This window comes from Gymnogyps californianus, chromosome 4 (assembly GCF_018139145.2).
Source record: "Gymnogyps californianus isolate 813 chromosome 4, ASM1813914v2, whole genome shotgun sequence".
Lineage (NCBI taxonomy): Eukaryota > Metazoa > Chordata > Aves > Accipitriformes > Cathartidae > Gymnogyps > Gymnogyps californianus.
The window spans coordinates 468,400-754,238 of record NC_059474.1 but is presented as its reverse complement, the minus strand read 5'-3'; the positions used below and the strand labels follow the sequence as shown (position 1 = coordinate 754,238).

General features: G+C 50.4%; 4 protein-coding genes and 1 long non-coding RNA gene across 5 annotated transcripts; 1 reads left to right on the top strand and 4 right to left on the bottom strand.

Annotated features, from left to right (window-relative positions):
• Positions 1–2,959: 2,959 nt before the first annotated feature.
• LOC127016204 (uncharacterized) lies at positions 2,960–14,292 on the bottom strand. The gene is made up of 3 exons (XR_007766453.1): positions 14,117–14,292; positions 8,920–8,979; positions 2,960–3,021 (listed from the first exon to the last, which is right to left on the bottom strand). It is a non-coding gene; the product is annotated as an uncharacterized LOC127016204 (long non-coding RNA).
• A 72,353-nt stretch (positions 14,293–86,645) lies between these two features.
• DYSF (dysferlin) lies at positions 86,646–191,552 on the bottom strand. Its single transcript, XM_050896611.1, is given in 56 exon segments — positions 86,646–86,935; positions 92,936–93,083; positions 93,436–93,545; positions 94,253–94,431; positions 96,090–96,189; positions 105,849–105,990; positions 109,635–109,730; positions 110,000–110,088; positions 111,988–112,127; positions 114,666–114,808; positions 115,382–115,552; positions 117,985–118,076; positions 119,812–119,967; positions 121,204–121,332; positions 122,075–122,173; positions 130,822–130,884; positions 139,518–139,591; positions 139,928–140,093; positions 140,292–140,453; positions 141,168–141,269; positions 144,935–144,959; positions 145,576–145,610; positions 146,889–147,029; positions 147,957–148,138; positions 153,177–153,254; positions 153,605–153,698; positions 160,046–160,219; positions 161,312–161,454; positions 162,079–162,184; positions 162,314–162,428; positions 163,044–163,210; positions 163,650–163,781; positions 164,799–164,954; positions 165,507–165,699; positions 170,514–170,620; positions 171,142–171,266; positions 171,913–172,090; positions 172,613–172,726; positions 173,041–173,156; positions 175,519–175,601; positions 175,749–175,792; positions 175,875–175,943; positions 176,890–176,993; positions 177,320–177,446; positions 177,647–177,762; positions 178,454–178,484; positions 178,577–178,627; positions 178,818–178,880; positions 179,616–179,744; positions 179,906–180,099; positions 180,251–180,292; positions 180,295–180,364; positions 181,711–181,816; positions 184,957–185,048; positions 185,819–185,874; positions 191,465–191,552. Coding segments are annotated over 56 exon segments (6,246 nt in total). The 3' UTR covers positions 86,646–86,896.
• A 4,763-nt stretch (positions 191,553–196,315) lies between these two features.
• On the bottom strand, positions 196,316–238,323 carry ZNF638 (zinc finger protein 638). Its single transcript, XM_050896671.1, is given in 28 exon segments — positions 196,316–196,629; positions 197,499–197,617; positions 198,487–198,579; positions 200,727–201,439; positions 201,473–201,726; positions 204,351–204,416; positions 205,045–206,470; positions 210,677–210,726; positions 215,052–215,177; positions 216,797–216,937; positions 218,749–218,790; positions 219,128–219,256; positions 219,415–219,546; positions 220,239–220,324; positions 221,350–221,421; positions 221,523–221,690; positions 222,141–222,212; positions 223,356–223,399; positions 223,577–223,635; positions 223,975–224,106; positions 224,493–224,639; positions 225,553–225,641; positions 225,643–225,891; positions 226,851–227,158; positions 229,858–229,896; positions 230,184–230,245; positions 236,846–237,216; positions 237,292–238,323. Coding segments are annotated over 28 exon segments (6,219 nt in total). The 5' UTR covers positions 238,262–238,323; the 3' UTR covers positions 196,316–196,569.
• Positions 238,324–262,447: 24,124 nt separating this feature from the next.
• Positions 262,448–278,987, top strand: PAIP2B (poly(A) binding protein interacting protein 2B). Its single transcript, XM_050895933.1, has 4 exons — positions 262,448–262,484; positions 273,159–273,313; positions 277,716–277,892; positions 278,885–278,987. The coding sequence occupies exons 2-4, from the start codon at positions 273,167–273,169 to the stop codon at positions 278,939–278,941; spliced, it is 381 nt and encodes a 126-aa protein (XP_050751890.1). The 5' UTR covers positions 262,448–262,484; positions 273,159–273,166; the 3' UTR covers positions 278,942–278,987.
• Positions 278,988–282,404: 3,417 nt separating this feature from the next.
• NAGK (N-acetylglucosamine kinase) lies at positions 282,405–285,451 on the bottom strand. Its single transcript, XM_050896169.1, is given in 12 exon segments — positions 282,405–282,706; positions 282,794–282,869; positions 282,955–283,052; positions 283,402–283,489; positions 283,868–283,917; positions 283,920–283,979; positions 284,063–284,173; positions 284,276–284,417; positions 284,547–284,606; positions 284,608–284,646; positions 284,923–285,007; positions 285,423–285,451. Coding segments are annotated over 12 exon segments (1,026 nt in total). The 3' UTR covers positions 282,405–282,518.
• Positions 285,452–285,839: the final 388 nt, after the last annotated feature.

Below are 285,839 nucleotides of genomic sequence, written 5' to 3'. Positions count from 1 at the left end.
CAACTTGCCTGTCAGCCTAGCAGTGACCAAAGAAGCAACTTCCAAGCCTCCTTTCTTGGCTCTGAAAGTCCAGGCAAGAAGAATCACAGTGCAGTTGAAAAAAGCAATTATCTAACGTGCTAAGGAAAAGAAAGAAGAGGTGATTGATGCACGGCTGGGGAGGCAACTCCCAGGAGCACGCAGATCCCACGAGTCTCTCAATTCTACACGTTGAAGGGAAGGTGTCCTTTTTTGATGTGACACCACGCAATGCTCACCACCAAAACTGGTTGCAGAACTGGATGTGACCTAACAAGCTCTGTTTAGAGATGGGTAATTGCTTTCCTCAAGTTCCTGGCTGTGCTGGTGCCAGTACAGCCCAGGATGCCCTTGGCCACCTTTGCTGCCAGGGCCTGTTGCCCACCAGGCCCTCCAGATGCAGTTCAGCAAAGCTGCTCCCCAGGCAGGCAGCCCCCAGCCCCAGTTTTCCCCACAGTCCGCTCTTTTATAAAGTTTCTGCCCTTAGTGGGTCTCCACTGACTAATAACATGGGAACTTCTACACCACATCTGCCTTCCTTGGTAGGGATGTTTATAAATATAATTTATCACACAGCTCTTTTTTTTTTTTTTTTTTTGCCTAAAATAGGCCAAAGCCTCATAACTCTGACACTTCAGCCCCAAATCCACTGTGATTACCATCATCCATGGGTATCAAACTTCAGTAGAAGTGCATAATCAGGCAGAAGAACAGGCACACAAGGCATGACCACCTAAGATTTATTTCTCGAGGAAATCTTGCCTAAAACTCAAACTGCATGCAATGCCCTGGAAAGAGAGCAACAAAACTATTCTATTCTAGACCACTGGATTTTGACTAACTGGGGTTTTGAGACATGGTGTAGTCTAGAAGAGGATGCACTTGCTTGCAGAGCATGTCAAGTATGTATTACTGCCCAGCAAAGGAGGCAGATCTGAAGCATGGGGTACTTTGCAGCTCTTGTTTTTAACGCATTCCTCTCCCTTTGGGCATGTCTCCAACTAGTGTAAACAGCCAATGACTCTGTTGCAGATCTATAGCAAATGTAGGTGCCTCTGAAGATCTCCTGGCGACAGTCTGAGGCTCCATACATCTTGGAGCAGACCTCAGCCGCTGCGGGGTCCGAGGATGAGCGCTCAGCCTCCCACCGCACGCCCGTGTAATTCACAGGGTAACGGCTCAGAAGTACTTCTGTTTCTGATTTTTTTTTTTTCTTTCCTGACTGCAAGGAAATTTGTCTCTCAGCCAAGCCATCTTAGAGAGCAAGAGTGGCAGAGGCAGGAAAAAGGCGGATTTGGCATCGCGCTTTCGAGACTGTTCATTTTAGGTAGGGCGCAGACATTGGATAACTTTCGTGGAGACTCGACATATCATTCAATTTCCTCTTTCTTCCCCTGAATCCGAACACTCCGTGGAGAAAGACTGAGAGTTCAGGCAACGGCTGATGAGGAAAATGTCTCATTTCAAAAAGTAAAGGGCAAGGACAGCCCTTTTCCCCCTGCCTTGGTACATTCAGAGCTCTCAGTCTCCCCTAATTATTGCTGATTTAAATTGTACTGAGAGACACACCCTGTGCTGTAAAATACAACCCTCGGGAGGTAGAACAGCAGCCCCTTTCTGACAAGCATCTGGAAGGTAGAAGAGGTTGTGTCAAATTGTGGGCCCTTGAACTGTACAAGCTGGAATAAATATGTTCAAAAGGATAGTTCTCGGAATGGAAAATCGTGGGAAATTAAAGAAAAAACACTGCTTGGATCTAAATTCTCATGAAGCTTAAGAGGTTTTCATCAGTACAAAACTGAGTGCTGCAAGATCCTGGGAAAAGTCACCCACCTGGCAAGCCAGGCTTTTTCATTAAATACAATTTGGAAGGGGGAAAACCATCATCTGCAAGGTCACGTAAGGGACTCCTAATTAATGTCAATGGAGAATTTAAGGGAGTAAAGTCTCCCAGCCGAGGTACATGATTTGGTTTCACTTCTGACAACTGCAAACTTGTAGAACCTACAGTCAAATATTTCCACTCTACCTTTCCTCAGTGTCTACACATGCAGAAAGTCACTGTTTGCAACAGGCCTGCCTACTACAAACAGCGTTGGGGATTGTTTACAACCCCTCTTATGGTCTCTGGAAAGAGATTTAAAGTGTCATTGACTTTGCAAGGGTGCCTTCTCAAGGAAGGCAATAGTAGAAGGAGAGGAGTCTCTGAAAGGTCCAGGATGTGTTTCTGCTCCACTAAAAGCTTCCTTTATGACCTTGGGCAAGTCACATAGGGTAGTTCTAGAGGAGGACTTGTCTATTTTATGACGAGGGTGGTGAAACACTGGCACAGGTTGCCCAAAGAGGTTGTAGATGTCCCATACCCAGAAACTTTCAAGACCAGGTTGGACAGGGCTCTGAGCAACCTGATCTAGTTGAAGATTTCCCTGCTCATTGCAGGGGGGTTGGACTAGATGACCTTTAAAGGTCCCTTCCAACCCAAACCATTCTATCATTCTATTGCCTTGCAAAGAGTGGCACTGCTGAAGAGATAGAGCCTCAAGGGTGACCCCAACCCATCTGTACCCCATCATATCATGAATGAGGGGAGGGTCAGTCCTGCAAAACAGGAATCATAGGAAGCAGCACGCCAAGGAGGAGAGTGTAAGCCAGGGGACAGGAAAACTGAAGAGGTTTTTTGAGGAGGAAAAAGAAAAGCATAAGCTTCTTGGCTTCACTGTTATTGGAGGAAGCGGGGGAAGAGTGAATCCAAGATCCAGTTACGCAGAGAGTAGTCATGAAATCTAGACCCTACAGATATTATCAAATTACCTCCACGTATAAAACAGAAGCAAAGAGAGGGAAAATGGATTTACCTGTATATGAGAAAATACCCTGAAGAGGGACAGGGTCCCTCTTTTTGGGGAGGGGGTCACAGGTTCCTTGGTGTACAGTGGCATGGCTCCAAGAAGGTGCAGCAAACTTCTCCTCTCCAGTGACTGATCCTGGGCATAACTCTTCTTTCTGAAACAGAGAGGTACAATAGGTTGGAGGAGTCATAATCCTCTTTCCACCAAATACAAAAGCCAAGGGAGAGACATCGCCATTGAAGACTTAATAGTCCTCCATATCCTTTTGTCCATTTGTCCCACCACAAAATGGCAACAACCATACTGCTGCATCCTCCCAAGAGCTTGTGAAATACTTGGATATCATAAGGAATATATACTGAAAGAATATGACCTGCCTTTTGCAGAAGAAACAGGGCTTTGAGGACATGAGATGCGGGCTGAAGAGACAAGCACCAAGAAGAACAACCCTTAGAGTAATGTTTGTTTAGGAAAGAATAGGTATAAATCACCTATTAGTCATTTTAGGCAGAGAATTACCAGCAAGTTTCCAGCCACCGAGACAAGCAGGCTCTGAAGCGACGTTTTAAGTAGCAGAGAACGGCCAAAACACCCCCAGAGTCGTAACAGAGCTGGACCATTTCACTGTCATGTAACCCAGCATCCTTCAACCACAGGGACATCAGCCCGGTGACCCCAGAGGATTTTCAGCTCTGATTTGTAAGGATGAGGCCATGTATGGAATTGAGACTGATCAATTCTTTGGCCCAGGACCATTCCTTGTTTTAACCCAAGCTTTGTCTGGAATTGGAGTGGAAAGGGCCAAACAAAGATATTAAAGACAGCTGTCCTGGCGTGCCTGTCCCAGATGGAAGCTGGTGTTGCCAAATAACTTCTCAGCCACCCTGTTTCCAAGTACATGCACATCCTCTGGCAGGTAGCTGAACTTTGGGGTGGCAGCCTGACCAGAACCATAATATTCTTGAAGTGCATTGATTCCTATTATCTAATCATGCATAGAAAGCTTTTCATAAGAAGTCTGGAAAGAAAAGAAGCCCAGAAGCTGAGAATACAGACTCTCCCTTTGACCACATTCTTTCCAAAAGTTTGGAGAAGTTTCAGTCTGTAAATAACGTAGGTGGCAGGTGACCAGTCACAGCTATCGTACCTTCATCTTTACAGTCTAGAGCAGTGGTAAATTTACAGCAAATATTTCAGCTGAAGCAAAACAGAGGTGAAATTCTCCACAATTCTTCTCAGTTGCTTCATAAGACATTGATTTTCAAACGTTCCCTGTATGGCATTTACTTCTAGCCTGAAGGTAGCTACGTTACCTTCAAATAACTGCTTGTGTTTTCTTTGGAAGAATCTAGGAAGAAAATGCAGTATTTCACTTGTATCTCAGTAAAATGAGGGTAAAATATCACATGGGCAAAGAAACACTTCTACCTTAATCTCATGACTATTCTGGCAAATCAAAGGGTTGCTACACATAAGAGATCCCAAAATTTCACAAGTAAAACCACCAAATTTTACAATCACTTGTCACCTATACAGGCTAATATGGAATCTTCATATGAGGGCTCTGCTCTCTTCTTCTATTTAGAGAAAGCAGATGGCAGGTTGCTGTTCAGTTTAGCTCTCAGCAATTAAACTAAAACTGGACCAAAACGGAAGAAAAAGGTCTCCTCCACACACAGGCTTACTTGAAGCATTATCAGACAGTGGAACTAATTGCCACATGTTGCAAAGGGCAAGAAAATAGAGAGATCCAAAAAATGAGCTAGACGCTGGATATGAGTTAAAGGAATATCAAGACTGGACGGAGATGCTAAATGTTGCAGGGTTTTTAATTGCCTGTTTAGAAGAATTCTGGAAAGGGTCTAAATCTCAGAAACCATGCTATATCAATATTATTAACTTATTAACTTAGAAATTAACCTGCACCAGCCCTGTTGTGAGGTTTTCTGTATTGTTATTTGCAGCGTTTGCGTTGGACCACTGGTGCAGACAAGACACGCAGTAGAGCCTGGGACTAGTCTAAAACCATCATTCCCCTATGATGGGAAAACTCAGCGATCATCATCTCCAAGGAGCATGTGATGAAGATGGGGTTGGGCTCCCAGGCCCCAGCGCTTGCATCCCTGGAAATGTTATTAGCTTTGGCTCATTGACTTCGCATTCATGACTTTCCAAGTCCTCCTACCCACCGCTTCCTCCAGGGACAGCCCCACCCTGGCAATGGCTTTTACTGCCGCCTGGCCCGGCAAGTGACAGAGTAAGTGAGAATCCAGGAGGGAGGAAACACTGGAGCCGAAGACATCTCCCTCAACCAGAGCGGACATCGCTGACTCAAGAACCTGTGAGTATACCCTGACAGCAGCCAAGGCTGGACGCGCTTGCGGCACTTCCTAGCCCAGCCCAAGGTGCTGAATAACCCAGAGAAGGGAGGGAAAGATGGAGTAAATGAGTTTTAAAAAAAAAAAAAAAAAAAGGTCTGAGGAAATCGCTTTCTGCTCAGTATGAACAAATACGGCTTGAGTGTGACGTGCTATGAGGTGCTGCTAGGAAGCTACTTCATGCTCCCATCCCTATAGCATCATCTCTGCCCCAGCATAGGCAGCAGACTGGTCAGCAGCTCCTCCTGAGAATTGCAGATGCTTAATAGACCTTGAGAAACAGCCAGTCCTGGGATGGGGAACAGCACTGAGGAAACCATCTCTCAACACAGACAGCAGAAATTCTTCAGCCCCGTAAGGAAGGGGGGGCAGCCAGTGGGAACAACAAGCTCTCTCTTCTGTATGCCACATTTTGTTAAAGAAAATGCTTTGTATTTATTCTGTGATATTCACCTCACCTGACTTCCAACCTCCATGTCAGTCATCCAACCTAAACTCACAGCTTGGGCTCCCTGTCAGGAGAGTGGGAGTAATGTATCCCAATGGTTGTTCGTCCCATCCTGAGCTGGATGTTGAAGTTGTTTGAGAAAGATGTCTCTCAGAAGTACGTCTCTGACTCTAGTGATGAGGGCAGGCCATGCAAATGATTTATCCCAACACATCAAATAAATATTACTACCTTTTCCCTGGCAAACCTTGTCTTGCCTATATCCTTCAGATCACCATGGAAATCCCAGAATATTCCTTGTTTAGACTAGACAACTCACGAATATTGCATTTAGGTCAAGTAGGAAAGATGGAACCCATCAACAAGACCAAATTTCATCTCTGCATGAATAACGATAGCTTTTAAAGCTAACAAGGTATTCTGACAGAAAGAAAGGAAACATTAAGTCAGATGTGCTTCTCCACAGTATCTCTAGGACACAAAAGCTAAAAAGACAGTTAAATTGCTATAATTGGACATCATATCTAACAAAAATCCAAAGTTGTAAGTGTATAAGAAAAAATACAACACTTCATTTAAAAAGTTGATTCCAACTTTTCTGACATCAGGACTTAGAGAAATCAATTTCATACAGTATTTAAGATAGAAGCACGTTTTCTGAGAAGAAAGTGTCTGTTACAGCATTTCTGAGTACCTCGAGTATGTATAAATCCAGAGAAGATATCAGCCCCAGCAACGCTTCCCTGCAGAAAGGGCTCCTTGCCTACTTCTGTCAAACCCTTACCTTTAGCATTCTCACCATTTCAGCTGAAGTGCGGTTGCATGTCCAACACAAAGCTCAAAGGCCAAAGGGAAGCTGAAATGTTCATTTTCTTTGCCATTGCCCAGAACATCATCATCTTCCAGGCTGTCTTTGCAGCGATGGTCTTCCAATCACATGTTGAGAGCAACATGACTTTTGCCATTAACGGGGTCTGCGTCACATCCCTGCTTGAAAATCCTCACTGTTTTCTTTCAAGATTATACATTTAAAATAGGTCAGGACCCCACAGATCTCAGTACCTCTAGAACTAAGACAGCTGAATCCTATCCTGCGAGTACGTTATTTAAGTTAGTCTGGAACGGATTAAGACAACATTCCCCCATTTAGTACAAGTTCATCGATGAGCAATATGGCTTTGTTGCATTTCTGGACCTTCCCCAAACAACAGTTCAGTATAAGGATCACTTGCTCCAAAACATCCCTGGTTTTGATTTTGTGGGGGAAAGGATTGACTGATATTTACAAAACCAAACCAAGCCCATTTTTCCCATTCTGCTTTCCACAGGCCCAGTGGTTCTGCTAAAATAGCCATCCTTACAATACCCCGCTCTTCTGCTTTTGATCTCAGCTGGAGCCAGGAAACACCAAAGAAGCCACAAAACAGGATGGGGGAGAGAGGAAGGGGGAAGACTGAGCAAGAAAAGTTAATTGAACTTTTCTGAACCACAGAAAATGTTCATGGGATGATCTCATTTTATGGGTCTATAATCTATGTGCCAGTCCCTCAATCATCTTTAAGGGCTGAAATACATCAACAATTTTGCTTGGAATTTGGCAAAAGAAGGGAAGAGATCATGAAGTAGTGGGAGAAAGATACCTTCCGTGCATTCAGGGTTGTAGAAACTTCAAGGATCAAAGCACCATCCAAGAGTCACTCCATCAATGGTCTACTGAGCTATTTCTCGGAGACTGCTGGCGATGTCCGAAGAGATACTTCCTTCTTACTAAAACAACCCAGGATTATTCTAAACACACTTTTTCTGTGGACAAGGTGAGTTTGAAAGTTTTCCAGCTCCTCCCTCCTTTAGCTGCTTTCTAGGTGTCCCGTGTTCAGCACGTCTTTTAAGTCCGGATCTAATATCATATCAGTGCTTACCCAGTGTTGAGGTGCTTCAGAACAAAGGTTTCAGCTCACACTCATTTTCAGAATCTGCTGAGCATGCAACTTTTGTCTCAGAAGTCTATGAAGCAGGATGGATTTTCAGGGTTGTAGAATCACTGACTGTTGCTGACGCCAGCTGCCACAGCAAACTATTTTAATTAATGCTGGAGCATAAGCTGCAAAAGGTGGTACAGGAGCAGGTACCTCATCTGGAAGGAAGAAACAAAAGACCCAGGGGACCCACACGGAGCTCTGCAGGAGAGCACAGGGAGAGCCAGAAGAGACATACTACAGAAGCCACTCCTGGAATTGCACGGTACAGTGATGCATCAAGAGCTGACCTGGGCAAAAATTCAACTAACCAGCCCAAATTCAGCTCACCCTTCAGGAGCCATCAATCTAGACCAATTCCATCAGCTTCCCAGCTAGATCACACCAGATTATTCCCAATTTGGTCTTGCAAACTGTCACAGGGTGCCGAACGAACTCACCCTGTATATCATGCAGCAGTATTTGCTTAGAGAGTCTACATCAGCTTAGCGTGATGTAAAAAAAGCCTCCTAAGGGGAGCCCCAGCTGTGTATCTTTTCAATGACTGTTTACTGCCTAATTCCTGAGCCTCGTTTCTTGCCTTGCCACTGAGAAAACAAAAAGAGAAAAAGGGAAGAGAAAAATGGGTCTTACAAGCCAGCAGCGGCAGCAAGAAAAATGGAAGTGATCGTCATTGATTTTTCACAGTTGTTACTCAAAGGCCAGGATTACAAGTTCACGGGGAGGCCACTGGCAGTAACCCCAGTCTGCAGTTAATGCATTCCATCCAGAAACTCCCTTGCAAAAGCTATCCAGTTCCTATGAATCTCAGTGATAAGTTGAAGCTACCCCAGCAGATAATGGAAAAAATATGTTCAAAATACAATGCACCTGTCCGATTACACAAAGGCATTACTAAAAGCAAAGGGATGCAAAATGTATGGGTGCGTAACCACTTACTGGATCAAATCCTCCTACCCCATAAAGCTATCTCTCTGACCTTGGCATCATTGGCCTTTCAGGAAAGAATTAGGGTTGTTTCTGTTGTGATTACTTCCCCACCAAGAGTAAAGAGATGCTTTCATCTGGAATGTAGGAGGAGCTGAGATGACAGCTGTTGTGGTTTTTTTCCCCCTCCAGTGGATGGTGCTGAAATCAAAGTTTAGTTTTTTGATTACACTCATCACCCAAAAATGTGCATGCTTTGTATTAGAATTATTTCAAACATTTGCACCTGGAAAAGGGAAAAAAGCAAAAATAAAAAGAATTACCAGTGGCCTGGTTTGGAAAGCCGCAGAATAAGATTTCCACCAGTTGTCTGCAGTAACTCCCTGGTTTAAAAAAAAAAAAAAAATCAGAGACCAAACACACCTATTGGATCACCCCTTCCATCTCTCAGCTAATGTGGATGCCTGCCCCTAATTATATTGCCCATTTTAGTATTAAAAGCTGCAGCCAATGTGGCTTCCACACACACATCACCACCCGCCCCCCCCGAGGACAATTCCAAGCCAAATAGATTTCACTGATGGCCTAAATGATCATCTTCATCTCATCCTATTACCTCATCATTATAACCTCATTAGACCACGCTAAGCAATACATTACTCTCCACGGTGTTGACATCTTCACTATTGTTAAACTATTATCATGTCCCAGCTTTAGCTGGGACCTCCTTTCCAGCTAACATTAATCACAGGCCCCAGAATAGATGATCCAGTGCAGGATGTTGCACTTTAAAGCTTTCTTCTTAAAAAGAGTCTTGCCAGCTCTTCAGTTATCACTGCTTCTCTTAACTCCCTCCAATTTGTCCACGTGTTTCTGGGCACATGTTGCACAGCAGTAAACACAGCAAGTCACATTTACTGAAGTATTCACCCTGTTTCAGGCCAAAGCAGCTTCAAGGTGTCAAACCTTTCCTGAAGGTGCCAAACCCTCCCCAGGAGACCGAGGACCAGATGCAACATCTGGTTTTTCCGAACGAGAACCCAGCTCCCTTCACCTAGCTTGGCTGGACCAAAGTAAGGAGATAAGGCATGTGTCCCAAGGTCATTCAACAAGCCAGCAGTCAGAGCAGCTGATGGGAGACAACAAGTCCAAAAGTGGGACCCATCTGCTCAACTTCCCACTGCCTCCTTGACTTAATTGCAGCTTTCACGGCTTTGTAGCAAGACCCCATTCACACGGGGCAGCAGGCCGATGGGACGGGGTCTTGGGTGAGACTAACGTAACATGTATTTAGCAATAAGAGAGCAAAGGAGGTCATACTGTTTCCATCCTACAATGAGATTTGGACCAGCTGATAGGAATATACGTATACTTATAAGTATATGCAGGTGTATCATGGGTACACAGCCAACAGAGAGGAAAAAGCCTGTGAGTATCAGCTACAATCTCAGAAGGATTTCTGTAGAAACTGGTATGACTTCTGCCCAGCCAGAAACACGCATTCACTTCGCTCTGCCAGACACTGCAGACAACACAATTTCGCTTGCCGTCTAAACGTACAATCACCTCAGGTTGGCCCAAATTCCTGTGGTCTTCCCAGGTTATTTTATCTTTTTTTTCTTTTTTTTTTAATCTTAGAAAGCCACTTGCCCATGGAAGAGGTAAAGGGCTTTAACTTTTTTATTTTCTTTTTTCCTCTCACTCATTTCCACCTGAAATAATTCTACTGAGTTCCAAAACAGCATTTTTCCGGATGTATTTAACTCTCACCAGAATTATTACCCAGCTCTATTCTTCTGAAGCTGTGGTTTTAGGCAACCTTGAAAACATTTAAATATGTAATTATAATAATTTACAATTCCCTCAACTACCCCCTAGACAGCAATTGCTAAACAATAGCCTTTTCCCTTTCTCCTACTATTCCCTAGCCCCTCTGTAAGAGCAGGGGAGAACAGCATACTGTATAGCATAAATCATAATATTTAACAGATTTCTGGACCGCAAGTCTTGTCAAACCTGCAGAAATATATCATATTAATTACATATAATATCAACTATTGCCTATTAGATAACATTATGTGTATACACACTATTTTTTATAGAACCACAAAGAAGACTGAAAGCCAACAGCACTAATGTTAAACTTTTGCCTGAAGAGCACTTTTGCATGCATGTCATTCTGATTGAAAACAAACAACACTACCAGCTAAGTGATCTCTCCCCCACCATAATTACAATCGGGAAGCGATTATGCCATATGCACATGCTTCTGCTGTGATCTCAAAAGGGCATCTGCTCTTGATCTAACGTTAGTCAACATTTTTATCACTGATGTGAAAGAAAACACAAAATAAGTGCTGTTAAGGATGACACAAAAGGGAGTCAAAAAAGATATTCCATTATTCTCCTGGCATTTTCCACCTAAACTATACAAAAGAATGTCTACCGCCACTTAATATCCAGTGTCTGCGGCTAAGGCAGTGGGTCCCATTTCCTTCTCACCAGCAACTCTGTTGCATACATGCTATTTTGAGTCACCCTTTCACACAGCCAACAAACAAGGGAGTATACAAGGTTAATACTAATCGGGCTTGAAGGCACCTCGAGAGGTTCATGGCTGCCCCAAATCGGAAACACGCATGCCAAACCCATGTGAATACCTCAGTGTTCAGACCCCAGAGGGCTCGGCTGGGTTTTCTCCAGGAGGCTCTGGCAGGCAGGGAGCTGAACCTGGGTCACATCAAGCCCTAATTGTCTGCCCCAACCATGGGCTGGCTTTCTCCTCTTACAGGGCTGCAATTCCAGGAACAAGGAAAGTAGGTCACATTCAGCAAGTACATTCCCAGAGAGTCTGAAATCCCAAGACACGCTTGAGATCACGGATGATGAGATGGGACCCAAAGTCAGTCCTTGGGTGTATACACAAGCGATGAGAAGGAAGATGGCATGTCCTTCACGTATGGTATTCATGAGACCCGACCGGAGAGACTGTCGCATTCTGGTGTCCACATTTCAGCAAGGACATCACAGGGTAAAAAAAAAAAAAAAAAAAAAAAAAAAAAAAAAAGGAAAATTGGAAATGGTTCAGGAAAGAGCTATAAGTACGGTTTGAGGTCTGGGAAACCTGCCATAAGTATCTCAAGCTAATAGCTTATCCAGGAGAAGGTTAAGAGGTGACTTGATCACAGCCCACAAGTACCTGCATAGGGAAGAGATTTTTGATAGCAGACAGCTCTTTAATCAGCTAGCTGATGACTACATAACGAAATCCAAGAGTCAGAAGCCAAAAGGAGTTAAATTCAGGCCTGAAATGAAATAGAAGTTTTCTGACAATGTGGGGAATTAACTGCTGAAACAGTCTACCTTGAGACACCCTGGGCTTTTGGTTGCTTGGAGCTTTAAATCAAATCAGTTATCTTTCAAAACTCTGGGTGGGATTCGCATCACCCCTTTTTCTCTCTGCAACTAGTAAGGAGGAGTCCAGGTATTTGGTTTAATGACCACCAGAGAGGGGAAACTCCAGAGGACAGTTTGCCCCCTGCTTTTTTTCTTTTTAAGAGAGGTGTCTGTCAGTGTCTTCCCCTCCTGCAAGTTGCATTAGTGTAGGGAGATGTCAACAGGACTTTCCACCTCTCGGGAGGCAATGGTCAGGTCATGGCACACATGTGATTTCCTCCTGAGAGCCGCTCATCGGTCAGTCCTATCTCAAATGTGAGGGCCTTAACCCATCCGACTCACAGACCAACAGCATGTTCCCATTGATCAGTTACTTGGGTTGGAGGCTACAGCTCCACTAAGCTTCCCGACTTGCGGTCACGATGTCTCAGTGAAGACAACCTAGAAGAGCTCAAGAACAAGAAGGGACCATTCCCCAGCCTTCCTGACATGTACGTATGTACAGGAGCACACCTTCCCTGCTCCAGCGCAAAGGCAACCTGAAAAACCTAAATCGCTACTGCTAGTTCTGGGAATTTCCACATGGTTTGCAGTCCAAACTACATTTACGGGAAAACTCAAGCCATGGTAGCATCCAGCTCCTCGATGACTTGCAAGCACACTCCAAGAAGGCGTCAGGGGAAGGCAGGAGTCTCAGTAGTTCGGATCATTTCCAAGTAAGGGCTGAAGCTTGGATACAATCAGCAGCTTAACGAACAGCGTAAGCATCCCTCGGGTCAAACCGGCATTCATCTACCGTAGCTGACGGCTCTGCGCAGTGGCTGGAGGATTCATTCCTTTAATTAGTGTTTGAGAGACACTCAAACACGACAGCACCGAGGGCTGTAACAGCAGACAGATGAACGCTTGGGAGCATTGGTAAATGGTATCAAGAGAACAAAAAGCTGCCCTTTCCCGCTGTGCTTCTGGCTTTGCAAATTTATCCGGAGCAAGACAGTCTCCACAGGCCGTTTCGTTTGCCTGAGCCTGGGGTTGTTACAAACCAAAATGCAAAGGGAGACTATAAACTTGACTCCCTTTCATCTCCCTCACCCCAAATAAATCTTGGCCATTTACATTTAGTAGCCAGTGAGCTATTAGGAGACAGTAGACTTTCCAGGGCATGTTTCTGAAATGTAACAGCAGACAGAGCAATTGTTGCTTGGGGACTCCTTGGAGTTTTTACAGTTTCCATAGAAAACTCAGGCTGTGAGGGTTTGTGGGCCTTTTTTTTTTTTAAAAAAAGTTTTCTTTTTAGCTGATTTCCAGTCCAGTGCCTGTTCAGACCTGCCTCCAACATCTCTCCTTCCTTCTTTTTACTGTGCAATAATTTTAAGACAACTGAAGCTCACTGCTTGCTCAAATCTACCTCATTCTCAGAAATTGCATCTGAACCACTTGATCTGGCAACAATTCACAGCTGCAGAGCAGGCATGTGTGCACTGGCTTCATCTCAGCTCGCTGGCAGGGCAGGACCTGAGCACTCACACCTCTCCCCCTTTGCTTATTTACACCCCAGCATTTGTGGGGACAACGAGGGATAGGAGGGAGCTACCGCATCCTGCGGCCACTTCTGGTCAGGGTGGCTGGTGGATTACTGCAGTACAACCCCATCACGTGCTTTTGACAGAGGCTTGGAGAAGCACCAGAGGGTGGAAGGGAATTGGGGGACCATGCAGGGTTAAAGTGGCCCATGCAAGCAACAGCTCCCATGGACTTCAGGAGAGCAAACCAGACTGGTTTGGAGGCCCTGGGGTGCTTAATGAAGCAATAGTCTTAAACACCATCTTGCAAGATGGCCAAATGACTCAGTTTCTAGTGATTTCTCACAGCCACTTCTATCAGAAACAGAACCAAATTTTCCTGCTGCATGCTCATCCTATAAAGCTGAAGAGGTGGGATTAAGCCATTCCTTAAACATGTGCAAAACCCAAATGCTCCTGGACTGTGGAAATTTTTGAATTTGACTCCGAGTTAAGGGACTGGACCCCAATCCAGTTACAACATTAATAATCTACCAAAGAGCTCATGTTTGGAGCTCCCCTCTCAGGGCAAAGCCCAGCTCAAGACAGTGACTCAACTGACCTTTTCGGGTGCTGGATCAGACCCTGTCTTCTGTCATGCAGGAAGAATTGCTGTCTCACTGCAGAGCGGTAGGTGCCAACACTAGGCAAGAACAGCCTTTGGTTTTGTCATGATCCTGCTGGCGTTGAACAGAGCCAGCCGGTGCTGTTATTTTCTGCAGATCTCTGATTTCTCAGTTCGCAAGCAGATCTGAGAAACTGGAAAAGAGATTTGCTTCAGGTCAGACCAAAACAGAAATATTTGAAAATTTTCAGCAAACCAAAGAGCCGTAAAAGTGTCACTGTAGGGTCGAACACAGCCCATCACCAGACTCAAAATGAAATGTCTTGTTTCCTTCTTGAGTTTATTAAAAGCTTTTATTAAAAATAAAAATGAACATAAATTTTGAAAGAGAACTTTACTTCAAATCCAAAGTTGAAACTTTTTTGTTAAAAAGACTGAAATCATAGAATCATTTAGGTTGGAAAAGACCTCTAAGATCATCAAGTCCAACCATTAACCTAACACTGCCAAGTCCACCACTAAACCATGTCCCTAAACACCACATCTACACGTCTTTTAAATACCTCCAGGGATGGTGACTCCACTGCTTCCCTGGGCAGCCTGTTCCAATGCTTGACAACCCTTTTGGTGAAGAAATTTTTCCTAATATCCAATCTAAATCTCCCCTGCTGCAACTGGAGGCCGTTTCCTCTCGTCCTATCGCTTGTTACTTGGGAAAAGAGACCGACCCCACCTCGCTACAACCTCCTTTCAGGTAGTTGTAGAGCACGATAAGGTGTCCCCTCAGCCTCCTCTTCTCCAGGCTAAACAACCCCCGTTCCCTCAGCCGCTCCTCTAAGACTTGTGCTCTAGACCCTTCACCAGCTTCATTGCCCTTCTTTGGACATGCCATTTAAGTTTCCCACCCAACTGTTATTTAAAGGATTGCATGTTTCCATCAGAACAATTTGTCCAAAATCAACACAAATTCCAGCAATGCTTCCTTTGAACCCACTGTGTGCATTTTTCAGTGAAAAACAAAGTTGTGGCTGAGGAGACCTGCTCAGGTCCAGCTGGGAGGCAGCTCATGATGAGGTTGCTCAGAGTTTCTGCCACAGGCGTGACAGCAGAAAGTGCCACACAAGTGCTCCCTAACCCCTGTCAAGCAGGCAGCCAAAATTAGCCTGTCAGTGAGTGTAGGTCTGAGCTTACACATCGCTTGGCTGTCTTAAAGCAAACCTGGAATTGTCCTCATGAGTCATTTTGCAAGCACGGTTGTGGGTGCCATAACCTCCACCCTAGAAAAAGGGACCTGTGAGCATCTGGTGCTGCTACCACTTCTGGCAGGCACAGCTAGGTGTGGGAGCAAACATAGATGCATGTCCTATCCTATCTGAAGGTTATCATAACATACATGCCATCATCTCTGATTGGACTGACCCATCCTTCCGTACTTAAAGGAGCTGAGCACAAAGCCAGCTCCATCCTACTCATTTACGTATTTCACACGCGACCCTGTTCAACAGTGGAGCTTTCAACACGAAAGCCAGGGACTGACCCACACATCTGGGTATCCAGGGGCTGGAGATGAAGGTGGGAACTCTGGAGTCTTTCTCCACCTGATCTGGGGCAGGGCCTGGCCACAGTTGTCCCAAGTGCTGGCTGAATGTTCTCAAGCGCCACAGGGCTATTGGCTATTCCACTATGTTCAGGTATTGTCCTGTCAACATGATTCCCCATAAACCAAGGGAACCCTTTCTTAAGATCTGAGCAAAGCTAGGATTTTCACAAAAGCAAAAGAAAGCGGAGATTGTTTAAACCAGCTTAACAATTTCTGACAAGGGCAAAACAAATCTTCAGGGAAAAAAAAAAAAAGTAATCTCAGGTGCCTACCACATCAGACACAGGTTGCAGCCCAGATCTGCAAGTTTCCTACACTTTAATTAGTAAAAAAGATTAGAAGTGCATCAGAAAGTTAAAAATAAAGCAAAAAGTACTGTTCTTCATGAAAATGCAAGGAAGGAAAAGGGAAATGGTCTCCCACAGTTGGAGTAAAGTGTCACTGGAAATTTAGTTCCAACCATTGCTTCATTAGTTAGGTGTCTTGTCATACAGCCATTTCCAGTGGGACACAGTGCTTAGGACCAAGGGACATGCTGGCACCTGAACAACCTTCTATTCTCACCTCCTTATTGCTCTGTCCCAGGCTGGGGCACCTAGTGGTTAGCCTAACCTAGAAGGAAAAAGGAAGAAGCCTCGAGCTCCTGTCAAGGACTGACAAAGTCAGAAATAGAAATTTTGGACATACCAGTCCCAGAAGAGGACAGCAGGCAGAGGTTGTGCAGGGACGAGGGCATAAAGCAGAAGCAAAATCAGTCTGCACATTCCCAGCAAGACTTTTGCAGACCCTTGCTAGCTGTCCACCTCCCAGCTGCAAAGCTGAGCTCAGCACGGGATCTGCTTTCTGAGAACCCAGGAGCCAAAAGCCACCTCCTGAGTAACGACTTACCCATGCTTTGGCCATCGGTTGGTCATACCAAGGCAAGGCAACATCTTACTGCCGTGGGCAGTGACCTCAAGGCAGCGCACACAGGACCTGATCATACGATAAGAGGGGACACACTGCATCAGGCCACTGGTCCATCTAGACAAGCTCCTGTTTCCAACAGGGTCCATAAGGAAACACCCAGGGAAGAGCAAGAATAGGGCAAACAGATATGATAGCTCCCCTGAGCATTCAGACTATTTTCAACTCAGGAGGTTTCCTAAGACTATAAAGGACTACTAGGGAGATGAGCCACACCACATCTCTCTTCCATATACCTGTATACTCTCATTTGGACCCACAAAGAAGCGTCAAAACCACAAGCTTCAGTGCATCGGGAGCTATAGGAATCTCTCTCATACCCCTGCTCAAAGAGCAGAAGTTGTGTCCATAAGCAAAGTGTGCAGAAAAGCTGTGGCATGCAGTTGCATTCATATAATTATCCCCTGATATGCCACCCAACTGTCAGCCCCATCTCAGGCTGTGGAGTTACAGCAGAGGAGCGACACTGCACCAACACACACTCCAGCAACTACTGCCACAGAGAGAAAACCTCTGCTAGACTCAGCTCCAGCCACACTGATTTTCCTGAAGCCATGTCATTGCACTGGCACAGGGAACAAGGAAAATTCTCAGTCGTCCCCAAAAATACTTGGGAGGAAAACACAGTTAATGGGACTTGTGCTCCAAAGTCAGATAGGGACATTTTAACATCTCTCCTTCTGCCTAAGGGACAGACTAAGTCTCTCTTACAAAGCCAAGCCTGGAGCAAGATGCTAAATCTAAGAAACACTCCGTGTTTTTTCTTTAAGAAAATCCTTTGCAGCAGGATATTGTGAAATCCAGACAGGGGCCACTGTTAAAATGAAATGCCACAAGCACAAAGGATAGTGCTTACAGCAGAAAGCCCGAGTGACTCCATGCATTCTCATACACTATCTATACACACACGTTTTATAATTTTTAAACTGCTCTGATTCTCTGCCAGCTGCTGTAAATTTCACCTGGAGAAGGGGATCAAGTCCAGGCCTCATTAGGTTTTTATATTCTTTCTGATTGCTTTTGCAGGCCTCCAAGCCTGTCTCCGAGGGACTCCAGGGTTCAAAGATCAAATAAATTGTCTGGCAGATTTATCAGGTCTCATGGTAGGTAGCCATGTAGTAAACTTCCTTTGCTTTTCTCCCCCTCCCCCTCAATTCAACGGCAGAAAACAAAAGGGACACTAAAAAAAAAGATGGTATCGCATCACCTACTTTGTCACCTCTCTGGTTTTAGGATGCTGAGAGTCTGATGCCTTCTGTGCAGTCCTCACTGGCAGAAAGCAGTAGCAGCACAGGAGGAGAGCAGGCAACAGCAGCATAGTCAAACAAGCCAGAAATAAAGCTGTTAGACTGAACATCAGCAAAAAAAAAAAAAAAAAAAAAAAAAAAGGCATTTGCAAAACCACCACACTGTCTTTCATGGAGCTTTCCTCTGGGTATGCACCCTGGAGTATTTCTGCAGAGGCTGTTGCAAGCAAGGTGCGAATCAGTCCCACCAGATGGCTGCAGGCAGCTCTGATCCCAGCAGATCATTAGCTCAGAGCGCTGCTTTTACCCTTGTTACACAGCTTCCAGTCCTGTGCCGGCGTGCAGCTGGCCAGGAGGAGTACAGGCAAAACGTCCCCATGTCTGCCTCCAAAAGACCACGTATGCGCAGGGCTGCGGCTCTCCCCAAAAACTGGCCCTCCCTGCCGCACTCCTGTAGCTAAAGCAGAGGAACAAGAAGTTTTCTTTGTTCCCAGTTTCCAGTGATTAACTGAAATCAAGAACAGACAAAAACTCCCTTGGGTGCTCGTTGAAGAAATTTCAAGGTATACACTCTAAAACGTAAGCCTGCAGCACAGTCATTTCCATTCCTGGGGGGATGGTATGGCCCAAAGGTCCTTGTTAGGAGGAACAAGCCTGAGAATTTGGGACAATGCAGGACTCAGCGCTCCCAGGCAGTGATTAGCAAGAGCAAATGAGGAAAACCAGAGGGGTTTGAGGAGCAGCAGTGGGTTTTCAGCTGTGATGGGTTGAGGATACAGGAGAGGCAAGGCTTGTAGGAGGTGGTTATAACTTGTATGAAACCAGTGAAGATTGCTGGAAGGACAAGAAAAGGGTTAAGGTGGAAAAGCATGGGAGTCTGAAAGCTCACCTTTTTATTTTATTTTCTTTTTTAATCTCTGGGAAACCGAGATGGCCACACAGGAATGGGTAGGAGCAGCAGCATTCAGATCTGATCAGTTACGTAGCAAGGCAGATGGTGTTGGTCAGGAATACAAAAAGCCTCTCTCATGAGACTTAAAAGACAGCCAAGGCAAAGGGGACATGGCTCTGCAGGCTCTCATTATGGAGAAAGAGCCTTCCTACCACTACAGTGCCACCTCGACCGCTTCTGCCTAGGTCACCTCCAACAGATACTTGGCTGTCCTGCCATTAGATAAACTCCATGAGATTTTTGGGTGTCAGGAAAGCAACATTATATCTACACCTTCCCATCATTCTTTCTGTCTAATACCACCTTAGGCCAGCCAGCATGGGGTAATCTATATAGACACCATCCTCTGCACTGCCTCCCCTCTGCTCTTCACCCTAGAGCAGCAATACAGGGTTGAGCATCACCTCTTGACATCAGGCAGGGAAGCATACGTCAAGAGTCATGACTTTGCTCAAGGAAGAGAGCAGCTCCAGTATTTAACATGACGGTAAGCAGGTTGTAAAAAGCAGATGAAAACCCCTCAGAGTAGAGGCACAAACCTGAGCAGCTCACAAGACCCAGGGATGCTCTTTCATCAAGCTCTGACCAGTCAATGTCATGATTTCCAGGTTTATTGCTGCAGTTCTCAAAAGGGGTGAATGCATAGGACCAGAGTTAGAGACATTCTTGTGCTGCCAGCAGAAATCTGTGGGGAGAAAATGCATCCAAGCATTTTACTCAGATATTGAGAGAGGGTTTTGTACCACAGGACTCCCAAGCCAGACTGATAGCTCTCTTGACCGGTTAACTCACAAGACGAGCCAGGAAAGAAAAGCTTTCACACAGTGGTTGAGCCAGGAGCAGAAACAATGTGGAGACAAGCAGAAACACAGGAACGGGCAAGACCAGCTGCCCACAATGTGTCACAGGAGTACTCCACCCAGGAGGGGGCAGACAGAACAGGACATTTCAGCATGAACTGAGCCTCCCAAATCTTGGTGCTGCTGGGAATCCATTGCTAGTCAGCTCACTAACAGGCTTTCTTTTGTGTTTGGGGTTTTTTTTTCCCCCTCCAAGGGAGAATGGACTCAAGGGGGCCACTAAGTCCCCACCCCATTTACCTCCTGGGAGGGCAGCCCGTACAAATGGGAACTCCCAAAGCTCCATTGCTGCTTGCTCAAAGTTAAAAGTGACTCCCTAGTATTGGCTCCATCCCTAGCCCCCCATGCACACCAGAGTTATTATATTTGCATGGTGACTAGTAAAAACATGCTGGGACAACTTTGAATTTGAGGAACATCTTGGTCCCTAGCAAGCATATGGAGAAGGCAACACCAAAAGACCTCAAAGAAGGACCATTGACCCATCCTCAGGGCTGTCTCCTGCCTGATGTGGCTTCTTCAAAGCCCAGCGCCACATCTAGTGGCCTGGTATCCATCTGCTCAGCACTGTGCATCTAAAGAGTCTCCTGGAAGACCATCAGGGTCACCCCACAACTGCCAGGTCATGGAGACTGTGCAATTTTGGCCTCAATACTGCCTAAAGGAGAAGTCTATGGTCAGCCAGAGCCAGCTGGACTAAGTTTTGTCTTCTGTTAAGCTCTCAGATGGTAATGCTGAGCCCAGTTAATCAACTGTAGCGTTCCACCCCAGAGTTGGCTGCTCTTAGGGGAAGAGGGAAATGATTTCTATATATAGGTTGGTAAGTGCTCTGGGAATGAAAGATGCTTTATAAAAAGTCTTCCTCCTTAACATACAGCATCAGCTGTGCTTTTCAGGAGGGGTTTGGGGTTTTTTTTTTTTTCTTCAAATGATTTTTCCATGCACCAGCTGATCTGCAGTTATCTAAATGAATTTCCACAGGCATAAAGCTTAATCTGCTCTTGTTGCAGACTTCCATATATTTTTAATATGTCAAGCAGTGGAAATTTCTCAGACCGAGTCAAGGGAGCTGTGAGGTTTACTGCTCTGGAAGATCAGAAATAGCTTATCCATCTAACAGACTTATGTATAATAGCAATGCATAAGAAGCATTTGACATGGGATGTTTAAAAACAAAGAGGAGGTGTAGAGCAGACAGTCGCCTAGATGGAGCTCCATAATGGTGTCCATGCAAAATTGGGATTAAAGCAGGTAGAACATTTTCCATTGAATTTTTTTTTTAGTATTTGCTCCCCTACTTTAGTAGGGACTTGGGCTAAAATGCTAATCTGTTTTGATGAAAACAAAATTTAAGTCCTGAAGTGAGGGCTTCATTTTCCCAGAAAGCGGGCCATATTTTATCCTTCCCATCCCGATTTTACATTGATGGTTGCTCATTTCCTTGCAATACCACTTGTGTTAAACTTTGCACACAGGTCTCAGAGCAACAGCTCCTTCCTGAACAGGCTCCAGAAAGCAGAGCTCAGGGAAAGATGAAGCTATGCATAGGGCACACAAGAACTAGGTGTTTCTTCTAGGCTCTCCTGTCCCATCCACCATTGGCCAGCCATGTCAGACCCTACCTTAGGACCCAGGATTTCCCCAGATGCCATCCCCACATTGAGACCATCCAAACAACATCATTGAGTAAGGGCATAGAGGTGTTATAAGGCCATCCCTTACAAGGGGAAGGGACCATCTCACATGTCCATGACTGACCAATATGAGGATGCAGACCACTCCCTCGTGAGATGCAAGTGAACAGGAAAGTCCCATAGACTTTCTGCACGCTGCAGACAACAGCATCGGGCACGCAGCAGACTAGGTTGTCCCCTCTTCCAGGATTGGGCTCAGGCCCCATCAGCACCTGGAAGTATTGCTCTCCAAACAGGAGCAAGTCAAGTTTGCAATGACTAAAAGATCCCATGGCAGAGCTCATAAGACAGCAGAGCTCATTCTCTCCCAATTTGAGCAGCTCAAGTTTGGGTCCTAGAGTAATTCAGCAGCTACCTCTTGTGGAAATGAATCCAATATGGTGTAATGAAAAGGGTCCCTGCTATGCACCTTCAACTCTCTTCTACCATGTCTGGTAACCCACTTCCATGGGGACCTCTACCACTACATCAGTGTGCTACACAGCTTGCAGCAGCTCCTCTGTGGTAGGACAGGTCACTCTGCATTCAGGAGATCTGATGAAGACCAGTTACCCATGACATTAATGGTGAGAGTCTTCTAAAGCCTAATAAAGAGTTGCCTTTTTTAAAACCTGGAAGAGAAAAATAAACCTTTTCTTCCCTCAAAGCTTGTAGAACATAGCATTCTCCTTGTGTAGCCATTGCCATCTAAAGTATAGCTGTCTCCACTTCAGGTTGGAGGCCCAATTTTATTTTTTTAAGATTATTTTTTAAATAGTCAATGGAAAGAAGTGCCTCCAGAGTGAGACTCATCTCATAAAGAAGAATCCCACCCTAAATCCTTTGGAACCTCTTTTACCTTATGAAATCCTAGTGAAATGGTCTAATTGGCCCAAAAATTATTAAGGAGGGTGACAGAAAGAGACACTGTAATTGCATTAGCCTCACCGCCTGAGGAAACGAGGCTAAGAAAATCCACTACAGAAAACAGAAGGGTGGAGTTTCTCTTCCACTGCCCAGGCCAATTTCAACACATAGAAATCCCACCCGTGCTCTTTTGCTCACACAAAAAGCTTGCAGTATGCCTGCTGCCTCTCCAGGAAGGAAAGTGGGTGGAAAAATTACATCACGATTCAGTTTCTCCCCCGTTACCCTTTTATTTAAAGACATTTAATGCTAGAAAGTGGAAGGAGCAGCCAGCATCACAGTTACAGACAGCAAGGAGATGACAGCAGGGGAAGTCCATCCAGACAACATTCAGTTGCTTTGTTATGCCTGCCATAACAAAGGCTCAGGGGGGACCTCATCACAGTTTTCCAGTACCTAGAGGGCAACTACTGAGAGGACGGAGGTTCTCTCTTCACGAGGAGCCACATGGAGAGGACAAGGGGCAAGAAGTACAAGTTGCACCATGAGAGGTTTCATCTCGATATAAGAATTTTTTTTTTTTTTACAATGAGAATAATTGATCACTGGAACAACCTCCCCAGGGATGTGGTGGAGTCCGCATCACTGGAGGTTTTCAAGACACAACTGGACAGGGGTTTAGATCATCTCATCTATGTTTTCCTTTCCACAAAAGGTTGTACCAGATGATCTTTTGAGGTCCCTTCCAACCTGGGCAGTTCTATGATAGCAAGAGTTACTATCCCTAAAATAATCCATGCTGTTTCAAGCCCCTCTTATACCTCCTGCAACAGGAAGGTCTGCTGCTCACAGGGGACATCACTGCTCTTCCTTCCCTGCTTAGAAAAGCTCTCGAAGCCAACCTGGTGGGAGCGAAAGGCATGTCCCGCATCAATTTAAGTCACAAATACTTCCAGTAGCATTTGCTGGGTCTTGCCTACACCTTGCTGCTCCTGCACCCTCACTTATTCCTCGGTGAGGCTGTGCAGAAATAGTACTTAATCTCTGAAGTGCATAAGGGTCAGCTTCACTCACTTTTCGCTATGGGCCATGAAGGATCCTTGGGGCATCTGTTTCCACAGTGATCTCTGACCATTGCCCTGCTCCAACACTGGGAAGGGGAGCATTGACCAGATATTTTGCTAGAACGTAAACCTTGCTCCACCACAGTGAGGGACCAGCTGTACTTACACACTATGACATACCCACTACTTGGTGTCTGGGTACTGATGTCTGATAATATGTCAAGGTTCCCAGTTAACAAGGGTTTACCAGGATGACAAAGGATTTTAACTGTTACTTGGGATCTGACCTATTACCCTCAACCGTGAGGTCAGTATGGGATCATCCTTAGGGTGAAACACCAGGTAAAAGAAAACATGGTCAAAGTCCAGCCCGTTGTTTGACAGACCAAAAGCCTGCTCAGTTCCCCACTCTAACCTAGACTGCCTTGGTGATGTGAAAGCATTCACTTTCCTTACCTGTGAAACCAAGCTGTAAAGTCACCCTCTTCTCTATTTAAGGCACACTTCCAAGACAAAGCTTGATTCCCAAAGAGAGTCAACAGCAGCCGGGCACATCCCACATACAGGTGTTCTGCAAAGCCTCACTCCCACATTGCAAATACTTTGGTACAAGAGCTGCTGTGCACAGCCCAGAAAAAATGAAACCTCCCTTAAAGTGAGGGCTGAATTCAGCTCAAGCAACAAAGTTTCTTCCACAGCTTCCCTGAAGACATAATACATCAGATTAGACCTCATCGTTAGACACGCCTCAAGCAACTTTTCCTTTTGCAAGTCTTTTCGCTATTCCTCTTCTCACTTTTGGACTTCCAACCTAATGAATTCCTGTCTGCCAAAATTACTCTGGTCTCTGCCTGCTGTTCCTCCAAGCACAGAGGCTGGTGGGCATTTACCTCCAGAACTCAAAGGTGCAAGCAGGCCTGCTAACAAATTAGCCTTCCCTCTTCCCTCCAGCCCAGCAATCAGGAAGAAAAAAAAAATATTTTCTGCATCAGCCACTTGAAAGACTACAGATCACCTACAAGTATTTTTATTGAGGGAGTTTTGTTCTTGTTCCGAATTGTAAATACTTTATGTCTTCCAGGTGTTGGCTACTCAGCTGTCGATAGAGTGTGTTTTAGCAGCACACAGCTGCAACATGCAGGTGTGTGCAACTGGCAGCCAGCATGAAGCTAAACAGCTGTTGGACTGGGAGAAACTGGAAGTCATTTTCAGTCCTAATGAAGATGGTTTCTTATTAAACTTGAAGCCATGGCATGAAGTTCTATGGGTCTGGAGCAAATTTGCATCTAGAAGCAATTCCTCTGCAAACCGTTTTGGAGGCATAAATAACGGAAGACAGCAAGCAGTTGTGGGTAGAGAAGTGACAGAAAGCAGCATTGGAGAGTCTTTGCACAGCCAACAGACAGCAGCTTTCAGACACATGACTCAACACAAAGCTGCTCCATAGCTGGTGAAGGATTGGGAGGTCTTCCCAAGGCCAATGCAAGACACTAGGCAGCACAAGATCAGCACAGTCAAGAAATCAGGATGAGGAAGGGAGAAGACTGTATCCACCTATAGTTTTAAGAGGTATTTAGAGGAGCAGAAGTGTTCACTCAGGTTGGAAGAGAAGCCAGAGACTAAATCACATAAAAGCACAGGATGATCAAACAGCCCACCCAGATGGTTGATTCCACCTCTCGCACACTTCGTGATCTCTCACTGGTAGACCAAATGCAGACTTAAGACCCAGCACATCTTTAGGATAAAAAGAGATCAGTTAACCTAGAAGACAGCATGCACCAGTCCACTGATACATCCCGGGTCCACAGCAGTCAAGGACCCAAACTTCCACTGGCAAACAGACTCAGACTGACTTTCTTTATCAGTCTCTGAATAAAGCCTTTTCACAAGAGCAAGGAAGACAATCATAACTTTGGCTCAAATCCTAGGTTCCTGCTCCTGACCTTTCGGATTGATAAAATATTGTAGGGGCAAAGGGGCTCCAAACAGGCATTTGAATTTTAACGGCAGGAAGTTTGCACTGTCTCTGTCCGTTCATTTCACACATATCCCCTTTGAAATTATCTGGTAAGCATGTTGACAGCAGCCATGAAGTTTAAGCAAACATTTTAACCGTTAGTATTTGTCCCCTGGGATTTCAACCAGTCCATCTTCTGGTTGTCTTGGCTTGGGTTCAGCCGAGACTGAAACAGTTTCACATCCCTTCCAGTTTTAAGTTCACAAAATGCTTCAAAATAACTGTTCAGTCCTGGCTTGGGGTAAGGAGAAAAGCAGCGCATTCGCACACACACCCCATTTAGGACCAGCTCAGCTCTGGGTTTGTCATTTACAGCCATGACCAAAGGAGCCCCCGGAGCTGATGCCACACCAGAGATTGCTCCAAGATGCTTATCAGAATGATGAAGAAATAAGACAAACAATGAAGTGTGAGGACCAAATCACCAGCTGATCCGAGCCAATGCTGTTTCACAGGCTTCAGAGACTCTGCACAACACCACCCCAGCAAAGGAACATCACTTGTTGAGTTTCCAGCCACAAACACGTGCCCCACCATTCTCCTTTTGAGCATGCAGTTGAACAGCACGGCTAAGCTCACAGCCATTTGCTTCTCTGCTGGGTTATTCTTCTCCAGCTTAGCACTAAGGCAGCTCAAAGGTAAGTCAAGCACCAGGGCCAGCTGGAAGCATGTGGTGGGGATGGGCAGGGATCAGGTCAGATACATCAGACTTAATCCAGAAAGGAAGAAGTTTAACAGCTGATAGCAGACAACAAAAAACCTAATTTGCCTCTAGCATTCCTTACAACTAAGTGGAAATTGGGCACCTAATTCTCCTCAGCAGGTAGCAAAAGCCTTTTACACAGCTTTAAGTCAACTGGGCAGCACTGCCACAGCAAGGCATAGGTCTGTTTTCCCACCACCCCCAAAATGTATTCACAGGACCAGTTTCATCTCAGGTCAGTTCCCCAGTCTGGTTCACCATCCAGTGTCAGGTATTTGTGCCATTAAAAAGGAACAAGCAGCCAGGGCAGGCCGTACTGCTTCTTTTGGCAGTGGCCCTGGCTTAATCACTACGTTAACTTACAGCCCAAGCCTTTTTTTGTAATAAAAACGAACCAATTCAAATTGCATGTAGAATTTTGATTATAGGAAAACTAACAGCAAACTTGCTTGCTGCCCAGAGTGGAGAGACAGATTATTTTTTCAACTGGACCATTTGCTGTATGTGTCTTTGAAGCATGGGTTCATTTCCTAAGAAAAAAAAAAAAAATCACTCATTGCCCATGGGCAACTAGCAGGTTAGAAGCCTTTTGCTGTGCATCTTTCTTAACCTTCAAATTCATAGCTAAAGAGTGCTCAGCCTGTTCCTAACAAGACTGGAATGAAATCAGTATATCAGGGAAAGATTTAATCACCTTCCAATAAATATCTTTTTGCTTTTGAAAGGGAAATTACTTCTGAGAAAAGTCCAATCTGTTCATTTTAAGAACGTGTGAAAACAAACCCTTGGCCTTAATCTTTAAATTTCCTGAACTTTAGCACTTTTTGCAGTGCTCTTAATTAAAATTGGTTGGGTTTATGTATATACATTGCAGCAATAAACCAAGCCTCCTCTGTAGTGGAAAATGGGCTGTGCTGGAGAGGGAACACCTGCAGCCCCTGGAGTCATCCAAGGCCTGGCTGCACATGGTTATTAAGACATCACCCTTAAAAACCAGTGAACAGGTTAATTCCCAAAATTACCCCTTTAATGTTGTGCAGGTTTGGACCATCTGAAGACAGCGGAGCTGTTACCGTGTTCTTCTCCCTCCCTGTGATGGTTTCCACCAGCTCCACAATGGATGGAGAGTGTACACTCACCGCTCCGTGCATCACCCCCTGACAGATGCATGGGGAAGGGTTCGGCTTTCCTGCTTTGCAGTACATCATGTTCTGTCTTGAGGTTGGTTTACTGTAGCCTACTGGCTGGTTTTCCATCAGACTTGTGTGTGGGAAAGCTGAGTTTTCACTAAAAAAAGCAATATTTTTATTTAGACTAAGGTTACATTTTCCACAAGAAGTATTGACTTTTGAAAAAGAGAACTCTAAAATGCTTTGAACCAGCTACCCACCACTCAAATTTGTGTTTTTCTTTGCCAATCAACTGATTAGTGACTCCATCTCCCAAAATTCATCGTGTGAGGAGAGTCCCCAAAAGGGAGACAATCCTGTTGTGAGAAGGGCATCATCCTTCCTGGGAAATGCAGTCTGACCTGAGAAGACAACCTATAGATGGATGCGACTGGAGAAAATGCCTCCCAGGTATCAGTGGCAGCAGATGGCTGAGAAGCACAGTAGCTACTACATCATCTTCTACCTCCAGCACAGGATCCAACTCCATGCATGCAGGTGTGCCCACATCTACAGACCGTTTCCACCCAATGTTTTAGCTTAATACATAACTTGCCATAAGGACCCATGTTAGACAGAAGTCTAATCAGTGGAGAGGAGTCAGCTTTTCTGGAGGATAACCCAGGGGACCTCAGTGAGGTGCTTTGCCTCTTTCCAGTAACCCCACAGGAGTCTGGACTCCTGAAGGTACATTCAAGCTCCCAGAATGGGTGGCTCAAACACCAAGATCAAGGGTTTGTCTGCACAGACACCTGAGCCGAGCTTGCACTAGTGAGGTTCACCCAAAAGCTAATCTTGGGATAAAGCTCTTGCAGCACCAAGAGCTGCTGCTGTTTGGTGTCCAAAGGAAAGCAGAAGCCAGCACCAGCCTTGGAGACCCAAGGCTTTTCTCAGCTCAGAGGTTAAACCCAGTCATCCCAGCTCCCAAACTCAAGGTGGAACATCATAACCATAAGCTTCCTGGGGCAGGAGCTATTTCTTCATTACACACCTGAATATCCCCAACGCAGGGACTCCAGTTCCCAATTTTGGTTCTGGATGTGTGCTACAGCAGCACTAACACTCAAAAGAAAAAAAGTAATTTCCCCACTGATTTGTGCCTGCCAAGAGGCACGCTCCTGACCGTACTTACCTCATACATGAAACGGGATCATAGCAGCACAGCCATGTTGTCTTAGTTGGGTCACAGCAGCTTGAAAAAAAATAAGTTTCAAGTGCATCCTTTGCCAAGTACGCAGAGCCAAGTTAGAAAGACCAGTCCTGAATTGTTTGAGCACGTTGTAATATATATAGGAAGACAAAGTGTTTCATTTTGTCACATTCACATAAAATGGTTAGGCAGATCTTTTTCTTCTATTTAACCTAATGGGTTAGAGTCTTTCAAAAAGCCCTTAACATTGATAATGGGAGGGGTGAGGGAGGGGAAACAAGTCTTCAGCAGAAAGACGACTTGCCCTGTAGGTCAGCCTTAAAAGGTACTTCACATTCCTTCTTGTTGCTCACTAGGCCAAAAAATAAACTCTGTCATTGGCACTGTTCTCCTGGCAGGTCATTGTTTCTGATAATTGAATACCCTGGCAGTTACTTACATTTTGAACAGTATTTTAACAATGGACTGAGAGCAGTTATAGACCTCAAAAGTATGTTTCCAATATTCATTCTCTTCATTTAGGATAATAACCTTAATAAATTTGAGCTCAATTTAATAGAGAAATTATTTCATTTTATTAAGTTACTGATTGATGACTCCAACATACTTCTATTAGGATTCAGCTATTCAATAGACTAGCTAGCTTTGACCTAAGGCAGTAGAGCTAAATTCAACCTTCCTGCAGGCCTTTTAAGCTAGGTCAGAAAGTTTTTACCCAAAAATCACGCTGGGAATCTCACCAGGGTTCCCTTAGTCCTGAAGAAGCAAGAGAAGTCCACTGGGGCCAGGGGGTGCAGCACAAGTTGTAAGTAATATCTGGCTCTGTGTAAGAGCTACGAGACATCTGTCTATTCCTCTGCAGGAGGTAATTTCATCCACTGCAGACCATTTCTTCACACACATCATCCCCACAATGTCTGCATGAAGGTTTGTTGACATGTTTAAGGAGCTGGATGCTGACCATTGTAAAGGTGTCACTCAGACATGTTGAAAAGCCGCCTCTCCCATCACCTTCCACAGTCAGAGCTTGGACAAGACCACACGGACTTGTAGGACCTGAGGATCCACTCTTACTGCCAAAGCACGGCATGGTGAGAGGGCAACGAGCAAAGCACCAGCTACAGCAAGCTGATATAGCTTATACTGCCTGCAGGACCCAGAGCTGCAGTGAGGAAGAGGAAGGGGGAACAGACAACAAGAAAAGGAGAAGGCAACCAAGGAAGCAGTGTCACAGCACAGCAGCAGCAAAGAAACCAGATTCCAGGGACTAGGGACTGACAAAGGTGGGCAATAACAAATAGGGGAAGCAGGAACAGCAAGGCCTGCACATACAGGAACTTGGGAGTCACTGATATACAGTAGGGCAACTGGGTCCCCTTGTTACTGCAGCCCAGCAGTTATCACCACCAGGTACCAGTAGCCTCTTCTGGAAAAGAGATTCAACATAAGATTCAACTCTAGACAGCCAGAAAGTAGACACATACACCTCAGACAGCCACCATAAACATTTACTCAATAGAGAGTGTTAGGGACACCTTCTCACTGCACCTTTGCAGAGTAGCTAAGGCTTAAAACCCCATCAACAAGCTATTGCCCCAAAAACCAAGGTGAACCAGTCAGAGGAAAAAGCTCTTACCTCTCTACCACTCCTCAGAGCCCTTCCATTACCTCTCTCCCAGTACCCACCCTTCTTTAAAAGCTATAGTGATCAGCCCTAGCTTATATAGCCTCCCCAGCCCTCTCATTTCCAATCACCTCTGGGAGCATCAGGGGTTCATGGAGTTCAGCTGCTGAAGAGGGTTCATCTCTCTTCACTCTGTATGCTGTTTTTTCTGCTCTTCCCTTTTGTTTCTTAGAGATGCCAGTATTTTGATGATCTTTTTAAAATTATCACCATTTAGCTGATGTAAGTTTGCTCTCAGAGACCCCCTTTCTCATCCTAACACACTTTTAATACCGCTTGGGTGCTTAAATAGCACTAGTGGAAATTGAACATAAAGGTATGTCAGCCAAGCCATCCATTATGCGCCCTCAGTTGGAGCCCACATTGCCAGAGAAGTTGTACACAAGCAGAGCAGGGCTCAGTCCTGCCTGGGGCTGGTGAAAGAGATTCTCCTTCCAACTGGAAATCCCAGGGGTTTCCCACTTGTTTTCACCCAGGGTTGAAGCAAAAGGTTGAAATATAAAGTATCCTTCTGCAATGGTGTCAAAGGAGAGATATATTCTGTTCCAGGGATTGTGTTTGCTGAGGTGAAGGAGGGACTGGAGGTTTCTGGAGCAAGCACAGGTCCTTAAAGCACTTCTGGGAGGTGTGGAGCAGGAGGATGGGGTGAGGACACAGAAATTAACATAAACTACAAATAAAACGCTGTTGTTCATTGCAATGCACTAAAAATGCTTGGCACTCCATTTTGGACCAACCTGCCTTTACCTCTGTAGGGAATAAAAGAAAAAAAATACTATGATAGTGGTATTAAAAGACTATTTAATTTTAAAGCCATCTCTACCTCCCCTTCTTCTGAACCACTGCTACCTGGCTGCTGGTGTCAGCAGAACGGGACGATGCTTAAATGGCAGTGAGTAGTGGGTTGGTAGGGACATGGGATCTGGTCCCTAAAAATGGGCTCTTAGTGCAGGATTAGGAGGGAATCAGAGGCGGTGGTTTGGCATTGTGAAATGCAGGAGGTAGGAGCAGCGAAGGAGGGGGTCAGCACGTGCCTGGGCAGCCATGGAGCTTCCTGCAGGAGGATGGGGACAAGAGCGAAGGAGTCATTCAATGTTGGGTGAGTCTGGCTGAGTCAAGGCGAAAGAGAGGGACTCGGCCACAGGAGAGCCAGAAAAAAGCCTGAGGGTGGTAGAGAGAATCAATGACCAAATGAGCTGAAAGGGGCAAAGAGATCACAGCTGAAACGATGCGGGGCTTGATGGAGGCACAGGAGTTGCGCGGAGATGGGGCTGTGCTAAATGAGAGAGGCAGCAATTACAGCTAAAAGAGCAGAGTGAAGGGGCCTCTTTGTACGGTGCTTGAAGTCCTCCCACTGACTTCCTCAGCTCTCCTCGAAAAGCAGCCTGTGGGTAGGTGATGCAATTGAAAAGATAAAAGTCTGTAAGCAGCCTGTGTTAGAGGAATTTTGTGTGTGGTTAAGAGCTCAGCGTCGTGTCTTTAGCCCAGAAGATCTCAGGTTAAAGATTTAGGGATCCCTCTGGAAAGCATTAGCTGTTTAAACGGGTCCACCTTGGTGCCTAGCTTTTGCTGGACTTTAAGGAGGGGTCACGAACGTGGGAAGATCGTGGTGCCAGGGGAGCCGTTCAGTGAGAGCAGTGAACCCACGGGCATTCAGGAAGCAAGGTGGCAGGGCTGAAACGGTAAAAAAGAGTTGTATTACAGCAGAAAGATTCCCGAGCTGTCTCAGGTAACTTCTCCACCCATAAGTTAGTATTTTAACTAGCAAAGACCATGATGGGCAGGGAGGCAAGTTAGTTTTCTGCTTATTTCCTTCAGGAGATTACTCCAGAGGGAACTTCACAAGTAGGACACGTTCCTCTGGTGATCCCTGGAGTCCATCCATGTCCCCAGACCTGTTCCCAAGTGCCTTGTGCTCGGTCAGGTGGAGCACAGAGTGGGACGGCGATCGCAGAAAGCGGGCAGGTTTTCCTTGTCTGGTCACCACGCCGGCGGTCTCTCTCTCGGCTGCTGTCTGGAAAGGCTGCGTGCAGCGTGGAGACCTCCCCAGAGGTTTGACTCAGACGCTACCGTGTGGCGTTTGGACAGCTCCAGCATCTGCAATGCCTCAGCATGGCCCTTTCCAAGGAGATAAATCTGCTGACTTTCCTCTTGCCTCGTCCAAGTTCCAGGAATTCCTCTGCCCTCAATCGAGTTCCCATTCACCCCCCTGTTTCTCTGTGAACCCAATAAATAACCTGAATTGTTCTCAAAAATACAGAGCATTTCATCTGGCGTTTAAAAAAAAAAAAAAAGTGATAAGCAAGAGAGACTAGAAATTACTTTAGATGCTGAAATTCTAGGTGTTAATGAGTAACATGCAGTCTGGCCAGCTGGGTGGCTTTCGAAGGCAGGTAAACCTATGAATATGTTTTTTATCAACTCATCTAATTTCCTTGACAGATGTGGAAAAAAAAAGAAAAGGGGAAAAAAAAAAAAACAACTCCTTGATTTCTCACTCTGAGCCAGACCTGAAGGATGAGAAATCTCAAGCTTTCAATAAATGTTTTACATGGATAAAAACTCTATTTTTGGTTCTGCTGTGTAAAAACAAAAGAAAATTAATAACATTGTCCCTGTTGGAGTCAAGCTTTGTTTCTCCTTTTTAATTCTTTTTCCTTTCCACACTGTGAAGGGAACACGCCAGGGGTCAGGCACAGTTCAGAAATATATACAGTCCAGGCAGGATTTTACAATTCCCCTCAGCAGGAAGACTGGGTTCTTCTCTGACTCCCAGATCCACAAATGAAATGAATTTCTTCCGTAATAACGAACGCTGGCCTGTTCCAATACAGAAATGGCACCAGTACAAGGTAGAAATGAATCCAGAGAAGATGGTCTTGAAATATCTGCTACTGCTTGTTATTAGATTTCCTGCAAAAACTGCAATCTTTCATTAGAAGTTTTATATCAAGGAACAGTGGTCCGCCAGCAGTTGTTTAACTAGAGCGCAGTGAAATGCTCTAACCTGGCTTGCTTTCCCCAAAAAGGGGATTAAAACAGATGAGTGAATTCCTGTAATGCTGAATAATAAGTATGAGCAAAGCAGCCTATGGCGGAATAGAGTAGCTCGTGTGATAGCCCAGGGCAGGAGCATATGAGGAGAGACAAACAAGTCTCAGTTTCATCATTCATCCCTCTCCGATGTGAGACTTGCTATTTCTATTCGGCCACTGGTAGAAGAAAGTGCAACAGCGTCATCTAGACCTCAATAACATTTCCAGGACTAGCAAGAGCCCCAGGCCACTTGAAGGAGAAGCATCTGGCCACAGTGGCATACCAGGAGAGCTGCTGGCAATGTGGTAATGGAGGAAAAGGGACCTCCTTTTCCATCTGGGGATGGAGGTGGATGGGAATGGAAAGAAATACCCCCTCCAGAACACCCATTTCTGATAAGAATGATTCTGTGCTGGCCACAACTGGTCGAGGCTGGGACAAGACCCTTTGGCAGCCTCAACACCTTCCTGTGGGCATGGTAGCGGCCAGGTTCTGCTTGCTGTGGAGGCTGGAGACCAATCCCTCTCTCATTCCCTGTTCGGTGGGGGTGATGTGGGCACCACCTCCCCGTTACCCGCCCTGCCCTGTTACCCATCCTTACCCCTTCCCTTGAACCTCGCAGAACAGGTACCGCTCACATAGCCTGGAGGCTTCCCAGCCAAACAGAAGTAGCGGCAAGGAGCTGGGGAAAGATGATAATCCAGCCAATTAGCCATCAAGGATTGAGCCATGGCCCACCTACGGACTCACCACTGTCCAGCATCCAGCCTTGGATCTCTTTCCAGCTGATACCATACGCAGGCAGTCTAAGAGCTTGCCTTTTGGATAGAGCCTGCTGGAATCTGTACTGTTTTTACTACTTCTTCAGGCCAGTTTTTCTCAGTCTTGGCCAGCGGCCCTGATTTCCAGCCTCATATCACACTGTAGTATCGTTTTATTTTATTCTCGGCAGCTGCTTGAGCTTCCAGGCGGGATAGACTGGAACTGAGTATTTTCTTGGAGAAGCCTCTTGCTTCTGGGGTGGGTATTGGTTGTGCAGCCAGCCTGAGTTTCATCAGGACCAAAGAAATTAAAACCTCACACCAAGTTCTGCGTTGCTTCATCGGCGAGCTAGCCACCTGATGTGAAATAAGGGAAAAATGTGGTCTCCTAAAGATAGTCCCTTGCTTTCTCCTCGCTGCCCTACTTTCCTACCTTGACCAAGGTATCACTCCGCCCTGGGCTGCTGCAATCCACGGGGCTCTCTCTGGCTCAGAGGGCACGTCTATACCATGTTAATGAGCTGGCACGGCCGTGTGTGCCTGGCACGCTGCCTGCCTCTCCTGTTAGAAACCTGCCTCTAATAAGCCCTGCTGCTGCTTCCAGTCCTCAGCTGGCAGCAGCATGCGCGTCTCTGCTCGTGCTCTGTTTCGTAATGTCACCACACCCTGAGCATGCACCGTTTGTGTGACAGCACTCCTACGAACCACGAGGAAGCATTGCATCAGAACAAGACTCATCCTCTCCCGGCGAAGCTCGGTCTCCTTTATCCAGCCATTCCCTTGCTCGCTGGCCAAGCAATGCGCTTGTGTACATGCGACGAGGGCCAGGAGAAAGGATGGCAGACCACCAGTTAACGGACTCACCATTTCAGTGGCCCGTTGCTGTCCCCCATCCCAGCAAGCTCGCACCGTGAGCCATGATGTGCAGTGCAGATATCTCTGCCAGCTCCAGCGCATGCATGGGGAAACGGTCCCAGGAAAAAGATGAGCCCCCAGGAAGGAAACGTGGAAGGCATGCTCAAGCAGTGTTTGGCACTGTGCATCTACAGGAGAGGCTTAATCTTGGAAAGGAGAAAGGAAAAATGTTTCAAGGACTGTTAGACAGAGAGACCGCCCTTCCTGCAAGACACAGTACCTTGGGAATCTTGTGATTAACCTGCACTGGGAGATGCCTTCTGCTTAGCAGCAGTGGAGACAGTGAAAAGAAATCCTAGACCCAATTGCATCTGCAAGGGGAACTTGGTGCTTGGAGGATAAATACCTATTTACATTTTGGAAAGTAGACCGGGCTCACCCGCAGACTCTGGCAAAGAGCTCCACGGGAGCGGGGAAGAGGGTCAGGGCTTTGGTTTCACGTCTCGTTGGAAATATGGCACGTACGCCTCATTCCTTCCCCTAGCAACATTTTGTTTCATGCTGACTTGGGGGAAGAGTATGGCCCCTTCCAGGCCAGCCCCTCTTTTCCTGCAGCGTTGCAGGTTCTCCGCGGAGGTCGGCTGCCCAAGAAGTGGCAAAGAGGCCAAATCTCTGTAGGGGCTGCTGAGAACACAGCTGGAGGTGGCAAGGCTCGCAGACAAAAAGCAACTTGCTGACAACGTTCAGCTAAGGGGGGGGGGGGGGGGGGTTGGCCTTTTTTTTTTTTCCTTCCAGCTCCAAGGAACTCCCTGTTCTTTGCACTCCAGAAGCTTCTGGTGTAATAAAAAAAATAGAGCCGAAAGCCATACATGGGAGCTGGCAAAGAGAGGAACAGAAGAGCAGGTGGGGTCCTGCATGTCTATTCCTTTACCTTCTGGAGAGAACTTTCCATGTAGGGTCCTTGAGGGAGTTACTAATGATTGGGCCTGAAGACAAGGCTGAGATGCCATTAGCAGCTTTTTGCTGCAGCCTGGGAGAATGAACCCTTTCCCTCGATCTGCTGCCATGAACTTTTCCCAGAATGACTGAGCTGGGCAGGCAGTCTGGGAGCAGTAGAAACCTGGAGCCATCTCTCCTGGAGTGAGTCCTTGCATGAGATGTGCTCCAGCAGGCTCGAACAAAGTTTGCTCTGCTTCAGCTGCCACTGTGAATAAGTTTTTCATGATCAGGTCACACATTTTCTTCTCCACACAGCTCTTGCTTCTATATAATCTATGTAAGTCCAAGGGGATGGTGCCACAAAGAAGTGATGTTTAATCCTCGCAATCAACAGGCTCTGTAGCTTTGCATATGAGCTGAAAGCCGTATGCCTTACAACTTCTTCTGTCAGAGGACTTCTGGAGAGCAATGCCTTCAGGAAGGCATGGAGACCAATTCATCATGCCCAAAGCTCGTCCTTCCCTGCAGCAAAGGATCTCTGAAAAGGAGCCAGTGTTGTTTTAGCCACCCATAGATGCCAAGCCAAAAGCTTTAAAATGTGGCATGGTAAAAATTCAAGCTGGTGCCTTGTCTAAGTACAGAAGATGGGGAGCCTTATGATGAATATTTCATGATTGTTTTCTAAATTCTCAGCTTGTTTATGGATGTGGCATGAGGCTATACTGTTATTTACCTTTCCCAGTTCCACCCTGGGTCCACTCTGAGATCTCTTTTGTGCATCCCAATTTTTTCTGTTAAAATCTTGAACTAAATTCATTTTTCACATGTATTAAAATGAATTATTTCAGAGCATATCTGGCAAAAAAATAGCATTGCAACTTCTTATTATCAGACCGAACTTTTTATTATTGTTCACAAATAAAGAGAATTTTCTTTAAGTCCTGTTAAGGTTAGCTTTCTCTAATTTGGGTGATAAAGTTCACTGAAAACCAAAAACTGGATATTCAGCTTTCTTGTATATAATTTCACTTCTTTACCTTTTTACTTGCTGAGAATTCCCAGGAAATCCAATAATTCAAATTTTTTTAAAAAAATCCACAAAAGATGTTTGCTGACAAAGCCATTTATCTCCAAGCAGATGAAATCTGACCTACCCTAGCCTTACGTGAAAGCAGCCTTTGACTCCATAATGAAGACTAAAAGGGCTTTTGTTTAAAGAGCTACTTTTTCAAAGTGGTCTAGAAGGCTCATGTATCAGTAGATTGGCCTGAAAATTGCTGCAGTGCCTTTGTAGCTGAGGTGGGTCTCGTGGTGCAAATCTGGAGTTACTGTCTCTGGTGGATTGGGACCGATCCTTCCCTAGTCTACACGCTGGGCATTTCTGGCACCCGATTTTTACTATTTCTTCTCTAAAGCTGTAGACAAAACAAAACAGGTGGGACCCGGCCCAAAAAATGAGATCATTGTCCTCCTCCAAGCTGGGGAACGGCATGGAGAGCCTTCCCTGCTGATGGCAGTGTGAGAGTTTTCTTCTGGTCCCTTCGAGCTGCTGTGTCCAGCATCTGGTGCACAGCTACGGAGATGTCTGAGCAGTCGAGGCTCAGGTCTCTTCCTCGAAGCTCTTTCAAAGCCATGCAGCCAGAGAAGCTGAAGCCTTTGGTATAGCTGTCATGACCACCCCTCCAGGCCCTCTGGGTAGAACTGAATTCATGTCCCAAGCTGCCAGGGAAAGAAGAGAATCAATGCTTGTCCCTTGCAGTCAGAGCCTGGGGTGAAGTCCCACCTCCAGGACTGGATTTCAGCACGCCAGATCCCCACAGGCTGGGAGGAAACCTTGGACTAGGGGTGCCCAGGCATTCAGCCAGACCAAGATGAGCCCAGTTGTCTCCTCGAGAGGCCTTCCATCACAGCTGAGCTAATCTCTGGTCTTGTGACAGGAGGGGACTGCAGAATTCAGGAGACAAATCCATCCTGAGAGCTTCTCCAGAGAGAAAAGCTTTAGGAGGGGTGAGATGGTAACAGGCAACAAGCCAGGCAACTGTTCAAGCCAGTGGAGAACGCTGTATGGGCCACAAGTTTCCCACTCTGTCCCAAGATAAAAGCAAATAAATAAGGACAGGAATATCGATCTTGTCGTCCAGCAGGGATTGAGTCACCAGGATGGTGGGCCACGATGGGGACGGGGACACCACTCGGCTCCAGGAAGGCCCATTGACCAGCAAGGTGTGTGTCTGCTTCACAAGCACCGAGTAGCTTTGGCAGGATCTCCACTCTTGACGACTTTAAACAGAGCACAAAGAAAAGGCTGTTTAAAAGAAAGAAAAAAAGTCCTTATTTTAAAAAAAGCAAGAAGAAAAAAATTCTTCACATTTAAAACTCTTTTTATTGCCCTCATTGCTTAAGATAGCGTTACCATAAATCGACTCGACCATAACATTATTTGGAAACCAAAAGGATTACCACATCTATTAGAATATTTAAACCATATGTCTGGGGTTCAGAGCTCCCAGTCCCACAGTGTATGCACACACTGGCCAGCAAGGCTTCTGCTCCTGTTGGCAGGGAGCTGCTAGCTCTTCACAGAGGGGAGGACTGTGTCCCTCTATTGATGTGGCAAATTGGGCATTTCTTTGTTCTTTTACGGCAGCATTTAGCCAGGGACCACGATGCAATTTATCAATAATATCACAGCCACACAACTCCACCATCCCATTGCCAGCAGGAGCGTGAAGCCTGCTGTATCCCACAAGGTGAGTGACTCCAATTCACTAGGGGCAGGACAGGGAGAGATCGCGTAAATTCACCTGGTTCCTCGAGGCTCCAAAGCAGACCTGAGGTGGACCAGTCCCCGATGTCTGCCTTTAGGAGTCCAAGTTCTGAACAAAGTGACTTGTCTTAAGGGGAGACCAAATTGGTTATGAGTAGAAAGCAGGCAGAAGGTGCCTCAATGTGTGTTTGCCCATGGATAACATTTTTTTCATCTCAGAGCCAGCAGCAATCCCCAAAACACCTCACTCTCCTCCCTCCTTGGATGCAGTTCATGGTCAGACAGTGATATGTAGAGATCTTCCCAACAACCAACAGAACGGGTGGATCTCCAGGAGACAGAGTCTGAATCTTCAGCATCTCTTCCTGCCGACACAGGGGGCTGTGAAGCTCCTGATCCACCCAACCTCCCCTGCCTCTACAGGAGGATGGTAAACAGGCATAAATCCTCTGCCTGTCTGCACTGGTTCTATGTGGAGCCAGATCCAACAACAGCACGTAAAGAGCAGATTCTCTCGAAAAGGACAAATCACCCTTGGAGTCTTTCTTCCCATAGCCGGTGCAGAGAGGTGGCCACATTCAACTGGGATTTTTAGGAAGTGGCTTCAGCCTGCCGTGCATATTTTAACCCATCCTCACTGAAAACTGGCTAACTGTATTATTTCACTTAAAAAAATAAAAATCTGCTTTCTTTTAGTGGGGTTGCTTTTAAACTACATCATTTCTTAGACATGGCCATACAAACACCTTCATTGACACAACCGGGGTGGGGAGAGAGCAAGGATGGAGACCCTGTGGCACACTGAGACGGTCCTCCCTAGGCAGGTTTGGTGAGGAAAGATTTGTATCGTGGCACCCAGGCACAAAGTCTGACCCACTGTGAAAAACACGTGAACTGCAGCAGCATGTAGGACTCAAGTTACAATGACGTTCAGCGAAGGTTGGAGGGAAGATGACACCACCGGAGAGGAGGTAGGCAGCAGAAAGACAATGAAACAGCAGATTAGGTGAGCTATAATTGAGCTATAAACACTGAACTACCATCTAAATGAGGTGAGTCGGCACATCTCTTTTTAAGTCCCTGTTGCAATAGTTTATGAGCCTGCCATTTTTCAGCTATCTCATCTGACCTTTTTCCCATCGTGTCTACCCAAAGCAGCATTTTTCTAGGCAAGTTCCAGCAAAAGTGGTTCTGCCATTTCTGAAAATTACATTCACTAAAAATAGGCTATCTTACACACCAGGGAAAGGAAGATCTTACAGCAGTTTCTCCGAGAAATTCCAGCTGGAGGGAAACGACTTGAAGACAGGTTCACCCCATTCATAGATGCTTTCTGCTCTCCTAGTTCAGGATGGCCAAGCTATAAATCTTCCATTCACTCCTGCTTAATGCCAATGTCCCACAAGAAGAACGCTCCGAATCAGGGCCACCACAGCTTCCAGGGCTTCCCCAGGTGGGGTTGCTCTGACCCACTGTCAGCCAACGTGGTTCCCAAGGTCAGGAAAGACTATCTGCTCCCAGCGTTCCCGCTGCAGCTTCCAAGAATGGAACAGGAACAGGAGGGCAGCTGGGTTTGAGGAGGGATAAAGTAGGTGAGGAGTAGGGTTTGGAAGAGAAAGACTGGGACACTTGGAGTGACTGGGAAAGGACACTGGGACAGGGAACATGAAGAGAAGGGCATTAAAACAAGGGTAGTCAGTGCTTTCAGGCACAGAGATGGGTCAAGGGCTGGAGAGCAGATCTTGGGATGGTCTCAAGGTGAAGGCAATTGAATATCACAGAGGAAAAACAGATTCCTCTAACGGGAGAGATGGGTCCACATGTGCTTTAACAAACTTTCTTGGGGAGCTTGGCACATCTTAAACGTACACTGAGTAAGACTGTCAGGAGGTGGCTGGCATGCTGCAGTGCAGGCCAGAGGAACCGGGCAGGAACCCCACCACCTTCCCTTCCCAAGGCTGCTCTTTGAAAAACACTTAGAAAAGTCCATGAAATAGTCCCCAATGCTTGAGCATGTGGGAAAAGTGACTCCAGCCCACTTTGTCCAGGCCCCAATGTAGAACATAGGCATCTTCTCTCCTTTCTTTTTTAGATCGGTCTTTGCTTTAGCTACTTGGAGGCAAAAGAGTCTCATCTGCAAAGTAAAAGTATCTGGATGTCTGTGCAATGGGGCCCGGAGAGGGAACCCCTGGGGAAGCTCTGAGGGGACAAAGGGCTCTGCATTCAACAGGGTCATGCTCAAATCACCTGTCCAGCACCCATGGGCTGTCCTCTGCCCTGATACAGGACCTTTGAGGCATGGCCACGCATCCAGATCTCAGCAGGGGATGGGAAATTGTGCATCAGAGTCCTCTTGGCTTCATTTGTCACCCCGGGAGGATTTTTTCCAGGATTAACTGGAGGGGGTCTTCTCTCCCATCAGCCTCTGAGCCTTTTTCCAACATTCCCTCCAGCCTGGCAAGCAAACCGAGAGTGTCCTACTGGGGTGGAAACTGTCTTCAGGAGGGAAATGAAGAGGAGATGCCTGAACAGGCTGTGGTGGAAGGATTTTCCAGTCAGGGTATAAGCTGGGAGTGGGGATAACATTATATCAGGAGCTGCCTCGTCTGCAGGAGCTTGGTGCCAGGCTGCTCTGTCCGGCTCTTGTCAAAGCGCTGGTTAACAGTGACAGCCCTGGACGGGACTGGGAGGGCTCTGCCTGTCCCAGTTAACACAGGCTGGAAAGAGCTGGAAGGTGAGCCCAGGGCTGCGGCACCACATAGGGTTTAGCCTCCAGCTCTAGCCTGAGCCTGATTTCTGCCTCATCTGCAATGGAAGGGCTCCCTCTGGTGCAACCAGGAATCCTCTCTGCCTCTTCCTTTTTTCCTCCTTTTCTTTTTTTCTTTCTCCTCCGGGAAAGGCATCTTTGCTGCCACGTACATGTCTGCTCCAGAAGGGAGGACAGAACCCACCCTGACCTCTTCTTCAGAGTAAGGAAAACCCAATTCCTTGTCCCCCACCCACCAGTGAAATATCCTGCTCATCCATGGCCACTCCAAGAGAGACCAAAATCCTGGGAAACCTTCCCCAGGAGAGCAGGGCAATGGTCACCTACCTCAGACAGAGCGACCAAGCCTCGCAGCCCTGTGCTTTGAAACCCTCCAGTTAATTGTGATCATGTCCATTGGGGATGTGAGCCCAGGTTAAGAAATGTCCGGGTACCAAACTAGCATGCCGCATTGCTCTCACCCCAATCCTGTTTCTAACCGAAGCTGGACCCCTTGCCCCTGTGTAAAGTGGGGAAAAAGCTCCAGAGAGGACCTTCGGGATGGGGCACGTTGCAAAGGTGCTTTGGTAGCCACAATACCTCCACCAAGGGCAGTCTGCAGCTCGAGGTGCTGCTTGCCCTCTCAACGAGCAGTTGTCCTTGTTTTTTACAGGCTGGTGGGACAAGAGAAGGGTCTGGACTCTGCTTCCCTGGGCCTGGCAAAAGGTCATCGAATAGATATGGCCAGAAGATGCCGTGGGGCTAGAAAGAGCCAGGAACAGGCTCCCTTCCCCACCAGCTCTGCACTGCTGCATATCACCGCCCTCCTTATCCGAACAGAAACGAGACTCTGCTCCCCCAACACCAAGCCAGGCAGGCATCAGCCGTCAAGCTCTTCACCCATATGACTCCTCGGTGCAACCAGGGCAGATCCCTGCCTGCCGTCAGACACTTGCCTGCAGGTTTCCATCCATCAGGAGGGTGCGGGTCATTCCCCCTGGATCGCAGGTCCTCCCTTCCCCCGGGAATCATTGCGCTGCTTTGTTAAACGCCGCCGCTGCTGTAGCCAGAGGTGGCTGCATAGCAGCGCTGGGCAAAACACGCCCTCGTGAAATAGCAGGGAAAGGGGCCTGCGAGGCGACCGGGATCAAAGGTGTGCTGCAATATAGCAGCTGTTGTTACGGATGTCTTACAGATGTGGAGGGGCACGGCTCCATCCAGGGCTTATTCATCTTTCGCTCACAAAACCGATCTGGCAAGGGAGGATTTGAAAGTTCCCACATGATTTTTTGTTTGTTTCATCTTTTCCTCCTTCTTTTTTTTTTTTTTTTTTAATTAAGTTTCTCCTGATTGCAAAACCAAATGTAAAAACCTGTAAGTCTGGATAGCCCTAGGGAAAGGAGCACTCAGAAAGTTCTTGACAAAATTATAATTCCTGCTTCACTTGTGCAGTGAGAAAATGTGTCGGATGTGAACAAGTTGCATGTATTAATTATGGCCGTAGATGGCACCATGATTTAAAAAGACAGGAACAGAATAATTGCCATTAATGTCATTGGAATGGAGCAAACGGTTCTGAGGTGATCCCAGTGCAATCACAAGAGGAAGAAATCTTACATAACCTTAAATAATATTTGATAACTACTTAAAGAATAATTTAATAATTATACATAAATATTTTTAACCTGGTTTTCTAAGGAGATGGATCTTGGGCTGTAGCTTAGGCTAATTTTGCATTTGCTGACTAGTTGGCTGAGTGGATGGGGGTGTGAAAATATTGATTTGACTGTAAGCTAAGGTAGCAGCTGCCTCCACCTAGGGGAAGGGAAGGAAAAGCCAGTTCAAGAGCCGTGTTGTGACGAAGCTTGGCCTGGGAAGGACCTGGAGAGGCAAACCAACCAGGGCTGGTGCCAGACTGAGGACGTGGATGCATGCAAGACACACATCTTTGTCTAAGAAAGCAACAACTGGGCAGAAGCAGAGGACCAAGGATATTTTTAGTGTTACCCTCCACACGCTGGCCAGCCAGTTCCTGCACAGGGATGAATCTCGTGGCCTCTTTTTTGCAGAAGGACAAGCAAATAACTCAGGCGTGGGCTGTCAGCTTGCCGCCCCCTCCCCAGTCCCCACACTGCATCCTAGCTCCATGCCTCCGTGTCTTCTAGTCTGCACTCGCTATTCCCCTTGTTTTTAACCTTGGCAGAAAGAGCAGTGCTTGGCTGGGCCATGGTGCATGAACCTCCTTATGGCTTGAATTCATCTCTCCAAAGCTACATGAGAAGGGGGCTGTGCTGGGAGACCTGAATGGGCGCTTGCTGTTCACTGGCCAAGGGGAGAACTCCAGTTTGGCAGAGCTGCCAAATCCATCACCAAATGCAGTGGAAAACAGCAGCAGTGAAAGACCCAAAGGTCCCTCCAGCTTCTGAAGCTCCTTTCTTGGCAGGATCCGGCCATCTCAGCATCCTTCCTGGGGAAATGGACTTTACATTCCAGCCACGCATCTCTAGACTTACAGGGATATTTTGGTTTTTTCAGACACAGCTGTGCCTCTCCCGTTTTATGCACCCCTTTCCTCCTGCCCCTTCCCTCTCAGACCTTCCTCTTGCTGGAAAGCCCAATTTGCTGCAGGGAATGCAAACAGAAACTCACCACAGAGGTGGGTGATGTGTTACACAGGGGCTTTGAAGTTCCTTTTATTTCCTCTAACCATGGAAAACCACCCCCAAAGATGTCATAAAATGTGCCAGAATTCAGTATGGGACAGGCAGTGGAATAAGATCGAAAATATGGAAAATATGGGTGTGTACAAAGAAAGAAGGGGGGGGGGCAGGGAGAGGGAGAAGATGTGAAAAAATAATGAAAGAACAAAAGAGAGAGAAAAATAAAGGAGAAAGGGAAAGGGAAAGGGAAAGGGAGAAAGGAAGAGAGAGAGAAGGAGAAGGAGAAGGAGAAGGAGAAGGAGAAGGAGAAGGAGAAGGAGAAGAGAAAGGAAAAGAGAAAGGAAAAGAGAAAGGAAAAGGAAAAGAGAAAGGAAAAAAGGAAAAGGAAAAGGAAAAGAGAAAGAAAAAGAGAAGAAAGAAAAAGAAAAAGAGAAGAAAGAGAAAGAAAGAGAAAGAGAAAGAGAAAGAGAAAGAAAGAAAAAGAAAAAGAAAAAGAAAAAGAAAAAGAAAAAGAAAAAGAAAAAGAAAAAGAAAAAGAAAAAGAAAAAGGAAAAGGAAAAGGAAAAACAGAAAAGAGTAGGAGAAGTTCTAATGAGTTTACAAGTAAATTTTGAACCAGAGAGATTGTACATGCAATTATTATATGTTCAGGGGCAATAAAAATACCCTGTGGGACCTCACATGGAATCAGGTTGGAGTTAAAAGGCTCGGATCTGTGCTGAGAAGCTCATAGTTGCAAGGCAAGAGGCACGTGGCTCCTTGGCTTGACGGTGGGTTGCTTTCCTTCCTACAGAAATGAGTGGAAAAGAGTTTGTGTGGGCCCACCTCACCATCCCAGGGCAGGGGAACAGGGTCTGGAAGAAGCCACCTTCACACGCCCTGTCCACCAAGGCAGGTAAGTGCAATCACCAGCCCCTGCAATACAGCTAACAGAGAAGCAGGAGGAGGCTTCTTGCGGGGAAGCCCAGTAGCAAGACCAAAAAAAAAAAAAAAGACAATCTGGATTTGCTGAACCCCACTTCATTCCTCCTCCTTGAAGCCTGTTGTGATTCACGTTTTGTGAAGGCACGGAAAAAGTGAAGAGATTTAACCAAAACCACTCAGGAAGTCAGTAGCAGAGAGTGAAATAGCTGTCTGGATTCTTGTGTTTCGCATCTGTTTCTCCCAGCAGCTCACAAAGGTTGCTACTTCTCTTCATTGCAGGGATTGAGCATTCGTTTTGAGACATGAACATCGAGAGGCGCCATCCAACCCCAAAGTCCAAATCCCAGTGCACAAAAGTGGGGACTTTGCACACCTAAGGGAATTATCTTGGCAGTTCTCAGGCCTGGTTTCAGGTCTTAAAACAGGGTCAAACCATGGTAAAGTCACACCCAGGTCCTCAGACATGCTGGTCTCTGCGTCCAGACAGCGATGCATCACTTAATGATGCACCCTGACTGGCAGTGATCTACAGGCCACCAAACAAACAGGCTCTATCTGAGATCAGATCCTCTGTCCTTGGGATTTATTTGACCCAAATGTCCAGAACTGACATCAGCTTCGCTAAAAAAAAGGAAGAAGAAAAAAAATATGGAACCCTGGTCTCAAACTTTGGATCTTGAATTTTGTGGCAATTTAGGAGTTAAGTTCAGTCCACCGGCTGGGCAGGACCTTGAAGTATTTCTCCCCATGCTGTGCACCTGGAGTCATCTCCCATCACAAGTTTTACAGCTGACAGACCACTGGATTAACCTTTCTAAGGCAGCCGATAACCCCTCAGAGACCTCGCACTCTGGCAAGGCGTATCTGCCAGGAAAGCTTCCAGTTGGACCAAGCACAGGATACGACCACGGTCCTCAGAGCGTTATGTTCTAATAGTTAATTGCTCTCGCCGCTGGAAAAACGAAAAGTACTTTATTTCCACACTGAATTTGCGGTGGGTGCTTGTGACCAGACTGATCCAGCATAGCATGTTTCTTTTTTATTTATCTGTTTCACACTCGCTTCGAGAAACTTCATCTGGGTTGGGGCCCCACTGTGGTAGGCAGGCTATAAATCCATCTATCCAGTTGCTTAAAGCAATGGCTAACCACCCACCAGCCTGGATGGAAACTCGATGACCTGCTCCCTCACACCTGCGAAATTCCTCTGGCTTCGGAGCAGCCCGTCCTGATTTCAAACAGCCGCGGGGACAACAGCTTTGAACAGGGGGACGTCTAAATCTTCAGCGCTTACGTACAACACCGCAGGCTTTGCCAGCCATGAAGAGGGGTGTTAGGCTTTCCCTCGCCTGTGAAACAAGAAGGTAAAGAGGGAGGAGGAAAAACGAAAGTCGGGTCAGCGAACAAAGCCGTCGTTCCTCCACACTTATCAGTTTTGCTCCATATATTTCATTTATGGCTTTTTTTATTGACCAAAGGAAGCCCTGGAAACCTTGTTTTCCTTTATGCCGTGGTAACACCAACTCGGTGAGACGTGGGACTGACCACAGGCACATCTGAGCATAATTCACTAAAAATTCCAGTAAATGTTTTTCTAGTATGAAACTAATAGTAAGTAAGCAAACCCACCTCCCCCCAGGGAGCAACTAACCTTGCTGTTACCCGAGAATATTCTGCTGAACTCCACCAGCTACTCTGCCTCTCAAGCGGCACATCTGGGCTTTGCCGGGTTCGGGTTATTGTTGATGTTTGGTTTTTCGACTAACCTCCCCGCGAGAAGCCAGGGATGGTCCCTCCAGCGCGGGGACTCGCTGGCTGCTTCTGCCAGAGATCGGGAGCGTTTCGGGGAGCAGCCACCCACCTTGGAGCCGGTGCCTCCGTGGGCTTGTGGTGACCATATCTCTGTGTGCGTTGGGTTTCCACCGGTGGAAAACAACCACGCTGTGGCACTACCTTCTGCGTGGCTGAGACCACGCAATTTTAGAGAAAGGGGAGTCTGCAGAGCTGGAGGGAAGACAGAAGAGAGAGGCCAGACCAGGTAGACCAGAAATAAGGAAAGATGAGATGGGAGAAGATAGTAAGTTGGCATCGTGCAAGGAGAGACTCCCTCCCAGAGTCTCAAGATCCATCCCCACGTGATCTCCAGCCAATCCTTATCCCTTCCCCTTGGGATTTTGATGGCTTTTCCTAATTACAGCTGTAAATTCCTTGCAGGAAACTGTCTGTGAGAGGATGCTAGAAATAGGGGGGATGCCTGACATCAAGCAGAAAATTTTGGGGGCTTTCTGTTTAACCAAACTCCTAATGAGAATCATCAAGGGAATAATACAGACATCTACAGTCTGGCTTTGGAGCTTGTTGGTTTATGCTCCACATGTCACTGGCAGATGGCTTCAGCTCCTGCTACCAGCTGAAGTCCTGCCTTGCCCCTTAGAGGCTGAACATCATTATCCTTTGCTTGGCTGGTACAAAAGGAACTGGGGGGACCAGGGAGTGGGGCAGGGCAGGGGTCACCCCATTTTCCTGAGCATCCTTCCTTGACTTTGCTGTGCATGTCTTCATCTCTATACAATGTGTCCCTGCAGTTTCCATCCATTCATCTTGCTGACCGTCCGTTAGCCCATGCACCCATACAGGGCCTTATCTTTTGACCTTAAACCTTTGGTTCTCATCTCACCATTCTCCTTCCCTGGCTACCAGGATAATGTTCAGATGGCTGAGCTCCCTGGAACAATGGCGGTGTTTTCCACTGCTTGGAGTTAATAGCCGTCCTGCTTGGGGTCATAGGGTGGCATACTCCGTAAATCAACCTCCCAGACTTGTAAAGGCATGTTACACACTCCACATCTCCTAATGACAGTCTCCCAGTTTCCGGGGGCGAAGGGGGAAAAGGAAATCAGCACCTCTGTGGATTGACATCCTGAGACTTTCAGTAAATACTGGCATCCCTGCCAGACTTAAAAGGCTTTTTCTCATTTTTTTCTTTTTTTTTTTCTTTTGTTTTTGGAAAAGAAAGACTGAAACAAGGTAAACTGCAGCCGTTTGCTATAACCCTGGTGAACATGTGCTGCATTCATATGGAACTGCTTCCTTCAAACACGCCCTTTTTCTGCAAGGGGCATCCCTGGGACACCTCAATCAGAAATTGTTCTCAGCATGAAGGAAGCAGCCTGCATGTAAAGTGCCTCTCTCCTTGCTTTAGGACTTGAAAAGCTCCATAGTCTGGAAGGATTACTTAGAGGACAGAAAAGCAAATGGTAAGAGATGCCAACGTGCAAAATAAGATGTAGGCTGTGCACTCAGTGGACTCCACCTCTCTCTGATGAGCTGAATTGCTCTCCAGGTTTCACTGCCTGTACTCATCTCTTCTCTGCCTGCAGTAGTTTGGACACCAGCACCCGTGAACACAGCTAAATCTAAACATCTTCGTGTGGAATTCAGTTGCTGAAACATAGAAGTCTATTGCTTTTTGGGATGGTCTGGGGCACCTGAGAGACGAAACCCAGATGGAGCTGTCAGATATGGCACCTTCGCCCTCCTGGGACAGCAGCTGGTGCAATGCCCTGAGGCTCTGGAGATGACACCAGGAGCCCCATTCAGCTGCTCATGGACAGACAGAGAGGACAGACCCATCGAGGGCTGTGAAAACCTCTCCTTCAGGCAGTCTGTGCCACCAAAAAGAAAGCGGTACAGCCAGGGGATCCCATGCCTGCTGTGTTCACTTGCCCGGTCGCCTGACAGTAACAGCTCATGTAGGTCAGGGAGAGCAGGGAGGGATGCTCCTGCTCTGACTTTCATGGGGCTTTTATAAGAGACATCAGTGCAATCCTGTGGAAGGGAAACAGAGGCAAAGAGGCCTCCAGGACCTCGCCCACAGCCAAAGAAACCACGCACAGAGCTGGAGCTGGGTGCAAACCCTTGAGCAGGACCTGTCCATCCTGCTCCAGCCCAGGCCGATATGAAGCAGGGACTCTCTGCCTGTTGGGCAGTTTATCAGCAGAGAAAAGGACCTGGTGAGGCATCCTCAGCATCACTTCTGCCCTGTAAGGCAGGACCCATCCCTGGGCAGCGGGCACCGTTCAGAGGGGTAAACAGTTGGAGTGAGACACGCTCAGAGAGAGTTTTCAATGAGCTGCCCTTACTCATTTGGTTAAAAATAAATGCTGACAATGTTGTCAAAAGGCTCTCCGGAACTCACAGGTGCTTGAGCCCTGTTGAAGCTTTCTGGAAAATGCTTCTTTTCTGTTTAACTAAAATAAGAATCCGCGCAGGGCAAGAAACAGCTCTTGAACAAAAAACGCTGGCTATGGAGGCATCCTGCTGCAGAGCTTCCAAGGCTTCGACAAAATATCGCTGATTGGTAGTTTCTTCTCCTGTTTTCCCTCTTGATCCATACAAAAAACATCTCGTTTTTCTTGTTTGCCAACGCATCCGGAAGAGGGAATTACTGCAAAGCCTTTTGAAATGATTTAGTAATAAGGGCCACCTCGTTATCGCAGAGAATTAATTCAGAAGTAGCTTCCTCCACGAGGCTCTTAAACTCGTTAGTTTGCTTAGCAAGGTGAGTCAGTCTGCAGGAAGGATGTGTGCCCTCTCCTGCGGGGTCTGGCAGCGTGCAATGGATCCCGCAGCATCCTCTCTGGGCAGCTGCACAAGGCAACTGCAGAGTCAACACTACGGACAGCAGCAGGGCCACAAACATGCGTCCGTCAACATTTTCCAAATTTCAAAGTAGCTCCCACTTTACTGGCTTCAAACTGACCCTGTCTCAATGTTTTTAGGTGAATTTTTATCCAAAGCCTTTTTCTGAAATTAAAAATTTCAGAACCAGGCTTTCAGAGTAGAAAATGTGGGGGTGTTTTGGTTTGAAGAGTCCTGAAAAAATAAGATTTCAGTAATAAGATTTCTTCTTCATGAGGTATAGTTCTTCAGAGAAAAGGAAAAATGCTCTTTTCTTCCCCCTGAGAAAAGATAAATCCTTGCTGAAAAAAATCTGAACATTGCTGATTTGCCATTTTGCCATCAATAAGAAAGCAGCAGAAGAGAAGGGAAGTATATTTAGTTCTTCTACAATGCTTTTCCTCCATAGGTCAGAAGGCAGAAATCATCACTCGCTCTTGGGAAAAGGTAGACCAAGGCACAGAGAGGTGCAGGGGTTTTTTTTACTCCTGACCCTTCACCCGTGGAGAGCCCCAGAGAGGCCGTGTCACCTGTGGAGGTGGCATCCATGGGACCCCACGCACCCTTGGGTCTCTCATGCCGATGTCCCTTCTCTGCCATCCCCGCTCACCCAAGCCCTCAGTGCAACCTGCCAGTCAGAGCATGGGCAGAGGATGGAAATATTTGCTAACCCACGTCTATTCCAGCAAATTGCAATCATAGGAAATAGAAGATTGCTATGAAGCATTTGATTTTGATAGTTCTTCCAGTAGTCTTTTTATTTGCTTAGAACCTTGAAAGATTGCTTCCTCCCCTGAAAAAAAGAAAAGAGAAAAATCTCCGGTTTTTTCTATTTCTCCTCTGAGAAGGAGAAAAATCTTTGTTAAGAATCAGCAGAACAAAGTTATTAAATCAGGGAGATTTATCATTATTTATTACACAGACTGAAGTAATGTCAAAGTTTATGAGCAAGGACTGGGATTCTACTGAGGAAGGGGCTGTGCAAGCACAATGCAAAAAGATGGGTTCCTGCACCAGAAAGCTTAAAATAAGAGTGATTAAGGAGTGGGAAATGGAAGCGGAGAGTGGGAGTTGTGGTCACGGACAAGTTGGGGATGGGAAGATTGAACGGTAAAAGAAGGAGAGAGGAAGAGGATGAAGGGTGGGCAGGATTCAGAGACTGGGGGAGAAAAAAAGCTGAGACAGGGCTCACACCAACAGCTATCACACCAGGGAAAAAAGCCCCCAGTGCAAATGCGGACAGACATCGTCTGTGCCTGGTGGCTCCTGCCAGGGGGAAGAGGCATGATAAGTTTTAGCCTTTTTTGCTAAAGCAAGAAATGAAATTCAGCAGCGCTTTCTGCCTCCCAGAGCCATTGAACTCCCCACCCAAATTCAACCCAATTTGCTGGAAGGGTGGAAGTCTCAAAAACAGTTTTGTTTTGGAAAACCTTATGAAAATCAGTACCTAGGTAGAGGAGAAAAAGAGCCAAAGGACGGTCCCAGTGAGGAAAGGATGAGAGAGGTGCTTCAGCGGGCAGGCGCAGGGGGAGGAAGGGGAGCGGGGAAGGACTTTCGCGCTGGGAGCCCTCTCCGGCATCACTTTCCTCCCTTTTGCAGCTTTGCCATGCACTTGCTTAATCGCCAGCATCTGGTTTGTGTTGCAAAACACAAGCGGCAGACCATCTCGGAAGAGGGTTTGCCGGCGTGTGCACGTCGGTGTGTGTGTGTGTTTGCGTGTTGTTTTTCCGTTCTAGAGGAGTGAAAGGTTAAAGCAGCTGTTTACGCGGAAAGGAAAATCTTGGATTAAAAAATGGTCAGGAGGCAAAAATACTTGAGTTCCCATGGTTTGTTCTTCTGGTGAGACACTCTCTAATTCAGGGGACTGCACATTAACTGCTTGGACATTTGTGTCCCCCTGCATGTATTTGTGCAGAAGCATGTGTGCTTGTGGGCATGGACATGTTTCCCACATGCATATAAAGCATAAGATCCATGGCAAAAACACACGAAGGGGGAAGGGGGCTGCAAAACCCTTTCACATTGTGGTCAACAGCATTTCGTGTACTCTATTTCCCCAAAAAAGGATGATAAAACAAGAGTGGCTCATGGTGGTGGGACCTGGCACCAGCAGGGTTGATACAGAGCCATCGTACTCACCTGCAAGAGCCAAACCAGACCTTGACTGGTGTGGCTCCATACACCAGAGACACAAACCTTTTGCCCCCAGATGGCAAGGAGAAATCAAGGAGCTGTGACAAGAACTGAGTGCAAGCCAAGAAAGAGCAGCAACCATTTGCAAAATTTGGGCATTTCCCTCAATCTGGGTTTCAAACCTCCTGCCTTTAAAGCAGAGATCCGATACCCACACGCTGGGAGAGTCACTGTTGTAGGACACCCAGCCTCTCTGCTGGGCCTTCTGGGTGTTCTTCTGGTCTCCATCACATCGGGCAGGAGCTGTTGTGGCCTGTTGGACTTCCCTGTGCCAGCAGAGAAAAATAATCAATGTCAACATGACATTGGCTGCAGCCACAGCCCAGATGCATCCAGCAGTCTTTGGATTTTGGAAAGGATCCTGTGGACAGGAGAAATCCCCCACAGCTGTGAGTCACCGGCCAACGGCAGGAGACGTCACCAGACATATGAAGTCCACATGAACCTCTGGTGATGGCATGCAAGCTCACTTAAACCAGATGCAGGCACCAAGGCAAAGAGGTATGAAGCCAAACACCCGCTACCCCATAGGGAGTGAACCCATTCAACCTGGCCCAGCACAGGGGACGGCAGCTCAGCCTCTCCCTGCTCCTTCCCAGATGAAACTGGGATCACGACTGGAACCTCCCTGAACTCCTGGGCGAGACGAGACTCAGCACGTGTCCATCGCTCCATGGGACAACAGGTTGTGGCACATGAAACGTCAGCACCTTGAAGGAGGATCAGAGGAGATGGGAAATGGGAGTGGTGAAATCAACTGGTTTTCCTTCATTAAGGGGTTAATTAAAGTCTTAAGGATGTAAGGACTCAACTTTGGGATAGTCAACATACTCATCTGAGGGGTAGGAACATCCCTAGACCCACGTTTTCCCTAGGCACTGAGAGGTGAGGTTTCACCAACCTCAGGAGAAGGGGTTATTCCTTGGGCGCTCTCCACTTAGGGCTTGCTCAAGCCAGTGACCGCAATCCTAACACGCCCCTCAGCACCAGGGTGCACGCCATACTTGGGTCTCCATGGATTCTTGGGACTCTGACCAAGTGCTGCACCTAAGGCAGCTTGAATGATGCAGGTCCCCAGCCTATTGCTAAAAGGCAACATGAGATCAAGTCTTGCTGAGGCTGAGCAGGAACAAGGCGAGATGCTGCAAGCAGAGCTTTATACGGTTGCAAAGGCTGCAGAGCCTTTGATTTAAGGCTATGGTGGGTCACCTTGGCCACAACCAACCAACCCAACCCCAAACCTACAGCTGTGCTGTGAGGGTAAGATCTCACTGAGGGACGTCCTGCTTTCTCTGAGTCTTTCAAATGGAGAACTGAGTTTCACCCAAAGTTACGGGGGGTGTAAATTACTGGCAGAGCTGAGACTCTGGTTGGTCCCAGGACATAGTATCTCCTACATTAGATAACAGCAGCTATCTGGGTGGGTTGGCACGTTCCCAATGCAGATGATATTTATATAGATGATCTTTAAAGGTCCCTTCCAACCCAAACCATGCTATGATTCTATGATGATTCTATATGCAGTGGACATTCATATGCATCACCATGTAGGAAAACCCAGCGCTCTACTAGGCTGGAGCCACCTCTTCTTTTGCAGCTGATTTGTCTTTCCCTCTTTAGTTTTTTTCCTATGCAGGGAGATGAGAGCTGAGGTGGGTTTGGGGAAGGAGAGGAAGAGGGAAGCATGCTGACTTTTGTTATCCAAGAAAACGTATGTAAAAGGGGATATTAACCAAGTTATAAATATAGAAATGAAAGCAAAAGTGTCACCTCACTGAACAATGGGGGCATTTATGGGATAAAGTTACCGCAAATTAAGGGCTGGCACAAGCTGACTTGGGTTCATAATTTATAGCGTAGCCTAAATCCTGGCTCGCAGACAAGTGGGATAAAGTTGAGTTCATTGTGAAAGTTTCTATTTTCGTACCACAGGCAGGGTGAGCCCAGCAAGCGGTGGAAGAAATGACTCGAGGGTCCTGGGGGAGGCTCAGCCTACTTTGTAATATTTGTTAGTCCTACCTAGAACTTTTCTTGTAAAGAGCGAAGCCCCAAGTCAGATTAAGGCCGGACAACCTTCCTGACCAGCTGGTAGAGCCGGGATTTGAGGAACGGTGAGTCCCTCCATGCATTCAGCTGGGTTTTAACCCAAGGAAGTGCATTTAGGAGCAATGAACTTCTTACCTGTGCTGTCCAATGCTTAACATGACAAATCTTCCCAGGGGTGTTCATGGTGACATCCTCCACAAGGGAAGGGATGGAAATGGGGCTGCAGGCTCAGCTCAACCAAGTGTTGCACGGATGTACAGCAAGAACCAAGAAATTGCTATTTCAGGTGGAAATTCTCTCAGCCCAAATTCCACCAGTGCAAGCGGTGATGGGGGTAGGATTGCTTAGCAAACACTAGACCAGAGGAACTAGATGAACAAAAGTCCTCCTCCAGCTGCTCCAACTGCCAATGCTGAGATGATGGACAGGCTAAAGGAGGTGGCACGCGGTCACGGATGAGGGCCCATCGTGCTTGGTGCCATGTAAAAGCTCTGCCCTGGGGACAGCTGAATCTATATTTGAGACAAGAGTTTTCAGCAAGGAGAGCAAAGACCACGGTGAAACAAGGAGAGTGTGAATAGCAGTGGTCCAGCGACTCATGTGCTGTCATAGGAAACATAAGGGTTGCAGAGGGATTTCAGGGAATAAACTAGGGGAATTTTTGGAGATCCGCCTCTGGGAAAGCTCTGCACACTCTCTCCTGTGTTCTCCATGGGGAGCATTGCCAGATCCACCACTGGTTTGCTCAGTCCTTCAGTTTAGAGAAGGGCGACCACTTCCTAAGTCTGCATCCCCTGGTAGCAGAGGTGTGCCATCACCCCTTCCAGGTATAATGGGATTTCAGCCCATTGCAGGTGTAATGGGATTTCAGGGCTGTAACAATGAAATTATGTCAGTAGTAGAAACATCAGTGCCTCTGCATGTTCCCTCCTCCTCCTAGGTATTGCCCTTGCCTCAGTTTCTCCTGCCTGTGGCAAGAGAAGAGGAAGCAAAGAACTGAGTCTTCTCTGACAGTTTAGGATACAGGTGCAAACAGCCCTCCATCATGGTTCAGTTATTGCCTTTACCATCCAGAATAAATATGAGCAAAGACTTTTATATTATATAAACCATAAAGCACTAATAAGAGCAATTTTGTGGCTTTGCTTTTATTTTTTATAATGAAAAGGTAAAATCTTAACACAGATTTGTAGCAGCCAGATGTATATGTGCAGTGATTTTATTTAGCTTAAAATCAAGACTGATTTAAGCATGGCTACTTGCCAGGGGTATTAAAAAATATTAAAATCAAGCTCAGCTACTGGGCTCTAAAAATAGCATTTACTGATAAATTCCAAATTTAATACTGGCCTCCTAGGGGCTATTTCTAGGATGTTGTCTGCCTCAGGACAGAGTGTACGGGGTTACCCAGGTGAGCAAGTTACAGGCTGGTGAGGTGATGCGTCATGGCGTAGCCTTCTTGCACACCGAGCTCCAATAGCAATTGCAAAGGTGCGTCTGGACTGACGCGACTCCCAGCGCTCCCGAGGACGTCAGACACAACTCCATCTGTTCACAACAGCAGAAGCTGGGGTAGAGTTACAGTAAGTACCATGTGCCCTCAGGGATGGTGGAGAAGGAGGGGGAGAAAAAGCAAATTGTGTCTGGAACCTGACCTCACCGAGCAATTATGGTTTGTCAAACTTCATGGACGTCCACTGCAGAGATAATGAGACTGGAGGTCTCCGTGGGAGCTGGGCTTCTTAGGGAAACACTTCATCAGTTTAATCTCTTAATACTGCTTCAGGTTAGTGTTTATACAGGCTTGAAGGGTCCCACGCTTCTGGACAGAACTGTCCAGGAATTGCTGGTCAGGGCACAGGAGGAGGAAAGAAGAGATGTTACCTTCTGAGGACCTTCCCTTACTTGCTCTGCTGTCACGATAAGGTTGGAGCTGTAGTGGTTTGGACCAAATGTTCACCTAGCCCAGCATCTTCTTTCCTGCCGAGGCCAGAACAGATGCAAGCAGAGAGAATCTAAGAAGGTGGCACACATTGCATGGGTCTTCTTCTGGTTAGGTCCTCCAATCACCTGGCCCTCAGCAGGCGAGGGATTTATGAAGCAAGAGTTTTCATTTAGACCATGGTCTAGTCGCCATCTCCGTTAACATACGGAAAATGGGCAAGGTGGCTGTTGGAAGTAGGATGAAATTCAAAGCAAACCAAGGAAGTGGCCCTTCATATACGGCAGAGTCAAGATGTACGGTGGAGCTCTGAAAACCACAAGGTTACATGGCTTCTGGGGATGACAGGATGAGTTCATGGGGAAAAAAACCATCAAGGTCTGTTAAGTACAAAGATGCAATCTCTCTCATAGGAATTCCCTGACTGGCAAATCACTGGAGTCAAGGAAACTATTGTGCAGATATATTCCTCTATGCTTACCCTGATATTACCCTAATATTACCCTGATATTGGTTGGTGTAAGTTAATACAGTTGCACTTTTGTCCTTATTTTCATGACAATAGGAAATGCCATTGAGCTTGGCAAATCAGTCCTCCCAATATGTCTCATTCCCCATGTGTCATCTCAGAGCTGTAACACTTCCTTGCCCAGGAGCGGTGATTTATTGGAGAATCCAGAAAAGGGCAATGACTCAAAGCTTGAGAAATGCACCTTGCATGGCCAGGAAATCAAAAAACCCAACCCCTTTAATTTAGTCAAGATGACTGGTAACTTTTCACCTATTTTTAACCAGCAAAAATAGCCCAAATTAGCTGTCTGGCCTCCATCTATGGTCAGTGGGAGAGATCAGCAGCTTCAGAGGGCCAAAGGCTTAAACTAGATCTGCAGCTTTCGTTCCTGCAGCTTCCAGGCAAGAGGAACCAAGCATTGCATTGGGGTGGCTCAGAGCCTGGCGGAGGTCAGTCCTCTGCTCCTGAGGTTTCCTACGCCATGCAATTCCTTTTGCAATGGGTCACACTCTTTTTTAAATTATTTCAGGGCGGACAACTAGAAGCTACATTTTGGTTTTGCAAACTAAATAAAGGTTTTCAAGCAGGGTTAGTTCCACAATCTGAAAAGAAAAGGGAACTTTTTGTTTCAAGTCAAAACCAAATGTTGTGCTACATTACACACAGACACACGCGCTTGCTTTTTTTGTTATGTTTTGTTTTGTTTTGTTTTTCAGGCTCAAAAAGCCTGAAAAAGATTCTTTGTTTCCCACACCAGAAAATCAAATTTCCTAATCTACTCCAGCCCCCAATTTTTCAGGTCATTTGCTGAAAAGAAAGATTCATTATTCGCCTATCTCTGTGTACTATAAATCAACTCCACCACTGCTTAGAAGAATATGAACATTCTCGGATTGCTTCAAAATTGGGCATTTGTACAAATTCTTTCACACAACCTGTGTGCCATGGCTGCTTCCTCCACAGTGCTCCTCCAGGCAGGCTGATTTTTCCTTCTTTTGCTTGATTTGCAGGCAGGACCCTCCAAGCCAGACCAGGCTCCCCTGTTGCTAGGAATGTGCAGGTTCATTTCAAACCCGCAGCAGAAGAGCGAAGTCCTGACTGCAGAGATCTAACCTGGGAGCACTGTGAACTCCTCTTTTTGCTCTTTACCCCACTGGGTGAGCAAATAAACCCACCCCTGACTGTGGTACCCGGGTGGAGTGGGAAGGAGCGGTAGGAAACTGCTGGGAGGGCAGGGGGGGACCATGGGATGGGAGGAGATGCAGGGCAAGAAGCTGAGAGCTACAAAGACATGAAAGGTGGGGATAAAGGAAGGGGAGAACAGCTCAGAACATGCTTTCAACAGCACGTGACAATCAAGTACTTGAAGAAAGAATAAAAATAAGAAAAGAATAAGAAATTAGAGGTTTCGCTGCTCTGTAATGTCAAATTTTGCCCTTTATCTCTATTCAAAACTCCCATTCAGGCCAGGGCTGCTGTTCTGGCTGTCTTGAACCTCCAAGGCGGTAAAGTTGGATAAACTCCTCAGCCAAACTCCCTGGCTGGTACACCAGAACTAAAACACTGAACAAAGAGGCAGAGGAGAAAGGAAAAATGTTATCAACATTTTCTCAGCTGAAAAAACGAGGTACAATGAGCGTGAGGGGCAAAATCTTGGAATAATTTTGGCAGTCTGAAAAGTGGCCATTTCTGTCCATCGGCTTTCAGGGGAACCCAGCCCAGCTCCCAGTGAGGGGAGGTGAAACCTGCTTGCACCAGTTACCTGCAGCCTGCTGGGGTCCAGCATCCAGAACCTTTGAACACAAAATCACCGGCAAGTGGATCCCCACCCTGCAAGCCTGGCTGGAAATGCCCATGGCTTACGGGGAGGTGGAGTCGTCCCTTTGCTCCCAGCTGAGCTTGCTGTTTGCGTTCCTCACTTCCCAAAAGCAGCCCTGAAATCTGGGATCGATTGGCCACGTGGAACCGGGGACGGGGTTATTTCAAGGACCGCTGGACCCATCCAGTTGGGATCCCCTGGAGAGTTAAGGCAGCTTTCCAGCTCCTTCCTCCTGCCAAAGCGGCGGGGAGCATCTGAACCTGGCTCAGCATCCTTGGGAACCTCCTGTCCCATACCTCTGTGACAAAGCAAGGGGCTCAGCGTACATAGGCCAAGCGCATCGAGCCGTGATGCCTGGGATGCATTTCTGCTTGCGATGACACGTGTCCCGCAGTGGCATTCGGCATTGTGCACAGCCAATTAACTGCGTCGCTCAAGAGCGCTTGCATTACAGCAGTCAGAGTCCAAACGCGATGCTGTAGGGTAAATGCCAAACCCTCCAGAAAGGGCAGAAATCATACGCAGATGAAATGTGAAAAGGGCTGTGGTTAGACAGGAGATTCTTGGACGCATCAATCACTCCAAAAAAATGTATTCAAGATGCTAGAACAGCAGCAAATAATGGATTTTTCCTTCTTTTTTCCTCTCTTTTCTTAACCCAGGCCGTAGTACTGAAAATTCCCTGCCTGAAAGCTTTCTGATGGCGGCATGATGGGAGCTGGACGTGCTCTTTATGTGACAATAATGGCTATATTTCCACTGGATTCAGTGGCATTAAGCTATGGCTGATCTGGCCTTTGTGTCTAGGTACAACGAACCTAAACAGTATGTTCCTTGCACCATACCTCGACCTTGACCACTGACCTTTCACTGTCAGGAAAAGAGCAGGGATGGCAGAGCCAAGAGCTGAACCTAGCTCCCCTCGAGGACAACCCAGAGCCACTCTGATTTTGGATGACGGAAAACACCCTTCCAGGCTAAACTCTTGTCCAAAAGGAGAACAGCCTTAGTGCCTGGAAGAAAGATATTCCACAGGAAAGGTGGCAAAAGAGTAGGAGACAAAAGAAGGGAATTTGTGTCTTTAACCCAGCTTGGTTATCATCTACGATGGGTCAGAGATGAGGTGGTCCTGATGACACGGCACATCCCAGGCTCATCAATCTCACGTCAGCAAGGGCACAGTGCACAGCAAGCAGGGGAACCCCCGCAATGTGGAGACGCGTCCCCAAAATAACTCTTTTTCCTTCCATTCCACAAGCACACACCTTGTCGGCAGGCAGCACCAGCAAAGCAAGCATCGGAAACATTTCGGCGTCGACGTCCCTTCCACATGGCCACGGGACATGAGACAAACAGAAGCCAGGCTCGGAGGTAAAGAGTAAAACAGGGGGGACTGTGGACCATATGGCAACAAATGTTATTTGTTTACCTTCCCTGCCAATAAAATCCCAACATGGAAATAATGAATGGAGCTTGCAAATTAGTCACTAGAAATCACTTAACTCGTAAAAAATTATTAGCCCAGAAACAGAGGTTTGGAGGAAAAAAAGGTGAAAAAAGCCAGAGGAGCTCTTGTCTTCAGACAAACGTTTTTTACACTGAAATTAATGGGGGTCGTGTCAGGGCATGGAAACCATATAAAACAGAGCAGAGAGGGGAAAACTCTTACTGAGGAAGCCAAGATGAAGTGAAGTTGGATTTGGGTCAAGTAAGCATTAAAACACTGTCAAGAAGCCTGCCTTTTTAGCCAAAAAATCAAATTCCAGATAGAAGCACAGATAGAAAAAGGTTCTGTTTTTTTAAAGTCAAAATCCAGCATGAACAGATGACACTCAACCATGGCTGTGCTATTGCAGGGCTAAAAATAGCTTCCTTGTTAAACACATCTCACAGATTTGTAGTTTTTCTTAAGCATTGCAAGACTGTTCATATCAAAGATCTTTAAGGAGACATTCATTACACTTGCAACCTATGGCGCTCTGCTATGTGCTCCTCCGTGTCTATTGCCCCAAGTGATTTTGGGACCCAGTCTCGATTTTCAAGCATAATTTATATGCATGAGCACCTCAGAAGTGCTGGAATGAGGACTGGGCATGGCATCGACTGATGTTGGGACTTCACTTAGCTGCCACAGTCAGGTCCTGAAGTGGGACGTGGATTCATAACTCATGCAGGGAGATCTGAAACGCTGACTCTGCCTTCATGAAGGAAAGAGGTAGAAAATACTTTGATTTCCAGCACTTCCATTTAATTCATTGATTGGGTTTTTTTTAAGGCAGGGGCAATACAGGTTAAAGTATTAATACAGGAACGTGCAGACCTGAAATCCATCCTAAGCTCCATCGGTGACAAATGCAGTCCTGAGCAAGCCTGTTCACCGCTCCAGGCCTCAGCTTATCCTGGGGCTCTTCATTCAAATTCTCGGAGCAAAGCCCATGATTTTGAGTGGCTGTGCAGAGCCTCCCACAACGGGGCTGCTCCCCGCTTTTGGGGCAGGACACTGCCAATGCCTGTCTGATCAAATGGGAGTCCTCATTGCACAAGGAAATGAAAACCAGGCAAAGCAGAGACTGTACCAGTGTTACCAGTATTATTGCTGCTGCTCCCTTCTAGCTGCCATGAGGAAACCAGTGATGCTACAGCATCCCAGAGACTGCAGCGGCTCTCTTCCAGCTGCAAAATACGGGTGCTCCAGTCTCCTCCAGGAAACTTTAATGAGAAGAAAATCAACCATTATGATGGTTCAGTGATGATTTAATATTTCATTCATTTTATTAGGAGAGAAGCTGTTTTTTTCTCTCTATTCTTCTCCTTTTTTTTTTTTTTATTTCCTCTTTCTTCTTCCCAAAGGTCATGCTCAGGGCATGGGAAACAGCCTAAAGGTAGGAATTATCTCAAACTGCCTCTTGAGCGAGTTTACCCCATAATTTACTTTGCAACAGGTATTTACGAAGCAGCAGGGAATGGCACCCAGGCTCAAAAATGGGCCAGACTCCCATGGTATCCAACTGTGATTTTTCACAAGCTATGACCCTTCAGGGAAAAAGGAAAAGGACAGAGGGGAAAAAATTTAAAACTACATTACCATACACAATTAAAGATACCAGTTGCCACAGGTTGTCTGGGCTGAATCTGGCCTTTCATATGAAATCTCAATTACATTGAGAGTACATTCTTTTCTTTTTCTTGGGGGATGGGGGGATAAAATTGCAAGCAGGCCTCCAAAACTTGCTGCACCACGAGGCTGTTTTGAAACTTAAGTCCTCTACACCAGCAACTGCCTACTGTACCCGGAGTCACAGATGCCTTGTGGCCTTGCTTTAAATTAAATCCAGGCACTGCTTTTCATTCTTGTCTTAAGCCCCTGCTGCAAATTGACAAACACTGCCCTTTGCCAACAGCTGCTAACAATGCTGCTAATGAACATTCATCAGGAAGGAATAAACAGAGGAAGATGAAGAAGCCTGGGGGGGGAAAAAAGAGGGTGTTTTCCCTGGGGTTACAGCTGTCTCTGCAGGCATTATTAGAGTTCATCATTTTAACTCAAAATCAGTAGCTATCCTTTGCAAGAGCAAACTGGACTAAGGGTGTAGCTGCGCTGAGAAATCCTGTGGGCACCCAGTAGCCTTAAGCTTTTCCCCCGTTACAGGCAACCACCGGGACGATGCCATGTGGATGTTCTTGCAGAGACGTCAGGTGGCTGCCAAGGGATTTTGCTGGGTCCCAGCCAAATTGAGCAGTGGTTTAATTCTGAACCAGAAAGGCAAGCGTGGCTTTAGTGCGGTGTAGCTGATCCCCTGTAGAGCCATGCCTTCAGCTGGTTTGGGGTGTTCTATGTGAAAGAAGAAGGATGAGAGGGGCTGAGGACCAGGCTGAATGGTGTGGCAGTGCAAGGTAGGAGTAAAACCACCCAGTGCAGGAGACCTAGGAGGTCTGTGGGTTAGTATAGCACTAGGCATGATAGAAATACAACTGACGTGCCGATGTGAATAGAAGGTCTCCAGATGCTTTTGAAAGATGAGAAAACCAAGGCACTCCATGAACTAGGCTCAAGCTTTCAAAAAAATCCCTAGTACATGAGTCTCTTTTTTGGACACCAGGAACTGAAGTACCATAAAGGTAAGTGTGGATGTGTTGGTGTCATGGTTTAACCCCAGCTGGCAACTAAGCCCCACACAGCCACTCGCTCACTCCCCCCCGCTGGCAGGATGGGGGAGAGAATTGGAGGAGTAAAAGTGAGAAAACTCGTGGGTTGAGATAAAGACAGTTTAATAAGTAAAGCAAAAGCCACATACACAAGCAAAGCAAAACAAGGAATTCATTCACCGCTTCCCATCGGCAGGCAGGTGTTCAGCCATCTCCAGGAAAGCAGGGCTCTATCACGTGTGATGGTTACTTGGGAAGACAAACACTGTAACTCCAAACATCCCCCCAGCTCCTTCTTCTTCCCCCAGCTTTTATTGCTGAGCATGATGTCATATGGTCTGGAATATCCCTTTGGTCAGTTGGGGTCAGCTGTCCCGGCTGTGTCCCCTCCCAACTTCTTGTGCACCCCCAGTCTACTCACTGCTGCGGTGGGGTGAGGAGCAGAAAAGGCCTTGACTCTGTGTAAGCACTGCTCAGCAGTAACGAAAACATCCCTGTGTTATTAGCACTGTTTTCAGCACAAATCCAAAACCTAGCCCCATATCAGCTACTGTGAAGGAAATTAACTGTACCCCAGCCAAAACCAGCACAGTTGGTCAAACTGAATGTCTCTTAGCCCAGTGTTTCCTCTTTCACTGTGACCAAAAGCAGATGTCCCAGACAGATTGCAAGACCAGGGCAGGCATAAATAATGCCCCTGAGCAGACTCGAGGCCAGGCTGACATGAATTCCCTCCAGGAACACCCTCAGGAACCAGCTCTGGGCCTGCCCAGTTCATAGGAAAGTCACAGGGCTGGCATGCAGCAAAGAGGATGGTCCTGGGTCCTTTCCAGAAGAAATCCCTGTGTTATCCATTGGGGTTTGATCAAAGCATTCCTTGCACTGAATTTAAAGGCAACCTACAAAGCTTGAAAGCTTGTTGACACGTCTGAAGGCTGCTGTGGTGTTTAGGCCATTAGGTCCATATTAGATCTGGTGAAAACAGCCTAGACAATACCTGTGGATGTCCTAGAGGAACAGCAATGGAAGGACACCAGTCTCAAAAGGACTGGTCTCTGGTATTTCAAGCACCACATCACAAAACCCCATTCCAGATGTATCAGCCTCTGGCTTTCTAGCACCGAGTCTGTCCTGCTTCATGTGTCCTTCAAAGGGTCTTAATTCATCTGGTGTGGGCAGGTGTTGCACGACCCAAAGATCACAGTGTGTGGGAAGACATGACCAGATAACTGTTATCAGTCTTGTGGTGCCTAAAAATACTTTCAGAGGGCTCATGGTAGATGATCTCTCTCAGAAGATACTATCAGTTGGGAGGTCATTTGTTCAGAAGCTCTGTGAGGGATTGTCCCAAAGCCTGAAGAGCTGAAATGAGCCCCTGGATGAAACCCAACTATTTCCAGCTGGCATAGGGTCTCCTGCTACAACACCAGATAGAGCTATTTTTTGTTGTTATGGTCTGTTCGACACTCGAGGGGGACTGTGCTTTACTGGGACTCCCAGTAAGTTTACCAGTACACCCAGGAGCCTTGCCTGGGACGTCTCCTCCCACGGTTCCTGGCCGTTCCATTCTGGTGAAATCTATCTGCTACTTTTTTCTCAGGAGAGGAGGATTTCTCTCTGTGTGCCATTTTTCCCATTCCTCTGGCAATATCTACAAAGCCACAGACTTTAAATGCTGGCTGGATTTTTATTCTCGTTTCCAGGGCAAAAAGATTTACAAGGAGAACTGAAGAACTGGTAATATCTCATCTCAGATGATAATGATTTGAAGGGACATTTCTCTTGTGCTGTCTCCAGCAGCTATGTAACTATCAGCCCTTGGGGTAATGTAGGTCAGAGACTTTTTGCATATTTTAATTTGCTTTCCGAAATTTATATAAAATCCACTTATTGAGGACGATTTTGCATTCCCTTTCCATGGATGAATTTGTGGGCAGGAACATTTAAAGAACGGCTACTAGAAAGTCTTGTCTGCAATGAAATTTCTCAATTTTCAATGTATTCCACCTAACTACGTAACAAGCCCCTCACTAGAAAATGGACTTGTGTCCCCCTTTCGTCAAGGTGACTAACTTTCCTTACCGTGTAACCCATAAACCAAAATACTGAATGACTAAGACCGATAGAACTTATGCCACAGAACTTAGAAAACAGGGAATATCTGAGCCTGGAAAGCCTCAGTCATATGTCACACCCTTGGTCTGGAAACTGTCTGCACCTGACCTGCATACAAGCCTGTCCTGACCAGCCAGATCCATTTTCAAGACTATAAGTTGGGGTACGGGCAGCAACATCATCACACAAGCAACAACAGCGGCTCCAAAAGATGGTCAGGATCATGTGGAGCTATTGCACGGGGTCACCAGGTAGAAGGTGCACCTGGGTCAGGGCAACCCCCAGTATCCATACAGGCTGCGGGATGAAGGGATTAAGAGCAGCCCTGCCGAGAAGGATTTGGGGGTACTGGTGGATGAAAAGCTGGACATGAGCTGACAATGTGTGCTTGCAGCCCAGAAAGCCAACGGCATCAAAAGAAGCGCGGCCAGCAGGTCGAGGGAGGGGATTCTGCCCCTCTACTCCGCTCTCATGAGACCCCACCGGGAGCACTGCATCCAGCTCTGGAGTCCTCAGCACAGGAAAGACACAGACCTGTTGGAGCGGGTCCAGAGAAGGCCACAAAAATGATCAGAGGGATGGAACACCTCTCCTATGAGGAAAGGCTGAGAGAGTTGGGGTTGTTCAGCCTGAAGAAGAGAAGGCTCTGAGGAGCCCTTATTGCAGCCTTTCAATACTTAAAGGGGGCCTACAAGAAAGGTGGAGACAGACTTTTTAGTAGAGCCTGTAGCGATAGGACAAGGGGTAATGGTTTTAAACTAAAAGAGGGTAGATTTAGACCAGATGTAAGGAAGGAACTTTTTACGATGAGGGTGGTGAAACACTGGCACAGGTTGCCCAGAGAGGTGGGAGATGCCCCATCCCTGGAAACATTCAAGGTCAGGTTGGATGGGGCTCTGAGCAACCTGATCGAGTTGAAGGTGTCCCTGCTCATGGCAGGGGGGTTGGACTAGATGACCTTTAAAGCTCCGTTCCAACCTAAACTACTCTATGATTCTATGATCCTATAAGGTCTGCCTCACTGTTCCCCGTGCCAATGCTAAAACCACAAGCAGACTAGACTGGGAGCTGGCTCTTTGGAGTTACGCTCAACCAGATGAGCAGAACCGTCCTGGACCTGGGGGTGAATATATCATTTGCTGCACGAACAATGAGGCTGTGGGCAGAAATGGCTTGGAGAGTGTGCATCAGGAGAAATGCTATTTGTAAGCCAAAGATTTTGACGGCTAAACTACTTCGCTGCAAGCTACAGCCTTCACTTTGATATCTGCCACCCTTATAACTGCTGTTCCTCCACTCAGATGCTTTGCCCATCAATTCTGCGATATGGGGCAGAGCAGTTCCATCTCCAAACATGTACAGGGTCTTGCTCTAGTGAGACTTGGCATTGGCTGGCCCTGAGGCTAATATATCTCATTCATACAATTCTCGATGAAATAAACCTCAAGAAAGAGGAGTCAGCTTAGTATGGCATGGGAGCAGAAATAGGCAGCGTTTCTTAGATGGCAGAAATCTCTAGCAATGACTATTTGATGGGCTGTCTTTTACGGTGTGTTTATTTTATTTTTAACCACAAAAAGATTTGTAATCTCCTAAACACAGGCTTATTTCCACTGCTGTGAGGTAGTTGCCCACCAGATGAGTTCATTCATATTATTCTACAGTAGCTCCTAGATGCTCTAACCCAAGTCAAAGCTCTCCCGGGTGCTAGGTGCAAGAGTCCAGACCTCAAAGAGCTTGCAGGCCCACCCAGGGGAGGCAGATGGAGAGGCATCAAGGCAATAGGGAGCAAGGTGGTTTGACAGCGGTCATTCAGCACAGTTAGCAGTGAAGATGGGGAAAGTCTTCTGAAAGCCGGGCCTGTTTCACTTTGGAGCAATCAGACAGCTGACATTAACGCCATGACGCTGAGAACCGAGCTGTCAAGACATTCCCAACACCCAAAAATATCTCCTCTCCAGAGACTGGGACAAAGAAGCAAGCCATCCGACTTGTCAGCACGTCTAGTCCTAGGCTGCTTCTGGCACTGAGGAGCACAGTAAGGGTGGAAAGTTTCGCAGCTCTGGCCACAGCGTGCGGGGCGGGGGGGTGGGGATGGCACATCTGGATGCACTCGGGGCTGGTGCGGTGGCAGCTGTTCTAGGCGCAGCTGTCAAACCGAGTAGGTCACCTCTTATCTGGAACCAATTTCTGAGAGATTTTTATGCATAAATTTGAGACCAAAGTCTGCTTGGCACCTTCTCTTCTGGTTTCCCCTTACAGCTGGGCTTCTATTCCTTATACAGGCTTGTCCTCAGGAGGCTTAAAAATAGATGCAGAGGCTGCGGCGCTGTAAAAAGAGCCGAGCCGCTCTTCCAAGGGCCTTGCTGAAGGGAGGGAAGGGAAATCTGCTCTCCTTGGAGCAGGGAAGGGCGTGAATGGGAGAAGTCGCTGCGGGAAACCAGTGGGAACAGACGCTGAGCTGTGCTTACCCGTGTAAACCCCCTGCCAGCTCGAGAGGTGCTGGTGTTCCCTTGGTATAACAGCTGGGAGAGAGGCACCCAAAAGCAGATGCGTGGCCAGGCAGATTATGGCCCAGATACAGAAGAGCATCTTAGTACGTGTGTTGGGGCACGGGCAGGGTGTGGGGGTTTATGTCAAAATGTCTGATTTACAAGGTCTTTCATTGCAGCTACTCAGGTCTCCCACAGAGACCCCTTAGCACCAAAACATAGGTCATTTCACACAGTTTGAGACATCTGCAGGGCAGATGGCCCCATGTGAACTAGTTCCCTGGGCTCCTTCTCCAGCCAGCAGAGAGGAGATGCACCCCAATGTGGTTCTGAAGAGCCCAGTCACCACCACATGAAGCTCATCAGATCCATAGCATCAGTAAGCCCTGAGCATCGTTTTAGCAGCAGGAGCAGCCGTCTAGGTCATACTTGTACCTGAGTATCATTTTAGGAGCAGGATCAGCTCTCTGGGTGATACTTGCACCTCTGGAGAGGTTCTTCTTCCATCCCAGGTAGAGAGGGGAGAGTCCTCCAGAGGGGCTGGCCTGGGTTTAACGGGTTCCTGATAGCTTGCTGCTGCAAAGCAGAGCCCAGCAGTAAGAGAGAACAATACACTGGGGCTGCAGCAATAGAAGGTTATGAGCTCTGCCTTCCCACCTGGCCAGAAGAGCTCGTTTGATGCTAATCCATATATTTCTCATAAACCCTTATTTGAAAACCCGCTGCCCGCTCATGGTGCATAGTTTTGTTTAGGACGCCGCGGTGCGTGGAAAGCAGAGATGTCCCCCAGCTCCCCTCTTCTCCCTCGTCGCTTGGTGGGATGCATGGACCAGGGAAATGCTGGATTTGGTCCACTGGCGGGCCAAGCATCACATGCCAACCCAAGGGATTGGTTTGGGAATGTGTTGGGTGAGTTGCAGAAGAGGGATGGAGCTGGACAGAGCTGGCAAAGGGAGTGGGGATTTGGGCTGCTTTTGATTCCCGGATATTTCAGTAACTTCCCCAATGCCTGGAGGGACCCGCCTGTTTGTTCTCTCTTATCTTTTATACACCCACCCGTATGTAGACATGGGGCTCACAGTGGTCCCTCCTTCCACTTAGATTAAAACTCATTCGGATTCAGTGCTTACTGTCGAGCTACAGATGAATATATTATATAGAGAGATATATAATGTGATACTTAATATATAATATGCATAATACATATGCATATATTTAAACAGCAGTAACTCCTGTTTCCCTACCCAGTGACTGGACTAAGAACATTTAACTCTGTAGGGAACACATTGAAGGACTTTCACACACTTTAAAACTTCATTGCCCGCAGACCGTGGCACTTTTCACATTTCTTGCCCTCGTGGTTGCGAAGATGCCTCGAAAATGTGAGCTGGCAATCGTAAGCAGAGGGTGCAACAGCCCAGAAACAGGATTTTAAGAGGTGTGAACGGACCCGCTCCGCTCCTTAACACAGGAACCCCGTGAAGGCCGTTCACAGGTTGCTCATACCCACTTTGTTACTAGTAGCTTGAGCAGAGAAGTCCAACTCGTGCACTTCCCACGAGATCTCAGGTTCTCTCCCACACCTTTTCAAGGGCCAAAATACACACCTTTTCACATCTCCACAATATTCACACAGCATTTCCAATTAAAACCAAGAGTCTGCAGCACATTCCAAAATTACGTGTGAAATATGCTGACTTTAATATCACACCAGGTAATATAGGGGCTGCTGGGCTGATTGTTACCATTCATAATTTACCCGCGGCGGGTGCAGAATTGAATTTCCCCTTGAGCATCCCCGAGGACCTCAGTGAGGACATTAGCTCCCACGTCTGAGAGAGAAAGCGGAGCCTCGCTAGCAATGAATATTGTACGTGTGTGAGCGCGCGTGTGTGTGTTACCCTGTCTGGAGGGAGTCAGAAAGGCAGTAGTCTCAGAGTCCCGGCAAACTCAACTGTGGATGCCAAAACGACTCATGAAACCATTGTAATTCATTATTAACACAGCAATAAAGTGGCGCAATGGAGGACAGTGGAGGCTTCCTTCTCCCAAGAGCATCATTATTTTCATTTTTTCTTCAGGTAAATATATCTGAGTAGTGCCAAGGTTAAGTCCAGGCTGCTCCTGTGCTCGTTTTCATCTCAGAAGAGCAGCTTTATATGTCCTGAGGTTGCAGAGGCCTGGGCGGCTCAGAGGGGAGGTTTTTCTCATCACCATCCCAGACTTCGCCTCTGCAGGCAAAGTGCAAATCGGCGTCGCAGCAAATGCCGACGACGGCAGGACCCTGCTCCCACCCCAACCCCACCAGACCCCAGGAGCCCGCAGTAGCTCTCCTGCTCTCATCAGCTTGACAAGGTTAACAAGGCAGCATTGACCTCGTCGTCTTCACCGTGTAATTAATTTGCCATTTCACTTTACCTGTGGCCAGGCTGCTCTATTTGGGGAAAATCTGGCTCTTCCCGTGCTTCGTTTGCAAAGCAGGGGGAGGCGGGGGGGATGTTGGGCGATGGAGCGTCACCTTGTTACAGGGCTCCCATCAAAGCTGCTGGAGGAGCTCAAGGAAATGTTCCCCAACGTTCTGTATGGCTCCGCTGAATTTTGGAACATCCCCGCCATCACGCAGGCCAAGGCAAATGCCCCGGGGCCGTCGATACCATGATGATTATTATTATTCTGAGTTAGCGAAGGGGATGGAAATGATTAACAGGTTTTAAAAATTCTCAGGATCCCTTTTTTATTATTATTATATAAAGGGGAAGGGGGGGGGAACAGAATTGAAACCCACCACGTTTCAGATGACACGGCTTGACCTCAGGGGTTTGATTCGCCCCGAACAGCTGGAGAGCAAGACGTGGCAAGGCAGCCTGGTGCGGACGGCAGGGCGATGCCTCACCTCCGAGCTTAATACATGGATCAGAAACGTGTGTTCCCAGCTAGTATATTTAACTAGAATTTTGACAACATGAGTTCAAGTCCCAGCTCTGACAGTTCCTGGATAAATTGTTTCATGTCCCTGGACTGTGTTTTCCCACAGGGGCAACAAGGCAAGTCAAACAAATAATGAATTTTCCAGTTCACCAGCAATTCTAAAAAACTCACTCTTTAAAATTAATTCTACCAGAAATGAAATGTTTTCTTTCAATCTCAAGACAGGGTTTTTTTAGTGTTCTTAAAATAACTTGGAGGAAATTTCAAAACAGGGATTTGCTTCACATCAGGACATCAAAATGTTTTGTTCCCAAAAAGGTCTAAACAAAGTAATTCCACATTTTCAGATGGGCTGCTTTTTCTTTTCTTGTTTTATTTTTAAGCTTTTTTTCCCAAAAGAGCAGTCTGGTGACACCAAACTCTATTCAGAGAAAGTTTGTGTTTTACCAAATTTTAATTTGCTACCAGAAAAAAAAAGAAAAATCCAAGCAAATCCCCGTGTTTTGCCTGGCGCTGGCTGAGACCTTCCCGCCAGGAGGGCTGGAGGGATTCATCATTCGTGAGCCTGAGCTGCTCCAAGACCTGTGTTGAAGGAGCCATAAAAGAGCTCAAAGAGAAAGAGCCTCTTCTGCAAGCTGCCGTCTACTCTTTGACCCCTCCACTAAGGATATCCATGTGCTCCCACTGTGTTCCCAGTGGGAAAAAGTTGGGAGTCCCTCTCCTCCTCTTCCTCACTGTGTCCCAGACCTTTTCCCACCCTTTCACCTCCCATTTTCCCCTCCTGTTCTGGGGCTTTGCTGAAACCTCCTCGTGCATTTCCTACCCTCTCACCTGCCTCCTTGTTCCTACACCCCTCCTTCGACTTGGGTGCTGCCAGGAAGACCAAGTTACTAACCCAAGAAGGCAGCATTCGTTTGGGCTCAGCACTACAGCCCAGCCCACTGCGGAGGTGGTACCTCCATGGGGTACCCGGCACAGGAGCATGGGGATGGCTGGATCATGCCGATGACGTACTTTTCCAGCATGGTCAAGCCAGCAAGGATGTTTTATCAAGTGCAGTGATGGATTCTGTACGTGCCACGAGCGGTAACATGCTGTATATTTGGGGTCAAGTCAAATTTGTTTTGGGAAGTATTTAAGAGCTGGGGTGCAGACAGGGTGAGCTGTCTCCCTGCTAGATCCTGTCAGCTGCTGGTGTTGAGCAGCTTACAGGGCTGGATTTTGGTAGAACACAAGGTAACAAAGATTGCCAGCTTCGCACCACAACAGCCAAGCGGTCGTGATCACTCAGGGTATTAAATGTTTTAGTGCAGACTTGACGGACACAACACCAATGCAGATGGTAAAACACCACAGGCATGGGGGAGTCAGCAGTGGGGAGAACTGGCCGCCCGCTCCAGACCACCTCCCTGCCAAAGAGGGGACCATGATAAATGTGCAAAACAAAGCAAGTGGCCTGTGAAGGCTGGTGAGAATCTTGGAGTTACCCTGCCTGGCACGACAACACGTTTGCTCCATCCCCTGGATGAAGCAACGCAGAGAAACAACAAGGCAAAGGGAAGAAGCCACCAGTGATAACCAGTGGAGCTGCAGTCTCAAGAAAGGTGGAGGACTGGCAGAAACATCTTCAGCACATCACCAAAGCTGTGGTTCTTGTGCAATCACATGGCTCCAGGAGCTGGGGCTTGAAACGCCGCTGCCAAGAGGGTGGGTGGTTTGCACTTTGCTCGGTAGGGCCTGCCCCTCTGCCCATCATGTTCTCCTTGAGTCTGGTCACCCATCCTGGTTCCCTCAAACTGACCCAGAGCTGTTCTCTTTGGGCTACAGATGTCGTGAGAGGGTCTGTCTGGAAATCAGTTGCTTTAAAAAGAGGGGAAGGGGAAAGGGGAAAGGGGAAAGGGAAGGGGAAGGGGAAGGGGAAGGGGAAGGGGAAGGGGAAGGGGAAGGGGAAGGGGAAGGGGAAGGGGAAGGGGAAGGGGAGAAAAGAAAGAAAAGAAAAATTATTTTTGTTGGAAATGAAAACACAAAGAAATGGATCTCTTCTTACTAGACCGTGGAGCAGCTAACGAGAACCAGACGTCCCACCTCTCGAATCATTTCAGACTGGGGATGGGAGCGCTGTGCCAGGCTGTGTTCCTGCCCCAGGTGAGCATCCCAGATGGGCTCTCCTCTCCCTCCTTCTGCTGATGTCTCCTGTTGTTTCTGCGTCTCAGATCACGGATCTCCCCCTCCAAAGCAAAGCTCAGACATCGGGAGAGGCACAGGCAACCTCCCACTCCCTCTTGGCCCAGCAGGAAGCACCACAAGGTCTTGCCAGGTCTGCAGCCACAGTCTGCCGCAGCAGGGTCTGTCTTGGGTGGTATCTGCCTCTTTTTATCTTCCTCCAGCAAATATTTTGCTCCTCTTAACAGTAGCTGTTTGCTACCAAGGAACAAAACCCTTTCCTCTGCCAGCCCCGCAGCAGTTTCCCTCCCCACTGGTCCTCTTCTAGGAGCCATCGAGATGTGTGTGCATGGCTTTCTCATTGATCAAAGCAATGAGTATACTTTTTTTTTCCTTCATTAGGGAGTTTTATTGTTACTGTAAAACACGCCAAGGTTCGGGGCCCCCCCAGCCCTCCTTTCAGAGGTCCGAGTGCCAGCGGTGTTGGCAGGCCATCAGCAGGATCACGGACCTCATAAAGGCGCACAGCGCAGATCTTCATTCATGCATTAACTTGGCATAACATTTATGTAAACCCAGACCCGACTTCCATTACCCCAAATCCCCAGCCGGAGCAACTGGACTCCTATCGTGGCAATTAGTCTTTTGTCCAAGTTGGCAATTCTCTTCCCATCAAGGTTTGGATGATTTACTGTGCTGGAATGGTGTGGTGAGGAGGTGGAGGGAAGGTCTCAACTGTTTAACTCTGTCGGCAATAAAGCTCCCCTTCCCTTGTCCATCCTCATCCCCTCCTTCACCTTGTTCTCATTCTCTTGCTGCCAATACAGACCAGGCTTTTCCCTTGGCACTGAGTTCACTGGTAGGAAGGTGGGAAGCAAGCAAGATTTGCAAGAAATCCATAGTGAGTCCATGCCCTCCTGCTCCACCAGGCTCATGGGACAGGGACAGAAGGACACCTTGTCCTGCAGCTGGAGAGCAGATGGTGGATTGAAAGCAGCCGCTGAAACAACCTCTTGTGTCCCACTGCTGTCTTATCTCGCCCTGACTCTGGCCTTCAGATCTTTTCCTGGTGGTGACCTATCCCTCACCGCGATCTCAGCCACAATACCCATTATTTTCCATCTTACTGAGCCTCTCCACACTGTGTTTGCACGGGATGGGACAAGCAGCCAGTGTGGGTGCTGCCAGAGGGACACAAACTGGTCAAATGGCAGCAAAAATCCAATTCATCCAGATTTCGGGAAGCTTCAAAACCCACCTAAACCTCAGTGCTTTTAATGACCATCTTGCAGAGGGGGACCTTCTCAGACGTCAGCCCCCACACCATCCTCTGCCTGACATCCAAGGCACTTCCCAGGCCAACTCTCCCTTGACACAGAGTTGTCATGACTCAGAATTAAACCTCACCCCAGGCTAAAACAGGCAATGGCAGGGTCTGGAAAATTTTCAGGGCTCTTTCACCCTCGCTCCAGCATCTGGGACTCTCTTCCAGCCCAACTTCCCTGCGGAGGAAGGGTGCTGAGATGGTCACCATCTACCTTCTGCCTCTTTACAACCCATCCTCAGGGTCTCTCCAGGCTTTTCCCACTCCCTCTCCAGGCATCTCCTTACCCCGGGTCCATCCGCTTGTGATTTCCAGAGGCTGAGCTCTTCCTCCACGCTTACACATCCACGCAGGGAAATCACTATATATCTTACCTGCGTGGGCTTCCCCTTGCCACTGAAGTGTTGTAGCATCATTCCATCATGGCTGGGTCCTCGGACGTTATCCTAAAAAATGCGGTCGGTCACAGCTTTGGCAAACGGGAGGGGAACAGAGAAAGTCAAAATATTTTAACAAAAATTGAAACCTTCAAACATTTCCTTTTGTTTCAGAATTTGCCTGCAAGCAATTTTTAAAGGTTTTTTAAAAGTTTTCTTTTAAATTTAGCATTTTGAGTCTATCCTTTTGTCCTGGTTTCGGCTGGGACAGAGTTAATTTTCTTCCTAGTAGCTGGTACAGTGCTGTGTTTTGGATTTAGTGCGAGAATGATGTTGATAACACGCTGATGTTTTAGTTGTTGCTAAGTAGCGCTTATCTTAAAGATTTTTCAGTTTCCCATGCTCTGCCAGCAAGCAGGTGTGCAAGAAGCTGGGAGGGAGCATGGCCGGGGCAGCTGACCCCAACTAGCCAAAGGGATATTCCATACCATGGAACGTCATGCCCAGTATATGAACTGGGGGGAGTTGGCCGGGGGGAGCAGATTGCTGCTGGGGCATCGGTCAGCGGGTGTGAGCAATTGCATTGTGCATCGCTTGTCTTTTCTTGGGTGTTATTTCTTTTTTTCTTTTTTTTTTTAATATTCCTTTTCATTACAATTATCATTATTATTATTATTATTATTCTATTTTATTTTACTTTAGTTATTAAACTGTTCTCATCTCAACCCACAAGTTTTACTTTTTTCCCCCGATTCTCCTCCTGATGCCACTGGGAGGGGGGGAGGAGTGAGCAAGCAGCTCCGTGGTGCTGAGTTGCTGTCTGGGGTTAAACCACAACACCCTTTTAAAGTTTATAATTGTTTAAATAAGTTAAGTTTAATCAAGTTTAAAGTTTAGCTATGTTTTTATTAAGTGGAGTTTTTAAAATGTTTTTTATTTTTCCAGTCAATCTGAAATGCCTGCATTTCAATCTGAAATGCCTGCAGAGGTATTTGAGATGGTTTTTTCATTCCTTTTTTCACTTCACTGAGAAAAACGTTGAGTTTACAATTTGGCCAATCTGAAGTGAGGTTTAAAGTTCATGTTCTTTGTTTCATCAAGAAAAAAAAAATCTCAGTTGTGGTTGGAAAGGCCTATCAAGTGCCATACAAAAAGCAGCAGCTACCTGGGCACGAGAGACATCTGGTCTGACTGCTTTATCCTCATTTTTCAGATGGAAAAATATATGAAAGAAGATTATTAGTTGCAGTAATAATAATAAAAGTAATAAAAAATGTCAGTAGCATGTCTGATGGGGAGAGTCCTCAGTGCTTTGGCTAAAATAAGAATAGCTGCAGACAGTTCTTATTTGATTGCATGTTTTCATTTTGAGTTTCGTTGTTTCTACCACAGAAGACAAGGAGAGAAAATAAGCATGACGTAAAACCAGCAAATGTGACCTTTTCTTATTCTGTTTTAAACCAGAACAGTTTGTTTTTGCTGTCAGGAGCCTCCCAAATTCCTATGAGAACTTCTGAGCGAAATGAGCATTTTTAAATGCTTTTTTTCCCCCCACGCATTTTCAGGGAAAGCATGTGCTTTTTCACCTGTTCCAGTGTTTGTTTCTACTCTCTCAGTCTGCCTGAGTGCGCTCCCCGTTTTGTGACAGCATGTTCCTCCCAGCAGAGCTGGCTTCTGGGATTAAAAATGCCGCTTGGTTTAAAGATGATCCATCTGCCTGTGTTGGAAAAGCAGGAGGAAGGGACCTGCTGCAACCTGGAGTTCCAGCATCCAGCCCATCCCTGGCACCACATCGTATATTCCCCTTTAGGAACTGATAGGCTTCGAACCGTCTCGGTTTGTTTCATCCCTTTTAGCCCTGCTTTGAGGCCTCATAGGTGGCAGGCTTGGATGAAGGATCCATATGCCTACTGTCAGCCATGCTCCAGGCAATCTTTTCCAGGTAAGCTAAAAAACACATTTCACCCTGCACAAATTATTGACATTTCAACCACGGAGTCTGGATATTCCATTAACTCGAGGTGATGAAGAAGCTGATATATCTGTTAAGGGGCTCTCCACGACTGGGATGTAGGCGAAGGGAAGACGTGTTTGATAGTCTGATGTTTTTCCATCCTGCAACCCACTAGCAGTTTTTTTCTTTGCTTTTATTTCTTCTGCAGTGTTCATTGCACAGCTCACCGTATATAAAAATAAACAGCCAGTTTCAAAAGCCTGTTACTGAAAAGCAGCATTTAATGGTCTCCAGTGCTTCAGCTGGTCTCCTGCACTTTAATAGCAAGCAGACCTCACTGAATTAGGCAGCCTGGCATGTCTCCTACACCCGCCAGCATACCAGAAATGGATTTCCTGCTACAGACCCTCTCTAGTCTCTGCTTCTCCTTGGCAGGGTGAGACTGGATAGGACTTGGACCTGAGAGCTTGTAATTTCTGCACGGCCCAACGTGATGCCTGTGGCTTCGCTTGGGTCCACAGAGCAGGAGCTCAGAAGAGCCCAGAGCTCATCAAAGGGGAATTTTCCCAATGCCATGATGAAGGCAAGGAGAGAATGGACAGTTGCCCTGACCAGTGGAGCTCTGAACTGTCCGAATTCAGGGTTTACTTCTTCATGAACTTCAGTTGTAACAGATGAAAAGAACACTTCAATACCAGTCCTCCATGGCCTTTCCATTTGGGTGAAATAAAGACAGTAGGGTTAGTCCCAGTGCAATCAGTCACAGCCACTTGAACCCTCTGTGTGGTGGCTTTCAGACTGGAAGTGTCTGATAGGTTCTGGAGGTGGGCACACAGTTAAATTTGCTTTTATCCAATCTTGTTGCATGCTCGGAACCAGATTTATGGTGAGAGTGTCCATGTTTAGCAGAATATCTTTCCTTTGGAGACAATAATGAGCATCCCAGGGACATTGAAAAGAAAACTGACAGCTGGAGCTGTTGAGCAGCCAAAAAGCAGATCCTGTTACACTGGGTGAACCCAGCAGGAGCTCAGGGCTTTACAGATCACAGCTGAGCCTCAAGCAGCAAACCCTTTGTGGTGGAAAGCCTGAGGCATGGGGAGATGAAGCATCACGGAGGAGGGCCCAACCTTGAGGGAAGGTCACGACCCAATACGACCTCAACTGATGCTCTAGCTACAATAAAAGCCTGAATGTATCCACAGCAATTTTCTCTCTATTTTGTCTCTTATGCCAACATTTTCTTTTAGCTCTTCTCCTTGGTTGGGATTTACTCCAGTCTGTTTTGTGGTTGTCACACAGAGTCCTCTGAGTCTGCTTCTTGCTGGGCTAAACAAGCCTACGTCTTCTAATCTCTTCCTACAAGGAGCCTCCGTTCTCCCAGATCCCTCAGATCTCTTTCCTGCATTTGCTCCAGGTCCTCGGCTGACTCCCTCCCCTCCAGTTTTGCAGGAAGGCTGAAGTTGCCCAGAATGGACAACATTTGGGGCAGGTCCCCAGTTTGTGCTAATTCCCCCTGTCGCCTGGTTGAGATGGGCAGGGGAGGTAGGAAGGAGGGGATTCTCCTTTCAAGGTTTCATTCTTTATGAACTATTTGAGGATTAGTAAAGGTCTCCAACATTACTGTGTGGTTTCCCGTGTTCAAGCCACGAGGAAGATGATACCAGCTGTCTCCATTGTTCATAAGATTTGTGTTCTCTGGTATTTCTTAAAAGAGCTGGTGCTGGAGCTGAAGGAAATTTCAGAATGGCAGTTCTCATATGAAAACATGTGTATTTTTAGGTTTTTTACTTGTAAAGAAAATCTTGGAATTTCAAATCCCTGATTACTCAGACAGCTAAGAAAGGAAAAAAAAAAAGCTGCCTTTATATTATTCTTTCTATTTTCTTTTCTTCAGATTGCATAACTTCTAAAAAAGTGATGATTTTGAGGGGCCTGACTCCAGATTGCTCGCAGTCCCCGGGGTAACAAAGAAGGGATGGGTGGCAGCATGCTACAGTGAGGGGAACTCCACCAGACCCGGGCCGGGTGGCACCTTGCCGAACTGCCAGCACTAAAGAGGTAGACTGCAAAGCCACACCAAGGACCTTCCTGTCCCTCTGGAGTCACTGGGCAGCTCCCAGTCCCCGGACAGATCCAGCCCACCACTTTGAGATGCTGTCTTCAGCGGCAGTGACTCACCCCGGCAGGTGCCAATTGTTCTCTGTTGACTATAGAGGAAGACAATCAATTCAGGCTTTGTTTTCCAGCCTACAGCCATCTACATTGCAAGCAGATGACTCTTCCCACTGTGTTTTCATTGGCAAACAGCAATCGTAAATCTCTTGCTTGTTCAGGTTTTTTTTCCCCTTTTCCATATCCACCAAATCCTATTTGTCTTTATTTGCTTCAGACAGGAGTACAACCTTGAGTCTGCTCCAAAGGACAAAAAAAAGGGGATAAAGAGGCTGCTGCCTCCTCCACCGGCTGCCGAGCCAGCCCCAGGCACTCGATCCAGTTTAAGTGCCCTGGCTTCATGCTTTTCATAAACATGGGATTATGCTGTTTCCAGAGAAAACCACCAAAAGGTCCCATCGTCGGGAGGTAGGAGAACAGATGAATTTCTTTCACACATGTTGAGAAGAAGGATGAAGAGGGAGAGGGAGGCCGGCTTTGAGAGAGCTGGGGCTTTCCTAATTTGGGAGGCTGTAATTCTCCACTCCTCCTGGGATGGCAGTCTTTGATGAGGCCTGGACACAAATTGATGGCAAACCACAAGCGAAAAAGGAGGAGAGGATGGAGGAGAGAAGGGGGAAAGACCAAAGAGAGGGGGAAAGCAAAGGGAAGGTATAACCTGGCCACACACAGCTTGCAGAAACGCTTCTGTTGTCCTCAACCAACTGGACCTGTGATTTGAAGGTGTCTCTACCCCTGCAGCCCAGTAGACACCCCAGCAGACATCCCAGCTCATCTCTCAGACCAGGCTCACCCCCTGTCCACACTCTCAGTCTTCAGGCTGTTGCTAAAATATTGCCTGAGCCTGAAAACCGCAGCACTCTGGCCATGGGGAGCTGAAACACGGAGAACTTCAGTCTCTTCCCCACGGAGTGGGTAGACGTGGTTGAGATGAGGACAAGCCTGGTTCATCGTACCCCAGGCACAGCGTGGACCCTTTGTACTACAGCTGTAGCCCAAAGCGTGGACAGAAAGCACATGGTCCTTGAGTCTCAGCAGGCAGACGTTGCTGAAGACAGGGAGAGGAGATGCCATGACCACCACAGTAAGACAGATGTGGCTGAGACCTTTCTGTGCCTTAAAACCTTGTGGGCATGATGGAAAGAGAGCACAAGGCACCTCTCCTTGTTGTGGTATTGATTCAGTTCAAAGTGCGGGACCTTCATTCATTGATGTCCATGTTTTCTTTGCACGATTCTTTCACGACATGGCATGTAGGCAGCACCCCCCAGGCCTGAGGAACCATTTGCTCTCATCTCCTGCCTCTGAGCCAGAAGGAGGGTAGGGAAGTGACAAAGGGTGTGTTAAACCCTGCAGCACTGATCCTCTTGTATAACTTGTTTTGCAATCATTTAGCGTTATATTTGCGACCTAATGGGGAAAGTCCTTGCTCTGCACAGAAATGCTCAGCCCCACTGAGGGTCCTGTTCTGAGATTCCGCTTTGTCCTGCAGCTACAAGTTCACACGAAGGTGCAAACATGCCAACTGGGATCACAGTCATGTTTGCTTTCTTTCCTTGTTGTTGTGTCTCGGTCATAGTGTCCTAGAGTCATAGTTCGAGAGGAAAAGAAATTTTCAGTTCATGTTCTCCAGACTTGTTGATGGGATTCACTCGACCACAAATAAACATCTCAGCTGGATCCCATCAGCTCCTAAAGATTGAACACAAAATGACTCCTCCAGGACTGTGAAGCAGGACAAGACACTTTGATGTCTTGATCCTGCACCAGCTGAACGCTGCAAATGCTGCAAGGAGGGAATGTGGTCCCCGCTCCTGATGCTGACCCCCCTTCCCTGGAGGCCAAGGGAGCAGACAGTCTGTCTGTGCCCAGTACCTCGGGCAAAAGACAAGGTTTGGGCAATGCGACAGTTGTTCAATCCTGGCTCCTCTGGCTCAGCAAAGCAGCAGCAGCCATGGCCACCCTTTACTGGGATTATTTTGTCACCTCACAGTCTGGATGATCGTGCATATGGCCTGAAACTAAAGCCAAACATCTAGCACACAGGTAGGGGTGGGTGAGGTGTCAGAGTGAGCCGATGCCCTTGAAAAGAGGGACGAGTGGCTGCACAGCCACAGTAAAATGGGCTGGTTGCTAAAAGCATTCTGCATGGGGAACAGCTCGCTGCCAGCCCCACAGACCTGGGAATCAAGGGGGCAATGAAGGGACAGAGCACAGAGGAGAGCACAGAGCCTTGGTGGGTTTTCCTAGTGCTGACCACAGTTACTGACCTCAGTATTACCCTGAATTCATCCTTAAATCTTCAGCAAGTAATTCAGCACTGAGAGGGATTACAATTGGCTCTATTTGCATTGCAAAACCGCTGCATCTTTCTCTGCAGTGTCTGTCAATTTGAGCTCCTCTGCAGTCGAGCCTTGAATCCAGGCAGCATCAGAGCTATGAGACACTGGCTTTGCCTGGGACGGCAGGTTGCTGTGGCCGGGATGGATGAACAGAAAGGTTAAGCGCCAGATCTTGAGGGCACAGACACAGCTGGTTGCTGGAGGTCCTCCGGAGACAGTGCCAAGGTAGAGCTGGCAGCATGGTTGTATCTGTTTGTAAGGTGCCGCTGGGAGCAGAGAGAAGATGAAAAACCAATAAAATCTAATACTTACGTGGAGAAAAATAGCCATGGTTGTGCCACTGTCTTCCTCCAATCCCCATTCAGACTGTTGGCTGAGAGGAATAGATTATTTTAATTTTATGGAGACAGTGACCATTATTCTGCAGTGTGTACAGCTCCTAGCACCATAGGTGCCCAGCTCCTGAATGAGCCCCTGGTAACACCAGCATCTTCAGCATTACTGTTTGTATTGTTATCATAGCATCAATAACCGTAAAAATTAATTTTAAGTGCCCAGTTGTTATCACCTCAAGTAGTTCTGATCTGGAGCTTTCCAGCAGAAAAGCTGGTTAAGCTGCACTTCTGCCTCCTCACCCTATCAGGGACTTGCACAGGACCCAAAGGCTTCGGTAGAAACAGTCTCTCACACCCCAAACTTTAGCCCATGGCAGAGTTAAGCCATCCACAGCATAAAAGACGTCTGCTCTCACCCCCGTACCAATCCCACAGCTTTGCAGTGCTGAGCAAACCCTGGACTTCACCAGCAGCGCTGGAGAGCAACTGGACGTGCAGGCTGTTGTTGTTCCAGGAGCTGCAGGAGGAGAAGCTGGGACACCCACCGTGCAGTGCTAAGGGACCCTGTTTGACATGCCTGGCAGCTGGTATGACTGTACGGTGTTCCTCCTGATGGATGAGGAGCCCTGACACTGCTCCAAGGCAGGGACAGAGCAGCCAAGTGCCAGGGAGCCGAGCAGCCTGGGGGCTCTCCCTGGAGTCAGCCCAAAGGCCAAAGCAGAGACCAAGTTGTGCTCACAGGCACAAGAAAGTTTCACGGCACTGAGCCTGCTCTGCTGCAAAGCGTGTTTAAAGCATTGGTTATTTGAGGAGGCGGGGATGTGAATGGGAAAAGCAGACAGGGCAAAAAAAGCTCGTTTTCCTTCTGGAAGCTGATGCGTGGCGGAGACAAAGACACGGTAGTTTCATGCCCCATTGCTTGGGTGTCTCCATCCTCACTCGGTGCAGAGCAGAGCCCAGAAGGCGCGACGCACACATCACTGCAAATCATCCCCCAAGCGCGTGGTGTTTGGCTTGTCTGGGATGAAGGCAGACTGCAGCAACATGGACGAGGCTGGCGGCTGTCCCGGCAGTGATGGCACGGTGCTATCCATGGAGGAGGCTGATAGAAAGCTCAGGCTATCAGTCCAGGAGCTCCAGAGCCAACGGAGCAGCCTTTATACTCATCATAATCCTCTCTATGCTTGCCTCTACCAGGGAGGACATTCCAGGACCAGCAAATGCCATTCTGTGTGTGGGAGTGTTTTAAGGGGTTAGACCTCAAGTTAAGACTGAAACGAGTTGTGTCACTCGAGGCCAGGGCTATCTCCACCTTCCCATCAGAAGATTAATGGACTTTGGGGCCAGGAGGCCGCAATGGTCTTCTCTACAGATCATCCTGTTAGGTCAGCTCTCCTGGCCTCCATGCACCAGGCATGTTCCTGTCCTGTCAGCAGGTAATGAGCAAAACCGACCGCAGGCCCCGTCCGCAGGGGTTAAACCAACAAACACGACTGCAAGCGGCTTCCCAAAGCGTTTTTATGGCAGCGCCTTGGCCTGGTTCCCACCCCTCGTCCCCCTCGCCCTGCACCACCTCCCTCCCCTCAAACCGCTTCGTTGCAAGCCACCCTTCTGGGTGGAAACATCTCTCTTCCGAGCAAATAAGACCAGGCAATGAATAGAAAATCGCTATTATTGAAGAGAAAAATCAGTTCAGCTCTTTTGCTAGGTTTTTTTTTTTTTGAGTGTGCCAGCGAGCCTGCTGGAGGTTAAGGGAGTTCAGCCCCTATGCGGGGTGGTAGCTTTCCAGCTCCTCATCTCATTGCCCTCCAGCTCGTGGGGCTGAGCCCAGGCAGTGTGAAACACAACGGGGTGTTGTCAGGGCGTCCCCAAAGGAGCTCACACACTTCATAACTCCAGCCTTAAATTATACACAACATCAGGTTGGAGGCCGAGGAAATAACAGAAAAACAAGCATCATGGAAGTGTTCAAGCAGCGGAACATTTTGCAATTAACTTTTGCACGCACCCGTGCACGGGCAGGCGCAGGCATGCAGGCAAGACCTGTCCCCCTGTCCCCTCGTCTCCTGCCGCCTGCTCCTCCTCAGCGAGGATCGTCTCTCTCGTGCCTTCAGCATGGTGACACGGCTGGGGGGGACACACACAGTCCCCCTCTGGGACTTCCCACTGATGTGTGGGGTATGAGAGGCTGCGGTGGGGCTGGGCAGACAGAGTTTGGACAATGCCAGCTCAGAGTGCCTGCTCAAACCCTGCGTCTTGCTCAGATGAAGTCGAGGACATTCGGGTCTCCTCATCCCCTGCCTCCCTAGATCCCAGGCACCATCCCAAAATGGGATGCAGGGGAGGGGGTCTCCTGTGCCAAAGCAGGCAGCGCCCATCTGCACCCTTCCAGAGCAATGGAAAGGTATTTGGGGATTCGGGCACAAACAGCTCCAATCTCACCAGCAAATCTCTCCGCATCCCCGGAGCATCTCCCTGACACAGCCTGTTGGTGCTGAACAGCTCCAAAAAGGTGTCAGAGAATTAATCCTCGGGTCACTCCGGATGATGGCTGTGTTGGCTGGGTGAGTCCTTCCCTCTAGGGAACAGACCCAGACCCAAAGGGACTTGCTGCTCTTTGAGTGAAGTCCAGAAATGGGAAAAGGAAGAGAGACAAGCAGAGGGGAAGGGTCTTCACTTGGGCCGAGAACCACCGGGGCTGAGTCCTGAGAAGGATCTGGAGATTCACATTCCAGCGGCTCAGGCTCATCCTAATGAGCATCTGCACGGAGATGTGCGTACCTGCACGGAGCAGCCGGATGGGGTGAGCTCCTTCTGCCTTCCCCGCTGCTGCAGGAGGGTGAAATCTGTGGGATTCTTTGCCCTCTCCCATTCCCCAGCCATCCACCTCCTCTCCAGCCACCCCTGGCTTTCAGTGGGCGTATTTTGGGTGTCCAGGTTTATAAATGAAGTGGGCATCAACCTCTTTGCGAGTGACTCACCAGGAAAACGCTGGAGGTTGGCTCCCCAAAGCCACAGGCAGCGCAAGCTTCCCATGGCTCCTTCACCCACCCCACTCACATGCGTGTGCCTCCTCCCGGCTTACGGGATGCTCCACATCACAGATTAGCCTTGCGAGCCGGCGCACATGGACTCCCAGCTCATGGGACGAGGTCTGTGACCCCCACGTAAATCCTGCACGGTGTCACAGATCAGGGGAGCACTCACAAGAGCACCGGGGAGCACGCACGTATCGCGGCTGGGTCACTGCACTATTCTGCAACGCAGTGTCTCAGGTGCAAAATGCAACTGGCAGCGCTACGAGCAGCTGCGTTACCTCCGAGCATTGCAACTCTGGTCCCACATCTGTCCTCCCTTCTCCACACTTTCCGTTCTCTCCTCCTGCTTCTGCTCCCTTGCCACAGCAGCAGAGAGGTGAGAAAAAGAGGAGCACAGCAACCGCCGTTTCCCCGTCCTGTTCCTTCCAGCTGTATTTTTGCATTCCCACACCGAAGAGGGAAGGTGCCGTAATTCCATCAACACAATAAAACACACCAGGAAGAAGAATGTTTCAGAGCATTTCATTTGTAACCACAGTGCATCTTGCATCATTGTATATAAGGCATAGACAGGTGATACATACATTTTCCAGCCATTTCAAACCCCTGAATAACAGGGAGCCACAGGGAATACTTTATACAGGTCCTACCTCCTGGCTGGCTTTGGTGGAGAGGCATAACCAAGCTACAGAGGGCCCACAGTCAGGCAGACAGACGGATGTGGCTGTTCAAGCAGCAAGGCAAATGGGATTGAGTCGGTGGCTTTGGATGCTCAGACCTGCTTTTACCCACCACAGTCCCACGGAGTCTTCTTGGCATGAAAATTGCCAAGACTGCAGCCTGGACTGGGAGCACGGAGGGCTGCACGCAGGGATGTAACCCTTTCCTTTTCCTTATGCAGCTGGGTGCCCTGGATCCGGCTCTCCCAGCACTGATGACCCATTCTGGTTTGTCAGGAAAGAGCTGCTGGTAAGTGCTGGGGAATAAAATGTGTTTTCTCACTGGGAGAGGCTCTGGAGAGGTAACACGCGAATGTGTTTTGGTAGGGTTGCTTGTCTCTGCTGGGATAGACACTGGTTGTTGTGATAGGATGGGTGATGAGCATCCAGATACAAGCAGTGTTTTGCATTCAAGCATGGGTCACTCATCTCTTTGGGGCTCTTGGCACCACGATTTTCTTTCTGAAATAGGTAGCAGTCACAGAGCAATAATGCCAAGATGGGAAACGTCACAGTCTCTGCAAACCGAAGCAAGAAAGTGAAATAATGGGCCTGATTTCCCACTGCGGATAGGCGAGCAAGGCATGCCAGCACCCAGCAAGATATGCAGACACTCCCCTGGCAGAGCCGAGCCGTGGTGGAAGAGGTGCAAGGACCAACCACACCAACATTTTCGTAAAATATAAAACCCAAAACTCAATGAGGTGCAAACACAAGCTACTTTTGTCCTCAGCTCACCGGATCCTCAGGGAGAAAGCATTACGGAAAATTCGACCAAGACCTGGTAGTTCGATAGTGGCTAATAAATGGGGGTGTGGATGCGAATGAGGTTGGGAGGCTTCTAGGGAAAAACTGAACAAATGCAAAAATGAAGCATTTAACTGTGCCGGTAAAATGAAACACCCACCCTGGGGTGTGCAAGCCCAGAGCCAACTTCACCGCTCAAGCTTGTGGGAGAGGGATGCTGGATCAGCCAAACCTCAGCAGCAAGGACAGGTTTTTATAGCTGCATGTTCTCCATGTCAAGGACACCGTCTTCACACATGGCAGTGAGCTGCCCTGTGCAATCTGGCTGCTGTTACAGTACTGGATAACAAGGGATTTAATGCTCAACACATTGCATCCCAACCCAGCAAAGCAATTAGGCGGGTGCTTTTTCTCCCTGCCTTCTGCTAAGCACAGGCTTAAGTGCCTTGCTGGAGCTGGGCAGGAGCTTACATTAGCAAGTTTCTCCTGAGAAACTCCGATCCCCCAGGACCACTTTTCACTGCTACACAACAGCTCCAGGGGACAAATGAAACCAAGGAAGACATGTCTTATCCTGCTGAAGAGCAGCGGGGAAAGATCTGTTAATCCTCAAAGGGACCGTAGCAAAAGCCGTGCGGTGCTGGAGCAGCAGGACAGCTGCCTCTCAAAGGGACATTTGCTTTCATGCTTGATGCCCCTGTTCTGGGAGATGGTTCCTTGCAGGATGAGTGGATGCAGGATGAAAATTTGAGGCTAATGCTGTTTTGATTAGCATCCTCTCATGACATGAGCCAGCACTACAAAACACTACAAATCCCCTTAGACCATACCGCTCCGTCTGATTGCAGCAGCAGAGAGATGGACGGGAGGAGGGAATAGAAAACAGCAGAAGTGTCCCAGCACTGCCATCCCAGTCCTGTCACAGCTGTCATTTGCTCCGTGGGAGGCTGAGCAAGCCCTGCGGGATATGTCTCATAATAATTTGTTTGCAAAGCAGAAAGCAAACAAGCCTACTTCCAAAGGTGCAGGTTATCATCTGCTTCATTAGCGCCCAGCAGCAGCGAGTTTCACGGCTTACATTGCAGTCTGGTTTGTACTGTTTTCCTTAAGCATGTTTGGGAGCACAGGAGAAAAAAAAGACTAATACATTCATCGACCTGTGGCTGCAGGGGTTGCGTGTAGCAGGAGAGGAGAAAAGCAAAGTCCACGTGCACTGCTTTGCTCCCGGGATCGCTCCCAGGGTAGGGCTCAGCCCAACTCTGCTTTCTGCCCCTACAGCACTGGTTTTGAAGGGAGGCATGTGGGACTGTAGAGGTGAAAGAGCAGCTGAGAGGGAAAACAAGCTCCAAAAAAACATGAGCCAGGCTGGGCAGTCCTTCATGAGCACAAAATTCAATGGGAGTTTTGATTTAGCAGTTACCACCAACTCCTGCCCAGGTTTTGTGTCTCAGCCTTTCCCTGGGTCCTGTTTCTTGTGGTTTTTGCTCTCTTTGGAAAGGCAACATATCAGCCCAGAGTTTCAGGCTGTGCAGCACATTTCGTCTTCAGTAGACTTTATACATATAGAAACCAGGTAATACACATTGCATGGCAAAGGAAAACTGAGGCTTGTTCAGAGTGCAAAGAAAAGTGTGCTCAGAACCTGAGAGATTTTGGCTTGCACGTGCTGCCCACGCCAGCAGCCCGCGACTCCTCTGCTAAGGTCTGCAACATCTTTGTACGCTCACAGACTATATATGAAAAGGCCCTTTTGTCCCCTGCCCTCTTCAGTTTTGCACTGGTATTCAAGCTTTACAAATCAGAGCAGCTTAACCAAAAAAAAAAAAAAAAAAGACAGACAAAGAAGTAAAATAAGAAATATTTCAGAGCAGGTATTGTTTACGTGCTGCTTCCGAGGTGAGCGCTGCAGGTGGCATTCTGCATGCTGCACCAGGGTAAGTTGTATCTTCATTTTGGCCGCAGCCTAGGGCCTGAGGGAGGCTGTTCCTTCTCCGTCTCCATCTGCTGATGTGATCCAGTGCAGAGCCACAACTTCTTTCCAAAATCCCCAGGCAGACACCAGACGTTTCAGGCGTTTTCCAGCACAGCTTCAGTTGAAAGGTTTCACCAGTTTCATAGCAGCATAGTTCTAGAGAGATGGAAAAAATGAGGGGGGGGAAAAAGCCGATTTGAAGCAGGTACGGCAGGGCGGCACGTGGAGGTTAAAGGATTTTTCGGGGCATGGCACAGAACTGCAGATGGGGCTGCATTCAGGGCAGGCGTGACGGCCAAGCTCCCAGCCCCGGCCTGCAGACACAAACAAGCAAAAAGTGCATTCCCACTAGCAAGGACGGTAGAAAGCCCAAGACACGTGAGAAAATGGGTCTTGCCTTCTCCCAGTAGAGGCTACTGGTGACAAGCCCCAAGCAGCGAGCACCAGGAGCCACTCCTGGACTTTGATTGCGCCTCCCACCAGTTTTGAAGATAAATTTCCACTTCTTCGTACCCTTGTAAGAAATTTGGCACCTCCCCACCAGCACCATCCCAGTGCCCACGTGCTTTTCTTACAGGTGAGGAGACGCGTCCAGCTCTTTGCCGAGTTGCTGCAGCTTCCCCCTCTCCTCTGGCTCCCGGTGCCCCTTCCCCTCCGCGCTCTCTTTGTGCTGCTCCCCACAAACCCTGTATTCACTACCCAAGCCCTGCCCTCGCATCCTTACGGCTCCTTCTCCCCACGATCCCCCCAAAACTGGTGACCTGATCCGCTCTGCCTCTTGGGTCGGACCCTTTGGAAACGGGCCCCGGTCCCCGAGCATCCACCAAGCCGTGCCATGATGTTTTCTGGAGACGGCTGCTTTCCAGGGGCCAAAACCTGCACCCAGGATCGAGCCAGCAATCAGCTGGTCTGAACAGCAAGAGGACGGTTCTCGAGCCCAGCCCCATCCTGATTTAGTCGCTGAGTACAAACCTAGCCTGCAGGTCCATGGACTATCTCCAAAGAATCTGCCAAAGGCAATCAAGAAAGGCAAACCTATTGCTGATTATTTTTTTTTTCTCTGCCTTGTCTGCATCCCTGAACACCTCAGCCATCTGTTTCAGTGTCAGCATTTGGTGTGGGTTTTGTTCCTGAGAGCAGACACCCCAGGCAAGACCTTCCTGTCCCTGTTTTCTGGGATCTCTACTGTCCCCGTTATTGCACGGTGAAGTATGGGGCTGCCGCGGAAAATGAAGTGTCACAGTACTTTAGCCTATTATACGTGCAATTCCTTCCTTGAAAGAAGATGACAGCACTGTGAAAAAGAATAAGCGGTGTAAATGCTGCTTATCAAGACCGCAATGAAAATACAGACGAAGATGCATGCTTAGGTCGTTTGGAAAGAGCTATATTTAAAGTAGCTCTGATTCAAATCCCCGCGACCACATACTAGCCAGTTTGGAAGTCCCTCCCAAGCATATTGAATTTAATTGGTACAGGATGTTCTATCACTCTGTCACTTTAAAAAAACAACTTTGGAAACAAAGCATAGTGCTAGTTACCAGCAAGATCTTTGGAGGAACAGGGGAAAAAAGAAAAAAAAAAAAAAGAACACAACAAAAGTAAAGTCTGACCAAAGGCATCTTGATAAATTACAACGTGTAGCAAATTTTAAGGCAGTGTGCCAACTGAGGATTTCTAATAATGCCATAAATCAAGCAAGCAAAGTTACGGCAGTTTACCAGAAGTCATTAGAAAAGCCTCCAGTGACATATAACCTTCGAATTAATTATCCATCCATTTGTCTTTCAGAGCCTATCCTCCAAAATACTCCTATTTTTTATGATTTGACTGGTTGCATTCTGGAGGGTAGCAAGTTTTCTGTCCAGCTATGAATTTGTATTAACAAAGTGTTGAAAGCCAAGCAGGATTATCAATCAGCACAGAAAGCGAGCTGTAATTAGAATTAATGGCAATGGAAGCAACGCTGGGCTTGCAGAACACAAACAGAGCTTTAAAAGGTAGTAAACATTTTCATGGTGCTGCAAAGCCGAGCTGACTCCAGCTGGAAGTCGCGTTACATTTTTCTATGGTGGTAGCCACTAAAATCTTTACAATAATCACTGCTTCGGGGAGATAACTTCCCCACCGTATTCCCTACGCGTTAAGGATGCAGAAACCCAGGCTGGGCTTTTATAACCTTTTCTTCTGGCCTTGCGTCTAGCCCAAGACTTCCACTCAATCGTTCCCACAGCAGAAGGCAGAGCTCTTCTCAGCTATGGCAACCTCGGACGAAAAGTCCATCAAAGTCACTGGACCTTTCCAAAAAGCCCCGCAGCGTGCCATAAATGAGCACTGCTGGACAGGAGCATAGGGTGGAACTAGAGCATATCTTGCAGAAAGACATTCAATCTCGATACGTGGACGCCTCGAGCAATGATGAATTTACCACAACCTTTGGCAAATTGTTCCAATGGTTAATTACCCTTCGCCTCAAAAATTAGCGTCCTATTTCCACTGGAATAGTTCCTCTAACTTCAACATCCAGCTACTGGATCTCATTATACTTTTGTCTGTTGTTTAAGGAGTCTTCTGATGTCAAGTTAAATCTAAGGACCGTCTAAGGAAATCATATAGGAAATATCCAGGGAATGCTGTTCCCAGAGCCCTAGCTTGTACAGACCATAATGACAACCACTCTGCAAAGAAAGCTAGGGCAAACCAGGGAGTAATCTGACACTAAGACTGGGTGGAAGAGCCCAAGTAAAAAAATGAAGAACCTCAGAATATCAGATTTTCAACATTTTTTCCCATTTTTGTAAAACTAGACAACTTTTTTTTAATGGAAATTTGCAATACCATGCAGTTTTCCACCCAAAACCAAAAGGCTTTTCAGTTGGAAATGGTCTCTCACCCACTAAAGCAAGTTGCTTTGTAAACAGTTGTGCTAATGATGACTGATTTCTTATGGACTTGTGCCTAAATTTCCCGTACTGCCATACTCCCATCTCCCCACGGATCCTGATGAACGTCCTCTTCATCCCAAAGCACTTCCAGACCCTTCCCCACTTCTGCAGGTCTCCCCCTGCTCCTTCCAGGGACCCCAGATCCCATCAGGGCAGCCACGGCACGTTCCCTGGCTGGAAAAGAACTGCTAGTTGCACAAAGCTCTCCTGGGAAAGAGACTCTGACGAGGACCCGAGAGGAGGAATGGAAAGATCTCTATTCCAGCCCATGATCCATCACACGTACTCTATGTCCTGAGAACAGCAGAAGCACAAAGGCACCACATCTTCAAAGGTTTCTGATTCCATGAAGTAGCTCTAAAGGCTATTTTGCAGCATATCCTGCAATACAGCCTCTAGAAAATACTTCCCTGGGGTGTAAAGCATCTCTTGATGGGTATTTTGAACAAGACCAAGATGTCAGCTTCTTCGTTCACTGAAAAGCCTGAGCTTTTGGGAACCAATGTTTTTGGGCACTACTGTTGGGAACCACAGACAGCCCTTCACTGCTTTGGGTGAAAGCACACAGCTTTCGAATGGAACATTTGCTCTTACTCTCCAGCTACTCTGACCACAAAGCTGGGACTGTGGTTGGAAGCTTTCAGCACTGTATGGGGAATAGGAATAAATAAAAAAAAAAAAAAAAAAAAATCCCATTTTTATACCAAGAGCCAATGAAAATGCCCTGGGTTCATTTTCAGGGGAGATTCCTGTCTGTCTGGGATGGAGGGTGACCTATGCAGGGTTAGCTTAGCTCACAGGACCGTTAAGTTTCCCAGGGCATATTGTGGACAGGTATTTCTCAGGTAAAAGATATCTTCCTTCGGTGTCCTCAGGCAGAGTCCAAACAGGACAAGATTTGGAGCCAGGGCTCAGACTTCTCCGGCAGTGGCTGGTGCATGGTACACAACGCTCCCAGGTGGAGAGGCTGTATGCAGGCAGGGCATGCAATCTGCAGGCAGAGGCAGTCATACTGCAGGCAAGGCATTCAGACTGCAGGCAGGGACATTCAGGCTGCAGGCAGGGGCATTCAGGCTGCAGGCAGGTCCCAAGGCTCCTGCTGAGCCAAGGACCAGCTGCTGAAGAGCAATGACTGGAAGGACCCTGGAGGTCCCAGTGGAGGTCCCAACAAGCAGAAAGCTGTGGAAGAGCTCTTCGTGCAAGGCCATAGCAAAAAGGGCAACAGAAGCAGGAAAACAGTAACTTCACATCTCTATGCACCCCTTAGCATCCCTGTATCCCTGTTCCTTACCCTCTGCCAGCTCAGACTGATGGTCCACGTGCCCTAACAGGATTCCCTTGAGGTTTCCCTCCCATCACCCACCCCTTTGCTCAGGATGAGAGGGGCAGAACACGCACAAAACCCTCTACCTGCAGCATGGGACCTCGAAACTGCATGTGCAGTGGCAAGATTACGTATACAGTGCTAAACGCAGCAAAATCCTTATTTTAAACGGGACCTGATGGTGCTCCTGGCACACGAATCAGAACAGAAGTGAGGAGGGATTGTTCTTCCATGCATTTAATCAGGGATGTAACGGTGAGCCCTGCCAAAGGTCAGGATGCCAGGGGCATCCTTCATAGCAAACCATCACCAGCGCGATTGCCAAATTTAGTGCCTGATGAAATGGGTAAGGAACTAAATCTCCAAGTAGATACAGAACCAGTGACCTCAAAAATCTAGGGGAAGCTGGCCAAATACATAAAAACAGAAAAAAAATCCATGAAACATGGCCTTACTTTTTTGAAATATGACTAAAAATTGACCCAACCAAAATGAAATTAAATACAACAACATTTAGCTAGGAAACAGGGAAAAATCCCAAGTAATAATGAGTGTAAATCAATATTTATAGTTTGCGAATTTTTTCTCCTCTCAGCGTTGTTTTTATATGATACCACTGGAATGAATGCAAAGCCACTTGCATCTTCAGGGAAACACTGAGTTCTTCTTGGTCAAAAAGGCTTGGTTTCTGCTACTTGACATAAAGGGGAGTCTCCAGGAATGGCTCTGAGTACAGGGCAGGGAGGAGGCAACGCAGCACAAATCTGCACTTGCACAATTATTTCCTCCTTCATACTACTTAGCACCTCTGGAATCGTTTCTCCAGCAGGAGAAGTATCCCAGCCCTTCCCATGGATACGAGGACAGAGAGATGGGGAGAGCCATGATCTAATCCCATCCCCTTTTTTCTCGATGGGAACAACCGAGCGTGCACGACTTCAAATCATCTGAAAGTGATTACGATGGCGAGGAGACATTCCACACCTCGCTTTTCGGTTGCACGTTGCAAGCACACAAAGCCATCTGCAAAAGGCAGCCACGTTCTCTCACATGAAGTTATAAATTACCCCCATGAGTTCTTGTATAAAAAAAAAAAGAAAATTCATATACAAGGAGCAGAATTTGTTAAGTGCTGGAAAGAGAGAGGCGGGTCATTTTTCTTATCAGTCTGAGAGGAGGGGAAATGGCATCCAAGAGCCAGCATGAATTATTCCAGTGCTGTAGAAACAGAGGAGGATACAAAAACCCATCCTAAGCCAAACTGGAAGGCCAGGGCTCCATTATTTATTTATTTTGTTATGCCAGTGGAACTGACAGTAAGGCAAGAAAAAGCCACTTTCTTGATTAATGAGGTGAAAACCCGCCCCCCATTTCAGATATTACGTTGGTATAACGCGCTCCAAGCCTTGATAACAAGAGACGGGGCTGCCCGAACGCCTATAAACTCCCTGCATCTTTAAACAAGTACATCTTTAAACAAAACCAATGCATTTTTTGCCACTGCTCAGCCCTGTAAAATGCCTGCATTTCTAATTAGGCAGCGTGTTTGTCGGGGATTTTCCCACCAACCCTGCAACACCTCCAACATCAGCTGCTCGAACCTCTTTGAAAACAATCAAATAACCTCAGCGTCGTTAGACAGGAACTGAAACACGGGCGCAAAGAGGTGAGCACCTTGCAGTGAGTCTGTAGCAGAGACGAGAAACACAGACTCTCTTTCTGACCCATCATGGTCCACCAGGTTGTTCCTCAGGGACCAGCATGGGACTTTGCAGCCACGTGCACCGGGACCATCTCTGTCACCACAGAGGCAGGTCAGCCACAGAGACCTGGGGGAACACCTAAGACCTTGCTCAGCCCCCCTGTCCTCTCCCATACCCATCGTACCGGGAAGGCGTAGATGAAGATCCCCAGGAAGAGCAGCAAAACGAAGAGTACGATGGCCAGGATAACCACCCACTTGTACCGCCGCCACAGGATGTACTTCAGGGTCTTGTATGGGGAGGTGAACCATAGGAAAGAGGTTTCTGGGCGCCTGGAGCCAAACAAAGTTGAGGTCACTTCTGAGTTTCACAGTAGTTTCACCCTCCGGGATCCCAAACCCCATGAGCATGCCCTGCTGTAACAAGCTGGCTGCTCACCCTGCAAACCCACATCCCTCTGGGCGGATCATGTCAAATGCCCTCCTCGGTGGTCCAGAGCAGCCTCCCAGCCACCCTGGGTTGTCTCAGCTCGTACAGTCTGAGCATCAGCAGCTCAGAAACGGAGTCTAGATGGGAGCAAGCCTGTTGCAGACAGCAGACCTCAAACTGGGAACCCAGATTTTCAATTTGCTCCTTGAGAACTCTGTGCCCCGGTGGTTACTTTACCATTCAAGATGCTCTTACTTGGGGTCCTCCAGCTTGGGGTTCATATTTGGCTCATCCCGACCCATGCCAGCTGGCCGCTCTTCATGCTCTTGTTCTGCCACAATTTCCAAAGTCATTTCCAATTTGCCCTGTGCGGGTTAAACAAAAACAAACTCATAAACAAAACAAAACAACAACAACAAAAAGGGAGAGGTGAGAAACGAATGTATGATGTAAAATACTGACTGGGGAAAGAAAAACTACTTTGAGCATAACTCAACCACTACCAACAAGGACCATGAGGAACCCAGTAAGAGTGGATTTCATACAGATCCCTCACCTGCCCACTACAACGTTCTCAGCAGATACTCCAGGACATCTCAAATGTCACTGACACCCAAGTTTAGGCAACCAACTCAGGGGTCTTTTGTTGAATGACTTAATTCACTGCCTGGACTCCCCTACCTGTATTGAACAGTCGCCAAAGACTTGAACAGGAGCCCAGACACTTACATTTAAATATATCAGTCTGACAGCTGGAACCTTTCCCTGGTACTTGTCACAACACAATATCATTAAGAATAGATGTGATACAGAGTCAAATTAGGTGGCATGTTCCAAAAACCACAGCAAAAATCCCACAGAACAAATAATTTCTTCTGAGGCTTTTGCATGGTGCTGGACAAATCCTGGAAAACATCCAGCTGACAAAAGCTGGTCCAGTTTGTAAAATCTGCAGCCCAAGACTGCGTTTCTTGCCCTGACCATGGCATCCTGCATGTGCTTGGCCCAGCCACGTCCCTCCTCAATGCTTTGAGTGAGTCCCCCAAGAGAACACGTGAAGAAGCCACCTTACCGCCAGGATCTTCTTTTGATCCTGCTCAGCAACACAGGGCCACCATCCCTTGACAGTTTTCTGCTCAAAGAGTGACACAAAGTGACTTGAAGACAAGGTCTCATCTACTAGCTCTAGGGAGCACTTCTCGGCGGTCTTGGCAGGTTTGGGCATCCTGTTGATATCCATCTGAATGGAGCCTGCAAGAAGGAACGTTACTGGGAAGACATCTCGGTGTAACAGGCCCTTAAAACATGGACTCTTTCCCTGAAGAAATATTCACTGTGGCACCCTCCTGACCTCAGGGAGCTTGGGCAGACACCCACATAGCAAGGGGGAGAGCAGGCTCAAGTGTGGCCCTGTTTCCAAGCATAGCGGTAGTTTTAGCCAGCGGCTCTTCCTAGGAATTGAGCACTTGGCATCACCGTCGTGCTTAGGAAGACTTGAGCCATGAAGTCCTTCTAGAAGATGCTGCAAAAGATCTGCTGACGCAGCTATAACGTGGGATGATTTGCACTGCAGTCAACCAGGCAGGCTGAGATTTTTAGTGAAGACTAAGAGATTTAGGTGAAACTCAAACTGTACACACCCAGAGCACAGTGAGTAGAAGAGCATTGGGCAGGAGGCTTGCCGACCTCTGAACAGGCTATTTTATTGCTCCACCCAGGTAATGGCAGCAGACTAAATATGAAGGATATCCCACAAAATCGATAGCTTCCTTCTCAGACAGAGTGGTCCAGCAATTAGCACAGTTATCTAGCCTTTAGGAAATCTGAGCTCAGTTCTCCAAGTGTTAGTTGAAAGTGCCTGCCTTTATTTTACATGGCTACACCAAACTGCCTTACAGTTGGGAACGGCCAAGAACGTACGCAGGGTCTGGTCCTGGGTCTCAGTTGAGGGACAGCAGCTTTTTACACTGCTGTGGACGACTCACATTCAATATCGTGCTTGTATTTGTAGCTTTTCTGTGCCACAGATTCTTGCAACCAGCGACAATAACAGCCCAGATCAGGTTTGTTGTGAAATGCTTTTGAAGTCCATTGATGAAAAGTGCTTTACAAAAGCCAAAGACCACTTTTATTTGCTGGAATTTGCAAAGAATTGGTGTTGGCAGGCAAGAGCTCCTGATGTGCAGAGCCAGAACTGGAAAACACACCTTGGAGAGGTTATTTCGGCACTCAGCCTACATAATTAATCAAAGACAGGATTTAAAAGGATCTTGATTACATACATCCTCAGTAAAGCTTTTGATGTTTGAATTTTTTTTAGTGGCAAAAAGAAAGGTAGAACAAGATCCAACCAAAAAACTCGTAATGCTGGAGCCTCCAGCTTCTGCACAGATAATCTGCTGCATGACTCTGCTACCCTTCCTATTAGAGGTTTTTGTTTTATTTTTTTCTTGGCCTAAATCTAGATTTCTGAGGATGATTAATGAGGCTAGCACTGAAAAAAGCAAGTGTTGGATTGAGTTGTGTTCATGTCTAAACATCCCAGGTAAGTGAAGGCAGGTCAGTGATCCCGCCTGGTGGTCTCAGCTCAAATACATGGTTGGCCCTGATGAGCACATTTCAGCACAGACTCAGATGAGTCACGGAGAATTGGAAGGTGATGGCTCCGTTGGATTTGATGATGCTTTCAATATTATGTCAGCCCAGGAGCAGGCTGCTGCAGGCTGAGACTGGAAACCTGCCTAACACAAACCACTTATCATCAGTCCTGAACTTATGCTGACACTGAATTCTGTTCAGTGGCTTGAACTGGTCTTGCTACACTTTCTTCATATCCTGAAAGGATTCAATAACTTTTTCCTTCCTGTCTGCATCAGTGGGGATGGAGCCAAAAACCTCTCCCGACTTACCCAAATAGTCATCAAAAGAGAACTTGTCATTGTCCCAGATCTGGAAGATAAGCTGCAGTGGAATCTTGTTTTCTGTCTTGTCCAAGCTCCAGTAGTGCTCCTAAAATCACACCGGAAAAGAAACCAAGGAAAAATAAAAGGTTTGTTAGTAGAAGTCGGCAGAGGCTGGCTACTCTAATCTCACAGCAGTGGAACTCCTGTAACATAATGCTCTTGGTGTGTCCTGCTCCAGTTCTGCAAGGCCAGAGCCACAGGAGGACAGCTCTGGCTCTGGCCAGTTCTTGGACAACGATGCTCAGTGGAAAACCCAAGATGCTTCTGGAAGGTGAGTTGGTAGCAATTTGTGCCTTAATTTAGTGACAATATTTTAGCAAACAGGCACCATGAGCTTGCGAATAGGATCTTTTGGAGTGACAGCATCATATTCACATGATTTAGATGAGGGTGACTCTCCAAGGTGAAGAGAGCAACGAGTGTTGAGTGCCAGCGCTGCCAAACTTCACCTTCCTCTTAATTAATGGAAAAATACAGGAATAACACTTAAATTAGCACTTATGGTAGGCAATTCAAATACATCCCTTCCCCTTCTGCCCATCTCTCACCCCAGCTCTGCCAGCAGCCAGAGCCCTGCACAAGTCTGGATCCACCACTGCTCTGATCTGCTGCCAGGTCTATCGTAAGCAGTTTGTGTGCAGCTGGTCAACTCGAGACCAGCAAACACCTCTACCACCTGTAGGTAACCTGTGGCTCCCGAGTTTACTTACTAAACATGGATATGTAAAGAAAGAGACTGGTGCTTTCATAGCAGCTCACTGTGTGGTGGGTTCCTCGGTTCTCAAATTACTTTTTTCATCTTTTCTGCCCATCTCCCAGCTTTTCGTTCTCAGGACAGGTGAACGCTAGAGTTGGACATGGTACCCCCATAAATCTGCTGCTAACATTACACTGGGCTGCTGCCAAGCTGCATACATGCTTGCCATATCTATCACTACATCTAAGTTCAAGAAAGGAGAGATTCAGAGCACCAACGAGCCATGATGACCAGAGCCTGGCTCCCTGTACAACCAATCGAGCAGTGGCACTACGACACTGGATTTCAGTCCTTATAACGTGAGATCTCTCACTGTCTATATGCCCTTCTCATTTCTATTAGATGGGCAATATTTTGTCTATTCCCTGCTACTAGAGCTGCTGCGACAACCTGTGGAAAGGTTTTGCAGCAGTCCCAGAAGCCTATTTGCAAAGCGCCTGGAATGAAAATTACACCGTAAGCATCCCCTGCGATTATCATCATTTACCAAGCCCTTGTGCAGTGCAGGAGCTGTCATCCATCACTACCGCAAGCCGGCCACAGTAATAAGGAATAGCCACTGCCTGGGAGACGGCATCCGTGTGGGAACTCAGCAATAGGATGAGGCAGCAATTTCTGCTTTCTGGAGAGGAGATGATTTACAAAACACTCACCCATGAGAAGTTTGCAACTGCAGTTGCCCGGTTACTACAGTGGGTAGGTCAACAGCAAGGCAGATGGTCTGCCTTCTGGATAGTCAGACCAACGCTCCCCAAAAAGCCAGTCAGGGGGAACATTTAAATTAGACTTCTCTAACAAGGAGGGTTTGAATCCCATTACTGCGACAATGAGCTTGCGGTCACATCATTATAATATATGGTGGATATGTGCCCATGCCACAAAATTTGCTATTTATGTGGTTGCAACCAGTAATATTTCCCAACAGGGATCTAATACCACTTCTGGGATGCCACAAGATGCCTGAGAGTTAGGACTAAGAAGTGTTAGAACAGAAGGAGAGAGACAGAGACGCACAAAACCCGAGGTCTTGTTATTTCTGGCTCCAGCCAAGGCTTGCAAAGAGGAGGCAGAGTCATGACCGGTGTCTACTGACAGCGCAGGCTCAGAGGTGTGTCCTGTGGGCAATGCCTCCTGCCGCACTCTTGCAACATGGCAGTATCATAAACGGAACAGATTTAATTAAAACCAGGAAACTTCAGCATTATTCATGACACATATGTAGCACCATAAATTCACTGCGGTGGCTACAAGACTCTGATTCATTATATCGTGCAATATTAAAAAAAGGGGGGAAAAAAAAGAATGTGTCACACTCCATAAGAACATAAATATTCAAGCAGGGAGACTGTGGGCACTTAAATCCCATTGGAACTGGTTTCACTTTAAGAGATCACCCTGGACGGTTATATTTCAATTTAGCTCCGTTCCCCGCCTTGCTTTGGAAAAAGCCAGCATTTTTGCAATGGAGCATTTTATTTATACATTTTAAATATTTTATAATCTAGAAAAATAAAATAAAGTCAATGGAAACTTCCATCTCTCCCCCTCTGCTCATTGCAATGTATTAAAATGTATGTTTATCCAAGGCGGGGGCGGGGGGGTGTTCCCAGCTAGTAAGTCATTTTAAATTAAAACTGCCAAAAAGAGAAAGAGCTTATGGTGATTCTTCCCTTTCCCATATATTGGCTGGGTCCTGCACTGCAGAAGGGTTGTTAGTCATCCAGAGGAAAAAGCCCTCAGGAACCATGGACCCATACCTAAAGAAGAAGGCGGCCAGATGACCTCACCATGGGTTGGAAAGGTTCATCTGGGGTCTGCAAGATGGAGGAAGACCCATCTCCCATGGTGTGCAACCACAGTGAGTCACCACAGGCTCCTTCCGATTGCCCCTTGCTGGGGCAATTCAGGCACCCCCATCTACGCTGGCTTGGGAGAGGATGAAACATGTCCTGCAAGTGCCTCTTCCTCTCCAGTGATAACTAATGCCCCTGGCTCAGAGGCTGGCTTCACCACATCTGCATTTTTCGGATGTGTCCATGCTCCAAGAGCATCGCTACGCTGCTGCCTGGGTTGAAGCGCCTCTCCAAGCACATGATGGACCTTCTCTTTGCACCGTCCCACCCACCTGGAGTCAAACGTGAGCAAAACCTTGCACTTGAGCAGCCCCTCTGAAAGGGAGGTGTGGTGATGGCAGCTCTGCTCTCTGGCAAAGGTACTGCCTGATGGAAGACCCAATCCCATGAGCGCCCTGATGGGCAAAGAGGAGGAACCAGGAAAAGGAGCAGGCTGTTGTGAGACCCAAATCACTGCCCCAGTCTCTGAGCTGCTGCAGCAATCCCCCTCCTCTTGGTGGGCTCCTTCCCCATCTGCAGTGCTGGCTGAGCTCTCCCAGGACGGGAGGAGAGCACCTTGGCTCCAGGTCAGAGCCAGCGGGTGCTGCGGTGCCTTATGGTCATCTCCCATGCAATAAAACACAATTGGATAAGTGTCCCCCCGGGACTGACCACGCAATTGCTGGCAAACGTACAGGACTTTGGGTTTCCACCTTCCCTCCTTCCCATTGCAATGCCCAAGGACTTGCCCGCACTCAAAGCGAACAAAACCCATACCCTGGCCAAGGGGCTGCTCGCTGCATCCCCCTGCCTCCCCAGCACCACTTCTACCCGAGAGCAATGCCATGGCTTGCCGGGGACTCCCTGTCTGATGAAGGATGACTCAGGCTGGATTCGACCCTTTCCGGGTAGCAATGCAGAGCTCGTACAACGCTAGCACGGTCTGTACAGCTTTGGCCTTTCTTGTGGAAAAACACTGTAAATGTGGTTTGGCTGGTGGTGAAGCTTTCCTCCTCGGAGCCCCGTGAAGCTGGGGACATGGCGGAGCGGAGCTGGAAGGGCAGGCTGGGGAAGGAGGAATTTGATGCTGAGCTAAGTTTATGGGTCCATTTCAAGGCAGTGTGAAACTTGCCTCCATGATTAAATCTAGCTACGAAAGTTCACTATAAAAACAACCCACGGCACGAAATTTATTTCCTAGCCTTTTGCAAGACATGGGAAGGAAGGGGGCTTGAATTATTGTTTGGGGGTTTGTTTTGCGGGGGGGGGAGGAGGGGAGAGTGGAGGCTGGTGAATATTTTACGGTCGTGAATAATGCAGCAGGGGAGGCAGGAAAAAAAATAAGCTCATATCACTAGGAAAGTGTTGACAGGGCTGCATTTCTTCTGGGTTGCTTATGTGCTATGGCATACAAAGTAAGGAGCAACCCTGCTTTTTCGGGGAGGCAGGAAGGCCCCAGCATGTTCGCACCCAAGCAAGCCTGGCCCATTTCAGCATGTGCATTTGGGAGAGCAGCAGGTCCCTCATCCTGCAGCAACTGGGGAGCCCCGGCCACGCAGGAGACCCCCTCGGAGGTCAGCCAAGAAGAGCCTCCTCTCCTGCAGGCTGTCCTGCAGGGCCATCCTTCAAGGTGTTGAGAAACTGCTTCTCTGAACCTCATCACATTGGGACATTTCATGTATTCATAATAAGCAGGCAGCTGAGAGCGCTCATTGTTGCATTTTTACTGGACTAACTCGCCTCTTTGATCTCCCTGCTGTTGCCAACTCCGACAATTGCATCGCAGGTCTCGTGGCACTGGGTTTTCTGCATCCTCCCCTGATTGGGATGGCAGCTGAGCAAAATCCCAAGCGTACAGCATCTGCTGCACATTCGGGCACAGCCTTGCCAATACCTGGAGGAAGATTCCGGGCGTCACCACACCGTAAGTGTGAAATAGTCATATTTGCCTTGGGGCACATACATGCTCTCATTTCGGTCCCTGGAATCACTCGCTGCAGTGCTGTTTTCTCAGCCTCCCATGCTTTCCTTCTGGCAGAGTTTATCGGGCTTTTCCAGGGACATGGGGCCATCCCGCTGCCATTCAGGGAGCTCCAAGCCTTGGGGTCCCAGTCCTGGCCAGTTTGCGAACAACGCCGTTGGACCTTCAGTTCTTGATACAGCCATGCTTTGCTCATCCCTCTCCGTACATCCATTGGAAAGCAAAATTCACAACAGTGACTCCTGTCTGAATACCACAGAGGCTGCCGGTGCATCCCAGGCCATGACTGCTCCCCCCGTCCTATTACAGAAGACTGTTGTGTCGTTGTATCTGCTTGTTGCAGTCCCACTAAAATACATAATATATGACTGCTTTGTCTAACTCTGCCTTCCTCTGAAAAAAAAAAAAAATGTACTTGGAGCCCATTCAAAATGTTGCATTTTGGCTAAATGTGGGAGGAAAAGGAACACTTTGTGTTTCGCTTTGCTTTCTGATGTCACCAAGACAAACAAGGAAGGACACGATAAAGGACAGGAAACAGGAGAGGAAAAAGTCCAAAATCAAAAGGCAATAGCCTTTTCTTTAGCTTTCTGACACCAAAGAGGAATTAAAATTTCAATCTAATAAAATATTAACTGTTTTTAACAAAAATCAGTGCTTGAAACTCAAAATTTCAAACCAAAACCAGCCAGAGCACGGAGATTTCTTGGTACACCCTGGAGATTCAGCGACGAACGTAACAGAACAAGGGGATGAAACAGGGACCCAGTTGCAGAAACTTCACACGCCTGGCTATTTTTTTTTTATAAAAATTAAACAACAGAGAGGCCGCACACTTACCTCCAGGGTAAACTCTCACCCCGTCTGACAACTACACCGAGCCCAGGCTGCACACAAGCTCTCGGCTGATTTAGAGCATCGCGCTACGAGCTGTCACTGCACGGCATGAGCCTCCTCCATGCAAAACCAATTGCAACGGGGACGTCCCCGCGCGCCTCAACGCTGGCACCAGCTCCTCGCTCCCAGCCGGCGTGAATCTGCTGGGCACAGAGCAATGCACCGGCTGATCTGCCCCAGGTGAGGGTCTGGCCCATTGCAGGTCGGAGCTGTCAGCACCAGGGAGATGTCAGGACACTATAATGAATTTGCAGACAAAGTAACCAGAATCGATGAAACCAGATGGAGCTGGGAAAGCCTCAGCGCCAGGGAGGGAGGAATTTATTCTCGGCTCCACTCAGCAATAGAACAAAACAAGCTGTGAGTTACAGCCCCTTCTTCCCTGCTTTTCCCTCAAATGCCTTTGCACTTTTCTCATTAGGTGGGTTTAAGACCCTCTTTCCCATATCGCTCCTGAAGACCTGTCTCTACTATGATTTCTGGGATGCCACCAGCTGATCAGTTATAGAAAAAACCCTTCCAAATGTCAGGTTTGTTGTTATATTCAATGCCAGAGCCAGCAAACTTGGAGACTTCAGCTGCACCTTGCAGAAACAGGGTCTCAATTATTCAGAGAGATGTGCAAGCATCACCGATATCTCACAGCCACAGGGTTATTCCTGGGATTATCCTATAGGACCACCTACTTCTAGCCATGCGAGCAGCATGCACCCACCACTGCCAGATGCCAGATGTCCAAAGATCTCCAACTCAAAGTCAGTGTGTTTTTGTGCCCAGGTAGGCCACAATTAACCGGCTTAAAACTTGGATGGGCCCCTTTAGTTGAGAGCACAAAGTGGAAGAAATGAAATGAATGTAAGAGCTCCTTGAAAAAGAGCCTCACCACAACTGCCCCAACCTTCCCACTGAATAAACCAGCCAGTTGCTTGCAGTTTCTTCTACAGTAGTGGGATGGATCCTCTTCCAATGGCTCTCTTTGTCTTTGCAAAACAGAGTATTTTGTGTTCTGGCATCAATACTTCAGTTTCTTGTTGACATCTAACACCGATGTCTAGTAGCAGAACAAGTATGAAGACAACAGCTATGTTCCTTGGTCTGGTTTCTGCCAATGAGATGGCATGACATGGATATTAAATTGCCAACAATGCTCCCATACTCATTATGTTCATCTCCTGGAGTTTCTTTTATGTAACACTTTTCAGACAGTATACGAGCAACCCAGCCAGGTCTTGGAAGTTCCAAACCTCATGGTTTATTTCCAGGTCCACTCAAGCACCAATAGTTTTTAACTTGTATATCGAGATGCTCTTGAAATTCTACCCTGAATGTTCATTTATGCAGATGACATTTGCTCAGACACTCAGAGTCAAGCTTTTTCTGCCCTCGAGGACATCTAGAATTCAGATCTGGCAGCTATATTCAGCTACCGCTGTAATTGGCACTTGAAGCTGAACATTTCAAAATCAATTTCGTGCATTTTCCACCTCCACAGCGCCTGCGAGACGTGGGAGCTGAGCGCCTCTCTGACTGGGTGCCCAGTGAAACGTGATCCACATCCAGTCTCTCTCGCATTGCTCTCGATAGGCCCTGGTTGTACCATGACCACCTGATAACATTGTCTGCAAGAGTCAAGACCTGCCAGGCTTAGACCTGGGGATCTAAAGTTTAAACCCTGCAGACATTTGCTCTTCTCTCTGCTGGTCGGCAGCAGAGCATTGCACTCATCTGGGACCTGGACCTGCCTATTCCTCCCTTGCTTAAGTCAATATGCAATTTCATGCAAACATGTCAGGGGCGCTGAATCTACCTTTCTACCCTAGCTCCCCCTGTGAAATAACGGCGCTCCAACATGCAATGCGTATTGACCCTTTCACCAAAACGACTGCGTGATTCGCAATCTAAGAAATTGTCTTCTTGCAGGACTCGGCAAGCTGCAAGCGTGCTGTGGCTGTGCAAACAACATGGCTTGACTTGTCCATGGCTGCTCAACAAAGATGGCACAAAAAGAAGTGAGAACAGAAGGCAATTTTGAATAAATGCTGAGAGAGGATGTTAAAGAAACATGCATTTACATATTTTCAGAAGAGCTGTCCCAAAGATGGACTTTCTCTTCCATGGGGATTTTTTTGAAATTCAGAATGGGGTAAATTCCTTTCTCAGGAGGAGAAGAAAAATCTTTATAACATTACTGCAGCAAGAGAAGCTATGGATGGAAAAACATTCTGAAATGGTTAAAATGTTTAGAAAAGCAGGAATAAGAGCCTACACTTCCAATCTGTAAGTTGAATTGGTGCTCACAGGATTTACAGGCTCCTGCTTTCCCTTGAGGTGCCCTGTGGGAAGACTGAAGCCTTGAAACCCCAAGCAATCCCAGCACTTTGAAGCTTTGGAGATGAAGTTCCCAAAACTTCCAGTGCTGTGGCAAGGATTTAAACAATCCCGGCTACCACTGGCCATCCCAAGGCTTCAGGGTCCGGTTCCACCACGTGGCACCTGGATTTTCCCTGGGTTTGCAGGCTTCCAGCTCCCCCTAGACGTGCATACCAGAACTAAACATGATGGAGACCCTGGTGTCCTTGCTCTTTTGGGAGAATATTTGCGATCTGGGTTGGGGTGACCCATTCCTGCGGCCCATCCTGCAATGCTAAAGGGAGCTCCAGTCTGCGAGGAGGTGAGTGGAGCAAACAAAGGAGAGCAAATTGAAAGCTGCTTTCCTCCCAGCAGTGCTCTCTCCGAGGGCCAACACCAGCAAGGCCGGGCACAGGTGGCTTTTAGCAGCTCAGAATTTGCCATCTGACCGTTTTGATTTAAATTCCACTTTCCATCGCCTGCGTTTAAAGTTCGGTGCATGGGCTTTTACAGCAGCAGTAATGAACCTGGAGTTCAAACAGCACATGGCGAGATCAAAAATTGCCAGAGCGGAATGTGTCCCACAAATACAAAGCATGGCTTTTCATTCATTATTTTTTCCTTTACAGAGAGGTTTTACAAGCTGTTTATTTTCTGATACAGTGTTGGCAGACATGTGGTCGGAGGAGAATCAATATCAGCACAGTGGGATGTATTTTCTTAAACGGTTTATAGGGGGGTCTTTGCTTTTTCAAAGGGGGATAATTGAATGTAGTACACACTGTACTTTTGATTTGTTTAACATGAAGCGTGAAATGGGTACAGCTATGATTCTGTCAATCAGTTTAACTATCCAGCGATTCATTTTGAAGCTAGGCCTCCTCGTGGGGATCATCTGGCTCAAGAGATGGGGAATTCGCTCAGCATCTTCCCCGCCAAAGCACCAGTTCCAACCCAGGCCATGCTGGGACCTTGCTGGCCCCACAAAACAAGCTGGGACGGGGGTCCCAGGAGAGCTTTGTGGGTGCAGATGGTCCCACTGCAACGAGGTGTCTTTGTATTCAGATGAACACCGAGGCTGAGTTCACAGCAGCAAGGCAGGGAGCAGGGACGAAGACTCGGGGTTGGGTGGCTGAAGGGGTTTGAGCTTTCCGGGAGTTGTCACAAAACAGGACCGAGTCTCGAAAGCAGGGATTGTCCCTGCTGTCCACACAGACCCAACAATACTCCTCTTAATCTCCAGGTGATGAGCAGGAAATTTAAGTCGACAGATCTCCCTCCCCTAAAGCATTCCTTCAGAGCCAGTCCAATTTTCACCAGTGTTTTTCCATGTATGCACCCCAACTCCATCCCTGTTTCCTTCCCTCTGTGCAACTCCCAGTCCACATCTGATCATCGCATTGCACTAGCTTGTCTAAGGAACACCAAAAGCAATAGCCAGCTACGGATGTAGGAATGAGGGGGCCAAAATCACATCCACTTTGAACTCCCCAGCCAAGTACACAGCTCTCTTATTAGACCAAAGGCATCTTCACCCTGAATCCCAAACCAAAGCTTTTCTTCCCATCTCTGCATCAATGGTACATCCCAACCCATGTTCCCCTACACGTCCCTCCTGCTTATCCCTTCAGGCACTTGGAGGCAGCTCCTTCCTTTCACCCCTCTTTAGCACTTCTAATTCTGACCCCACAAATCTTGTATTCAAAATGTGGATCTTTTAAACCAATTTCCCCACTTGCCCACAACTTTGTGTTTCAACTAACACAAAGGAAAGGCTGAGCCTGGCATAGCTCCATTTGTGCTACAGTTGTGCAGGTCTTAGATCATGCAGCGCATTTCACCCCAGAGTTACTATGAGAAGGTAGAAACATCTGCCCAGGGACACTCACCTTTTTTGCGATGTAACACATTTGCTCAGCAGGAAGATAGTCAAAGGGGAAGATGAATCTCCAGTTGAAGTTGCCCTCTCCTCCCATAGACCTGTAGTGCACATCCGTCTTCTGCTTGTTCTCCTCGTGGCCAACCAGCCAGCTGCAAAGTGCAGACACATTGCATGAAAAAGTAGAAACACACCAAGGATTTTGGAGTTCTCTCAGCGTTACAGAGCGCCATGAGCAGGCAATAAAATGTCTCTCATCCCTGTGGCTGCTATCTGTAGGGGTAACCTGGAGCCAGTAGGAGACTTGAGAGGGAATGCAACAGTCCCTGCAGTGTTGGGAGATGAACCAGTGCTGGTGGTAGCAGCCTGAGAAGCTCTGCAATCTCTTCTCCTCCCTCCCCTGAGTTTTATGGATGTTTTAAAGACTCAGCACTGTCTTAAGCTCTGGCTCAAAGTTGTCATTCACCCATCCATAAGCACATATCAGCTTCTAACCTGCCTTGGTGAGAGCTCCTTTCCCCTTTGCAGCCACCCCAACAAACTGACCTTGTAGTTAGACCCTAAAGCCAGTCCTGTTGATGAGGCAACCATGCTAAAGGACCAAAGGGCCATTTTTTTCCCCTCTATTCCCTGTCGATTTCTCAAAGATTATTATTTGAAAGTCCTAAATGGCCAAGAAGCTCTTCCCCAGGAAAATCCCAGAGTGGCCAGACCCTGATGTGGCCAGGGTGGTCTCCAGCTGCTCCTGTTAGAGACAGCTCCTCGCAGCACAGTTCCCCTCCTAGTCTAAAAGAGCTCGCTGCAGTCACTCCGCAACCACTCCAGGGGCAAACTGAAAACTTTCCATAACAACTACTTTTTTCCAGCTGTGAGTTTTGCAACTGTCAGGTTTTCATTCTGCCCTCTTTCCCTGGCCAAGATTTTTTCAGTCTTCAGCAATCAATGAAACAAAACAAAACAATAAAACACATCCATTTGTGTATTTAGAGCCCTTCTGGAAGGAAGCCAGAAAATTCAGAGGGAATCTCTAATGAAAACAATTATCTCGCTTGATTGTTTTCCACTTAAATTGAAAATAAGGGGGGTTTGCCCAGCTATACAAATGATTCCCTCTTCTCCAGCGCCTGAGAGGAGCACATAACCCACCCCAAATGTGTTGTGGGAGACAGGGAAGGGAGGTCTACTCAAGTTCATCCTACAGTACACATCACATGCACATGTGCTACATGGACAGCGAGGGCTTGGTGGCAGTGGGAATTGTGTGATGAGGTTACACTAATACTTAAACTGTGGCTGGATTATTTGATTTGATCTGATAGGATGCAAATGGCAAGCCTGTGTGTTTATCCACATCCTTCAAAGCTTGGCAGGGACCCTCGGAGAACGCAGTGTGAGCGCCCTCTCCTTGCAGGCAAACAAAAGGACAAATAAATGGTTTGATTCGGATGCCTCTTTGGCACGGTGTTTTTTTCTTGCAGAATTTGCTGCACCCTCCCCACTGCAGGAAGGAGATGCCAGAAATCAAAAGCATTCAAGTCACAGTGCCCCAGAATTAAAAACATAACGTAGGAATGGCCATGGTGACCAACCAAAGGCCCATCTTGCCCAGTATCCTGCCTCTGACTGGGGCCAACAGCAGATGTCCAGTAAGGGTATGGGACTGGGGCAAACACATCCTGATATCTTCCGAACACACCTCTCCAGACTCCAATAATTTGCAGATCAGACACTTCCTGAGCTATAGATAATGTTTTTGTACTTAACAGGACTGGGTGGATTTTTAGCCCATTAATTCATCCAGTATTTTTTAAATCCATGCGACTTAAGGTATCTGCAATATCCGAAGGCAAAGTTAGGTTCTTAAATCTGAGGCAACTTTGTTCTCAAAACTCGCACACCTTCCTCTTCGCTCAGCATGAGTGTAAGATTTTGGAGGACCCAGGCCATCCTTTTACTTAGGAACCCAAAAGGGGATGCAGATGAGTTTTAAAGATGCCACATAATAGCACATAGATTTTAGTAGTGACGGTTGGGTGGAAGGGGACTCTGGAAACTCCTAGTCCAATTGGCTCAAAGCAGTACTGGTTTTACCTTGAAATATCTTGAAAAACCTGCAAGACGATGAGTGAAAACCTCCCACCTCCCATGTGACCTGGTTCAGTGTTGGTCCATCCTCTTGGTGAAGTAAAACTTTTTATTGGAAATTTCACTATGAAAGCAATACAAAAATATCCTCCATCTATGACAGTGACAGAGAGGGCTGTTAACTCAAAAAAACACCTTCAGTTCCTAATGAATATGATTTCCCTACACTACCACTCTTCTGTCTGCCTACAGCACAAGTCTTTAGGAAGGGGAGGTCTCTCTGCACTTGGCCTTGCACAACCTAAACTTGGGTGAGACCTCTTTATGCTGTTGTAAGACTATCAATAAATAACTGATTAAATGAAATAAAATAAACAGCAATTGCCTCGGGCATAACAGAAAAGCTCCTAATTCATTTACCTGCCTAACTGACTTAACAATAATTTACATATTATGTAGAAGATAATGTCCAAGAGACCAAGATTCCAGCCCTGGCCTTGCCTAATGGGTAAAATGGAGAATAAACTGGCAATAGCCTCCTCAGAGAAGCACTGTCAGATCTTCCGAAGCAAAGCCGCAGGTAAAAGCTCCTTATCCATTGAGTTCACCCTAAAGTAGACTCCAGCCCCTGCTCAGGAGGCAGCGGTGGATGGAAGGAACGGTCCCCACCAAAGCGGCACCACACCATGGTGGTGAAGGTCACTTTGCCCGCAGGATGCCCTGTCTGTAGGGCAGATGCTTAAGCACAAGAAGGACCATTGCCTCCCCTCCCAGCAGCATTATTCAGGCCTTACCCAGAGATGCCAGTGATGCAGCCATTTGGGGGGGAAGGTGAGGAAGTTGAGCAAGATTCTTAACTCATTTACAGCACTGCGAGATTTGCTTGGTCATTGGGGATGCCAAAAGCCAGGCAAGGGATATCAGCAAGCGCTGGATGCTCTCGCTTTCCTGGTAACACCCTGCAAGCACTCCTACTTCAGAGCCCCGAAGTGCACAGAGCGGCTTAGCTGGAGCTGATAACAATGCACTTGATGTGAATACCAGGTAAGCAGCGTGCATTCTGGATTTACAGGAGGAAAATTGGGATTGTAAAAAAGGGATTTACAGTCTGTTTCAAAATCCTACCTCTTCCTGTCCATAAATCCAAAGAACGCACAAAATAAGTAAGTCCCTTGGCTGGGATTGCACCATTTTACACAAGATAAAACATAAATGGAGTCAGGCAGAGAAGGGAATGTGCCAGAGGCGTTACTGCTGGTTGCCACATTTTTGTGTGTTTCAAGGAAAAAAGGGAATTCCAAAAAAAGCAGCTATGCAAGCAAGCCAACCTATGTATATGGAACAAGCCCACGGCTCTCCCTGGAGAGGAGCTGGGAAGGAGCCAGCAGTGGAAATGCAGACTGCGTGCCCCTCTCTCCAATGGCGAGGCTGCTTCCCCACATCTTATCTCTCTAAATGTAAATATTGTCATGTAAGCATCCAAGAGATGCAAAGAAAAACTTGACATCGTGAAGCGGTTATGAGCCCAGCAAAGACGTGCCTGCCAAGAAGCTGGATCCATAGCCGGAGAGGCGTGAATGGCCCCTTCATCCCTCTGGGGGTTCATGTCTACCACAGCAATGTTGATGCAAGGGCCATGTTAACTCCTTCACTGCTGCTCTTGCGCCTTCAGGCTACGGTACTTGGAGGACGCAGAAGCAGGGTGGCTTACCCTCTGACGTAGATGTCACTCATCTTCTCCCCGGTGATGCTGAGGTCATCGAGGATGACGTCCTTGGTGTTCCAGATGATGCAGCGCAAGAAGAACCTGGAAAGCCCCGGGAACAAAAGCAGCATGAGACGGTGGAAATCTTGGTCCAGAGCCCACCTAGACAGCCTGGTTGTGCTACTCAGCTATTTAGCTGAAGGAGCTAAGACGTGAGTCATCTTTCTCTGAAGATGAACCCACATAGATGTTTCTCAGCTAGGCAGGCGAATCCCTCCCCATCTGACATCCCCAAGCCCTCTCCCCTCCCCTCACAAACAGAAGGTGCTGGAACCAGCACCACACTGAGTAAGAAATTAAAAACAAGTTACCTCTTGGCTTTGCGTGGCGTGATGTTGAAAGGGGGGCCAGGCTGACCCAGAGATTTCGGAAACAGGTCCACCCACATCTGTAGCTTTCCCTGTATGGAAAGAAAGACACATGAAGCCTGGTGAGCCTCCTAACTGGGTTATCTTCACCTCCTCAGTAAGACCTACTAGTGGAGAGAGAAAATATCAAGTGCTCCAGTGTTCCTTAGTTGAAAACTAAGGTTTCCTTAATGGAAAAGTGTCATTAAGTACGATATTAAAATTATTTTAGTGATAGCTGGGTACATGTCAATGGCTTGCGATATATAAGTGGTTGGTCTGGATAAGCTGAAGGTGCGCTCTGCCTTTACTTTCCATGGCTGACTATCTTTACATAGTGACAGACTGAAGACTAGGTCCATGGGAGGTGTTGGAAAAGCAAGCAGCTCACTTGTTTTCTATGGTGTCACCAGTTGTCACCAGCTGGACAGCAGGTTTATGGGTTTCTGACCATGGGAGTGGAGGATGGGATGAGAAGAGGGGAATCTAATTCCACTTTCACAAAATCCTTCCAGGGGGACGGCAGCAGAAATGCAGCCGAAATCTCAGGGGGGCTGTTTTTAGGTGGTCTCTTTTACTGTAAAACACCAATGGGTGCCAATAAAATATTTTATTGTGCAGTCTCAAGGGTTGAAAGAAAAAAAAAAAAAAGCCATCCTTTGACAATCAGCCCATCACAGAGGGGTTTGTGGTTTGCTTGCTTTTTGGCAAGAAAATCTTCCATTTCAGCAGAAAACTTTAAAAGCCCGACCTGGCTTTCAGCTCACTACAAACAGCCCGACAGAGCCAGTCTGTTCTGTGGCTTTGCAGCAGGTCAGAGCCATGCTCTTGGGAACTGCCCTGAATGCAACATGCACTGAGTGACACGGGTTAATCCCCTGGACCCAGCATCACCCCCACGGACACTCTCGGTTAGAAGCACCGGTGCAGGGCAGATCCTGATTGTTCTGCCCATATGCAACCCCATGTCACGGAGGAAGCACCCTTCCTAGCCTCCATGGCTGGTCCCACAAGACCATGGCACCTGTACCTGTAAGAGCAGCACAGACCCACTTGTCAACTGACAGCAGCCACCTCCTGCCTCTAATCATCATTTTCATTGGGTGAATTAACATGAAAAGATGTTAGAGTAGTTGCCAGTGCATTTACTTCTGCCGACGACTCTCCTCTCCCACCACTGGAGAGGTGATCTGGTTAAAAAAGAACCACAGAAGGGAAACGGCTGAAAGGGTGCAGATCAGTGGCTGTGCACGTTTACACCAGCTGCAGAGCCAGCTCTTCAAACTGCCTTTGCAATGCAACTGGAACATGTATGACAGATGATAATTAATCATTTTGTTCTTCAGGAAGCAGCATTTTTTGATCCAAATGCATAAAGTACGCACACGTGTTAATCAAAGAAAAGGGGTTAGGCTAAGTACAGATACCTGGATTTTGATTGGTTTTGGATGGAAGCCCGTTTAGTTTTCATTTGGCTTAAAAACATCCAGTCTGCAACAGTACTAACACTTTACACCTCCAAGGGCGGGTTCATGCTGCAGAGACCACACTGCTGCATTGCCAAAGGAGCCTGCGGTGTCATTACCATTATAGAAGAATTCTGCATTAAGACTTTCAGATCAGAAATGGCTTTCCCACCAAAAAAAAAAAAAAAAAAAAAAAAAAAAAAAAAAAAAAAATTGTGAGCAAATGCTGATGAAAATGAACACAGGAGGCTGGAATCAATCTCCCCGAGCGCCCTGAGCAAGCCAGCCACGGAGCTGAGCTCCAGCCTGTGTTTCATAGCCAGTGCTCTGCTCTGTCCCACAAGCTGACTCCCCTCCCTGGGAAAAGCCCATCTCCTGGGGCAGGTATCCCCAGCACGGCTCCGCAGCGAGCCAGCCACCTGCTTAGCATTGAATCGAAAGGAGATGATGCTCTTGGTCTTGTCCTGGACACGTCACACCACCCACCTGCTCGATTTCTGGCTGGAGAGGGCTGTAAAGAGGTCTCGTCTCCACGTGCTCCGGCACCAGCCCTTGCTTCTGCAGGGCATACAGGGCGAGACGCTCCTCCACCGGCCCCAGGTGGGGGTTCAGGGGTTTGCCATCCTCTGCCACAGAGCAGACAAAGAGCAGCATTACGCCGTGCCGCGGCCGTGCAGGGCCGGATTCCGACCGCCCCGCGGGAACGAACATGAGCCCACCGGCCTCGCTGCAGCCAGGAGCGAGCAGGAGGAGCACAGCCTCCGTTTGCAAATCCATCACCATCACAAACCCTCCCGGGCACAGGGCAACCCGTTCCCAGCGGGACATGTGGGCAAACCACCGCGCAATGGGACAGGGACCTGCGGGGACTCTCGTGCAAGTCCCCCCAAATCACAGCAAGTGAAACATTGCAAGGAGCACGTTGAAGCAATGGAGAGTCCAGTCTTTGATCCTGCTTAAGGGTTCAGGCCCCCTAAAATCATAGCAGTTGGGGCTGCAGGGTCCCCAGCAGCCCTCCAGCCCATGCTGCTGCTCTGCTGCCATTCCCACCCCAGCAGAGGTTTATCTAATGTGTGATTGAAGCTCTTCAAGGAGAGGAGATGAAAGGGTCTGCTCTGGTGCAGTTTGCAAGCACTCATGTAATGGATATTGTTTAAATCCCATCATTTAAAACCATCCAGGATCTTCAGCTGGGCAGAGAGGAGTGCAGCAGGAATGAGCTCCCTACGGGGTCCCACTTCTTCTCTGCTGGGTTCGGGGTGAAAGACAGAAATGAGAGGAAAAGGAGGGCCATGCAGACACCACCAGCACAGCTCGATGGCTGGTCCTACTCCCTGCTCTGGTCCTCACTGCTCCCACTGGGGTATTTGTGGTCTTTCATCAAAACGGGCCAGCGCACGACAGCCACAGCGAATGCCAAGCCATCCGTGAGCGGACCTGAAACCATCTCCACCTCCTCACCCGCTCCACACCAGACCCTAATCCCTCCACAAATAGGTCAGGCAAGACATGGACATTTTTGCCTTCTCTGCCCCAGCATTCGGGATCCCTGTTACGTCCATCCAGGTACGGAGGATGGCCAACTTGGCCTTGGCTGAGCCTGCTCCTGCCTCCCCATCCCACATGCCATGCTGGGGCTGGTGGAGGACATCACCCCCAAGAAGGCTGCCTTTCAGCCACAGCATTTCAAGGCCGTGCACCTTCGAGGACCTTTGAAATGAAATGCGCTCCATAAACATTATTACAGCTCTGCAACTTTCAGGTGATATATCCCAGCTCCTTTCTTGGCAATATCTTGAAGTGGTTAACTTCAGACATATGGGCTATTTCCCAAGCAGTGGAAACCTGGCGTGCGTGCGTGTGTGTGTGTGTGTGCATGCACAGGAAAAAGAAAAAGCCCCTCTCAGAAAACAACAAATGTGGGGGTTATGGAATAATGGTCCGGGTGCAGTGCTTGTAAAACCCATGCTCTCGTGTTTAATAGCTTCACTTTATACCGCCAGGTTCAGATCTGACATTGCTCTACGAACACAGCTGGTTTCCAGATCTTGAGGTCAAGCATCAGACTTTGTTCTGTTTTTTGAACTGATTGCCATTAAAGCAGAGGAAGGTGAAAGGCAGGGGCTGGGCGAGGGGGGAAGACCCCGCTCGGTTTAACACCTTTCCAGCCCTTGCTGAAAACCTTTCACATAACGAGAGGCTGCAAAGGAGCTGTTGCTTCCCCACTCCTCCTCCTTCTAAGGGGAGAACCATGAATTTGTGCCTTGATTCCCAAGAGCAGGGAGAGGCATCAGCCCTGGGCTGTGCCTTGCCTCGTGCCTCTGCAGGCCAAGTCCTCCTTGACGGCTCTGCAATACTGTAGTGGCCTTAATAAAGTCAGACTGCAGCTCCTGGGCCGCACAGTGGGGTTTCACCTCCTCCCCGGGCCAAAACACTCCTTCCATGCTTTAAAGCAGAGTTTTCACTAAAAGGCAAACTTCTGCCCCTGAGGATGCCAGTCAGACGGGCATGAGTTGATGCCCAGGATATTGCAGGTATCAGTGTTGGTGGTTTTTTGTGCAAACAAGAAAATGCCTCCCCAACACTGGGTGATATTTTCTCCTTGCTGGCACGGGCTGATTTTGCACTTCCAGCTGGAGCACCCCTCAGCCCCCGAGGCGTGAGCCGCGGTGCGATACGCTGGGCACTGTGCGTATGATATTGTCTCCCTCTAGTGACTCCAGCCCCGAAACGCAGAGATGCAAACGGCACAAGTGCTCCTCCAGCCCAAGCAGCAGCTGGAAGATCTGCGAGGCTGGAGCCTCTCTGGCTGCAATGGACTTTGCTGCTCCCGGCCTGCGTGTACTTCGGTTTGCTGCAAGCAGCAAAGGGCAGTCACTCAAGGCGAAAGTTAACGTGGCTGGATCGCAAGGTCTGGGTTCAAGCCCGGGGTTTGGTGCAGATCCAGCTGCAACCTGCGGCCTTTGGGGCAGAGCCAAGCTTGGGAAAGGGGCAGAGCCAACCTGGACAGCAAGGTGAGGAGGATGGGGATGTGTCCCCATCACCCAGTCCTGGCCTCCGTGATAACCCCCCACCACCACGATATGTTCATGACCTCCAACTCCATCCCTTGCTCTGGATAAAGGAAAGCTATCTGCTACCCCGAAGCAGCCCCATTACCTTACCCAGTTCAGAGAGGATGTACTCTTGCTCCCTGAAGATGACCCTGTCGGACTTGTAGGTGGGAGCCTTGTAGTTGCGCTGCAGGGAGAAGAGGTGAAGCAGCTGGGAAGGGCGGAGTTGGTCTCGCCACTGGTTGGGTCCAGAGCTGAAACCAAACAGGAGGGAAAACAGCAGCTCGACACGCGATAAAACATCTTCCAGCCTCAACAAGGGGCAGCAGCTGCATTACACCAAAGAGGGCTGGTCTGAGGAAGGTGCAGCTTGCTCTGTGTTCACTGGTGAACAGGGCTGCATGTCCCACAGCCCACTCAGCCCCAGCTTGCAGTGCTGGGGTGCTCTGATAGTCCCCCCAGACCCACCACGTCACCGTTCAGCTGGCCCTGTGCATGGGGGGATGTCCTCACCGCGGTGTGCCCAAGAAGCATCAGGGATGTAACAGGATCTCCCCAAGGACATTTATGTTATTTGAAGCATTTCATGCGTCTGGAGGAGAGAACTTCATGCTCAGGGAAGTTCCTCAAATGTGGGGCTTTTCTGGTGTGAATCTGTCTCAAGACATATCTCTCGGTGAAGTACAGCACCGGTCAGGTCCCCCTGGGACAGCCGTGGGACAGCAGACCCCTGGGCTGGACATCGCCCTGGTCCCCACGGCCAGCTCGGCACCGCACAGCCCTGGCAGCTACAGAGACCCACTGACTGAGCCCGCAGAGGTACCTACATGCAGTAGGTTTGGGGGAGGCCACAGCGCGCCCCGTATTTTGACAGGAACCGGTTCTCCAGGTCTATGACGGTCTCCCCAATCTTCTCATCCTTTGACAGGAGGTCGTAGTCGTAGAGCGTGATCTTCAAGTCCTTCTCCAGGGGCAAAGTGCAGCTCAGCTCGAACATCCTGCACAGCGGGAGCCAAGAAATACCCATGAGATGGAGGTTCATGCTGCTGAGGGCCCCGCAGGAAAGGGACCCACACACCAGCCCAGGCCATCAGTGCTGGGAAGGACAGTACGACCACTGCACATCTTTGTCATGTTGGTCCAGCACTATCGGTGCTGTGGTGTACTGGCTTAGCTTGTGGATATGCAACTAAGCAAGCATGCCTTGGGTTTATTTTTGCCTGGTTGAATTATCCTTGAGCAGACTTTGCCCCTGCTTAGTTTCTCCGTCTGCTAATTGGACACGATGGTGGTCACTGCAATATCCAGGGAAAAAGAGCAGCAGGTGAGAGTCAGGAATCACCGTTGCCATGGAATTTGAAAGGGGGAGAAATGACAGCTTTGGAAAACCATCTGCTCTTTGAGCCTGAAGAGCAAATGTCCAAAACAGGAGTCGAGCCTGCCTGGGCCAAGCTTGTGGTCAGAGACTGACCCTCAAAGCTTCCTTGTCCTCTCCTCCCAGTCCCAAGCGCCTTTCTTCTCTGCGGTCTGCTCTGCCATCATCACACCACACTCCACGTACTGACATAAAATGAAGCAAGAGCTTTAAGTATAAAAACCTTCCTCTCCTGCCTCAAATAAAGGACGGCAAGAGACAAAGCACCAAGACCCTGCCAAAACACAACACCCCGATCCAGACCGAGCCGGTGCTCGTGGATGTTGGCGATGTGGAAGGTGGTACGATTAGGTGAGCAGGAGGGTCCAGGTCTGACCCAGCACTACCAGGAACCCCTCCACCTGCTGCTGAAAGGCAGGCAACGCTGGGGAGAAACACGATGCCCATTCCCACCGCCAGCACCCACCCTGCAGCAGCTTTTAAGGAGGGGAAGTGAGTGATTATGCCACCAATTAAGAGTGCAGGAGGAACTGGGGTCAGCAGAAAGTAATTAGCTAAAGCTGGACGGCAGCCAGCCGCCCAGGGAAAAGCTCGTGAAACGGGAGGTTTAATAGCTGCCAGCAGCCAGGACCTCAGTTTTACATCTTGCTTTAAAGACCGGGTGGGAGGTGCAGCACGCTGTCTAGACGGCCGCTGGCCGGGAGCCAGGCTTGGCAAAGGAGGACTTGCTCAGCCTAGCAGAGCTCACCAGGGTCTGGCTGTGGGCTCTGTGACAGGGCAGTAGGTCCTGGCCCACCGGAGACCAGGGCTCCCTCGTGCTAGATGGGGAGCAACCACTTTGCATTCACTGTAGGAAAGGCAGAGCTGCCGTCTCCGTTTGGCAGAAGAGGAGTAACGGGCTTGTCTAATGCACACTGCCCTCCGAGGTCTCACCAGTGTCACCCTTGCCATCCCTCTCCCTGTTCCTCCATCCTTGCAGATGGTGTATCTCCCTCTCCATCTTGCTTTGTTGGGAAGGTGTCATGGCATTGACAGCCTGAGCTGGCGAGAGCCGCCTAAGAAAACCAGCTGGATGTCACGTGGAGTAGGGCTTGACCCCTCTTTGTGCTGAAGCATAACCCCCTACGTCTAATCCCAGCTTTTGTGGGAGACCAAAGTCCTATCGACACGTGGAGGCTGAGCACCAGGTTTTCCTCTGCCTCCCTCTGCTTTGCCTGGTCCCTATGGTGCTTTCCAGCTCTGACGAATACCCTTTTCTGAAAACAACATGATCTTTTGCCTTTTATCACAAGTTTGTGGCCTTACTGCAAGGCAAACAACTCAATCAGTCCATATCACGTTTATAGATAATTCTTCTTCAGAGCCTCTGATTTTGAGTTGTCCCATACCACAGCCTAATCAAACAGGTCCCCATTCATCATGTCTTTTCTTCAGACATTTAACCAAAGTGCCTAAATGAGGAGCAGAGTTTCCCCAGACTCTCTCTACCATCAGTGGGATGAGGCAGATGCCTCCACAGGGGAATCTCAGGTCTAAAAAATCCTCCTGATGTCTCCATTGGTGACAGAGCAGACCCAGCCCATGATCCACAGCTCAAAAGACCCAGGGAGAAGGTGAACATGAGCCATGGTGGGTAGGACGGTGGTCGAGCCAAGGCCAGACTCACTTCAGCAAGTTTGGACACGCGCTGAGAGCACGCCAAGGGAATCATAGAACAGTTTGGGTTGGAAGCGACCTTTAAAGGTCGTCTAGTCCAACCTCCTGCCATGAGCAGGACAACCTGAGGAGGCCAGGTTGGATGGGGCTTTAAGCAACCTGCTCTAGTGGAAGGTGTCCCTGCCCATGGCAGGGGGGTTGGACTGGATGATCTTTAAGGTCCCTTCCAACCCAAACCATTCTATGATTCTATGATCTTCAACTAGATTAGGTTGCTCAGAGCCCCATCCAACTTGACCTTGAATGTAGGTTGGAATCGGAAGCTCTGGCTGGCCCAGCCCTGTTCCCTCAATACGACTTTAAAAATTCCCATGGACTCCAGATTGAACCAAAACTTACTTTCCAAAGACAGGCTCCAGCGTACAGGGGAGGTAATTTTCTTGGTCATTAATGGATTTCTTTCCCACTGAAATCTTCACGTAGGGATCGCACTAAAGATGGGCATGAAAATAAATGCAAGAAAGAGTCATTGCACAGCTATATTGATGGCAAAGGAATAACTCTGCCTCTCCCTGCCCCAGCAAGCAGGATCTTCCACCACCCTTGACTAATGCCTGTTTTCAAGGATAGGACAGTCTGACCATTACCTACAAATCTGTGATCATCGGCAAGAGCTACCTGCACTGCAACTCCTTTTTAAGGATGACCGAAGGACCAGTTAGCAGTGTGGGACAAGAGTCCAATGGGATGGAAAAGCAATAAAAAAGCATGAAAAAAACTACTTATGGCTTCTTCGATGGACTGGGCTTGCTCTGAAGTCCTCAGGATGTTCCCATTCTCATCTGAGTCACCTATTTTGGGGTTCCATCGAGGTCATCATTTTTTAAGTTTGTGGTCTACTCAAAAATAGATTTACAAACACAGGGGACTAAAATGCCAAAGGAAAAACATTTTGTTTCAAAAATATGGCTCAAAACCTTTTCTTTCCACGATGCTGCAACAACTTTAAAAAAAAAATAAAATGGAAGCATACTTTAACATAAAGCCTCATTGTGCATCTAAAAATTGTATCAGATATTTTTACATTTTTAGCAAGTTTTTAAGCTTCTCTCTCACAACTGAAACTATTCCAGGAAATCAGCATAAATTTGAAAAGTGGTTAAATTGACTCGAGTCAGCATTTTTGCCAGGGGAAGAAGAAAAAAAGAAAAAAAGGAAAAAAACAAGTTCACCTAAAAGATTTCACCCAGCTTGAGTCCAGTACCAGAGATCTCACCATCTTAGCTTACATAAAAAAAAACAAAAACAAAAACAAAAACAAAAAACCTAGGAAAAATATCGGCTATTTACGCACTCTGGAAAAAACACCCAGGCCAAGTTCCTCATCACTTTTCCTTGACCTGTAGATTTTTTCAAGAAGTGGAGGATGGAAAAGCAGTGCTCGGGGAAGGTCTGCAGTGTGAGCAGGGACTGGGCATCCAGGACTCTCCTTTTGTCTCCCCTTGACTGGGACGAGCTTCAGGAGACATCACAGCATAGAAGGAAAGACCGTGGGTCAAACTTGGATTGGTTTGGGTTTTCAATGTAAAAAAAGCATTTTTTCTTCTCCATCTTTTTTTTCTACAGGAGTCTCCTATGGGAGATTTCTAAGAAATTGAAAACCTTCATTCCAAGTCCATTTTCAAAAACTGGGCAGATTAAAAAGCAGTTTTGTTTTGTTCATGTCAAAATATTTCCCGTACTTTTTTTAAACTTTTTCCCTATTTTCCAATGGAACAAAGAGAGTTAAGAAGGATTTTTCCCTGAGTTCTTTTGCAAAGTGAAACAAAATGACCATTTTCTTTTTGAACCAACACAATTTTCTTTTTGCACTGAATTTTTCTTCCAGACTGGCAAAGCTTTGCAAAAAGCAGTCATGTGAAAGACATAATTTTGTTTCCTTTGGCACCAAAGTACCAAAAAAAAAAAAAAATGAAACCTCATTCAGCTGTTTCAAGTAGCCCTACTGAAAAATCCCTCAGGATGGAGGAAGAGTTGGCTCCTGGGATTCCCAGATGTTGCAATGGAGGCAGAAAGAAGGGGTAGATTTTCTCCCTTTTGCTGTCACCATTGTTTCTAATTTTTAAGCCGTATATGCAAATTCTGATCAATTAGGGCTGACCTGTTGAAAGAGCCCACCCCGTGAGCCAACATTGAGGTCCACCAGAGCTTTCCCCAGCAGGATACCTTTCCATTGGCGTCCTTGGGCTGGAGGTCGAAGGCCCGGATGATGTAGACCCTGACAAGACACTCCTGGGGTCCTCTGGCCGGCAGCTGGTGGAATTGCCGAGGTGGCACTGGGACTCGCGGGTCATCTGGGAGAGGGTAAATTTTGAACGAACCCTGTGAAGGACAGATGTGTTCAGCTGCGCTTGCACACCCACGCGCGCAGATGGGTCTCACGTGAGCAGGCTTGCAACAACAGTCTGCTTGGTTGCACAGAATTACAGAATGATAGAATGGTTTGGGTTGGAAGGGACCTTTAAAGGTCACCTAGTCCAACCCCCCTGCCGTGAGCAGGGACATCTTCAACTAGATCGGGTTGCTCAGAGCCCTGTCCAACCTGACCTTGAATGTTTCCAGGGATGGGGCATCTACAACTACTACAATGCTGGGGACAGAGCCCAGATCCTGACCCTCTTTTGTCTACTAGACCAGACCATGTCCTGCCAGGCTCTTCACGGTCAAGGGAGCCAGAAGCAGGGTGGCGAGCTGCCTGGATCATTCATCCGTTGCTTGAACATCGATGCAAACTCTGTTATACCTCTGCACAGAGCCCCTCTAGCCTGTTTGTCCTTTACCTCTTCTACTTCACTGTTGTTTGAGCCTACAAGCTATTAAAGAGGTGTGAAGGAGCCTTGCTGCCAACGCGAACTAGCCCCCCGCAAAGGTTTAGGCTGAGACTTTTGCTCCAAGGACAGTTTTAAGGGTTCCTGAGCCAGGCAGCTGGTCCCTGAGAGAGGGACGGGAGGAGGAGAGAGAAAATGCAAACATTTACAAGTGTTTTATCCACCAGAGCTGATTTCCTCCCAGTGAAGTGGCAGGAATCAGTCTCTGGGTATTGTTTGGGGGAGGAGAGTGCTGGGTAAGAGCAGGAATTAAAAAAAAAGAAAAAAAGCTAGAAAATTTTAATCCCTCTTCTCTTGCAAATAGGCTAAAGGTTAAAAAGAGCAAAGGATGCATCGCTCCTCTGCACTGGACAGACACCTCCAAAGGGAGAGCTCTGAGCACCAGCATGGAGAGACCATCAGTGCCCAGACATGCTCCCACCACCACCCGGGAGGAAGAAGATGCTCCATCGCTTACATCCAGCATCGGTTTCAGATGGGTTTTTGCTCCAGGATGACGACACAGCCTAGACTGGGTTTGAAGCATGCAAGGCACTCGCTGCTGGGAATACAGCAGCCAGACCTGCACAGGCAGGTTGTTCAGACTGGGCCCAGTGGTCTACTTTTACGGTCCATTTCTCACTGAAGTCCTACCGAAAATTAGTCAATTGGCATCATCCCACTCAGCAGCAAGACCTTCCACCCAGCAGCTTGTGTTCCCAGGTACAGGTAGAAAGAGAGACCATCACACCTTGAACTCCCCCACGACCGAGGGGTCATCATTCCAGTCCTGCGAGCGGCCACGATACAGCTTGAAGGTGTGGCAGAAGTCGGAGAGATGCTCGAAGTCCTCCACGTTCTCCAGCTCCGTCTCGTAGACCTGGGGAGGGAGAGACGGGGGGCGAGGGCAGGGACTGCTCCCTGGGCAGGGGGGGGGAACAGGAGTGTGTCCCCACCGATCTGGGACAAGACTTGACCCAAGCTCCTCGGTCTGGGGGAAATACCACGCACTGGGACAGAGTCCTGGACCTGTCACCCTTGTTGCCCCCCCAGGACAGTGATGAAGAACAGACCTTGAGCAACCCTACAATAAATAACAGCACATCACGGAAGACCCAGACTAAGCCAAGGTGTCACAGAGGGTTTTTCATCAGTCAAAGAGACCTTCCTGCTGGGAACGTTCTCCTTAAGACCAGGCAAGGTCTTCCCCATTTTAGTCCCATTTGGGGTCCTGTGTTAATTTTAGCAATTCTTGTAACAGGGTACCTAAATCTCCCTCTTCCCTAAGCAATCTCTGGCATTCCTTGTTGTTCCCAAACACTTTTCAGGGTGGCAGTTCCCCACCTCCTCTGCCACTTAGAAAAGTGACAATTTCTTGAAGGCTGCAAAGTGGAAAGTTACCAGATTTTATAAAGAAAACTGAGTTTTCAAAATAGGGGTTTTTTACAACGAAAGTACCTGCTCTCAGGGCAAAATGATCTAATTTTTTTTTTTTATTTTTATTTTTATTTTTTTTGTCCCAGAAGAAAAAAAAGCCTAAACACTCAAAAAAATCAAAGCTTGTGGAAAAACATCATGGAGAGTGCAGGTCCAATGAGCCAGAACCAGCTGAGGCCACTTACCTTCAGGGTGTCAAAGCCCCTCTCTAAATAGCTGCCGCATTTTTCCCTCTCTCCTGTGGAAGCATAGAATTTGCTCCACCAGTCAATGAATTCTTCCTCCTGCGGCAAGGGATACCAAAGTTATACATCTCCACGAGCAAACCCCGCCGATCAACAACAGCAGCATCTCCCATAATCGCGAGAGGTGAACTTCTGCCCGGTGCACCGACCCCACGGCACAGCCTGGGTTTGGGGGGTCTCTGTCCTGCAGAGGCGATGAAGCTACCATGAACCCAACCTGCGGCTCCTCACTCCCTGCTTTCGAGGTGCTTTTCGGATGCTTCCAGCCCAAATCCAGCTGATGCAGCCACAGCAACACCATGGGCCTGGATCAGTCAGCAGAGAGGATGATTCTCCGTGGGAGGATGAGGTAGAGCTCACAAGCAGAAACTTGCAGCATTTTTAGGCCAGGGGCAGATTTTGGCCATTTGGGTGGTGGTCTTCCCAGGACCTCAGCGCAGGACCACACAGGGGATGAGACAAGTTAACTCTCGTGCTAACATGGTCCTGACAGCCTGAAATTCAGGGAGGATGAGCAGGCTGCTCTTAAACTCAGCCCCTGCTTTAGGCTTTGCCTGGAAGTTTTGGGGTTTTCTGGGACGGGGAATGCCTTTCTGGTTTGTGTCCCGGCACCATCCAACCTCCCCATCCAAACAAAGCATGCGGGCAAATGAATAAATGCATAAAATGCATATACTTCCACTAAAAAAGAATGGTCCTCAGGTGCTGCACCTCTCTCAGGAAGAACGTAACTCTCTTCTTGTTGATATTATGCAAAGAAACGGGCAAATCTCATACAGCCTCAGCCTCACAACATCACAGCCCACAGCCACGGTGCCATTAAGGAGCATTTGCCTCATCTGCCATGCAAACTGCATTTCAGCTCCGAGGATGCTGTTCCAAGAAGAAAGCCGGCTGCCGGCTTCAGCAAATGTATATATTTTATAAGAGCACCATTTTTGAAATTTATACAAGCAAAGATGAAGGGGCTTTGACTGTGATTCATGAAACATTCCTGAAAAATAATGATGTCTTATTTTAGAAGTCCACAAAATTCCATCACACTGACCTAATGGAGGAATCATAATAGAGGTTTATTGGATTTATATTTTAAGCCAACGGTGCAGGCTTTAAATTGCTGTCTTGAATAGACATTGTTTTTAATAGAAATATTACATAAATTAACTCTGAGGCCTCTGCTGCCTCCCTTTTTTTGAAGGAAAAAAAAAAAATTGCCTTTCATCGCTTCCCCTGTTTTATTGTTTAAAAAGCTACACTCTGACCATCATGGCTTTATTACGACATTCCACAGGTACTGAGTTACAAAGAAAGCACTTAAACTAATCTGACGACTTACCCATGGTATCTTCTGCAGCCCCAAGACAAAGAATTTGGTTAGATATTTTTGCTGATTTCTACTGATGTTACAAAAAAAAAGGGGGGAAGGAAAAAAAAAAAAAGGAGGCAAGGGGAGCAGCTGGAATGTTAATAGCGAAGGACATTAATCCATTTGCCTGCAAATGGGAAAGCCAGGGAAAGCGATGGCTCCACTGCGCAAGCGACTGAATTCAGGGATTTCATTTAGCAACCAGGCCATAGCCAAAATCAGCTCCAGTGTTTTATCTTGGACATGGTACAGGAGGGTCCTCAGAGTCGGGGTCTGTGCCCCGAGCCCTGGCGCAGACGGCTGAGGGACCTCAAGCACCTTGCATGCCCTCTCCAACTTTTGCATGGACCCCACGGGACTACAATGGGGCACACACCCCCGGGTGAGCATGGCTTGTGGATAAATTTCACATCAAGTGACTATGACGGCTAAAATTTTGGCTTAGGGAGAAGCTCACTCAGATGCAGTGAGCTGCTGTCGTGGTTATCAGAAGATTTGCTGTCTCCCCATCCCCGTTCGCTCCCTCTTCCCTCACGACCACCGCTCCCGTAGAGCAGGGACCACCGTAATGTGGGCTGGCACCTGCATCCCAAATGCCCTGAGACTGGAGTCAGGATTGCAAACACTTTCCCATTCCGTACTGCCATAAAGTCACGACCTTTCATGCTCCAGGGTGCCCAGCTTTGGCATTTTCTGCTAAAATAGGAAGGTCAACATTTAACACAGGAGCAGCAGAAGAGGGTCCAGGACCATTTCACCAGGCAAGAGCCTGAATGGGACCATTTCATCAGTTTTCCAGCAGTTCTGTGAGCATCCAGGAAAGGGGCAGCAGGACAGCCCCTTCCAGGGGGGCATCCCAGAAGAGAGGAATGTCTTACGGCCAAAAGCATGGCGTTTCCAAAAATAAAGAAATTCAGATTTTTTTTTAAAAAAATGCCTTTAAAACCAGAATTTCACCAGCAGGCTGCGACTTCCCACTTGAAACACGTCTGGGATTATGGCTTGGACACAGCAAAAGCACTCAGACGCATGCTTCACTTCAATCGCGTGTGCAAATCCCTCTGAAGCCAACGAGGCTCTTCAGACGCAGCCTTAAGGGCATTCTGGATGGGGCCTTCAGTTCAGCAGAGCTAGCAGCTGCCGTTTCCTCACCGCCTTCAGCTAACAGGGAAGGAGGTTTAGGCTGTGCCCGATCTCCACGCAGGACTTTTACCCAGGGCTATGCACCTTGCCGTTGAGGGTATTGAAATTCTTCCCTCCCCTCGACCCAAAAATGCAGACCTGTGTGATCCCGGCAGCTCTCGGGATGTTTTCAAGCTCATTTTGTTTCACCCAGGGGGTGGAACGCACTGGTTTTAACCTCATTTTTGTCAGGGAGGTTGAGCCAGAGCGATTTTCTCCCCACTGCCCGGGGTTTCCTGCAACTGCAAGCCCATCCCATCGGATGCGTTCCCAGATGGGGATGGCAGGAGTCTGGGCTTGTCCAGCACAATCCAATTTTCACAAAATAGGTTGAATTGGCCATTTCGGTCTGGAGCAAAAGGAGGTGTGGGAACCTGAGAAGCTGCCGTGCAACAGATATACTGGCTTCTGGTGTAACTTGGTCCTTATCATCATCACCTTACAGGTGGGGGAAACTGAGGCACAGAGAGGTTAATGTCCAGACAGCAAAGCCAAGAGAGCAGAGCAGGCATGAGACAACTGAAGTCTTAATACTTATGCTTGCTCTCCTAGTGATTACACACTCTTCCCTGTGGGAATATAGATAATTATAGCAATAATAAATACTGCCTCTAAAGAAGCTAAGCCACTGCCTCAGTCTCAAATGTACTCACACCTCACATCTGGGAGGCAGATTTCCTGCTATGGGAAAGCTCTGCAGCTGGGATGAGAAGATCCCTCGAGAAACAGCTTGGACATTATAGATGCAGCTCCCCAGCTGTTTGTTACCACGCTTTTGCAGGAGACGACACCCTGCATCTCAGCCTTGGAGCGGGTGCTATTAGCATCCTCATCTGCTCCAGCGCAAAGGCAGCCTGGTCAGCTCAGCTCGTTACCCGACTAAACTAACCCAGCCCAGCCCTGTCCTCCCGCGGGCACAGAAAACTCCAGCGGAGAGGCCATGGCAAACAGCTGGGGAACACAAAAATGCCTTTAAACACCGCAGCTGCGCTCCTTGGGGTTTTCCGACCACATCCTAAATCCCTCCGCTGCTCTGTCTAGCGTTGCTCCAGAGGTCGGCACGCCCAGGCAGGAAACCGAGCGGCTCGCTGCTGCAGGAGGCATCCCCGGGGTGGTTCTGCAACGGAACGGCTGCAACAAAGCCCACCAGCCACCCGCCACCCAAGCAAGGTGCCAGCTATCCCCACGCCGGCAAGGCACGTCAGCCTCTGCTGCCCAAGGGGCTCCAGCACCTACAAGTGCAGACCAGGAGCAGTGGCAGAAGTGCCTGGGAAGCAGGAAAAATCAGATTTTCCTGCTAGGAGGCCATGCCCTGCCCAAGACGCTGGGGTGGAGGTGTCACCAACTGGCTTGGGACCTTGCACCCGCCAGACCTTGGGAGCTGGAGGAAGCCTTTTTCATGCTAACAACCTCCCCGTGTCCTTGAACTCCAACCTCTTCCCCAAGAGGGACTTGTCTTTGGGTTATCCTTGGGTTAACCTGGTCCTTTCACCTGGTTCCTTCAACCTGCCCCAGGGACCTGCAGCAGCTCTGAGCAGCACCGTGCAGAAAGCAAGGCTGGAGGGAGGAGGAGAGAACCGCATGCATCCACACAGGGAGGCTGCAAGAGGACTTGGCTTATCCTTCCATTAACCCTCAAGGTGTGAACTGTCAGATGTTCATAAAGAGAAATCATCCATTTATGGCTGTTTCACCTTTTTTTTTTCACCCTACTGTTAACTTTGCTCAGAAGCGGGCAAAACTGTTTTCAATGGTTTTTTCCCATCCTGTTTCCATCCAATCAGCCTACATTTAGCCACCCTCACCCAAAGGCAGCCACCCACACACCTTCTTGCCTCCATTTTTCCTCTGTCCCGTGGCTTATATTTGGGGACGCTTTCCCCTGCAACCCCGGCTGGTGGAAAGCCAGCTTGCCATGCAGATTGGTCTGGGAGGGCTTTCACCCATCACCCGTGGCAGTGCCGTGGGCCGTCCCCTGAGCGTGCATGAAACACCGGGAGAAAAAAAGAGGGCAGGAACGCGCCGGGGGGGCAACACCGGGCTGCAGAGTGGGTTGGCGACCGCTTTCAGCAGGAGATATCCAACACCAAGAGCTCTTCCAACTAACAGTAATAGGATAAGCCGTAAAATATGTGCTCTGATTTGGAACTAGCAAACACAGCAAATAACCAATTATTCCAAATAGTTTACAGATTTTGACTTTTTGTTTTTGGTTTGGGTTAGCTTTGCTAACTTGTTATGTGATGGGTTATTTGTATTTCTTACAATCAAAGCATCGCAAGCCAAAATAACGGTACGAATAACTGCGTAGAAAGCACCTTGTAGTGCTTCTCAGGGGAGAACGGAGGCTCCTCGCTGCAGTTTCATAGCTCAGAGGTGTCTGAGGGCTCCTCGTGAGCTCCTCTCCTCTGGGAGATGCTCGTGAACCGCCTGACTCCTGCTGCTGCTCCAGCAAGCTAAGGCTGGCGGAGATGAGATCTTGCCAGACCATTTCACAGCTGAGAACGCAGGAGCTGCGTGGGCATTAATCGTGCGGGGGGTTCCTCTGCAAAGGGACAGCTCTCAGCTCTCCTGCAAACCTGGGCCCCTCCACTCCCGCCACCGGCCACCCACGTCGGGGCTTTCACGCTAACCCCACGTTTTGACTCATCAGGACTCGAAAGCTCATTTGTACTTCTCAGGAGAAGGAGCCTGTCTGCCCCCTTCGATCTTGAGCCTGAGCAGGGTGGAGGAGACATGGACAAGGACACCCTGCCAAAGGGGATCAGGGCCCCCAAAGCCCCTTGGTGGCAAACAGGTGCTTTGCAAAATGCAGCGTATCCTCCCCAAATATACCTTCCTTATCCTTTGCTTGCACAAGCAGCTTTCTGGTAATTCCCAGCTGTATCTGCTGACATTTTAAAGTGATTCTTCAGAAGCATTTCTGTATTTTCCTCTTGCCCTTAACAATGAATCAATAACACTCTTGCTTATCACTACTACTGCCCTGGCACCCAGGGACCCCGCTCGGGATTCGGCTTTGATCTTAGCAAGAGGTGTATTGCACCTTCTGCTGACGAAGTCTATGGGCTCTCCTCTGTCCTGCAGTCCCCTGCGCTTCCCCAGATTAACACCCCTAGGGTCACCAGGATCTCATCCTGAACGCTCTCAGGTCGGCTCCGGTGGGCATCATGGCAGAGACAGGGAGGGCGATAGCACCTCCATCCTCGGAGAGCTTCGAGGGGACGCCGGCCAAGCCCAAGTGGGGCTCTCAGGATGGTTTGACAGCTTGAAAAGCGGATTTGCAGGACAGCAAAGAGGGGATCTTGTGGATAATTACAGAGGGGATTTTGTGGATAATTACAGAGTGCTCCTCCCAAGCAGGGAGGGGGAAATGGCTCATGAAAGAGCTTATTTTGACATTTTAAGAAGTCACGAGTCTCTCTTTCACCCTTTGAACATGATTGAATCACTTGAACTCCAGAGGCATGAGCCAGGATTTCAGCGCAGCGGGAAGGGGACAGATCCCAAGCAGAGAGGTGGGTCTACGAGACACCAGTGTTGCAAAATCGTCTCATTTTGTTTATGCCAGAGATTCTCAGGAGGGACAAGAGAAGGACGAAGGGCCAACTCCTGACTTTGTCTAGGAGGACTTTGGCAACAGCCGCACCAGAGGAGTGTGAAGGGAGGCCAGATTAGAAAGGGTTTATGAACTAGGTTATAAACAATTGCAGATTAAGTGCTTGGATTCCTGCAGGCTCCGGGCAGAGCCTGAAGCATCAGCTCCGGCAGCCCTGACCTGACGTCCCCACCACGCTATCACTTCTCCCCAGCCTTTTCCCCCTGGGTAGGTGTAGGGGATTGCTGCCACAGGGAGCAGAGGTGATGCCCATCGCCCTCCTCGGTGGCTCTCCGGGTCCCCCTGGCAATGCCTGCCCCATTTTCCAGAGCTTGTTTGTGGGTCTGGGGTTTTTCAAGGTTTTCTCAGCACCCTGAGGCCATGCTGCTGGGGAGGTGGAAAACCCACGTGCTCGAGATGAAGGGGAAAAAAGAAAAAAAACCAAATCTCTCGTGGACTCCACCGAGGAGATGGGCAGACTGATCTGCAGCTCTCCACGGGGGGCAAGCCCACAATCTCCCACCGCGCTCCCCCTCCTCCAGGTCATTAACGCCACGGTTGGAGGCAGAACCCGGCGAAGCTCAGGAGCTCCCTCACACACTCCACACCGGGCTGGATTTTTTTGGCTGTAAAAGCTTTTTTCCTAATATTTAACCAGCTGCAGCCCCTATGCCTCATTCCACAGCTCCTGCTTTCGTGCGAAGCTCCCCAGCTATAAAGGAGAAGGAGACGGGAAGGAAGACGTGCACGGGCCGTCTCGGTGACCTGCTTTCCAAAACAGGATGGTTTCCCCCGGGAGGCGTCAGCAGCTCTCCATGATGTGAGGTTTATTATATTTAATCACATTCTTGTAGGGTCCTGGTGAAGGCCAGGAGAATGGGTTTATTAATGTCTAATATTCTGTTGCTTTTATTTTAAATTAATGGTTTGCAGCTTTTTTCTTTTTCTTTTCTTTTTTTTTTTTTTTGCAAAATTTTATTTGAACTAAAACAAAAACATATTCACGTAAATTAAAGATGCTGATGAACAGAGGGAGGGGGGAGGCTATTTATGGAGCTTTTGTTTCCATACTCTGGATCCCAGCACAGCCGCCCATCTGTCTTCTCTGTGCCACATCAGTGAACAATGTTTTGTGGGTACAGAGAATTAAAGGGGTACTGGAGACATGCACGTAGGGCCAACAAAGCACATATCTATATATTACGGAGAGACAGGCTGGACACTAAACATGCCTCCAACCCTATGCCAAACCTACAGAGATGCCCCTCAGGGGCTTCTGCACTGCAAAATCTACAGCTGCCATGAGAACCTGCAACCCATCTCTTATTCAAGTGCTCTGCTTGCTTGATTTTGACTCTGTTTTCAGCGAGTAAAAGCCCACTTCATCTTTCCTTCCATCCCGCACGGTCAGACCTCGAAGGGAGACTACTCCTCCCAAAGACACAGTATAAATAACGCCTTCGAGCTGACCTTCTTCCAAAGGTCTGGGCTGACTCACTGGTGTTTTACACCCCAGGGCTGAAGCGCGCAGGCACCGCTCTGGGTTTGGCCGGTGGGAAGGAGTCACTGTTTATTGCAGCGAGGAAGTGGAAAGCAACGCAACTAATTCTGGCCTGAAACACGCGGGAGGAACGTGCACGGCTCTTGGCAGGAACAGCCCGTGCCCTGTAACTCATGGGCCGGTATCAAGAGGGATCTAAGAGGGGTGAAGAGCCCCGAGGTCACAACCCTGCTAGGGATGAATTTGGGGCATGGAGAATTGCTCCTCTGGAGTGTCAGCCCTGGGAAAGCAGAGCAGCTTCATTGCCCTTCTTACAAAACCCAGGAACACCCCAACATCTGATTTTCTTATGAAAAATGCACACAGGGAGCAGGAGACACTTTGCAAGGAGGGAACTGTCGCTGCTCGGGCGCTGCCTGGCATCTCCCTCATCCCCACGCTTTGAGGGCACCAGGCTGTATACCTGCAAGAACCAGGACTGTGCAAAGTCCTGCTGATGAGATGAAACCTTCCTTGGGGTGAAACCCTCCTCCTCATGGAAGGCCAACACCTTCGTAGTTCAACTTATGCCAACTTGATGCCTAGGACTTGTCGCAGTCCCTGAGCTAGAACATGGAGGAGCACAGAAGTCCCATCAAGTCCTCAACCATGCCACTGCAGTCACCCAGGACACACCATCTCCACTGAGCTACCAGGCTCTGCTGGCATACACAGAGAAGCCAGAGGCTGTCGGGAAGACATCAGACCTCGAGCATGTACGTAATTCTGCCGGCTCCGCAAGGACGAGAGGGAGGAATCTGCCTCATCCCTCCTCCCAAAACCGACCTCGTTTTCTTTGGCATGAAGGAAAACGATTGCTGAAATGCACACACACCTGTAGCAAGATGAAATTTCCATTTTTCTAGGACAGCGAGGGGATCTTTCACAAAAAGAAATGCCTCAATTTTTGCAGATCTTTAAATATATATATATATATGCACATTTATCATTCATAAAACCCATTAATCAAGCAAGTAAGTTAGAAATTAAGCAATACATACATGAGGCTGGGCCCGAGAAGCTGGTATGTTAATTAATGCTGAGCTGGTCATACCCTCCGCAAGCTACAAATTAAAATCATTGGTTATCAATGGGGTTAGAGAAACAATGTTTAACATACATCAGCAAAAGCACAATTCAGGAGAAATAAAATGAATGAACCCGAACACGGCCGCCTTCCCCCTCCCCTGGGTTATAAGGTTGAGGTCTCCCCGGTCAAGGCATCCTTGGCTCGAGAGCAGGGTTTGGGTTTTCATTGATGTTCATCAAATGGGACTGGGTTTGAATGGTTGCAGAGAATAAACGGGGTATTAAAGGGAAACTGCAGCAAAAACCCATGTTACAGAAAAGCTGTTAATATTTCTCAGCGCAGGACAGCATCTCCTCCTGCCGACACTGAGGGCTTGCAAATGCAGCGAGCCAAGTTCATCGCAGGAGCCAGGGAGGGATCTGACCCCGGGCGGCTTTAACAGAAAGGGATTAGGAGAGCTCAGGACCAAGGTCTGGCACAAACAAAATGCCAAGCGCAAGCGCAGCTTGTCCTCGGCAAACCAAGGGCTGCCACCACCTACCGCTGCCCTGGGCAGCAAGCAGCAGCTCTGCTTCTGTCTTGCAAGGTGTGTTGCCTTCGAGATGGAGAAGGGGGAGAAATGAGATGTTCTCACCAGAGAATAGCTGGTTTTGAGCATCGGCCCAAGCCTGACAGTGCTGCCCCTGCTCGCCAGCTCGGGCTGGTCCCCGAACGCACTGCTTTTGACCCCATCGAACCAGACCTGCATCAGACCTTGGGTCAAGCTGAAAGCACTGAATTTACAGCTGCTTCATGGGGGAAAGATTCCCCCAGGCTCAGTTCGCACTAGGACACCCATGCAACTCTTGGAGGCTAGCAGGAGACAGCTCCTCTGTGCCTGTTTTATCAATGAGCAGAAGGAACAAATATCTGCTCATCCCTCGGGGCTGCAGATGGACCTCATGGTTGTGCTTCCTGATCTGCTTCCCATGGGGATGAGGACCCAGGAAAGAGCATGGAGAACAAGGGGAGGCTGCGGGTGCAGAGCAGGCAGGAATAAGGGCTGATCCAGCAGTCACTTGCATGTGCTCAGCCCTTGCAAAACCCTACTCCCTGTGCATCTCCCAGAGAAGCAAACTAGGAGGGCTTAGCCCAGGAGACCTTGCTACAGAAAAATGGCTTTTCTATGAGTTTTAGGAGCTTCTTTTCTTCGCATTCGGTAACCATGACGTTTCCAGTTCATGTGCACAGAGACTTGTTAAACAGACCTCAGGCTGAACTTCTCACCCCACTTGGATAAGATGGACAACACACTCAACAACCTCAGAGCAGAGGGGTTTCGCGTTTGTTTGTTTTCTCTATTTCAGATGAGGACAACAAAGTGATCCTTTGTTCCAGTCGTCCATCAGAGGAGGGACCAAAGCCAGGCTTGGCAAGGAGGGAGAAAGGCTTTGGAGCCACACAATGAAACACACCCATGCACACATGCACGGGCAGGAACAATCCTGGCTCCTGCTTCCAAGTTCACCACTCGAAGAGCACACGGTATGGAGACCGCAGCCCTGGGCATGGGCTCCTGGCCCGGGATCCATCCCCGTTCCCAGGGAGAAGGAGTAAGATGGCCTCTGCAGACTGGACCTCCTGCTTCACCCTCCAAACCTGGGCCCGGAGGGGAGCAGAGCGGGGTGGAGGGACCCCGATGGCGGCGGGGTGTCAGACCACCTAAGCAAAAGTCACCCCAAGCCATGTCCGCCACCAGGAGAGGGTGGGCATGGGAGGAACAGCATTCAGGGCCAAAATTTAGAGGTTAGGATGGGGGAATTTTGGTTTGGCTTTCCATGAACAAGCTCCCTCCTCCTCCGCTCCCCAAACAAAACGCAAAAATGAAAGACAAACAAACAAACAGAGGAGAATTAATCTGGGGTCAAACTGAATAATTCAATTCATTGCAGGTTGTTTTGTTTGTGAAATGTTTGTTTCAGTAAAGAAATGTCAAAGTCTTCCACTTTGAAACCGCTGCAGCAGACTGTTTTGGCTTTGCCACGTCCGTCTCCCCCTTCTCGTCCTTCCACCTCCTGTTTAAACTGATCCCCAAGTTTGATCCGAGTCTGCAGATGCTTTCAATAGGCTTTAAACTGCTCCAGGGAACAAAGGATTTATTGCAGAGCTGGGGTCCCTCCAGCTGCAAACCTTTGTCTCACTCCTTCCTCAGGGACCTCTGTAGCCTCCGTGCCGATCCACCACCGCTGGGGAGCAGCCCCCCAGCAGCAAATGCCGTGTACACCTGTATAAAAGTGCGCGTGTCCTCATCCGTAGCTTTTGTCCCCAAAAGGCTGATTTGGTAACATCACGATGAAGTCCCTGCAAGGTCTGGGAGAGATGCAGCCCTGCAGAGCCCCATCGACCTCAGTGTTTCCCCGGAGGGAAGAGCTGAGCTGCTCCATCCATAGCAGCCTCGGGAGCATCTCAGGAAACCCGGCTCATTACTTCTGTTGCCCGCAACTATTTTTGGGGAAGAAGGCCCTGCCTTCAGGTCTGGGGACATCGCTAGGAAAATATTTTTCTGACCTTTGCTGGACATTTAAAAAATAAAAATTACATAATGCAATACGTGGCGTCATTTATTTTGGTTAAAGGAAAGTCAAACACGAGCAAGAGCTCACCTCACTTCACTTTGCAACCTAAGGCTGAGGGACCTCATTTCGGTGAGGCCAGAGGTGCCCCCCTTTGCCCGCCCCTCCCTCGCTCATTGCCACAGCCCTCCTCTTCTTCACAGGCATCCTCAGAGGCCAGAAGGTCGCTCACCTCTGTCCTCTGCACCCACTGCCCGTAAATGCCTTCCTGGCTGTTTTGCTAATTGTTGGACCAAGCCTGAGTCCCCTAATGAAGAGATCTGCACACAGGCATGGGGAGGTGGGCTGGGTTTCCTTACAGACAGATCTACTTCTGCACATCCCAGCCACAAGCTGCCCGGGGGAGCAAGTATAAAGAAGGAAAAGATAGCCGGGATCACCTGCAGGCAACGCTCAGGGAGGGCTTTTGAGCAGGCAGCCCATGGGGAAAGCCTTGGGGATCTCACAGAGGATCAGCTGTCACCAACTTCTCCACCCCAACACCAACCAGGACCACGGGGGCTCAGACCGGGATGCTCCGTGCCCAAGGCTCCGGCAGCACAAAGAGAGGGACTGATGCTGCAGGAAGATGCATCTTCCCCCATCTGCAGCCCCAAACCCAGTAAGTGCTCTCCTTGCTCTGCAACATCTCCAGGGTGGTGACAGGTCCTCACCTCCATCAAGAAGCGAACAGTGGCAGAGAAACGCTGAGGATCTGGCTGCCAACAACCTTCTGGTCCCTGACAGGGGCTCCATTTTCTGGTTGTCACCTTCCAAAAATGCCTCTTTTGCCTCCAGGTCAGTAGGAAACCTCATTTCCTCCTGCCAGACGAGAGCCTGGCCACCAAGGCCACCAAGGGCCACCTCCAGGTTGCAGATCTCTAATGCTAGCAGAGTCATGTCCCTGCTGCTGGGGGCACACAAGGTCCCTGTGATGGATCCCAACCTGCTGCAGACATGATGTCGGTCCTGATTTTCAAAGCGAGTAGTGGATGGAGAGCCAGCTGTACCGAGGATGAAGCATTGATCCGTGTACCCCTCCACGGCGTACGGGTCTCCATCGGGACAAGGAGCACCCCAAAGTCTCAGGGAAGAACTTCAGAGCCAGGGAAACAGCGTTTTTCCATGAATTTGGATAGAAAGCACACAAATTTCCAAAGAAGGATGAGTGGCAGGGTGTAATTCCAAAGAAAGATAGAATTCCAAAGAAAGATAGACAGACCTGGATCCGGCATGCCATCAGAAGTGCCTACAGCTTCTGCAGAAGCACTCAGATATTGCACTGACTTTAAAAACTGGTGAAGAGCAGAAAGTGTGTTTGGACAAGAGCATCCAGAGCAAAGCTCTGGAAAGGATGGGAGTTGGAGGAGGGTCAGGGACTGCTACTTCCCTCCCTCCCATCACGACCTGCTTGCGGGGAACCCACCAGCCCAGCCCTGAGTGAGTGCAGGCATCTGAAACGGGTCCCCCTTGGCCCTTGGTGCAGCTCTCCCTCGCTCCCCTCCTGCCTGGAGCTGTTTGTGCCGGGGTGGGAGGAGATGGGGGGAGCAGGGCCAGATCCTGTGGCGCCTGCGGTGACGGGGTGCGGCTCACGAAGCAACGGTTTCCCCGCGATGCACCACCACATCTGAGGAGGGGATTAATTCTTGTTTGCAATTTAAACAGCCCCGCCGTGCCAGGGCACTGCGTGCACACAATAACAGAGCCTCCGGCCTCGCTCCAAATTAGCCTAATGAGGAGCAGGTTTCGGGACAGGCTCGGAGGAGAAGCGGGCTGCCCCTCTCCTCCCACCTCTCCTGTCACCTTCAACTGCTCTGCGGACGTGATCAACACCCAGCGCGGTGCTGAGCTGCATGTGCAAGAGGTCCTGGCACACCACGATCCTGCTCTGCCTCCCAAGCTACCCCAAAATACCCTGCCCAGCTGCCTTTGCCTCTGGGTCAGCATCTCCAAGAGGTCCCCCAGCGATGGACGGGGCCAAAGCACCACCTCAGCAGCGACGGAGGTTTGCACATTTGGTTCCTTAAATGCAGGCGCGCACACGTCTACACAGCACCTACAATCTCTGGCTTGCACACCCCGTGCCACCAACAAGCATGTTCACGGTTAACGCTGGTCAAAAGATGGAAAAAAAGAAGCCTTTGAAGGCCAATTTTTCATTTTCTTTTCCAAACTAACTGCAATAAAAAAAGGTGGAAGCCAAAAGAAATTTGAAATTCTGCCATTTTTGGAGCGCAAACGTAAGAAGAGCGTGAGCCCTGGGTTTCTCTTCCTTGCCTTGCCCTCACCTCCAGGTGCAAAAAAACCCGGGGAAAACAGGGAAACAGTGAATGGGTCTCAGGGGGAAGCACTGAAAGTGAATGAACTGCTGCAAAATTAACATGAAAAACATTCTGGATTTTTCCTCGCTAGAAAATAAAGAAAGTACCTAAAGAAAAGAAAAATCTATAAAATTATCTTTTCATTAAACAGCCGTGGTAATCTGATCAGAGCATTTCAAGCGACGGCAGGCATGGCAGAGCATCCCCTGCAGGCAGGGAGTCCCCCCAGCCTGTGCCGTGGGGTGGGAGCACCCTAGGGTGCTGCCCCCCATCCTGCCCATACAGCAAAGGCAGAGGTGACGGTGCAAACTGGGAGTTCCACCAGCCCCGTAAGACCATGAACGTCCAGCACGACCTTGGCCAGGCACCTTCAGCACCGGTTCACAGAGGATGCCGGCTCCACGCCAGCCCCAAGCCGGGGTCCCGCGGTGGCCGCAGCCCCCTCTCTGCACCCAGCAGAGCCTTTGCCTGCGGCTCTCGTAAAGGATATTTATGGGAGCAAACTTTCCTCCCCTCACCTCCCTCAAAAAAGCAGCCACCGGGTTAATAAACCGCTGGCAAAACAAAGCAGGGGAATTTCCATTAAGCAGAGTAAAAGGGTAATTAGCAACCGGGCTGAAAGCGCCCGCCTCGTCCTGCGTCGCGGCAGCCAGGGCCGGTGCTAAGCGCAAGCCCCAGCCGTCCTGGCTCCCAGCGAGAAAGCAAATTTGGGTCAAAACCCTGGACTCCCAGAGGGAATTGCATTTCCCTCCTGTTACCTCCGCCAAAGTCACAGGAGAAGGAGCAGGAGCGACTGCGGGTCTGGACCCCACCGAAGGCAAAGATGCAGAAAAATCAGGGGTGGGAAACGGCGCTGGCAGATGAAGGTCAGAGGAAAGGAAACATTTCGTAAAATCAGTTGCATTTAACAAATGGTTTTGCCATCAAAAAAAGGCAGCAGAGGAGCAGTGTGGAGACAGTTGTTCTCATGCTCTCGAAGAGCAGTATTGCACGTTGGAAGTGCTGCAGGCTGTTATTTTGCTACACAACACCATTTTTACTCAAAATTGACCAAAAAAAAAAAAAAGAAAGGGGGAGAGTTTAAACTGTAGATTTCAGAGCATGCCCCCCAAAAAATTTAGTCTAACCAAACTGAAATTTGGGTGGATTTTTCTATTAAAAAATAAGAAATGATGCCTTCGCAGCTTGCTGGAGTTGCAGATGCAAAACCAGTCCACCCACTGCTGCCCCATCTGTGGCTGTGGGTCAGGAGGGGGCCAGAAAAACCCTCTGTGGGGGTCCTAGCCCGTGGCTAAAGCAAACTCCACCTGGCCTCTGCCACCAGGCAGCACCTTCCCGTCCTTCACACACGCTCCCAGCCCTTGGATGAGGTCTGTGCCCACCACCATGGGAGCAGCAAACCCATTCTTGGGTGCTTTGACCCTTTCCTGGGGATCCACCCCACCCACAGCTGTCTCTGCAGAGGGTCTTGCAGCCTTGGGGGAGGCACTGGGTGCCACCGGCTTCCTCGGTGCAGCGAAGGGACATCGCTTGCCCGGCATCACGCAGCTAATCAGAGGTAAAGGCATGAGCTGCACCCCAGCCCTCCTACGCACGTTATTCCCTGACCCCCCCACTTTTCCCCCAAGTGCTTTCTGCGCTAGGCTAGAAAAAAAGGTTTGTTATTTGCAGAAGTGAAGGTTCCTGTTCCAAGACTCGTTTTGGTGTGTTTTGTACAGACATGCTCCAGTTACTTTACTGATACAAGATGGAGCACAACTGTAAATTATTGAGACAAATCCACAAATGGCAAGCAAACGGAAAGCCAATTAGGTTGTCATTAGCATTTTCTGTCTGGAGCTGCTTTTTCCTTTCAACGGCACTTGTTCACTTGGGCCAATGTTTTCAAACTCCACTGTCCAGTTCCTAATCAATACTGAAGCATCTCAGCACAAGATGCCAGCGTCCCAGAGAGCTGAGCATATGAACGTCCCACCTCTTGGCTGGTAGGGAACCCGAAAAGCCAGCTCGTTTGATGTGCTCGCCGCAACGACTGCGGGGTGACCTTGCCTGAGAGCACCAGCCTGGATCTCATCAGTGCTTGGGATAGGTAGGCATGAGCAGGGCCAGCTGCAGTCAGGATCACAACAGGCTGCAGTCCCACACCCACAGCTTCTGCCGAGCACTGGCCAAAATCTTGATTTTTCCTTCGCCCAAAGCCTGAAAGCCTTGAACCGCGCAGAGGTTGCAGCATGCAACGCGCACTCCTGCTTAAGCAACGCCTGCTCAGCCGCAGGGAGGACTTGGATGGCACAAACCTAAAGCAGACAACCGAGCACGAGGGACGCAGCAAGGAGCGAGGTGCAGCTCCAGCTCCAGCTCTGAATCTCCAGGGACGGTCTGATGCTGGGACCCCAGTCTGAGCCCACCTTGGGACAGGACCGCAGATATCTGATGGCACGGAGCAGTGGATCGTAAAGTCCTCGTGAATAGAAACACTGAGGTGCCGCCAAGGAGATGAATAAAGAGGAGAAGCATTGATGCCCAAAATATACATCTTGCTTTTATGGGCAGTGAAAGGCTAGGCAAGAGGCATACCTGAGAGGCAGATCCCTTACAGAAAGCTCAGGCTTTTCTAGCCCGAGGTACCATGCAGCACCCACAACCTTTAAAACAGGGAGGAAGGAAATGCCAGCGCACGTTAAATACACCAAAGGGAATAGGAGACCATGAAAAGCTCCACCAAATGCCTCTGACAACACTTTTAGCTGCTCCTGAGCAATCAGGTCACCCACAGATTTGTGCATCACACACACACACTCAGCGCTGGCAGGTCTCTGCCTCAAAGAGGACACATCTGCTGGCAAAGAAACCCGAGGGCTATAGAAATGTGAAGCACCAGCACGGCCAGTGTCACCAGTGCGGCCAGACACCTTCCAGCTGTGCTTCAGGAAGGAGGAACAGCAGCTCCCGTGGCATGCCCTGCCTGACCTGTCTACAAGGGACAGCTGAGACCCGTCAAACTCATGGCACAGAGAAGCTTGCTTTCTGCAACAGCAGCAACACATCCCTCCTTCCCGGCTAAAGCGTGTCCAGTTCCCACCACCACGGGATATTCTGCAATCACAGTCCCCACCGTGACCCTCTGCAGAGTAACTGGAGCTGCTGAGAGCAGCGGGCGGGTTTGGAAGCAGCACAGCATCCTGCAAACAAAGAGCAATACCGGGGAAAGGAGACCTGGCCACGTGGCTGGGGTAAGGACGACTGAGCCTCAGGGAACCTTTGCTTCCAGCGTGGCTTTGGGCAAACTGTCCCATCTGCCAGCATCAGCTCACCCTCTCCAGTGCTGGGGTAAGTCCCCTCAAGGCTGTCAGCTCTTTGGGGCGGCGACCGTCACTTCCAAGAGAGCATCCCGCACAGCAGAGCCCCAAGGGGATGACTGCAAACCTTCTTCAGCCTCAAACCAAACCATGCATTTGAGGAAGAGACTCAGAAGGGAAGAGCCTGGCATGGAGAGAGTCTGTTGTGTCTCTCCCCCAGAAAAGCAAATCTGACACCTCATATTAAACGTAGGGGAGAAGGACGAGTTTGTGGTTGTTCATTGTGGCATGGTGGAGGAGAGGGGGTGAAAACAGAGGTGGAAGCTGCAAAAGGAAGGTTACAGCCAGACATGACCGCACATCTGCATTGCTCTCTACCCCAGCCCTGTACCCGCACAAGTTCCCTCATATCACGCAAAGCAAGAAACCTTCCCACCGCTGCGATTTTTTCCATACCTGGACAGGAATAAGAGGCTCTTTGTCATCGATGTCAATTAGGACGTCATCCCTGGGCGTGAGGCTCACGTCATCTGCAATCAGAGCAAGCACGAGCATGACCAGGACATCCAGCTGTTCGAAACTCCAAAGCCGAGCCACCTTGGGATCAACCTCCAGGCGCGACCTCAACCTTGCCCAGAGCCTTCGCACCGGCCAAAGCTCGTGTTCATGAGGGTTGAACAGCTTGGCCATGGGACAGCCTGTCTCACCAACCAACCCCAGAGCTAAACCCCTCCTTGGCACCTCCTGGGCTTTTTGTCTCAGACCTACAGCTGGGGTGAGCTAAAAGCACTGCATACAGCGACCCACAGCTCCTCCTGGAGAAGGCAGGGGTGTGCGGCCAGCACGGTCCTGGTGGCAGCGCGTACCTGAGTGCTCCTGGGGACCGTCCATCTCCTCTTGGTAGGGGTCACAGTAGAAGTCCTCCAGCGAGCGGATGGTGCACTGCCCCACCACGGGCCGTCGGCCAAATGGCCTGTTGTCGATGATTTTGACGATGATGGGGGGGCTGTACAGGCTCTCCTTGGGTAAACGCTGTGGGGAGAGGGGAGGGACAACGTCACTACGCAGAGCAGGGAGGGCAGCTGCTCTGCACCTCCCCAGAGGGAACCGAGGCTGAGCAGGACAGAATTAGCTTCACCATAGGATGCATTTTGTATGAGACCTCCAGAGGTCCTTCCCAACCAGCTCTGCTATGACCCCGTCACTGCAGGGTGGGGAACAGGTCCTCACCACTTCCATGAAGAGCACGCAGACGTCAAAGTTGGGGTTCTTCTTGACGTTCTTGATGACGCAGGACTGCACCAGCTGGCCTCCACACTCCACCAGCAAGCTGGGCGAGGTGACACTGGCCAGCTGGTAGCTCTTGAGGTTCCTCAGCCCCCAGGCCAGGATCTGAAGGGTGAGGGGAACAGAGAGCAAAGACTGAGCCAAAGGTCTGCCTGGGGGTCTCTCACTGAGCTTCTCAGCAATGGGGGTAAACTTGAAGGCTGGCCCACCATGAAGGAGGTGAATCAACCACGTAGGACAGCCGGTGCTGGGAGAAGCCAAGTCGTACAGCAAGGGTTTCTCTGTACACACCAATACATCAGGTCCACAACTGCTTATCTATTAATGGACCATCTTTGTTTTGGGCAAGTATCCTGGCGTGAGGCAAACTGTCCTAAAAAGCAAGTGTGATCCAGGGCTGTGCTCTGCCCTAGGACATGACTGCTTGGTGAGACTCATTTTCCCAGCAAGACAACCTGGCTATGCTGAGGGAAGCCCTGGTGGGAAATAGGGACTAGTGACAGTCGTGTGATAGGAACAGAAGATAAAATGGAAACCTATTCATCCATTGAGGCAACTACATCCAGCAGGAGTGAAGGGAACAGTGGGTTTTCCAGTCAGGGCAACCCTAGAGCCAGGCTTACTCTGTTACAATGGTTTAAAGAGACTTTTTTGGTTGATAACCAATGGACAGAACCAGCTCCCAGCACTGGCAGGACTCCGCATCCTCAGAGTCTGGCTTGGATCCCATTTCTGAGTCTCATCCCCCCATTAGGGACACACATGCGGGGTGTTATCCTGCGCGGGGGCGAGCTGCCTTGTGCGCTCCCCATCACTCACCTCGATGGCTGTGCGCTGCAGGACCGGTTTGATTCCTTGGGGGACCATGTAAATGTTGGCCTCCCGCTGCGGCGGGGGGTATGGCAGGTCAGAGTCCGCGGACTGCGGGGAGCAGAGATGCCAAGGGCACATCAGGTCATGCCACGATGGGACACCAACCCCACTGCCTCCCCCTCCCCATGCTGTGTCCCCCCAGAGTCTCCTTCTCTCTGCAAAACTCGTCTTCTCCCAGAAGTCCAGGACACCTAGACAGGGGGACATGAGGGCTGGGGGGATGAACGTACTTGCAAACTCTTTCTCTCCCTTTAATCTGACCCTGGAAAAGATCAAACATCTACTGCTGAGAGCGATCCCTGAGCATTTCCCAGGGAACTAAGAGGGATCTGCCCTCCATCAAGGTTCAGCCTCCTTCAGGGGATGAAGGGATGAAACCGCATCTATCCCACACCAGGACCACAATGAGACAGTTACGCAGAGGGATGAGGAGAGGGGACGAAGCAGCAGCAGGGGGTTAATTAGTGACATACAGCTCCTTGAGTTGGACGGGGTGAGATGCTGCGACCAGCTCCCGAAAAGGAGCAATTTAGCGGGGGCAGCACCGTGGCACGGAGGGCCGGCATTGCCCCCGGATGCAGGACGGCGCTGTTGCTCATACAACAGCTCAGCTATAAACCCTAACCGGCAGGCGCCAAGCTGCTGGCCAGAGGACGGGGCTCAGGTAAAGCTGTCTATGCACAGTGTATACAGAAGGAGATTTCCTGCAGGGTGAGACCAAACCTGGATGGCAGGTGAGGGATTCGAAATTTGCCTTCACAGAGGAGGAAAGCAGGGAGCCAAATTTCCCTGGCCGCTCGCAGAGGACGGGCTCTGAGCCCTCCCAGAGTTCGGATTCTTCTTGACCTGCATCTTCGAGTTCAGAGTCACCGAAAAAGGCAGGAATGAAAGCAAAACCTCTAAAAATGCAACCCTCAACCAAGAGCAGTTGGAACCAATTTAGGAGACCGGCATTCTTTTCAGGCTGGAGTATTATTGCATTAAATTAAGTGTGTATATGTATTTCAATTATAGGATTGGTTCAGGTTTATATATGTATGTATATAAATGCTCTACAAAGGAATTTTTCACGGTGGCATGTGAGATATACTAGACGCTAAGCTTGAATTTTCATTGGCAATTGCTGGTGGCTGCTGAATCAAGCTGCTTGTTAGCTGAAGACTTTCGGTAACTCCGTTTCGGGGCAGATGTCTGGGTTCCCACACAGGGCAGACGGCAAATCTGGGGCAGGCACTCCTCCCTCCCATGGTCCGCATGGTCGCAGAAATGGTTAGTGCTAGCAGGGAAAGGGAAGGTTATCTGGGAGGTGAGTGCCTAAGGAGAAGGGAGAGGTGCGGAGCATCCCCAGCATCGCTTGGGTGCTCGGCACTTCTGGTAACCCGCCTACTTACCCAGAGCCTTAATTTCAGGCTGCTCAGACATTGCACCATCAACATGAGCTGATCCTTCCTTGGGGTAGAGGAATAGACCGAATGGCCCTTGAAGAGCTATCCCCAGCTTTTGTTTGTGACCCATAGCACTTAGAGCACATCAAGGTGCCGAAGCATGGACTGAACCAAGAGCCTCGGTCTGTCCTTGTATAGTGACATGTGTTCATTTCTAGCTTTAAATGTGCTTAAGTTGCATTTAAGTTGCATAACAGAGATGCAGAAGTCACCTAGCCCATCTCCAAACCCCAAGGCAGGCTCAAACTCCACACAGCCCCTGTGAGGTGGCTGCGCAGTCTGTTCCCAAAAAGGGAGTTTTTTTCCCTAACAGGGCACCTAAATCTTCACTGATGCAAATATCACATATTGCATTTCCTTATCATCATTGGATGAAAGATCATTTCAATCCTTCTATCCTCTGGCAAAAGGGGAAAGCCTTGGGGAGAGAGCTCCTGCCTGCCCCCCGTCCTCTCCAGGTTCAACAGCGGCTATGAAAGCCAACAGTGCACACTTGGCTTCTAACACTGCAATGTCTTCAGTTAGCACTAGCCATTTCTAAGTCCTTCTCAACCCCTGCTGCTCTCCTGGTTGTTTTGCAGTTGTTCTCCCAGGTCTCAGCTGAACGCACGAGCATTAAATGTTTCACCAGATGGGACAGAAATGAGCAGTGGGTCCTGGGGACAAGGCAGGAGCAGGGAGGGTTCAGGGTAGTAGTGGGGAACAAGCAATTCCCAGACACAGCTCTCAACCCAGACAGAGCAGGCTGGATGGAGGAGACATCCATGAAAGACCTGTGGGGTCCACTGGCAGCTGGGATGGTTTGAACAAGGACAAGGCAGAGGGAATCAGGGTGGAAGGGAGCTCTGGGGATCGTCTAGTCCAACCCTGACTTTGACACAGGGTTGGAAGAGAGGTGAGTGCAAGTCAACACAGATCGGCCCAGTCAAAACAGTGGCTGGAAATGTCTCCCAGTTTGAGTGCACAGCTGGGTCATGTTGTTTCAAGAGGGGCTTAAATCCCAGTCCTTGGAGGGGGTCTGGCCCCAAAAGGCTACTCCCATTTGCACCAAACAGAAATGCGGTAGAAGGAAATCTGGTGCCAGCCTGGTCATTCAGATACACCATGAGCCTGAATGATGCATGTATCAGCCAGATTCTCCACAAGGCTTGTTATTTACTGCTAAGGGCACTGGAGACCTCAGGCCGGCATCACTCTTTTGGATGCAGCCTCAGTGGGTTGGTCTGGATGGGGTTCCTGCAGGGCAGGTGGGTCAGGCCAGGCCATGTCTGAAGGAGCTGGTCTCTCTGAGAGTCTCTGTTGGGACTTTGCTTGGTTTCTGGGCAAAGGCAGAGGACAGAGGAGAGTCAAGTGTTTGAGCATAAAAGGTACCCATTGGAGGAGCCCCTCGTAGAACAAGGCAGGGGTGCAGAGCTGTGGAGTGCCCCATCCAGAAATGGCAGTGGCAAGAAATGGAGAAGAAAAAGCAGAGAGATGGTTATGTTTACACGAGCTCATCCATCTCAGCCCACGTGGAGCACAAAGATGAGCCCCACACCGTCAGGAAAGGCTGCTTGGGTGGGAGAAACCCATTTTGCAAAAATGTGTTTATCCCATCCAACCTTTTGTGGAAACGTGGCCAGGCTCTTTGCATGCCCCAGGTCCCTCCTAGCTCACCTCCCAGACTTTGAGGTTAACTGGCTCCTAGGGCCACCACAACACTCAAATAGACGTGCCCCTTGTTCAGCTCCCTGCCTTGAGTTTTCCAAGATACCAGCCTACCCTGACACCGCTTGGTTCAGCCTGTGATCTGCTCTGTAGGATGCACAAGGTCTGGGTAGCAACTTTGACCGGTTGCCCAAGCAGCAGCTTGGGATCCTGATGAGAGTATTTCCTTCAGAGCAACTGGAACAGTCCACCACACGCTGCCAATTCACGGCAAATTCCCCATGAAAAATTGCAAATTTTTCAACCAGGATTTCAGCTGAGGTCCAGCCAAGGTCAGCCCAGCATTTCGGCTTTTGCATGCTTTGTTTGGAAGGGTTGCACACCAGTAGACCTCATGCACACACATCCCACAAAGGTTAAATATTACCCGACGTGCCCTGCCATCGGGAACGCTTCCTGGTTAAGCACGGAGCCCATCCACCCTGTCCTGCTGGTGATCGCTCATGTTACTAAGGTCCTGATGCTATTGGCTTGACTCATCTGAGAAGAAGTGGCTGCCCCGTGGAGGCACAATTTTAACAATCTCCAAGATGAAGAGACAACTAAATCTTACAGACTCACCTCATCCAGGCTGGAGGACAGCTCACTCTGGAGAAGAGAAGGAGAGTACAGCGTTAGAGCAATTCTCATCCATAAGCCCATCCTAGGGCTTGTAATTGTAGCTGATAACTGAACAGAAAAAGGATGCTTTCCAAGTTCCACATGCCCTGAGGTTTGAGAAGAAATCAGTGCGGGTGACTTAAAACCATTTAAAATCCAGCACCAGTTAATGCCTTTGCTCAGATGGGCTGCAGGGTAGGAAACACGCCGGAGCTGTTGGGAAGCACAGCCCCTCGTGATGGGAATGCTGAAATTATCGCAGGGCAGGAAGGTAATGGTGTGTTTGACACCCGAGGAATTACATCTGGAACGGGATACATTTGCCCTGTCTTATGGGTCAAAAGTGAGCTGCCCCACTCACTCCAGCTCTCTTTACCACCAGCTGAAGGGAAGTGGCATCTCTACATGGGGATTCCTTCATCCTAAAATAAGTCCCTACGACAGGATGGACAAATTGCCTGCAGAAGCAGGGCTGCAAACAGAGTCCACTGCAAACCCCTGCGGGAGCAGCTGATGGTGCTGGGACCCAGCAGCTCTGTAGGGGCAGGGGAGGGGATGGTTTGAGGGGTGTAGAGCCTGGGAGCTGCAAACAGGAGAAAGGCATTACCTCGAAGCCAGGGATGTGATGGACAGCCGGCTGTGGAGAAAAAACACATACTTTCCATTTGCACTCCTGGTGCTAACTCAGCTTTATCTGGCAGAGAAACATCAGTCCTCCCATAGCCACACGCTGCCCCTCTCCATGCCCAGCCCTGGGCTCCAAAAAGCCTGGGCGAGAGGGCAGGGCTCTCCCTCGGACAAGGAGGCATGAGCAGAGCCTCAAATCCACCCGGCTGCTTTCTTGCTAGGATGAAACAAGGTCCTCCCCTCTCCAAGGGCTTCCCCACCCAGTTCAGTAACTTCTGAGGGGGGTGAGGAGGAAGAAGAGGCTGCACGCAGATGATTTGGTGCCCCGTCCTGGCAGCAGAGACACCCCCTGACCCCCACCCAGCAGCCCCTCGCCGGTGCAGCAAGGCTTGTACCCAGCGCATCCACCCCCGGCAGCTGCAGCAGCATCGTGCGCAGAGGGCAGCATCCCTCCAGGAGCAGAGCTGGGACCGACATCGGAGAGAGGGAGGAGGGAGCTGCGGGACCCTCGTTCCCAATTAGCACCTCGGGGCTGGGAGGGAGGAACGGGACAGGGAGATTTAGCCTTCCAGTCCATCCATTTTCCCTGGCACAGAGGCACATCTGGGCTGCAGCCAGGCGCCGCGGCCAGTGGAAAAGCCAGAGATGAGAGAGGCGAGGGGGTGGTGCGTGCAGGGGGACAGGGAGGGTGGGAAAGCGTACGAGAGCACACTGGGGCATGATGAGGAGTCCCTCCTGCCCGGGCTGGCTCCGAAGCACAGCCTCCGTCCCCCGTGGCTCGTTACGTGAACAGCCAGCACTGAGTGCGGCAGCTTGCTGCAGGAGTAACCGCCCGCTTCGGCTCTCATAAACCCCCTCCGGAAATTAACTCTGAGCAAAGGGCAGCGATCTGCGGCTAAATGCACCCAGGCTCTTCCCACGGTGTGAAGGTGCCAAGGCTTTGAGCTCAGCACCGCAGCCGGCCAGGCTGGCAGGGCACGAGCGGTGCCTCCCGAACCCGTACCCAGCAGCCCAGGCTTCGGTCCGGCACTGAGCCTCTTCCCGTTGGCCTTGCTAAATGCCTCCCATCACACCGCTGCGGTGCGGCCAGCGCTGAGCATCGCAGCCGGGTCTGCTCGGAGCAGCCATCCTGGGGAAACTGAGGACAGGCAGCCGCAGAGCTGCTGAGCCCAGGCGGGCATAACTCAGTGCTGAGCGAAGGTTGGATCCTGCCGGGTGCTGGGAGGCTTCAAGGGAAGAAGCCAGTGTTGCAATTAGAGACAGGGTCAGGTCCAGGTGGGGAGCTCACCTTCTCCCTCTGAATCAGCTCGAAGGCAGCCAGCAGCTCCCCGACGTTTCTGTTCGCCTTGATGACCGGGTGCCAGGAGAGCCGCGGCGAGCGCGCCAGGCTGGGCTTGCAAATGCAGCGCCCCATGAACTCATCCGCACCCTGAAAGGCAACCACAGGCACAGGGAGCTTCCTTCCCACCCCACTTCCCAGTGGAGTCTATCACCACGCGCCCACATCTCATCTGAAACCCCGTCACTCAAAAATCAGGCTCAATGTCTGAACCATTATGGGACCAGTTCAGAAAAAAAGATGGGTTTGATGCCCGTATAGAGTCAAGTTTTCAAACTCCTCCCTGTAACTACTAGAGCTAGGAATGCACTCTTTCTTACGCATTGTGGCTTAAACAGGAGGTGAAGTTCTTACGGTATCACACGATTACCAGAGCAGGAGCTCTGAGTGTAGCATTAAGTATCAGCAGCTCTTAAAAAGCCCATTCACCGATCTGCAATGGGATCTTCAGTTGCCTTTGCTGCTTCCTGATGGCTTCTTTTGGAGGAGGGAGGGCAGAACGGTTCCTGAGATGTTCCTGAAACATTCCTGAGATGTATTCTACGTGCTTTTCACTTATGCACTGCTCTTACCTGCAGTCTGAAATCCCTTCTGCTCTTGTGACAGGCTGCAGCCCAGTTTTTCTAGGAAGGACTCAAGGTTATCTCACCAGCCCCCCAAATGCCATCACTACAAGGCACTTTGGATACCTTTGGGCAGCTGAGAAAACAACAGCGTATCGTCCCCTACTTGCATGACTGCTTTAAAACCTCTCCCAAGCTTTTTCCACAAGGAAATATGGTTAATTTGGCCACTCAGCAAAACACAATGCAGATGCAGCTCCGGTGACTAGAGCAGGGCCACCAAGGACATCACTAGCAGAGCTGTTTGCTGAATTTTTGTCTTCTGAGTGTCCAGCTCAATGTCTGAGGCACCCAGAGATGTTACAGCATTGCCCTCCAGCAGGCAGGAGCAATGCCATGCGTTTGTCCCCTCTACCCCAGCACATGAAGGTCCAGCTCATGCCGACACACTTACGTAGGTGTCATGGTCATATATTTCCACCACGATGTTGGGAGGGGAGTCAGATACGTTCTGGGGGTCCCCAAAGATCTCTATCTCATAGAAGATGAGTGTCTGGTCCCAGGTGGGGTTCAAGGTGTTCTTGATCACCACCGTCTTCTGGCTTTGGTGGAGGAAGGAGACAATGGCATAAGGATCTGCAAGGGATGTTAGACAAGAGGGAAAGGATGAATTAGAGCTCCCAGTCTAGGAAGGAGAAAGCAATTCATAGTCATTCAAGGGCCAATGGGCTGTGCAGGGAAGACTGTGAAGGGGCTGAAGGAGCTGCGGGTCTTTTAGAAACAGCAATGACATTCCCACCATGTCCCAGGCAACTCCAACCGAGAAGAGAATGAGGCCAAGTTCTCCGGCACTTATCCCTGTACACCAGTTATTTGCAGCTCAGGTACTTCCCAAGCTAGATGTGATGTCTGTATGTTTAGCAACCCTGCAAAGGGGTTGTCTTCTGCAGACTTGCCCTGTCTCTCTTGAACCCACTGCATGAAGAACCATCTTCTCATGGTTTTTTGCAGTACCCAGCTCCCTCTATCTCCGTCTGAGGCTCCCCAGTCCTTGCATTAGGAGAGACGGAGCAGTCCACCCCTGCCCACCTGCACTGACACTTAGGGTTCTGCAGGTTTCTACCATGCCAACCCTAAAACATCTCTTTTTCAAGCTGAAGAGTCTCAGCCTATGGAGTTATTCCTCATAAAGGGCCAATCCAGACCCCTGCTCGTTCCAGCTCTTTTCAGGACAAGACAACCACAATGGCCCACACAACTTAGCTGTCTATCTATGCAAAGACCTTCCTTCTTGTACCACAGCAGCCTCCTTTCCTTAAAAACCTTTGATGAAGGATTTTTTTGCCAAAAACCTTTTGGACATCCAATGAGACCACGTTATCCGGAGCAATCTTATCCTCTGGCTTGTGATAGCTCCAGCTGATGGAGACACCGTGACCTTCCCTGGTGACATCTCCCAGCACTCCACTGCCATAGCATTAGAAATTTCCTCACTGTCTGACTTGATCTGTCCTGGTCCAGGTTATCCTCGTGACTCCTCACCCTGTCCACCAGCAGCGAGGTAGCACAAACAGTTCACCTATTGCCCTAAGGTGTGGGGTTTTCTCCCAAAAGATGACTCTACAAGGATGAGTGTTTCGATGGTGATCACACGTCCGTCTTCCAGCACAGCAGAGAGCACAAGCTGTTTCCACGATGCAAACAGTCTTTCCCAGGGAGATGCAGCAGGTACCAGCACTGCACATGTGGGCGAGCAGTGGCTTCAGGTCACCCCTTGCTGTGAAGACCAGACCATGAAGAAGGTGGCTGGGACGTTACTGTCTCCTTCCTGGGGTCTTTAACATCTTCAGAAGGGACAGGAGCTGAGGATGCAGCCAGCAACCAGCCAGAGTCATCCTCTCAGCCCCTTTGCATGAGCTTTAGTAACCTCCGTGTCTCGGGGAAGGTTTTGGGTTCCCAGCACTCCGGGTTGTCCCCCCTGGCCTCCAGCTGCCCCACCAGCCGGCTCTGGGTCTCCCTTAGGGCTGCTGCATCACATCTGCCAGCCCCATGCAGATGCCTCAGGTACTCCAGGGTCTCATCAGACCCCTGTACTTAGGCACTGAGCTGGGAGCACAGTGTCTCACCCCCAACTTGGGACAAAGCCAGAGGTTTCTCACGGCGAGGCAGGAGCGAATAGTGAGGAGCAGCCTCCCTTAACAACCAAAGCAATTAACACAGGAAGCCTGAGATCAATTAACAACGGAAACATGAAACCTGAGCCCTCTCTAACACCTTCCCTTCCAGACAGCTTCAAAGAGCATGTGGCCCAAACCTGCTGTGGACACCCAGCCCGCGCCGGTGGTGGCACTGGGCACGGGGACAGGACGGGCGGTGGTAGAACCAGGACCAAGGGCTGGGTGAGAGGCTTGCAACACGCCATGGGATCACATTATAAGACCCCATGGAGACTGAACACCCTTCCTAACCTGATAGTGGCCTACTGGTCCTTCTCAGGGATGAGATCTCCATGACTGCTGCATCCCACCTGACTGGTCCCAGGTGGACCCCTGAGCTCTGGTTGCCTGCAAAGCCCAACCTCCACGGTGGCAGGAGGCATCACGGGCCTTTTTGGAAGGACACAGGCTACCTTGTCTGCCTGGCACCCAGCATGACGTTCCACCACAAGACACAGACACACCAGACAGTGTATGGGGGTCCAGCAGCATCCGGGGGGTACCACCCGCCTCACCCCAAAGCCAGTTCCGAGAGACCTGCCAGTGGCCAGGAGCGTGGCAAACCCTACAAATGCAACCCTTAGTGCTCGGTGCTGCACAAACCCCCACGGTCCCAGGAGGTCCCCCCACGGTCCCAGGAGGTTCCCCCACGGTCCCAGGAGGTCCCCCCACCCTGCAAAACAGCGTGCACACCCCGACACCAGCACTGTCACGAGACTGTGAGCTTACGCTGGGAGCAAAAGGTGTCCTGCCTACCCTGGAGATAGAGGAGCATCCCCCAGCCACTTGAATGCGGGGCCGGCTGAGCAGGGCGGCATCCCCCACCCTCCCTCCCCTTTTCCAGGGATGGGGGGGGTCAAGGGGGGTGTATTTTCTTTCTTGGCGTCCGGACCGCAGCAGACGTGTTTAATGAGCCGGGGCTGTTTGCGAGGTGGCTGGCTGGAGAGAGCACTATTCACGCTGGGAAGAACCTTTTCCACTTACGCGCTTTTTTCCAGTAAGAGGAAAGCAGAATGCGTTACAATAAACAAAAAAACCATGGATTTGGATTTGCTTTTTTTCTCTTTTTTTTTTTTTCCCCTCCTCTTCTTTTTAAAGGAGGCCTCCATAAAGCCCCTTTGTTTAGACCCTTGTGTGCACAGAAGGTTTATTTTTATAACTGTGTAAAGCCCCCTTAATGAACTCCTTTATGCTTTGTTAAGGCAGCGGAGATCACAATTCCACATTGTGGCATGTTGTTACTCATGTTGTCCTTGGCCGGGTTTTTCCGAAGGAAGGGACTCCCCTCCCCGCTCCGCCGATCGGGGCCATGAGATCACCTCGGTCCCCACCACTTCGAACAACAAACCCTTTGTGGAGGCGGAGGGGAGACGGGACCTCGGTGGGCGCAGACACTGGGTGATTGTTTGGGTGCTCTGCACCTCTCCAGGGCATTTCTGCCCACCCTCGCCCCCCAAGCCCCTCTACTTCAAAATACTAGGGGAAGCAGGAGCCCCTTGGGACTGTGGTCCTGCTGCCTGGCACGATGATGCTCGGCTGTCCCCGCAGGCTGCTTCCCGCTGCGGGTCCCCACGCTGCACCACTTTCGGGGGCTGTCCCTGTATCCCATCGGAGATCCGTCACCCCTGTGCCAACACTGGTGGGCAATCCCATGCCCAGCCCCTCTGCAAATCCCCGTGGCAGACAGTCAGTGACAGCCTTGGAGGGATGCTGGATGCCTCCTGCCCGCGGGCATCACTGCGAGGGGTGGGGTGCTCTGTGGATGCCTGCCCCGGGCCCTGCTCACATCTCAGATGCGGCCCCCACCACAAAGCAATAACCCAACGGGGGACATTTTGCATTGCCCCAGCTCCGGCTCGGACTCAGAGGTAGACAGCAACATCCCCACTGTCCTGCTTTCCCACCTCACAACGACACTCCAAAGCATTAACGGGTGTGGGCAAAGGCAGCTTTGGTCACAAGCTCCAAAGAGCCACGGGGCCACTTGGCTGGGATGGCCCAGCCTACGGGGAAGAGGATTTGGGACCCTCCGGCTGCCGGGGGGGCTGGTCCCTGCTTGGGTCAAACGCGAAGGACCATTCCTGGCACATCCTCCCACCTCTGCAGCCACACTTCCAGCCTCTGCTGCAAACGACACGATCCTAAAACCGAACCACCTACACCCAAGCACCCTTCAGCACCAAAAGATAACAGAGCTGCCCAACAGATAAAGTGACATCTCTTATTCTGACTTGATTTCCTAACCCAGAAAACATGAGCTCAGCACAGGATGTCCCGACCACATCAGCTCAAGTCTGGCAGTTTCAGAAGTGCCTGAAAGCTGTGCTGGGGATGTGTTGAGCAGCACGACACGGAAAGCTCCTCCCTCAAAGCCCAGGATGCACTTTTCTCCACCTGGGACCACACTTGTTTTCCATGAAGGGGCATTTTTTACAGTCCGGTCTGAAGGATGCCCGGTTCAGGCATCGGCTCCACCAAAGAAACCGCCCAGCCGTTGCCTCCCAGCCCCCTTGCAAAGTTTCCAGGATGGAGAGTGGAGGAGCAGCAGCTCAATTTAACGTTCGGTCGTGAAAACAAATACGAACCATTTTGCAGATTTGCCACTGTTAGGTATTTTCCTTTCCAAGCGTATTTTCAATCACTTCTTTCATTCCTAATAAACGGGGTCTCCCTTCTTCAGCCTTGATCCCTTCCCCAAACCATAGGACAAATCCCTCCACAAACCCCAAAGCCAGGAGACTGCCGCCTCCCTGCCCTGCGAGGATGGGCAAGAGGCTGGCCAGGATTTAACCAGCTGGGAGCAAGCTGGATGCTGAGGGCACACAAATCCGACCAGAAACTTCATGACGATGCCAGAGAGCAAGGTGCCTGTCTGCTCTGGGGTCCTAATTACACCCTTGCACCCTTTTTAATTTTTTTTCTGAGCACATCTCAGGGAGGTTTCTGCCCTGTGCTCCGTCATCTCGACACCAGCCCAGAGCCCTCCATCCTCCCTGCAATCCCCCAGCTCGCACGCAGCGTGGTGGGGCAGCTCCAGGCAATGTGCCACGGTAAACATCCCTGCCCTCCGCTCTGTTTTTATTTGTCATGTCCCTGAGCCGTCTGCTACCCAGCCTTGCCACCGGCTTTCAGCATCACCTCGGGTCGGGGAGAAGGAGCTATTAGCAAAGCAAACAGCTCTGACTCACGGCTGACCTGGGTAACTTGTGGTTTCTGGTTGGTTTCTCACTTAAGAGTTCTTGAAACTCTGATTTTTTTGCTGATGGGAAATCAAGCTACCAGGCTGGTTGCCTTAGGAAAGCCTCGTGGCGCTGTCTTTTGTTGTTTGGCTGGCAAACACCCCTCATTTCACATCAATAAATACCCCAAAATTTGCTTTACAGACCCCACTACTCGCCAGCATTTGTTACAGCACTAATTACAAGCACAAACGAGTGGACGTGAGCATTTGGGCTTACCTGAAAAGCTGTCCTTATCCATGGCGATCAGATCCCGCGCTTGGTACATGTAGCAGCGGAGGTGGTACCTGTTCCCACCTGTACAGAGGAATGAGAAACAGCGAAGAGATGAGTCCAGGGATGAGTGCAGGGCACCGGGGGAATAGCTGGGTTTTTAACCAGCCCCAGGCTCGTGTCTGAGGGCAGCTTGGCTTAATCCTTCCCGTGGCTTCCCACGAGAGCGCCGAGCCCTGAGCATGTCGATGTTCCCAGGGGGACAAGCCGTGCCCCATCCTTGCCCACCCCCTCCTTGCCATCCACCTGCACTCAAGGTGGGCATGAGGAAGAGAATGGGAAATGCTCGGCGATGGAGTCCCCACAGCAGAGTCCCCGCGCCAGGACTCACTGCAGGGGAATTTCACCCTCCCCTCCGACCCTCGGGGCCTTACAGTCAAATATGCACGAAATGGTGGGTCTGTTGACACCGAAACTGAGGGTGGAGATGGATTTGCCGTCGTCGCTCTTGTCGTCTGTCACTCCCCCCTGCAAGAGAAAGAGGCAAGGTCGGTCATGCCGGGACCTCCTCCGCAGCCAGGGCTCCTCACGGGATGGGGTCCTCCAAGGTATCATCTACACGGGCGTCCAAGAGGTCTTTGGGCTCCCAGTGCCTCCTGGCAGCCCACGGAGGGACCCTCAGGCTCTTCTGCCCCAGGAGGGCAGAGAGGACCCCAGAGGGAACAGGACACGACAACAAAAGCAGCCCGAGGGCCACCGACACACATCCCCTCCCGCTTCCCCGCATCTCACCAGCATGGAAAAGCCTCTCCGTAAAGTTCATCATTCTTGGAGCAGTAGTTAGTAGTTAAAGCAATTTCACTAAGTCCCCTTGCGAGCAAAATTAACGGAGTATAAACGTTGTGAACAGTGACACAGATGGTGTCAAAGGCAGCCAAATGCCCCGTTCGCTGCCCGGGAGGAGCTTCGGCCGACCTTGGCCATCGCTCTTCCCTCTTCTTGTGTTCGCCTGCAAGAGCCGGCCTTTTATCACCTCCTAATTGCCACATTCGGCTTGAAACATTTAGTTGCAGGAAAAGGAGCATAAAGGTAACTTCCTGGCGAGTGTAAATCTGATCTTTAAATATTTTTCAATTATTGAATGCTAGGGAGAGACAGGAGGGGGTGTTTAAAAAAAAAAAAAAAAAAGGGAAAAGAAAGAAGGAAAAAAAAAAAAAGCGAGCCCAGGATGGAGTTTCCAGAGCCCAGAGCCACCTGGTCCCAAAAATGCGTCAGGAGCTTAGGTGGTCTGCAGAGCCCTCCTTGCCTTTCCCGGCAGGAATCGCAATTACCGTGACATTGTCTGCAGAGGAAGCCCTGGGGTTTGCGCTGTATTTACGGCGGCGAGGTCGCGCCGAGGGTTTGCAAGGCAACCTCCAGCGCTGCCTTCCCTTCCTCGCCCCCCTCCCCGCAGGAGCTGAATAGCTCCTCAGTTATTTTTATGACCTTTCTGCCCGGCGGACTGCCGGTCCCCCCAGTCCCCCCACCCCGACCTGCACCCGCTGCCAGCCTGGGGAAGGGCAAGTAGAGGAGATCAGGAGCCGAGGCAGGCAGGGATTGCTCTCTGAAGCCCTCAGCAATGGCTTGGGGACCCCCCCAGTCTGTCCATCACGGAGAAGGGGGGCTCCTCACACCCCAAAACACCGTGGAAAGCGTGCCTCGGAGAGGGCAAGCAGGGAAAAAGCTCTTGATCAGGACTATGAGTTACCCTTTGGGGTCTCCACGCAGGATGGAGTACCCCCACCATCTCCTCCCTTCGCCCTGTCCCCGCGGGGTTCCCAAGAGCCGGGGTCTGCAGCGGCAGCCTGTGCACGGTGCACAGTGCAAGGTAGCAGCCACACGCCTCGGGTGTAAGAGCACCGGGGGACCGAGGCACCCTCGTCCCGGTGGCATCCCACCGCTCTGCCCCGAGCAGGACTCCTCTGCAGCTGGGCTTTCCCACCAGGATCCCCACGCTTGGTGCAGCCGGTTGGTAGTTTGGGCACGAAGCTACCAAGTTTTGGTAGCCCACCCTGGCTGTCATCCCCCTGGTGTAACTCATCTCCCTGCTCTTCTCCTGCCCGGGGAGCGGTGGTTCAATCACGCTTGGTGCAGAGCCAAAGCTGGGGCGTAACCACCGGCAGAAACAGGCAAGATTTTCCAGCCTGGCATGGAAAACCCAAAGCTCCCCATCAGCCAAAGGTTTCCCTCGGCTGATTTTTGGAGGAGGATGGGAGGAAACGGGGCTTGCAGGGTGGGAGGGCTGCTCACAGCTCCAGGGCAGAGCCACTGGGCTTTCCATCAGAAACCGGAGACGGCCTCGAGCCGCAGAGCTCGGCTCTGGGCTTCCCACAAATCGGACCGAGGGCAGAGAGGTGCCTGGGGGCCACGCCGAGTCCTGCGGTCCTTCTCTTTTAACGACCGTCAGCGATGAGCGAGCTGCCACATGGCAGATCCGAAAAAAGCTGGGACACACTGTCCCAGAGAGGGAAACCCAGGAACAAGTCGATATGATGGAGGTGATGGCCAAGCCAGCAAGCCCAAGGGAAAGGAAGGCTGCCCAGCTTACACGGGGGGGAGGCACAGGTGAAATACAGGCCAAAAGAGAGGAAACGACAGGATAGTGCTGCAAGCAGTGGTGTTACGCTGGCTCCGCATTTCAGGTACGGGTGGGAGTGCTAAAAGCCTTCTGCATCACCAGCTTCTTGGCCTCAAGCTCCCCATTAGTCAGCTGGGACCCACCGTGAGAAGCAATAAGCGCCAGGCGCTTTGTGGGTGTCCCCAGGGGTAGAGGAGGCTGCCAAGTCACAGGCAACGGAGAGGGCAGAGTGGTCATGGCAAGGGCAAAGCGGGTGGCCCGGTGGATGGGATGCTTTGCCCAGGACACTCGTGGGCTCACCACGGGTCTGCTTTCCTAAGCAGAGTCCTGCCCTGAGCCACCTGGGGACTGTCCCAAGACGCGGGTGGCTGCAGGAAGGCTCCAAGGACTGCCGAGAAAACGGCACACCAGGAAGGAAAGGGCCGCCATCCTTCTGCATCGGAGAGCCCACGGCTGGGGGCAGCAGGAGAGAGCGGGTGAATCAGTGGGAAGCAACATCTGAGGCAGCTCAACCCACCCCAACGGGCACCCCAAATCCATCACCCTAATTGCATCCAAGGCAGCCGAAACCCAGTGCCACGTGGCAGCACCACAAGCCCTCGCAGCAGCATGTGGCCCGGCTTCGGGCAGCACCGCCCTGCGAGCAGCCACGCTGCCCGGCCCCAACGCTGCTCCCCGTGGGACGGGGGGGTCAGGGGACGTCCCCCCCTCCCCATTGTTTGGGTCCAGGGGAAGGACAGAGCACGTGGGAGCAGCGAAATAGAAGTCTCCGAGCAAAAGCAGGCGTGAGCACATGCTTGGGGAGAGCGAGCATGCCAAAGAAATCATGCACGCGTGTGCATGCAAGCGTGTGTGGGCCTGGGGGTGGTCGTGACACAGAGGGGTCGGGCGAGGGGCAGGACCTGGGGTGACCTGGTCACACAGCAGCCCCCCCCAGCTTTTCCTGCTGCAGGGAGCCGGGCCGGCTGGGAGCGGACGCTCGCACCCCATGGGGTCCATCCGAACAGACGCTGAGCTCACCCTGCAAAGGGGCTGAGCTCCACGCACAGTCCCGGGGCTGCAGCTGCTCAGCTCCGCGGGGGCAGCACCGCCGGAGTGGGGTTTTTCAGGAAAGCCTCTGCCGAGGAGTCCCCAGCTCCTACGAAACCCCCCTCAGCAGCCGGGCAACCTGCTGAGGCTCTGCTTTCCGGCTGCCCCCGGCTCTGGGTCACCCTGACCCCGAGGTGTTGGGGTTGAGCGCATCTTAACGGCAAGGATTGCTCGGTTTGGTAAGGCTGGAGCGATGCACGCTGAGCATCCCCGGGAAGAGGGAGGCCCAGAAACCCCGAGCACCGTCCGCACATTCCCGCATCCAAGACACATTCCTGCTGGTCATGTTTGGTATTACCTTCCTGTTGGAAACCAACCCTTTCGAATAGCTCGGGAATTAGCACTTGGGGTGTTGGCTTGTTCTGTCTGACTTTGCACTTTAATCCTCCCTCCGCTTCGGTTTCCCTGCACCGCCGTACGGCTCCCTTTGCTGGACGGCAACCCATGCCACAACCACAAAATTGCACAAATGCCTTTCGCGGAGAAGGCAGCAGATAACAGGAACGGGACGGAGCAGACAGGAGGGGCTTCGGGAGGCTCCAGCAGCCGGTGGAATGCCAGTGGCAGCCCTGGCCCCAGGCCTGGGTAAAATCTGAGCTGGGGGATGCTCCAGGCTCCCTCTCCTGACAGCATCTTTATTCTGCTTCAGTGCAATCGGAGCCGGCGGCAGCAGCTCAGACTCCAGCCGCTGCCCCATCCGGGCACCCTTCTCAGCTCTGCACCCCTGACACCTCACCCTGCGAAAGCTGCCTCCCTCTGCCTGCGTTAAAAAAGCATTAGAAACAGATCGAGCGAAAAATCAGTGCCCACCCTTCCCAGCCCTCAGCACCCACTCGTATTTTCCCATCCTCGGCACCATTTCACCCCACCGCCCTGACCCCGGCTCTGCTGCATCACACCGAGTCCCTCCTCCCGCTTGCGGCTCCAGCGGATGGAGGGGTTGACCCTGTGCAGGTCCGGCGGGTCTGGGGTTGCTGGATAGGAGACGCTATGTAAATTTAGGTATTATTTTGGGATGGAGCACGCTGGAAAAATACGTAAGTGATTCAAGCGAGAGAGGAGAGCTGGAAAGGCACGAAGCTGCAAAACCAGAAAGTATGGCCAGATCATTTATAAAGCAATCCGCAGAAAACCAAGCAACCACAAAAAAATGCGGCCAGTAACCCCAAAATATGAGGGCACCAAGGCGAGCCAGAATGACCTACTGTGGAGGGGAATTCGGCGAGCGGAGCCCAAAGGGCGGGCGGCCTGGTCCTGCGCCCGCCAGGCTGCCGGGAGCCAGAGCCAGGGCTGGGGAGGGATTCACCTGCCGCTCTCCCGGGCTGCTCCCTCCTGAGCTGTCACCCTACGGGGACAGCATCCCCCGAAATGGCCGCGCCTGAAGTAAATACTACTCCTTGTCAGACAGCATCGCCCTGCCTGGGCAATGGTTCAACTCCCAGGTGAAGCACGGTCCTACAGCAACAGGAGCTGGTGCTCCCCTGGGACCCTGCTGTCCCTCAGGACACCGCTGAGGGTTTTCCTTGTGTTCTGCTGACGTTCAAGCAGGGAAAATTTATGGTTCAGGCATTTGCTTGGCATAAGGGAATTGGATGTCTGCATCGGGGTCGTATAGGAGCAGCAGTGACATTTAGGGCAGTGTTTGCTGGGGAAGGGGGAGAGAGGAAAGCAAGGCAAGGCAAGGCAAGGCAAGGCAAGGCATGGCAAGGCATGGCAAGGCATGGCAAGGCAAGGCATGGCAAGGCAAGGCAAGGCAAGGCAAGGCATGGCAAGGCAAGGCAAGGCATGGCAAGGCATGGCAAGGCATGGCAAGGCATGGCAAGGCATGGCAGAACGACTGTTTTGCTAGAATTGTTTTCAGTTAGAAAATAAGCAAAATAATAAACTGGATTTGTTACATGATAATATAATAAAAGTTGTAGATGTAACTTCGGCATAAAGATAAATGAGAGATTTGGGAGGCTGCTAAGAACTGGGCACTCCAACGCGAACTGACATGGCTAAGAAATGCTTGGAAAATAAATATGCAAGGTAGGCAACATCAGGTCTAACAGGCTTTGGGGGTGGAGGGCTGGAAGGGGCAGCCCCCGGCAGCGTGGGGCAGGTGGGGGTTCAGCAGCACTCCAGTGACACCAGGGGACACTTAAATCAACCAGGGACCCCCTGCCACCACATCAGCCTCACCAGGAGCGAAGCAAGCAGCGGCTCCCAGGCACATTGCCACATTGCCATTTTAATAGGGCTTTTTTCTCCCCTTCCCCTTTGCCTCAGTCTCTGCCCCACACACGTGGGCAGGGGATTTTCCTCCCCCAGGTCTCCCCCACATCCCCTGGTACCCCCAGCAGACGGGTCCATCAGCAGCCAAACTCACTAACCCATCTTGTTTGCGGGCTAACGAAGGCGAAATGAGGGCACGGCTGAGTCCCTTGGAAAACCGCACGACCGATCGGAGACCCAAGGCAGCCCCATCAGACACCCCCCACCTACCTCCCCTTGCCCCCGGAGCCAGGGAAGGGCAGGGGGGGTTCCTGCACAGCCCCATGGGCATGCACACACACACACACACGCGTGTGCATGGACACACACCCCATGTTATAGGGTTTTCCAGCTCAAATCCTCCTCGATTGCCTCTGCTGAGATGCAGAGGGATGAAGCATCTGGCCAAAAATCATATGAATGGGCCCCAGGGTGAAGGGGGAGAAGCCAGGGTCCCACCGGCAGCCCTGGGGGTGGGCGGCAGCCGGGACCCCCCCGGATGGGGCCAGCGTGAGCTCAGGGCTGATGCATGCGAAAGCCATGGAGCCGCTCGTGTCCCAGAGGGGCTGCTGGGTTCAAACGCTGGACGGAGGGAAGGACAGAGCAGAGAAGGAGGAAAAAAAAAGCCAAATGGGGGAAAAAAAAATAAAAAGCCCTATAATAGGGGCTTTGTGCTGCTGTGGTTGGTTCTCATTTAGTTATTGGAAAAGCCAAAGGATTATGAAATCCAGTGTATTAAGAAAGCCAGAATATTAGCTAAACAAAAAGCGGTGGGTGCAGGCAGCAGATAACGAGTGGCAGATAACGAGTTTTGCTCCGGGTCCGCTCCCTGGGATGGGACAGAGGGTGGGAGCAGACCCGACCAGGCTCGCCCTCCCAGGCAGCAATTTTGGGGGGAAAGCTGGGTACTTACCAGGGCCCCCTCCAAGGCAAAGACGGCGGCGGCCCCGGTGCGCTCCAAGGGCTCCATCCTGCGCCTCCAGCGGCGGCGGCGGAAGGTGTCGGTCCGGCGATGCTTCAGGTGGAAGCGCCAGCCAAAGAGCGAGGCGTACTCCCAACCCTCCCCGTCCAGCTCCTCCTGCTTGTGCTGCCGGGCAGGGACACGCCGGGGCTCGGGGGGGGGTTCGGTCCCACCACCCCACGGCCCCTCTGCAGGTGACGACGGTGGGACCCTGGCACAGCCAAGGGGCAAAGCCACTTGGGCGTGGGACTCTCCAGGGCCAAGGCTGTGCCCACCCAAACCCGGGTCCAGCCTCTTCAAGCTGTTGCCTGCTACAGTTGTCCCACCCCGTGTCCTCCCTCTATCTCTCCGGCTTAGAATCACAGAATAGAATCATGGAATTATTTAGGTTGGAAAAGACCCTTAAGATCATTGAGTCCAACCATTAACCTAACACTGCCAAGTCCACCGCTGGGGACTGAGCCCTTCATCCAGTCCCTGGGGTGAACCCCACCTGGAGAAGGGTCGCTGGGCTGGGGGCTGCCCGTGCTGAGCAAGGAGGGGGCCACATCCTGCCTAGGCCTGGGTAGCACCAGTGCCTCCATCTTTCCAGCCTGCCCTCCATTTTGCCACCACCTCTGATCCCTCCCGGGGCCACCATGGCTCTGCCACCACTGGGAACGGCTCCCCAGCGCATCGGTCACAAGCCCATGAAGGCTTTTTCTCCCCAGAGCGGTGTCACCTCCCTGTGACACTTGCATCCCTTTGGCAGATGGAGTGGCAGGGGCTCCCCATGCTTTCCAGCCACAATTATCTAGGAAAAGTGCTGGAAAAGGGAGGCAAGTGCCTTGGGGAACTGGCTGGGGGGAGGGAAGAGCGGCAGCGCTGCGGTGGCATTTGCAGTCCAATTGCACCACCTAGAGGGAAGTGGGACCAGGACCGGGAACAGACTGGGGACCTCTGCCAGCTCCGGTCCCCCGAGGTGCTTCATGGCACTGGTGGAGGTCCCCATCCCACCTCGCAGCCCAACCAAGCACCCCTGGAGTGGTCTCCACCCTCTGGGAGATGTTGACCCCCATGGTGGAAACCACAGAGGCTGCTGCCTGCTCCAGCACGGAGACCAGGCTCCGAAAGCACAGCAGGTCTCTGCAGAAGGCCAAGCACCTCCACCTTCACATGGAGAGACAGGGACACGGCCCCGACCCGCTCTCACCCTCTTCTCCCCGGCCCCCATCCTACCTTCCTCATGGCCTCCATCTGCGCGAGGTCCCTCCGGCGAAGCCGCACCCAGCGCCGTCGCCGGTTGGTGTGATACATCTTCTCGGCCGGCACCCAGGCCTTGGGCTTGCGGTCCGGCGGGATGGTGATGCCGTACTCCCAGCCTTGGAGAGAAGGCGACACGTGGGTGAAGGCGGGAGAAGAGCCCCCCCACCTTGCCTCCCACCAGGGACCTCGCTTCACATATACCCAGATTGGAACCGCTTTAAGAGCAAAGCTTTGTCCAGATACAACGCGCTTTCCCAGTTTGCTGGTCCACGCAGATAACGACCTACTCATGCTGCTACCCAACGGAGGTGTCCCTCTGGGGATGCCCAGGTGACAGATTCACGGTGTCCCACCAGCCCTTGGCTCAAAGTCACAGCTTGGGGACTCTCCTCTCTGTCCTGTGACCGTCTCGGATGCTTTCTGGCCTGATGCTTTCCATTTCTCTTTCACCAGAAGCCAGGTAAGATCTTCCAGAAGAACAGCCTGGACTATCCCCAGCAGCAAGGAAAGCACTGCCTGTGCGGCTGCCCACCCCACAGCCCCAGCCTCAGCCAGAGCAAGGGGGAGAGGGTACCCCCAGGGCCCGACCCCCTTCTCCTGAAGCCAGCGGGGCAGCTCACACAGCCATGAAGGGGATGTTATCATCCCTGGTGCTGGATGGGACCATGGAACGAAACACCACGATGGGCAGAGTAAAGGGGATGAAAACAGGACGGACACCCAAAACTGCTTTCTCATACCTTTCTCATCCACAGCTCTGTTGAGGTCCGTGTCCCACTCCACGTCTTCCCATTTCCAGCCCGGAGGACACTCAATCTCATCCTTATGCAGGACCTTCTCCCCGTTCTGTGGGACGCAGGGGTGTTTTCAAACAATGCCCAGCAGATGCCTGAATCTCCCCTGAGCCCCCCGGGGCCTTTCTGCCGCTGCAGCCTGGGGTGGTGCTCAGCCTCCAGCTGCCCGCTTCGCCCTTACCACATCAGTGTAGGCATCGGTCATGTGGATCCACTGGCCTCCAGGCAGCCGGACCTGGTTCTCGAACACCTCCTCCACGAAGCTCAGGTGCCCAGCATCCACATCATGCAGCAACCTGCACCCCGGGGAGATGCAGGGCGTCAGGGGCTCCCCCTCCCGCCCTCCCAGTCCTGCCCGGGCAGCAGCACAGCCTCGTGTCCTCCCTCCTCTCGGGGTCGGCCATGCCGCCCCAGCACACACTTTGCCTCCTGAACCTCCTCCACCCCAGAGGCACCAAGCAAAGCTCCCACGAGACCTCAGCAACCCAGCTCAGGTGAAGCCCAAAACACGGGCTGTAAATCCAATGCAAGAAGATGGCAGAGCTGTGCTGAGCATCCACCATCCCCTCCCATCCCCTCAGTGCTCCGCTGGGATCCCACCTCCAAAGCTCCTCAGCGTGGGGCTTGCACAGGCACCCCGGGTGAGCTGGGTGCTGGGGCCACCATGTCCGTGAGCGCCTTGTGCAGCACCCACCACCCCAGGAACATCACCCAGCGCAGAGACGATGCATTTCGCATTAACGCTGTTGCCTACCAAGGACGGGGCAGGCAGACGAGGAACCCCCATGGCACCCCAGCCCTCCGTCCAGCTTTCTGGGTGACCTTGCCACCAGCTTAGCATCTGCTCAGGTTTTTGGGGTGCCCGGGACAGCCCACCCAGGCTCTGTTCTTTGCAGAAAACCATCACTCACGTCTTCTCTGGGCAGATGAACCAGTCCCCGGCCCAGGTCCAGCCCGCGGAGGGGCGGAAGCTGTCCTTGGGCAACTTGATCTTGCCGGTGACATCTGAGTATTTGGGGTAGGTCAGGCCGGTCGTGCCCCAGTTCCCCACCAGCGCCAGCTTGGTCTGGTTCTCATACTGGGGGAGCAAAAGCAGAGAGGTTTTTGCGTTGGAGGCACAAAACCCCATGAATGATCCTTTTTAAATCCCATGAATAATCCTTTCCTTCCTGGAGAGCCCCATCCTGAGGACAGACCTCCTGGGAAGAGCCTAACGCCCCCCACCAGCCCCTCGCCCCCACAGGCACCCCCAGATTTGCCCCCTCAGCAGGTGGGAGGTGATGTGAAGCCACGATGAGGCTTTACGGCTCATTACCAACCTTCTCCCCAGCCTTTCAGGCTGGATGCTGGTGGCAACGGCTCTTTCTTCTCACAGTTGGTAGGGGTTGATGTGACCCCCCCCACCTGGCAGTGCCCTCACCCGCGGTCCAGCCCACCCCCTCACCTCCACGGTGGAGCTGCTGCCTACGCCGGAGAGAAAAAAAAGCCCTTTATGGTGGTCCCTGCGAGATGCTCACGGTTTCGGCAGAGACGGAGAGCTTCCCCTCGGCGTACTGGTTAAACTCCTTCTCATCGACCGACAGCCCGAACCAGAGCTGGACCCGGATCTGGGCTGGGATCCTCGGACCCATCGCCTCCTCCTGGGGGTACTGCCAAAGACAGAGCCCCGTTAATATCCCCGAGGAGGATATTAATGGGGGATGCTCGGGATGCGAGGCTGGGGGTGGTGGGTACGAAGCCCCCGTAGCCCCAGCCGGGGAGGCACGGGGGGTAGGTGGGACACGGAGCATCCCTGGGAATTGGGACATCAACAGCATGCAGAGCACTTTGGGGATGACCGTGAGGAGCTTCAAAGCCCCGGTGGTCAGGGCTTCTGCGTCTCGGTGAGACACCCTTCAGGGCTAGGACACCAAACCCAGCCAACATACTTCAGCAAAAATAGAAAGAATAAACAGGGAGACGTCTCACTGCCCTTTTTTCTCTCTCTCAGTCACTTTTTTTCCCCTTCAAGTGATGCTAGTTTTCCATCCAGAGCTAAAGTACAGAAAAAATATATATATTTTGGTTCGTCTTCTGCTGCCAGCTGGGCTTGGGGTTTTGGGGTTTATTCAGTTTATTTTATTTCACTTTATTTTTTTAGAGCTTGTTCAGCACTGATTGTCTGCTCCCAAGCTGGCACGCAGTGAAAGGCCAAAGAAATATCATTCGAGATGTGAGAAGCTCGGTAAGTGCCTGGCAGGGGAGGCCGCAGCTTAAATTTCCTGGGGTGGCAGAGGGTCAGGAATTTTGAAAAACATAAAATAACATTAAAAAAAATTTTTTTTTTTTTTTTTTTTTTTTTAAAAAAAGCACCATCTGGGCCAAAGTGCACCCATCTTCACCATCCTGGAACTTGCAGAAAATATGAAGATGTTCACAGGGATCTGCTGCAGCTCCAGGTAAGAGGAGCTGAACTCCACCAGAAGCACAACCAGGCTCTCACCGCGCAGGCACCAGCTTCAACAGGGTCGAAACTGGGGCTGGAGGTCCCTTGGAGCCCCGGGCGCGCATGGGTTAACCTTGTGTGGGGATTTCAGGTTTCCCTGCTTGATTTTCTCTCTTTTTTTTAGGGGGAAATGTTTTAAAGATAAACACCACGCATGCACATACATCAAAAGCCAAGGTACCTTCAGGAAGATGGTCTGCAGCTTCCCGCAGTTCTTGCCGCAGCAGCTGGAGATGCTCCTGGAGAAGAGGACCTCGTGGGCTGGCACGCGGGCGTACGCTACGCGCTTGTCTCCCTGCAGCATCCAGATCACTATATCGGGCAGGCTGTTTTGGGGCTGGAAAACACAAAAGCCGTAGTGTCCGACCGGGGAGCTCCGAACTAGCACATCAGCCGCAGAGGGGTGCGGAAGGCTGGGCAGCAGCCGTGCCCCGAGTCCCACCGCTGCCAACCCAAGCCCGTGGAGTGAGACCAGTCGACCCAAACCCCACCTCAGCAGCTCCGGATCCCATCTGGGTCTGGCCAGGGCAGAGCAGCCCCACATTTCCCCAAGCCCTGCCCTCCGCAGCCAGCCCAGGTCGCTGCAGCAGCTTTGGCTGAGGGTTTACTGGCTCTGCTGCAAAGCTCTGCCACCAACAAGGCGAAACCTCAACGGCCGGGTGCCAAACCTGGCGCCTTCCTAACTCGGTTCACATCACTGCAAGGGGGACGCGGGTGCAACCCTTGCACGGGGCGGGCCAGGACTCTGCCTGCGAGAGCAGCATCGTTTCTGCTTCCCAACGCGCCACCGGGCAATCGCTCACAGCCATCGCACCAAAACAGCACCGTGACGGCGAGCTTGGGAAGAACGAGACCCCTCCAAGGCCAAAAGCAGCTCCTGCAGCGTTACCTCCTCTGCCATGGCCTTCAGCCTGGAGAGCCAGTCCTCTGCCTGCTCCAGGGCTGCCAACAGGCTCGAATCCTCGTGCTTCAGCTTCAGGGCTGCCTTCACTATCTGCTCCAGGTTGGTGCTGCGAAACCGGTACATGTTCTGGTCCAGGTGGGTGCTGGCCGGCTTCCCCAGGACGTCGGGCAGGGTCAGACTGCGGGGACGGGCAGAGACGCAGTGTTAGCAGCTCACTCACCCTCTCCTGGGGGTTTTGCTGTCGTCTTTTTTTTTTTTTTTTCCCCTTCTTCTCCCTTTCAGCAAGCTTACAAAGAATTAACAAGCCACCGAAGATACATTGGGGGCACACGGCAATGCCAAGAGCAAAGGAGCTTCAAACCGCACTTGCAGCCCCCACGCATCACCCGCAGCAGCCAGGATGGGGCCCTGGCTGAGCCGTGCACGCCGCGCACACGCACACACACGCATTGTAATATAAATTGATTCAAGCTGCTGGATAAATGTTTCAGGAGTCCGGGAGGATCTTCGCTGCACTGAGCCATTTGGAGGTTTTCCTGTAAAATGCGGTGATTTACGGTGCTGCTGTCATAAATGTTCTTCTTGCTCCCAGCTCCCAACCTGCAGCCCCCCGCCAGCCACAGCATTCCCCCCTCGGGCTGAGACCGCGCTCCATAAGCCCCATTTTCATTGCATGATAAATAAGATAGGACAACATCTCTTGTCCTGCTATGCTCATCGAGACATGCAATGGACAGACGCACACCGCGGTACCTGCCCGGGATGGTGTCGGTGCAGGTTGTCGCAGGTTAATAACCTGGTCTGGCCAAATTTGCAAATTAAATTTCTACTTTCTGCATAAAGCCAAAGTTACGGGAGGCTGAGGGAGGGACGCGTGGTTGAAACAGGGGCGCTGAAACTTAGTTCTTTCATTTCTCTTAAAGAGAACTGGGTTTGCTGTTATTTCCAAAGGGAGCTGGAGCGCTGCGGGTGTTGCTGGTTAGCCCGATCATTCAGTAGCATCCTCTGTGAGGAGCTAAATTAAAAGACCGGTTGGGGTTGCAGCCCCAAGCCCTCCACGGTTAAACCGATCGCACTCCGTGAACTCAGTTTCGTGTGTCCACGCTTTGTTTACGTATCTATGACGAGGGAGCTGCTCATGAGCTGACCTCCCACTCGTTTTCCACGGCTTGCATTGTCACTGGTGCCCGGGAAGGACACTGCTCACCCACCGAGCAAACACCGCGTTGTGGCAGAAGCTAGGATGTACTTCAATATCCTTGCAGGAACAGGGAAAAAAAAGGAAAAAAAAAAAACACCTAAATATACCCACTGCAGTTGAATTTAATTTCAGAAAGATAAGCTATAAAACTATGCAAAAAAGGAGGAAATGTGTTAAGGAGCTGTGGAAAGGAGCAGCAGAAAGGGTTAAATCCTATAGGCAGCATGGAAATGGTTTGAAGACATCTTGTTCCTGGAGATATGTGCCGCATGTCAGAGACCTGTAACAACTACAACAGTTAAATGAAGTTAAATTTTGCTCCGATGGGAAAATGGACCACAGGCTCCACCAAATGAAATATAAAAATACCACAAAGTAGTTAAAAAAAAAAAAAAAAGGGCAAATAGATGGAGGAGCCCCCATTAAAAGCGTAAAACCCAAAGAACTGTCTCTGTTCAGGTGGATAAATGACACGAGGAACGTGTGCTGGTGAGCCAGAGCTGGAAACAGCATTTTTCATAGCAAAAAAGCTGGGAGCCGGGAGGACACCGGGGCAGAGCCCCTCGTCAGGCTCCGACCTGCCTTGGTGGCCGGGAGGAGAGGACTGGGAGGGAACCAGTCGAGCAGCAAATCTTTTGTAATTCAGGTAGGAAACGGCTGGACGGTTGGGTGGGGTCTGTAGCTTTGTGCTTAATATCGCTTAATATTGATATGATCAGAGGACTGGAAGGAGCAACGCGATGGCAACCTCAGAGAGACCTGGGAGGATCTGAGGGAACCCGAGATCAGCAAGTCTGACTCTTGCATCCGACAAACTAGCAGAAACCACAACTAAGAAGAGAAGAGCAGGGAGGTAGACAAGCTGGACCTGAGAGGTCCCCTGCGGAGGGATGCTGGGGTACCGGCACAACCTGCCTGGGCTCCCCAGCAGCCCGCAGCACCGTCCTTCCCCAAGGGCTCTGCCCCCCTGGACCAAGAGGATGGGCATCTCCTGGGCAAAGAGCCGGTTATAAGGCAGGTGGCAAAAGATGGGAGCGTCGAGTTCGTCCGCAGTGATGGGTCCTGCGCTGGCTGTTACCACTCCAGGCACGGATTCTTAGGAAAAAGCAAAAAGGGCTGAGACCTTCACTGAGAACATCACTGTGCCAGCACATAAATGTGTGGGGCACCCTCGTGTGAACATTGTGCTTCCAGCTGGGGAAAGATGCCACAGAATCGGACAAAGTACGAGGAAGACCAAAAGGATGATCGAAAACATGGACCCTCTTCTGCAGCAGGGGCTCTCCAGCCACCCCCTGCATATTTTGCCGTGCTCCCAGCTCCGGCAGGGAATGGTGGAGGGGTCAATTCACAGGCAGCTCCCTTCTCAGCTCTAGCACAGAGCAATCCTCGCGCCACAGGAGACAGGGCCAGGAGCAGAAGGAGAAAACCCACCCTTCAGGTCAGCGCTGCTGCTCACCAGCACGAAGGGGCTGCAGGAGCCGCCTGGACCTGGCTGCAACTCAACATTTTGGGGACTTGGTTTTGCTACGACTCATCTTTCCCTAACTTTGTCCATTTGTATGCTACTTCCAATTCTTTTCTTTTCCAGAGAGCGGCCGTCTTCCATCTCTTCATGCCCACGTCTTTTCCAGACCTTTGCAAGGCGATGCTGGCAGCACGTCACTGTTTTCCTACTGGGAACAGGACGTGGGGAGGTCTGGACCCAGAGGAGGATGGGGAAGCACCGGAGAGCGGCAGGGGGTTGTCCCATCCCTCCAAAATCCCGATGGAAAGGAGCTCTGTCCTGGCTGCGTGCAGAGACCAGGCTTTGGCAGCATCATGGGGGGAGCCGCAGACAGGTCCAGCTGCATGGCTCAGCCTGTCCCCCCTGCAGGGCAGAGCGCATGGAGGGGCACGAAACCCCCCCAAAAAGCCATCGGGGCTGTTCCAGCTGCCCCCACCGTGAGTACCACCCTTGCCAGCCAGCCCCGGTCCCCACACCAAGCCCTTGCAGAGACGGAGGAGCCGCATCCCACGGGAGCCGAGCACAGAGCAGGGTCAGGAGCCAGGGGGAACCACGAGCTTGGCACATCCTGCGGCCACATTTTTCCTCTCCCCTCCCGGTTAATTAAATTGGTTTTGGAGGGTGCAGCATCTCTGGAAAACCCAAAGCTGTGGCTCATCCCTCAGGTCCCGTCCCACGTGCCCAGGGGCAGGGGGGGTACCGACAGCCCATCGGATGGCTCTGACCTTTCCAGCAGAGCCAGCGTGCATGGGGGGCAAAACACAGCTCCTTTATGAGGCTCAAAAGCAAATAAATAGGGAGGCTGTAAGTATGCGTGCGTGTTTTCTTAAGCGTGTCCTCCAGGAGGTCTGCGGAGCAAGGTCAGCTCGTTCAAGGTCTCCTTGCCTGAGGGAAGGAGGTGTCTGGTCCCACACGGGTGTCACAGGAGGGTCCAGAGAGGCTGCACCCCCATGCCCGCTGCACCCCAGCACCTCCACGACCTCTCCTTGGGCCTTTCAAAGGGGGGACCTAGGGCTTGGGAGCAAGCTCAGCACCATCTTCCCCACCTTAGGTGACTGGCACAAGCCCAGGTGGACAGCGCACATGGTCCTGCAGGCTGGTGGCTATTGTGGAAGGGGTGGGGGACAACTGGTCCCGGCAGGTTTGGTGGCCTCAGGGACAGCCAAGAAAGCCAAATTCTCCCTCTCTGCTGGGGTAAAGGACCAAGAGCCACCACACAAGCTCGGTGGCCACGGACATCCACCTGCCACAGCCACTGGTTGCCACCAATGGGGTATCCCAGCCCAGTGCAGGGCTGTTGCCACAGCTCGGCTGCTCTCCGCCTACCTCCCGAGGCAAGAAAGCTCCGAGAGGCACGGCAGCTCTCTTAATTCCCCTTGGCAAGGGCTTGCCAGGGCTAAAAACACATCAGCGATCCCACTATTGCCCTTCCCCAAATTGATGGCATGGAGCTGCTGCAGGGAAGTTGTGTGGCCAGGCATGGGCATGGGACAGGACTTGGAAATCATCTTCATGGGCATACCTGAAGGGGAACCGTGGTCCAAAGACCCTGGTGAGGTCAGTCCCTGAAACACCTTCCTGAGGGCTGAGCTGTCCTTGGGGTAAAACGCCACGGTCATACCGCAGCAATGCTCCCCGGAGCGGCTCCTCGTCCCCACAAAGCGCAATCCAGCCCAAAAAAAACAGGCTACACGGAGGGAAAGCCCGTGGCACCCTGCCAGCCTCCCCTGAACGAACATTCAAGTGCTTCGAAAGGCAAAGCAGCAGCAGACACTGGTGGTGCTGCCCACGGGGACAGTGGGATGGCTGAGCCATCCAGCCCTGCAACATCCCTGTCCCCCCGGTCCAGCCGTCGGACACACAACACCCATGCACAGCTGAACAACCCCTTTGGGTGCTCTGCACGGTTGCCTCCTACGTGGCACACACAAGACTGAACCGGGAAGCCTCATCGGTGGCTCCTCGCTCCACGAGCCCCACCATCCCTCCAGCTGGGCTGGCCTGGCTCCGGCTCCTGCCCCGACACAATGCCGCTCATTCAGGTGAGCCACGCTGCAGCCCTTGCATGAAGGCTGGAAATTTATGACTTGCCTTAAATGTCACCTTTTCAACTCCGTGCCTTGGCTCAGTAACCTTTGAAGCAAACATTAGCAAATGACCCGTGTTTTTCAGGGGGGAGGGGGGAAAAGAAAAAAAAAAAAAGTCATCGCCCCTTCCAAGATAAATAAGTGCTCTCGCAATAAACGGCATGAAAAGGCTCACATTCAAAACTGGCAGAAAATACCTGCAGTCGGCGATGATGTCATCCATCAGCTGGGCACCCAGGGCGTCCAGCTCACTTGGCGAGCAGTTGGCCTTGAGAGCAAGGTGGACCTTCTCCAGGTTTGCTTCCTGCACGATAGGTGGGGAAGAGGAGCTGCACAGCGGGGAACTGCCCGGCACCCCGCTCCACCCCATGTCCAGGACCCTCCCAGCGAGTGCCTGGGGTTGCTCCCCACGATCAGAAACTCCAGCCTGGGTCCCACCAGGGCTCTGCACCTCCAGTTTTGCTCCTGTTGGAGCTCCAGGGGAAACAACAGTGAAATACAGCAAGAAAACCAACAAATATCTCAGGAGCTGAAGGAAGGTTCTCGCCTCCTACGCCTGCATCAGTAGGCAGGTGGGTGGCACGGCAAAGCACTGCGTTCGCACCCCACTGTCACCCCAGTGGGGGTGAGGGTGGTCCCTTTCCCTCCACCACTCCACGGGCTGAGCAGGGCACCCAGGATTCCGACAGATTTCCCCTCCGCAGCACAAGAGTCATCAAACCCCAAACTTGATCCAGCCTGGAGATGGCCTCTGTCCCCTCCCTGTCCCCCCAGGCAGGATGCAGAAAGGAGGTGGGCAATGCTCCTGGCCACCGCGGCACTCACCAGCCTGTCTGCTGCGTGGTGGAGAAGGTTTTGGGCATCGGTCCGATAGCTGATATCTTCCCAGTAGGATGACAACACCACCACGGGCTTCACGTTGCCCCAGGGCAGGTAGTAATACTGACAACCTGGAAGGCACAGCACACTGGTGAGCTGGTGATATTGGGGTGACGGGGGACCCCGGACCGGAGCAGAGATGAAGGGGGGTAGTGCAGCACTTGGCCTGGGGCAGAAGCCCGTCTCTGGGGCTCTTCTGGAGCAAGAGGATGGGAATTACATTCCCCAAACCCACGTGCAACAGAGCAATGCACACCAAGGTCCAAAGGGATGTGCGTCAACCTCCACGGCTGCAGCAGCTCCTGCAGAGCAGTGAGGCCAGAAACCAGCAGTGGGGTGAGGATATCTCACGCCAGAGCAAGAGCCCCACAGGAGCCAGGGAAAGGCCACTCGCAAGCACTGGCTCTTCCTTGAAGAGAAATGGGCACAGTTAGTGCCCAGCTGCTGCCCAAAAACCACTTCAAGCCAGCACAGAGCTGAGAGAAGTAGTCCTAGCTTCCCCGCTCCTCCCCAGTCACATATTCCCCCTTCACAGCATGGTTGAGGTGGGCAAGGACCTCTGGAGGTCATCCAGTCCAACCCCTGCTCAAGCAGCGTCACCTTGAGCAGGTTGTCCAGGACCACGTCCAGTTGGGTTTTGAATATCTCCAAGGATGGAGACTCCACACCCTCCCTGGGCAGCCCATCCCAGTGCTCGGTCACCCCCGTGTTGCTCACCATCAAAGACGGCCCGGCTGTACTGCGTGGTGGAGGCCAAGGGCAGGCAAGTGTTGTCAAATTTGTTGCCGTAGTTGCCAATGCTGACCTCAAACTGGATGGCGTCATCTACGTCTTGAAGCATGGTGGCCGAGTAGAAGGCAGCGAAGAGGGAGTACTTCCGACGGCGCAGGTACTTCTGCAACAGGCACAGGACCATGTCCATAGAGGAGACACCACCACCGCTCTCCTACGCACAGACCCTCCACTACCCCGGCACGCAGCAGCTCAGCGAGGCCTCCGATGGAAAAGTTTATTGCAGGGAAGAACAGCATATGTTGCAGCAAGGGAATTTGGGGCGAGAGATTTAGGAAAAAAACCTGACAAAGGAGAAGGCTAGAACTTTCCATAAAAAACACAGTTTAATCCTGAAGAAACGAACAAAAGGAGCACGTCTGCGATAGCGCCCGAGTTGAGGCAAATCTCCCACCCCTCCATGTTCACCATGGCCTGCTCGCTACCGTGCAGCAGCTCAGTCAGAGCAAGCTGGACACCTTGGGATGGAAACGCAGCAGGAGACAGCCTCCAGGAGCTCCCCGGCCACTCCAATGCTCACGGGACATCACCCACCCAGGACCAACACTAGTGCCCCACACGCCGTGCCGCCGGAGGGCCGACCCCAGAGCCCACCGGGTCGGATACCTCGCAGAGACCCCGTTACCTCCACCCGTAGGATGTCGTCGGCGGAAATGTCCTCCACCTTCTGCTCCACGTGCTCCACCAGTTTGGTCTCCAGCTCCACCAGCACCCTGCCGCGATACGCGACTCCCTCGCCCTTGGGGTAGACCAGGGAACAGGCGTCAGGACCCCGGTGCCCCCTCCCTGCGGGCGAGCCCTGCCTTTGCTTTCAGTGGGCTTCATTGCAGAGGGGCGAGATCAGGCAAAGTATTTCTGCAAGCGCTTCGAAGGTACAGAGCGTTTGGGCAGCAGAGCGATATCAGGAGGTGTTTAGCCAGCAGGAATAGCCCGGGGCAGAAAATGCAGTGCAGGCTCCTAATACCAAAGCCAGTTTGGGTTAACAGCAGCTTTCTTTTGGCAAGGAGGGGTGGTAGTTTAGTTTAGGTTGTGCTGGAAAGAAGCCGACGTCACCTTTCCTAAATTGAGCGTCTCGTAAGGGTCGGGGAAGCCGGTGAACTCCCGGGGGCTGCCGTAGAGGTTGATATAGCAGGGACCGAAGGTCGGCAGGAACCCGAGCCCATCGTCCGCTGGGGACCGCGGGGGAAAAGAGCCGTTAGAGAGTCTCGAAGGCACCCCGGGGACATGTCCCGCAGGGCTTTGCTGCAGGACCATGGGGACCGCACGCATGCGGCTGGAGGCCACCAAAATGCTGCAGTTTTTCAGCCCCTTTGAGTCCTACGACCGCTTACCTTTTTGCAGGAGAAAGACAAGGTGGGCGTGGGGCTGTGCAGGGGGCACAGAGCTCCCCAGTCCCAGGAAGGCTCCCCAGAGAAGGAGAGCATTGCTTCGCTGGTGTGAAGCAGCGTAGGGGATTTACACCAGCCAAGGAGCTGGCCCAGTGCTCCCCTTTAAGGCAGTAAGAGAGTGCTCGGAAGAGAATGGCTCATTTTTATGAAACCTCGAGCAGGAGGAGCAGCGAAGGGGCAGAAATCATTCGCAGGGTCCTGCTCTGAGCTCCCAAGCCGGCTGCTCCCTGCGCACAGCTGGCTCAGCACACAACACACACTACAACGTGAAGACATCGCTGCCCAACGTGGACAGCCCAAACCCGCTGTGGGGAAGGGCAGTGGAGCCCTTTTCCCCGCTCCCACAGGGCAGGGGGAGGCCGAGCTGGAGCCGTCCCTTCCTCCCACCCAGGCTCAGGCACAATGCAGCCCTAACGGCAGCTGAACCGGCAAAACAATTACCGAGCGGCGATTGCAAACCGAGAGGCTAAGGGGACGTACGGTCTGAGGCTTTCAGAGGCTTCGCGAGAGCAGGAAACTCATCTGAGGCACAAAGAAATGGAGAGCGGTTAGGAAAGGCTGGCAGAGGAGCGTGGAGGAAGGATGGAGGGTTATGGGAGACGAGGGGGGATGCTCTCATGGGCTTTTGGTGCCAACTAAAGAGACAGAGAGAGAAAGGGGGAGGTTGCTACATGGATTGGATATTAGGAGAAATTTCTTCACCGAAAGGGTTGTCAGGCACTGGAACAGGGTGCCCAGGGAAGCGGTGGAGTCGCCATCCCGGGAGGTATTTAAAAGACGTGTAGGTGTGGCGCTTAGGGACGTGGTTCAGCAGTGGGCTTGGCAGTGCTAGGTGAACGGTTGGACTCGACGACCTTAAAGGTCTTTTCCAACCTAAATGATTCTATGATTCTATAGCCCTGTCACCCTCCTGGAGGCTGTGGGATTGGTATGAAACAGGATTTCAGCATCCCTGAAGGATGCTCCGCGTGTTGCAAAAGCTGGATGGAGCCACGGGGCGGGCGGGACCCACAGTTCCCCGGCACATCCTCAGGATCAAGCAGGTCTCAGTGGTGGGGTGGGCTGCGCCGGTCCTGGGCAGACCCCTGGCAGCCTTCTCCTCCCTCCCCAGCCTCTCCCTCTCTCTCCAGACTGGCCCAGGAGCTGCACTTTAACTGAGGGTTGGACACACAAGCACCGCGGTGGAGAACAGTGCTGCACCCCAAATCCACGCCTGCATGCACGGCTGGGCAGCGCTGGGGGGGCACGGGCTGCGGGACACGTGGCTGCAGCTTTGCAGCGGGCTCGAGCCCCGGCGGCTGCTGCCAGCCCAAATCCCGCGCCCCTACGGCACGGGGATGCTCGCGATGAGGCAGGGGTTTGCAGGGAACCCGCGAGTCTCAGAGACGCACAGAGCAAAGGGAGCAGAGCGAGGGGAGTCCCCACGGGGTCGCAGATGCCACCGAAGCTCGTCAGCAGCAGGAGATGCTCAGGCAGGTTAGGGCAGTCTCTGCTCCTGGCCCTGCCGTGGCTCTCGGCAGCCCCACAACCCTGTCCCAGCTCCCTGCCCTCCCGCTCGGCACAGGTGACACAGTCGGTGTCACCCAGCCGATCCCTGCCAGCGCCTCCGCGGTGGTCCTTGGCTTCGGAAAGCCCCTGGGACTTGAAACAGCACCCTCAGCACAAGCCGGACCTGAACCCCCATCCCACCCTGTGACAGCCCCTAAATGCCACCTAAGGAGGAGCAGCCAGTGAGGGCACGCACGGGTGGGACGTGGCATCTTCTGACACCACTGCCTGCCACCAACCGCACAGGGGACCGCAGCCACCTCCGCTCAGCAAGGAAGAGAGGAAGCAAAACCTCCGGCACACCGTGGCCCGGCAGCCTCCCATCCCAGCACCCCTGGGAGGACCTGAAGGTCTTCAAAACCACAAACCACAAAGCAGGAGGGGCCAGGTCCCACCAGAAAACAGACTGCAGGACCCCCAGAAAACAGGAGCAACCCCCAGCACCCCGTCCCACGTTTCCCCCAGCACCGGCGACTTGACAGGGGCCATCCCGGCTGTGACATCCTCCAAGCCAACACCAACCTCCAGCCACGAGCATGCAGTGCTCCTCCACGGTCATGCACCCCAAATCCCATCCTGCTGGCCCCCCCCTTACCCTCCAGCTCCCCGCCGGGGGCCGAGATCTTGGACATGCAGAGGTAGGTGGTGCCGACGATATCGTTGTGCGTCAGACGGTCCCTGCAACACAACCCGCCATGCCGTCGCACCGTGGACCGGGGGGAGTTTGCCCGTGGGGTCTCCCACTGCCCGTCCCTCTCCTCCAGCTCAGCTTTCCCCACGGGCAGGCACAGGCAGCCCCCCCCAGTGAGCCCCCTCCCCGCTCACCAGTCGGTCACCCGGATCCTCATCTTCTCACACATGGAAGGGAACTGGGAAAAGAGGCAGGGAGAGGAGCGGTGAGTGGTGGCGGGGTCGGGCAGGCGAGGGACCGTGGCGGGCACCCGCGCTCACCATCGCCGGCAGCGTCAGCCGCTGGTTCCACTGCGGGTTGGCGTTCTTCTCCAGGATCCTCGAGTAGAGCTGGAGGTGCGAGACGGGGGACGAAAAGTCAGTGCCGCCCCAGCGCTTGCAGCTCACGGCTGCGCTTCGGGAAAGCAAGGCTGCTGCAACGCCTCGTCCATGGAACTGGAAGGTCTCAGATCCCCAAAATACAGGCTCCATTCGATGGGCGGCCCGGTGGGGCTCTGCGTTGCATGGGTAAACCCCTCTGTGCAGGAGGCAGAGGATGCTATGGGCTGCTCAGGGATCTCGCCCCCCCAGGACCACCAGAAACTCACCCCCTTCCCGCTGTGTTTGCTCAGGATAATGTCCCGAGCCTCTGCTCCCCCCAGGCAGTGTCCCCAGGGGAAGATTTATGGGCAGGGAAGACTCTCAGCCCTTTAGTGCTGCTGCGGATCAAAAGATGAGTGGCAGCTCGTGGGCGTATCGCCTGGCAAAGGCACTGGAGGGGACCCGGCAGCAAAGGGAGCGGGACAGGGCTCTGCAAAGCCACCAGAGCCACCTCCATGCCCTGGGTGGTCATGGGGGGACATTCGGTGGCGTGGGGACAGCCAGCCTCTCGCTTCAGGCAGCGCCAAGAAGAGCAGCACAACCCTCCGCTGCTGCACTCTCCCCCTTCCCCCGGGAGCTCAGACTCTCCGTCCCCATTTTTAATGCAACAGCACCACGAAGAGCCCAGCGAAGAAATTGCTCCGGTGCAGCCCGGCACGCCGTGTCCGGCGGCACCGTTTGGCTCCAAGCATGCCACACACACGGGGACAGGGCTGGGGACATCAGCTGGGCTGCAGGACATTGCAATGCAGAGGGAAAGAAGATGGGGTGTGACAAGGACTGATGGGACCTTTGCAAATGCTCCAGCAAAGCAAAGGACCAAATTTTCCCCATGCTGGGATGAAATTTTCCCCGTGCACAGCTGCCATCCCAGCCCCGGGGAACCTGGAGGGGCTGCCCCGCTCCGGCTGCTCACCGTCTTGCCCGCGAAGCTGACTTCCACGAAGGGATCGACCAGGTTCTTCTTGTTGCTCTCGAAGCCGAAGATCTGCCTGACGTTGTCCATGACGGCATCGTCCACTGGGAGGGAAAGGAGATGCTGAAAGCTCATGGAAGCGCACGGCAGCCGGATGGCCCCGGCTTTCCGGGCAGGCTGTCCCACCGGGCGGGCTGCGCGTCTCCATTGAGCCAGGTGGGGATGGGCAGGAGGGTAAATACCAGTTTGCACCAGTAAGAGACTTATCTCCCAGTACATTACGACTGACCGATACCTGCAAGGTCTTTGGACCAAGGCTATGGATTAAGTTTCCTTATCTGTGCCCTTACTCCTCCCTGGCAGGTTGCAACCCGCCGCAATGCCGAGGGCCAGATCCGGCGCGCTCCGGCCCAGCAAAGCAAATGCTTACTCTGGGGCAAGTCTTCGGCTTTGAAGATTTTCAGGCAGAAGTGAGCCCCTCTCAAGGTGACCCCGGTGGGGCGCAGGAGGTTGCCCTCGATGTCTTCCTTGTCTTCAGAGACCTCCTTCTTCTCCAGCTGCAGGACAACAGGACAAGAGGAAAACACGACCGAGCTTCCCAAAAGTCCTGAAAGGAGCAGCAGCATCCCCAAAATCCAGCACTTTGCCCCCACAACGGAGGAAGATCAAAGCTGCAGCTTCCCTGGGAACAGTCGCGGGTTTGATGGCCCAAGGAGGTTGGAAGGTTCCCCCCCGTCGCGGCCGGGGCGATACTCACAGGAGCTTCATCTCCAGGCCCCAGAACGAACAGGCTGACTTTCAGGTAGCCCTTGGCCCCCGCCGAGAAGTCCTCCGGGTCAGAGAGCAACAACCATTTTCTGAGGAAAGCGTGTTCTAGGCAAGAAAAGAGATTGAGACCCAGGGGCTGGTCCTCAGACATGCAGGGAGATGGCTTCAAGGATGCTGTTGGGTGGTTTTTAAAATAAATACTATGCTCATTTTATATAGAATAGAATAGAATAGGTTTACAGTGGGACTCGATGATCTTAAAGGTCTTTTCCAATCTAAATGATTCTATGATTCAGTTGGAAGGGACCTACAACAATCACCTAGTCCAGCTGCCTGACCACTTCAGGACTGACCAAAAGTTATTAAAGTTATTAAGAGATTTGCCTTGTAGGTCTTAACGCTTTACAGCTAAAATTACCAAGCTTTTCTCTGCAGTGATTAGGGTAGGAAATTTATCTGCCTGATAAAATTATCTTCGAGATAAAATAGAAGATAAAAGATAAAATAATGAGCAGGGCTCAAGATAAAAAACATTGAGCCGGGCTGCACTGGTGGGTCTTTCTGCCAGCGAGTTGGTGGCTCAATGATTTGAAAACCTCGAGGACATACGTCTTGGGAAAGGGAAGGGAAACGGGTGGTGATGATGGCTATAAGGGCACGGCTGGGTTTATGTATGGGAGAGCTGTGGTGGGTGTATCCTCTACGTGTGGCCCAAAAAAAGGGTTTCCCAGAGCGACCCCCTCCCCAGCCGCGGGAGGTGACCCTGGCCCGGACCCCGACCGCCCGCTGGGCTCACTCGGCTCGGAGTAAATGGTCTCGACGTCCATCTGTGCAACGAAACAAAAGAGAAATGCCAGCGCTCGCCCCGAGCGTCAGCGTGGTGGAAAACAGGGGGGAAGAGGAGAGAGGGTGGCCTTACCCGAAACTCCCCGATCACCGAGTCCGTCCGGAAAGACCGAGAGTCCACAACCTGCGGGATGAAAACAAGGAAAAACGGTAAATCCAGCCCAAATCCTCCCAGGATGGAGGACCCCGCTGCGTGCCCGTGTGGGAAACGGGGGGATGCTTCCCGGGGCACTGCAGGGAGGGGGACAGGGCGACGGCCCCGAGCATCACCCCAGCCCTCCCGAGGGGCAGGACCGACGCTTGCTGAAGCTCACTGTGATGAAGACGTGCGCGTCGAACAGCTCGGCCGGCGACTCGAAGACGTTGAAGAAGAAAGTCTGTAGGAAAGAGGGGTGAGGGTGCAAGGCGGAGGTCTGCCCCAGCCTCCCTCCAGGGCACGTTCGCGTCTCCCAGCCTCTCCTGTGCCCCCAACTCCGCAGGCTGGAGCTTCTTCCCCCCCTTTTAGGTGAGACCCCACCCCATTAACAGCAGCAGCCTCCCGAAGGGGCTGTGCTGGGTGACTTTGGTGAACCCTGGTGAGCAACACCCTCCCGTTTGCTTTTGCTGGGCCGGTTTGCAAAAGCGCATCCAGACCAGCTCTCCTGGGGCTCTCCAAATAAAGCACAGGGACAGGTTGAAGCAGGCTTTGGGGACATCCCAAAAGGCAGGCTTGAAGCAGCCGCTTTTGGGGACAGGGCTGGGGACAAGTCGCCTACGGCTGTCCGAGCGTACCCATCCCGCACGCCCGGCTGCGTTGCCCACCCCTGCCCGCGCGCAGCCCTGCCGAGGACGTGCCACCAGGATGCTACACCGGTGGCTCTGGGACACACGAGTCACCTCAGGAAGGTGACCAAGATGAGCCCTGCATGAAGGGAGGGGATGCTGGACCTGCCGAAGGGCTCGCCGCGGCTTCCTGCTGCTGTTTGAGCTTCTCTCCCATTGCAGTCCCCATCGCCTCTGGGCTGCGCCGGGATTTCCATCACTCAGGACCCCAACCCGTAACACTCCCGAGCCTTTCCTGGTACCCACAGGCACACTCAGAGCAGGGGACCCCCCCCCCCCCCGCCCCTCACCTCATTAAAGAAGGGGCTGTTGCCTTTGCGTATCCTCGTCCTCTTGGTCTGCCCGGCGGCCGTCACCTTCACCACGGGCCTGATGTTGACCCCGGGGAGCTGGCGGCCCTCGATGACCCTCACCCTGATCTGGGACGGGAGGGGGGACAGGGCAGGGGGTCACTGGGGTCGGTCCTACCCTGGGATGGGCACCTCGGGGGTGAACCCCCAGAGGGACAGGTTGGGGGGGGGGTGGGCCTTGGGGAGGTGGGTTCAAGGAGAGCAGCTCATCCCCACCAGCCTCGTCTCACCTGGAAGTCCTGCGGCTTGTTGGATAGAGGCTTTTTGGGTGAGCTCCTCCTCCGCTTCACCCCCTGGACGTGGTGCACGGGGGGCTTGCGGGGCAGGGAGGGGGGCTCGGACCCCGGCGGCCCCGAGGAGGAGGAGGGCTCCGTCTCATCCCCCGTTGCCACCTGATCCTCCGTCTCCTCCTCTCCGGCCGTCTCTGCGTGGGGCGAGAAAGGAGATGGAGGACGTGAGCAAGGTGGGGTCGGGCACTGTGGGACCGCAGGGTGAGGGGTCTAGCTGCGAAAAACGTGACACTATGGGGGGGTCGCATCCCCCCCCTGGAGCTACACGCGAAGGTTTCTGGTTACCAGTGACCGTGTCGGGCTCAGCAGCAGCCGGTGCTGGCTCGGGGGGGCCAGAGGGGGAAACAGGGGGGCAGCTCCCGGTGGGGGGATGTAGGACACTTGCAGGATGAGGAAAGCCTGGAAAAAAAGGAAATAATCGTTATACGGGTGTCCAGAAACGCTCTCCCGGGGCCTGAGCCTCGGTGCCAGATGCCACCCACGATGTTCTGCCCAGGCGTGGGGGATGCAGCCGAAACAGTGGCAGCAACTTGGCAAATGCCGGGAAAAAGGGACAGAGCAGGGGGGAGAGCAGGGAGAGGTGTCCCAGGGCCCATGGGGGCACCAGGGACGTGCAGGGTCCCAGCGGGGTGACCACCCGGTCCCCATCCCGCTAGATGGCAGCCCCAGGCCGGGCTGAGCCGGGGCCGGACGCTGCATCCACCGGGAAGGGAGTGGGAGGGAGGGAGATGCTGAGGCAGAGCCAGGGAAAGGCTCAAGGAGAGGGGAGCTGAGGAAAGGGAGATGCAAGATTTAAGGGGCTGCGAGGGGTGCTCCCGGTGCTCCCCGCAGAGCCCGCCGGCCACCCAGCCTGGGCATCCCTGTCTCGTGGGTGCACGGGCTACAGCCCCTGCCAACGTCTGCCCTGCAAAGAGGTTTGACCCATCTCCCGCCGGGGTGTCCCCAGCAAAGCACCGGGGTGTCCCCAGCAAAGCTCTCCCCAGGCTTCAAGGCGAGGAGGAGAGGGGAACACACGGGATGCAGGGAGCTGAGCCCCCCGTGCGAGCAGGGACCGAGCGTGTTCCTGCTGCCCCCTCCCTGCCCCAGCCACCGGGTTTGCTTGTTGAAAACGAGCCCACGATCGGACAACTGGTCCCAAACTGGGAGCTGCAACTGGCAGGGACATTGCTCAAACTGGTCCCAAACTGGGAGCTGCAACTGGCAGGGACATTGCTCAAACTGGTCTCCAACTGGGAGCTGCAACGGGCAGGGACATTGCTCAAACTCATCTCCAACTGGGAGCTGCAACTGGCAGGGACATTGCTCAAACTGGTCTCCAACTGGGAGCTGCAACTGGCAGGGACATTGCTCAGACTCATCTCCAACTGGGAGCTGCAACTGGCAGGGACATTGCTCAGACTCATCTCCAACTGGGAGCTGCAACTGGCAGGGACATTGCTCAGACTCATCTCCAACTGGGAGCTGCAACTGGCAGGGACATTGCTCAAACTCATCTCCAACTGGGAGCTGCAACTGGCAGGAACATTGCTCAGACTGTGCTCCAACTGGGAGCTGCAACTGGCAGGGACATTGCTCAGACTCATCTCCAACTGGGAGCTGCAACTGGCAGGGACATTGCTCAAACTCATCTCCAACTGGGAGCTGCAGCTGGCAGGGACATTGCTCAAACTCATCTCCAACTGGGAGCTGCAACTGGCAGGAACATTGCTCAAACTGGTCTCACCGGTCCCCGCGCAGGGACTCACCCCGGTGCTCTGCTTCTTGGTGTCCAGCAAGGGGAGGTTGTAGGAGGCCGCCAGGCTGGGGGAAGAGAGGACATCTCGCAGGGGCACTCGGGCTTCTCCCAAAAACCTGGGGGCGAGGAGCAACGGGGGGGTCAGCAGGGGAAGGGGCCAAGGAGCCGCGGCTGGGGCAAACCCGGGCACCAGCGACCAACCCGGAGGGCAGGGACGGGGACGGGGGGGACGCCTGCCAGCGTCCCCGTCTGGCCGCTGCCTGGGGAGGACAGGAACGGGCATCAGGTCGCTCAGACCCAGCCCAGGTAGGGACAACCGGGGTGAGCATCGCTGGGGACTTTGTTCCCTTTTTATCAAGGAAAAGCACCTAAAAGTCCACGCTGAGGAACCAGGAGCCACGAACCGAAGCGCTGATGGATTTTTCTTTGCCAACGCAGAAAACAGAGACGCAAGAGGTCGGGGATTTCACTGGAGGTGGGTGAGATCCGAGCTGGCAGCCGAGGCTGGTGTCGGTGTGCCACCATCACCCAGGAAGATTTTAAACCACCATAAAATTGTTTTTCCCCTATTGAGTTTCAGCACCTCCCTGGTGCTCGGCTTCTGGTTAACCCTTCCTGCGCCGTGCCACCGCCCACCCCGGCCAGCAGCACCGGTTCCCCCATGGACCAGGGCTGGCCAGGGAGCGGGTCCAGTGCTGCTGCCCAGCTCCTCCCCACCCAGAGCCAGGAAAGCCCTCAAACCGCTTTGTGCTGTCCTAACAGCGCAATGAGATCATGGAGCAGATCCTCCTGGAAGACATGTCGAAACGTATGGAAGGCGGGGTGGTGATTAGAGACAGCCAACGTGCCTTCACCACGGGGAAATTGTGCCTGACTAATCTGGTGGCCTTCTACGATGGAGTGACTGCACCAGTGGACAAGGGAAGAGGTACAGATGTCATCTACCTGGACTTTTGTAAGGCCTTTGGTACGGTCTTCAACAACATTCATAACTCTAAATTGGAGAAATATCTGTTTGACGGATGGACTGTTAGATGGATAAGGAATTGGCTGGACGGTCGCATCCAAAGAGGTACAGTCAACGGCTCAATACCCAAGTGGAAACCAGAAATGAGTGGTGTTCCTCAAGGGTCCGTACTGGGACCAACACTATTTAATATCTTCATCACTGACATACACGGTGGGACTGAGCGCACCCTCAGCACCTTTGCAGATGACACCAAGCTGAGTGGTGCAGGTGATTCACTCGAGGGACGGGATGCCATCCAGAGGGACCTGGACAAGCTCGGGAAGCGGGCCCATGTGAATCTCATGAGGTTCAACAAGGCCAAGTGCAAGGTCCTGCACATGGGTCGGGGCAACCCCCGGTATCAATGCAGGCTGGGGGATGAATCCTTCCTGCCGAGAAGGATTTGGGGGTACTGGGGGATGAAAAGCTGGTCATGAGCCGACAATGTGCGCTTGCAGCCCAGAAAGCCAACGGCATCCTGGGCTGCCTCAAAAGAAGCGTGGCCAGCAGGTCGAGGGAGGGGATTCTCCCCCTCTGCTCTGCTCTTGTGACACTCCACCAGGAGTACTGCGTTCAGCTCTGGGACCCCCACGATAAGAAGGACATGGACCTGTTGGAGCAGGTCCAGAGGAGACCACGAAGATGGTCAGAGGGATGGAACACCTCTGCTGTGAAGAAAGGCTGAGAGAGTTAGGGTTGTTCAGCCTGGAGAAGAGAAGGCTCCGGGGAGACCTTATAGCGGCCTTCCAGTACTTAAAGAGGGCTTATAAGAAAGATGGAGAGGGACTTCTTACCAGGGCCTGTAGTGACAGAACATGGGGCAACGGTTTTAAACTGAAAGAGGGTAGGCTGACGTTGGACATAAGGAAGACATCTTTTATGATGAGAGTGGTGGGACACTGGACCAGGTTGCCCAGAGAAGCTGTGGATGCCCCATCCCTGGCGGTGTTCAAGGTCAGGTTGGATGGGGCTTTGAGCAACCTGATGTAGTTGAAAACGTCCCTGCTCACGGGATCATGGCTAATCTTTGAAGGTCCCTTCCAACCCAAACCTTTCTGTGATTCTGTGATTTCAGGCCGCAACAGCAGCTGAAGGCGTTAATTGCCCGTCGCTGCTAATCGCCCCGTTTGCTCTTTGCAGCGCCCGCGTGGACGGGCAGGCTGGCATTTTCTCCCGAGGGAAGGAAAAGCAAAAATCCACCATCACCTTCGTGACGGAGAGGGGACCACTGGCGAGAGCATCGCGGTCCCCGCGGGTCGCGGCGGAGCAGCTGCTCCCCACGCAGACAGACGAAATCTCCCTGCGCCAGGAGCCAGGACCCTTCTCCCATCCTCCTCTCTCTATTTATAGAGACGCACAACGCCACCGAGCTGGACCGGACCCAATTTCCACCTCCCTTGGCCTCCGGCCCAAGAGCGAATCCAGCATCGGCTCCAGCCCTGGAAACGGGATCCTTCACACCAGGGACGTCCTCCCCATCCCAGCCGGAGCAGGGCAGCGAGTTCCCACCCTCCGCTGCCCAAAAATAAATGACTTCCTATATTTTTTTCCCCTGTGGAAGCAGCGATCCCGGCCAAAAGAGCCTTGCATGCAGACACGGGTTGCCCGGGCTGGGTGTCCCGGGGTTGGAGGTGGCATCGCCGTCTGCTCTCGCCCTCCTTCCTAACGCAGCCGCTGCGAGGAGGGAGACCCCGACCCCGTGGGGAAACCCCCACTGCCCCCCGAAGTGAGGGGCACCAGGAGCTGCCGTGAGAAAGGAAACCGCCCCGGGCCGTTTGTTTGTGCAAACGCCGCCCTTCCCAGCGAAGCGTGTTCGGGAAAGGAGCTTGGCCGCCGTCTCACTCCTCCCCGGGCCAAGTGCCCATCACCGGGGCCTCGCGGCGCCGGCGTCGCTCCCGAGGCGCGCAGCCGTGCTGGCGCGGCAGCGCAGAGGAGGCGGCGGGCACAAGGGTCCCTTGTGCGCTCTCGACCCTCGAACGCTGGGGGTTTTTTTTTTCTCCCCGGCCGTCGAGCGAAGCAGCTCAGAAATGCGGCTCTCGCCTCCCACCAGCCGCCTCCGCTGCAAAGGGCAGCCGGCGCCGGGGAGCAGCGCCCGGAGCCCAGGGAGAGCCCGAATCCCCCTCGCCGCTCACCCCAGCCCCCTTGTGCAAAGCCTCGGGCGTGCACACACACGCGTGTGTGCACGGGCTGTGCCGGTGACGGGAGCAGGGCAGGGGGCTCACACCCGGCACCCCATGCTTCTCCCACCTGTTTCTCCCCACGGTCTCATGGTCTTTCACGACGACGGTGAGCTCAGCGCCTGGGTCCAGGGGAGCTCCCTTCAGGTCCCACTCGAAGCCCTGGAGGGGAGGAGAGGGGAGACAGGATCAGTGCCCACGATGCTCACACGCAGGCATGGACCGGCTCCGGCACCACCGGGGGCTGGAGAATAACCACCGAAACACCAGATCCGCCTCACCATCATGGCACTGACAGCTCCAACCCGGCCCCTCGGCACAAACCTCGGCACCACGCGTGCCCTGAGCAAAATTTCCCGGCGGACGCACAGAAAAAACATGTCCCAGGCAAAGGTCTTCCCCTCATCATGGATTAAAAGTGAAGGAGAAAACGATGGGAGCTGGCACAGAGCGTTTCTGCACCAAAACGGTGTTAGTTTGCTCACCAAAACCCTTTTTTTTCTAATTTTGACCCATGAAAGCACAGGTCAGGGTTAGAAGGAAGAAGGTGCTGGAAAAAATAGCCTCCCCTGGGCCAGGCTGATGAGTAAAACACACTTGTTTTCCCCTTGAGCTGCAATATTTTTAAACAGCTTCTTTTAATGTGCGTGCTTGGCCCTGATAAGATCTTGATGAAAGGGGAAGAGGCTGGAGCAAAGGGCTGCGCGGAGCTGGCTCGGTCCCGCTCCTCCGCTGCCGGTGCCCAGAATTTCGGATACGAAGCTGCCCGTGATGGGGACCGGCCCCAAACCCTCCATGAGGTGACAGCCCCGGGGCATCACCGGGCCCCCGCAAGCCCCTTGTGCTTGGGGTACCTTGCCCGGGCTTGCACCCGGGTCCCACATCACCCTCCGTGCCCAGGCTGTTCCCCGCGAGGACGGGGACACACTCACCTCGTTCCATACGGGGTTCACATTGTTCTTGATGACTTTAGTCCTCTTCTTCACGCCTGCGGGGAGCAACACACACGGGTCAGACCGCTTTCCCCACCAAACCGCAGGGAAGGACCCCAAAATTCCGGTCCCCTCCATGCACAGGTGGGGCTGAGAGCCTCCAGCGACACCCACAGCTCCCAGGAGCAGGATCAGGCCCTGCTCCTCGCACACAGGCTGGGCTCTGGTGTGCACAGATGGGCTCCGGGACCCCGCTTCGAGCCCCAGCCCTGCCACGAGCCTTGCTGGAAAACCCCCGGGCAAGTCATCTCGATGTGTCGTGCCTCAGTTTCCCCATGAGGAGGGCAGAGAGGAGGCTCCCAAAGGCTGCTGGGTGGGGTTTCGGGCTGGAAGGTGTCATGGGGGACCCGGACATCTTCCTCCCTCCTCCTGAACCTCGGTACAGTCCCAGACGGGACCCAGAGCCCCTGTGACGGCGGTCGGATGCTTGCACACTGAACGGGGCGGGGGGGGGCCCACTGACACCCCCAAAAGATGGGGATGGGGATGCTGTCACCCCGTCTCGGGATTGCAGGCATCCCGGGGAGCGGAGTCAGGCGGCAGCAGTTAAAAGCAGCCCAAAGCCAACATCCCAAGGAGCCCCGGTGCCGGGGGGGGGGGGCTCCAGCCCTGCCCGAGGAGCCCCCACACACACACTCAGCTGCACCCCAAAACCATGACCCTCACGTCACACCAAAAACCGGCCAAACGCCGGCTGGGCCCCGAGGGGCCACGTCACGGGAGGGACCGGGGGGAAGAGGAAAAGGAAGAGCCGAACAATAGCGGTGACTCAAACCCCGGGGGACACCGGCCGGGCGCCCTGCAGGGCCCTATAGATATATATAGGTACCCCAGGCTGTGGTTATGGCACACGGGGCTGGCAGGGAGCCCAAGCCGCTCACTCAAAATAGTCTCCTTTTTTTTTTTTTTTTTGTTTTTTTTTTTCATTTTAGCATCACTGAATTAATCTTTTCCTATATCAGATTTTAAAGAGTCTCTGCTAAATCTCCTGGCCCCGAGCTGAAGCGGCCGCCGGAGCCGGGCTGGGACCGGGAGGGAGGCAGAGCTGCCCTCACCCTGACACGGCACCTCTGGGCAACGTCACCGAGCCCAAGGGACGTCAAACACCCTGGGTTTAAGGCACGTCTCCCGCTTATGCCTCATCTTCACGGGACGCAGAGCCCTGGAATTCCCCCCCCGCCCTCTCGGGATCGTGATTTCGCCGATGAGAGCCGCTTTCCGCCTTGGCGGTGGATGGATGGAGCCCACCCTGGGCGAGCACCCAGCACCCACCGCGGGATGAACATATGAGGGGGTCCCGGAGCCGGCCGGACAGGGGCCGGCAGCAGCACCATTCCCCCCACCCGCCCCACGGAGCACAGGAAAGGCTGGGTCAGAAGCCACTCATCCCTTTCCTTTCCTTATTTTTTTTTTTGTTTTTTTTCCTAAAAAAGGACATTTTCCACCGCCGGGAAATGACTGCCTAAAAAAAAAAAAAAAAAAAGAAAAGCAACATCCTCCAGCGAGCGCTTTCGAGGTGCAAAGGCAGCGCTCCCTTCCCGGGACCTCCATCCTCCGGTACCCACAGCAATGGGATAACCCCCTAGGATAAGGGGTTATTTTTATCAAGCTCATATTAGTAATTAAAATACCTTAACGAGAGCAAAGCACAAGAGCGATTGAGAGCACCCAAGGGTGCAGCACCCTGCAGCAAAGCCGGGTCCTGCTCTTTGCTGGGGCTCGCCCCTGTCACCCCATCATTTTTAGACGCCGTGACACCGGGTTGCAGCGCTAAATGACCGTCCCCAAGTCCGTCCCCCGAAAAAAAATCCTTGAGGAAACGGGATTTCTCGCTGTCCCCCACGACCCTGCGCACCCCAAAATCAGGAGGAAGAGTGATAAAATTCACAGCCCGCCCCAGGGACCCTTGGACGCGCCGGTGTCGTGCGTGCGAGCGTGGCACCGGGCTGCATCAGAGGGTGGGGATGGAGGGAGCTGCGGTGCAATCGGTAGCGGGGTGCAGGGTGGTGGAGGGGGGGTTTTGCAAGGATTTAGGACAAGGATGGAGCTTAGCAAAGCCCGGCTTCTGCGGGGCGACCGGCCAGGACGTACGTCCTGGCCGGTCGCCCCGCAGAAGCCGGGCTTTGCTGGAGGAGGGGGGCTGCAAAAGCAGACAAGAAGCAAAGCAATAATCCTGCCCACCCCAGCCCGAATTTGGGGTCCCCTCACCTCGGAAAGTCAAGCTGGCTACCGGATCGCTTTGCTTGTCCCCTTTCTCCAAGTTGGGAAGGTGACTGGCTCGTTGGAGCAAGCAACGCAGCATGGCGAGGCGATGGAATAGGGTACGGTGAGGCCAAGCCGGGCTCAATCCAGGGCAGGATCCGGCCCCCTTAGCGTCGCCTCCCGCCCCCCCCGTCCCCCGTCCCCGGTCCCAGCCCTTCCCGGTGGGTGGAGGAGATGCCCGGGCTGCGACACGGAGCGCCTCGGCGCGGCCGTTCCCGTGGCTGCAAGAGCTGGGATGCTGCAAATCCCGGGGGTACCAAAGCCCTGGGAAGCGGGGATTCTGGGAGCTCCGGGGATGGTAAATTAAATCACCGGGATTCGGGGATTCTGGGAGCTCCGGGGATGGTAAATTAAATCACCGGGATGCGGGGATGCTGCAAGCTCCGGGGATGCCCGAGCACTGGGATCCAGGGATGCTGCAAGCCCCAGAGACGTTAAATTCAATCACCAGGACCCAGGGATGCTGTGAACCCGAAGGATGCCCTAGCACCGGCATCTGGGGATGTTGTGAGCCCTGGGAATGGTAAATTAAATCACTGGGATCTGGGGATTCTGTGAGCTCCGGGGATGGTAAATAAATCACCAGGACCCAGGGATGCTGTGAACCCCAAGGATGCCCTGGCACTGGGATCCAGGGATGTTGTGAGCTCTAGGGATGGTAAATAAATCACTTGGACTTGGGGATGCTGCAAGCCCCAGAGTTGGTAAATTAAATCCTTGGGGCCCAGGGATGCTGCGAACCCTGAGGATGCCCGAGCACGGAGATCCGGGGATGCTGCGAGCCCCTGGGATGGTAAATTAAATCACCGGGATCCAGGGATTCTGCAAGCTCTGGGGATGGTAAATAAATCACCAGGATCCAGGGATGCTGCGAACTCCAAGGATGCCCGAGCACTGGGATCCGGGGATGCTGCGAGCTCTAGGGATGGTAAATTAAATCATCAGGATCCAGGGATGCTGCAAGCCCCAGAGATGGTAAATTAAATCACTGGGATCCAGGGATGCTGCGAACCCCCAGGATGCCTGAGCACCAGGATCCGGGGATGCTGTCAGTTCCAGGGATGGTAAACCAAATCACCGGGATCCAGGGATGCTGCAAGCTCCGGGGATGGTAAATAAATCATCGGGATACAGGGATGCTGCAAGCCCCAGAGATGGTAAATTAAATCCTCGGGGCCCAGGGATGCTGCCAACCCCGAGGATGCCCGAGCACTGGGATCCGGGGATGGTAAGTAAATCACCGGGATCCAGAGATGCTGCAAGTCCCGAGGATGACCTAGCACCAGGATCCAGGGATGCTGCGAGCTCCAGGGATGGTAAATAAATCACCAGGACTCAGGGATGCTGCGAACCTCAAGGATGCCCTAGCACCAGGATCCAGGGATGCTGCAAGCCCCAGGGATGGTAAATAAACCACCAGGACCCAGGTATGCCCTGGGGATGGTAAATCTCCCTGGGGATGCTGCGAGCTTGGGGTGCTGCAAGCCCTGGGGGTGCTGCGAGTTGGCGGTGCCCGAGCACGGGGCCCCAGGGACACTGTAAGCCCTGGGGATGGTAAATCATCCGGACTCAGGGATGCTGCAAGCCCCAAGGGTACAAAAGCACGAGCATCTGGGGATGCTGCAAGTTCAGGGTGACCGAGCACCCGGACCCGGGGGTGCTGTGAGCTGCGAGGATAGCTGAGCATTGCAGCCTGGGGATGAAACCCCACCGGGGGTGCTGGAGCAGCAGGACATGGGAGATGCCACACGCACAGGACCCTGGGGACACTGGAGCACCAGAACCCTGGGGTGACACACCACAGGGCTGCAGAGCGTCAGCACCCCAGGAATGGCGCAAGCCGGGGAGCTCCCAGACCCGGGGATGCCACACCACTGGGGACACAGCAGCACGGGGACCGGCGGGGGGAGGGGTCGCGTCCCACTGCCGGGTGGGGGCTCTGAGCAGCCCACAGCACCGGAACCCCGGCTGGGCTCTCACCGCAAACCCCCCTGCGGGGCGAGGTGCAGCCAGCACCCACTCCAAGCCCCCCGCACCCCTGGGCCCAGCCGACACCGGTGGGGTTCCCACTGCCACCCCCCTCCCTGTCCCCTGGAGCAGAGGCGGGGGTTGTCCCCTTGTCACAGCCCCTGGGTGCTGCCGGCTGGCAAGGACAAGGGTGTACGGGAAGGAAGAAGCTGCTGCTCAGGCCCAGCGGGTGAGGGGCTTCCCACGACCGTGACCACGCCGGGGGACGCTGTGACAGTGGGACAGGGACCTCCGTGCCACGAGGAAGGTCCCCCCCCAGCTGCAGAGCCAGGCACGACTGCGGGAGATGCGAGTGCAAGCACACGAGTGCTGAGCCACAGCCTCTCTGCTCCTGCTCACCGCGTCCCGTTCAACAAGCCCCCAAAAAGATGCTTTTTCATCCCAAGGATGCCCGGAGCGTTGCAAACGAGCTGTGACGCGTCAGACGCTGCCTCATTTCTCCTGTCACCCCTTGGGGGGAGGATTTGGGACCCAGGCTGGTGTTGCATGGGTCCCAGGAGATCGCGGGCAGGTTCCCCTATAGCCAACATCACTACTCAGGGGACCGGGGACGTAGGGGGGCCCAGCACGGCCCCCCATGCCCTGCCCAGCCCCAGGAACCATCTTCTCATGGGCAGACACGGTGGAGCCCCCGGACCCGGCAGAGCAACGGCTCAGCCGTGGGGTGCAGCCGAAGAGGGCCCGCTGCCACACCGGGAGGGCTGAAAATAAATCCCCAGCAGAAGGAAACCTGCCCCGGCCGCTGGACACGGCTGGGGAGGGGGGGTCAGGGCCGTTGGGGTGCAGGCAGCGGGGCGGGGGGCCGGGGAAGTGGACGTCCGGCAGGTTCCCAACACGCAACCTTGCGTGGGACGGCCCCGGCCCCCCTCGCCCACGGGGGTCACGGGGAAGGGAGGCGGCATCCCGGCCCCCACCGCGTCCCCTGGTGCCGGCCCCCCCCCGCCATCTCCGTCTCCCCCCCCCCAGAGCAGAGCAGAGTCCAGAAATAGCCTCGGCTGCCGCTGGTGCTGTCACCGCTCAGCTATGCCACCCCCCCCGGCCCCCCCCCCCCGGCCCGGCAGCGCTCCCGCCCCCCGGCGCAGGGGGCACGGCGGCGGCTTTGCCCCCCCCCCTCCGGTAAGGAGAGAGGCGGGGGGGGGGGGGGGGGGCCGGGGGCTCCCCAGACATCCCCTCCCCGCGGTGGGGGCACATCAGATAGAGGTAGGACCCCACAGAGGGGAGCCAGGGGCTGGATGGGCGGGGGGCTGGAGATGCAGGACCCCCCCGCTTTTTGCGTCGTCCCCCCCCAGCCCGTACCTCCGAAGCCGGCGGAGCAGTAGGCATCGCTGATGTCGGCGTCCGGCGTGCGGACATTTTCCGCATGGAGGATGAAGACGCGGAGCATCGCCCCGGCCCGGCCCGGCCCGGTACCCGCCGCCTCGCTGCAACACCCACCCCCCAGCCCCCCCTCCGCCCCCCCGCCGGCCCGGTACCCGCCTCTCTTAAAGGGGAACGGCTGCGGCCGGGGCTGGCTGCGGCCCCGCAGGCGGGGCAGGAGGGGGGGAGACACCCCCCCCACCACCACCACCACCCCGGCCTTGGAGGCGGCTGGCGAAGCCCCAGGAGGATGGAGGGGGGGGGGCTGGGGGCTGGCACCCCCCCTGCAGCAGGGGCATGTGAGTGTGTATGTGTGTGTGTGTCCCCCCGCCATGGGGAGGGGGGCTGGGACCGGACACCCCAAACGGGGCTGGTGAGGGGGGTCTGCACCATGAATTGCTCTTACCTTTGTTCGCTTCCCGCGGGTGGGGGCTGCTGCAGGAGTGAGACACCCCCACCCCACGCCCCCCCTGAGACCCCAAATGCGGTTTGGCCCACGCCGGGGTCAGCACCGCAGCGCTGGGAAGGTGCCGGAGAGTCCCTGGGTGCAGCCCCAGCCCCTCACCATCACACTAGGGCCAGGCCCGGGGGGGGGGGCGGCCCAGCATCACCTCCAGGGTGGGAAAATGGGGGTCTTGGGGGGCTGAGCCACACGCAGGGCGAGCCCTATGGCACCCCTCGGCACGGCACAAAGCAGGGTCCCCTGCGAGAGCTGGGTGCATGCAAACCCCCACCCCAGGGGTTCCACCGGGACCAGCCCGGGTGGGTGTGTGGGGACAGCACACCCTGAGGTCCCTGCCTCAGTTTCCCCAGCTGGGGGGATGGGAAACCATCTCTCGCTTTGGCACGGCTGTGACAAGCCGCGCGGTGACAGCTGGGGACGGCCACGGCACCCGGCTATTTCGGGGAGGTTATTTTTACCCCTGGGTTTCCCAGCAAGCGGCTCAGCGAGCTCCCTCCAGGCCAGGACCCCTCTCCCTGCACCCCCCCGGCTGCTCGGGGCTGCCCCGCTCCCACGCTCACCCCGTCGCTCCCTTTTACCCTCTTTGGCTTTATCTAAACCCTTTTTCCCGCTCCTCCTGCTAGGTACTAACCACCAGGCCACACCGAAAAACACTGGCTGCCGTGACCAGGGCAGGGATCGGCCACCGAAGCGGAAAAATCTGCGGAAGCAGCGGCGTAATCGCATTTGGGTGAAACGTAATTATCGGCGAGATGAAAGCTGAGGGTCCTCGCAGGAGACAGCACGGCCCAGCCACGGGGTCCCCTGGCACCCCTATCCCCCCCCCCCCCACCACTCCCCGTGTGTCCCTCCGATATTTAGCACGAGTCCCCTCGAAAAAGCCTGCTCGTCCCTTGTCTGCCCCTCTCTCAGCTCACCGGGAGCATCCCCGTCCCCAGCACGTTGCCCCAAGGGACCCACGGACCCCACGCTCTCAGCCCTGCGAGGACTGTTTAAATAATAAGCCTTAAATAATAAGGACCCTTAAATAATGAGCTGGGGCACCGCGGCCGCCCGGCTGGGCGCCAGGCGAGGCACAGGCGCTGCCCGGGTTGAGCTCAGCGATGCACAGGAGGAGGAAAAAAAGAAAAATCCTGCAAGGGCAGAGGAAAAGCTGCTGCAAAAGCTCCGTGGATTTTACTTAAACCACCCCCATCTGCAGCCAGACGCTGCCAGGAGCCGGCGGCAGCGTCCCTGCGGATGTGCCAAGGGGACAGGGCACGCAGCACGTGGCCATTTTAATTACCGGCAGCTCTAAAATAAACTCAGTTTGCAGCACTGCCAGTCACAGGGGGAACTGAAGCGCAGCACCGTACGTTTCGGGGAACAACATTCAGAAAACCAGTAGCGACTTGTTCTGTAATGGTGTTTTGGGGGGTTTTTAACCTCATTTTTCCTAGATTTCCTGTTTTTTCCACATCACCCTGGGGGGACAGGATGTTTTTTTCCTCAAAATCCCCAGTTATGTAGCCCCGACAGCTCCTGCATCTTTTCCTTGGGACCGCTGCGGCACTGACCTGGTTTTATCCGAGACGTTCTGGCGTCGCAAAGGGAAGGGGGATCCGGGGAGCCGCGGGCAGAGGGGAAGCGGATGCAGAGCAGGAACAGGATTTATTGACCGAGTCCCCATCCCCGCATCTCGACATCCTCCAAGGTCACACTCCGCCTGGCAGCCGACAGGGAGACGATGCTGGATCCCATCTTCCCGGCCACGGGAAGCCGCCAGCTCTGGGCTGGGAGCAGGCAGGCAACCCGAGTGGGCATCAGGGCTTCAGCCAAGGCGAAGCCCCCCCCCCCCCCCCGAGCTGCCGTCCTCACCCACCCTGGGCACCCACAGCCGCCCCACACTCCTGCTGAGGGGGCATACCTGGGGAAGCCGCTCAATCCCATTAAAAGCCGAATTGTTTTCTTCGTTTGCCTTCGCCTCGCCCTTGGAGCGGCCTTTAAAACCGCTGAGCTGCTCGCATCCCGGCTGGTTTCTCAGCATCTGCCTAGGAAAAGCCGTTTCTTTTAAAGCAAGAACTGTGGTGAAACCATGTCAAGCTGGGTGAGGAAGGGTGGTTATCACCCCAAAGCATTTGGGGGGGGGGGTGCAAGAGGGGGAGACAGAGCAGGGCGAGGGGAGCACCAGGAGGATGAGCTTAGCCTGCTTCCACCGCCCCTGACACCCCACAAGCCCGGTCCCACTCAGCAGCTGCCGGTGAGCCACGGGTGGGAGCGCAGCACGGCCGGGGCATCGCAGCCCGACGAAGGCAGAGGACCCAAACAGGCCGGCGGTCCCCGGGGTGCTCCTCTCTCCCTCAGCCCTCCGTACGCTCAGCAAAGGCAAATTTGGACTGTAGCTTGCACGGCGGCAGCAGGAATGAAGAACGTACATTGTTTTCTCGTCCTCCGCGCAGATAAAGCGACAAAGAGAAACCGTGGCAAGAAATCGCCTTCCTGACTCCGCAGAGGGACTCTGGAAAAAAAAAAAAAAAAAACAAACCTCAGAAGCGCGAACGCATAAAGCTGCATTGTAAAGGGGACAGGACTGACGAGGACAGAGAGCCACGTCCCACGCTCTGGCGAGGCCGGGGAAAAGAACGCTGCAAAGCTGCTGAGCTGTGCCGGGGGCTCTGCCAGCGGCGGGGCAGCCGGGCTGCACAGCTCTGCAGACGCTTTCTGCACCTCCCTGCACGAAATCCCCGTTTGTTACCCTATTATTTCGGACAGGATTTTTAAATTCTCTTCCGTATGAATTGCTGCTAACCCCACAGTAACTCAGGGAGAGTAATTAAGCAGTTAAATAACATCACACCGATCTCATCTGTACTGCTCACTACTCTGGAGTAGCGGAGGGCTGCTCCTAGCAGCCAGTGAAGAGAGGAGGGAGATGGACGCACATGTGCAGTCACACGCACATTCTTACCCTGAGTCAGGCTCCCGGGCTTGCCAAGTATTTGCTGGTCTAAATCCCTCACGCGCATTTTTGAGACGCTGCTCCGTTCGCAGGCGGTGGGACAGGCCAGGGCAGCGGCTCGCCAGCACACACGGGCAGCAGCACCTTCACCCACAGCAGCGCTCTTTACCGAGGGACCCAAGCAAAACAAAACAAAAACAGACAAAAAAAAAAGCCCGGCCAACAAGAACTGACCAAGTCCTGTAACCTGCCTGTCGGACAGCACGACTGCTCCGTCAGCTACAGGAACAGCCCCAAGCAAAGCCTTCGGTTTGGGGTCTCTGTCCTCCTCGCACACACACGGCATGGACGTCAGGCAGTGGGCAGGTATTGAAAGACGTTTACAGCTCGGTATCGTTCGACAACTTCAATACATGAAATGCAAGTACCTCTTTCTGCATATATGCTTGCTCTCGAAGAAGCAAGGTCCTATGAGTCTGAGGGACTCCATGGGATCACCTCCCATCGAGGAACACGTCCCACATCAGCGACCTGCAGGTGCTTCCTTTGCCAAACCGTAAGTCTGGTTCGTTTTGGTGCTTTACTCATCAGCGGTCCGAAGACACACGGACTTTCGTGCCAGCTATGGCACAGCTAGGACTTGGAATATTCCCACCAGGCTGAACCACAGTCTCTCATTTTCCTGGACACGTAAGAACACTTTACTCCTCCTCCAAGAACATAATTCAGCCCAAATCAACTACCCAAAGTTTGAAGGAGTGGCAGAGACAATGGTGGATTTCAAAAAACAGTCTTTTAAATAAACTTCAAGTGGCTAGGTGAAAAATAAAAGCTCAAAGGAAAGTCAAGCGTGATCCAGACTGCGATCCAGCCAGAGACCCAGACTTAGCCGTGAGCAACGTTCAAGAGCAGATTACAAAGTTCAGCCACGCTGCGGAGCGCTCCACAGGCTTTGACCTACAGACTGGAACAAACTAGGGAAAAACAACCCAAAATAAACAAGCAAACTCGGTCACCAAGGAGAAACAGCAAGGGGACAGTGACCTCCCTGGCTGACCGCAGTAACGACAGGCACGCTAACGCGCTGCTGGAACAGGCTTTGCTCCTCTTGATGGCCTCGGCTTTATCTTCCTGAGACTATGGTCAGACGGCAGAGGCCGTAGGAAAGAGGCGGCTAAAGGGAGCGGAACGATCCACAGGATCACCGAAACCTTTACCAGGAGGGTCACTGCTTTGGGGCAGGACGGAGTGTACGCAGCACGTGAAATTCCACCTGCTGAGAGCTCTGTAAGGCGGCACCAGAGAGAGATCTCCGGAATGAATTCCCTCCTAGTCTCTGCTGTGATCCAGGGTTAACAAAACACAAGAAATCACACCAAACACAATCCTCTGGTGTTAACTATACAGTAAGAACATTTATTTCATGTCGACACTTGTAAAAGAAGTCTCTTCCAAGTCAGATGATTTGATATACAAATCAAAGCCACCATACGTTTTTTCTTTTAGTCTGTCTATACTGAGCTCAAATTTATACAACATGAATGCTTGTTTCTGAAACAAAATTACAAATTAAATCATAACAAAATACACAAAATTGACTGGACCCTAAGTTTAATCCACTGAAAGAATTCTTCTTTCCTCCGATCACCTTGAACTCCGCTCTTCCCCATCATTATCCTCATCCTTCTGCTTGGCCATGAATTTCTGCAGAAACAAGGGTAGCCAGTGAAAAGACGCCACTACGTTGTTCCTCAGTCCGCGACACGATCATCCTCGAAATACAGTGTAGGTTTCATAAACGTATCATCCAAAAATCAGCCTACTCCTGATACTGGTAATCTGTGATCTGTACCAAAAAACACTCGAAATTTTTGCTCACAAACTGACACACACACACACACAATCACCAAGTGGTGAAGCTCCCGAGTGGAATTTTTACAGGGGATACGGCAAAATATTAGGTGTCAGGATTTCACGTGACAACAGGCACCTGTGTCTAGTCATGAAATATAAAATAGTTATTCAATATTCACCACAGGCTGTATATTCATTGCACCCAGCTCACAAAAGTCTACGTCGATAAGTACCTTCCCAGTTTTCCACCCCTCACACCAGCACCTCGCACAGGAAGGGGTACACGCTGGGTCCCTGCCGGCTGGGTGCACTGCTGTGGGGTGGGGGGAGTTTTGACCCCAAATCTAAGTTTTCTGGCTGCTAAACTGACCTTTTGGTCATTGGCAAGATATTTTAGCCAGTCTGCAGTTTCAGCAAGCCAGGAAATCTGACAAAACCACGCTTTCGGACACAACACTGCATATTTTTTAAAAATCACTTCTTAAAAATGAAGGGAAGACAACAGCTATCCCCACGGATTCCTAGGCAAGGAAGGCTTTATGTAGGTGATGAGCTTGAGTAACTCAACAATATTTGTGTCCGAGTTTAAAACTAAAACCCCTTGAAGTATTAATATGAGCTCCCTATGCCACTAGGAAATTATTAGCACTCGCGAAAGCAAACATTTTTAGAATGACATTCTTTTCACCCCTGTGTGTTTGGAGAAGCTTCAGCATTACCTCCATGTTTTGCTGATGAAGCGGTGTCTTGCAGTGATTTTTCACAGACGTTTCATCGGCGTAGAACAGCGAGCAGATCTGACAGAAAAAGCCAGCCTTTGGAACTAGGTAATCCAAATCTGAAGAGACAGCACACAACAGTAACAAAACGCAGCTTTAAAACATCCCATTAACAAAACACATCTTTTAAAAAAAAAAAAAAATAAAAAAAAATTAAAAAATCAGATTCCTCTAGCCAAATCTGTACAGTTTGTTGCTACCAGAAGGAAGTTAGTTACATCTTTTCAGTATTCAAAAAATTAGGCTTCTAATCCGAGTTGGCCACCTGCCCTATTTCAATAAAGAGAGGAGGACACACACTTTTCTGTGAACAGGGCAACTGACCTTCTGGGTCTGAAGCTCACTGCAACTACCTCAGCGTCTTTTGGCCTTAAAAGTATTTTATATACAACTCGTTTGCCAAGCTGAACCTCTGTCCTGCAGTGTGTTACGCAAGCGTTTTCTGTCACAGAGAATATTACGCAAGCCATCAGGCAAGGATCCATGTTTTCTGAGCAACTTCTTTTACAGTTCAAGCGTTATCAGTAGTTTTATAGAAAAGTATTTTAGATGAGGATCTTGGAAAATAAATATACACACACACACACACTTTTAAAACTATGTAAGCAGCTCCCTCATTTCTATACATTGAAAGTTGGTAATAAAACCCGTAACAGGATTACAACAGTAAGTAGATATTACACTGCACTGTGCTAATTATAAATACGTTAGCCTGTTTTGTAAATTTTAGGAAAAGAGAACTTCCAATTTTGCTGCAGGAACTTGTTAAACATGCATTTATAGGAGCCAAGATAAAAACACAGACTATGGGCCATGACTTTAAAGTTAAATGTGGTAACGAGGCAAAGGAGGCATTTTCAAATGGGCAAGAAAGCCGTCTTCAGCAAGAAAAGTATGGAGCATTTGGGGCGGGTGGTTTTGGTTTTACCTTTTGGAGTACTCTGCGTCTTTGATACATCTGAAGAAGCCGTTTTCTTCCGCTTAGACTCTGGTTCTTTGTCTCCTGATCCCAGCTGATCTACTGGAGGCCATAAACGTACGTTAAACAAAGGCATCCGCTAGTTTAAAGGCATTCTGTATCTAGCTGTAATGGCTCGTTACTGCTTGAAACGAACACCATCTGTACAGGCCTTGCTGTTTTCTACACTATTCGGTTTGGTCTTTCTGTAGGGCAATTTTCAGGGACTCCTGACATCAATCCTGCGGGCAAGACTCCCAAACACAGCCCCGGGGCTGCGGTGAATGACTCCAAAAGCACTCTTGACCACACAGCACTCTGCACAGACGTACCGCGGCCGCTCTCGGCCGCCTTCCTCTACAGCTCTTATCAGCAGCTTCAAACCAACTTTGTGATTATGATCACAAAAACCTCAACTGCTTTATAATACAAGCTACCAAGCTTTCTTGAATTAATCTAGCTCGAGGTCCAACAGCAGTATTTCAGCTTCATTACAGAACCAGTCAAAACCAACAGAATACGTTATCAGATTAACCAGCTCTAAGGGAAGATCAAAATCAACGTTTTAAGATTTTTCGGGAGACAAGGACTTTGACAGTCTCCTCTATTACAAGATAAACAAGGTCTTTGGGTTTTAGACTATCAAAGCAGTCCAACTGGCAGGCGAAGAGTCACACATCAAAAATATTTGTTTTCTTTCTAATTCTATACTCAGATAATCAAGATACCAACATGTCCTAAACAAGGTTAACGCAATAAATCCTTTGCCTTAACAACGAAGCCCAGGAAGCTGTCGAAGGAACGCAACAGACAGCATCAGTCTCTGGCACCCCTCGGTGCTTCAGCCGACTGCGAGTCTCTCACCGCATCATACGGCACGCGAAGTTCCAGATTTGCCGTGTGGCTCTTCACCAGCTGCACTCTGGCTGTCACCCTTCGGGCTGCTGGCCCGGGGCAAGCAATAAACCGTCTCCTATTTTGCTGCTGGATTCAGATTTTAAGACTCGAGTAATAGGGTTTTACCTGCTTTAACCCCTCCTTCCCAGTTATCTGGTTCCACTTCTCAAACTCAGGAGGAACTAGTCCTTTCCTAAGTCCAGCTCTTTTGCCTGAGATTTTTACTATACAGAGAGGAACTCAAATCACTTATTTACTGCGTATCAAATATATTTATTATAATTTGGCACTACCAGCTAGATCAGAAATCAACTCAAGGGCTTGGATATTTTAAGAGGTCTTTTTACAGCTAACTTGCTAATAGAACATCGAAGATATTTTGCATTTTCAGTAAATGCTTTTGTTAATCATGGGGAATCTTATGTTCTATAACATTAACAAAACAATATATAACATTTAAATATATTTGGGGGTGTATACAGTCAACTAATCCCTTTCCTAATGTTTATAGAAACTGAAGTTTAAAACACTCTGTTTTAAGCAAGATTGCTGCTGTTTCTGCAGCTCCTCCATATCTGCACCGCTCAGCTTGCCTCTGCTACACAATGAGCGCGAGATGGGAGAAAAGCTTTTCCAAACCACTAGAACAAAAGGTGCTGTGTCAGTGCGCAGCTACGTCAGCCGAGACAGAAAACTCGATACTAGTGGACTGCATCACGTAGAGCCTTCACCCACGCTTGGGCCACAACTCTTCTTGTGTGTCGGTTATATATAGCTCTCCCTGCTTGGTCCTGCGTTAAGACTTTCTTAACCCTTTGCTAATTCCATGCTATAGATATTCTTCTACATGTTTTCCTCTAGATCCAGCTTGGGAGCTGTCACATCTTTGTATCTGTGTGTCTATTTCCTTTGACTCACCTGTTTTACTGGTTTGGCCCTGTAACTAAAGACTATAAATAATCTGTACAGTGTTAGGTAGCTTACCAGGCCTTGCATTGAAGGCGAAAAAAGAAACTATTTTCCCCACTTTCAGCCATCATAAACACCAAATGAACACTTTAAATCAACATGTCGCTTAATTCTAAATCAAAAGAAAGATGCATTGTAAAACGCATTAATAAAACATCCTACCTTCAGGCCGCTGTTCACTCTCAGTGTCTGTTTTTTTCCCCAGCATCTCTTCCATTAACTTCGTCAAAGATCTGGAGTTTTTCAGGTCCCTCTATTTGCTACATGGATCTCTCTGTGCGTGGCACTGATTACACGCATCTTATTTTCTATTTCCCCCCTAGAAACTATGAGAGGTTCCTTACCTTTCGACTTTGAGATTGCAATAATTTCTTCTTCTGGACTCATATCTCCTAGAATTTCCATTTCTTCTGGTCCTGCAACAGCAACAATATCCTCCTCTTCTGGTCCTGCAATGGCAGCAATTTCTTCTTCTTCTGGTCCTGCAACGGCAACAATATCTTCATCGTCTTCATCCTCGTTCAGATTTTTCCCTGGGAAAGTATTTTCTTCTTCCTCATCCTCCTCTCCAACTTCATCTACTGTAACAAAGTTTAGTTCCTCTTTTAGACGATTGAAATCAGCCAGATAATCGTCTTCATCTTCGTTAACTTCATCCAAAGTCACTAGAGGGTTATCTTCATTGTCCTCTTGTATTTCATCTACTGTCACTAAAGCACTGGGATCGTCGGGCACCTGGGAGGAAGCACAATCTCCAGTATCCTCAGCAGTCACTTTATCATCCTCCTTCTGTTTCAGCACATCCTCAATATTCAAGTCAGCAGGCTCGTTCAGAGGCAGCTCTTCCACTTCACCTATTTCATCTACAGTTACCAAGGGCTCAGCTTTCAAATCCTGCTCCTCAAAAACTGACCTAGGGACGTCTTTATGAGAACTAAGGTCCTCCTGTTCAGATATCTCATCCAAAGTAACAAGCAACTGTGGATCCTTTACTGCTTCTGACATAAGTTCTTCCTCTTCAATCACTTCATCCACTACAACCAGGCCCTGCGGGTCACTGAGCGCTTCTAAATTAGCGACTCCCATTAGCTGTGCAGCCCCATCCTCCTCCTCACCGATTTCATCCAAAGTGACAAAAGAGAGTTCGCTTTCAGCAATGCGTGCTACGGAGCTCTTCCCTTTCCTTCTCTTGGAACTAGGCTCAGAAGAGGAGTTGGTTTTAGCACCATCTTTTCTCTTTCCCCTCGGTGGATTTCGCCGTGTTTTAACGGGAGACTCGATTTCCTCTACGACCTCATCCACAGTAACAAATTCATCCAGGTTAAAGGGAAACAGCTCTTCTTCCTAGGAAGTGTAAAAATGTGAATACAACAAAGTTTAACATTCACCCAGCGACACAAGCACCTCCATCCACAGGGTGCCTGATGAAAAATACCTACACGCTGAAGCTGGCTCAAGGGGGAAAAAAAAAAATGCAACTGGACTTGATGGCAGAAAAAAATTTTCAGGCCTTCAGTCTCATGTGGAAGAGTTTTCATTATCAGCATTTGTGTTAAGTAAGCAGATTTAATTCAGAAACCCAAAGCATTTTTCCAAAACACAGCAGATGAATAGACAAAATTTATGTCTATTAAAAGAACTGGGCCGATGCCCTGAATACTCATGTATATTTTTGCACTCACTTGCAGAAAGACTAGTGAAAATCTGAATACCTCCGGAGTACCCTTCACAAATACTATTGCCTTGTGTCAATATCTCATTCTCTTCCCTAAGCATATGCTGTTGGCCGCTGCTACAGAACAGGAGACTACGTTAGATGTTTCAATCCAACAAAGTCATTCTGTGTCCTGATGACTACTCGCTGTTTTATCTTGCCTCTTTGGTTTCAATCTCCTAACAAACATCTCTGTTTCAGAGAGGTTCTCCGATGGCCCTACACTCCAGCCCAGGAAAGGGCTCCCAGTACTGGAACCTCCCCACGCTCCTCTATAACCAACATGTAGGAGAAGATCATTTTCTCCTTTCTATTAAGATCTGACTAGCCCCACGGACTCTCTGGCAGACTTGCTGCTCCTCCTGTGCCAGCTGTCTTTCGTCAGGGCCCCAGGGGCAAGCTCTAGCGTTCTGGCAAATGCCTTACCGTATTTTTATGTTTAAGATGACAGAGCCTGACCCTTTCCAATTCTCCTCAGTCAGCGGCATGCTCTTACTGGAGCATGTCTTGCATCTGAAACTCCTCCTACCCTGCAGTCGGACCATGCCAGCTTCCATCAGGGCTCACACAACTTATTCTAGGACCACTGGAAAGAATTAGCAGCAATTTAATGCCATATGTAGCTGAGAGCATCTGGAGGAGGACGTATGGATAGATGTTGAATTTAATAAAAGACTGAATTAACGCAAATTACTTTTAGGTTATTTGAATAGACAGTAGTCATGTTTTTGGAATAGAATATTATCCTTTGTTCACTGTAAAATAGCTATGCTTTTACAGTCAGGATGGCAGGGTAAAGTGGGTAAGATGGGTACTTGAAGTCAATCAATAAATTAATTTTAGACAGTAAAATGCATCCAAATATCCATTCCACCCCAAATTATGCATTCAATTTCTTCAATGAACGATTCTGAATTTTTTAATTTTTTTTTTCCAAAATATTCCATCCTACCATCAAATACTGGTCAGTATCTAACACAAGAAGAGTGAAAAAACTCCTGTCAAAGCAGAACTTGAAGGCCAAGGCAAGATGAATTTTCCTCTGTTAGAGAGTAAGACTGCAGCTGAGAAATACTAAAAACTGTCCTCCAGCAGAAAAAGTAATCTGAAATTCAAAGGCTACATGCCTTTTCTTCCCTTTCTTTTTTAAAAAGCTAACAAATACCAGGAATAATGTGTGCCTCCACCCACATTCTGATGCAGAAACTTGAGGAATATCTAACGCAAGGCGGGCACAGTGAAGAAAAAGAAGGAAAGAATCTGGTTACATTTCAACTGAAACCAAACGTTACTGTGTTCTTTCTTCCATGAAAAAGAGAACACAGATCTTGGTTCTTATCAGCTGTATAACAGTGAAGCATAAAGCAGGAAGAAGTAATTGACATTACAAAGCCTTTTTTCAAAGGGTGCAGAATTTCCTCTTGGGGATTAACAAACATCTGGAACATCAGATAGGAAAGCGTTCTCTATTACCATCGCTACCATCAACTTCACAAACACCCTGTGCTGGTGATGCAAGAAGTTTATGTGAATTAAGATTAATAAAAGGATTCAGGTTTCCAGCTTTATCTCAGATAACCCTTTTCATAGGGACCCACTACTTACCTGGTAGATCTTCGATTTGATCCCGTAACGCTACTTCTACAAACTCATCAACATGGACTTTTATTACCTTCTTTCTGCTTTTCTTTCCCAAAGCCCAAGCTATCTGAGAGAGAGAGAGGGTATCTTTTTTTCACCTTCCTGTAAAAATGCAGACTCTTTAGCTGTGGAGCCTACAGGCTCCCAAGCTCTTCTTCAAACCAACACTGCACCAAAAATGTACAGTAATCCTTGCTCTGCAGAACCCACTGGAAATACCTTTGCACGGGAGAGGTACCGTGGATGGAGATGTTCTGACTACCTCCTGTTGTACAAAATCATTTATAAAGAGCTAGAAGACTTCAGCCTTCCTTCCTCTTCTCACAAGTGTGGTGATGAATAAAGATCTCATGCAGGCAACTGGAGAGCCAATGAATTAATTCTCTCTCTCTCAAACAAATAATATCCGAGACCAAAAAACACCTCCTCTTAACACTTACTTCCTGAATTAAGTTTCTATTCCAAATTACTTGGCTTTACAGCTTTATGCCTGTAGTCTGTAACGAACTAGTAATACAAAAAATTCCCTAGGGAAGGACGCCAAAGATTCTTAGTACACACACAGGCTTTCAAGACAATCTGACTTGCAGAACATTTACAGTTACATCCTTACCTCCTTTTGTTTTGCACTGCTGCTAGTGCCACCTTTTGAAGTTTTAGTATTGCCACCAACAGAAGCCTGCAAAATTAGACAAAAGTTCACATGAAATCAGTTAAGCCAACTAACCTGTCCACAAGAGAAAAAATAATTTAAAAAATCAGCTATTTTTTCCCTTAATGAACTTTTTAAAGTTGTCCAGATTGCTGCTTCTGATCACATGCTTGGCAAATACAGAACTAAGCCAACCGTCAGTGGTAGAGTCCAGGCATACAGTCTCTAGCAACAAGTCACAGGTGATACCTTGCTTAGTAGCCTCTTTTCAGTAACCAGTGTCTGTGCAGGACTTGACAAAGCAAATATCAGCTCACAAAAGGACAGAAAGCTTATTAATTCCCATTCAGAACTAATCCAAGAACATAAAGTTTATGACACTCAATAAAGACTCGCTTCAAAAATACCTTCCTGCCATTTTTTCCAAGTAGCATTTTCAAACCAGTTACATGCTTGCGTTGCACACACGGCATCTAAAAGCAACTGGTTGCCCGCCATCTCGCTATTCCAACTTGCCTGTTGGCCCAAACCAGCTGAGTGATTTATGGAAAAGGGAAGGGGAACATAATCTCATTGTCCCATACTCAACATCTGAGAGAAGCATGGAGTTAGTTACTGATCAGGCACACTGAACCGGCCTTCCTGCCCTCCTCACCTTATTGCTGCTGTTGTCTTTCTTCATGCTGGATGATCTACTCTCTCCCTCTTGAGACTGTTTTGAACTAGCCCTAGATTCCACTCGTGAGTCCTTCTCTTGCTGAGATGAATTCCTCCCATTGCCTCCCTTTCCATCAACAACAGAACTTCTGCTCACTTTACATTTGCCGCTGCCATCTCCCAGGCTTGATCGGCTGCTACCAGGTCTCGGATGACCCTCTTCCTTTGATGCGATTTTCTTCTCCACCGCTGCTTGGCTTCGGGTCTCAGGTTTCGAGGGAGCTTTCTGCTCCTCTCCTTTGCACAGGGAAGGCTCATTTCTCTGTACTGGAACCCTTGACTTTGATATATCCGGAAGAGACACCACGGCCTTTAAAATGGTTTTACCAACAGAGGAAGATTCCTTGACAGATAAAGAGGAGTTTAACGTAATTGCTTTGCGGGTTTCATCAGTTTTTGCTGGTCCTGTTCCTTTATTTTGATGGGCTTTGATTAAACTTCCCTCGTTGTTCTCATTGACAGCATTTGCAGCATTATCCACAGCAGCCCCAACCTTGGCCACAAATTTTTCAAGTTTCTTCTCTGTCTCTGCCCCAGTCTTGACCAAAAGCTTTTCAGGGTTCTCCTCCGCAGTTCTTCCAGCTTTGAGCACAGACTCTTCTGGTTTCATCTCTCTCTCTGCTCCAGTTATGTCCAGTTTCTTCTCCACAGCCGACCCAGTTTTAAGTACAGGTTTCTTCTCTGTTATCTGAGTTACAGGCATTTCATGTTCGGTTTTCACAGCAGCAGAAACAGGATTTTTTTCAGGAGCATCCAACTTGTTGTTCGTTTGCGTGACAACAGATGACACCATCTCTACTGAAGCTGCATCAGAATCAGGGGGCACCGCTTCAGGGACAGCCCCCGTCGTATTCCCTGCTGCCGGCTTCACAGCACAATCTGATGGCACATCTTCAGCCTTGCCCACATCGGACAATTCTTCTGGTGGTTCAATGGCAGGAGCAGACAACTCTTCATCTTTCTCTTTAATTTCCTTCTCTGGTGCCAACACAACAGCAGATTCAGACAACTCTGGTTCAGTATTATCTTTAACTGCCTCTTCTTTCTCCAAACTGGAAGGCACCAGCAGCATCTCTTCTGACTTCGCTTCGGATGATTCGGTATCAGCGGATTTGATAGATGCCACAGTAACTGCGACTCCAGCGCCCGCCTTCTCCACAGACGTTTCTGCCAGTCTTGCAGCAGACTCCCTTACTGCTCTTTCAAGATGGGACTCAGAGGGCTCTATCTGTACTGCTGACATCTCGTCTTTGACATTAGAGATGGAAATGGGTCCTTTCTTTGCCACACTAGGCTCTACTGGAGGATTAGCAGCTGCTGTTTGCACCACTCCTGATCCCTCTGGATATTTTTTCAAGCCAGAGCTAAATGCATTTAAAAAAAACAGAAGAAATCAAACTATGTTGAGAATTCTACAGTTACCAGAAACCTCTTGACGCCAATGGTGGGGGATTTCCTGATGCATTAGTGCTTAGCATTTGGAAATCTAGCCTATCGGTGTTAAAATGGTTAAAAACATTGAGGCGAATAGCTGATTAGTTTTATGCTTCTGTTTAATCCACCTCAGTACCGCAAGCCTCTTACACTTCAAATTGCATTACTTGTAGTCAGACCTCTCAAGGTAGCACTCATTACAGACGTGCCCTGTGACCTCAGCGCTGACATGAACTCCTAAAATTTAGATCCCCTGATGCAAGGCAGACTGTGAAAGCACATATACAGCGAAAATAAAGCTTCAGTCTCCCCGTATAAAGGAACTACCAGAGTTTTGTTGTGTTTGAAGACAGTCACCAACCTAGAGAACTCTTCCAGTAGCTAAGAGTCTGAAGTTTGTTCTTTTTTTTTTGGTTCAGGTTTGGGGGGAGGGAGGGGTTGCTTTGGTTTTAAACCGCATTGACCTCACAAAATAGCGGGGAACACAATACATGCACAGAGGCTCCTTTCGGCCAGGCTCTGTTTTCACTGTATAATCCCACTGTCAGCTCCCAGGACAATAAAGCCCAAGATGACAATGTAGAGGATAGCACTTTTCAGAGAACTTCAGTTACAGTAAGTGCGTTATTCTTCTCTGAAAGAAAGAATCCTCCGTAGATGATCTTGGGAGACACTGAAATTAGAGATGTCTGTGCCCCTTTTCCCACAAAGCTCGAGAAAACGAGCATCCCAACACCTCATGCATCTCTAGATGGAAAGGTGCCAAAACACCAATGCTAAGTGTCGAAACAAACACAAAAGCAGCAAACACACATAATCGATCAGTGGTTATGCACAATGGAGCAGCCTGCGCTATGGTTTCTCAGAACCTATGTATATGAATAAAGGGTGCACATCGGTATAAACCCTCATGAAAATAAAAAAGAGCAAAGAAGCCTGCCGTTTTGGTACTACTCCCAGCACGATGTCAGCAAGAAAATGGAAGGCTAGATCAAATGGAACTCAGCGCTGACAAAAATGTTAAGTCTTGAAGTAGCCAGATGCGAGGGTTAACGAGACGAAGACACAATACGTGGATTCAACAGAAAGATGAGAACAGGCAAACTCAGTTAACACCCGTGCTATGCGAGCACAACAAAAACACCGATCTCAAAGGTTTCCTCCAGACCTGAGGGCACTGTCCTCTGCTGCTACAAAATGCGAGAGAGAAGAAGGGATATGAATTCTGCCTCAAAATCTTTCACAACACCAATTTAAAATTGGCACAGATGTAATACATCACGGCTATGCATCAGATGGACGCTTGCGGCACAATATGAGAGCACTCCTCCCCTAGCAGAGCGGCAGGAGCGCAGCGTTCTGCAGCTTGGCAGGCAGCGCTCGCAGGAGCGATGGAGCGTGCGTGCTCCCAGCGGTGCCCCACAAAATGCTGGGAATCTCCTTCAGAGCCCGAGCGGCTCAACTCACAGCAACTGAAGTCTTATGCAAGAAAAGCAACCTCACTCGTTCCAACATCCCGCTCATCTCCAACAGGCTGCTCAGACCTGTAATCAATTCAAACTTCTTACTTGCAAATGTTTTGGGGTAAGCGTGCCTCATGAGTGGCTAAGCAGTCAGGGCTGATCTGCTTTTTATGCCACAATATTGCTTTACTTGGTCACAAGACAGAAGATATTTGGACATCAATTAAACACTGTTTGTGTTCCGAAAGCAAAAACCATTTCAGTTAATTTTCTCTTCTATTTGAGCATCCTACAGACCAATGGGATTTACGGCTCACGTGTCTGTGTAGCAAAACACTACCTGGATAAGTCAGAGCACAAAACCCAGAAGTGCAGCTCTGAAAGGCCAGATTTGTCACTGATGCATAGAAAGCTTAATTAAATACAAGCTCCAACACCCTGCTAAACTGTACCCCACAGCCTCTGTTTATACGTTTTTTGCAGGGAATGGAAAAATGTCAGTGAACACTGGAACCAGACACTAACTACAAAGCTTACAGCGAGTAGCACGCATGTATTATCCTCTACACAATTCAAATGAGATATTAGTCTCTGAATCCTCGGGACTTTACATCTCCTTTCATGCCAACACCCACCCTGTGCCTTCCACAAAGCCCTGGTGGTCTCCAAAATACACCGATAGATTCAAACCAGACTGTGAAGCAGTGGAAGGAGAGCTCTGCAGAGGCAGTAATACGCAGAGATAAAGATGAGTGAGCCTGACGAAGCATCAAGGTGCTTGAAATAACACTTAAAAGACCTGTTAGGCACTGGGAAAGAAAGAGCACATAGACCTGCAAGACAGATTTCCTGCACAGAAGTTAGCGTAAAGGGTGAAACCAACAATACCTGGTGCTCAGTTTCTGCTTAGGACGTCCCTGCATTAGCTGCCATACGCAGCCATGACTGCCTGAGTTAGCAAGGGAAAGCCTTGGAGAGTTCAGTCCTAGAAATGCCAGCTCAGAGGCTGTGTCACAACGGAGACACAACCTGCTTCCTACACATCAGCTCAGGATTAAAAGGAGCAGTGGGATGGTCCGTGAGTCTTAACCTGGCCAAGAAAAGTTTCAGCTATTTTAGCTGAGGAGAACAAATCCCAGCAAAACACATCAGCATCCTTGAAAAGAGCAGAGGCGTTCACGTAAACACGTCAGTCACCTCAGCCGCAAGGTTAGATGAACTACCTACTCGGGCTGGACAACAACCGAGCTTCCAGAAGCATTCCCAAGTTTTTTCAAGATCATCTCATCATCCCGGGCAACCGAGAGGGCAGCCCCTTCTGCTCCCCCAATTTTGCTACTCTTTCCCTCCCCAGAAACATGTGACAAGGTATATATAATAATATTTAAGACATTTTCTGCTTCTTATGAAATGTAACTAAAAAAAAATAATCAGTCAAATCACAAAGGCTTACAAGGAGAAGACAGTTGCCTCAGACAAGGCAAATGAGTGTAGCGTTATTTGTAGGGAAAAAAGTCAGTTTTCCCCTCTGTTCGACAGCCACAGCATGATGCTGGGCAGTAGCTGGGATTCATGTACAAGTCACTTGTTTTGATTAATTACCACCGCTAGCTAAAGCCCACCAGTCTGGAATCAAAAAGGTTACCTGCGTGTCTGCCTACCTGTGAGTCGGAGACAGTTTACAAACTAAATGCTTCCAAAATTTACTAGGGTCTGAGTAGAAGTTTCATGAAACTAGGAGTGCCTAACTTTACTTTTGAGAGAAACAGGTTTTGGAAATACAGTAACAGCCCATGACAGTATAATGGCATTACCTGAAATTGAAGTTTAGGACCATTATTACACAGTTTTGTTTTGGTTTTTTTAATGATAAAACTTATCCAGAAATATGGATTTGAGTCACAGAAGGTGTTTTAAGTTATATTTGTTAACAAGAACTCTTATAATGATCTATCCATTTATAAAAAAAACATAATCAAGGCTCTAAAATCAACAAATAGTTACTCCACCATTAGAAATTTTACTACAAGCAATGTCCGTAAAACAATTTTAAAGGGAACATACCAAAACCACCATTTCCCATTTCTAGGTTCTGATGTTAATATAGCATCTAAACATTTTTTTAAATCAATTCAGGGACCTGTATCACAGCATCAAGTTAATAAGTTAAACATGGAAGTTTCAGTTTATTTTTAGCATTTGGAAACAGAAACAATAGAGCCAGGTGCTCTGACAGAGGAAAGCGCTGTAGGTCGAAATAAAGCAATCACTGCCTGGTTAAATACAACAAAAAATTGTCTTACCAACACGTATATCCAAACATACTTTCCAGGACCTGTGGTAAAATCCTGGCCAAATTAGTAAAACAATAACAACTCAACGAACTACACAGAAAACAGGATTTCACCCCATTTGTCCATGTTCTCTGAAAGCCCCAGATTTCAGAGGAATCACAAACATTACAGCTCTACAGCAATACACTACACGTCCTGCACACACAGAACACACAAAAGCTTGAAAGAAGTAACAGCAGGTAACAGTTGATGGATCGCACACAGGGCCTTTTCATCAAGCTTAGTTAGAGAGATGGCTCAGCAATCCGCTTGATCTTGGATATGCATTCCGTGAACAGTATAGATATATAAAAAACCCTTAAATATTTGAAAGGCATACCTTCCTTTGCTTGAGTCCTCTTTCTTCACTTCTTTTTTTACAACTTCAGCCTGAAAGGGAAAAACCAGGGTTCAGTATCTATGACTTTCAGAAGCATCAGCACAGAATTTGCATAACCCAGCTACTGAATAACACCGTGAACCCAAATTTAGGCATGTATCACCTGAAACATCAAATGACAGCAAATTGTTCTAAAACTGTTCCCCACAGAACAGATATTTCATAAGATGACAAATAAAAGTGCACAGCAGTTTAAGAGACCTTACTAAAAGTTTGCTAGACAGAACATGTAGCACACCACTAACTGTTTCGTTTGTCTCATCTTCAAAGCTGTCATGGTTTTGAGCAGAATTAGCTTTTGCTCTGTGAGATATTTGGGGGAGAGGGATGTTAAACACATCTTTTCCCAGACACCACCTTCTTTCCTGTACTGGCGAGGATGCTAACGGCTGCAGAGCTCATGGTGAATGCAGTTAGCTTGACAATAAGTATTACACAGAGAACAGCAGCACACCTTTTCTAAAGACAAGCTACATTCCAAGTCGAGCAAGTATCTACGGAAAACCCAAGGCCAGTTTCTATTCCTGAAAACCTGCAGTCATTTCTTGTAGGATGACTACGCGTTTCTACTTTCTATTATGTAGAATAAACTTGTGGAATAAGTGTGAAATGAAATAATGTCTTCTGAAAAAAAGACAACCACAAACCATCCAAGCTCTGCAGCTATCAGTTAGTAGCATAGGTCTGAGCAATCAAAAAAAAAAAAAAAAAAAACCACAAAAAAACCCTTTAAAAACTCAGTGTTGAAATCTCAATCTCTTTTGAAGGCATTCTACAAACTAATTTGAAGACTATCACTATTAGAAAGAACATCAGATAAATTCAGTGCACGTAGAATTCACTTTAATCTTTTATTTATGCACATAATTCCAAAGCCTTCAGTTTTCCCTTTCTAAAAACATTATTCCAGAGGTAAGTGCCAAAAGTAATTTGAACATGTTATAATGAATTAAAAATGATTTTGTTTTTCCTTCAGACCAGCTTCTGAATGAAAGGCTTCTAGGGAAAACAGCTTACGGAAAATGGAGCTACGAGCTTAATGTTCCTATAGTACCTAGGCATATCATCCAGATTCTGGCAACATAACCGAGAAGATGGACAAGAAGTAACAGACTCAAAAGGCAGTGAAGAAGAACAGATGAAAAAAACTGTGTTTTCCCTCTTATCAGTGTGGCCAGGCATTTTTCTCTCCACCTCAGATATAGATAAAAATAAAGCTTAGGAGCATACCTCCAAAGTACAGGTTTATTTTAACATTTGCGCAAAAGCTGTGACAGTTGCATTGACAAAGACTGGAACGACACCAGTTGCAGCCATGCTCTATGATTCTGTATTCCAGTTGCACATCTCCTTCACCGTTACAGAAGTTTCCCCATATTTTTGTTATTTCAGCAGTATTAAATTCAGACATCATCAGCAAAATTACAGAAACAAAACTATAATGTGATTAAGCGAGCACTTACATTACTGCTGTTACTATGCCACTGGCATCAGTTACTGCTATCTGGCTGGTCAACCTCTCTAAATCAGATAAGCACTCTGTATCACCCAAAGTGTGCAGCTGGAAAGAAATATTATTTTGAAAACAGAGTGTGAATGCCATTCTTTGTTGGCATTGAACTCTGCTCTGATGAAACATTTATAGTGACAAAGGCACGTTATTCTGTTGCTACACAAGATATAGGGAACAGCTATAAAAAGCAGATTTGAATCACAAAGTGTTTCCACAATGCATCCTTGACAGACATTCCTTAGCATAAGCACTTTCATGACTACTTTGCTTATTTTTCAGTGCTAAGGGAGCTTATTACTTAGGATTTTCTAGATGAGAAAAAGCTCATAAGCCTGAAGATTTGGTTATTTTCTTGAGCTACAAAGTTAGTCTAATAAAAGATACTACTCTTAAATGCATCTGACATCAAACACAATTATAATTTATGTTCTTTAAAATGAGCTGAAGTTCACTATATAAACTGAAATAGAAAATAAAGTGGCTCGGAAGAAGAGCCTATTTTGTCCCATACAAAGAGAGTCAGCAATGGGGAGAATCAAACCTGTCATGGGGAAGAGGAGAGAGAGAAAAACTCTTGGAACATCTAATCCAAGCTCTTGCAGCTAGCAGAAGAGAAAAGAGCACCCTACGCACCCACGCTCACCGGATTTTAGCTACCAGCACTTCACTCTGCATCGGAGGTCCCGAGGGACGCACGCCAGCCCACCTCACCCCACCCCTGCCATACCGACAGGACCACACCACCACACTCATCTGGTAGAGATGCAGCGTTCAGAAGGCAAGTTAAACCAGTTCTCTGAATCAAGTACGTAATTAAAAAGCATTTTCAGTGTTGTTATATTGAATCTAGGCTAGTTAATGGGAGGGTCGCTCCTAATGAACAAACTATGCCCCTTCAGCCACGGACGAAGGCCGAGAACGCCAGGTCGGGAGGAGCTGGGAAGGCAGGCTGATCACTGAACCTCTGCAGACATTTCAAAGAGTCACACTCGCAGAAAGGTAAAAAACTAACTGATTTTACACAGACTAGGCTCTGCACATGCACAGTAACTGCTGATTTACTTGGAAGGGGGCACTAGTAGTCCGGTCAAAAAGACATCTGTGTGCCCAAATCAGATCTTGTTGTGTATCATCGTATGTCCTAAACCACCATAGATGCTACTCAACAACTATCGCAAGAGAGCCCTACCAGAAATGTCCTATTGACACCATGTGTCTTTAAAAATGTGAATCCTAAACACCATATAGCTACCCTACAGACTTCATAAATAAGGATGCTTTTCAATAAAGCAGAAGAAATTGCCAATGCAACAGAAAACAGACCACGATACAAGCCAATGATCAGTACACAACCTATTCTTTAAAAAAAAAGAAATTAATTGTTATGCTCAGTGCAAATAATACTGACAGCTTTGTCAGCCTGGTAAGTAGAAGTACATGTCTGGATGACTTTTTTTTAGCTTCCTGTTGATGGACTGATGCCCTTGTTATCATTAGGCACCTGAAGTTAAACCTTCTCTTGTGATGAATAAAAGCGAAGGGAAAAAACTAAGATGCCCTGCCCCTCCAGGCACATCCTCTTGTTCGAATGGTATCCCAAAGTCATGCCACTGAAAAGGAACTGCAACACACAGGGAATGAGAGCTCCAAGAATGGAATCCATACGGATAATCACTGGGGGGGACGGGACGGGACGACACCACAAAAAAACCCAACACCCAACAAAACAAAACAACAAAAAACTCCTATACACATTTTGGTCTCAATCTCAACAGTATACAGTTCATGTTGAACTGGTTAGTTGGTCCCTGTTCTCTCAGTTAGATATGAGCTGTGAAGAACCAACCTGGCTGGAATTCAGAGGAATAAAAGCCAACCTATATCCCCCTAAAATAAACATAGTTTGGAAGATGTGGCAAGAGACGGAGAGTCGATCACTGGACAAGTGATTAAAATTATTTTGTTGGGTCAGGACACAAAAAAGGAGCTGAAAAATGAGAAGGCAAGGGCACGCAGAACTAGTGAAAGAAAAAATCCTGATGTTCAAGTGCAGAGTAAACAGCGCTGTACCTCCATACTGAGAAAGGGACCATGTCTGGATTTCCACTCTCCACTTTGGAAGCCAGAACGCTATTAGCATGTGGCTCATGTTCGCATTTCTTGCTTAAAGCTCTTTATCTATCCCATGCAACATGCACTAAGCTCCTTCCTCTCTGGTGTTCAGCTGCTGCAGCTTGCCGTTCCTTCAGCAAATCACCAGAAGTAAACTGGGAGCTGCTCAATACTGCAAGTAATTTCATTTCTAAGAGAGAAGATGGAAGCAGCCGTCGGCACACAGACCAATGCTGACATAGCAACTGAGTCTGGAATCAAGAGGACTAAAGCAGATGAACTGCTGAAGATGAATCAAACTAGATGAGAAAAAAAACTCTACTAATTTCGATTAGGAATCCTTTTCTAACCAGCACAAAGCAGTTGCTTTCCTCCTTTCTTCCTTTTTCTCTTCATCCTTCATTAAGAAATACTTCCATCAGTGCAAAGAGATTCCATACATGTTTGTAAAATACAGAAGGAGACAGAAGACAGACAAACAGCAACACACACTTTCACACCTATGCCACATCCCAGAATACGGACCAGCTGATCCAGTTCCCAGCTGTTGCACAGTTTTCGCTCTCATCCACAATGACAGCAAATAGCGAGGGAAATACTGGCATTGTCACCATTAGCTGCTCTTCATGGAAAGGTGGTTCTATTCCACAAAAATAACGTATTATTGAAAAAGAATTTTAAAAAACTTACCTCAGCAGACTCTCCATTGGGTGACAATGTACAGGTCAATGTATGCTCACCCATATTGTAGGGATATTGCTTCAGGAAGCTGTACATTGATCTGGCTGACTTGGGACTATCCAGCTGCAGAATTGCCTGAAAGGAAAAGAGCACAAGCTTCTAATAACCGTTACTTCATCTTATTTCTGTACTGCAGAACAAATTTAATAAAGTCAGTTGGTATAGCATGTGATATCTAGTATTCCTGAAGGGTTTCAACATCTCCATTTTAAATCAGATATAAGCAGCATTTTTTGATTAAATCCTATGTTCTGGACCTAGAGAACAGTGGACTCTCTTCTTTCTGAGAGGCTGAAGAAAGAAATCTCTCCTGTTTGGAATTACCTTTAGAACTCAGTAAGTAACAACATCACAAACCAGTGGAGCCTGGAGCTTCCCTACCCACATGTGTCCGACCTTCTGGCTTCCGGACACGTTCAGCTTTGATTCTGCTGTAACTCATGAGCATCTTCCCACGAGGGCGAGGGGAAGTGCGTGCCACGAAAAAAAACTGCAAGATCACATTTATCAAGGAAACAGTAAAATGAACTACACACAAAAGGTTATCTGCTACACGAGAAATCTCTCACTTCTTTACCCTTTAGCTATCAAGTAAAATAAGATGAGTTTCAGAAGTCACCTTTAAAATTTTCCAGCTATTCAAGCTGTGTTGTAAAGCTGATATTAACTATATTACCTTTTTTTTTTTTTTTTTTTTTTTTTTTTTTTTTTTTTTTATTTAAAGCAAGCCTTAAATAAGCCACCTCCCTTTTTTCTTTTTCCTTAAAAAAACACCTCTGCCCTTCTGGGATCTTTACAACTCTGGCTATTGAAAACAGATCAGAAAGTATTTGATGGAACAGCTTTCTATCACAAAGTGCTGATTCAGTGGAATTAAAGCATTTGATGTTCAATTCAACAAAATTAGTTGAAGGTCTAGAAATTGGCCCTAGATGTTTTACTGACTGCAGTCGTCTTTATTGCATTTCAAAATTTTAAAAAAGCAGTTTTAGTTTCAAAAAAGAAAAATACTATCTTCTTCTTAAAAGCATCTTCACCTGTTTTACGTTTTTTTAGCAGATGGACATTTGAAATAGCTCATAATAATGGGAACACAATTGCTTTTTAATTGTTAAAATATATACACACATACAGTAAATTAAATCTAGTTCATAAAATAAAAACCCAATGTTAAGTGCAAAAATATAAACATTAAGAATTAAAATAACAAAATCTTAAAAAATTGACAACCAAGTCACTACTTTTTGAAGTGTCCCAAAACAAAAAGCAATTACAGCAATTCTGACATTTTCACTTCTCGTATCAAAATGACTTTTTTCCCCCCGAGCTTCCTACAAAATGGGAACTCATTTTCCCCCCACTTACAACTCTGATGTCAAAGGTTAATAACTTGTCCAGCCATTTGGGAAGCTTTACTTTCAGAGCTTACCAAACTGTTCGTGTATTGTTCAGGCCAGATAAAAGCCTACAGTTTGTTTCGGTTAGTTGGTTTCTTTACTTCCCCACTGCCCTCAACAAATAAGACAAACTATTTTCTTGTTCAGGATGAGTGTGAAAGAGTCAGAAACTTTGATCTCTCATTAGCAGAACATTCTTGGTAGTGGGAGATGAAAAACTTGCTTTTTTATTTATTTATTTATTTATTTTCCTAACGTGGTACTTTGCAGTATAGAAAAAAAAGAAAAAAAACTTACCTTGTTTTTATTCTTCAGTACAACATAATGATCTACTTTTCCAAATCGAAGTCCCACACAAACCGCTTCAAGTTCTCTGTATCCATCATCTGGCAAGTTCCCAAGATGCACAAATTGATTATGAATAGTTTCCGTATTTACCTAAAGAAAATTGATGACAAAACTTGCTTTAACTTTGTAACATACTTCATTAGCAACTACTGAACTAGGTTAGAAAAGCCCCACAGAAAGCTTCTGTATCACTCGGATCTTACCGAAAAAGAGCATTCACATACATCCAATGTTCACATTTTCAGATTCACATCAGATTTTCCATTTTCTATGCAGTATATTGAAAGAACCAGCTGTACTTCCCAGTAAAGAATAACAAACTTAAAAGGACCAAGTTGAGTGTTTTATTTTAAATTATCTCTTTATTTTTTTAACTAGTAAAAGTCTCTTTAAGGAACACTGCAAAATATAGCCGAAGTTTAAATAAAATTTGGTATTTTGAAAAGCAGACACTATCTAGTCAGATTATAAATTGGTCAAGGCATAGGAACCTATCCAAAAGACTCCGATCCTGGTTTTTAAGTTGGAGTTTGGTTTACTTGATCAGTTTGTAATAACATAAAGATCCTCGGTCAAATATCACTTCTTGTGTTTCTCAATTTTCAAACAGAGTTATCACCACCATCACGGGGACACGCTATCTAGGAGACCAGTAAGTCTCTTCTGACCAGGAAGGATTCTGGCGCAGAACGTACGAGTGGGCTGACGGCAAACGGAAAGCCATCATCAGCCACGTAGTGCCAGCAGAACCATAGACTGAAGCCTGGCACCGAGTATTTTGTGGAGGATCAAAGAGAAGGGCCCTGGGGCACAAAGTCCAAAGGTACTAGCAGACTTCTGAAATCTTAAACAAGTTTTATCTTTAAACACTTGAAAGCTGTATGTCTTTTAGAAACACAACACTCACTCCCAACAAGCAAGAGATTTTTCCCACCCCCCTCCAGGTCTGGTATGTTTTTCGTCCATTATTCATCACGTTACCAGGAGCAGAAAAGAAATATTTCACCACAAGCAGATCAGAAGCATAAGTAGGATAGGGCAGCAGGGCCGCTGGCAGTAAGCACTCAGATGTTTCTGTTAGTGCCAAAAAACGATCTTAAGTAGAAAGCAGATATCCCCCAGACACGTTTGCAATTGAAAATTCAAGCCTTTTGGGGTTTCTTGGAAAGTGATTTATTGTTGGCAGGGCTCTTTGCAATATGCTTTTTAACCAAATACAATTAGCTTCTGACACTGCTGTTCTTAAAGTCACCCTTGTGAAGTTCTTGTGCCAACTGTTTAAGCCCAGAGACACACATTCAGACCCAGTGACTGACCCTCCATCAAGAATATCCTGAAAACGTTTTTCACAGAACACATAAAAGCTATAACTTCATTAACCTCTACCTACCTACGCTGTATAAAAATGCTTTGTACGTCAATTGCCAGCTTGCACTGTGCGCAGTGAAGGAACAGGAGGGACAATAAGGGAGACACGCTACACTGAACAAAGCACAGAGGTAGTTTCAATAGTTAAACCAACACATCTGTCTATAAAACACCCTGGGAAAACGGGTGGCATTATAGACAGGCAAACACTGCATATTCTCCAAGCTATAGCGGTCAGCAGCTTGTTGTTAGAACATGAAAAAAATGTGACGGGAGGGGAGGGTCTCAAAGGACTCTTATTAAATGTTTAATTCCTTGCACTTCATGCATCATGAAGCTAAACTAAGTGAACATTGACTCATTCTATTCCCTGCTCATTCGCCCACGAAAACATATATAAACATTAAAATTCAAGAGAAAGCTTAGATAACAATTCGATTAGCTAATATTTCAGTATGAAGGATACTAATTCCAATTTAAAGTAACATATTTTGATAGCACATGGAGGAAAAGTTAGATTGCTAGCAACTTACCTTAGGGTCAGAATCTTTAATTATAGCAATAAATATTGCTTCCTTTAAAAAAAAAAAAAAAAAAAAAAGACGTTATAAGATTTGAACTGTAAAATATAGCTTCACTAGCAGCAGCTAACTGGCAGTCACTGACTCCCAACAACTTTTTAGTTTCAGCTTTATTAATAAAACCAACAGCATCAGCACTTCTGACATCTGTGTTATTCTCATATCAGAAGACCAGGACCCAAAAAACATTTAACAGAATCAGTCTTCAACAGGACAAACTGTCAGAATGCGTGAAACAGGCAGTGTATAAAAGTCAGCATAAATACAAAATCCTGCTCTGTATTGAAATGTTACCACGTATCCTAGAACTTCAATACATTGTATTACTTACTTCATCTTTTATAGTCTTATACTGAGGCACCATGTTGATGCAGAGCTGATTTCCATCCAGTGACATTGGAAAGCAGGTGTAAAATTTAACCATGGAATCTGCAGATTTTCTGTTTATTTCGAGATATGCCTTTTAAAATAAACAAAACAAAAATGTAAAAAAATTTGTAATTTATCAAACGCATCTCACGTCAATGCTTGCCGCAACACGTTATCACGTTTGTATTTGTTAAAAACGCATGTGCTGCTTCTCTAGGTAGAAACACTACTAAATACCAATTAGAATACCTTTTTATGAGATGATAAAATTAGCACATCCCTCAGTCCTCCAAATGGCTTTGCTAGGTTGGAAACTTCCTCAACAGAATATCCTTTCTCAGGCAAGTTTGAAATAAGAACCACACATATATCATCAAGTTCCTGTGAACAAATGAAAGTAAATATTATTGATATTTCTTCAACTCTAAATCAAAACTGCTGTATTACTGAAGGGAGCATTTATTTTTACTATATAAAACCACCATTAAACTGAAGGAAGCACTTGCTTAAAAGCATGTTATAATACTTGCAATTACGTCAAAACCAAAGATCATTTAAGCCTTTTTAGGATTTAGTAGCAAAGCATATTAAAGAATTTTTTTTAACCCTTTTCTCTAATTATGTCATGTAATCACCTTAATTACTGCTTAATTGTGGATGTATCTACACCTAAGCTAACTCTGCACACACTTCAGGCTCTCTCATGTTAACTCAGCAGAAATTCAAACCAAACCAATCCCCCCTATAATTATGCCACTACTTTATATCCATGACGTGCCCACACGTCAAATACTGCAGAACTGTATGTGCAAATACTGCATCTAAAGAGAAGAAACCCACGGTAGGGCAATATAGATGATCAGAGCGTAAAGGAGCTTTGGTGTAACTAACAAACTCTGAGGAAAAAATAAAAAGCCAAAGAGTGAAATGGTAGATGCCTATCAAATCACAAGCAGCAAGGAGAAAATGAACTATTCACTATTTCTCACAAGAAACGAACAGGCAGGGGATTTAAATTTGAGGTTTTCAGACAGCACACCAACACACGGAAATGGCACCAAGTGTGTACTTACAACTTGCACAGAGTCAATCACCTTTAGACTGACCTTGCTAGCTGGTTCTGTTGATTCTTCACTCTTTGTAGTTGTTATCGTAGCTTCTAACAAAAACAAAAACAAAAACAACAGGGTGGGGGAGTAGTTTAGTAGTTCAGCAGATTTCTTTAAATACTGCAGAGCTTTAAGAACTTCTTGCGTTACATTCTATCACCACTGCCATTGTGAAAAATGAACTATTCCTTCATTTACCTTAGAGTAACAAATGACGTTGGTGAGACACATACAGTGTTATGTAAATGCTTCCAGAGAGAACAGGTTTAAGTAGGGATAAAAAATTAATTAAAATCCCTTGATTAGTACGCATACGCTTTGCTGACATTGAGACCTTATCAGTTAAATAATCACAACCACAAGACTTTCTTGTGGGCACACGGGGACTATGTAGGTGCCCAGCATGTGCCCACACAATCTTTTTCCTTCTTTTTCTTGGGACAAGTCCACAGTGATAGGTGAGAGGCTCAGAAAAATACAGGAAACAGGAAAACAGCAATCATACAGGATAGGCAAGCACAAGTAAAGGAGAATCACTTCTACTGTAAAATGTTTGTATCTATTTCTAACAGGTTCAGCAACTACAACCTTACCCTACCTCCACTATCACATGCATAGTAACTGAGAATTAATATACACTTATGCTACGTTTAAAACAAAGTCTGTTATTAATCAGTTATAAAACATGGGGAAAATAGCATCTATTGAACCAGCTCGAGCAGGCAATGTAAAACAATGAGATTAATAGAATTAGTGGTGGAGCTGTAAACAGAACATACAGAAAGCCTGAATCCCTTGCTCTAATGAGCTGTAAATAAAAGTCCCCATGTCACACTGAAAAGGTCTAGGTAAAAATATTATGTGCACTGAAGACGTAAATCTTGGGGGTTTTTAGCCACTTCATTCATCACAATGAACTGTTGTTTTATGTTTCAGTCAGTGAACCTACTCTAACAGATTTTCTTTTCTGATACACTGTGTCATTTAATTTCCTGGCCTCAAAAGCGTTCATTTAGTTCAGAACAGCAGAGAGGGTTAGGACAGAAATGAGAAAAACCATCAGTCTGCAACTTACCTTGATCAATTAAAGCTTCATTAAACTCATCCAAGTCCAACACTGCCACCTGAGGCATCTGTGCAAGTTTCTCTAAAAAAATAAATAAATTCAAGAAGACATCACCATGTTAAACTTCACCTACTTACACCTAGCAGAGTAACTTAAAAATGGCATTATCGGATCAGAATTACCTAGTACAGGTGCAGGATTAGTCACTCCTTTGGACTGAGCCTCTACCGTCTTCACAGGCTCTGTAAGTCTGTCCCCTTCTGCAATGTTCTTTGGGTCTGACAGCTTAGTTTCCCCAGCTTCCATTTCGGCTTCTGTTGAGACCTGAAGGTCTTCATCTATAGATTTTGCTGGTAGGTAACAGCAGAAAAAAAAAAAAAGCATTCTTCGTTTCAATATATTAAACTGGTCGATTTGCAAAAGACGAATGAACTGCACTATATGTTTTCTGCCAGATATTCAGAGGCCTCCTATCACATAAATTCCTGCTCCTCGTTACAAATGGGCAGAAAATGGACGTACAGGAAAAGCTTTGCAAAACAAGTGTATGCCTGTGGTTATGTGAAAGGGTCGGCTTCCCCAAACTCATCTCCTCTCCCTGGTTCTTTGCTATTCTAGATCTACAAGGAGCAAGAAGGGTGCTTGCCTATCTAACAATCTACTACATTGGCAAGCCCAGTAAAAGGCGTGAAAAGCTTGGACTCACTACCGTAAATATCTGTTCTGGAAAGCGGGGAGGGGTAGGGGGACAGAAAGCACCTGCCCGTGTTCCCCAAGTAAAAAGTTCTCATTTGTCTTACCCGCAGTATTTGAAGTTTTCTTGATTTTACTCTCTCCTGTCATCTTTGATTTCTTAGTCCTTTCTTTTTTACCTACATAAAATAGCCAAAAACAAGTGTCAGTAGAAATGCTTATTACTTAAGTTACTTACAAAGAATATAAATACATAGAAAAATAGTTTTATCTGTAGCAATTCAACTGATATGACAAAAAAAAACCCCAAAATCTAAACCATAAGTTAATTCCAACAAACTACTGAATGAAAGCCATGAAGCAGAGTATCTTAGTGAATTTGTTTAGGATTCTGGTGACAAAACCTTGCTCCTGCAAAAAAGTTTGTGTTCTGTTTCTCTTAACTGACTGTAAACAATTCACAGTTCCCATCTGTGAGACAGCTCTGAAACGCACTGTTACATGAATCTTAATTCCATTCTGGAAACTGGATTCAGAAGTGACCATGCTGAAGAATGAATCAAGACCAATACATCTTCAAAAAGCACTATTTCCCATCAAAATAATGTCTGCTCCCTAACTCTGCTCAGAAAAATTGCTCATGAAAGCCAATAAAACAAGCAACAAAAAATGGCTGTTATTTCCAATGTCTTTATAATACCAAATTTTTGTAGAGTTTCATTGGCTATTGATGTATTTACTGCAGTTTGTCCTGTTTTCATTGAAGTACTAAAAAAAAGTTCTTCTCTAACAGCATGACACACAAGCTTTTCTGCCAGACCAAGTAATAATAATAATTGAAATAATTTGTCAGGATCAATAGAAGACCAGGGCAGAAATTTAAAAGCATTTGGAACATACAAGGAACATAAGACAGTGGGAAGCACTAGCACTAACTGTGACAGAGAATGTTAAATACGTTATACGTTAGGCTTAAAGTCAACTTGAAGAGTTACACCTATTTTATGGAGCCCGAAGTGCCACACTTATCTTCAACAGATGGGGCAAACATTTAAAATTACAGAGTATAAGCACAGGTCAAGGTGAGGGTTTTTTATTGCTACTTGAGGGGTGGTTTTTGTGGGTTTTTTTTAAAGACAGAAAGATAGGGTCGCATGAAAAGGAAGATGTTTGAAAGTACAAACCAGACATTTTCTTGTAGCGCTCTGAACATGCTTTCAGTCACTATTAAGAAAAGCACTCACATAAAAACAAAGAAATGGGAACGAAGAGGGAAGGCAGTAACAGAGGTATCATCAGATAAAAGGTAACCAAAACTTTACCTGTAATTGATTTAGTTCTCTTAGTGGTGGTGTTCTGATCTTTTCTATTATGAGCAGGTGGGGGAAAAAATAAAGAAAAATCAGGTTCAAAGACATTTGATGAATATCAAAACAGCTAAAAAAGCTCAAAACCAGTAAAACACAAGAAACCAAACAGATATGAACCTATTTGGTTTGCAACCGTTATCACTAACACTAATGTATGTGATGCCAACACTTACTTTGTACTTGGTGCAACTTTTTTAATATTCTGAGCCTTTTTTTTGATATTCATTTTGGCCTGAAATGGACAGAAAGAAGAACTTTTACTGCATAATTTATACTTTATATACAAATGTGTGTGTGTGTATAAATAGTATTAATTAAATGTATATATATTAATATAGGGGTTATCTTTCACTCTGTTAAACTGATGCTATTCACAAATATCAAACTTAACCAAGAAAAATGGAAAACCGGAATTAGGAAGTGCATTTTCGTTTTGGACAGCTGTTTACAAAAAGAAAATTAAAAAATATATTAAAACTACTAAATCTATTTTTCTGGAGTACATCAGGTTTTGGAGCAAAACACCAAGCTACACACAAAGTATCATGTTGTTCACCATCAGGCTGCTTACCTGGCCAGGAGATGCTTTTGGCTTCTCCGCTACACTTATTTTCACCCGCTTCCCATTTACCAGCACTGGAACAGTTTCACCATATTTCACAGCTGCTATCACGGCTTCTTTGTAGTTCATTTCCAAGAAGGCCTAAAATAAATGGCACTTTCAGTCTTTATTCATATTACAGACAAGATACAATTCACTGGAATTTTTCCTTTGAAAATGTGCTCACGACAGAACTGCATGTACTTCTCTCTCTAAGTTCATGTGGAGTTTGATGAAAAAGTCTGGATTTCAGTATTATACAAAAGACATCCTACTTCCTCTAACATTTACGACTTAGGTAGCAAGCAAGGCTGAATTTATAAAGTTAACAGTTCCAGCTAGTCCAAGATTACGTACGTGACCTTTAATGACAAATTGTTCAGGAAGCCTTATCCTGTGTTCAGCTGAGGATCCAAATACTACACTTTTTCATTGCTTGATAATTTTTTTTGCATTCTGACACAAAAACATTCCACAGAAAAACCTACCTCATTTCTAGAGCGAAGTACAATGAGATCACTAACTTTGCCAAATGGCTGAACAATCTTTTTAATATCTTGATCTGAAAAGCCATCATCCGGTAAATCAGATATTTGAAGGACTGTCCCACAACTCAGCAATTCTTCTCTCAGCAGCTACAAATTGAAAACAAAACAAAAATAAACTCTTTCCAAGTCAAGTCCAGTAAAAGGAAGAAAAAAGGATCTGCAATAAAAATTACTCCGAAGTAGACAGACTGCTTAGTTCACTGGGGTATTTTGAGTTTTTTGGTTTTTAACACAAGGACAGAGCCACAATTTTGTTGTTCTACTACTCTGTCTCAACATTCAGTTATCAGAAGACATGGCATAGGATTACCAAGTAACACAATACAACCTTTTTGTTTTTATCAAGTACTATAGATCTACGTAATTCCAGTTGTCTGGGCTGCATAATTCCACTACTTTCCTTTCAATACTATCGATTAGCTTTTGACAGCACTAGGCAATGTTCTCTTTGCTTACCATTTAGAGGCTAGAAACTACCAAGGAGGATCACATCTACCATAACTAAAACACAAACTGGTTTATAGGTGGTGTTTCTAAGAGATCCAAATGGTCTGTGTGATGGACTGAGACAACACTGGCTTAAGATCCTTCTTACAACAGCAGTAAATTTCTCTGCCTCATCTTTTTTGCTGGACAGGGCAAAATGAACACTTTCTGCCTCCTATCCTTTACTTTTATTTACTCAATAAGGTCCTCCAAACAGAGCTCATCACTCACACTTCATACAAACAAGTGCCCAGTAGAACAAGGACCCAAAGTTAATGGACATTTCTTTCTGCTAGTGGAAAGCACTAGAGAGGTTTTGCTTCACATCTGTTTAAAAAACCTCGCTGTGTAAATTACCATGCTTACTGGCAGCCAGCAAATCTTTGCATTAAGATGGCAGCATCTATTGCATGGAATCGGCAAACAGAATGGTTAATCTTTCCACAAGTGATCCCCTGAAATGAGATACTAACCAAATTCTTAAAATCACCAAGAAAAACATTAAGAAACTCACTCTATTATAAGAAGTAGGACGAGGTCCACTGGTTCCTGTGGATAAGTCTTCCTCATCCTCTTCCATTTCTTTGCTTTGGGGTAAATCATCAGTTTCAGGAGATGAAGAACTTGACCCAGGCAAAGAAGGCACATCTTTCTTTGAGGCTTTGGGAAACACTTGTTTTCAGTGGCTTCTTCGTATTTCCAGGCATCTTCCTTAAGAGTCCATGAGAAGGTGATGATTTTCCCGATCCCGAAGATCCTTGCCCAGCTGCTTGAAGTGACTTATGTTTATTGAACTCTGCTACAAAGCCAGGTCCCAAACTTTTCATTACTGCCTCCAGAGCTGCCTTTCTGTCTGTGAGCGGAAGGGAAAACACGCTGGGCTGTTTGTTTGTTTTTAAAAGAAAAGTTACACATATTGCTGTTTGGTTTTCTACAGTTTCAGTTTCACCACCCACTCCCGATTCTACCTTGAGACTCACTGAAGTTAGAGAACCTTAATCAAACGCTAGCAGAGATGCCCTATAAATAATAATAAACCTCTGTACTATTTTCACTGTGCTGTTGTGTAACTTGACATTTTTAGTTAAACTGACAATGTGACACTGGCAATGATATCTACAAAAATCCTAATGGCTGGAGCCAAAGAATGATTGTTTCATTTTGTACGTCAGGGAACGTAACAAAAGAAAAGTTTTCAAGACTTTGCTCTTCCTCTCACATACTGGTGCACAACAGTACTTACTATCTTGATGCCTTCTGCTATATTCTGTATCCTTCTCTGTCTTGCTCTTTGTCCTACAGACTGATGTTTTGTTTTAAATTATTCTTTAAGGATCTGACACAACATTAATTTCCTGTATGATTTCTTTCTGTGGAAAATTTATATTTTGGTTATTAACTGCCTCTTCCCCTCATTCTTCTACATTAAAATGGTTTGCATTTTACCCTTAAGAAGATCTCTTCGAAACTGCCTGTCCCTTCACAACTTTTCACCTAGACTTCTTTCCCACAAGAGCTCAGTACCTCTTAATTTTCTGAAAGCATACAAACAACACAGACACAGTATACAGGTCAAAGAAAAAAAATCAACCTTTTGAAATTCCCCTATTTATATTCCTACCTTTCAGAACGTCCATTTTCTTCTAAGCACACTTCTCACAAAGCAACAGCAAAAGGAAAAGTTGTTTTTAAAAACAATTTTGCTATGAAAAATGCCTAGGTGACACCTGGACAGATAAACCTCTTGAAATCAACTCAGTTTTCCTGAAATTAAAGGAAGTTGCAATCTGGCAGTGTGCATCCACCCTTTACCTTGAGATCGGGTTGACCTCCTCGATGACCAATCATTACTGGAAGATCTCTGAGGTCGTGGACTGGTCCTCAGTGGGTTTCTCGATCGCTGCGGCGACCTCGACCTGTGTCTGGGGCTAAGTCGTCGCATCTGCCGCGGGCTTCGACTTCTTGGCCTTGTTGGCCTGAAGCGGCCAGGGCTCCTGGATCTCGATCGTGATCGGCGAAGAACATAGCTGGAGCCTGTGACCCTCGAACGTCTCGGACTGGGACTGGCAGAGTTGGAACGACGCTTTGGGGTCTGGTTTTCTTTTCTGTCACCAGCATTTCTAACAGAATAAAGGCATATAATGAGTTTTGACAAGGCGGAAAAGAATAGTTAACCCGAGTCTGTTGAAACAGACTTTCTGCAAAAAAGAACCGAAACTGATAAAGTTTAGAGTCTAATTAGTTAACAAACATACTTTACATACCAGTAACATGTTTGCTATATGAATTTAGGATAGGTAGGCAGAACTGAAAAGAAGCAAGTAGGAGAGAGCAACCTGCATGGAACAAGAGAAAGCTGCAAAGAAAACTCTGAAGTTACAAGCTGCAGTGCTATGAAAAAATAATAGGAAGAGGAAAAGGATACATGAAAGACTAATGAATTAAGATACTTTCTTTGCTTCTTCCAAATTTAGTTTGGAAGTAAGCAACCTTGAGACATTGTGTCTAAAAGACTGACTGAGACTGAAAGAGAGATTTGAGAGGACTACATAAATATACATCCACTGCATACTTCTGCTACCTAGACACGTCAAATTGATGAAGAACATGAAAAGAAGTAACTGTGGAGAGATCCATGAGAGAAACAGTCCCTCTCAGAGACACGGAAAGTAGTCAGGCATAGGAAAATCCTGACAGGACAGATCACAGAAGTAAAAGGGAAAACCTGGAAAATGCATAGAGTATATGCTTCAATATCCAAAACGCTTTTTATGAGCTTGTCAGGTGGCAGGCCAGTGTGTTACAGCCAAGCACTTGTCCAATTTTTCAGCCCATACGGAATTCTTTGATGCCAAAGATACACTGCACCACCACTCAAAACCGGGTAGAGCAGACACAGCACCCTTGAGATCTGAAACTAGAAGCCACTGATACAGCATGTCCTTCAGCTTAACACAGAAAGCAGCATCTCCCCAGCAATTATAGTAGCAAAACTAACAAAACCACAGGGAAATAAGGGACGTTGCACTTACATCCAGTACGACTAGACTTACTGGGAAGACTGTATGCTGGACAACTAAAATAGACAAGTCTCTTAACACAACACGGAAGAGGAGCTCACATTTCAACTGAAAAGTGTCTAACTTTCTTACAGGTAATCTAGAGCATCAGCACTTAATGAATCACCACGCCGAGCCCTATTATTACTGTTTAAGACTTTGAACAGATGAAGTTCCTCTGAGATGAACTAGGTTAAGGAGAGAGGGCTGACAACTGGCAGACAGGAGAAGGGGATGACAAGCAACTGAGGCAGCTGCTGCCCGACCTTTTTGGCCAGCAGCTAGATGAGGACAGCTGAACAACCCTCAGGTCTCCTAAACGATGTTCCAACCCACCCCACGTACCAACATCTCACAGTGTTACTTAATTAGCAAGTTTCAAACCTCATTAAAAACCCATATAAATCCCATTATTCCTGTGCCCAATAAAAATGTTTAAATGTCTTAACAAACCAGTGCAATGTATAAAAAGCAGAGACAGTGAAGTGATTTACCGGAGTCATAACAGTACAGAGCAAGTTCATCGACCTCGCCCTGAGGCTGCACCCAGCAGCTCTGGACATCAGATCACCGAGAGCCTACAGCTGTATTCTAACTCTCCCAGCTGGAGACGTGCTGTCATCGGGAAGGATTTAAGAAAGCACCACCCTAAAAAACAACTCTTGCCCCCCATCTTCTTGTACAGAAGATCCCTCACTCGCAAAAAGTGCTATTAAACACTTCTCCAATTTATTAAGTTCCTCCAGCTAAGCACAGTTTCCTTTGCTTCGGTTGTATATAACATTAGCAGCGCTGGACAGCAATTTCAGTTTGAGGTTTTAAAATATAATTATTCTCCTCACAAAAGTTTCAAAAGTTTACTGGCTTTATTTCTCTCTGTAAAGTTTTATTTCTCCTTGTTTATAACATAGAGAGGCCTCAGACGCACTCTACAAATTAACCTGACCAGCTAATTCAGCTTTCTAACACTTTTTTTCCACACACACCCCCAAACTGAAGTTAGCTTCCCAGGAAGTATGTCAAACTAATTAATGCAAAGTCCCAGGAGAATCCAGCAAAAATTGAAGTCCTATCATTCCTATTTGTATGCAAGTTGAAATACATACAAATGTTGAACCAGTAAAATAATCCAATCTTGCTGAGATTCAAGTAGAATTAGTCCACAGGGTGTGTTTTTAAAAAAAATTAATAGTAAACAGCATAATTTTAAAGGACAGAAGAGACATGAATTCATGAATTCCAGCGTTTTTTCAACTTGTGATCACGTAGCTCCCCAAGGGATCTATGGAACAAGAGCTAACACTAGCACGCCTATCGTCAAACAGGTTTCAAGTTGCAAACAAGAGCGGCTTAACTGGAAAAAAGATTAAGTCTAAAAGTCAGAAATCACTCACCCAGTTTAATCAGTGATCTAACACTGGTCAGTCTCGCTCGGTTACTATTATATCACATCCAATAACTTACAACTAACTGAAGCACGGTTAGAAGAAAGGTTCAAGATGAAGCTGCTGACAATACCAGTCTTCAGACATTTCTACAGGGTTTACTCTTGTCCTCAAGAAAGAATTTTAGATACTATGCCACTTATTAAACAAACTTAGGACAAAACCCACAAAAACACCCCACACAATTTTATAATGAAAATATGGAATCAGTAATACAGCTTGCCAGTGAGCAAAACAAGAACATTAATTGCATTAATTACCGCATGTTTATAATAGCAACAAATTAAGAACAACCTGTAATCAAAAAGCAGTTACCTCTTTGAAGAATGAGACTCAGGGTTCCAGTCGGGGTATCTGTTAAAAGTTAAAAATACAACCGTCAGTGAAAAAGCTCCATTTGCCATCCAAACACAATTTCTGCTTACGTGCAGTAGTAGCTTTTACAGACAAACGTTCCCGTTCAGGACTCCAGAAGCACCAAGTGTCAGTTCATCTTCTACCCTAACGGTCTGAAGCCAATTTAGAATAGTGCTCAGACACCAACGACCCTCACTGAGGAAATCTGACACACTTTCACAGACTACATGCATGCACAGAAAACACTTTTTACACTAAGCGAACTTTTTAAACAGATTCCTTACTGTTGACGTAACTGGCGGCAGCTTTCAATATGAGAAGGAGTGTTCTGATGCAGAATCCAGTCCTAATTGGAGAAAAGACATCCAGAGAAGTTTGATTAGCGTGTAAAATGTTAGCATTCGACCACAATTTCTAGTTACGTGTTGTCGTATTTTACCTTCCATCAAATTTTACCTAACAAATGATCTTACGTCAAGGTCAAATTTCTCACTTAAAATTATTACCCTTTATGCAAAAGACTAAAATACTTATTATCAAAAGCTGTTAAAGAACACAAAGGAATGTAAGTGGAAGTTCAACAAAATGTATCATAAGAAATGAATCTGTTACTTCCAGCAACACACTGGGTTGTTGTCACCACACTTCTAGTGCAAAAGGTTGATCCAACAGCCGGCTATATTAAAAGAAAGAAAACTATTAGCAGTCTTCACAGATTTACAGACTGATGAACACATACACAGCAAATTAAGCTGAATAAATCAGAGAACCCGACACAACATGGTATCTTTAAGTCAAATACCATTTCCAAAGAGGCATGACTTTTCATGCCTTAAGCTCAAGAACATTCACTCCTAATAATGTTACAACTAAAGGTCAGTCAAAAAGTCTGATGAAATTTTTCACACACACTGATTTTTTTTATGTTAAAAAAAAATAACAAAAGTTTTACTTGGGAATAACTGATGGGTTAAGCATGAGACAAATCCAGAAGTACAATGCAAGCCCTCAATCTTGAAAATAACTTAAGCACAGGTTTAACTGTAAACACAGAATCAGTCCCCGGCATGGAAAACTACGCCTGAAGACTTTATTCTAGTAGTATTATTATTACGACGATGACGAAAGTAAACTGACCTGCTAGTGAAAGCAACTGCTGTAGTCAGTTTGCTATTGAGAAGAGATATTGCATGGTCTGAAGCTGTAAGGTATCATATGTCATCAACGATAATTATTAAGCGTCCTTAAAAAAACAACTTCTAGCTGCTTTAATATTTTAAAATAGATAATAATGGCTGAAAAATGCAACTGACAGGCAAGGCTTCATAAAATAATTTGCAGTTGTGAAATTACATATCACTTTTTCTAAGCGCATGCTGGTTTATAACACAAAAGATTATGAAATGCTTAGTTGGCAGTATCAAACCCTCTTGTTTACTGACAAAAATGCTGAACACACTGGTTAAAAGAAAAGCTCGTGATGGCTTACTCAAAGCCTATGAGGTGGAAGAATTAACGTGACCAGGGCACAGTTAGTTTTGTGCATTTTGGCAGCAGAGAACATGGTGAAAACAGCTGTTCCTTGCACTTACACTATCAGCCTATCAACACTGAAATGTGCTACAAGACAGCTACCCAAACTATTTATACTCCACATATAAAAAACATGGGTTTTTAAAGAAATGAAAATACGTTTTAAGCACAAGACTTATTATCATTTCCTGAAGAAACAGATATGCTGGTTAACCAATCTCAGAAAGACACTGAAAGATTTTACTAGCTGTGTTCGTAAAAACATTCTAACTGTTCAAATAAAGTCAGAAAAATATTACTCAGAAGACCCCTTGCATTAGTCTTACCAGCTGAACCAAAGCATAGTAAGAGTTGAAGAGCAGAAAAACAACTTGCAGCTGTAGAACTGCATGCACAGTGAATACACAGCATGCACACAAGTAAAGAGCAAGCAATTCACCATTATACACTAGTTTTTTCCTAATAACATGCTATTATTGAGCAATCCTATTCTTAAGAATTCTATTTATCTATAGACGGGGGGGGGGGGGGGGAAATGTTACTCAAGGGCTAAAACAAATTAGCTCATGGAAATGAAATGAAATTGGGCTTCAAGTATCCCACTTCCGTGGTCCCAAACGAAGAAAGCACACACAGTGTCCACGAGCGCCGAGGGAGGCCATTTTCCTTCCAAGCGCCTTTAGCTACCGGTCCAACGAGCATTAACGAGACTGGCAGGCCTACAAAGAGATATTCTCCTCCCTAACAAACACAACATTCTTCTCTTCTTCAAGTCTTCATTATGCCAATGCCCTCTTGCATTTCATAGAATTACAGGAGTCTCGATTTATGCGTATTCCTCCTCTTTGATTAATTCCTTGCCCTTCTCAGTCTTCAGAAACATTCCACTCCCTCTGGCAAGTCTGTCCCCAAAGATGAATCCTTCCCCCAAAGGACAGGATCCCTTCCCAGCACAAGAATTCCATCACGTCCTGATAAGAGGAAGAACTTGCAGCCAGTTTCTTACAGCAGCAGCACTGCTGCTCCACAACCCAACGTCTAACTTATCTAATTCTGTGCCTCTGGCAAATCTCCTGTTACTTGTGGATGACCACCAAAAAGGTCCTGAAGCAGAAGCTGACAGAGCATAGCGTCTCCAGTCTCCAAACTCGCACCTTCTGCCAATAGTAAGATAATAATATACAGGGATAATACCTGCACATGTTTGTGCTGGTTTCACAGCAAGGTACTACGTAGAAAAACTAGGAGTAAAATGGAGTAGACCCCATTTTGACCCCTTACTTCAGCAAACAAATCATAAGTGCTATTCTCTGTGGAAAACAATGAGTCCCCATGACTTCACGCAATTTAAAGCCCAAGAAGACATCACTCTCACTTTAAATCTATTCAAGCTAGCAAAAAAACATTGTAATACACGTTAAATATGATTCCTCGTGCTGGCAGTATTGCAAATCTACTTTGTTCCAAAAGTGACATGTGTTTGAAGACAGAGAAATCACACTTTATTATTCCAATACATCCACCATTTCAAGTTGAAAATGAAGCTGCTCTGTGAAGTATTTGTAAAATGTTTCGATATGTTGAGGGTTTTGTAAATATATTTGAAAGAAGACAACACTGAGGGGAGATTCCATCTAAGCAAGGGCAAAATTGGGCACTCTTGCATGAAAAAATGTTGCAGGACACAAATGCACAAATTTTTGAGAACACCTTCTAGATCAACAAGTCACTTTAGTGTCAATTAATTTTCCAAATGAATTTTTTAAAGCTCAAAAAGCCCACCTTTCTTGAGCATACCTTTTCTTATAACACAGTATTGTGTACAGCCATCCCTGACAACACCACAAAAACCTTCCTAACACAAGATAAAAATAAGGACAAATCTTGCACATTTCTCATGCCGCTCCAGTAACAACCGGCTTCCAAGTCCACAGTAATCATCATTTACCGCAAACCCACAATATTTTAGAAAGCTAAATAGTCTGTTAGAGAGCCGATACCTGACTGAAGGACCACAGACAGCCAAGTATGAAGTTGCACTGCTGATTCAAAAGGCAGGGCTTCTCCCAGTTCACCTCTGAACAAACACCTCAGCAAGACCCAACCGAGGTGGCTGGAGGCATCGTCAAATAATCGAGGCTCCCGCCACCTATTGCTAAAGATCCAGTGAACAGTTTTGATAGGAAAAGAAATGCTGAACAGAGTCTTTCCGAAGTCTATTGCATGACACAGCTGAAGTATTCTTCACATTTAGCCCCGGACTGTAGGCAGCTTATTATGCAGCTGCTGACCTGCCATGTATCATTGCACACCAGGATTATCCATATGCCTTACAAAAAAGTTTCAAAGCTTAAAAAAAAATATTTTTTTTTTCCTGGACAGATCTACAATAGCTATGCCATGCAGATGGAAGATACTTTAAATTTTGACTTCTGAACAGTGCATTAGCAAAAAAACCCACCTTCAAATATATACAAATAGTTCTGTAGAAGAGGCGTTCAGGATTCTTTTCAGATTACAAAAGAAAATCCATTTGCTTGCTCAGCTGTATGACACTCAAAACAGAACTGTATTCTGGCATACTGCAGACATCTCAAGGCCATCTTCAGCTTTGATTTCATCAGACCTCATTAATTAAGCAAGTTAGACACTTAAGAAGAAAGACCTGCAGGGAGAACTGATCGGATGCTTAGTGGAACAGCAGAAGCATTTTTCACTCCAAGCCAAAACTCGGCCAATGTTTCACTGCCTTTATGGGAGAGCCAAGTTGAAAGAACAAGGGGGATACAGTTCAGACGATGCAAATACGAAGTCATAGCCACTAACGGTCACTGTAGCTTCAGAGGCAGACTGACTCTCCAGGAGCAGGAGTTGGGTCTCACATCCAGCCGTAATCCTGTCATATTAATAAACTAATGCCAGGTAACACACTTGAATTCTCTTCCGATAGGCAGTGCAGCTTCTGCTTCAACCTTGGCATGAAAATGAATCCTAGATGAATTTGTACTTCAGTACAAGACTGGATTAAAAGAATCTACCAAAAAAGACAGCTCATCACCATGAATAATCTGAACTTGAAATCCATCATTTTAACATCACTGAAACTTTGTTTTTCAGATATCCAGTATCTTCAAGCATTGGACGAAGAGAAGGTTTTCCTCATTCGGTATCTTTCATCATCTTCACCCATTCTTGTTCCACGTTATCCGCTTTGCTTGCCTACTTTCTTTCCAATTTGCCACATTACAAAGACATCTGTTTATAACACAGCATTCTTAAACTGCTTGTTACAACTTGGTACTACACACCAGAAATCATCATGTCTAATCACTTTGACCTAAAACCAGCTCTGAAGCTCCAGTTCATCTACAGGTGTGCTGAGGAGACCAAAGGTCCATCTAGCTTACCTAGCACCTCTTCTCCCATGGCATGCAACAGGGGATGGCTAGGGAGGTGCGTAACAAAGCAGAGCCGCTTCCCCAGAATACACCTCCAGCCATCTGCTCATCAAGGACTTCTTGAGCCATCAGAGGGTCTTTGCATAGCCCCTGAAGGATTTTCTTCCATGAACTGGTTATTTTTCAACTAAGATTTCACAACATTGTGGCAAACAGTATCCACGCTCCGGGTGAAACAACCGTTTCCTAGTGCAAGTCATACCACACCCGACTATCAGTTTCTACTATACCACTTCCCCATCACTTCTCTTTCAGTTTGAAGGTGCTGTTTCATATGCTGCCTCTATAACACTTCGCACAACTTTAAAGACAAAAATCTGAATGTCTAGGCCATCTTTAACCATGCAACTGAGACAAAGAAGACAACTTGATTTGTAAAACCAAACTGTAAAACTGAAAGTAAGAGGAATTCTTCATTCTTTAGAATTCACAAATACACAAGACTAACATTTCTTGAAGAAACTTTTATTTTTTGCAGTAAGGGAAAAAACCTAACTGTTCTGGTTATTTTGCAACACTGTTGTCTAAACATGGCTTGCCCCATGAGGTCTCAAAACAATCTGAGCTGCCTACGCAGCAGCAGGTGTACATAAAGAAAAAAAAATACTATACAGAATAAAGTTAATATATGCCAGAGCTAGAAGCAGCCATGACAGGGAGAAAAGGTTGTGTAGCTGCAGTCGGATCAGGATGTCTGGAGAACACATGCTACACTGTAGTGCCACTGGGACAAGAAGTTACAACCTTTAATCTCCCCAGAAAACTTCATAGCTAATTTGTCAAGAAGTATTTTTAGTAATAACAATTGCTTCATTTTAGAAAGCATGAGTAAGCAAGCTACTGAATAATTCACATTTAAACAGATTACACTTTTCCAAAATGCTTCGTCCATTTATTAACACAAACCCAAATTTGTTGCCCTGTTCGATTTTACACATTTTTATATTAAATCAGACTTCCCTTTAAGTTTTCAAGCCTGCCCAAACAGCTGCACTTCTCCCTGGCCTTCAGTGCTTCCAGTGTAAAAGTACTCGAAAATTTATTTTTACTCTGAAGCCCCTAATGCAGCTGTCACCATCTCAACCATTCATTCAGCTTTTTTAATACACAGCACAAATAGGGCCTAGCAATCTTGCATGATTCTGCCAAACTGAAAAAAAGTGCTCTCCCACAGGCTTTCCACACGTTTGTTGAAGACTATTTAAAATTTAAACACATGAAACTAATAATGAATTATTCAATTTGGTAAAATTACGTTCTCCTGTATTTCTGACATATTAAGCCTAGGTCTTTCAAGAAAAATCCACAGCTTTCAGAATGCTTTTCTCTCTCCCAGTATTCACCAGTTCCTTCCTTTTCTTCCTTCAAGAGCTGAAACTGTTATTTGCTTCACAGCTGAAAGCTCAGTCAGATGAATGAAAGCATTTTGTGTGTCCCTCAGAGCTAGTCTTCAGTCTCTGGAATAGTCAAGGTCGCATAGACCACGTCTGGAAGATTAAATTTTTGCGGATAAATAGGCTGCTTTGTTTTAATGCAGACTTTGCAGGAGGGGGGCTGAATACATGAACATCTCATCTACCCTACCAAGATTCAGCACACAATTTTTGCACCCATTTAGTCACCCAGATGACGTTAGTATTTTACTCCACTGAGAAAGGGTTTGTTTTGTCATTTGAAACCCACTGCAGAAGACATAAATAATTTTTAATATTAAAAAAAAATATATCAATGTGCATGGCAACTTTGAAATGCAATTTGGAACATAACACGCTGTGCAGCAGTTACAATAATTTCCTAGCACCGTTTCTAGTATTTTGAAATTTGCATGTAAGCACTCAAACTGGCGAACAGCATCACAATTCATTTAATGCACAGTAAAAAATTAGTTCATAAAACAGTGCAGCAGGTAAGATGCCGAGTACAAGTTTATGCAATAATCTTTGAAAGACACTCACCTTCATATGAGTGCATTCAATGTTACACAGAGAACACATATGTGGAAATATTCTTGGAGATGTAGCATAGTAGTCATTCATCATTGACGGAGTGGGCAATCTTTTTATCTTCTGGGCATCAGACTGTGGAAACACTGGAAGCCACGATGCTTTCACAATACCAAAAGGAGATTTAATTGGCCCCTCAGCCTGTGTCTGGAAGGGCTTCTGTCCTGCTCCTGAGCCGCTCTGGGCGTTAGGCTGGCTTGTCCCAGATTCATGCTGAATTCTTTCATGCTGGCTTACAGCTGCAAGAAGCTCAGCTGAAAAGGGTGGCTGGCTCATCGGTGGCATTATGTGCTGGGTCATCGACTGCTGGACAAGAGGCGGCATGACAGGCGGCATCATGGGCTGTGCCAAGGGTGGCATTATAGGTGGCATCATAGGTGGCATGACAGGCGGTATCGCCGGCTGGGATACAGATTTCACCACGGGGAGTCCAGCGGGTGTTGCGCACAATCCGGACACCTTGCCCGTAGTCTCAGCTGGAAAAAACGATCGAGTGTTTGAGGAATCATTCTGGAACCCTGTCGGTTTTATTAAATCTTCAACTGGAAACACCGAATTACACGTCACGCTAGGTGGTGGGACACCCATGGACATATTCTGCTCTCGTTGGAAGTCTTCCCTGTTCTCTCCGCTCGATGCTTCGGGATTATAGACGCGTGCTTCGAGAGGATCTTCAGTCAGCACTTCAGGATTATAAGCATGCACTTCAAGAGGATCTTCAGTGTAACCGTATTTGCTTGCATGTCCATAATCAATCACTTTACTCTTGACTGCTGCACCACTCGTACCACCAATCGTTTCTTCTCCTCGGCTCTGAGTATGTAAACCGGATAAAGAATGACCCATCTTACGAATCCGTATTTCTCTCAAGATTAGCGGCATGTTTTCAGGCGTTAACTGATCATCTGGATAGCGACTGAGTTCCTCCAAATCTTCGTTAGACAGCCCAAAACTCGCTAAAATACTGGAAGCACTTTCTGGTGTGTAGCGGTTCTGGGCATTTGAATTCTGCTCCGAGATCCGTGCCGAGGCAGATGGCTTTTGCCCAGTTGTCCCAGCTGAGCACGGGCTACTATCCCAGTGACTTGTGCGAGGCTCTACCTTCTGCTCCTGGTGTAGGTTCGTCTTCTCTTTCACCTTCCTCGGATCAGGCCTGTGCAGAGTTACCCGAACATTTATCCTCTGCGAACCTGTCCACTGAAACGTTTCCTGTCCCGAAAATCTTTGTGACATTCCTTGAGGCGTTCCAGGCGCAGGCTTTCTCTGAAGACCTGCTGCACCTCCTCCCCTAAAGGATCCTGGAGGCTTTGTGCCAGATGGATTAGGTCCTCTCGGCCTCTGAGGTAAAGTTCCTCTAGGGCTAAACATCGCGCTTTTCAGAAACGCCTGACTTAACCAAGCATAAGGAGGTGCAGAACTGTTGGTAGCAACTGAGGTCAATTGCTGAAGAGCCAACTGTGTCTTAATTTGTGCAAGCTGTAAAGGAGGAGGGCCCAACAGAAGTGGGCTTGCAATGCCAAGGTTCAAGGAATTCACAAGTGGTGCGAAACTTTCCAAGAATAACACAAAGCTGAAAGTTAAAAGACAAGTATTAGATTATTTTATCTTTTCACCTACTTTACACAGTGGATTCTATAACCGGTGAGAAAAACAACTGAAGTCACAAAACAGTACTTTAATGACAGTTTAAATGGTACTTTTGAATTCAAAATTCTGTTGAACAAAAGCATTTTCTTTCACTGCATAAAATCTTAATATGCAGTGAATAGATAACAGATAATTAAGCAAATGAGCTTTACCCAACAAGTTCAATGTCACAGATAACATACCTAGTGATGACACTCTTTCAACAGCATTTTCTAAAACTTGGTATTTCAGTTCTTAATGACAACATAGTTTGGATTTATTTACAATTGGAGCTATTTTAGGAGCAATAAGCGAAAGTATTAAAACCCTCTCCAAATGTTTATGAGATATGAATGGTAAATGAAGCCATTATGTAGAGAATTCAAAACAGTTACAACTTGGATGTCAAGTCACTGTGGAATTGATCTGAAGACAGCAGAACAGTTTTCAGGGGGGACACTCCCATGACCACTCTCATGGGTAAATTACTATACCCTGAAAGTATTCAAAGGGTGTGACAATATTTGAATTCTGTGGCTAGAAAGTTTCCATTTCCCAGATGTTAAAGGCAAGATCTTATACTGAAACAACTTCAAACAGAAAGGTGTAAAATCATACAGAAACTGAAACCATCTACATACAAGCATAAAAAAAAGCACAATGGCAATGGAAACTGCCATCTTTTATTTCAGCTGAAACCACTGAGAACTCAATCCTGTAAGGCAGTAAAAGAACGTACAAATACAGATAGAAGACGACAAAGTGATGCTCACACTAACAAAAAATGAAATACCACAAGTTTTGGAAATGCGTTCTTGTCACATACTCAAAGCAAGGTGCCTCATCTGCCCAGTTCTGTCTGCACTCCACAACTGCAGAATCAGCACAGTCAGAAGGATCCCAAGAAGTCCTCACTCCACCCCTTGTCAGTCTGTCCTCTCCCAAAACTGGATAACCTGCTGTTTTCATTCTTCTTGCAGCAATACATTAGGTTTGAATGAGTTTTACTAGCAGATATTCACTAAGCATAACTATAATAGGGCCTGCAGACATTCCTAGTTGTTTCTGAACTTGCACGCTGTACTTCTGCAGTGTTGAGGCTCTCATCTCACCAACACTAACTCCACCACAGGTTTTTGTTTTCGAATCTCACTTAAGTTGACTCCAAACAAAAGTTTTTCAAGTAAATGGAGGTGCCTCTCTCATGTTTGTCATCTGTAAGGACTGAAGTTCTGAAGCTTGAGAACCACAACTCAAAAAATAAAAATTACACACAGCTACAGCTCGAGAGAGGTGAACCATGTACAAGCTGCAGGAGACTCAGGTTTTACAGCTGAATTCCTGTAACTTGTTACCATCTGTATGTTAAGTATTCTTTTTAAGTTCTATTAGCAATTATTTAATTGTAACTAAGTACAAGCTGAAGTCAGGCCAAGGAGAAACAGTAGCTACAGAAACATTAATTGTATCTCTTCTCCATCACAAAAACGAAGGAAGCCATAGTACAGAAAAGATTCCCACCAGACAACAACCCCAGAACTCTGGCCTCTCATCCAGGACTCCTTACCCAATATCCCCCCTCCCTCAACAAATTAAATCGTATTTAAATGGTAACTGCATGTTAGGCCAAGTTCGTTCAAGACACTTTCAAAACAGACTATTAAGCAAATATCCACAAAGCAATCTCTCGCCTTTCAGTTTTGCTGTTCTCTGGAACTCTCATCACTGGAGGGCAAAAAAACCTCTCAGCACATTAACTTGGGAAGTAGTTGGAGAGAGAACAGTATCAAAGCCACCCATAACAAGAACAAGTATGAATACATTAGTAGAGCCCATTCTAAAAATAAACATGCTGGTTTGCAAACTGAACCTTAATTCAGTGGATCAGGAATCTCCCAGGGGATCTGTTCAGGAGTGCCCTGGTTTCGGCTGGGATAGAGTTAATTTTCTTCCTAGTAGCTGGCACAGTGCTGTGTTTTGGATTTAGGATGAGAATAATGTTGATAACACACTGATGTTTTAGTTGTTGCTGAGCAGTGCTTACTAAGTCAAGGACTTTTCAGCTTCTCATACTGCCCTGCCAGCGAGGAGCCTGGGGCTGCACAAGAAGCTGGGAGGGGACACAGCCAGGACGGCTGACCCAAACCGCCCAGAGGGATATTCCATACCATAGAGCGTGGTGCTGAACAATAAAACCAGGGGGAGTTGGCTGGGGACCGGCTGGGCATTGGTCAGTGGGTGGTGAGCAACTGCATTGTGCATCACCTGTTTCATATATTCTATTATTATTTTCCCTTCCTTTTCTGTCCTATTAAACTGTCTTAATCCATCAGTGTTCTCACTTTTACTCTTCCAATTCTCTCCCCCATCCCACCGGGCGGGAGTGAGCGAGTGGCTGTGTGGGGCTTAGTTGCCAGCTGGGGTTAAACCACGACAGTTTTAGTAACTGTACTCCAAAATGAGGAAAAAAACATCTTCCATTTTGGACACCAAAAACATAAAAATAGCCTTACTGAAGTAGAACAGAGGTCCAATATCCTATGTTCAACAGTAACCAATGCCTGATGCTACAGACCATGCTATAACTTAATGTACTTTCTCCTAAGTCCTTGAACTTTATTCCAATAACAGCCTAAAGGTTGTAATGTCATTTTACCCAAGATGTTAATGAAGTAAAATAGCCAAACAGAGACTTTTCTCAGAATCGACAAACAAAATGCTGCCATCTGTTCAGGACACGGTAATACTGGGCGTGCTAACCTACCCCCCAAAAATGTTAAAAAACAAACAGACTCAGAAGTGGATGCTCCTTAACAAACAGGACCACGAGAGCCACTTTCTCAGCCACTGCAGTGCTGGAAGACACACACCAAAAACAGTCTCTTCAGGTAAACAGAAGAGACATGGCACTAGCTTTTAAAACTACCTTCCTGGGTCAGGAAAATAAGAGAACAGACACTAAGAATTTCTCTCTCAAACTAGAACTGTTAGGTTCTCCATCAATATTAATAACTGAAGAAATACAAAAGACAGTTTTGTGATTTCTGCGATCAAAAGGCTGGTTCATGAAAGAATTCAAAGCATAAGTACAAAGTAACCTTAAAGCTGAGGTTTTAAAAGACATTCATATTTGTGCTGTACAGCCCTTAAAGACTGAAACCAATCTGCGGTGAAACACTGAGGACTTTACTCACACCCACAATAATGCAAATATATCTGAGCACATCTAAGACATTCGTTTCCTCCTCATCTGGCCCTATCTACATCTGAACTCTCAGGAAACGGAGGCCAAACATTTAAACCGTGTTCCTCCCCATGGAAGTCCTATGCTCAGATTCTCTTCTGACATCCAGTCAAGCACCGTACAGCAGCAAGCATGCGATGAAGCCTTAATCAGCTGGGTCTCATGACTGACCTTTTCAAAAGAAATGCTGGAAATGACAGTTGAAAGATAAAGTGATGCCAAGACTAAGGAAACAATGGTCTGGACGTTTAAGGCTAGATTCTCACCTTCCTCTTCAAAAGCAGCTTTGTTTGGGGTGTGTCTGTGATCCTCCAGCCTGCTTTTTCTGGTGCAGTGACATCCTGACTAGTCTTAGTCAGTGACCAAGCACCTCGCTGATGCTTCATCATAAGTGAATGAAAAATAGGTGGAATTCCCCAAAGACCATTGTCCTCACCTGACTCCTGGAAAAGGTAGTCCTTGAAACTTAAAATTTCAGAATATCAGAGAAAAGCCAAATGATACCCTTCTTGCTTTCCCTTCAACTTCATCAGTCCATTTTGCAAAGCTTCCCAATATGGACAGACAAATTAAAAGTTCTGGCTACCTGCATACACACTGGAGGGCCGTAATGACAACATTTGCCCATGTGGTAAGTACAGGATGGTCTTGCACCTTCCCTGGTTCGAGGGTACAGCTAGAATAAGCTTCTACTCTCTCTCCCTGTAACCTTCCTCCCTCCCCAGAGGTCCAGGTGCCTGTGTTTCAAGGATCCAAGGTCCACCTCTGGTGCAGCCCAGCTGCATAACCTTGGCCAGGCTGCTGAGAAAACTGCTAGAGCTGTAGGAAAGAGTTCTAATAAAGTATGTAGAGAGAGTTAAAAAAGGGGAGGGCAGATTACAGGCAGAGACAGACAGGTGCCATTTGCAGCTCAAGGATTCAACAGGAAAAACACTAACTGAGAATGGTAAAAAAAATCCTAAAGAAAAAAAAAAAAACAGGGAGATGGTGTTCATGGATGGATGACATCAGTGGATGACAGCAACCTAATAACACTGAGGAGCTGTTTCAGGGAGCAGCAAGGCCTTCTCTTCCCCATGCCCATCTGGCCAGCAAACACCCTTTGGCTGTCCTACCGGGGGCAGCGAGCATGCTAATGCTTAGACTAGCAGTCTGCTAAATCCTACCAGCCTTAGTGGATGTTTAGCAACAAATAATTGTTTTGCATTTTTAAACTCTCTCTAGCCTGCTTGCAGAGTCTCTTTGTGCAAGGCTAAAGCCACCTAACCAAAGTGACCCAGAGAGGGATGTTAACAAAGCTGACAATTCACTAAACCGATCTGGAGGCAAGCCCATAAAAATATGTAGAAAACTCCTCTCTCTTACACGTACAGGAAGCGACAGCCAAAAGCAGTGGGTACTAGCAGATCTGAAACAAATATGAGAAGTCATCCTGCAAGCGAAAAAAGGGAAATGCAGCACTTGACCAGCAATACCGCTGAGTTCAAGCTCTTTGTGTTGAAGGTGAAAACAAATGGTACCTACATCTCAAAGCTGTACCGTTTCAGTGGTTGGCTGTCTATTAACAACAGAAACACCTTTAAGTCAGCAGTGCAATACAAAAATCAATTTAAAAAAAAAAAAAAACAGTGGGCTTAAGTTACAGGTTTGGCAATGAGACCTCGTAAGAATGTGGAAGCTGCTTTCTCTAGTCACAAGAGAAGGCTTTATCTGACGCTAAAGTCTTGCGCAGTCATTAAACGGATAATTTTCTGCTGATTTGTCTCTATAAATGGTATTGAATTTTCTGGATATGTGCTAATTACACAGCAGTCAAATAAAGATTGCGTTTCAATATAATGACACTTTGGGAACCCAGGCATACTGCAGAGACCAATACTATTGCTAATCAAATATTCACCCACAGCCAACATCCTCAGGCCACAAAGACAGAGCAATGGCAAGCCCAGGAACCCCAGAAGGGTCACACTGTTTGCACTGACAGCAACGTGACTTTACACATGCAGAGGGTTGTGTACCCCGGCCAGCAGCCAAGCAACCACCTAGCTGCTCACACACCCCCTCCCCAGCAGGACAGGGAGAGGGTAAGTGATAAAGCTCATGGGATGAGATAGAGACAGTATGAAAAGTGAAACGGGGGGAGCCAAGCAAAGGCTATCACTCACCACCTCCCGTAGGCAGACCAGTGCCCAGCCGGGCTCCAAGCAACGGCCACCTTGGAAGCCCAAACCCTCCTCTTTCTTCCTCCACCCCATTCAATACTGCTGAGCATGACATTACACGGTATAGAACACCCCTTTGGCCGGTTCGGGTCGGCTGTCCCAGCTGTGCCCCCTCCCAGCCTCTTGCCCACCCCAGCCTACACTCAGGGGTGCAGGGGGGCAGAGCAGGAAAAAGAAAAAGCCTGGACACTGTGCAAGCACTGGCCAGCAGCAGCCAAAACACTGGTGTGTGACGTTGGTCACACTGGTTTAGTGAAGACGGTTAACTCCATCCCAGCCAGAGCCAGTACAAAACGATACCTACTGCACACAATCTGAACGCAAAGCATACAGCACAGGTTAGCAGCAAGACACCAACAGAAGGAAAATTAAACTAAAGCAAGTCATTACCAGAACACCTTGATCTCCTTGCAAGTCCAGCTCAGTAGGACATTAAGCATTAAACAAACTGCATCTCAACCAGACTCCTCCATCACTGCCGGTTCAACTACAGCGAAAGAAGCAACATAAATTCCAGACCCCAAACATGAGAAATTCAAGTTTGATACAAGTCAGACTTCTTCCCTAGAAATACCAAATCAACTACACACATTATGACAGCTTGAAAATCAAACCAGACGATTTGTTCCTTGCTTGCCTTCAAACCTACAGAAACTTAAACAGACTACTTCCATTTGAAACAAATACAATTTTATTACATGCATCCTATTACACAACGCTATCAATACCCAACAAGCACCTCCCAAAAAGCAAAATCAACTAACAGAACAAATTCAAGAACGGGACTGCAGAAATCTGAAGTACTAACTTGTAATTTGCTCCTGCCTCTATATTTTCCTCTTTGGCAATATCGGGAAAAAAAGTCCTAGAGCTGGAGCAGACCACTGTTAAAAGGCAGTTAACGACAATGTTTATCACTGCCTGGCTACAAAAGCGACTATTGAATGCTCACCCTCCTTGCAGTCAGTAATACTTGTTCTTGCTGCCCAGGCTGAATTCAGTGACTAACTGAATAATAACTGCACCATAACTGAATAATAATAACTGCACCATTTCCTACCTTCAAAACCACAGAGCCACCACAGGTCAGGTCACTCAGGGAACTCCAAAGCGACTGCCCCCAAGTTCTGCCCCACTGCTAATTCTAGTGAAAATCAGAATTCAGCTCTATGTACGAGTGTATGTGAACTGATTACATAACCCTGATGCGCAAAATGAGCAACTGCGTGAGCTAAACATAAAATTAATGTTGTCAAGCATCAGTAAGACACTGACAGAAACCATTATGTAGCTATCTCAAATATGAAAGCACCTAGAAAAAAGTAACGGAAGCTACAGTTTCCTAAATGTAAACAAAATACGATATATACTTCTGTGGTGGGCTGACCTCAGCCAGCGGCCGAGCACTCACACAGCCGCTCGCTCACTCCCCACCACCTCCCCACCCCAGCCAGACAGGGAGAGAATAGGAAGAGCAAAAGCAAGAAAACCCCGGGGTTAAAATAAAGACAGTCTAACAGGTCTTTAGACACCCCCCCAGAAGGGGGGGAAACAACCACAAGCAAAGCAAAGGCAATCACTAACCTCCTCCCACAGTCAGACAGATGCTCAGCCAGGCTCAAAAAAGACGACCTTGGAAGTCAAAACACACCCTTTTCTTCTTCCTCTACCCGTTTTTATTGCCAAGCATGACGTTACACAGTATGGAACAGTTCTTTGGCCGGTTCGGGTTGGCTGTCCCAGCTGTGTCCCCTCCCAGCCTCTTGCTCACCCCCAGCCTGCTTGCTTGGGGGGAGCAGGGAAGAAGAAAGCCTTGATGCTGTGCAAGCACTGCCCAGCAAGAGTCAAAACATCGGTGCTTACCTCCACTGGTTTAGCCACACATCCAAAACACAGCACCACGCTCCATCCCAGCCGGACCCAGGACCACTTAGCAACACAATCCACTGAAATATTCCCAAAGCCTGGAGGTGGCCTCGTGTCTCCCCAGGGGTTTTCTGCCCGAGGCTCTCGGGGAGGCCGTGCTCCCTGGCTGCGGCGCAGAGCACGCTCCTGGCAGCTGGTCCTGCCTGGCCTGGCCCAAGGGCGACCGCACCAACTATCTATCTCGTGTTGGATCTGTTTGAAGGCCTGCTGCAAGGCCCCACTTGAAATAGTTCTTCTTTTGGGTTACTCAACAGAGAGGACTCACAAGCTGACTGCAACCCAGAGCGTGCATTCTCCAGAAACCCACGCCTAGGAAAGCGGCCGTTTCCTTTTTATGAGCTGGTGGGGACGTGGCTGTTACATTATTGACCATATCCACAGGGATGTGATGATGCTCATCTTTCCACTTCAGTCCCAAGAACTGGATCTCTTTTGCAGGTCCCTTGATCTTGCATTGTTTTATGGCAAAATCAGTCTTCAGAAGGATCTGGATTATTCTTCTCCTTTCTCAAACACTTTTTTACGCTGTGTTGCCCAACACAGTGATGTTGTAAGTGTATGACGGGTGTTCAGGGGCTTCACCCTGTTCCAGTGCTGCCTGTATCAGTCCATGGCAAAAGGCAGGGCTGTCCTTGCACCCCGGGGTAGTCAGCTCCAGCTGCACGGACACCCGTCCGCATGAAAGCAGCCTGAGCCCTGCACTCTGCTGCCCAAGGGATGAAGCAGGCATGGGCAGCACCAGTTCTGCCATACCACCTGGCTGCCTTGGGCTCCCGCTCATACTGGAGTGCGGCATGTCCGGCACAGCAGCGTGACCTCCTTCAAACCGTGACAGTCTGCCTTCAGCCTCCACCCTCCATCAGACTTTGGTGCTGCCATATGGGACTACTACAGGGTGAAGGCACCCCCAAAAATCCAGATGGGTTCCACCCCTGTACCGTGACAGCACTGGGGTACGCTGCGCACCAGAGTCCACCAGAGCCTTGTGCTCCTGTGGGTCCGATGTGCCAGGCCATCAAATCAAATCCACACCATCCAGTCGAGCATGTTGCCCCTTTCCTCTGCCTGGCCAGAGACAGGGCCCCCCTACTCCTGGTTGGAGCATTCATTATCTGACTCCTGCCATAGCAGACCAGATGTCCCTTCATCAAGATCAGGAGGAGGAGAGGCATCCTCAGCCCTTCTACTGCATCTGGGGAATCGCTCGACAGCACCCGGAGCAGTAATCCTCCTGGATGGACCCTTTTTAGCTCTTCTCCCCCACAATTCACAAACGGCACATCATCCCGCTTCCTCATGTGCTCCCCACAGTCGCAGAGATGAAGTCAGCGGGTGGCACGTGGTGTCTGCCTGCAGGTCCCTTTCCCCTGAGCTGGGCAAGGCTGACTCTGTGTGGCACCCTTCACAGCTGAGGCAGCAGCCTGTAGGAGCGAGGAGGAAGAGATTCTCTTCCAACCACTGGAGCCGACGGGACAGTTCCTCCACAGCCGGTGCCTTGATGTCCAGCCAGCTCACCATCACTCGGGCGCTGCTGTACAACACCAGCGTGTTCAATACTAACCTCCGCCGCGTGGCCCCTGTGCGCTGTACGTCACCCAGATCCCTGGAGACCTGGCTGTTGTCCACTTCCACCGCTTCTCTTAGGCAACAGACAAGGTGGTTGTCGTGGTTTAACCCCAGGCAGCAACTAAGCACCACGCAGCCACTCGCTCCCTCTTTCCCCCTCCCAGTGGGACGGGGAGGAGAATTGGGGAAAAAAGTAAAACTCGTGGGTTGAGGTAAGAACAATTCAATAACTAAAATAAATATATATATAAAACAACAACAGTAATAATAATACAAATATAATAACAATAATAACTGTAATGAAAAGGAATATAACAAAAAAAGAGAGAGAAATTAGACCCAAGAAAAGACAAGCGATGCACAACGCAATTGCTCACCACCCGCTGACCGATGCCCGAGCAGCGATCTGCCCCTCCCAGCCAACTCTCCCCATTTATATACCGGGCGTGACGTTCTACAATATGGAATATCCCTTTGGCTAGTTCGGGTCAGCTGTCCTGGCCGTGCTCCCTCCCTCTTGCACACCTGCTTGCTGGCAGAGCATGGGAAACTGAAAAATCCTTCACTTAAGATAAGCGCTACTTAGCAACAACTAAAACATCAGCGTGTTATCAACATTATTTTCTGACTAAATCCAGAACACGCTGTACCAGCTACTAGGAAGAAAGTTAACTCTATCCCAGCCGAAACCAGGACAGTGGTCCACTTGCCACGACACTCTACGAGATCATCCTTGAGGTGATACTTCACCATCAACAGGAGATGTCTGCACTGAGTCTCTAGCTTAGCCACGGTGTCCATCTGTATTATCCTTAGATCCAGGGACCCTCCACCAGCTCCTTTGAGGGCACTGAATACAGGCCTGGTAAGCGTAGGCAAGGTCTCAACACAGCACTAGAAGCTGCTCTCTCTTTTTGGCAGAGACAAGGCATCCCTCCTTCAGGTGGTCTGCCATTTCGGCAGGATTACATGCCTGCTCAGGCAGAAATTCCCAGGCCATCGGAGGCAAAAACCGCTCTAGGCACCTGCCCAAATTCTCCCGCACGCCGTGCCACTCAGGAGCTGGCTGCCGCAGGGCACGCTCCCGTCTGCCATCCCCAGCCGGGTGGTTACCGCAGGATCCACCAAGATCTGAATTTGGATCAGTGGATTCAGAGTCTGTTGAGGTGGCAGCGTGTGCAGGGCACTGGTGGCAGGAGGGCACAATTATTACCACTATAAAAACAGTCAAAATCAAAACCAGGTTCACAGTACACACCACTATGAACGTTTTGGTTAGGCCAGGATGTTCAAGAAACCAAGAGGCCATTGCAACAAGGTTGGAGGATCTCCCAGAGGAGGAGAGGAGGAAGGTGTAATTGCTGTTTGTCTCCAGGGGCTGGTTCCCAGAGTACTGGGATGACAGCAACGCAGAGGCCAAATACCAGACCAGGCTCAAAGCACCGCTTTTCATCACAGGTTTCTCAGGCAAAACAAAACAACACAGCAAACAGCAAAGGCTGGAAGCTGCCATTTCAAAGCCCCACCAAGTAGCAGCTAAACAGCAATAAATTCAGTCCAGCACACTCCGATCAAATCTGTCGTTATATCTCGATCTCCCTTGTGTCCCTCGCTGAGCTCCAGAAAGGACTGTGGTGTGTTGACGCCGGCCAGCAGCCAAACACCCACAGAGCTGCTCGCTCACCCCCACTCCCTAGCCCAGCAGGATGGGGGGGTGAGAAAAGGAAGCACAAAAGTGATAAAGCTCAGGGGTTAAGATAAAGACAATCTAACAGGTGAAGGAAAGGGAGGGAAAAAACCAAGCAAAGTAAAGGCAATTATTACTCACCACCTCCCACACGCAGACCAGTGCCCAGCCAGGCTCCAAGCAATGGCCACCCTGGAAGCCAAAACCACCTTTTTCTTCTTCCTCTACCCCAGTTTTTACAGCAGAGCAGGACATTACACGGTATGGAATATCCCTTTAGCCAATCCAGGTCACAGCTGTGTACCCTTTCAGCCTCTTGCCCACCCCAGCCTACACTCAGGGGTGCAGGGGGGAAAGCCTTGACACGGTGCAACCACCATTCAGCAATAGCCAAAACACTGGTGGTGACCAGCACTGGTTCAGCCACAAATCCACAGCACAGCTCACAGGCTGCTGTGAAGACAGTTAACTCCATCCCAGCCAAAGCCAGTACCACTCAGTAACATAACTCACTGAAATATTCCAAAAAGATTCCATTCCATTCCAGCGTTCACGGGGTTCAATGCATTGAGTTTATGTACAGACACAAAAAAAAGAAAAAAAAAATCAGCACAAGTCTTTCAGCAAGTAATTCCTAAAACAAGACAAAAAAGGGCATCTTAGCACCTTCATGGAATATTAGCACCAGAAATCTACTGGCCTTTTCCAATTTTCACTTTCCATGTCAAATTTTAGAGCAGTACAAATCCTGCACGCTGTTTCATAAGTACATTTGTATACATGCAACAGCTCTGAGGCGTACGGAGCTCTGCACGCCTGATGCGGAGATATGCCCGAGAGCATCGTAGACAAAGAGCAAATACTAATACTTCTGCCTAAAACTTACTAAAAAACCCCAAACTCCGTTCAGAATATTTAACTTGATGGCAAAGAAATTAGAAAACACTTTGTGTTCACTTCAAATGTGAAACACTGGGGGGAAAAAAAAAAAAAGGTCTCAATGTTCTTCCTGTTTCATACACAGAAGAGCTCCTTGTCTGGTAAGGACTAACACGAGCACGGTTGAGCTTCCACTGAGCTCAGCCCCAAAACGAAACTGTAAGATACTTGGGAAACAGAAGGGAAGAAAAGGAATCCAGCGGTATAGCAGGGAGCAGCAAGTTTTGTAATCACTTGGAACCCCACCCTCGGATAAACATCACTCAGTTGTATCAGTTGTCATAGAAGTTGGAGAAGAAAAGATCAGTCTAGTCCCTTACGTCCTCCACCCTTCAAGCCAGCGTGGCTGTTCTGCTAGTTCTGGCAGATGATTTTTTTTTTTTTAAATCAGAAAAAAACGCAGTTAAAGATACTTCTTGTCCTTGAAGAGTGCCTTCTCAATAGGGAAAATAATTACCTCACTTTTATATCCACCCTCTTGAAGACCTCACAACATAATTTAATATTTTAAATGTCTAGTGAACGATCACATACCAGAGAGAAGAGCATAACCCAAAACTGAACACACATTTCAACATCAATTCTGGACTATAAACCAGAATGTAAAATTGGGGTTTGGTTTTTTTTGTTGTTTTGTTTTTTTCAAAAAACACAATACATTTTAATCAGTTAAATACTTTATAGTCATATAGAAAAAGAAATTTTTTAAAAATTAACAACCCATATTACATTACTGTATTAAAATAATTGTAACTGAGCAAAAATACAAAAGCAGTATGTGTCTAAGCTGCAAAAAAAAGGTCAAATCTCCAAATATGCGAGGTTCCTGGGTAAGCACTATAAACCAGATTATGCTACGCGCTAAAACACTTTGCCTTGGGTGAAACGAATTTTTGTTGTTGTTTCGGTTATTTTGACCAATTCAGATCAATTACTACTGTCTTCAAAGTCAAGAAACGGGAAAGCTATCTTTTTAACCCCAACACAAGCATGAGGTGCCAGAAGATGTCTACTTTCTGAGCTCTCGAAGGATACGGTGATGAAAACCGATCTCTCCAGCTAACCAGAGAGAATACTACTTCATTCAACGGCCAGTTTTTAAAGCCCAAACCACTATTCCTGAACTGCCAGATAGCTTTGTTTCAATGTAATGTGCTAAATTTATGGATTTAATTAAAGGTCTGAGCATTCACTGAAACACAGCTGGACAGAGACAGAACACAGGAAGGAATCAGAAAGCAAATGGTGCATTTCCCTAACCGAACAAACATGTAAAAGCTGAGATTGAGTAAACGCGTGTTGTACTATCAAACTTGTTAAATCAATACGCACACTGCTGGCGTGCCAAGACTTTGGCTGCAATGCAGATAAACGTTATGCCGCTGTTTACAAGTGCGTGTTTATTCAGCTGCCTTTTGAATTGCAAGAAAATACAACCAGATGCAGGGTCGCTGGGGCCGGGCATGCCTGTTTTTGCTTCCAGCGCCTGGCAGGGTGCTCCGTACCCACCGCGCTGTACCCAACACCGTCGCCCCGCTGAACCCCCTCGGTAGCAAAATAAATAAATGAAGGGGCGGCAGCCGCTAGCCCAAACGCACTGCAGCGCCTATACCCAGCCGCAACACCCCGTTAGCAACCGGCTGCGCGGAGGCGTTTCGCAGCCACCAAGGCAGAAAGCCGGCGAGGCCGTTACACCGCGTGTGTGTGTCCTCCCCCCGCCACCGCGGGCAGCCCGCACCGGTGCTGCTCCCAGACCCCGCTACGGCCCGGGGGGTCCGGTGGGCGAGCGGTGCCGGGCTCGGGAGGGGGTCGTCGTGGGGGGGGGTGACGGAGGGCGCCGTCCCCACGGCCCGCGGCAGGAGCCCCGGCCGCCCCCACCCGCCGCCATTTTGTGCGTCCCCTCAGCCCCCGCTGCGCCACACAGGGGCGGGGGGCGGCCGGCGCCGAACTCCTACCTCCGGCGGGGCGCAGCCGAACCGCGCTGCTCGCAGCCGCCCTTCACTCCGCTTCCTCCGCCGCTTCACCCCGCCGCCGCTCCGTCGCGCCGAGCCGAGCCGAGCCGAGCCGGGCCAGGCCGGGCCGGGCCGGGCACCGCCGCCGCGGCCGCGGAGATACAGCCCCGAGGAGAGAGAGACAGACAACGGGCACTGCGCCTGCGCGCGGAGGGAAGGGGCGGAGCGCGGCCCGCGGGGCGGAGGACGCATGCGCAGAACAGGCATGCGAGCGGCGGCCCGCCGCGCAGGCGCACCCAGCCCCGCGAGGCCGCGGCGGATCAGTTCCCTCGGTGTGGGCACCGGTACCCATGCAGTGCGCATGTGCACTCGCCTTCCCGCGCCTCGGCGGGAGGGCTGCGCATGCGCCTCGTGTGGAAGGAGGGGCCAACCGCTCTGGCCGCAGAGCATGCTGGGAGACTTCCCCCTATATAAGCGCGGCCGCGGGACTCATTCCCTCATGGTGGCGGGAGCGGCTGGAGGGGTTTGGGCGTTGCTCTGTTCTTCCCCCTGTGTGTTGTTATTGCTTCCTTCTGCTCTTCCTGGGCCTGCTGTTGTGCCCTCTCATGCACCCTGTTTCTCTTATCAGTCTTTTATTTTGCTTCTTGTCGTCTTCTCCTTGCTCCTCTGCTGAAGGCCCGGTGTTGGCTGTGGGCCTGTGGTGCGGCTGCCGGGCTGCGCTTCCCGCCGGAGCTGGTCCAAGGTGAGGGCACCTGCCCTTCCTCGCCTGCCTGCTGCTGGTCATTGACCTGTGCCTACAGAAATCAGAGATACAAGGGCACCAAGCAGCCGTCCTCCTCTTCCCTGAGCCTCCCTCAGCAGCACCATGAGCTCCTGGAATTGTCCTCTCAGGTGGCTCCCGCCTTATGTCTCTCCAGTGTACGTTCAGCCTCCTGCACAGCCCCAGCTGAACACGTGGATCCCATCTGCTGAGTTCCTTTCAAGGTGTCCTGGGCTTGACTGGGAGCCAGCGGCTGCCCCAGTTTTTCCAGTGAAAACCAGCACGGAGCATGACACTTCTGAGGCATTGACTCATAGGGGTTGTACGTGCTGCTGGTTGGAATGATGTTTGCTGTCGGAGCAGCAGCACTAATACCTGGTACCTCCAACAAGCTTGCTTCCCCAGGGGTACAGTGAATCAGTGTCCCCAAATGCAGGCTTCCCCCGTTAACTATGGTCTGCGGTGCCGGTGCTGACCTGCAAAGGAGAGTCTAAAAAGCTCTGTCACCTTGGGTGGCCCCGTGAGGTTTCAGCACAGGGAGGGAGCAGCACTCCTGTTGCTCTGGGGTGCCCACGAAGCACCTTTGCAGAGTCACAGGCTTCTCTCCGAGGAGACAGAAGATGCCTTTAAGAGCTGCCACATTATTTCCTGAAAATACCAAAGCGGATGCCAAACCTAACCACAGAGACGGCCAGAAACGTTGCTGCTGCATCACGGTGACTGCCCCCAAAGCACGTCTGGTATAAAGCAGGCCTGTGACCAGCTCTGCCTGAAACCACACCATTTGCTTGCGCGGTGGAGCGTATGTCAGAGCTGCTGAAAGCGCTGTGTCTTGCTGCAAATGTGGCAGACAGCAGGCACCCACTCAGCTGCTTTTTTTAGCAGACCAGGAGTGGGCTGAGCAGCGCCGGTGGACTGGCTGCCGTGCAGATCTGTTCGGCTGTACTGCTTTGAAGTTGCTTGGGCGTTTGTCTTTCTCGTTGTGTTTGAGATCCCACAGACACTTTGCATACATCCACCAAAAATGATTCACTGGTGCTGGATTTTCTGACAAAGCTGGGCTGACACAGAAATAGGTTGCTGGTCTTTGTCCCCAAACCTGTTTCGGTTCCTCTCCAGCACACCACAGTCTTGCAAACTCTAAAAACCTTTAAAAGTTAAGACTTCCACTTATTCTTGGCTTTTGAGACCTGCTTAGAGCCATCTAGTCCTGCAACCCGTCACTTCGGTCGACCACAGGCATTCCTTAGTCCCAGCACAGCACAGCAAGGGGCAGTAAGAAGCTAGGATCATTTTGGAGACTTGGAAGCTGTATTTCCTAAACTTCTGAATCAAATTTACAGCTAAATTATATGATCCGTGCAGGTGTCTGTTTTGCCATTCTCGGGCCAGCTGAAAGATCTTCACTGACGAGGTACTCTGGAAGGGAAAATCTGTTGTAAACTAAAAGACAGGGTCAGCTTTTATGGTGAGACCACGGGACTCTGACAGAGTTAACTGCGGTTTTAGGAGCATCCCAAGGGCGGACTCTGCCCGGCACCTGCTGTGGAGACTTTAATATCTTGGTGGGAGAGAATCGTTTGGGTCAAAGGCTTTATAAAAGATAAGATGAGCGCTCTGCCTACGTGGATCTTGAACGCCATCCTGCTCCCGTTGCTAGTGCTCCGTGGTGCTGCCCTGACAGCTGTAAAACATGACAGCTGAAAATAAGAAATTAAATTTGAGTCAAAACGCACTGAGGTCCAGGCACAAACAAGGCTGGAATCACATCCACAGTCTCATCTGCTAAACATCCAGTAGCAATTACATCAGTGCTGTCTTAAAAGGCACCGTTAAGATGGTAAAATTAAACAAATTAAGCACTAAGACCTTTGGGAATGTAAACGTTTAGGCTGCTTGTGCAACCTGATCTGTCTGACATATCCCGGTACCCCGACACAATCTCTGGTTACGTGATGGGACACTTGAGCCCCGGCAGCTCTGCATGAGCAGGGTCGGGCACCTGGAGGACCTGTTTGCTGCAGGACTTTGCCTCATTTGTTGCAAAATTGGAGAGATGCAAAGGGATTGAAGTAAAAGTCTTATAGTTTCGTAAGAGCTTCAGCCAGAGTCAGGTCCTCACCTTGTTCCTGTGAAGAAATCCGCATGGGATGCTGGACAGGTCTCTTAATCCAGCTTGTTCTAGGTGTTTGCTGCTGCTTTGCCCAACTTTCTGTGCTCCTGACTCGGTTCCAGGTGTGATGTGGGGTGCTCAGCCACAGCTGAAGTCACGAAGCCGCCCTTTACAAACGCAACGCTAAGTAGCCCAAGGATACATTGCCAGGCCTCGCTCTTGGAAATGGCTTTGGTCATTTTAACCGTAAAATGACACGGATGACAAGCATATAAAATTTCATTCTGAATATTTAAAACACGGACAAGGGATGTCCACAAGGAATCTTGCTCTTTCTAAGGGTGCTTAGTAATCCCAAACTGTCTTTACCCCTTTAGCTCTTAGATCTGCTCCTCTGGGTCAAAATAAAGAGAAGGTCCCCAAAAGAGATGTGTATGTGACCAAAGCACAAAACCTACTGCCAGAACAACTCCAGAAGATACCGGAGAGCTCAGCCCAGCAGCTCGGCACGCAGGAGAGACGGGCCCGCAAGCGGCAGGAACCCGAGTGCCTTCTCCAGTGCTGGCCCTGAAGCTCACCAGAAACCACCCTGTATTTCACAAGGGTTGTGGGGATGCGGGGAGAAGACTCTTGGGGTGTAGCCAGAAAGTGAGAAGAGATGATTTTTCAGATCTGCAATCCACTTGCAGATCGGCTGATCGCCGAAGCCTCGGGCCGAGACCGTCGCTGCTGAGGAGCAGGCAGACGTGTAATGCAGGGCGCTGGCTAAATCTTGTAGAGGAGATGTAAATCATGGAGTCAGGAAGGAGGCGATGCAGCCAGCGCCTCCTTCTGCGAAGGACTTCACTCGGGAAGGTTTTTGGCTACTTGACAAAATTATCTGGCTCCCAGCTGCTCTCCCATCCCCATCGTATTGTCCAGCCTTGCCCAAAGTCTGTGTTTTCCATCCGATCTGGTCCCACTCCAGGCTGCCCGGGCTGACGGGTATTAATAGTCCTTTAGGCTGTGAACTCCGGGACCTGGCTGGCGGCTGCAGAGCCCCGCATACTCTTTGCCTGACACATCGGTATCTGGCAACTGTCCCTGCTCCGCGTGACGGTATGGGTTGTCTCAGCCCGCAGCCGGGTCTGGGAATGGATTGGATGCGATTAATTGGTTTTACATCTTCAGATGTCCAGTCCCTCTGCCCAGTATGTGGGGCTATGGGGGGAGTAGGATTTCAGGCACTTCCCCGGCAGAAGAGACGTAGCAGGTGTGCCGCTTCCCTCTGAAGCATCCTAGGAGAGTCGTTTGCGATTACACCTTGTAGGAAAGGGGTGTCACACCCCAAAAAAAAGAGTGAGAGCCAGGGCTGGAGTTGGAGGAGTGGGAGAGCCGCAGCCCAGACACACGGTCCTGTTATGACTTGGTCAGTTTGGGCATCTTCTGCGCCACCACAGTCACCCCAGGCGTGCTCCTGTCGATCACAGCGACAAGGAGGTCGCCGTTAATGGATGCTGCACACCTCGGAGCTGTGAAAGCCCCGGGTGACAGGGAGAGCCCGTGTCGAGGAGCTCTGGACCTCCATCCGGTTTGTTGGCTCTTCGTCTTGCCATGGCTGAGGCCAGAGGTGCCCGTGCTGTGCGTTCAGAAGAACTGAGCTTGGGATCATGCCTACCCAGACCCTGCAGCCCCATTTTCCTCATCACCCCTGTGACCAAGTCCCTGGGCTTCCCGGGAGAAGAGCCTGCAGACCCTGGGAGTGTGCCCAATCCGTCCCCCGCTGCGCCATCCTCCTGCGGGGAGAAGGAGGCACCAGGACATCCCCCTCCTGCAGACCCCCCTGCGGCTTCCTCGGGTCCCCGCACTCTCCCCGCTGAGCAGAAACCCCCAAAAGGGCTGTAAAAATGACCACAGTTTCTCCTACCCCAGCAAAAAAAAAAAACCCGCCTTGCCCTCGAAGCACGTCCTGTTTGACTGCAAGCGGGGGCTTAGCAGATGTTTTGAAAGCGGCTTAAAAAGGACCTGAGCGGTGCCAGGGCAGCCGAGTCCCTCTGTCAGGGGATGTTTATGGATGCCGGAGACTTCAGGCCGTGTTCATCCGCTCTGCTTCCCTCCGCAGCCCCAGCCCCCGCAGCTGCTGCTCTCCAGGGAAGGAACTGGGCTTTACTGGGGGAATGGGTTTCCTTCACGCTCTTGCTGGCACATCCATCCCCGTTGGAGCCACCGGCCTGAGCCGGGAGCTTTCCCGGCAGATGGTGCCTCTGAGCAGGCAGAGCTGCAGCCGGGCCGGGATTCTGCACCGCCGGCCAGGTTCTCCGGGCTGGCTGCTTCGGGAACTGGCTTCCCAGCCAGGCATCCCAGAGCTTGAAATTCCCGCTCCCCGCCCCGGGACTGCCCCTTAAGATCCATTTTTTGCCACGACTGTACGTCTACTCCCTGTCTCCTGCCGCAGACGCTCTGCTCGGTTTGGGTGCTGAGCTTCAAAAAATCTTGAGAGAGTGAGTTTTAACGCTCGGTTTAAATAGTGGTAAAGCGGGGCAAGGCCTGGGGAGGTGGGACGGATGCAGGGTTGCATCGGTGCAACGAGATCGCGAGCGTATAGGTGAAGCCGTGCGTGGAAATGGGGCTGTCGGAATAAAATGAGATTATTGAGCTTGGCAAGATTAAAAGGCGGTTTTGGAGCGGGGAGCAGCGTCTTGCAGCGGCACGGAGCGGGGCAGGGCGATCCCGCGGGGATCCCGGCTGCGGTGGGATCCCCTCCCCTTGCTTTCCACGTGGCTCCGAGGAGCAGGAATGAAATGGAGGAGAGGACAGGGGTGGCCCCTCCGACAGAGGAGCAAAACGTGCCGCCCTGCCCCTTCTCGTGTCCGGCTCCTGGTCGGCTCCTTCTGGCCTCTCCCTGTGCAGGGGGATGCGGGAGCAAAGCCCCCCAGCGAGGCAGCAGCTCTGCCCGCCGGTGCCGGGGCTGCTGGAAACCCCCGTAAAACACCCGCTTATTCAGGCTCTGTTTCCTGCGAAGCTCAAGCAAGAGCTGATCCAGAAACCTTCCGCTTTGCTGCACGCAGCATCCTTCACGTTTGAATCCTCTGCCAACAGAGGATTGCCCCTCGGTCCTACCCAGGCTGGCTGGGGACAAGGACATGGAGGAGCCGCCACCTCCCCATCGCCCGCTGCGGGATGGGACCCCCGGGCTTCGCTTTCTGCCCCCCCCCCCGGTCCCAGCTGCACCCTCGCCAGCCGGAGCCTCGGGGCTGGAGCCGGAGACGAGGGACATGTCAAAGCACCTGCTTTCCCACGGTCCCTCGGTTAATTTATTAATTCATCGGCGAGGCCTGACGAGGGTGACACTTGAGCGGCTGCGGCACGGCACGGAGCGGGTGCGGGGAAGCCCGGGGGCTCGCTGTGCTCCCCTCTCGTTGTCCCCCGGGGCGGGGGGGGGGGGGGGGTGTGATGTGACAGCCCCTCGCCCCAGATGGCAGCCACCAGCCCCTGGGGACCACGGGGGGGCTTGTGCTGCGTGACACCAGCGCCAAGGCCGGGGACAGCCTCTGGCCACCCACCCGTGCCTCCAGACAGCTCACGGGCATCCCCGCAGCTCCGGAGGATGCCGTCCCCAGTGCGCTTCTTTACGTTCGGGTGAGCTGATGCACGGCTCCTCAGCTGGGACACTGGGAGGACTGGGAGATGGGAGGATGGGGGCCCCCGGTGCTGGCAGTCCCCTGCACGGTCACACCAGGTTTAAAAGTCACAGCAACTGATGTAGTTTGAAATTGCTGAGCTCAGGAACCACGTCCTTCTCCTGCCCAAGCCCCTTTCCCTGCCTCTGAGTGCCACCCCCCCCAGGCTGCGTTTAATGCGGGGGGGACACGACGAGGACCGCAGGCACATCAGCGTCCCCTCCGTGCCATCTCCCCTGGCACCCCTGCCCAGGAGGACGCGTCCCCCCCCAGCCCGCTGGCTCCGTGCCCCCCCTGCCCGCAGCGCGCGGGGTGAGCGGCAGTGCCGGGGGGGTCCCACCGGGCCCTTGGTGCAGGAGAGCGGTTTGGGAGGAGAAGGGACATTTCTGGGGCTGGGGGGGCTTTGTCAGGGTTTGGAAGGACCCGTGCACAGGAATGGGGGGAAAAAACAGAAAATGTCCCCCCAGCATGAGGCTCTCCCCTCCCAGGCCGAAGGGCTCCCAAATTTCCTCCTCTGGCTCCAAAAGCAGAGCCAGATGGGGTCTTTTGGGTGCTGCTTTGGCCGCCAGTACCCCCAAACTGGCGCAAATCCACCCCAAAACGGCGGCGAGACAGACGGGAAGGAGGGAGAGAAGGGACGTAGGAGAGCGTGTGGGCACAGACGGGGAGATGCGGGCGCAGGGCTGGTGGGACGAGCGCCGGAGGATGGGGCTGGTTAAATGCAGGGGGGACGTGCAGCGGGCAAGGGACGTGCAGCCCCGTGTCCCTGCTAGGGGACAGAGCAGGGGGACGTGCAGCTCCGTGTCCCCGTCCCTGCAGAGGCATCCCCGTGGCCGGGACCACGTGCGGTGCCAAGGGAGGCCGTGTTTGACATTCCCCGCTCGGCGGCTGGGGCCGGGGCGGTGTGTGACCGCGCGTCGGTGGCATTCCCGGACTAACTCGGGCACTCGATGGCTTTCACTGACCTTGCGGCGCTGCCCTCGCCCGTTCCCCGTCCCATTAACCCCACAGGATCCGGGGATGGAGCTGGGGGCAGAGCCGTGCCCGCTTGCACCATCGCCCGGGTCCGTGCCAGGACCTCTCGTACCCCAAAGTGACCCCGGGAGCCCCCAAACCGACATCCCCAACAGCTCAGGTCCTCGCCCTGCCTGCGGCGCGGGAGCTCCGGGTCCACGGGGGTCCCTGCGCCCCCAAAAGCCAGAGGGGGAAGGGAGGGGGTCAACTGCAAATCCACCGGAGCCGTGGGGCTCGTCACGGTGTGCACCACGGCACGGGGACGGACCCACGCTGGCAGCGGGGAACCGGCGGGCTCCTGCGCTCGGGAACGTCTCCCGCAGTAAGGACAAACGTCCCCACACGCCGGGGATGTCCTGTGCCAGCGTCCCAGCGCCGTTCCTATCACCGCAGAGCGGGGCTGCCCCGGCTCTGCCCTTTCCCCATGCCAACAGATGCCCGGTAGCACCCCCAGATCCCCACCAGCATCTCCCACACCCCAAAACCAGTATGGGCAAGACCCGATGCACCATCCCTTTGTGTTGGGATCAGGCCCTTCGGCCACGGGCTATTTTTATCCTGTCTGGTGGCACAGCCCGGTCCTCAGCCATACAAGGAGCCATCAGCCACCCCGGGGAGGAGGTAATTTGTCCCCAGGGTGCCACATTTCTAGGTCACCCAAGTGAATGGCAGCGACCCGGGAGGGGATTGTCACCTCGACCGGAGCAATCCTCCTCATCTTACAGCCCCCGGTCAGACCCTACGGACATCCCGCTCACCTCTTGGGGACACCTCGTGATGTTTGTCCCCTGATACCCAACCCTTATTTCTCAACTCGCCCCGAATTAGCACCTGGTGATGAAGAGGTTCCCGACGGATGAGGGCACACGGTTAGAAATAGCTCGCCGTTCCGGCCGTCGATGAGAGCGTGGTGGCCGTGGGGCTGGTGTAACCGTCTAGATGTTGGGTTGGGGGACGAGGGGAGGGCCGGATCCAGGGCCGTTGGCCCTGGATCCGGCCCTCCCCTCGTCCCCCAACCCAACTGATTGGGTTTTGCTCGTTAGCACACCTCCCCATCCGGCAGGAGAGCTAAGTGACATGCCCAGGGACATCCCGCACACCGGTGGCAGAGACGCCGGGATTTTTGCCGGGAGCTATCCTACCCCAAGGTGGGAAGGGGCGGGGGGGGGGGCATCTGGAGCCTCCTGCTAGGGACTTCTCACTTCCCCACAGTGTGGGGATCCCCCTAGCCAGGGGTATGGGGACCCCCCGCCCCCCCAAGGCCTGCCAAACCCCCCCACCTCCCCCCATTTTAGCAAAAATCCCAGCCCAGAGGGTGGAAGGGGTTTGGGGTCACCCCGATGAGCGGGAGGAGATTTTAACTCCCTTCCTTCTACCGTGGGGCTCCCCACGGGGATGCACCCCCATCCCATGGGCACCCTCCTGCCAGAGCCCCCCCCCACGGCTTGTGGGTCAGACCCCCGTCCCGGTGCCGGGGAAGAGGGGCTGCTTCTCCCACCCAGCTCCTCCGTATCCCAATGTGGGGGCTGGGGGTGGTAAGCGGGGCTGGGGTGCATCGAGGGGCTGGGAAAGGCTTAAACCCCCCCCCCCAACCCACCCTGCGTGGGGGGCTGGCAGCCGAGCGTGGGGACCCCCAGGAGCTGCAGGGAGCCCCGGGGAGGCGGCACTCACCGTCTGAGCGGATCGAGGGGCAGCGGGCCGGGGACCGGGGGGCGTTGGGGGCCCCGTTTTCGGGGCGCGGAGCCCCCGCCGCTACCCGCCGGCATCTCGGGGGACCGGGGTGCGGGTGTCCGCGGACGCCGCCCGGCGCGGCCCCGGCTCGGTCCTGGCAGCCGGCCCGGGCTCGTCACCGGCGGGGGGGGGACGGGGGGGGACGGACACGGGCGGGCGGCCGCCGGACACGGGTACCGGGGGGGGGGGGGGGGGGGGGGGGGGGGGGGGGGGGGGGGGGGGGGGGGGGGGCGCTGGGGGAACCGGGGGCAGCGGGGGGAGAGGGGGCGTGCGGGGATGGGCGCCCCCCGAGGTGCCCCCAACACTGAGGGTGTAGGGCTGGGTTCCACCCCCCCCCGCTGGTGCTCCCCCCCACTCTGGGGGCGCAGAGCTGGGTGCCCCCCCCCACCGAGGTGCCCCCAAAACTGGGGGTGCAAGCTGGGTCCCTCGGCACTGGGGTGGTCCCAGCACTGGGGGTACGGGACTGGGTGCCCCCCCCGGTGCCCCCAACACGGGGGTGCAGAGCTGGGCCCCGCCCCGAGGTGTGTGTCCCCCCCCGCCCCAGCCACGCGCCCGCCACGTGACAGACCCCCCCCCGGGCTGCCCGGGGAATCCCCCGCCCCCTCGGTGTGTTTACATCAACCCGCCAATCAGCGGCTCTCTAGCAGCAGTCCCTCGCGGCGGGGCGGGCGGCTAGTGACGCCTCTCTCCATTGGGCGCTGCGCCCGCCAATCATAATCTGGGCGAAGGGGCGGGGTGATGTGGTTATTTACATTGTGGCCGGCCACGCCCACCCCGCCACGGTCTCGCCTCCGAGGTCTGCCTGCCTGACCCCACGTGGGGACGCGTGCGCCCAACCAATCCGACCCTTCGAGGTTAACCAATCCGAAGGCTAGGAGGTGGACGCGGGTGTCCAATCAGGCGGCGGCAGAGCGGGTGGGACTAGAAGCTGGAGTGGCAGCGGCCTGGTGGAATAGCGACACCTAGCGCGGGGGGAGGCGGGGACGCGTGGCGGGCCTGGCCAATGGCAATGCCAGGTCCTGTCAGGGCGGGGCTGGGTGGGCGTGTCCCCACCGCGCGGGGCGGGCGGGTGGCGGCGGGGTCCGGCGGCGGCGGCGGCGGCAGCGGAGGGCGGGCGCCCGCGGAGCGGCACCGGCCCGGCCCGGCCGGCAGGTACGGGGGCGAGCAGGGGGCTCCGGGACGAGCCCGGGGCGCAGGCCCGACCGTGCCCCCGCTAGCCCGTGGGCCTCTCGGGGCGAGCACCGGGGGGAGTTGGGGCTGGCGGGCGCAGGCCGGGCAGGCCTCACCCCGGCACGGCTTGAATTAAAGCCCCGCTTGGCGACGCTAGCAGGCCCCGGCCCGGACCCGGTAACGCCTCGCACTTCTGTTGGCGCAACCCCCAGGCTCCGGCAGCCCTCGTCCGGGGAGCGCCGCGTGTGCGGCCGCGGTCCGGTCTGCGCCGGGCGGGGGACAGCCCGGGGAGGGGCAGGGGCGGGAATCAACGAACGCCTCTCGCCTCTGGATTCTTTACCGGATCGCAGGCGCCGCGTTTTGCTGGGGGAGCTTCTTTCCCTGGGACACGCAGGCCGGGTAAAGCCAGAGACTGGGAAGCGCGGAGCTCGGGCTGCCGGAGGAGCTCCTTCCCGGGAAGGTGCGGAGCCCGTATTCAACCGTGCATCCCGGTCGGAGAGACCGGCGGGAGTCCCTCCTGGCCGGTTTCACCAAAGACACCGGCGCTGGCGGCTGGGGCCATGCCAGACTCCGGCTGGGCGCTCCCCCGGCACCCCTTGGGAGCAGGCTCCCGAAACCCTCCCCAGGCTCCTTCCTCTCTGCGTGGGCCAGGCCCCTTGCCCGTGGGGCGAGGTGAGGGGAACCTGCCACCGGCCCCGCTGACCCATCGTCCGGGGAGGGGATGCATTCAGCAAAGCCGTGGGGCAGGGGGAGATTGTCTTCTCCCTCACCCTGCTCCGACCCGCTCCCACGGCATGATATCCCACGCGGGGGGACAGGCACGCTGCCGTCGCTCCGGAGGGACCCCCAACCTGGAGGCAGGTACCTCAATGTGCTGCTATCTTTGCAGATTGCAGTGACTGAAACCTGGCTTCTCAAATTTACCTAAAAAAACTAGCCCAGCCTGTGCCGCGGAGGCTCGGGATGCGGCACACGGGTGGGTTTGGGCTGGGAGGAGGTTGCCCTCCCCAGCCCGGGCCAGCCTGGCCCCGCCAGCCGTGTTTACGGGGGACGGGATGCGGCACCGGCAGGCTCGGCATGGCGTAGCTGGCTCCTGGCTTGTGCCCTTCGGATATTTTGTTACGTGCTGGCTCTTCAGGTTTCAGCCTGGCGTGCAGCGACAAGTCAGATATTGCTACAGGAGCATCGTGGCCAGGTAGGGAAACTCCTCTCTGCATCTGACACGGTGGCTGCTTGACGGGATGCACGCTGGGCTCTGCGTCACTTTGGAGTACGGCTGGTCCGGATCCTTGTTCCTCTGTTAGCCTTGGCCATAGAGGCCGCAGAAAAGACTGCGTGAAGCCCTCAGTTGTGTTTGTTCAGTTCCTAATAGCTCGAGACAAAAATGCGTGTTATAATACTGCGTTGAAAATGTTCACAGTTCCTTTCCGTGCGAAGTAATCTGCGGTTTTTCCCTCTGAAGAGCTCCTGGGTGGCAAGCTGAGGGGACAGCCCTTTCCCAGGCTGAGAAAGGAAGAGCCAGGCATGCGTGTGCGTTGTAAGATGCACACGTGTCCTTGCGGGATTCCCCACGTACTTGCTTGAGATGGGCAGAAAACACCAGCTGTATGCAGGTGGATAGTGTATCGGAGCGCTCTGGTAGAGGGAGCTGGACTTTCATGCAAACTTTCAAGCTTTTGTTGGGGAAGTGAATGGCCGAGGAGGGAAGCAGGCTTGTTCCCCTCTCTCGAAGCAGCAGTTTGTTTTCCCCTCGCAGCCGGCTGCTGTGAGCCACAGCTCGAGGCCGGCTGCGGGACGGTGAAGCGAGACCCTCAGCCGTTCACCTCTGGGTCATCCATCACCCACCAGGCTGGGCTGGCTGGGCTGCCGCGCACCGGGGACTGCAACGGTGTGAGGACAGCATCCATCCCCAGAGCTGTCAACACACCGGCCCTTCCACCGGTGTTAATCTGATCTACGCCGGTGTTGTCGGCGGCCGAAATCCAGGCTGCTGAAAGGTAGGAGCCAGCCTGCCCAGCGCCCGCTGTTGTTTGGTGTTGACAGGGCACTTTTCGTCAGGTTTTGGTGGCCTGGAGAACGATGCCGAGCCCCGGCAGCCGTGACTGCGCTACCGCAGCCTGCGTACGGCCGAGGGAGGGAGCAGCGAGAGCCAGCGCCGTCCAGCTGCCGGGGTGCAGATCTGAGCTCCCAAAACGCGGGTCGAATCGCCACGTCTGCCGTAGCCCTGTCAGCCTCACTTTGCTTCCCGGTCCCCGCTCAGAGTGAAAGCGATGGCACGGAGGGCAGGCGTCCAGCGCCGGATCGGGCGAAGCTCGAGATGTGAGTGCAGGGTGCGCGCTGCGAGGTGCCTGGAATGGTGCCTCCATGTCGGGCCTCCGGCACAAACAGAGATAAAGCTGCTCCTGCAAATCCGGAGAGCCCTGGCAAAGCGTTCCGTTCGCTGCCCTGATCTCCGTTTCCAGCCGCTGCTGCTGCAGAAATTGCACCGCTGGCTTTTTCTGCTCTCGGTTCTCTCTGCCCGCACCCAGGCAGGCAGGGAACGCTGTCCCTGCCTTGCCCCGTGGGTGTCCCTGTGCGGGGAGCTCGTGGGAAGAGCATCTCCTGGCTCTGATCAGAAGGTTTCCCCTCCCAGAGCAGAAGTGGCTGCCACTGCCCGGCGAGCTGGAAGGTGCTGCTTGATGGATGCTCTGTTTTGAAGTCTTTAAAAAAATTTCTGTTATCAATTCCCTTAAAGAAATTACAAATATTGCCGCTCGCGGGCTCATGCGCGGTGCTGGTCGGCCGTATCGCCGCTGCAGTGTATCGCAGCGTTAATCCTGGTGAGCAGCAGGACCCGTTTGTGAGCTGTCAAGTGCAGAATGTGACGTCTTTGCCTGAGATTAAAAGTAGCTCGATGAAGAGCAGCGTTTAGGATGAATTTGAAATTAGGTTTCTAAGCGTTTCTTGGACATAGCTCAAGAGCGCATTCGGTGTTTCTGGTTGCTTTCAAAATGACGGAGGGATCTGGCGGCACTTCGTTCTGTGCCTCAGCAAAGTGGGGATTGTTCTTGTGGATGCAGATTAAAATAGTGCAGGAGGAGATTATCCCCCAGATCGGAGATGGAAATAGGATGCAGTTCCTCAGCAACTGAGATATCTGAAAATGGAAAGCTCCACATCTGCTGCGGGCTGCGAGCAGGGACTGGCAAACCCCCCCGCCCAGTAGCCCAGCAAGCACGAGAAGGGAGTACCAGGAGTCCAGCCTAACATTAGAAGTCCAGACTAACCTGGAAGACTTAACGTCCTCTAATTACAGAGGGCTGAAGACAGTGGGGAGCAGCGGGTGACTCCCCCAGGTCTGCAGCAGCTCGCCAGCTCAGCGCTTCAGCGTCGGTGGTAGGGAATAAAACCTGAAGCGCCAGTATAATAGGAAGGAGAAGCCTGGGGGAAAAAAATACTTGAAAGACGTCAGGGTGGTGATAGAGCGTGGGCTGGGCCGGAGCCGGATTGCAGCCTAGCAGAAAAAGCCAGACCCAGTCACGCCGGGTTCCCCGGTGAGACCCAGCTGGAAGCAGAGAAGGGGGGAACATCGCAAGGGCCGTGCGGGGCAGCTGGCAACGCTCACGGCTACTGGAAAAATCTACGCGGCTGGGAGATAAAAAGTGCAGCTTGGGACTCCGAGGTGCGGAGACCTTATCTGCAAACGGAGATTAGAGCAAGGTAATCTCTTGTGTTTACTGTGCGAGGCGCAGGAGGAGAAGCTCGTGGAAGGAGCGAGGGCGTTGGAAGCGGGGCTGAACCAGATCGACTTGTGGAGCGCCAGTACCTGTGCGAGCTGAAATGGGAGAATCCAGTCCCTTGGGAAATGAGGCTAATGAGCTGCCCTTCTCTAATTGCTGCTTCAGAGGAGTTGAGAGGTGGCCTGCAAAAAAACATCCAGCCCTCTCCTCCCCTCCTTGCCCCAGCGCTGCCTGGGCACGGCTCAGTCCTGGCCTTCTGGTCAGGGTCAGACCGAGGACTTGAAACCAGTTTGCTCTGCGCTGGTTGAGGGTGAAAAATAGTGGTTTTCTTCTTACGAAGGCTCTACAGGTTGAAATTTAAGCGTTGTTAAACCCAAAGTGAGCTCTGCAGCTGGGGTGAGGATGCTGGTGGCAGAGGTTTGGGGATGCAGCACTAACTTCTCCCCTTCCCCCGTGGTGCCGGCCCTTGCGAACGCAGCCTTGCTCCTAAGCGCAGGCAGGGCAGTCGGGAAGGAGAGGAGCCGTGAAAGCGCACGGAGAAAGAAGGGCTCGGGGTTTTGTTTTTTAGTCTGAAGTCTGGGTTGCGCTGGGTGGGTTTTCCTGCTGAACGACCAGCCCGTCTGCAAACACAATGATTCCCAAAGCTATTTATAGAGCTGGGAGCCCTGGCCGGCCAGCCTCCTCCATCACGTAACCCGGCGCTCCCCGCCGAAGCAGCCTCCGCCGAGGTTTTGGCTCTGGCCGCGCCAGCCTGGGAGGGTAAGGAGGACCATATGTCCCTCGCCTTGAGCCAAGCGAGCAGCTGCGCTCGATTCTCCGGTCTGGTGCTGACTTGTTAACTCTTTGGGGGCGAAGGGGAGCAACGTGGCTCATGCCGCGCTTGGGTAAGAAAGGGATGCTCTCGTAGGGGCAGAAACCAGCCAGAAGTGGGACTCGCGAGGGGTCGTGCCTCTCAGGAGTTCCTCAGTCCTCCTGTGACTCGCTCTGGTTTGTTCTGCCGTGTGTTGTCCTCCTGGATTAGGTGAGGAAACGATCTAATGGCCTGCCTGGAAAGAGCGGATAACCATATGTGTAATTCTGGGGTATCGAAGTGCATTATCCAGATTATTAATAACTCGCCGTGCCTTATGCTGCTCCGTCGCAGGAGCCTGAAGCGTTCCTGCGTGTACGCTCTCCTCCCAGGATGGCTCATTCCAACCACAGTGCGATCTCGCCGTCTGCTGCCTCTTGTCCTTTCCCCTCTCCACCCGACGGACGGTGCCACAGCCTGCCGACCTGCTCGAGGCGGACATGCAGCACTGCCTGCCTGCTGTTCCCTCCGCGCATGGCTCACCGCTGCAAAAACGCTTGCCTGCGAGATCAGCTTGCTTCCCTGCCGCTCCGACCACATCGTCCTGCGTTATCTCCTTCTCTGCATCAGGCTCTCGCCTCCTGCTCTCCTCTCGCAGCGTGGCGGGTACCTACGCCTTTGTGCTTGCTGTCCTCTCGCTCCGCTGTCTCAGCCTTGTCTCCCTCAGGGTCAGTCGCCCCCTTTTATACCACGCTTGGGTGCTGCCTGCTCTAAGGAGTCCTTCCCCACCTCCTGCCGAGTCTGTCCACAAAGTCTCTGCCCTCCTTGCATCAAATGTCTCAACACGGTGACAAGGGGACCTTGCTCTTGCTCTGCTTTGTAATTCCAAGGAGCGGGAGCCGAGTGGGCCGAGGCAGCGGTGGGCCGAGGCAGCCCGCTTGGCCTCGCAGCGTCTGCTCTGTAGCAAGGGCAGCGTGTCTCACATAGCAGAACCCAACCGCCTTGGTGGGTTTTGCACCAGCGCAGTGCAGGCAGGATCAGACCGCAGCTGCAGAAGTGCAGGCAGGGGAGGCAGGGAGGTGGGCAGAGGGCGGGTAGCTGCAGTACCTGTCCGCTCCTGCCAAAGGGATCGGGTGAGGGGCTGGGGGCAGAGGGAGCAGACCTGCCCTCAGCAGCGCTGAGCCACCGTCGCATCCACTGACTCGTGCCTCCTGCTTCTCCCCCTTGGCTTTGAAGGCCAGGTAACGCTCACAGCCCCGCAGCGAGCTCTGCGGCAGGGTTAGACGGTGCCCAGCCTTGTGCCTGGACCACGGTGCTGTCCCTGCGCAGCAGCACGGGGGCTGAGGGACATGTCCACGCAGAAGCGTGGATGTTTCCTCCAAAAAAAAAGTCCATCCTCTTTCGATGCTGTCGGCATTGGGACGGTGGTATTGTGTTGGCATCTTCGTGCGTGAGCCGTGCCGATGAGTTTGCCCTCGGATATCTTGGTCACTTGTGCTAATTTGCATCGGTGACTATTTCCAGTTTGATGGACCTGGGACCACCTGGTAGCCCCAGCTGGTGTCGGGTCCTGTGGCATCTGTAGCCTTGAAGCATCATGTCTTTAAGCATCACCCAAATACCAAACAGGGGCCGAATTTCTGTTTCCCCCTTCATGTTGCCCAGTACCTTTTCCAAAGGAAACCTGCCTTGCCAGGCTGCTGTGCCAGCCCCAGGCGAGTATGGGAGCATGAAGAATGACGAAGACGTTTGTAAGGACTAGCAGGGACCTCCCAGGCTGCCTCCCTGCCTTGCAGGCAGCCGCACGGCAGAGCTCCTCGGGATTTGCCATGCTCCGGCTTGGGACGTGCAGCTCTCGGAAGGTGGTTTGTGTGCTCTGGATGTGTTTTCTGAGCTCTCAGTCCCCAGGTTGAAGATTACTTTTCTTTTCCTTTTTTAATCTACTTAATTTTCCAGGGGAAAGGAGAAACAAATCCAAGAAGCCTTCATTATAAGAAAGCAGATTTTTTTTTTTTATTTATTTTAGTTTTAATGGAGAGCCGTGGCTCAGAGCAGTAAGCTTGCTGCAGCGTCTCAGCAATATATCAAAATTACCCTGGCTCTGCATGTACTTGGTAAAGCGTCAACAGGCTGACGGTTACAGCGCTGCTCCGGTGACTCAGATAAATAACACGCAGACCAAAATGTACACGGAGCCTGGCTTGGCCAGACTGGAAAATGCACTCTTGGAAGGCGCTTTTCCAGGTGGGGATGGCTCTGCACGGCCGGGGCTGCTGCGAGGGACTGCTGGCATGCTCCGAGCGCCGGCTGATAGGGGAAAACCGTGACCGGGGGTCCTTCAGAGCCAGCTGTGAAAAACGGGAGATAAAAAAAACCACTTTGGTTGGTTTTGGGGTTGGTTTTTTTTTTTTTCCACTTTTGTGTTTGGGCTGCCGAAGTGGTACATCACATTAAGTCACCCCTGTGCTGTCGCCGTCTGTGCACGTACCCCTGCCCCTGGGTATCCGCTGCCCTTCATGCCATACCGGCCAGCACCGACGGGAGATTTGGGTGCCTGTCTTCCTGTTCGGTGAGTTTTTTCACCCGGGATATTCCCAGTGGACGTGCAGGCAGGAGCCACCCCCCGGCAGGGACGAGCTTGTGTACCTGCCTCTCCTGCCTGCCGCTTGCTGCCTGCTGTTTCTCCCAGCAAAGCGCAGGGGCATCGCTCTGTGGAAGGGCTCCTGTCTCGCCCCGTGATGCTTAAATGTCCGTGCTGGCCTCTCCCAGCTCCCTTTTTGCTTGGGGCTGTTCATAAACCTCTGGCCCCAGCAGGCAGGGGATGGCTCCAGAAGCTTTGGGACGGCTTAAATCTAACAAAAGAGGTGGGAGTAGTGTGGTAGGGAAACGTGTGTGATAACCGCAGTGAAACAACTTCCACGGTGAACGTGGGGGATTCTGAGTCTGCTGAGAGGGGCTGGGAATGGGGCTTTGGACACCTATGTGTTTAAGAAAGAAGGGGAAAAAAAAAAAATAAAAGAAAGAAAAATGGACCTGTTGGTGACAGAGTAAACAAGTGGCATTGGCAGTGACGTGGAGGTACAAATGCTTCCCGTGTTCTAATTTTGGCGAGCGGTGGGTCTGTTTACACGGCCTGGGGACCGCAGCAGATGCTGCCCGGTGTGCCTGGGGCTGCCCTTCCCGGGGGTCCCGGCTCTCCGTCTGCCCCTTACAGGATGGTGGAAGCCGAAATCGGGAAGCCAAGCTTGGCCGGCATTCCCAGACCCTGCCTGCTCCATGGGAGCCCTTCAGTTTGCTCCGGGCACCGGAGCGGGAGGTGCGGATGGCCGAGGGGCTGCAGGCTCTGCGTGGACATCGGGATGCTGGCAGCGCTTGGGGCTGCCCTGCTGTTAAGATCTGTTTGTGCTGAGAGCTGCTGCCTTTGCTGCTCCCCGTCCGCCTGAAAAACCTGTCCTGCTGATGGGAACCGCGATGAAAGTCCTGCTGCTGCGTTATAAACCTGGAAGGGAAACTAGACGCAAGCCATCCTTTCATGTCTCTGCTCCCAAACCACAGCACACCGCCCTCCTCGCTGCGCCGGGCCAGCCGCCCTCCTCTGCCTCTCCTCCTCCCACGGCACCCGCAGCTCCCCACGGCCATGCCGTGGGTCCCGGGTCACCCATGCCAAACACTCAGGGGAAAACCCCCTTTGCTGTTCAGAAAGAGCTGCAAAGCTCTGCTGAGAGCCGGCACCACGGGAGCAAGGTCTCTTTGTAGCCAGATTAGTAAGGAGTGTGGAGTCTTGGGGAGGGAGAGAAAGCTTTTTATTTCTTTTTTTCTTTTTTTTTTTTAAAAGCATACAAACATAAACATTGCAAAAACCTTCTCTCGTGCTGCTTCTCCAGCTAAACTGTTCTCTGCAGTGCCTGGTACGGAGCCGCTGGCCCAGTGCAGGCAGCTCGCTTCGTCTCTTGACAGTGATTGCCTGATCTACAGCAGGGCAGCGGGAGGACTTTGGGTTTGACCCAGCACCCATCCTACCTGTCTGCGCAGAGAACCCGGCTCTGGACGCTGTACGTAAGCTGTGAACCCCGCCAGCTCCTCAAAACTCGTGTGTCCTTGAGCTCCGGGCTCTGCCTGTGCAAATGTCTGCGCTGGCGGCAAGAGAAGCAGGGAGGGAAGGAAGGAGAGCTCCCCTGTCCAAACCTTTCGTGCCTTTTCGCTTGCTTTGCAGCTCTGTTCCCCTTCCCGCCTGCCCTGCGACTCTCTCCTGCCAGACTTGAGCTGTCTGTCGTCAATAAGTCTCGTTGATCACGGGAGAGCCGCCGTGTTAGCTTTGGCACGGTTGAAGTTTCCGTGCTCAATTCGGAGCCTTTCTTGCTTCTCTGCAGATAACAAAGGCTGCTTCAGTGTGGCCTGGTGCTGTGTCCCGAGGCTGCAGGCAGCCTGAGGACCTTGCTGCTCTTCCTTTTCCCCTTTTTTTTTTTTTTCCCCCTTTTTTCTTTGCCCAGGAGCAGCCGTGTTAAAGCTGTGCCGCTCTTGGGGACCCGAGAATGTCAGTACGTAAGAGCTGAGCACCTTTATTATTGGCGAGGAGGCTTTTCAGAGAGTAACAGCTGTCCTGTACTTGTCTGTGCTTCGGATTCCTCCCAAAAATAAGAATAATCTGCTTGGCCCCTAGAGCAGGCTGCATTTAACAAGTAACGTGGGATCCCCGCTCCCGGGGGATTGGAGCGGCTGCTGGGATGCAGATCTGGTGGCAGCTGTGACCTGGATGGAGACAGAAAAGACTGGGCTCTGGCGGGGATGTTGCTTGCCCTCACAGCCCTCGTAGGGGCTCGCGGAGACTCTGAGAGGTCATCTAATTTGTCTCCGTCTTCCTAAAGTAGGATTAGGCATACCTGGACCATCCATGGTGCCCATCAGTAACTGTTCCCTGAAACTTTTGGGGAGAGGCTTGTCCCCCTGCAAAGGGTATTGGTTCCCATCGTCACTAGTGGTCTCCCCGACCTCAGCCCCCCAAATCCAATTTCTACTGCTGCAAAAACCGAAACCCCCTCTGTATCCACGAGGACAAAAGGCTGATTGTTCTGCAGCCTCTCTCTGTCCCTAAAGGGCTGTTGTGTGGGGCTCCCTGGCTCTCACCCTCCTTGAGACCAAACCAACCCGCTTCTGCCAGTCATCCCAAGAAGTTGTCTTTTCCAGCCCCTGCTCGTGCGGGATGCTCTCCAGTTCATCCCCGTGCCCCAGTGCTGTGCTGGAGCTGGATGCAGCTCAGCTCCAGATAAAGCCTTTACCAGGGGAGAGTAAAACATACAGCTGGGATGTCGTTACGTGATGTTTGGATGTTTTTCAGCTGGGTTGTGCCGGCCTTAGTCCGCGTTTCGCTATTCCATAGGATTTTGCTATTGAATTACAGTCTCATTTATCTGTGTGTCCTTCCCTCCGTCTGCTCCCGGGGGACCTTTTAGAAATTGAGGTTTGGGACTCCGTGAGGTTTGTCTTGCTTCAGGCCGTGCTCCTGGGACTCTGAATGCCTGCTTTAGAAACAGGCAGCCTTCATGTCGCAAACCAACAGGCTTTTGCGAAATGCCCTCTAAAAATAAAGAAATTACGGCAGAGATAAAGGGACACGGCCTGGTGTGCGTATGTTCTGCCAAAAAATGCAGTATTTTGGGGTAGGGGGCAATCTGCTTCTGTGGTGTTGGTGTGTTGACTGCAGTGATAACCCAGTTGTGGTCTTTTGGTGTATTTTATGGCAGATTTGAAATAAATGTGATGAATGGACGAGGTTTGGGGTGCCGGTGCCTTTCCAAGCCCTGTCCACAACTTCTCCAGGAGCTGCTGGTCAGGTCCCCCTTGCTCTAAGTCCAGACCAAGTACGTTCAGACTATCCCTGATGGATCAAAACCATGACAAATAAATGCTGCCACTGCCAGGGAGGTGTAGCGCCGCTTCCAGCGCTTTTGAGGAGGGGAGAGGAGTCGGGAATAGCGCCGTGCCTTGAAAAAAGCAGCCTGGAAGCAGCAGGTTCTTGTGCTGGAAGCCTGAGCTGTCACCCATCAGCATGGCCAGTGGCGAGCATCCATCTGGGAGCTGGGTGGCTGGCGTGGGTTGGGGGCACGGGGGTCCCCAGCAGCTCCCTCACCCCCTTGTTTTTCTTCCCAGAGTCAGTAATGATGAATGGCTCCGACCTCGCCAGTACGACGGCGTCCAGTCCCAAATCCAAAGAGGACCAAGTAGTGAATGGCCACGATGAAAAGGAAAACAACCCCTTTGCGGAGTACATGTGGATGGAGAACGAAGAAGACTTCAACAGACAGGTAAGACCGGGAGGGTGGTTGCCAGCTCCGCGTTTCTGCGGCTAAAATTGAGGCGAGGGAGAGGCGAGGGAAAGGTTTCCTTTGATGGGCACCATGAAGCGCGTGTGAGTCACAGCCGGCGCGGGCCCTGCACGGAGGTGGTGGCTCAAGGGAAGAGTCATCCTGTTTATATTGGATCTGCCTGTAAGGACATGGGATGGATAAAGTCGGGGGGAAAAAAAAAAAATCTCACGATGCCTTTGACCCTCTCAGATTCTTTCTCAGAGGGACAGTGACGGCACCGCCATCTTCTCCTGTGCTTTGCTGTGATAACAGAGACCTTCCCTTTCTGCATGCTCAGCTGAAGGGAGAGGACCAGCGTAAAAATCAGTGCTCAAAACTTGAGAGCTTTTGTAGCCTGGCTATCTCAGCAATGAGTTCCTGCAGTTAGTACCTCTCGTTTCGGGTAGAAGTCTTTCATTTCAGTGAAACGGTCCCGACTACGCTTGGAGCAGCCAGACCACTTGGTAGGAGCCTTGGCCACTAAGATGCTGTGTCCGTAATGACCACCTAAGCGCTCCAGAGCTTCTGGTAGATCCTGTGTGGGACTTGAACAGCTCTTGCTTGTGGAATAACGACACGACCTCCGTGAGCTGGAGCAGAGGGAGCAGCCGCATAGCGTCCTCCATGCGCTTCTGCTTTGGGTCTTCATCCCAAATGCCACGGCGGCGCGAGGCAGCAGGGAAGAGCTTGCTGGAGGCTCGCTGGGCCCTCCTGCCATCGTCCCAGTAGCTGGAGAGAAGTCAGACACCTTGAACTGGGCGAGGAAGGAGCTTGCCCCTTCAGCTGGCTGAGCTGTGCTACAGGCAGAAAACCTGAACTCTCCTGGACACTTGTCCCCTCCCTAAAACGTCCCCACGAGCGTGGCCAAGCACCAGATTCCCGTCACCGGGGTGTCAGGAGACTGGCACGGAGAGACCTCTGGAGCTGCGGGCAGGCTGGGCAGAGGGATTTTATGTCCCCACCATACCCCTGGTCACCAAAGGAGGATTTCATCAGCTTTACTGTGTTCTCAGCGAGAAAACCTCCCATATGGTAATACTTAAGTCTTGTTCCCACAGGAAGAAAACGCAGCCGCTCGCTGACCAGTAACTCCCGGTGAGTGTGCAGCAGCCGCCTTGCGCCGCCCCGCGTCACGTTAGCAATTGTTAGCGAGCTGTGACTCAAGGCTTTTGTTTTATTTAATGACGTGATTAGGCAGCAGCCGGCCCCCACAAGCAGCTGTGCTGATGGAAATGTGCGAGATTAATTAGTTAATGTTTGTAAAGCGCTGTCTTGATTAAAAGCCTGATGAAGGCAAAGTGCAAAGCAAACCATACTGCAGCTCCGTGCCGGAGGGAGCGTCCCCGGGGCGGAGGAGCGAGGCGGAGGAAAGGAGGAAAGCATGCGCGGGCGGAGGGAGATGGAGGAGGGAGAAAAACGGAGCCAAGACCTCAGGGCTTCCCTGTGTTGGGCTCCGTGTTGCCGAGATACTCGCCCGTGCTTTCCTGGTCTGCCAGCCCTCGCTTCTGCATTTCCAACCCCTTAGCAATGCCCTGGGAGCTCAACCCGTCATCCAGCTCGTGGTGAAACGCTGCTCAGGGGGAAAATGGTTCGTACAGAAGCTGGAATCGCTCTCTAAGGGCTTTGAAGTCCATGTGTCTGCTGGTGGGGCACCAGCCAGGGTAGGGAGAGCTGTCCTGCGCCAGGACCTTCGTCCGTCGGAAGGCAGCGCTCCTGGAAGAAGCCGTCCTCGGGCTGGCATGGGTACTCATGGGGCTGGGCGTGGGATGCTGCGCCTCGTGCCTCTCGGCTGCTCCGTTCTGCTCCCTGCCCTGAGTCGCTCCTGAGTGCCCCCGGGAGAGGATGAGACGCCGGTGATGGGGGCACAGGGTGGGGGACAGCAGGGACGTCCCTTTCGGTGGCAGTCGTGGCTTCTGCTGCCTTCATGTGCACACCCCAGTGGCCTGGGGCTGAATCTTCCTCCAGACCCGCTTGCTCTTCCCTCTTCCTCAGCTTTCTGAAGCCACGCTGCTTCCTTCCCTCCTCCGCAAAGGTTTTGTGCCGTCCGGGCCCTGAGCAAGGGGAACAGGCAGGCGTTTTCAGAAACCCACGAGCTTCTTGGCACGATCCTCCCTTATTTATACGAGTGACGTTCCTTTTCCCATGGAGCTAGCGCATCCCGGAGGGCAAAAAGGGAGTGGTGGGCTCTTGTGCTGAGAAGAAACTGTGCTGACAGCAGGTGAGGTTGGTGCAGAAGGACCTGGGGCGGGAGGTGACAGAGCTGCATTAAATACCACAGGAAGCCAAAGAAGAGCCCTGAGCAACTACTAAACCCTTTCTCTCCTGGTTTAGGTTGTCACGATGCAGTGCAAAGGAGTTGATGGTTTCTGGCTAGAGGGGTAGCAGGTAGTTACAGGTGTGAGCATGTCCAGGATCTCTCCCTCCCTGTCCCCTGGTCCAGGACCGACGTCGTCGCCGCATCCCCGGCTCGCAGCCAGCACTGGCATTGGCCTCGATGGCCAGTTCCCTGCACCGAAAAGGCTCTGGTGTGGGAAGGGGAACAAGGTGCTGCTGGGCTGCGGTTAGAGTCCAGCCGGCAGCGCCGAGACTCGGAGGAGAGGGAATATTCACCTGGGTTTGAAGTGTTGCGAGAGGCACAAAGCTCTGGGCTCGCTCCGTCCTGCGTCCTGTAGAAGTGCAGGATCCAAGGGCAGTCGTCATCGCCTGCCGGGGCGGCCAGCAGTCCTGGGGTAGTTTTTTGTTAAATATCCTGTTTCACGTGCTGGTGCCAGCATGTAGTTTCAAGGACAGCCTCTGGAAACCCAGTTGAGGACAGCGATGGGATGGTTTGCTATCAGTAAAGGGGATTTTCCCCTGGCCAGACCCAATTTCTAAGGCTGGTGGAGAGAAGCTCTCCAGTAGCTGAGGCTGGAGACGGTGTCCAAGGCTTGGTTACTGTGAGAGAGATTTTTTCACAACCCTTGCAAGGAGTTTTCCTGAATGTGATTTAAAATGTAGCAGGGACTGGCTGTGAATAACCTGAAAGTCGATAGCACTGTGGCTTTACCGGGGTTACCTTCCCAAGCCATTCGTGATGGACAGGTCTCTGTAAATGCCGTGGTGGGGCAGTGGGACCCCGGTAGCCCGCCGGTGGCAGGGGCTGCCAGCCTGTCCCCAGCTCAGGGGCTGTGGTACGAGGGGCAGTGGGTTGCAGAGCTCCCCTTTTCCCCCTCAGGAAGCTAGTTTCGGGTTGTAGTTTCTGCTTTCTTGTAAAATGGAAGGGTTTAAGCTTTTCAGAGCGTTTTGTGGTTCGTGGATTCACTCAGCCCTCTTGGACTCAATAACAGCTGCTCAAAATCGTGCTGTTTGCTGGCTGTCACCCCCATCTGCTCTTTTTCTGGCGACCGCCTGCCTGTGTAGCAGGAGGCCGGCGGCGGCGTGGGCTGCCCAGCTCGCTGCCTCGCTCGCTTTGCTCGAGTCGGCATCCAGAGAAAACCAGCCTGGAAGATGGGAGCAGCTGGTTAACGTGACCCACGGATGGTACGCGCCTGCTGGAGGGTAAGGACGGGACCCCCAGCGTCCGTCCCCCCCCCTCCTGCCCGTCTCTCCTGCCTCGCTTTGCCTGCACACCCCTGCATCAGCAGCTTTCTACTCCGGGAGCCCGAGCCGGGTCCTCTGGCTTTCTCGGCCCTCAGGAGGAGTTTTCCTGCAGCGGAGATGGCGTCATTCGTGGTGCACTCGACGGGAGCCGACTGCCACCACTGCGTCGGTGCTTGCAGAACACCGGTCTGCCGAGGGGACGGAGCAGAGCCGGTTTAACGAACCGGAGAAGCACGGGAAGCAAGAAAGGCTGGCAGAGCTACAGCATCGCTCCGTAGCGGAGGATCCGCACGACAACGCGCACTCTAGCACTGCTTCCCGGTTGTGATTTTTATTCGCCATGGCCGTTCGTTTGCAGCAAGCTCTGCTGGAGCCTGGCAGCCTGAAATCCCGTGCGTGCGCTGCTGCATCTGGATGTCCCATAAATCCTATCTTCCGTTCCCTTCTGATTCGCCTGGTGCCGCGTACTTGCAGGCTGCATCTTCCTGCCCCGGCGGTCTGCGGCGGCCGGGAAGCGATGCCTGTGCACGGCTTTGCTCTGCTGAAAAGGTGCCACTTTTTGTGCTCTTGCACCTCCTGGGGTTGGCTACAGGCAAATCGACAAAGCTGCGTTCGTCCAGGTTTAAAATATAGCTCTGGCTGTCCGGGGATGTCTCTGAGGCATGGACGGATACCGAGGTGAGGTAGGCACGTTGCAGACTCTTTTACCAGGTGGGGACAGTGTATGGAAAACACCAAGACGTGTTGTTTGTACCTGCGACTAACGGGTCTCTTCGGGCAGGTGGAGGAGGAGCTGCAGGAGCAGGAATTTCTCGACCGCTGCTTCCAGGAGATGCTGGAGGAAGAAGACCAGGACTGGTTCATTCCATCGCGCGACCTGCCCCAGGGCATGGGGCAGCTGCAGCAGCAGCTGAACGGGCTCTCCGTTGGCGACGGTCACAGTTCAGAGGACATTCTGGTAAGGACCTCGGAGAACGTGCCGCGAGGTCTGGCGAAGAGCAGAGGACCTGTCCTGGGAAAAGGAGGGTGGGTTTCCTGAGCGGCAGTGGGGTGTAGGTGCAAGAGCCGGTGCTAATGCACCGGTGACGATGCCTTTTGGAGTTTTCTGCGAGGATATTTGTTTTAGCCACGTATCCTAAAGACAAAAGTATCCAGCTTTGCAGAACTTGCTCTCCAGAAGCCATGGGATGGGGCTGCCACTTCCACGTGAGCTGGGTTCTGGTCCCGGAGCAAGCCGGGACCTTTCTTGCCTTTTGGGCAGAGCTGGGGTGTCCTGGCAGGCTGGAGAGGTATGGGAGGACCAGCCAGGTCTGCTCCAGGGGTGCTGAGCACCCCGAGCCTGTGTAGATGTGAATACATCTATTCCCCACTCCCATATATACACCAGTCTGTATAGAGTGGTGAAAACCTGCTGGGTGGCTGGAAGAGCGGCAGCGTTAAGGCCATGCCTGTTTTCCTCCCTGAAAGCAGGAATATGCCGCAGGGCCGTAGGGACCAGCATGGTGGGGGTTGTTCTGGCCCAGCCCTGCTGACTCTGCTCAGGCCGAGCTGCTTTACCTCCCTGCTTTACCCTGGGTGGGTGTAAAACAGCCGCTGGCACCTCGCAGCACATCCACCGGCAGCCCTGGGCCAAAGCAAGAACAGGGAGAGACAGAAACAGCAGATTCTCCCGTGTTTTCCCCCCAAAAACCCAGCCTGGGAGTAGAGACTTTTGAGCTGGCACTTGTTCAGCACCGTCTCGAGTGCTGCGGGTGCCGGCGAGGACGCGAGGGCCAGGGCAGCCGCTTCGCACACGTGAACATCCTAACGGCATCCTCGCCAAGCGGCTGCCGGGACGGGGCACCTTCGGGTGCGGGTCTGCGGAGCGATGCTTGGTGGGGGGGATGCCGGCGTTTGGACCACTCATGGCCCCCCCCCCCCCCCCCCCCATCTCTATTTTTTTTTTTCCAGAGCAAAAGCAACTTGAATCCAGATGCCAAGGAGTTTGTGCCCGGCGTGAAGTACTGACCATCAAGGCAGGCTTTGGAAAGACTGTGTCCCTGCTCCGGGGGAAGGTGGCGGGGGGAAGGAGGGAGGGGTCGGCCCCGGCTGGACTCTGCGCCGTAGCGGAGTTGCTGCAACGTGGCGAAATCTTGCTCTACGCTTCAAGTACCTTTTTTTTTTTTTTCTTCCCTCCCCCCCCCTTTGTTTTTTTAAACTCTTCCTTGTATCGTCTATCACCTTTTTTTTTTTTTGGCAGTTTTTGCTTTCTAGGACTTGCGCCCTCAGGTCTGTCCTGGAGTCAGCACTCCCCTGCTTCAGAGGCCCATTTCGATGCGTGCTTCAAACCTGCTAGTGGAAAAGTCATGTTTTCTTGTTTAAGTAGAATTTGTAGGCATCCCCCTGCCCGCCTCCTCCCGCCCTGGATGCAGCGAGCCTGGGCCAGGAGCTGCGCTGGCTTTCCCTGTTTCCGTTAAAACAGGATTTCTTTCGCTAAAGGAAAAGTGAAGTGTAACAAGACTGTAAACTCTAAATTCCTCCGAGCAGCAGCCTGCCCAGCTCTCTGATAGGTGCTGAACACTAACTCATATGCTTCTCTGCTGGTAGATAAGAGTCCTGCCTGCTTAATCGGTTGCAGGAGCTCTTAGGGGAGACCAGACCCATCAGATATCACCCCAGCCGTCCATCCCAAGGGAAGGGCTGCTCCTACAAAACACATCTTCTCCTACAAAACACGTCTTCTCCTTAAAGAATTCCCGCCCCCCTCCCGGCCCTGACTCTTGAGCTTATCCAGCGCTCCGGGCTGTGGCTCTGAAGCATCTGTACCTTCGTTTCTCATTTAAATAAATCCAAGAAAACCCGAATAGAGCCATTCTCAGGCGTGTGGCAGGCTGGAGCAGTGGGGAGTTGGTGTCAAGCGACCTCCCTGGGAGAAGGATCCTCTGTCAGGATGAGTCCGAGCCCCGAGGAGCACCCGCAGACGCAGATAGAGAAGGTGATGGGCAGCGTCTTCGTGCTGGTCCCTGCCGTCCCCTTTGCCGAGGCTCTGGTGGCGGATGGCATTCAAGGCAAAGCCGCCGGAGCGGCTGTTGGTGAGCAGGATCCATGCCTCCGTCGGGTGAACTGGCTCTTGGGGACCTCCTTCCCCATCGGCAGGAGCTGGCCGGGCTTCAGCTCCCTAAACCACGGCGCTTCGGGTATTTTAAATCCTGTCCTTAGTGGGCTCCTTTAGAAAGCCAGGGTCAGAAATCTATCCAGAGAAGCTCCTCGGTGAGGTGCGTAGCCTGACGATTAAAATAGTTACTGGCTCTAGTAACGTGGACGGGAGCTTTCGCTCATCCGTGTAAATCTCCCCTCCCGGGTGCAGTTACTTCCAGTATTCCCTTTACTTAAACGGAGTAGTTAATGGAGGGGGGGGTTACAGATCCCTGCGGGGTTTGCAGAGATGGAAGCTAATGGCCACTCAATAGCTGAGGGCTTGCTCTGTCTCCATTAGCTCGGCACAGCAAAGCCGGCGGCCGCAGCTCCTGCTGCCGGCGAGCTCAGCTGGAGGGCCCGGGGTTATTGGACCACAAACACTAATGGCAAGCGGAGGTTTGAGCGGATTTAACTCAGCTGCTCTCTGTACAGCCCGCTCCGTAACTCAGCAGATCTCCCGTCTCTGGCTGCCGATCTTAAAACCAGCACTAAACCCTGACACTACCGCAGCTGGAGCCGGCAGGCTGTTGAAGGTGCCCATCTAAATAGGTGCCCATCTTAAATATTGCTGCCCGGAGGTACGGGTTGGTTTGGGTTGAATTCTCCTGTTTTCCCGGTACAACCCGTGCCTTCAGTGCCTGCGCGGTCACCTCCGGCTGCCAACGGCTCCCTCCACTCCGGGGCCGGAGCTCAGGCTGTGCCCAGGGCTTTGCAGGACGTGATCCGGGGCGCGGGGAAGGGTAGCTGTACGCTGGGCAAACTTTCTTTTGTAGCGGTAGCGCAGTTTTCCCCCCACCCTTTCTCTGGTTTCTATTTTGATTTCTTACCAAAAAAAAAAACCCCACCCCCCCCACCCTCTGATGTGCTGTAAATTTCAGACAATGCGTTATTAAAAATAAACTTTTTTTTTGGAACTGAGCGGTGCAGAAGTCTTGCCTGGAGAAGGGGTAAGGTCTCCATTCAACACCAGCTCCAGCCGATGTCTTGGTCCTGGCAGGAGGCTCCCTGCCGCGCCGGCCGGGCAGGCAGAAACCCCTGCCCATGGGCTTTGCTCCTAGCCACGACCAACTCGGTAACTCCAGCAGTGGCAAACACGTTCGCCCCTCGAGCACACCGGATGGCTCTGCTGGAGCTGGCTTTGAGCGTGTGCCCCTGATTTGCTTTCTTTCCACCAAGGTCAGAGGCAGCTTGAAGCTCCTGGAGGATTTTTCTCCTTCACCCTCCGCGGTGGTACCGTTCCCGGCCATGGGAGCGCCGGCTTCCAGCATCCTCTGCCAGAGGCTGGGGCTCCCGTGGCGGGCAGAGCCTGAAATGGCTGGAGGAGGAAACAGCTCCGGTTTATCCCTGGTCAGGACCTTAGCACCCAGAAAATAAAATCTAAAAAAAGAATTTGAAAGCCAGGGGAGAGGATTCCCAGCATCGAGGCCACTGCCTCTTCAGCGGCTCCTTTCCCCCAGCTGCACGCAGGGTATTGCAAACCGCAGCGCCCACGGCTTCATCCTGCTGCTGGGTGAGGATGTTGGCGTGCGGAGGAGCCTTGCTGGGACGCCGGGCACGGAGCAGCCTGCAGGATCAGCCCCGCTCGGTACACGAGCTCCGTGCCCATCCCAGCGCCTGCGCTTCCCACCCAGTCTTCCTGGAAGGAAGAGGCAGCTTTGGGGTTTGTGCTTTAGATCAGGCACAGCCCCTTGCTGCTTATTTCAAACAAAAAGAAGCAAAAAAGAAAAAGGGCTTTCCTTCGTTTTTTTTTAATTTTAAATGAAGACCAGCCCCAAGAAAGCTGCTTGAACTCATGCGGGCAGGACCAGCCCCAGCCTTCCCCTTCGCCGGGGCTGCTCCTCGCTGTCAGCACCCAGCAGTGAGTTCTCCCTGTCGCCGAGCTTGGGGCCGTACCTCGCCGTGCACCCCGGGTATTCAAGCCCAAAGGCTTCCTCCTTCTTCCTCCTCTTCTTCCTCCTCCCCAGCAGCTCCTCCCTCCCGTTCTGCTTGGCTCCAGCTGCCCCCTGAGCACCAGACCCCCTCCCTGCTCAGCCTCTGGGCAGGCGCGGGCAGCACCCCATCCCCTGACCCACGGCCGCTGCAGCCCGTCCTCCTCGGGCACCCAAACAGGAACCTTCAAGGTCCCTTTTTCTCCATTTTCCAGCAGCCCCAGCACGGCTGGGAGCGCTCCCCCCACCCCCCCGCAGTGAGGCTGTGCTGGGCCCGGTTCCTCTCCCCGTGGCTACCGAGCCACGCTCCCGGCCCCCACGCTGCCCCATCGCCCCCACGCCGGCCCCCGGCCCGTTTCCCTTCGGGCGGTGCAGCCTTTTTATTGCCAAATTACAAAACCCGTTTGTCCAAACCCCAGCAGGCGGAGGGTTCCTCCATCCCCGGGGGGCCGCGGGGCAGGGTGGGGGGGGGCCCACGGCTAGAAGACGTGGGTGTAGAAGATGTCCACGTTGCCGGCGTAGTCCAAGGGCAGAGCCTGGCCGATGTTCCTGGCGCCCAAGCGGGCCCCCCCCAGCGCCGAGGAGCGCTTCAGCTTCAGGAGGCTGAACCGGGAGAAGACGTGGCCGGGGGCCTCCTCCCGCGCCTGCGCCAGCACACGGATGAACCCTGGGGGGGGGAAAACACGCAGGGTCGGGGTTACGGGGAACTGCAGGACCCCCCCACCCCAGCAGCAGCCCCCATCCCTCCGCTCACCCGCCTGCATCCTCTCCCAGCTGTTCCAGACGGAGCCCACGCAGACAATGGGCAGCCCCAGCTCCCCAGGAACAGGCTCTGCGGGGGGGGGGGGGGGCAGCGGGTGAGAGCCAGCACCGGGACCCCCCCCCACCCCGCTCCCCGTCCCCTTCGGCTCTCACCCTGTCGATTTTGGGCAGCACGGCGACGACGTGGCGAGCCAGCACCTCACCGGCCTTGTTGAAGATGTGGCAGCAGAGCGGGTCCCCAGCCTGGGCGCCTGGGTACGGGGTGGGGGGGAGTGGGACAGGGACCTGGGAAAACCCCCCCCCGCACCCCTGCACCCATCGGGGCTCGCACCCAGCTCCCACAAGCCGGGCTGGGCTGCGTGGGGGGAGCGGCACGTCCCCCCTTGACGAGGGTGGAGGGTGCTCAGGGCGAAGGGTGCGCCGGGGGCAGAGATCGGGTCCGGGGGGGGCACGGCAAAGGGGTGACAGTCCCCAGGCGGGGACCGAGGGTGGCAGGGACGGGCAGCCCCAAATCACCCCAGGGATGGGCTGCCCCGGGGCCTGGCCCCCCCACCCCCACCCCCCCGCCCCGTATGGCCCCCGGCGAAGGGGCTTCCCTACCCTCCGCCAGTTTCTGGCAAAATCCCGCAAACTTGGACTTCTCGAAGGTGCGGTAGAGATGCGTCAGGAGGCCCATCCTGTCGGAGATCTGCAGCGCCGGGAGCCGGGGGGGAACCCCACCGGTGAGCCCTGCGTCCCGGCTGCCAGCACAGGGGACAGCCCCCTCCCTGCCCTCCCCAATCCCTGGGACCCCACCATCCAGCCCAGAGCCCCTGGGATCCCACCATCCTGGTGTGCAGCCTGGAGCATCCCCCAGGCCCCACCGTCCCGGTGTGCAGCCTGGAGCATCCCCAGACCCCACCGTCCCGGTGTGCAGCCTGGAGCATCCCCCAGACCCCACCGTCCCGGTGTGCAGCCTGGAGCATCCCCCAGACCCACCGTCCCGGTGTGCAGCTCAGAGCCACCCCTTGGAGCCCGGCACACAGCCCAGAGCCCCCCCCCCTGCCCCAGAACCCCCCAGCAGCACCTGGAAGTAGTCGAACATGGCCTGCTTGATGTAGCCGACGTCGTGGGGCGGCACTCCAGGTTGTCCATGCAGTCGAACACCACCTTCACGGCCTGGTGTGCGATCCAGTACGCTGCGGAGGGAGCACGGAGCTGGTTGAGGACCGCCCCCCCTCCGCCCCGGTGCCCCCCCACCACCCCTGCCCACCGGCCTCACCTGAGCCTTCGTCGCCCATCATGTGTCCCCAGCCGCCGCAGCCCGTCTCCGACCCATCGGGGTTGATGAGTTTGCAGTTGGAGCCGGTACCCGAGATCAGGACGATGCCACCTGCGGGGTCAGAGCCGGCGGAGGGGGACACGCGGTCACACACCCCCACCCCTGCACCGGGACGTCCCCCTCGCTGTCACCCCGTGGCGAGCTGTCCCTTACCGTGGTCGGTGGCGGTGGCCATGGCCCCGACGGCGTCGGTGGTGATGTAGTAACTCTGGCTCAGGTGGGGGAAGCGCCGGCGCAGCTCCTCCATCAGCTTGCCGATGGCGTCCTTCTGGTCACCCCCGCTCAGGGACAGCCCCTGCCCCACGCCGGAGGGTCCCCGTCACCCCCGGCGGGGGACGGGACGGGACATGGACACGGAGCCGGAGCATCCTTGGGGGAGGATGCTGGTCCCAGGGGAGCAGGGTGGGGGGGCCGGGGTGCTCACCAGCGAGCGGAGGGGGACGTGAGGGTCGGCCCCGGCTTTGCTCTTGGCCTCGCTGACCATTCCGCTCGATCCTCTCCAGGCACTTCTCGGAGCCGATGAGCTGAGAGACGAGGAAGTGGGGGGGGGACACACACACACGCTCTAAAGCTCCCCCCCCCCTCCCTGCCCCCCCCAGGCTCCATCCCTGGGGGGGTCCCACATGGCCAAAAGCTTCGCCGCCGGCCACAAGCTGCCGGCAACACCCCGGCACCTTCTCCGGTGACCTCATCCCACCCAAGTGCCCTGGGAGCTTGGGGACAACCAGGGCCAGCCCCCCCCCCCCCGCCATGTCCCGTCCCCCACCCCAGGCTGGGTAGGGGGGCATCCCCCAGCTCACCCAGTGGTTCGTGCAGGGTCCCTCCGTCTCAGCCACGATCCGGCCATCTCCGGACACCAGCACCACCCTGGAGTGGGTGCCCCCGCTGCGGAGAGGGCGGGGGGGACACGCTGCCAACACTACCCATGCCCCCCCCAGCCCCATCCCCAGTGTTGGGGGGACCCTCGCTCAGCCCCACCACCCCGGCTCTGCATCTCCCCGGGGGACCCCCTGCAGCCCCGAAACGAGCCCTTGGGGGTGCGGGGGGGGGGGGGGTGGGACCAGGATGGGGGTCCCTGGGGGGGGGAGAGGGGGGGCTGCTGACCCCCCATCCTGCCCCACTGACCTCGGTCCGTGGCTCCACCCTGCACCGGCAGCAGCCGGTCGGGGGGGGGGGGGAGGGAGGGAGGGAGGGGCCGGCTGCAGCCCCCTCCGGGCTGGGGGTACCCGGGGGGGATCAGGGCACGGGGGATGCAGAGCCCCGTGGGGATCCCCCCCCCACCCGCGGCGCGATCCCTCACCCCTCCACGCCGCCGAAAAGTGACGCCATCGCCGCCGGGACGCGCCCCGCCCTGCCCCGCCCCTGGCCACGCCCCCGGCCGCGCCCCGCTCATGGCTCCGCCCCCGCGACCCGCACCCGGCTCCGCCTCAGCTCCCGGCTCCGCCTCGCCCCGCCTCGCCCCGCCTCCCTAGGTCCTTGCCCCGCCCCTCCGCCCGCCCCGGGTCCCTGTGCCGCCCCTCCATCCCCGTCCTTCCCCCCCCCCCCGTGGCCCCGGGAGCCCTGTGGGGTGGGGACGGGGGGCGACGGCTCGTTCCCCGGGGGCCGTGGGGGTCATACACGTGCAGGGGTACAGGATCACGCGGGACACAGCCCGGCGTACCCACCCGGGACACAGACCCACGCACCTACCCGTAATGCAGTCGCCCCCAAGATACAG

Bases quoted from the DNA above. Each gene is read 5' to 3' on its own strand.
- PAIP2B (XM_050895933.1), top strand. From the start codon at position 273,167: ATGATGAATGGCTCCGACCTCGCCAGTACGACGGCGTCCAGTCCCAAA. The intron at 273,314-277,715 runs GTAAGACCGGGA...CTCTTCGGGCAG, and splicing joins AAGAAGACTTCAACAGACAG to GTGGAGGAGGAGCTGCAGGA. The intron at 277,893-278,884 runs GTAAGGACCTCG...TTTTTTTTCCAG, and splicing joins ACAGTTCAGAGGACATTCTG to AGCAAAAGCAACTTGAATCC.